The sequence below is a fragment of the Melanostigma gelatinosum genome (assembly GCF_949748355.1).
Source record: "Melanostigma gelatinosum genome assembly, chromosome: 6".
Taxonomy (NCBI): Eukaryota; Metazoa; Chordata; class Actinopteri; order Perciformes; family Zoarcidae; genus Melanostigma; species Melanostigma gelatinosum.
Window position 1 is genome coordinate 12,085,389 of NC_136639.1, and position 287,390 is coordinate 12,372,778.

Genomic DNA, 287,390 nt, shown 5'->3' on the forward strand with positions numbered 1-287,390 from the left:
TTGCACTTCTCATTTACATTACAGAGTTAGTTCTTCAGAGCTACATTTTTACAATCAGATAATTCTAATTGATTACAAAGAAATTTACTTGGTTCATTTAAAGTAAATGTTTTCCAAACCAGAAGATAGAATTGTAATTATGCAACCTTACAACCCATGCAGCAGAAGAGAAAACAAAGAGGAACAAATGAAAGGAAACTCAAAACAATTAAAATGCTAATTGTTTTGTATGGTAGCAGCATGTGGAGAGGGGAGTCTGGAGGCCTTCCTTGAGAGCCGCTTCCAACATGGTCTACTATCGCATCTTCTGTGTGAGTGCAAGTGTGCGATTTTGTGTAAGGGAGTAAAGAAAAAGCCTTTTTTTCATTTTTGAGAGATTTTTCAGCTCACATCATACACTGCTGTCAAGGTTTAGACTTTAGATGAACTGTCGCTTAGAGGGCACACACATGGATCACCATGGATGGAGTTTTGATTGACAGCTCATCAGAACAACAGGCTGTGATGTGAGGGACGCCTAACCTCCCGCACTAAAACATTCTGAACACACAGCCTCGCTCGTGCTGAGTAAACAGAAAATGTAAACGCCGGTTATTTAACAAGCCTCCACCTCTCCATCCTCACGTCCCCTCGTCTCCTCCCACCTCCTGCCCTCGTCCTGCACCCCTGCCCCAGCATCCCCGCCTCTTTACACATTAAGTATGCATTGATTCAGCCTTCCCCTGTGTTATAAATACAGCATCGATCCGCCCAGCGATCAATAGACTCATTCACATGCATAGAGCCACTTTGATAACTCTCCGACTCTGAGCCACTCGCAACAGCATCATTCTCTCTCCCTCTCTCTTCCTCTCTCCATCTCAATATCTTGACTTATTCCACCACATCATTCATCATTTTTTTCCTATAAATATATATATATGTTTAAAGACACTTACAATCAGATGTACAAATCCCTTATATGACAGACAGCACACTCCGATCCATAATTTATCTAAATCACAATTACTGTGCACAGGCATGAATGCATGGCCGATACCATTCATTCTTGGTCACTGTTAATATTGATGCAGCGAGTAACTGAAAGCATATTAGTTAGAATACATCTTGAGTCAGACGGTCTCTTTCCGCATTAATTCACGCACGCCGATGAACAAGCTGCACGCTATCTAAAGAGACATTCCTTCCTAACATGAACCAAATTAAAAGTAACGAATCAAAATGTTTAATATGTGACTGATAGATCGAGAGCAGAACCATGTGCGACACTATTTCTATGAGTATTTGCTTTTCTCAACAGACATCTGGATAGAAAAGTCATTTCTGGAAACAAAACAAAAGACTGGCCAGCTATAAAGGAAAGCAATTCACAAGTTACAACGACATTTGCAATCAAAAAAGATGGAAACAAACTCCGACAGTTTTAATCAGGCTGCACGTGGTCTGCTTTAGATAACATCCAGGTGGTTTATTGCCTCTATATGTGAATAAAACCATGCGGAAACTCTCCCCATCGCTCCAGCTGCTTAACATGACTGAGGTACTAAAAAGCAGGATTTAGAAAACTGCTTTTTCACAATTACTTTCATTTTTATTTACTATCTTTCACATCCCTATATCCTCCCACACTTTTCCCCTCTGAAGGACGTGAAGGTTGTTGATGATCTTTACAGGGGTCTGTCCCTGTTGTGCACTTAAGTAGCTCCTCATTGCTTTTATGGCGACCCACTAAAACCTGTCTTGTAAAAAGCAGTCCAGGAAAAGGTAAGGAAAGGTGGAACACATTCATAAAGGACCGAAAGGGGGAAAAAATAAAATCAATGCCCATTTCTTCACCAGCTATGAATTTTATTGACGCAACCCCAAACCAGCACTTGGTCACAAATTTGCCAGTTTTAGTTCAGAATTCTGAAGAAGTATCATATCCAATTTGTCTATTTGCACTTTTGTCCTCTTGGTGCTAACATTTAGAAGAAATGGGAAAAGTCAACATGAAACAGGCCTCTCTGGATGCGACCGCACATTCAAAATGACTCCTCTTAATGTCAGAACCTCACTTTACATTAGTCGGGATGTAGAACAAGCAGACAGATAATGTCATTTTGTCACTGTGCTTTACAGCTACTCCATTTTGACGCGGAGAGGTTTGCCTGGCAGTGTGTGTCATCTTAAAGATCAGCCTTAATTGTGCCAATGTGCAGCGGGACCCCGTCGTCCTCAGCGGGATTCTAATTGGCTTAAACTTAACTTAACCTTTCTGCAGCTTCATCGTACATGCAGGCAAAACGACATTATAAATGGATCTTTTGTAAAGCAACACAATATTAGAAACTGTCGCACACCTGTCTAGCACACTGGATAGACAGAAGCATGTTGCATGAGTGTTTATTCTGGGTAAGGAAATGAAATGAAGGGTTTGGGTCACGCAGACCTCAGAAATACATTAGGAATTAATGTATCCACCTCTATCAAGATATTTCATACTTTCACCAAAAGAAAAAGAAAAAAAACACCGCAATCATTACTCTCCATCAGCATGCTCACATTGCTGTGAATTTTTACCTCTCAGGTTAAAGAGTGCTCTTCTTTCATTCTTCAAAGACATGCAAATGTTCTCTATCTCTCCGTCTTTTATCTTCATTCCAATAAACTAGGCTTATTAAATGCATTAGGGAGAATCAAAGTTGAGGTGTGCTTTGATTGCATTCAAAGAGGGTGGTGATGGGAGCTCGGAAAGGGAAAAGACGGGAACCTCTCTCAATGTCCCTGTGCCCATTACTGTACACTACTTCATTTAGCACCAATTAGATTTTCAGTTCCCTTTCTGCTGCTCATGCCCAGGCTTGCAGGGTCCATGCTAAATTAAGCACTAGATCTTCATTGCGGCCTGCAAACCAATTGATTTTGCCCCTTAATCAATTTATTTCATTCGTTATACATTCCTCTTTTTCCCTCTCGCCTCCATCTCAGCCGTCTCGTCTCAGGAGCCAGCATGAGGAGAGTGACCTATCCTGGAGTGTGACACGGAGGAGAGTGATTTGAATGATAACCAAATAGCTAGCGCGGCCTCGGCGGTGTTTAAAGATCATATGTAAATCAAATGTCGGGGAGAGAAATTGCATGGCGGGGTTCTGTCAGAAAACAATTTAGTGATCGTTAAAAGGAATGCCTCGCCGTCGTGCAAACCTCCGCAAATTAAATCAGTGCAGCCACCGGTCTCTGCCCTCTTTCTCTTCTATCAAGCCCCCTCTCCCTCTCCTCCCACTCTCATCTTTCTCCTCTCACACACGGACGTAAAGATACCCACAGAGGAAGACAGAAAGTGAGAGCCTAAACCTTAAAGATTTTCTGGATAAGGAAGATAAGGATGTTTTTTTATTACTCTGCTCCTACACTGTGCAGTTTTGGAATTACGAAAGGAAAAACTGCAAGTGCTAAGCCGCAGTGTAAATAACACAAAGGGGACACAGCGTGGCACATGCATGATGACAGGCGTGATAATGCAACATGAGATGCAGGGAGATTGAAACAGACCGCACCCAGGATGATCTCACCGTTTATCCTAATGAGATGAGTTACTATAGCAGCGCGGGACAGCTTTGCTACAGAAGACATCACTACAGCAGTAGTTATGGAGAAAAATACTCTAAAAATGTTAACCCCCCCAAGAGAGCCAGTCATGCTTGACTCCTATCCCTAAAGCTTGCATGTGTCAATCACAGTCCCTGGGGAGAGGCTGCATGTTTCATAAGACTAAGGAAATAAAAACATGTTGTGGAAAATCTACATTCGGTAGATGGAGGCGACATCACTCGCGTCAACATGTTTGCAGAGTCGTGCACCGGTACAGGCTATACTGATGTGGTTTGCAGTTAAAAAGCAGAATGTATTGTCTGTTTCTCAGCCTTTCTTCAGCAGGAGTGTGCAGGCAGAGATGTGGGTGGGCTGGCATGTATGCATGCACACATGTGCATTTGCTGTGTTGTCTGTAGGGCGTGCCTTCATACACAGTGTCACTATGAACACATACTGTGGAAAAGAAAAGAACCACCCCATGTGTCGTCTGAGGGGCTTAAAACAGCACCTTTGCTGAGGATAACACGCAGGCGCTTCCACACACACACACACACACACACACACACACACACACACACACACACACACACACATCCATGTAGAGATTTTGCAGTACACACTCATTGTGTCTGCTTGTCAAATGGCACCTGATATCCGCCAGTGTCTGGGAATCAAATTAAGTGAGCGACTGCTGCTGAGGCCTCCTTCCTTTTTTTCTCATCCGCCATCCCTGGGCATAATTAATTTTATCATCAGCGTCATTATTATTGTTAAATTGTTTTTCATATTTCTTCATTCCCCCCCCGCTCGCCCCCCCTTGCCTGCCCAGAATACCAAGTGTATGCTAATGTCTTTTGGAGATTGCCAGCACACACAGAGATGGAGAGAGGAATGAGAATGAGAGAGTCTGAGATGAGGAGAGGGAGAGAGATGGAGGTGAGACAGGGAGAAGGAGGGGGGTGGGAAGAGGAACAGGAGAGCAATGAGGTTGGGAGGCAGGTGGAGGGGAGGAAGGGTGTCTGGGGTGGAAGAGGGAGGGGGGTGTTCAGGCGGGGAGGGGGGAGCTGTTGTGAGGGGCGCATTACGTATTCCGCTGGCGTATTTGGAACCCAATTAATCAAGCAGAGGAGAGGAGAGATGCAGAAAGGATGAGATCGCCCTTCACGTTGATGAGGCCTGGCCGGGGCAAACGCTCAACCACCTGAGCTCCTAACAGCCATGCCGACACAGGAATTATGGCAATATCTTCCCTCCTTTTTCTCAAACTCTCTCTCAAACATGCGGTGTCTATCTCTCTCTCTCTCGCTCTCTCTCTCTCCCTCTCTCTCTCTCTCTCTCTTCCCTTCTCTTTTTCCTTCTCCCTTTTTTGTGCTAATGCCCCATAGAGTCTCACCTTCTCTACTTCTTCTACCAAATTTACCTTGCGCATTTTTCACCCTGAGGAGTTTTCTTTGATCTGTTAAATACAATGTTAAACGTTTTCACATAATTACTGTAAAGTCTGGGCCAAAGGATATACTAATGCTGCAAAGTAGAGAACATATAAGAGAGATGGCAAAATGAAGGTAACTCTCATTTGTTTTTCTCTCTGGAAAGAGACCTTACAATACCTTAAAGAGTTCTCTTCAGTGCCACCTTCACTGACTTCTTCAACAGCGCAGCTCCCCCCCCCCCACACCTTCCACACATTTGGGGTCAAGCCTGTGGCGGCCAGCCACCACCGGCGATCGTTGGGAAATTGACCGTCTCATAGAGGAACAGAGACCGAGAGAAAAACTCCAGTCCCTCGTTGACTTAATTTGATTCCCTTCCCTAGAATGCAAGCCAATAGATCCCGTATATATATAGTGCTCTGCACAGGGTCTATAAATATTGACCCTCCATTTCCTGTGTGTGGCGTTAATGAAGCATTTAGTATACCCCCAGCATTATGGAGGACCTATGTAAAGCCACCTCTCCCTCCGTCAATGCCATCCAGTCCTGCACACACTCACACACAAAGAGACAAACACAATAGACGGACTAAGGTTGCCAAGAAAGCAGACTTCCAAAAGGCAGGTGAAAAAGGTCACTTTAATTGCTCTTGTAAAAGGTAAAACAGAAAGATCGACTCATCAGTTTCAACTCAACAGCATGCATTTGCAATTAAATACATCCTCCTCCTTACAAAAAACATTTAGAGGTCTATAACTAATATTACTTTCATGATCATTTTTTTGAATGAGTCCTTCAATCGTTGTGGTCGTGCAGTTATGTAAAAAGGTGGTAAAAGACTGTTGATGTGAAACAAAAGTGAGCAGCAGATTTGGCCCCCTACAGAAGTTTATTTTGACCAAAGGTGGCGGCGTCACTGCACTGAGCCTGAGCCAGCCTTTATTTTATCACACATTGAGTTTGAAGGACAGTTTCCCAAAATGTCCTCTTGGAGTTTTCTCTCTGTCACATCGCTTCCTGCATCTCTCTGCTGCACCTCCCTTCTGTCACCCCCACTTCTCACCTGTCACACCCTCACCTCACAACCAAACACCCTCCATCCTTTTTTGGGGGGAAAAATGAAATAATTTTGTTGTGGGGTCCCCGGGCGGTTTTGTAATTTCATGCCTGTGTATGATAATTTTATGCTGTCCTGCGTCGCGTAACTCAGGGCTGCCAAATGCTGACAGGTGATAAATACGATCTTTTCCGCCCCGTGTGCAACAGACCTGAAAAAAAAAAGACAGACAGGAGGGGGTCTGGGGTATGGGAGCTGAGGAGTTGTGGGGGCGGGGGGGTGCTATTGCAGGAGACTGGCTGAGGCCTTGGTTGAAGCAGTGCGCACAGCGGTGTCGCCACTGTTGGAGCAATTTCACGGCTTGCCCACCCCACCTTCCCTCACCCACACACTTTCATTCACTTACAACCTGCCTCCCCACATCTCCCTTATCTCGCCTTCCCTATCTCTCTCCCCCCCCCCCCTCCATCTTTTTCAATCTCTCCTTCGATCTTTCCCCTCCCTCCATCCTCCTCTGCCCAGGAGAAACTGAGAGGACAAGAACCTTCAGGTAGCCTTGAACAGTAGGGATAGTGATCAGTGCATTTTTGCTCTACTGGAATTAGAGGAAATAAACAAGGGAATAATTTGTGGAGGGGCAGTTTTCCACCCCCCGTCAAGGAGACATTTATGTGGTGAAGGGGCAGAAGAACAGGGAGAAGAGGGCGAAGAAGGAGAAGAGGGAGGACCAGTTACCCAAGCGTGGAGGACTGATGGTTTTCTGAGTGACATAATTATTCGCCTCCTTGCATCGTGCAGTTAGAATGATGATATCCCAGGGTAACACAAAGTCCAGTCTGCACACATGTCACATGTACACAGAGTACACTGTGACCTTCACATTATACCTGTCATGTGCATTATAGGTTATAGCAAACACATCCTAAAGCGATGTGGCTGCCTCCACAGCAAAAAGTGCTGTTTAAAATTCACCTTTTTGGCATAAATATATTAATTCTGCCAATGTTTTTTTTTAAGTGCCGGTACAGGATCTTGATGGCATTTTAACTCGCGGTAATAGGAAAATTGAATGTGATCATCCCTCACTGCATATCTGTGGATTCTGCACCATGTCCAAGAAATTCACTCAATCAATCTGGAGATGTGGGTGAGGGGCGGGGTGTCTGCACCACCGAGGTTCCACGTCATTAAGCAGCTCGAAATTAATTGACTTCACGGTGCTTATATAGCAGAGCGTGGGTTTAACCCAGGCACAGCAGCCTCTATTAGTATTGTACTGCATGTTCCTATAGAGCTGCAAAATTGGAGGGACACAATGTGATTCAAGTCAGCAAAAAATGTGTCCTGATGTCCTTTATCGCATGATTAATAAGGCGATCATACAGTGATAAATTGTCTCAATGATACATTGTAAACGAAAGGTTAATAATGAACATGCACGCATATGAACTGAGCTCATTATGCTGCACAGGTATATGTCAATAAATTCCAATACAACCTACAGTGAGGTGTGTAGTTCATAAGACACTTTCCCCTGTCGACGTGCCCATGAATTGACCAGAGGCGTGTGGCAGCACACACACACACACACACACACACACACTCAGCTGAGGACCGTCCTCGAGGCTCTCTTTGACCTCTATGTTCGATCTCTCGCTCAGAATCCAATCAGGCTGAAGTCTCCAGAGGGAAAACAGACCAGAGGAGAAGGAGGAAGTGAAGTTAGCAGCATAGAGCCAGAAACCAACAGGAGTTTAACACATAGTGTATATGTCCATGCATGCCATTGGAGCTGATGTGCTCAGGGGCAGCGGGTGCTCAACATAGTGTGCTTGATGTTGCAGTGTACAGCTAGGATCAAGACAGCTCACTGGAGAGAGATGTGGAGTGATCGTGTGTGTGTGTGTGTGTGTGTGTGTGTGTGTGTGTGTGTGTGTGTGTGTGTGTGTGTATGTGTGTGTGTGTGTGTGTGTGTGTGTGTGTGTGTGTGTGTGGGTGTGTGTGTGTGTGCGTGTGTGTGTGTTGTCGTGTAGATGGATATTTTTGGAGATAAATAGAATAAAATAATGAAGGGCTCTTCATTACGATTACAGAAAAATCTATACGATATGCAGCATATGATAAAAAAGTCAACATAGGGAAGAATCAGATATATTTATATATTTTGTATGAGAAATATATTCCTTTATGCTGTGACTTTGACCTGCAGTGTCAGAATGTGGTTTCAACAGACCCAGCATGCTGGACAAATCATTAAAACGGTGTCAAGGAAAAATCCCAGTGAGCTTAATAAAACAGTATGATTAAAATTCAAGCAAGGGTGGTAGTTATTCCACACACAATGGCTGTCTGCTTAATATACAGCAGTATGCAGGCCCCAGGTCTCTTTGTCCCAGGCCTCAGTGCTTGTAAAAAGCAAGGCCTTTTTACATTTTCACCAGGTCTGACAAAAACAAGCTGCTCTCACATTCATGCTCTGCAGCAGAGGAGAGTTTTAGATGGAGGATTGCTTCACCTCTACACTCCACAAGCTCCAGTCCACAGCACCTGAAAGCCTCTTTTCTTTTCTTCCTTTTCCCTGTCTGCCTCTCTTGCAGGGCACTCTTTCGCCGCTCTTTTCTGCTGTTTTTCGGTCCCAGCGGCAGGTTTCACCTTCAGAAATCAGCAGATTGTCAAACAGGTCTGAATGTCAAGGAGAGCAGCAGTCCCTTGCTCCAGATTTTTCTTTCTTTTTCTTTCAATAAATAATAATCATAACTGTTAAGAGTGTCTCCAACTCCACACTTGACTGTCAGTTATAAAGTGTAGATAGTCTGAAAGGCATCGGACTGGGAGATTTCTCTCCAACAGGTTGATAGGTGTGTGTGTGTGTGTATAGTATAGGTGCCTGTACTGGCTGTGTGTGCGTGCGTGTGTGCATATGTGTGTGTGTGTGTGTGTGTGTGTGTGTGTGTGTGTGTGTGTGTGTGTGCTCTGTCAGTTCCAGCACAAGGGAACTCCTAAATGGATCGGGTCACTGCTGATCACATGGCAGAGATAATGGTCCAAACAACCTTGACGAGAGTGGAAGAGGTCTCTCTATTTAATTAGAAACTTTAATATTTCATTCTCTGCTATGCCTCATTAGAGCCCTTCCATCACACCCTCCCAGGCCCATACTCACTACCACACAGCTTCTCTGTCTCAGAGGTTTCTCATTGACCAGAGCACTGAAAATCAAGCTAAAAAAGAGAAGAAAGAAATACAGTTTTTTTTTATCACAGTTTGTTCGTTTAAATAAAAGAGTGCGCCCATTCTTGTTCAGTAGATTCAATTCATTTTTCAGAAAAGTAGAGGTGGTGGGATGGCAGACTCTCGACGGACCGCTATAATCTGCAAAGCGAAGGTCATGATGTAACAGATGCATACGGCCACAGGCAGCAGTAAGCTAGGTTGCTTTGATAACTTGTATCTACTTGTACTGTAGAAGACGGTAAACAGTGAGGTAAGGCCATCGCAATAACCTTAATATTGAAACACCGCATTGTTGACAAGCCACCCACAGGGGATGGCAAACAACCGCCACAACCGCTATGTTCAGGTTTTATTTTTGTAATTTTTGCAAAGTGAGTGCCACAACGAAAAATGTTCCACTTTGGGTAAAAGACTCACTTGAGACCCAGCTGTACAGTCACAATACCACAAAGACCAGCATACATCCAAAGTGCCTTCGCTGAAAAAACCGCTGTGCCTCATTGCCCTTCTGTGCTCTGAATTTAACAATCAAAAAGTATTTAAGAGTTTAAAAGGTGTCATCTTTGTCATTTACAAAACCACAATATTCCTAATAATAGCCTAACAATAAAGCATATTTATATAGCACTGAAATCAGGATAAATGCAAAAGAAACAAGGCAATAATATCGCATATCGCGCTGTTGAGCCAAACATTAACACTCCTTCCCCGCGACAGTACTACAGTGAGGAAGGAACTCTCTATGAAGAATACGTAAAACTCAATACAGAAGAAGCAAAAACGCTGGTGGTCTCCCGTGGTCAGACAGGTAAAGAAAATCTTTGGCAGTCGTTAGATATTGGAGGCTTAAACGCTCAACTGTTCACTGCTGGTTGGTCACTTCACACAGCAACCACTCAGGTATTCCACTCAGCTCACAGTTTCATAACCATCTCCGCCATGGGACCAATAAGACCTCATCTACATTCTTTCTACTTTTTATCACTTGTCTGGTATCACGGAGGGGGGCGGGGAGCTCAAGCCTGGTTGGGAGAGGGAAGGCTTTGCCCAATCACTCTCTGTCGTCCCAGAGGCCAAACTGGCCCTAATAATGGGAGGCAGGAATGTGATGACAGGACACTTTAAGGGTGATTCTGTTCAAGGGCACGTCACTCTGTCACTGACAACACTTTAATCCTGATCAAGGCGGACACTGCTGGACACTGCTCGCTCTCTCTCTCCTTCTGATTTCTCACAGTATAGACTGCAGGCCGATAGAAAAACACACAATGAATGTCAACAGATACTGGTTGATAATGAACTGAAGGTGACACAACTATAATTGTTAGAAATTAGCATTGTATTATAATTATAAAAACAGAGAATGTATGCAAATTAGTATTTTTATTGTGTGTCTGTATGTATATGTGAGTGTGTGTGTGTGTGTGTTGGTGTGTGTGTGTGTGTGTTGATGTGCATGTGTGTGGTACAGGCGTAGAGGGGGGCATAAAATATGAAGGATAATTACCAGGAAGAGGTTGGGACGCAGATGAAAGGCCTCGTATTGATTCTTGAAAGGACCTGACAGCTCGGCTGAATGTTTTATTTCCTCCGCATTGTTTGTTTTGCATATAAAGGATTCAATTTTCTTGTGAATTTTGATTGCAGTAGAGACGGCAGACCCTCTGCTTGCCGGGGGTTGGGGTGGGGGGGGGGGGGACAAGAGCCGTGTTAACTGTTTAGAGACAGAAAAGGGATCCGGGATGCATGTGTGACCTCTGCAGCGGGCCCTCTACCTGTCAAATCCCCACCAACCTGAGTGAAATGACAGACATGGAGAGGTGTATGGTAATGGCCCGAAAACAAAGAAAGACACACTGGCTTCATAAATATTCCCTGCTCAGAAGCTACAGAGCGTTGTGCTTTTACACATCATGAGGGAGCACAGCATCCTGAGACACTTAGACACACGTATGCACACATTTAGGTAGTCAAGCGTGAAAACATGGATCCGGATCTGGTGAGCCCACCGTGAGCGCTGGAATGCATCGGCGTGTATTGTCCCAGCCCAATGTAAACAGCCAGCGCACGTGTGTGCATGCCTCCCTCCTCTAAAGCTGCTTTCCATTTCCCTGTGGTGCCCATTTCTCCTCATTCAGACCTTTGTTCCGCCAGCTACCACAGATGCAATCCTACCACAGGATTTCATACTGTACACAAACACAGCATCCGGATCCCCCGCCTCCAGCCCGCCCCTCGCACAGTCTGGCTGTCCTCACCATCATGTTGTAAAGATAGCAGTCTGAGCTTATGGTACATCTTACTCTCATACATCTCATACATCTCATACATCTCATACAAGACATTATATCAATTTGCCACTTCTGTAAGCAATCCTAGCAGAAGAAAGAGAAAAGCACCTTTTTTCAACCTGAAATGTGCCACCACAATAACTTTGCTGCCACCTCATTACACAGTAGGTGAAGGGAAATTAATTTGAAAATGCATATTTTAAAAACTAAATGCCATGTGTTCCAGAAACAATGTCCCCGTTCATCCGGATAATCCACAGACCTTGTTGTTAGCGCTTTTCATTTCAGATAAAATAGTGAAAACACTTAACACCCCGGTTATGCAACAACAACACTCGTAGTCATTTCTATCATTAACTTGAATGTATAATGCAAAGTTCCAACTTCATGTTAAAACAGTTGCAAGTCTTGTTGTTGATGTTTATTGTAGTCTGCTTACTTGCCGGAGATGTGAGCTTGGCTGAATGAGCAAGAGTTATCTCAAGAGATTAAAATCGCTCTTGCCCTGCTGCTTGGTTGTCGGCCAGTCTAAAACATTACTTGATCAGGATACATTAATATTTTATTTAAGAGCAGGGACATCACAATATTACACAATTAGTTATGATGTTATTTATATCTAATCTTCCTTGCTCTCTAATCATTCCAGATTTAATTTACAGGCACTTGTGCCATAGTAAATATGCAATCCAGTATTGATTTTACAAGGAAATTCTCCTTTTGCTTGTGCAGCAGGGCCAAATGTCTTGATAAATCACAGCCCTTTGACTCTGGAGCTTCAGAGAGTAGATGCTCGCCAATGCTGGAGCACATATGTGGTTTCTCTCTGAATACACCAAGCCATGCTAGTGCCCCATCATCTATTTATCAGTGGATACATGTGCAGTACTTGCTGTTCTCAGTGGAACAGACCGTCAACCTCACACTGTGGCTCTTACTAAACAAAACTTTGTTATGCAGCACTAGAAGATTTAAGGAATTTTCCACCAACTTCTTGTGGTATTATACACAGCTGGGTGAGATACAGATGCAGCAGACTAGCTCTAGATGAAGTGTAGCACTCAGGATAACCTAGCCAGACATCTGCTTTGCATAATAAGATGTTCTTGATTTTTTTTAAAGCATCTATCTTTATCTTCAACCACAAAACATTTCATAATTATATTCACATTTTTTCAGTATGTTCAAAAACGTTGATACTCTCAGAAATGTTTTATTTTCACTCCATTCCTATTGAATCGAGCAATAGAAAACACTTCCAACAGCTTCCAGAAAGAACAACTCACATAAAAGCGAGCTGAAGGACAACAGAGTGACTCTGTTCTGCATACAGAGATCTAGTTCAGGTAAGTGAAACACATGAACATGTATGACATGTCCTCTACGTTTACTGGCTGATCCCCGCCTGAAAGACATACATGTATCATGTTGATACACATTTTTTGAGTTAGATGTACTTTTTCCACGTTCCTACTTCTTACTTCCTCATTTCGCTACAACCTCTGACATTTAATTTCTAACACACACTTAACCAACACTTCCACCATCTAAAATGTCACTCCTCATCCCACCGTCACCTCCATTTCAAACCATCACCCCCCATCAATGCCACTTTGCTCCTGGGCTGAAAAGCAATTGAAACAATTTTCTTGCTGAGAATTATTGTCCTTAATTGCAATGAAGGGCACATTTTCCCGTCATTCCATGGAATTTCTTTCTCTCTCTCTCTCTCTCTCAGTAGAAATGTAGGCATTGCCACTGAGCGTGGGCTCTCCGAAAGAGGTCATAATTACATCCTTCAGTATGCTCGCCGTCGGCAAGGATTTTACGCCTCATAATTATTAAATGGCAGAGTCACTCTGTGTGTAATGTGTGAGTGTACGCCTGCTTGTGCACGTGTTAAAATGCAGGGTGAAAAGAGTTTGGATTTGTTCTCCAATAAAACATTGAGAAGAGACTATCATGCATTCTGTGCACACACTCGCAAAAAGTTCTCTCTGGTGAGAAAAGTTCAAAGAAACTCTGCAGCACTGTTCAGTTGTTTCCATCTCACTAATGTATCACCAATCACACTCAGCGTTATTGGCTTTCACTGAAGTAAACAATGCATGCATAGCAACAAACTCATTTATATGTTTCAAGGGGCACAGCAAATTGATTTCAAGTATATAATATTGCTACCGAAGAAGAGAATATAATCCCAAAATAGACCAATTAGTTTGTAATTGTTATTGAGACATTAGTAATTGATATTGAAGATGGTAGGCAATGTGCCATCCTGACAAGATAAGCTCCAGTCTGCTCAACTCTCCTCTTTCAGCATCATTTCCATATCATAATTATATTGTCTCATTCACAGCTGAGATAACATCCCACACTCTACATTCCTAATCTTCCCCCATCTCTCTCCTCTATCCTTCGACTTCCTCTCTGCCTCGGTTTGCTGTTATGAACTTTACACCAGAAATAGAAAACACTGAATTAAAAAGTCATATCTTGTATTTTTGAATTGCAAATATGATGCCAAGATAACTGTCATAATTCCCGTTGCAGTTAAATTTGCTAAAACACTTATAAAAGAAGAAAACATACTGATCACTCGTCTCAGCTAAATGTATTATTCAAACATTACTTTACAGTGAAAATTTGCCGTTTAGTTTCAATGCAATGTAATGCTTTCACTTGTTGAAAAAAAAGAATGAAAAGACATTATGCCTTGTTTAGATAGTCAGTATTTTACCAGAGATGAGTCATTTAGAGTCTTATAGCATGCTAGATTCAATCTCCACTTCCCTCCCTTCCCTGCACTTCTCCTTTGATGAAGTAATGCTGGAGATGATAATTGATTGGCACTCATCACAGATCCAGCTCAGCCCACTCCTCACTTCACTCTATTCACTCCTCCAGGAATTCATTATGCAAAGAGACCAGTTAGGTGCAATGGAATATTTTACTTTATTATAAGCCACAGGAGAGAAAACAATTAGACTGCACCATTATAACCCCACTCCTGCTAATTGTTTTATTCCACATACCGTACTCTATCGTATCTGACATAAATATCTATACATAATGATAATTTCCATACACACAGCTCATTACTCTTTTTCCATTCATTTATTGTGCAGTGTCCACTGGACATGACATGTCCCCCACTGAGAGCCATTAGAAGTGATTAGAAGAGAACTCCGTAGCGTTGTTGTTGGGGTCAGGTAGAGTTTGTATGCTGGTGAGAATCAACAACATCTGCAGCCAAAGAATCAGTGAGTTTATTAGTGAACTTAGTAAAATGGGTGAACATGGCAGTTCACGATACACTTTTATTTTCTTCTAAATGGTGGCTGCCTGGAAAAGTTTTATAAAAAGACCAAACATCTGGTTTCATTTGTCAAATATTGTTCAAATGACAGCACATTGTAAACATTAGCACTTTTTTTTCTTTTTTATCATGGAATAAAATGCTCTTGCAGTCACGCTTAAAAGAACGTTTTTTAAATGATGTGTTTTTGTGAACAAGCTTTGTATCATGTTCAAAAATGTTTTTGTGACCAACTTTTTCTTTCATTCTCCGAATCTAGCTTTGTGAGGGTACATGAACACAAAACAATTTGAATGCATTCATGCAAAGATCATACACCTTTTAATTTACAATTTATGAAAAACACATAGAGGATGTGCCAACAGCTGTTTTGGGCCTTATATAACAAATACAATACATGCATTTTCAAACTTTATTGTCAGTTTTTTTTCCATTTTAAAGTAAAAAATAAGTTAGTTGTAATTTGGTACAATTTCAAAGACTCATCTTTTTTAGTAACTTTTCTCTCAACAGCAGGTTTGTAGTAAGCATTACCTTTATGCTAAGTTGCTACTTAGACAGTTTTTTATATTGTGATACCCTAAATTTTCACACCCTCTTCACCAATGCATGCTCCGTGCAGACACATGCTTTTGCATTTGCACAACCCTTATTTAAAAAGGTCTCATTGAGAAAGATCTCTTTTTAAGGAGAGACCTACAACTAAAGCATGGGGGGGACAAGAGCAAAGTGTATGCTTTTAAAGTAATGAAGCAACAGTGAAATACAGTACAAAATACAACTGAAACAACACATTTAAAAAAAACACAATTGCATTTACCTATGTTGAATTTCAGCTTCAACTATGTCTGCTGTGAATTTGAAGGTTGTCTATGAAGACAGGTCACTGTGTCCCGACTACCCTGTCATAATGCCACTTCATGGCAGAAGTAGAGTCACTGAGCGACATGAGCGTACCCACAAACAGGGAACAATTTCCATGTTGAGTCAATTGAAAATAATAAAATAAGTGTGACTCCTATGTCTCTGGGGAAAACCAAACATCTCCTGCAACAAATCAAAACTTTCCCTCTTCTGCGCAGCGGGCGTCGAAAAACGCCCTGTTTAGTCTTGCTCTATTTCTTCACAAGCATGCATTTTCTGGCGCCAAGGAGAAATCAAGACTTTTCAGTTGTCTCGCTGGAAACAGACACCTGAGTTGGAAAGTGGGAGAGAAGTTGAGCTGTTAGATCTCAGTAGCATACGCTCCCCTGGGGAAAGCCACTGCTCAGGGTACTCATCCTACACTACTGTGGAGCTAGCTTAAAATACTGTTGTCACATAGCGATCACAGGCTTCCACTGATGGTACACAAATAGTCCCTTTGCGAAGCTCTTAAAAGCCCATTAGACGTCACCACGCGTTGTGAAGATGCCAGTGCTAAGTGCTCCCGATGCCAAAGGGAAAGCGTGAAGACAGACCTGATGCAGAACAATTCCTGTTTTCACCTGTTTTCCACGTTGCATCGGAAAATGTTTGTTGACTTTTCAGCTCATTTTATGCGGTAAATATAGAGTGGCAGCGAATATCAGATCGGGGTGACATTTCTTCATCTTCATAGTGTGACACAGATGTTTATCTGGTGAAAGCTGAATTCTCAAGAGTGTTTCCCTCTTCGCTCGTCTGGTAACACCTCACAGTGTAACACTGCAGAGTTAAATATGATCCTGCACAGATAGAGGTCAATCATGACCACGGACTTCAGGGAGGAAGCTGCTGGTGAAGTTCTGCATCAGAGGAAACAACTGTTCACATGCTCTGGTTGCGTTCTTTTAAGCAGTATGTGAAAGCTAAATAGTGCCATCTGGTGACTTTTAAGAATCAGGTGGCAAACCCAGAAGATAATAAAAATGATGTTGTAAAGTATTGATAATAATGATGAGCTGCATTCATAAGGAAACTTCATCAGAAGAAAAAAGCTCAGTGGTTTAGTACAATTTATAAAATATTTAATTTAGCCAAAAAACGAATTGAATATTTCAGTTTAAAACAGGTGTGTCTCATTAACACAATTTTCAAACATTCTCACCTCATGCAGCAGAGTGCTGCATCCTCCTCTGAGCCGTTATAGCAACTTTTGAAATACAGATTCACTGATTCTGAAAAAAGAGCAGCTTACAAGGTGCCATGTTGGAGAAGAAGCAATAAGAGGCAGAGGTGAAAATGTGAGAAACTGGAGAACGATGCAGAAGAGAGAGGAGGAGGCGTGCGCTCCGTGCTCAGCGAGGTAGGTGAGGGTAAATGGAGAGAACACTGTTTGAGTGTGAGAATGCGTTGGCAGCCTCGGGAGCTGCAGTGATCACTCCTCCAAACGGTTGCTGTGGGGATTGTGGCTCCTGGAAGTGGAAAAACTAACAGGTTCTAAAGAGGCACGAGCCCAGAGGGAGGGAAATAGTGCTTACAGAAAAGGATCGGCCCAGCCAGTGCCTCTAATTGCACTTCATTATCTCATATTGATTTAATTATCAGTTGCATTGACTTGTGTGCTCAGGGTTATGGTATGCCTTCAAAAGAAAAGATGCATACACTCCACCGTGTAGGAGCTAACTTCATGAAGTTCGTCATATGACAACACTGAGCTGTGTCACTATAATTACCCTCATGCAATCTTGCATTTGCAGACACACATGAATATGTGTTTCTACCACATTGTTTCTAGTTCTTGAAGAACAGGAGGTCAAAGAGTTGAAACACAGACTGCACAGACCCGGAGTCAAGCTTCCTGTTTTCTCACTCAGTAAATTGGTGTGCCATCGACGTTATTGAAATAGAAAATATCTGAAAGGATGCTTCTTGTTTTTCATGCCGCTGCAGTTGTAGAGTCAACGTCATGAAGCCTCTAAATGTAATTACAGGACCCGTTTTTACAAACACATCCGAAGTGTATAACTGTCAAATGAGGATGGCAGCACATGAGCAAACATGTGGAAGTGTGCATTAGCAAAAATACTCTCCAACGTCAGAAGGTGAATACATTAGAATGATTGTCTCAATGGGTTCTGTTGTCCTGCTCTCCCATTACAGTGACTTCCCTGCTGACCATACTGACTGCAGTGTTTACATCAGAGCTTGAAAAATAAGCAAAGGCACAAAAGAGCACTATTAACACAGTGAGTCGGTTATGTGGCAGCACAAAGTGGATGGAAGAGTTCTGAGAGGATGACCCTCAAGTTGGGTTTTGCAGGTGGAAGAATTGCACATTTATAACCCCACATAGAAAAACAACAGGTGTGTGTGTGGTGGCAAGCGACGGAAATAGGGAGGACAAGGTGTAAGTGTCTGAAGATGGGATGGAATTGACAGCTGAGTCAGCAAATTTCAATTAATGGTGGATTCCTTTGAAGTTAAGTTAGTATGCTCCGAAAGGTCTTTGCGCACCAAGTGATTTGGGAGACGAATGAAGCTTGATTCAGCTTATCAGATGCTTTTCAGATGATGGCGTTTGCATTCATGATGCCTTTGAGTGGAAATGCAGAAAATGTAACCTGTTCTCAAAACGAGTGAACTTGATTGACACAACTTGAGTTCATACATATTTTATATGTGCAATAATTTCGGCCGAAAAATACAGACTTGGTGTGCAAAGGTAAGCATTGTGACACATTTTGCATCCAGCGGATGGAGTTCCGAAGAGGCAGGAGAAAGTTGACAGCGGATACCGAAAAAATGCTGCAGAGACACTTAGGAACTCTGTCTTTGATGATCCAAGCAGCTTAGCATAGAATATACGTCTAGTCTGCTGTATTCCTCCTCACCACACGTCACATTACAGCAATCTGTATCGTATTACAAGCAACAACTCGAGAGAGATATTTGAATCAAAAAGAGACTTATGGAGTTAAAAAGTATAATATATGAAACTAGGGAAATGCTATTATTAATTGTAAAACCTGCTAAATATCGTACTAATCAAAGAGACTAATCAAACAGAGCAGCCAACAGAAGACAGATCTTGCGGTAAAAAAGTAATTTCCAAAGAGTCACAGGTTCACAGTTAGCATGTATAGGAATGGAGTGGGCAAATAAAATACAGCACTGGTTAGCAGAGAGTGCGGCATGGAATGGAAAGCCCCACCAGCAGCCTGCAAGCACTTAGAGGGAAGGCAGCCCGGGGTCAATATCTAAAGCCAAATACTTAGACACACAGACAATTTCAACCACTTGAAATTGTTAAACAAATAGCAGTTGTTTAGAGATAATTGGAGAAAGTATGATTCCCTTCTTTTCTTTGCCGTCTTTCTCCCCGAGTCTTTACGTTTGCTCCCCTTTCTCCACTTTTCTCCATTTGGCATGACTTCTCCTGGAGTGTGTTCTTGTCTTCGTTCTCTCTGTGCTGGCTTGGCACACTGAGGCAGTGATAGATGGATGGACTTGGCAGGCACACATAGCCAGCCTGGTAATGTGAAAAAAATCTGGTGCCAATACAGAGATGGTACAGATGGACATGACATGTTGCTGTTTTCTGTTTTTGTCTAATATTTCTATATTCTGTCCACGTCTGTCTTCTCACATGTGTTTAAACACATACCCGGGTGGCTCTCGCAGAGGTCTGTGCTCATATAGGCCGAGAATTGGCCATTTGGGTATATGTTCAAAGGACAAATCATCAACGGCTAATTAACAATTATTAACTGTTCTACTATGAAAGAAGACAAATTATCATAAATTACTGCCTAATTAAAATGTGATTGCTGGCTCAATAGTTATGAATCATTCATTTTTAACACTCTTATCACATGCGGACGGAACCAATTCAACAAAAGGTCTATTAGACAAAAATGAATTCACTGGTTTCTTTCAACACACACACACACCACTTTCTGCTCCTCTCTCCCGCTGCTGTCATTAGCCATAATTACTCTATGTAACACATTGGCTTTATTCATAGATATTAAAGAACAATTAAACCACAGCCTAATTGCATTAAGTGAAGTCTTGTGTAGTGGCTGCCCAATCTTAAACTGTGCAATTAGTGCGTGGAGATGTACGCGTATACCTAATGACCAGGTTCGTGTAGTATGTGAAACTAAAGTGCAGCAGTCATACTCAGATCTTTTAAAGAAACAGGACCAAAAATGTACTCCATCACAAGTAAATTAAGTCCTAATTACAAGTCCTGCATTTAAAATGCTACTTCATATACAGAGATATCATTTGCTAAATAAATACTATTTTTTGATTTTTTGATTCTGCAAAAGCCATTCATTGTATTTACAATCACTGATTACCTCTCTATGTAGTCGTTTTCATTGTTGAGCCTGCCGTTCCCTTAATGGATTCAGATTGCCACAACATGCAATCCAAAGCAAATCCTAATTGTACTCACTGACAACAGATTCACTGTTCACTGGGATGGAATTGACAGCTGAAGCTGTATCAGAGCAACAGCTATAAGGCCCTGTCTACACCACCTTTGTTTTACAAAATATCTCCATCCTCACTAGAACGCAAAAACGATTCCATTATCACCGTCAACGATACCTCAATTACCAGAGAAGAAGATTCTGAGCATGCTCAGTGAGCTTATTTTCTTTTGGCAGGGTTAACAGATAGTTAACAATAGTAAAGCAAGAGCTAATTATTTCTTTATTTATACATACTTGATATATGGTGCCATGACGAAAACAAAATTGAACTCATGTGGGACGGACGATGAGGTGGAGCTGCTGCTATGATATGAATATTCATACATCTCAGTGGCCTTTCAGGAACAGCATCCCGCCAAGGAAAACTGATGGTGGGGGAAGAGATTTGTCACGCAAAAGACATGCTAAACATGCCAATAGTACCTAGCTCAGCACGATCTGCACACAGTACCATGGGGCAGTTGACACGAGATGCCGCAGTGGACACGGCAGAGTGATGTTGCTGGTGTTCAAGCTCTGTGAGCGGTCGCGAAGGAGCGCCAGGGTTTGTTTGACTGATCTTCCAATTTGTGTTAAAGTGAAATTATTTTAAGATGTCATTGTTTTCCAAACATTCCATTTTACATGTCAACACAGATACAAAGTAACCCGAGTTTTAAAAAATCGACACCGTAACAGGCGTTTTAAAGAACATCCGTTTTAGTGACCTGAAACTGTGTGGACCAGAGTCCAAAACGTAGACGAACATGAAACAATATCTGTACACGTGTAGACAGGGCCTTGCAAATCCTTGGACTTTTTGGACTTTTCTCTAATCTTTGCTGTTTTGTTAAACATTAAAGAGTTTAACCTCTCTGGGAACAAATAGTTATTTAAATGAAAGTTCAGAGTAAAGATGTCTCTTCGGTGAAACTGCTAACAACTCAAGGACATATTAAACGTGGCCCCAACTAGACACCTTTTTTTAATGTATTTTTTTTTATAAAACTATAATATGTTAAGTAACTTGTAACTAAAGCAATCAAATATATTTCAGTTGTGTCCACATCCTCAGACAACTAATCTCCCTCCTTAAGTCCAACATCTCCTCCACATAGGTGTTGTGTATTTGTTATCCCAGGGCTCCTGTTTGTAGGATTTTTCTGTCAATTTTCCTTTGCTTCGATCCCTCCTCCTCTCCGTAACAAGCTAGCTCTGGGCCTAGCGAGGTAAGCAGAGGGGAGGTTACGGGGGAGAGAGGTGTATTGCTTAGAGCTGCTTCTGACTGACATCCAGGTAAATGGGTAAATGTGCACTCTCATCCATATTCCAGCAAACCAGACAGAGGCATTTGGCCAGAGCATGGTTGGGGCCAGGATATGAAATATTAAAAGGATAAAGTGAGAGGTGGAGTACCCAGAGGACCTTTGGACAGTTAAACAGCTCTTTGTGTATGCGTCTTCACCTCCTGTATTCCCACCTGGTATCCACCTCTGTGAGAGGCTGGGATTTCAGCAAGGCTGCATTGTGTATCTCAGCCAAGGTCAGCGCTCACCAAGTTAGCGTCAAACTGTGTTGTATGATCAGCTCTTACCATCCTAGAGCACCGCCAATGATGGACCATGTTCACAGCTCGCAAACAAATCAATAACGTTGTGGATTGCATGACTGGAGAAGAGACAGTGAGCTGGGTAAGATGTAAAAAAAAATGTGAAGGATGGAGCTCTCTCCAGTTTTTTTTTTCAGCTTCACTTGGCAGGATGAAGCCCAGGCTGCTGTTTGACTGGTTGTGCGCCAAGTCGGGACTCAGATATATCAGATTTCAATTAACCAGTTCATGAGGGCCATCCACAGAGGTGACATGGCCCTCACACCCTCCATGCCTTGCTTAGTTGCAGCCCCAGGGAGTAGGTAATGAGATGGCTTTCTATCGGGCTCTCCATCTCCTTTCTTTTCAGGAGGATGCCGAGCACTCAGGGCCAAGGGGGGCTGTTGACACCTAGGGCAGGTGCTTGGCCCATTTGGCTCTGCAGCTTCCAAACATGTTTTGCTTGCAGTGGCCACACAGTTTGCCCCTCTGGACCGCTCTAGGGGGCTAGATAACGAATAGTCTGAAAGCAGGTTTGTGCTGGTGCAAGCCTGTGTGTGTGTGTGTGTGTGTGTGTGTGTCTGTTTGTGGATGCATGTGTGTGGGTATGTGTACAAATGTATTCGTGTGAATTATAAATAGGAAAGTATTATAAAAACGTTTTCAGCATTCCATATACAGTACAGGCATGACCACATTCATAGGCTTCTTTGAATACAATGTTTTTTTAAAGGAGTCAGTTAATTCTCACTGTAGAACTTCAGGTGGATAACAGAAGATTCCAGCGGTCACATCTGTCACTGGAAAAGACAAGAGGCCTCCAACCCTGCAGTTCACTGCTCAATCACTTGAGCCTAATTTGTATGCTGATTCAATCACAGAAAAGGGAAAACAAAGCAAGGTGCAGAAAAAATGACTCAGACTCTCACTCAGAGAACAAGGGAAGGACGCGCCGGCAATTCTTACAGCACACACCAGCAAAGTCACATGCTCAGTGTCGGCTGAGATGTGCGATGCTGGTGGATGATGGGCATGTTGAGATGTCCTTGGTGGTAGTCCAGTGGGATGTGAGAGGTTGAGGCTGACGCTTGTGTTCAGGGAATTTCCAGGCCAAGGCTTATGAACCTGTGAAAATGAGGGTCACGGTGAGAAAGAGAGACAAAGCACTATTTCTCATGCGTTCACATTTTATTGTTGTGCAAATATGATATGTTGATGCATTTTGAGTTTAGAATTCGGCCGTAGAGGGAAACTAGTAAAGAAAAAGACTTGCTCCGGTATTTCCACACGCTGTGCGAACAACATTCATAACCTGAGTGGGGCCGAGAGTTGGGAGGATTCAACAGTTCATCCGTCACCAAGAGGAATGGCGTTGTCATCACCAACTGTGGTGTGGAATCACAGGCAGTCGCTCTACGATGCACTTCTTTATGGAGGCACTTTTTACATTCTGCTGAGTAGCCCTGGAAAAATAAAAGCTAAATCTTAGCTGTCACCATGACGCTTTGCTGCACTATAACACTGTCCGGTGTCCGGGCACTAGGCATGTAGCAAACAGAAACACAGAAATACCACATATTCATTGATGCTGAATGCATCATACAAGAAAAATGGACGGGCTGCTTGTGTCTTTATATTTTTTGTTGCTGGCGCATGTGTGTGTATGTGCTCGTTTTTTGTGAGGGGGACAATAATGGGAATGAGAAGGTCTCAGCGTGGCTGCACAGCCGTTTCAGAAAATCAAATGGCAGTAATGAGGCAGACAACAGAGACTCAGCCAGACCCAGAAGATTTGAAGGGCAGACGGAGGGGAGAGAGGAGGGGAGGAGGGCGGTTTGAAGGGATGACAAAGGGGGGAGAAAATTATTGAATTAGTCAGACAGTAATAGTAGAAAAAGATGAGTATAATGTGAACGTGCACTGGGGGAGGGAGGAGGGGGGTTACGACCCTAAATATGAAATCATGCAAAACAACAGTAGAACTAACAACAGAGAGAAAAGATGCTCAGGTTTGGCGTGTGAAGATTTGTGTTTGCATTATTTATCAGAGGGAAAGGTGTATGATAATAGGAAAAAAGCATCTACACAGTCCAAACTTCATTTATCAAAATGTGAGCGGAGAGAGGAGAGGAGGATTTGTGGCTCATTAACATGCTGTTGATTCTCTAAGTGCCACAACTCGCCCACTATTTTTCCAGCATCACAAACACAAACTGTCACGCTTGCAAAGCCACTTAAGGTATGACTGACAAAGTAACGTTGGATATTATCTAATATACACCAGCAGTTGTGGTCAGATGGGCAATGTAGTTGTTGGAACATGGTTACTTTCAGCAAATAGACAAAAAGCAAGACAGTGAGGGATGAATCACATACGACTACAAAACTGCAGAAACGTAAATAGTGGAAAATATAAAAAACATGAAAGAGCACTACATTAGGAAATAGAACGTGCATATATGTGTACCAATATTATATGTTAAAATAAATTGGTAATCATGTAAAAGGTTGTAATACAAAAGTATCTGTAGGTTATTACACTCATACATGGTATGTTGTTCACTGCTGGTAGCACGACTCTCATGGAACAATATAAAAATATTCCTTTAAAGGGAAACTTCTAGAGCATCTGTCAACCTGGTGTTATCCTCATATTTCTGTCCAATACTGATAATTATATATTACCCACCACCTCTATTATAGAGATTTGGGAGAAGTGAACTCCAGCAAGAACGACATCGATCCGCTTAAGGAGCGTAAGCATAATTTAGCTGAAATTCACTCACATGCTTTTGCTTGAGTCCATCCGAATGTAAACACAGAAAGTAGTCCCCTCGACTCTCCTGTAAAAAGCAGTGAACATTTTACTTGGCTTATTAAAGGTGCAAGATTCGAGATTGGGAGCATTTTGATCACCTCCCAACGGCTCTGAACATGGTGACACCTGAGCCGGCGCTAACAGTACACTCCACGGAAAACGTGCTGACAGAGCTAACAGTGTTTACCTGGCGGGTGGGTGTTGAGCTTCATCGACAATGCTATCCGTCGAGACGGGGTCATCAACGGTAACCGCAGCATGAGAGCAGTGCAGAGCGGCGGCCGGGGGGAAAGAGAGAGACTTCATTCTCTCAGCAGACATTGTTCCCTTATATAGAAAGTGAATCGTTGTTTGATGCTACATCAATGCTCTGGAGGTCATGTATGTCTCCTTTAATACTAAGATTTACTGAAATATCAAAATTGAAATAGGTCACTCTGAAGAACAGCCCCTTTTGGAATTTTATATTATTTATGCATTTACATGTAAACCCTACATGAATGTAATGGCAGGGGGAACAGGCCAAACCTGTTTGTATTGCTGTAATTTACAACAGATATTGTTTGAATGAAGCACAATACCATATTTAATGAACGCTAAGTCGCATAAATGTATTTGAATAAAATGTTCCCTGTCCTATCCACTCTTGCAATATCCGCTCATAGTAACTACGTTTGTTTAGTTAAGTTTAGGCACTCACACCACTTGGTTAAAGTTCGTGAAAGAGTATATTGAAGACGTCAACGCGGACTAGAAGCATGAGACAGGATGAGATTCCTAAAAAGCTTCGTAGGCTACTTTAGTTTCTGTTCACATCTGCATTTTAGAGGACTTGTAACACGTCAGTGCCTGGACAAACACCTGGAGACCACTGTATCATACAACGTGCGTGAGCAGAGGGATGCAGGTGGAGGTATTGTGATACTTCCTGTCTTCCATCTCCTCAGGAGCCCGGCTCTCTGGTATTCCGGGAAGGAGGTGATGCAGTGTCGGATTGTCGCTTCCTCTGATCTGCAGTCACCCAGCGGATTCCCAGGGAGCGTGTCACCCAGGGTGGGGCGAGAGGGGGATCAAATGCTCTACTCGTTACTCTAAACGCCGCCTAATTAATAATGTATCAGAGAAGACGCGCTGAGGCACAGCAGGGCTCCTCTGCTTGTCACAAGCACTGACACACACACACACACATACATATTTGGGACTGATCAAGCCTCCCCCTTTACATCTTCTACAGAAGCCCCCACCCGATGTGCTCCTCTCAATATTCAGATATGGAAGCAGGAGAGAGAGGAGGAGGAAATAGACACCAGGCTCTGAATACATGTGTACAGTCCATTGTTGATGAATCCTCCATCTTGCTGAAGCCCTGTACATACACATATGTACGTAGTTACTGCATACACTCACAGAGAAAAACAGGAACTGAGCACAACTTGATTCTTTTGGGCTTTGTTTCCGCCACATGAATTTTCAAAAGTGAAATTTTATGGTAAACTGAGCCGTTGTAGGGAATGGTGGCAGCGGTGATGGGGGTTAGTTTCTCTCGACTCCTCTGACACACACTCAAACATGCATCCACCCACACACATAGCCAACCTGATGTGGCGTGGTCCCTGGAGAGGGATGACAGGTGACAGTGTGCTGGTGTTGAGGTAATGGCTCATCCTGTCCGGTTGAGTCTCTCTGTTCTGTACCACACAAACACTTGACGTCTTAAAATACAACCGCACACATTTACTATAAACTTCTTTTTATTGTATGTTTTTTTTTCTTTCTTATTTCGTCATACAAAATCTGTCACGCCTGCTGTCATCTGGTGTCATTGATGATGACAGTTTGGGATTTAATGGTGTTACTTGTCAATAAAGCCTTTTGAATAAAAACAAAGCTAAGTATTGGTTCCTATGGAGGAACGTAATCAGTGTAACCATCCAGTGTTGCAGAGCCAAAATCTATTCATAGGTTATCAATATCACCGCACCGTTGTATTCATATATATGTTCTGAGACAAATAAATATCCACAGCTGCTCTCTGCCTCCTCCTCCCCTTTTACTCTCTCACATTTGATGTATTTGCTTCTTTGTTTGTGTTTGTCATATGGAGAGATGTAAATGTAGCCACCCCAAGGGAGAGCATCCTCACTAGTGACACAACAAAGACTGGAGAAAAAAAATCTGAATAACATAAGCCACAAAAAGTGAGAGGGGTGGGAGGAGAAAGTAAAAAATGGATTGTGGTTTGAGAGATAGGGGGGGGGGGAACAGAGAACAAGAGACAGAGGTTTGAGATACGCAGGACTCTGTAAACAGTCGACGCGGGGGCTGGAAAATTAACGCTGCATAAATTGTGCGAAACATGTCCTATTTTCTCTCCCTTTTTTCCTCTGCACCCTCTTTTAAAAGGGTTCAGGATTGCAGGGCTGTCAGATGAATGCCAGACAGGCATTTTTCGACTTTGTTTGATCCCGGCTCCTTTTAAAAACACTTCCGAATGATAGAGGGGAGGCAAAAAGCAGGTCGCAGTGTGCGTGAGGTGCCGGTGGTGAGCAAGGATGTACAGGAGAGACGAGCAGACAGGAGGCACATGTAGACAGACTTTCACAGTTATCACACCCTCACTGACACTGCCTTTATGGTCCCTGCAACCAGTACCTCTCGCTGGGAGAGCGGCGGGGATTTTGTGTCTGATAACTGTGGCAGCACCTCAGCACATCGGATCTGTGCACACTGGCACTGTGGTGTTATGGACAGGTACATATAGTGTGTATAGCACAGGTCAGCTTTTACGCTGAAAGGACAGTACAGGTGGACAAAAACAGGAGAAATATACCAAACAAACTCTACTAAATGGAAATGAATTGTGTGTCAGGGCAGGTATGCAGGTTTTATCCACTCAAAGAGGAATTCAGGTATAATGATTGATATAAGAAACGGTGTATGGAGATTTCTGAGTGTATTAAAATAACACAATGGTTTTCCTTCTGCCCTCTTGCATGAAACAATTATATTTTTAAGGCCATTGTGTCCAAAACAATAATCCTAACTTCTCTCCTCTTGCTGCTGTTGTCGACTTCACCCTTTGTGTCAAATTAGATCTGCCTCTTCTTGCTTCACCAGATAATGAATTCCAAACAGAGCGAAGACAAAAAAAAAAAAAACAGGGCATCTCTCATTGCTCTCTCTCTTTCTCTCTCTCGATCACAACAACACCATTTCCATTTATAATTTTGATTGTTAATTTGCATGAGAAAAATTTGTTGGGTGACATGCGTGATGTCCCTCGCCCCCCCTTTTCTTCTTTTCTGCTTAATTTCCCCACTAATTATAAGCAGCAATGCCACATTATTTACATAAATAATTGTTCTTCCTTCTGTTCACTCATATTTTCCTCCTTTCTTTCTTTGTCAGAGTTGTTTTGGCATTTGTCGTCCGCAGGGGCAATTCTCCTCTGAGAACATGTTCACTTCTCTCCTGACTGAAATATCTTGGATCGTGAGTGTTTTCGCCTGATGTTTGTTGTGGTGTTTTGCTGTCCTTTGTTCAATAAATAGATTCATCCTACATTTTTACTTCCCCTCAAAACTTCTAAACTCTCATAAATAAATATGTCAGTTGTGAACATTTTTTTTTTTTACTATTTTTACTTCAAGACTTCAAGACTTTTCCACTTCTGTGACTTTATAGAGAAAGTTATGGTATAATGGATCAAACCTAGACCTCAAATGTAAGCCGGAGTCGAGATATTTTTGTTTGTTTATTGTCACCATTTTGTTACGGCTCGTACACTGCTCCTTTGAGCGTATCAACGGCAGGGTTTCAGTCATAGGGAGCGGTAGAATAATGTCTTTTGTGTATCACAGGTGGAGCTGGAAACTGCCCCCTGCTGCTCAGGGAGCTTTCACAGTTCATTTAGAACAGATCAACCAAACAATCAGGCCTGTAATGCAGGACGCATTTCACATGTAATGCACCCTGCCACACACAAAACCTGGTAATTGATATCGATGTAAACAATTGTTCTCAGCAATTTCATGAATTGTGACTTTTTTCTCTTAGTTATTTAAATAAGTTGTGACCCTTAATTAATCCTCAGAAAGAGAAACATGTTCAACATGCTTTTGTCTTGACTGAAATTCCTAATAGGGATATTTCCCATTAAATATACAAAAGAGTAAATTTCTCAAAAGTGCACTCTGTGTGGGGCCTTTCATCACTCGGCGCATAGAGAAATGTAAAAATAATATATGAATGAGAAGAAAATCAAGAGATGTTCACAAGAGTTTATCAAACAGAATTGTAATCGGGAACATATCACCCAGTGCAACAAAGAAGCGTCTCTAGATTTATTTATAGTTTTTGGACAATTATGGAGTTCGGTGGCGCAGGGACTGTATCAGACTCTGACACACCAAGTACATGTTAGTCAGATTGTTAGTTTTGGTATTTTTCATATTTGTTTGCAACTAGAAAAATGTAATTCTTTTTTAATCTTTTAAGTGTAATTAATGACAATCACTCCACACTCAGGCTGATGTATTGTATAAGTCCTCCTGCCTTTAATAGTTCTTTCCCCCCACAGTCCTGCTAAGCCCTGATGTGGAGGCCCAGTTTATTCTCGGTAACAAGGAGGGTGAGAAGTCATTGTGAATAAGGGGAGAGGGCTGCGTGTGGGGGACACACTTTTAATTGAGGGGAGGAAAATGTGCATCAGTAGTGTTGTGAGGGGCGGAGGGCGATCTTCAGAGGCCAATTAATTTGGAATACAAAGCAGCGGTGCAATCTGCTCAGGTCTCTGTCCGGGTGCGTGGCTCGCTCACACCGGCCATGTCTCTTAGGCATCCAAGATCAAATTAATTTAAACACTCCTGCACACCCTGCCCCCCCACATCCTCCTTCCAACTCCCTGAATCCTACCACCACTCCCCCACACTTGTTCACTGTCTCTACCCTTTTCATTGCAACTCTGAACTCTCGATAGATAAATCTCTCTCTGCAGCGCAAATTCATACTATTATCCCACACAAAATCACACAGACACCTTTTCTCTCCTTCTCAAAAAAGCAATTCCCACACAGAGGAGTCTTTCAACTCAGTCAAAAATAGCAAGAATTTGCTCCTCCGACTGCTGTATGTGTGCCCAGCAAAGAGACACACTGAAATGGCTAAAGCTCAGACGCCCATTCTTGGATCCAACAGGTACAAAGGGAATGAGAGCGATGTGTTCAATAGTGCAATCTTTTTATGCAGCACTAAAAGTTGTTTTTACAATCGATCAGCAGCAGAGAACGCTAAAGGTTGACATGACAGGCCAAGATGAACTTTTATATAAAAAAGTCTGGATTTAGTCGAACAATTTCAAAATGCATTGTCTTGGTGAGTGTTTTCATTTCTTATAGCTCCAAATTTACTTATGGATTTTCCATGATGGCACTTGTAGCAACAAGCCTTACTAGTATCTGAAACAGACCATCTCTAACTCATGATTAATGCTGTGCACTCGTGAGGATGAAGGCCTGAATGCGAATGCAACGAAAAGGAAAATCGTGATATATGTTGGTGCTGATGAAGACCTGAGTAAAAGCAAAGAGATAAGGAAGGCTTACAAAGAGAAGAAACCTAATTGTAGAGGAGAGAGAGGGTTTGCAGCTTGAGCTCCTCTGTGAGATAGTTCATTTATAAGACCGGTGGTTGGGGAATGGTGACAGGCCCAGTAATGGTAAGGAATAGTTTGAAAGATTCCTTTGTTTCTCAGGTCAGGCATCCTTTCACGTCACTCAATTCCCTTTTCTATCTTCTTTTCCTCAATCTCTTTTTTGTCTCTCTTCCTTATTGGACACTCTTGTTCCCTCACAGATGTAATCAATCGTATTCATGGCATGAATGAAATATATAACTTGGCTCAGCCAGAGGGCAGCATCACTTGGTCAAGTTGTGTCCTGTTTACACTAAATCCAGGAAGGTCTTTTAAATCAGGAAACCAGGGTAGGATAACAAACACCAAGTTGGCGATTTAGAAAATGATACACATTGTGATTCTGTTCAATTTAATGTTTTAGTTCCTATTTAACCTCCATTTTCATTGATGGTGAAATCTGAAAACAAATCCTCTGTCTCCTGTTGAAGTCAGCCGATCTCACTTGGTCCCTCTCTCTCTCTCTGTGTGTCTCGCTCGTCCTCTCTCGCCCTCCCTGTTTCTTTCACCTCTCTTTATGTGCACCTCATTGCCAATGCAGGGAGCATAGCTGCAGCCATAGACCTCTGCGTGGAAACACCCAGCAGACAAGAAAAATGACGGCCAGTGCAATCTCATTTTCTGAAGGGCTGCAAGTCAGGCAGGAAATGGCGATTATTCCATCGACACTGTCGGTATTAAGTTATTTCCTTCTCTAAATACGAGAATGTTCATGAATATCTATTGAGTTCCAGGTGCGAGCGCTGGAGGTTTTGTCGCCGCACACTTGGATGATTGCAGCCCTATATTTTGCCCAGTGCTCGCTCACTTCTGAGATTGAAGTGAAAGACAATGGTAGCGGAAATTGGCTAATAAATCCAGAGGAGGCAAAGGGCTGTTTGAGCAATACTGCCAGCTCATGCATGCTTTTTAAGAAGAGCAAAACCTCCTGGCTTTCCTCAACCTTATGCTTTTCTAAAAGGAGGTGACCGGCCTGAATGGCTAAATCTCCCTCGCCAGGCCCAGGCGATGTTCTTAACAGGAAGACAATTTTGTACTGTGGTGAAAGGGGTGCCACACCATATCTATATGTACACAGCATATATGTTTCACAGGAATGAGACTATACATTTCTGCAGATCGATACGCCAGAGATGGTGAGACAGAGAGCGCAGTATTGAAAGAGAAGAAGCTCAAGACAGAACTAAGAGCCATTTTTATTTGTTTGGCATGTGCTTCTCTCAGTCTGCTGTTGGCTGTGTGCTTTGTTGATCATGCATCAGAGCCATATAGCTGCCAGTCACGAGCGGAACAGGGAGGTGAAAGCCGAAGGAGGATGCCGAGAAAGGAGGGCAGGAGAGCAAAGCGTGCCGGGGAAAGCTGCAGGATGATGACCGGCAGCCAATCTAGATTTGAGTGACCATTAACCTCCCACTGCACAACGACACAGAAGGCAGCCAGCAGAAGAAAAAAAGAGTCAGAGCTGCTGGAGCTCTGCTTACATGTGTCCAGTCAGAGGCAGTCCATCGTTGAGAGGAGACGGGGGCAGAATTGATTGAAGGTGGTGGACCATAAATTAAGGTATTGATTTCAGGGTCAGAGTCGCAGGATGAGGTCTTGAAATAAATAGAAATAAACATATCAATACATCAAGTATATTACACCCCGAGCACACACATTCACTTTCATAGATATATTATGAACCTTGTTTAGCGTAATAGACAGTTGATTAATGCACTTGTTATGGCTTTTATAGATAACTGAATGAAATAAGAAAGCTCGGCCATCATTTCTGATAATGATTGTTTTAAGCATCTTTGTGATTAACAGTATACATGCCTGCTGATTTAGGTGAATTAGGGATTACTGATAATGAGGAGATTATTTATTTTTTGGCAATATCTGCAATAGCACAGGCACTGCAACGCATCATATGCTTTATGTTATTTTCAGTTTTAAAGAGATTAACTGTAGTGAGAGAATAAATATCATTTCTGTAAGTTTTTATGTGCTCTTGTGCGTCTTAGAACACAAATTTGAGGACAACATTTTTTGAATAAAAAGCAGGTGTGAGTGATACCAGTCACTTTTTAAAATTTGAAAAGCCATCTCATCTGCATGATAAAAGAATGAAGAGAGCACTATAAAGGGAACACTCAGGAAAGGTTAAAGCACTTCCAATTTATGGGTCAGAGGGAGACGCTTTAGCTGGAAGAGGGGGAGAAATTACTTGGCTGGGAGACCAACAGAATCTCAGTGTAAAGACATGTCAGCCAATTAAAAGAAAGGTCAGACCGTAAAAGAGGAAGCATCACAGGAAAGGCTCTGCACACAAGGCGACGGCATCTCCTCCTTTTCAACTACTCCACAATCTCTCTGCTGCTCGCAAAATGTCTTTATGTCTTTAACAATGACAATTTGTTTTATGAACCACGATTCAAAGATGATTATTCAGATGAATAAAAGTTTATGTCCAGCTGCAGGGGTGTTGGCAGCCCACTCCTGTTTGAACAATACTGTATATTGAATTTAACAGAACATTTCTGAGCAAGAATTAAATCAACACGATGTACACAAAAGGCCTGTATATCCCGAGGATGATCTTTGCTGCTAAACCAAACCAACATGACTACTGATCTGCAGAATAATCGCTCTTATAGCCATAAAGCACTAAAGATACAACAAATGGGCGCAACGATTTGGCCTCATCTCAAATCAATGAAACGTTGCTGTTTCTGCCTAATAAAACACAGACTTTGAATAAATATTCAATGGCATGAACACTTAAAACCTCCCCCCTTACCAAAGCCAGTTTCTGCTACATGACATTACTTAAAAATCAAAAACAAATGGAACTACATGAAAATGAAAGAATAAAGTTAACCACACGACCACACACTGCCCATTTGCTATTGCTGTCTTCGAACTGTACTGCCTGAGGATGATTTCAACATCAAAGTGACTTGTTTTTGCTCAAACACTAAATGGTGGAACTTTGAGTTCAAAGGTGAGGGGGGGGGGACAGTTATTAGTTATTGGTGAATTAACTTGCATTTATATAGCACCTCTCTTGTCCTCTGACCACTCAAAGCTCTTTACACTACATGTCAACATTTACCCATTCACACACACATTCATACAATCATGGCAGAGGCTGCGAAGCAAGGTGCCAACATGCCCATCAGGATCTAATCGAAATGCTCATTTACAAACAAAATCACAGACTGATGGAGCAGCCATTAAAAGCAATGTGGGGTCCAGTATCTTGCCCAAGGACAGGGGTCTTTCCCAAGGTAGTACAAAACATGGTCATAACAAAAATATGAGCAAAAAGTGATCACATTTATGAATATATTGGTTCACCTCATGCCCAAAAAAGTGCAGAGTAAAACAACTGGTGTATTCAAAGAAATATGAATACCAAAATATGTATTTATTATAAAACTAGAACTAACTACACAAATACATTTTTTTTATCGCTATTATGTCACATTTATATGGCTATTGAGAAATATAAAAATTATTTTTTTTAACTCCATTAAACCCCATAAAGCTCAAGATTTCAATGTGTCTCTCCTCTTACAATGTTCAACTAGACACATTAGCTCCACTGTAGCTCCTCTATAATAGATACTTTTCCACTTTTGACAATTATTTTAAAAATTCTTATCAAGTTATTGTCCTTTCCATACTCCATTTATTCTACAATCGAAAAGCAAAAGTAGAAATTGAATCCGAGATGTTAATTCAAGTCGCACATAATACTACTACAGCAAACAAGAGTTTGGGCTTTTGAAATATGTTCGTCCAGGGATTTGTGATCAGGGGGTAAAATAAACATTGTAGCCAATTTCTCTTTTTTAAATGTCATTACCACTATGCCTACAATGGTAGGCAGATGTTGGAAGCCAATGTCACAATAGGTAATTCAGCGTTTGCTAAAAACACACCGTCATGAAAGCTTGATTCTAATCGTAGGATATTTTTTGTCATTACCAGCCGTGTTATGTTAAATGCTGTTGAATACTACAAGTGTGCGAAATATTTTAAATTCATTGGCTTCTTAAGTTAAGTTATGAACTATAAAAAATATCATGACATTATAAGATATGGTCTGCAATAGACGTTAACATTCAGATATCTTTCAGTGTGATTTACACTTCCCAATAGATATCATGATCTCTCTCCAGAACTACAGAATACATGAAGCTGACATTACAGCCTATTAAGTAGCTCCTGTACTAAAAACTGGCTCCTAACAAATGATAAAACAAATCTCTTCCAGCTTTCCTTAACATTTTCCTGGGCATGACCATTATTTTATAGAAGTTTAGAATGTAAATGCAATGTAACATCAATCAGCAGTAGAAAATTACATTTTATCGAAATTAAAATGTTGCATTATATTACTTTAGACATGTAGCATGTTCCATACATTTATTTTTTTGGAGATTTATCTGGACATAAGGGACCAAACAACAGTCCACAGTCTCATCATACTGAGGCCTTACTGCCAAAAAGGACAAGGTAATGATAAATGATGAGAATGATGAGGAGAACGAGGGAGGGAAATCATCAGCATATACAAGTTGTAAAAAGCCCCCCCCCCCCCCCCCCCAAAAGGTATAACAGCTCATGGTAGCTCTTTGACCTCATGCAGCACACCACTTTTCTTTTTCTGCTGCAAAGAATCCTGATCCTGAGTAGTGACAGCACCCTGACGACCTGTCACCTCCCTGCTCTCTCTCCAAGGAGCTCCTCTAAGCCTCCAGAACTGATGGGAGAGCAACCCGGCACTGTCCTGTCTCCTGCCTCTGTCTGTTTACTCCCCCTCTATTCTCAACAGCAGCCACCATGGGGTATAGTGTCATCTTTTCTTTTCTTTTTTTTGCATGGTTGCTACAAGTTGGTATTGGTCAGAGGGTGTGTTGAGAATTAGTTTTCAAATCAGTAACTTTACTATTCCCTCAGTTACTGTATTTCATGCTTTGCTAAACTCACCTACATATCTGGATTTTTGTCCACGATCATTCACCTGTGTTCTCGTGCAATCATCTACAATACTAAAGATGCAGAAATGCACATAAGAATCAAGATCATCATTTTTTAGCCTGTGTTCAAGGCTGTAGGATGAAAGACAAAGTATATAAAATCATGAAATACATGCTCCCTCTACATATTCAATGTATGAATAGATACTTAACAGCACTGTTTTACAATTACATTATTTTAATCTGGATGATTCCATTTCTAAAAGTCTAGAAGTTGTTCAAAAAGACTTTAACCACAATGTATGACATATTTTGTGACGAGGTCAAATTCTGTGAACCATAAAAATATGCCTCTAAGTGAAAATATATTGTTGAGATATGAGCAGATGAATCTTTGTCCTGAAGCATGGTGAACTTGTTAGGACCGTACAGTATGGGGGCCGTGCCGTTCTTTATACAGCGGAGCAGAATGGGTGGCTACGGTACAGAGGCCTCACTCTAGGGGTCTAGGGTTTTGGCAGCAGAATGTGTTTACATAGTAATTAGGACTTAATTGTCCTAATTAAAATCCCCAAACCCTGATTACTCAAAGCCTTGCAACCTGCTGAGCCAAGCGACCTGACTTTGCTTCAGTTGTCTACCTAGACACTGCTTGTTCTAAGAGCATGGTGTAACTTTAATTTCCATAAGGCTCTGATAAAAGGGAGGGACTATATAAACTGCCCAGGGAGCATTGGGAAAAATGGATTTTCCTGGAAACGTGTTTCTTGCCTAAGGCTGGGGATGTTAGCAATGGAAATCATATGCACAGGCCTAGAAGGGAAGCTTGTGTCACAAACTGAATCCTACAGGAATCCTCTATTGATTTTTATTGAGCAGAGTTTATGAGATCAATTTTAATACCATCACGTCACATTTTCTTTTCTTGCCCTCCCTTCAATGTCCCCCTTTTTCCCTTTTGTCTGGTTTCCCCGTCTGTGCCAAAACCAATGGCATGGGCATCTGTCCTGGCCTCTGAGGGAGGGAGGGGGGCAACAAGTAGAACATAAACACACCTGTCCCTCTCATCCTTTCTACCTGCCCTCATGGGGCCCCTGTGCAGAAGGCCCCATCTGAGCTCTGTAACCAGCACTGCCAAGCCCAGCTCCCAGTAGAGCACACTGGGCTGACACTTCAAGCGGTGCGTGGGGATGTTGGGAAGGCTGGCCGTCCCGCTGGCCGACCCGCTGGCTGTCCGGCTGGCTGGCTGGCTGCTGCTGCTGCTGTGCTGGAGGGAAGCATGGACCATGTCAAACCACAGTCAATCTCCCCCGGGGCTCTGCACGGCTGGACGAGCCTGACGCTCTCAGGTGCATGGGGCTAAATCGATCCGCAGCCAAGTCATGAGAGGCCACCACACATCAATGACAGCAAGGAAGCAGCATAGCAGAGTGTGCTCAGTGTCTTTAAACTGTGATTCTTGACATATTCTACACACAGCGTTTGTGTTGTTATCAAGTTTTGCAAATGTGCAGAGACTTTAACGCTATCGTTATTTCATTTTTTTTAAACACTGATTTCTGAGCAAAATGAACAAAGAGTTTTTTTCTGAAGTGACACCACCCACCATTTTTTTTTTTTCTGCAAAAACACCAACTTAACCGAAGAAAAACACAGGGACAGACTCTGAGTGTGTGATCTGTGCTTATACCCACACCTCTCGCTCACATCATTTAATGAACCAAGTTCTCTCACTAATGAGGCTAGCAAAGGACTCGAGGGTCAAGATCACTCTCTCTCTCCCTCTCTATCTCTCACTCTCTATCTATCTCTCTCTCTCGCTCAATTCTTTTTCAAGCTCTGTTTATTAAAAAAACTGTTGGTAAAATGTCGAGGCTTTTAGTTAATCAGTAAGGACAGGTCACAGTCTCTTCATTAGACTTAAGTTCATGAACCTTCAACGACATCCGGCAATAACTTGCCGTTTTCATTTCAGATCATTTTGGGAAATCACACTCCTGTGACCCCGCGAGGCCGTCTGCCGTGTCAGCATTATCAACACTAAAAGTGCCTAATACATGTTATGATAAATAATGATGCAGGATTAGCTGAGTCATGTTTGAAGCTGCTGCAAAGTAAATGCAGGGAATATTAACACCTTCGCCAGAGATCATTATTCATATACGTTTATGTTGCTTCGCAACATGTCTGACAGCTATGTTGCCGGGGAGAATATTATGATTATTATTATCATCATTATGATTAACTTGTATCAGTAAGCCTTGGCTTGCCGTGGCTTCTTGTCAAACTATCTGAAGCCGTGCAGCCTGGCTGAGGATGAGCATGGAAGTAGATTCAGACAACCAATCAGCATTGGAGGGATTCTCTCTTGACAGGAGAGTGCCTTTGTAATTTTGAAGATTCTTTCGAATAAGGCAAATAAACATAGCTGTTACCCCACAGTCTAGTCTAGTATAGATATGCTGGTGATGAATCGCGTATCTGTGCATCTGAAGGCATCCTTCCCTGAGAGGCAAACACAATCACAAGAAAATAATGCTGACATGCACGCACACACACACACACACACACACACACACACACACAATCAGATTCTCCATCTCTGCAGGTGCTGTCATGGGCCCACTCTTCAGCCTCCCATCTTTTCCCCAGCTCTCCTCTTCTTCCTTTGTTCCCAGACTGCACACCGACATGTCCAGGTCTCGCCTCTGGGGAGTTTAGCCTGGCAGGAGGCTTGTTTTCAGAGCTTTGCTCTTTTTTCCCTTTCTCTTCTTCTCCTTTCTCCTTCCTGGGTTTTTTTTCGTCTGTACCGGTGCTGGCTAATTACCGGCACATTCTCCTCCTGCCAACAGCGTGCTGCTGCTGTCGAGCGCCTCCCCGCCACCCACCCTCCCCCACCACCTCCCCCACTCTTCTGTTTCTCTCTTCCTCCTCTCTAGAAGAGAGCGGAGAGAGGAGGTGGAGGGGAGTGCCGGGGTACAGATGTGTATTAATGAAGCAGTGAAGGGCAGGAGGTGACTCATACAGAGGGAGGGAGAGAGGAGCAAAAGGCTATTTGCATGCAGAGAACACGAGAACCATCACTTCTACAATGCCTCTCTATCTCTCTCTCTCGCTCTCTCTCTATCTGCCTCTTTCTCCCTCCCCCTCTACATCCTCCTCCCATCATCCTGCATTCTCTCACTTTCTACCCCTCTCCCTCTCTTTCTCCCTCTCTCTCCTCTCCTTGCCTCTCTCCTTTGCTCTCCACTGATTTGAATAATTCAGCACAAGCCAGTATTCTCCAGGGCCCCATTGTCTGTGAGCGGCAGGAGAATGAGAAGGAGAGAGATAGGGAAAGAGAGGGGAAGAAGAGAGAGAGGGGGGAGTACAGGGCAGTGTGTGTGCGTGTGTGTGTGTGTGTGTGTGTGTGTGTGTGTGTGTGTGTGTGTGTGTGTGTGTGTGTGTGTGTGTGTGTGTGTGTGTGTGTGTGTGTGTGTGTGTGTGTGTGTGTGTGTGTGTGTGAGCGTGTGGGGGAGGTGGGAGGTCCATCCTGCCTGCTTTCACCTAGCTGTGGTGTAAATCAGCACTAATGAGGTAGAGGAGGAATACCTAGGCCTCATAACAGACTACAGAAGATTTCACCAGAAAAGCGCACTAATGCACCCAGGTAGTCACACATTTAGCAGTCTACATGCATACCACACCTCTATCACCTTCACTGCTCTGCTGTGTTTTGGTTATTGACTTGTTGATAACCCTCACTCCCAGGTGTGCTCAACTGAGTGCATGTTCAATGTCATCGTACAGGAGGAGGAATATTGGAAAAGAGAGCAATAGTACCCAACAAACGCAAGAAAAACAATCATTGTAAGTGATCAATAGCACTGAGGTCATATGTTTGAAAGTGGTCAGCAAACACTTAAAAATGTAAAGGCATTTGCGTTAATGACGATGGATTCATCGCTCAAAGGGAAATGGAGAAAAAATCATGACGACACCACTGGTACTGGCTAATTGCTGGCATGAAAAGGAAACGCTGCTTTTTCTTTCTCCATACATCGTCAATGGCTTTGTAATCGCACAGCGATCGTAGAGTATATGCTCGTGGAGTGTAAGTCTCCTCTCTGGAGATTTTCTGATGTAATACTTTTGATTGTGCTGTTGTGACCATTTTATTACAGTTGCGTGAGGAAGAGTAAGGATTGCACGTTGGATATACTTTTAAAAAAAGAGAGATCACAGACTATGATTTCACTTTTGCTTCCAAGGAATAGCTCATCAGCTTCAGATTGAACCCGGTAAGACAGGAGGGCCATCTGAAACTGCTGAGTACACAAGTCACAACAGATGCTCTCCCATTCTGTCTCTTTAGTTGTCTTTGACTCTTGTTCCCGAACCTCCTTGATCTTCACCTTACATCTTTCATTCTGTCACCCTAATCTCAGCCCTCCTACTCTCAATCCACCACTGACGCTCCAAAGGGAGGGGGCTGAAAAACTGTCCGCCCATGGGAACTTCCCCACACGACAGGCGCAACAAACACAGAGACTGGACTCAGTGTGACAAACTCCAGAGACTGGTGTCTATGCTGCAGCTTCCTCACACCCTGCTGGTGATTTGTTCTCATAAGAAAATATGTCAGTAATAGCTACACCTTCATGAATATGGACCAATGTGGAAGCTTTGTACTTTCTACACAGTGACTTCAGTGAAGTACTTCTCTCGTAGGAGATGACACACGAGCCCGTCAGATGGAGGGTTTTTTAGTTTCTCCAAAAAAAAAGGAGAAAGAAAAAAAGAACCATATAATGTCTAGACATCAAAGGAATGACGCAAATGTTGTGAAAGGGCTTTTTTTGTAAGTTATGTGAACTGGCTGTCAGGCATCGGTATAACGTGCATTTTAAAACATTGGAGAGTGTAGATTCTAAAGTCTTGCACGTTATTTCTATCAGCGCGGCTTTGGTTCTATATTTGGCTCATGTGGGTGAAGAACTCAATAAAAAACAATGAACATGGGGGAGGCATGATCACGAGTTTTTTATATGGAGGAACTGATTCCCTGGGTACATTTTACAACTGTAATAATGTAATCTGGGGAACATTTATTGGGTTGTTTGTCTGAAATAACAAGCTAACAACGTGTTAGATAGGCTCAATTAACCAGCGAATCACAATACCAGCAAAATGTCTGTGCCTTCTCCTCATTTTCTCTTTTCTCAATTTCTGATTATTTGCTATTCTCCACCCCCATCTAGTTAAAGAAGTCTGAACCATGGGTGTTTGTTAGCCGTCGGAAAACGGGAAAGACTTTACCACGCATTATCAAGCTTCACATGATGAATGAGTATAATGGTCAAATAATAAGCTTCAGGTTTTCTTTTCAATGAATCAAACCCCCTTGTATAATTGTACTCAATGAGTGGAAAGAGCAGAGAGTAACCTTTTGTCTTTTCACTCTGGGCCCTTTTACTTTGTCTGCTGTCCCTCATCACTCGCCTCGCCAAAAGCATTGACTGGAGGAGGGTGGACTTCCTCCAGGCCAACAGCAAATTTGAGAGACAGATCGAGTGAAATAAAAAAATGGACAAAATGAAAAGAAAGAAAGTAAACTGTAATAAATGTAAATTATGTTGCAGCCTCTATGACAATCATGGTTTCTCATGTGTGGCTGTGTGGTCAGAATTATGAATTCAGTCATCGTCATGGCCATCAGGGAGTCATATAGATTAAAGGAAAGGATGATACAAAAAGAAAGAGAGAAAGATATTCGACATCTGTGATGCAGCTGGGAGTATTTCTAAGGGACGCCAGGAGAAAAAGGAATTAAACACATGGAGGAGGAGGGGACGCTGAGGGAAGGCTGGGAGAAAAGAGAAACACAGGATCCAAAATGGCTGGACTAGATTAAGATGGCAGGAGTAGAGGAACACCTTTCTATTTACACTGTCACATAGCGTGGTTGTATTTCCATGTCAGACAGGACTGATTTCTCTGCGATGATTAACTTTGGAAGTCTAGTTGAGAACCTACTTGTATGCTGACCTTTATCGTAAAAAGCGGTTGTACGAAAGGTGGGTAATTTGCACCTTGAGTAAAGTTTCACCGAATGAGTAGTAAATGTACAGCAATGTCAGGGTTCATGTTACAGCAATCTGCAGATGCTGAATGCAAATTCAAAGTCCTCATCCTCGTCCTGATAACAGCCTCTCAACAGCTGTAAAGTGGCTGTGAAAATAGGGCCCCACTCTCTCACACACACACACACACACACACACACACATGAATGTGCGGCAGAGTGGGGGCCCAGCAACGAGCTTCGCAGAGCTGCGTCACTACAGGCCCTGACAGTAATCAGGAGGAGAAGTGAATGCTGAGGAAGTGTCAACAGAAACAAACCCTGTGGTTCGTTTGGACCAGATTGAACTGATAGCTCATTGCCAGTGACATAATTTAGATGAATGGTAGGTGCAATCCATCAGAGGAGTATCGCTGGTGCGAGTGTGAGTGTGGGGAAGAGGAGGGTGTGTGACCCTCTCCGTGCCTGGCTGCCAGTAGGGATCCCATTACCCTACACCTGTTAACAACACCAATCCCCTTGCATAAACAGCAAAGGGATCCTTTTATCGAAGACACGGGGACGGAAAGAGACAGACGGAGAGAGGATGTGGAGAATGTTGGAGGAACGAAGGAAAGAGCCGAGAGGAGAGATGAAGCGGAGGAATAAAGAAATGTTTTCTTGTTTGGTTTTAGAGAGACTAGCTAGGACATGATGGATGAACCCGGGGTCTGGATAGACAAGTCATGGACAGATGGCTCGGATACATACTCCAGTTACAACACAGCAGCCTCCAGACTAAAGCAAGAGGGACATCTAGTGGTACAGAGCTCAACTCCACCATAACCAGGTTATTCCTTCTGGATGTTTCATCCAAAAATATCAGACACGTTTTAAATGTCAGTATTGTCTGTGCATTTTTGAAAATATTTGTATCTTTTTTTGCCTTATCAACATGCAATGAACAGATTATTCACAGCAAGTATCAATTAAACTCGTTACCTCCAATAAGAAAACATCTGTCACTTTTAAAGATTTCAAATTAAAAAGCAAGGAATAATAATAAATCTCAAGTCAATTTTGAAACTTCACAGTCATTTAAGAGTTTAAATAATTTAATTAAATGGAGGAATATACAAAACACTTTGACCTATCATGTGTTGTTGGAAGGAGTGAATTGTTTTTGGCTGAGAAACATGTGAGATTATTCACAGCAATGTGTTAATACGTATAATTAGAGAGCCAAATCTATTCTATGCATTCTCGTTGTATAGTATAGGCTTCATTTTTTGCAATCAGTCTTCAGATTGATTGATGTAAAAGGACATATACCAATAACACAGTGTGAAGAAAAAAACGTGAAACCTCTGTGATAGAGTTTATATGTTAAGTTGCAATATGCCACTTTTTGTTATTTTGTTTGCCAATGAAAGGCATTATCAATCCCTCGATGAATGGCTCGTGCAGACAAAAAATTATAAGAACAACTATTGGGTAAAAGCAATTGTGTCAAGCAGTAGACTAATTTAGCTGATTCTGCGTTTGAGTAATGGCTGTCTCCTGCTTTCCATCTGCCAAACTTTACAAACTTATTGTGAAAGATCTATTTGGGTAATTCAGTTTTGTTTCATCAAAGATTTCAACACAAAGGCTCTGATTGTGTTACACAAGTTATGAATGTATCTGGAAAAAAAATTGCAAGATTTAAACAACACTGGCTACTATCAAAAAAGGAACGTGTACGAAACACACCGACCTGGGTGTGAGACCTGGGTGTGAGGCGAGAGCATGGATACTCCTCTCCTCTGCTTGTTAAAGTTGTAGCTACTACCAAGAGATGGTTAGCTTAGCTTAGCATAAAACTGGCACCAGGGGGAAACAGCTAATTCAGGTCATTAATTAACACGCTATATCTCTTTGGTCAAATCAAAAATGAAAGTGTAAAAGACACATTGCGGTTTTATGTGACGGTTTAATGTGCAGGACTACTATCTTGGTCAGGAGCAGTGACTTCGTGGAGTCACCGCCAGCAACCTCCAATGACAACAAGACTCCTGGTTTTTGTGTGGACTAAACAGAATAAATATAACATTATAGAGGTTAATATGTGTTAATTAGCACTTGTTAACATATCCTGATTGGATTGTGTTACCATTGGACGGAGCCAGGCCAGTTGTTGCCCCCTGCTTTCAGTCTTTGTGCTAAGTTAACTAATATCAATCTTCTCATCTAACTCTCAGCAAGAAAGCGAATAATTTCCCAAAATGTCAAACTATTCGTTGAACATGGAAAAGTATTAAATAAATGTCTATTCACAGCAGCTCCCATAGTCCTGGGAAAGTGTATTTTGAATGCTATGATGTGGCGCATGCATAATAACCTATTAGTGTTCAACACAAACCTGTGGGAACTATAAAAGTGTTAACCTGTGTAGGAACTCATTCAGGAATGTTTTAGTTGCTAAATGAAGTCGTTTCACATTTCCACAATGCTAATGACAGTGCAACTAATTCTCTCCATTTCCATCTCATCAGTCCACAGTATCACTCATCAATGAGTTTGTGCAAATTGCAGTGTGTTGGAGCACAAGTGGTGCAACGAACAGCATTCATCCTCTGAAGCGTCACTCTCGTCCTCCCTTCCTCCCCCTTTCTCTCCCCCTCTTTCCACTCTCATATTGTGTCTCTAACGAGTCACGTCCATCTAGCAATTATTATGAAATTAAAGCTATTTTCCGTGGCCCATGTTTGCCCCGGTAATAACCACATCGAGATAGGATTCATTCATTTAGCGTTTTACTTCAGCTCAATTCCTGTCGCATTAGCAAGAGGAGCAAAATCAGAGTGTCACTCAGATATTCTGCTTAATGGTTTTGGCGATGGCCTGGCCTTTTTTTCTCTTTCTCCTTTCGCGATCCTCCTAACCCTATCTCCCTGCCAATTACGCTGTTTAATCTATATGTAGATAATGGTGTCCAGGACCTCCCTGTTGAAATGTCAGGTGTGAAGAGGTTATTAGCTAACTTTTAATTACTGTCCATCATTCACCAGCCAGCAGGACAGATTGGCCCTCTCCGACTGTCCGCTTATCTCGTCTCTGAATGTTGGCTGCAGGCAGGGGAAAGAAAGGCGTTTAGGACGCACCAGGTCTCTGACTTAATATCACCATTTTCACAGTATTAACAGGACTTAGCGTGTGGAAGAAAGACACGGAAGAATTGAGGATGGTGTGACCAGGTAGATCATGTGTCAGAAAGTTGAATGGGAACAGGTCATGTGTGAAATAGTTTAATGAAAGATGATTTCAAAGTTTAGAAGCAGATGAGAGGAGGGCATGAAGAAATAATCCGCAAAGAAGAAAGTGTTTTGGGGACAGAAAACTCAATGCAATTCATTTTGCAGCAGCATAAAGCAGAGAAAGAAATTGTGCTCTCAGATTTCCATAAAATACTTGAACCACATTATGTTCTGTGGTTCTACAGACATTGAGTTCTTGGATGTTTTGATGATTTGAAGAACCTGCAGGCTGGTTAAAACAGAGATTGCCCTGTTTGCAGAGATTAGCTGGAGTTTCCTCTTCTTTGAACGTTTTAAAAGTCTGCAAACCATTTTTGCGTGAACTCCCCCTGCCCTCACGTTAAAGCCTCTATTTTACATTTAAAGACCTGCAGCCCCTGACCCAAACTCTGCTGCTCACCATTTCCATTCCTGCTCTCTAATACTTGTATTGGGGCCCAAAATAATATGAGCGCCGGCCATGAGCTCTGAGGTCTCTCTATCTCTGCTACGTAGCAGATTACAACGTGGAACTTTATGATACAAGAATAAATGTGCAGCTCTCAAAAATAAGAAAACTACAGATTACATTTTTCTTGCCTGTAAATTTGTATTTTTTGATGAAAGATATCTCTAACAAAGTCTGGTTAAATAATGCAAATGAACTGAAAGTGTTTGCATTATTATGCTGCAAGTTTCTTCACATGTCCTGCTGGTGACTTACAACTTGCAGGTTTTGTGAAATGCAACAATGAGACAGATTCAGTGGAGTTTGTAATGGAGCTTGCTGTTCACGTTTTTCAAGGAGGTGTATGATTTGTCTGGTGCTCTTTGTCCCGACTACATTTAGACTACCACTATAATACACTGTGGTTTGTGGCATCTGCAAACATATATGGAAAGTGTGGACTGTTTAAGCTTGTACAATCAACATCAATGAATGTGGAGCAGGCTTAAATCAGACAAAGATCCTAAAAATAGAAATAGCCTCAACCTTAGATTCCAGATCCACACGTCTTCATTCCAACTACAAGCAGAGACACACACACACACACACACACACACACACACACACAAAAGCACACCTACGTGCAGGGAGAACAATCTCTATTCAGCCCTTGAACTGTATTTGAGCGGATTTACTATTTTCAGGCCCGAGTGCTGCTGATTACAGCGCCACAGAGAGAAATACTTCCCAAGCTCACTTTTTCTTCTTCTCCCTCGCCATCTTTTACAGCTTACAGACAAATTCCGTTGGAGGCAGCGAGCTGTTATTTCAGCAGACATCCTCCCTGTGATGGAGGCTCTGGTTACAGAGAGCTGCCTCTGGTTCACACACATAAACACAGACACACACATGCACCGTGCACAGACATTCCTAGTTCTTTTTTTAGGAGAGCAAAACAGAAATACACAGTCGGTAAAATCTCCACAAAATCTGAATCGATGAAATAATTGTTAACTATTTCTTGCTTTCTGTTTCTTCTCCTTCTTTTTCTTTCTTTTTCTTTTGTCTCTCGATGTCTCTCTCTCTCTCTTGGCCACACATGCCTCTGTGGCATCCAAGTCCAAGTAAACTGGAGCATTAGTGTGTTTTCAAAGAATGGCTCAACTAACCATCGACTAGAGAACATCATTTAGCCCATTACTGTTTTTCATCCCAACATACCTGCCTTTGAACTGGAGTTTGTGTGATATTCAAGACTTTAAGTGGAGCCTCACTGTTCTGTGAGGGGTTTTCTGTGTGTGTGTGTGTGAAGACTCTGCTCTGTGAGCTCTGTGGTGAATTACAGCTGACCCATGGAGACCCCGGCCCCGCTGCTCCTACCTTTGGAACCCCCGTCATCTGGATCACATCGGACTCAAATGGGGGGCAGAGCAGAGCCCCCTCTGTCTGACACAAGCAAAGGCGGAGGATGACGATGGAATGAGGGTCCACTAAAGTGTGTGTGAATGTTTCAGTGTGTAACATATACTATGGTCTTTCTCTCTGTCTGCGTCACATACACATAAACCTGTATGCCAGTTAGCTGGAAACCAGCCAGGATGATCAGAATTATGTGTTATTAATAGATAAATAAAAATGCTGTCATGGCTGTCAGTATTGGTGGATCGCAGGTCATTGAACACTGTTGCAGTGAGTAACCCTGAAAATATAGAGAGGGATGACCTTTGACCATCGTATCTCAGCCAATAAGGGGTTGAGCAAAAGTAAATTAGCAACATTTTGATTTGCACCTCTCACTAGGACAAACTAGGACTTCCACAGCATGCAATGGAAAAGTAGTGTGATGACAGCTGCATTAAAAACATGTGCCATTCAACGCATCATAAGAAATCTCACACACATATAAGAGTAAACAATATACCCCTTCACTCCAGAGAATACATCTATAACACTGTGTCTGTTCTGCGGTGTTGTGTTTTCTTTTTCAGGGTGAAAAGGTGTTTATGATTAATTCATTGCTTTAAAGTGGAGACACTTTACTGTGCATATTTTAAGAGACACTATTACACATGCTGATGTTATTAATTTCACCGCTGGCCTTGGCAACCAAGAGTGTCTCAGCTTTATGTTCAATGACACCGACGTAATTCTTCAAAAATAAAAAAGACAAATATGGGGTTTAAATCTGAAACGCAAACAACCACAAAACAGCAAAAGGAAAAAAGTGTAACATTCAAATCAAATAATATGTCCATTAGTTGCAAATATATGGAATAACTGCACCAAAAAACATCAAATCTTCTGACCTGATGAGTTGCTGCCCCCTGCTGTAACACTTTATGCAGTAAATCTTGAAATCTTTCCATCGATGTGTGGCAACATGTATCAGGACGGTATTGCTATTGAAGAGATTTTAACATATTATTCAGATGTGACACATGGTGATCTAATTGCATCACCTATAACGATGAATAAGCATGAAATAAATGTAGAAAATCCAAACTGTTACAACTTTTGAGTAAAAAAACATCCTGAAAACATCACATGTTGTTGATGAATTGCACAGATTTTTTGATTTTTTTTACGGCAAATGTTATTTCGGATAATGGCACTCCTGGAGTTGGGACTTCACATTTCCATAGAAATAAAAACCTTCTCATATAGCTTTAGAAAACATGTTCCAGGACAAGACTCTAATGTTACTGTTGTTGTTGTGGATAATTGTAATGCTTGCCTGCATGGGATGCTTTGTATTAGACTCTGTAAGTTGCAATTTGTCCTGTAAATAGCAGAGAAAAGAGACGATACAATAAAACCATGTTTTATACATATAAATGTGAAAATAGTTTATTACAAAAGCATGTAAAAGGACAACTGATAAATTAGCAATATAGTACAAAACTAGTTGTGTACATTGAAGTTATTTGTATTTACATCCATGCTACTTCACAAAGTGTATTGTTTGAAAGCTTTCAGGAGTATATCCTGGTGCTCAGTTACTACCAGAGTCGTCAGTACCTGTGGATTCATTTGGCTAAAACTGCTCTATAAATATAATCTGCATTGATATGTTAAATGCATTGTTTGAGAGAATAAACACACACACACACACACACACACTGGTGTGCTCTTTCTTTCACACACATACACAGACAGGCACATTAATTAAAAAAACTAAATTCTGTTGCTACATTCAATAAGTGATGCAACTCCTCAAAACAGGGTGCTTCACAAATTCTGCCACTCAGCACAAAGTTAGTGATTTTAGTTAGTTTTTGTTCGATTATTAGTTTATTAGTGGGTTAGTTTGTTAGTTTGCAGAGAGCTAATCAAATGTATTTTTGGTTAGTACCTGTTAATTTAACTTTAGGAGATGTTAGTAGCTTATAAGTATTTCTGATGAGCATGTCATTGACACAGTTAGAGCTATAGGACTTAGTTCCCACTGCTAAAACGCATACAAACTCATGGCACGAGAAGATGTTTTGGAAAACAAAAAGCTTCCATGTACTGTAATTTAATAAGCATCACTAGTGCCACAAGGCATGCTTTGATTTAATTAAAGAAGAACAAAGAGACGGAATAATTTGATTACAGACATTAGGATGTTTTAGTCAGAAGGAACCCAGATGTTAGTAAGAGCAACAGGTGGGTCTTTAGAGCCTCGCCACTGTTAGTATTAATACCATAATAAGTTAGTCGTGGAGTTGAGGTTTGCTTGGCCTGCGGTGACAACAAGCCAGGCACTCATCTGCAAGGGTTGACCACACAGGTAGAGAAGACGGTCTCTGAAGATGTGAATTTAGCCTGTGAGGTGCGACACAGTGACGTGATATTATTTTTTGATCAGATCACAATCGGTTTTGTGAGGATTCTTAAGTATGTGGTCAACCCAGTTTGATATCAGCAGCTGATTCTCCTCCTCTTTCCATCTAGTGGTTAATAATATTTCCCTTCCCAAGTCCTGAAACCCTTCCTGACTTGCTCACTTTAACAGTTTTCATTGATTTTCTGCTTTAATAATTCCTCTTAGTCTGTGATTTCTAGAAGAAGGATTGCAGGATCATGAGAGAGGAGTGTGTGCATCGGACTGCGGGCATAAAGCAGAGGGTTAGTCAGTGGGTTAGAAAGATCACAGCCAGCCATCAGCATTCATCAGAGTACAGGTTAGTAATCATCCGACTGTTAGCAGACATTAGTATTGTTAGATATTAGTCAAATACTGTTAGTAGAATCCAGACCTGGGTAAAAAGCTATTTGCACATAATTATCAGCATTTGCTGTAATTTGCTGAAGTATCAGATGATGGGGCAGTAGGCATCGGGACAGTTTAATTAATGCTAGCAGGCATCATTCAGAAAACTACACCATTAATTTCCAGCATCATTCTTGTGATTATCTAGATCACAAGAACCCCCACCTAACTGGTACTTCAATGAGGTCTTAACAAATGCTAAGAATCATTTGTAAATATTTTTGAATCCTTTGTCTGGTACATTCAATGTGTTAAACAAAGAGAGATTCAGGCATTTTAAATCTGTGCAGCGAAGAGAAATCCATCGAAAAGCAGCTAGTAGCTTCAGGCCAATTACAAAAGTGTTTTATCATACAGACACATGCACACAGACAGGAACAAACACACACACACACACAAATAGAGCACATGCACACCAACACATGCACTCACGCTGAGACACACCTGCCCACACGCTAGATTAAAAATACACACTGTAGAACCATAAAAGTAGTTGGTATAACACCCAAACTAAGAAGTTTTAAGACAAACAAAGAACATACTGTGTGAATTACACATTGTCAAAATGTGAGAAAACTAGTCATTCTCACTCACTTGAGCAGATTTCTTCTTCTTTTTTTATGTTACAAGCTTAAAATAACAACGCTTTCCAGTTCTAGATCTGGCACTGAAACAGTTTAGCTTTGGTGAGAAGTTAACAAATGTTAAAACACAGTTCCTGGAGAATTGAAAGTGTCTCATACGGGAAAAAGTAGCCAACGTGTTTGACAGAGTAAGCCAAGGTAATGGAGTGAAGACGTCACTGCACACACAGCTGAAGAAAACAAGCGTGAGAGGTGTTTGATGGCTGCGGTGATCAGCCAAAAAACTCATGATCGTGGGCGTGGATGAAGCATTATTAGTATTACTGACAGCCGGAAACATTTGCACATTTGAAACGCTGCAGAAAAATTTTTCGGACTCAAAACACCAGCCGTTAAATGTGTTCCTGTTAAATCGCAACACATTGACACTGTCTACAAAGCAGCAGTGGCATTTTCAACTCTTCAAAGCCCTTTTCACTGAAACATAAAAGCAGGAGAAGTCGTCTCTCAGTGGGGAAACACTTGGACATGGATCCTCTCCTTCTGAGGGTCTGGACATCAGCGATGGCACCGTGCATCGATCACTGCTTGAAAAATGACACAACAGCTGTCAAAGGCAAAAATACAAAAGCGATCTTCTGATGGTTCTGATTCTTAACACCTTGAACACGTTCCTGTTGGACATGACATACTTTTGAAGATATTTTTGTCCTTGACTAACAAACATTCAACCAATGTATTTCCAGGATAATCCTGCATAATGTTGAACAATGAATATGAAAAGATGATTATGCTAAATCTGATATGGTCATGGTCTCCACTTTCAGGTTGGTTTATCTCCGCCCTTTACCATAATCCTGGAAAAGGATAGCAGTATATAGCTGAAAATATATGGCAGTGATTTAACACATAACTAATCTTCCATGTTCTATCTGGTCCCCATTTATCTGCACTCTCGGCAGGCGCAGGGGCTTAACACTCTCTCTCACACACACACACACACACACACACACACACACACACACACACACACACACACAGGGACACATCCTGTATGTGGGCAAAAAGCAAGATAAGAGTCTTTAAAAATTGGATCTGCAGTTTATATTCATCAAGATAGAACAAGTCACAGTGCAGACTTTAGTGAATATGAGAGGAATGAAAGTCACAGTGGTGTAAATCTACGGTCAGACCATTTACCAGTCTGCGAGGCAGCACAGCAGAGGGAGATGGAGCCATGCCGCTCGTGAGGTCCAGAGCGAGTCCCGCTCTGCTCCTTCGTCAGTGTAACTGGAGAGGAATACACAACACAAAGCAGCAGAAAAGTGGGACGCAACCCAACTGTCCTCCCAAGAAACCCAAGGGAGTACTTGTTCTTTTTTTTTATTGCTTCTCCTTACTGCTTTTTATTAAGACAAATGAGTACTGCCAGCAGATATAAGCTACAGTATAAATTATCTGACTGGATGAGTAATGCTACTACATTCTACATCTGATATTGTGTGCCATTAAAAACTATCCTCCTATGTGTTTCTTTTTATAAATATAATCCAGCCTGTACACATAACCTGTCCTGCTGTTGGTTCTCATTTGGACCCTCCCAGTGTCTTGACTGGTGACATGTCAGCAGCTCTGTAGATGAATCCAGTAACACCGGCCACAAGGTTACCTAAAATATAAAGGCATACTGAATAAGAACAGTGGATCACTGTGATTCACTGTGTTTTGCATTCATTTTGGGGGATTTAATGGCCCATTTTGCCTTATATACACCTAAAAATTATAGAAATACATACAATCAGAACTTTAGACCATGAGGCTTGAGTTAAATGTCTCTGACATTTCTGTTGTCCAAACACAGCAAAAAAATACAGTAGTGGGTGCAGCTCATGCTATACTGTATATCTGGAGATGAAAGACCACGTAGGCTAGAGGCATACTGCACTGCCTAAATACGGCTATATTTTGTCCAAAAAATCATCAATCTAATCTGGCATGCACCAGAAATAGCATTTCTAGAAATATGCATATTTTAATAGCCATAAAGCCTGCAAGGATGTAGGTTGAGGAAAGACAGAACAGGCCCTCCTCTGCAGGGAATTAAACGAGTTCATGTTTATCTAGTTTGACAGCAGATTAATCAAACTTAACTAGTTTGAGTCCTAGGGCAATACAAAACCATTGAATTTAAAATCACAATAGAATAAAATGAACTATGTGGTCTTTTTTCCTACCAGTGATCTGCAGGTTCCACCGTGCACGTGACACCGCAGCATCGGGCGACGCGAAAAGATCTTCTTCTTTTTCTTTCATGCTGAAGGCGCTGCCGAACTTGCAAATGCATGCCTTGTGTGTCCTGTGATCAGCCCCGCAGTAGAAGGCTGGTCGCCCCCTGGACCCACGCGCTATACGCACTTACACGAGCCGCGGCTGAGCGTCGTCTACATGGCTGCCGAGCCGAGACAAGCAGATGTGGGAGTGCCAACAACAGCTGCGCACTGACGGGAGACCAGTCCAGGCAAAACAGGATAAAGTGGAGACGGAAGCCCCGGGACAAAGAAAATGGATGGGAGGTATTAAAGAGAACAGAGACGTCTTTGAATGAGAGGAACTGCACAGACCTGAATTCATCAGTGGTCTCGGTCTCCAGCTGCTGCCACAGGTTTATGGTATTTTGTATGCACGCCCTTCATCCACCATCTGTGTTTCCTGGGCAACCGAGGACTGCCTGCAGGCACAACCAGCTACAGCAACCCCAAACCCACGATGCTATTCTGCTTAATGTAACTTAAAGATACACACACTGGGTTTATACACATGTAACAGATCATTAGCAACTGATTTATCCACATGCGCAACACACTCAGTTATTCTTTTTTTTCTGCTTCTCATTTAGACATTTAGCACAAAAATACACAATAATACTGTCCATATTCAGCTGTGCTGATGATTCATTTCAAATTGCACCAATGATAACAGCTCATCTGAAAGTGTAACTAATAGGTTGAAATAATCAATTTTGAAAGTGTCATGCCTGCTTGTTCATATTGTATGATACGCTTAATTAGCATATCATTGTTTGATAGTGGTTTCTGTTTTATAATGTTAAAAGTTGTTTTTGACCGTGTCTTGTATAAATAAGTGAAATAAACTAATGTTAATGAATCTATCACTGGTAGTAAAAAAGAAACGCTTATGCTGTTGAGATTTTTTTTAAAACATTGAAGATGCATCACACAGTATTATATGTGGCTGTTTTGCTCATGTGATAACTAATTTGTTTGAGAGGTGAAATAAATTCAGAGATTTGTACGGTGCATTTTCGGGCCTGAGGGTGGTGCTAGAGGAAGGACCATTATAGTGAGAATTGGGGATATCTTGTGTATGGTATCCCAGAATAAATCAAAATAGAATGCATCATCATGTATTGAAAATAAAAATAAAAGTAATGCAGATGATTTCACGGTGGCCGGCTAAACAATGAGATTCCTCACTGAGTGAAGTCAACCCAAGCTTGTGATACATAACACATACAGAACCATGTACTCTAGGCTATATGCCATCCAGATGTGAAGCAGCAATAAACTGTCAAAATGCTGAACTGACAAAAAGCAAAACTGACTGAAATCCATTTTCCAAACCGACCCTGAGAAGAGGATCACTCCTGAGAACGCTCTCCAGCACCCTTTCATCACAATGACCCATCTGGTGTGAAATGGACACCAGCTTGTAAGTTACTGTTTCCCGTATGAGTACAGTTGAATAGATGATTGGATGAATGGACAGAGTTGCATTCTGATTGACTGTTTCATTGATTGATTGTCGTGTTTTATCCAGTGTGGATGAGTCCTTTGACAAAATGCTGTTCTGCCCAACGGAAAACTTTGAAGTGGAACTTCCTTCTGACAATGAGGCTGATGAAAGTGAATGGCCTTCAGCCACGCCTCGTACAAATGGCACAGGCTCAACCGCTCCTTGCTTCTGTGACGACATTACAAATATGCCTCGCTCAAACGATGGAGCAGCAGCTGCTTGAGTTATAGATGCTTCTGGCTCAGCTGAAGTCGAACCAGCTGTCAGTCATGGTGCAGCCAGTCCAGCTGAGGAGACGCCAGCCACTGACGGGTCACCTGATGCAGGTCCACCTGTAAAAGTCAAGAAGAGCCGACTGAAGGGAAATATTATATTATTTTATTATAGTATTAGTATATATTGTTTAGAAAGAAAACATGTTGACTGTGTGAATATCTTTGCTTTGCAGGGTAAATCATTACAATACAACTGTACATGTATGAGCTGATGACGACAACATTTAATTGTTTGAATAATTAAATATTATAACACAGATGCTGTAACACTTGTTAAAAGATGGAACAGCTATCAATCTTCCAAAATGCAAAACAATAACAGAACTGTTCCTGGCTGTACATATCGTTAATTTAAAGTTGCTACATTATTATGACTAACCAACAATCCCAAACCCAAAGATATAGGCCTACATGTTTCATGATATGAAATGATATAAAACAAAAAGCAACATTGGACAATCTGGACACATAGAACATTTCACATTTACTTGAAAGATGACTTAAATGATTAAGGGATTATTGAAATAGTTCCTGATTAATTTAATGCCAATCAACTAGTTTAATCAACTCATATTCCCCACTGTCTCATTTGTCAACAATATTTACTTAAAATGTATTACATACACAATATTTAGATGTTTTGAAAATTCTACATGAAGTACCTTTAAATAGTTACTGCCGGATGTGGTTGTTTGTTTTGGATGTATAACCATATACCTTAAAATATTGTGATTTCAGTACTGGCCTGATTTCCATTAAATTCATGCTCCCTCCAGAGGATTGACCCATTTTAAAATCGAATGGGTTGTTAGGATCAGTAGCAAAATCTTCCTCTTGTTTTGTTTCCCCAAACACTGATGCTGTTTTATTATTTACAGCAAGTACAATTTGCTTCCCTACTAATTGTTCCCATTGGGCACTCCTGAGCTCCGGTGTCTTATTATTGTATGAATAGTTTTCATTTTTTATTTATTTTATGGTTCGAATATAAATATTACCAAAGTTTATTTCCCAACTATAATTCAAATCAAATTTGCACAATTGCTTTACAAACCGACATTTGGCAAACAAACAAAAAACAGGATAAACAAGAGAACATTATCAGGGAAACAAGTCACACTTATAAAAAACACGATTGTCTTTTAGTTGTGTGTGTCTTTGTTTGATGCTAATCAGTGAGAAACTGAAAGAAACCTGCGTTATCTACCTCGTGAGAACCCCAACCAGCAGGGGCCGACAGCGTGTGCACTCACACAAATTTGTCCATCTGGAGTTGCCTTACAATCGTGCATCGCTTTTGTGAACTCGCAACACTCTGGAACGACATCTTATAAACAGTCCACGCATCTACGTAGCAGCCGGGTATTTCACGTCGTGTATGCATCAGTCGGGTCTTGCGGGTCTGTCAGGCCTGTGCCGAGTCACCGACCATCTCTACCTCAGCAATGGCAAAGCGGCGAAAGATTCCTCCCAGGTGACGCAGTGCAAGATAAGCTGCATCGTGAACGTTACCGAGTCCAGGAGCCGCTGCCCTCTTCACCCCGGGGTGGAGTACGTCCACATCCCGGTCTCTGACCACCCGGTGTCTCCTCTCAGCGAGCATTTTGACGAGGTGGCGGATAAAATACAGCTCACCGCAGAGCGCGGTGGCCGCACATTGGTGCACTGCAACGCCGGCGTGAGCCGCTCCTCCTCCCTGTGCATGGCCTACCTGATGAAGCACCGCGATGTGCCTCTCCTGGAGGCCCACAGGTGGGTGAGGACCTGTCGACCCGTCGTGAGGCCGAATAACGGCTTCTGGAAACAGCTCATCCGCTATGAGATGGAGCTTCGTGGGTGCACTTCTGTCCGAATGGTCTCCTCCTCCATGGGAGAGCTACCTGACATTTATCAACAGGAGGCCACAAATATGATGCCACTGTGAAGAAACCACTGCTTAGTGGGGATTTTATTAACAATCAAACAATGTATGATCATAAATATACCGTATTGTGTGTGGCATGTAGAGTGATAAACTGCTGTTTTGGCATCTAAACAAACATAAAGGCTGAATGTACTCCCTGACGAGTTATTACGGGCTCCACTACATTTCAAGGGGAAATATTGTGCTCTTTACTTAAATACATTTATCCGACAACTAGTTACCAGTTTAGCCTACATTAAAAACATAATACAAAACCTGCATCCCCAAGCTCTTGTAGGCCCTTACTGAAAAGCAGTGCTATGGGGGCCCCTTGTCACATTTAGGTATGTTGTTAGCAGTTGTAGCAAAGAGTAATTCACACTAGATTTATCAGGTGTTGTCAGAGAGGTGAAGCTATCTAATACTTCACTAAAAGCCCAGAGAAGTTCAAAACATGTTTTGTTTTCTTTACCTCATGAATCATCTTTCGAGTGGTCCTGACCCCTTGGTTAGGACCCACTGGACTAAACCACTCAACTGTATCTAAAGTAGGTAAACTACCGTGACCATCTACAACATTAAAAGGATCCTTCGGAGTTGTTGCATCGATATAACCTATTGTAGTATCTCCTATAATATATATTAATTCCATATTTAATGATCAACCATGGTTGTCATTTTTCTGCACATGTGCTTTCACGATTAATAGTTTTTCTGATGATACTTTGCAAGGCCCTGGATCACTAAAGCAGCAATGGCAGTGAAGGCTGTAAAGCAATCCAACGCATTTAAAGTAGAAAAAGCTTTATTTTAGAATCAATACTCAAGACACGTGTACAATGAAAGTCTTGAGGACAGCAGGTTGTTTTATGGACAGCTATTCCTAACAAATTCAAATACATACTTAGTTATTTCACTATATATTCATTAAACACCTTGAAAACATGCTAATTTCATGCTAACTGCCAGACTGTATGAGAGAATGATGCTTTCTAGCTAATTGTGGTGCTTATTTCACTCATAAAAAGAGCAAATGAATTAACAGATGTGTTGTTTTGTCTGCAGATTTAACAATAAAATATATTTTGGGAAATAATATGGGCTTTAATTCTTACAAGAAACAGTTGGGATACATTTATTTTCCTTTTAACAGAAAGGGCTGTTATTGTGAATTGTGAATTATAAATGTGAATTGATAGAATGTTAATTTAGGAAACGGGCACAAAACAAGAACCAGACATTGAATCCCAGTAAAACTCACAATTTGGCACAAGTCTGTCAACGCTGAACACAAACACATTCAATCTACTGCATTAGTGGTCAACCAGTAACTCCCTCCAAACCTGCTGAGCAATGCAGCTCTTGGCCAACTAGCTCTTACAGAACCGGTTTTAGGTTAACATTTCAGACTTGAGTTTAGATGCAAAGCAACAAGTGGACCAAGTAAGAGACATTTATCCAAAATTAGAAGCCACGGAGGAGGTGGGCAGCCATACAGGAACCAGACGGGCAGTTTAGATAAACATCTTAATGCCAGTCACACCTCGTATAACATTTGGATAACTTAAGAGGCCTTTGCACATGAAACCAACACCATGACAGCAGTTAATTAGCAGTTAATTAGTTAGATACAGTCAGTTGTATCTTAACATTTTTGGAAATATACTAATTTCCTTTCTTCCAAAGAGTTAAATGAGTTTTAATGAGTGAACTTTAAGAGGCTTTTCCCCCATTTCCAGTCCTTATGCTGGGCTACTCTTACCGGCAGCTGGCTGTAGCCTTAAAGTGCTAAATACGAGATTGGGAGCATTTCTATTGTTCAACGGCTGTCAGCATGACAACTGAGGGTCCTATGCTTCTGCAGCAAAGACACTAATAACATCTGAACGGCATTATTAGCTGCATCGGCCTGAAGAGGGCAGTGCAGAGCAGCGGTCGTGAGCTAACCAGTTGGGTCTGCTGACATGAACGAAATTGTAGTTAGCGCATATGTTAATGCTCTGACTCCCTTACATTGAACCTTTAATGTTATATTTACCAGATATATTTGAGTGGTATTGATCTTCTCATCTGATTTTCAGCAAGAAAGACAATCAGCGCATTTCCTAAAACAGTTTCTTTAAGCACATATTTCATACGTTTACGTCTCAGCCTTTAGGCAATTAAAAGTGGGTGAGCACCGTACTAGCATCTCATTTGGAAAATACAAGTCACTACATTCATCTGGCCAATACCACATCAGCACGAGCACAAATCCCATTGTGATGCTTCAGTACATCTAAATTTCGGATACAATTCATCAAATATACATTTAAAACGACCTCAAACAAAGTGTACACAGTATTTTACACAGAATCAGATGGCTTATTTAGTGGACAGTGCAATCACTCGTGTTCTGGAATCCAAACAGCTATCATTTTCATCTGCTACTTAAATATCCTGAGTCCAGACCTTAGTCAGGTCAAATTACAAGATTGCCTTACAAGTGGAATAACAACACAAGTGCAAAAAACAGCATGCTTATTTTACCTTCACTGCATTTCCTCAATAAGGCAACAGTGTCATCTGCATAGTCGTAAGATAAGCATCTAAAAAGGTATAAAATAGAAGAATGTCCATTTAACACAAAAGGGTGAAATCAATGCCGAGTAGACGAGGAATATATGTAACGCCGGTATCCATTCACTCTCTTCTCACACAACCCCAGTGTGTTCAGCTGCTTCACTCGTTCAGCTTCAAGAGGAGGACTGGAGATTACATCTGAAAGAAAATAGAGATATTTCAAAGCTCAAAATATTTAATGTTACTGTATTATGATTCCAAAGGGGGGGGGGGGGGGGTATTTCTTTACATCAATAACTTACATGCTGTTCCAGCTTCTGGTATTCTGTGGATTTAGGGCGACGTGTGGATCTGGACTTCTTTCCCTCCAAAAAAAAGGCAATTATCTGGGAAAAGAGAAAAGGATATTGTACGAGGCCTGGTCTACAAAACAAATATGGATGTGATTTAATGAGAGACATTGCAGAGAGGATTAATCTCTCTCGGTAACAAAATAAATCTGCACTTTCCTAAAATATCACACTATTCCTTTCGGATTGTTTCTCACAGTTGCCATGTGCTTGTTTGGGCCCAATAATAAATATGCAACTCAGAAGCTGACAAAATGTATCAAATAATATCATAATCTTGCATGACGTATTTCTGCACTGTTAGTCCGATCCAAATGTTGTGTTAACTACACCAGCAAAGATTTACAATCAGTTAAATTGTCTTCAACAGCTATAGCGCAGCAATTACTTGCTCGTCTTCATTTTTTTCCAACAAGGACGCACAGACCAAAACGGTTGACACGCACATGACATGTGAAGCCATTTACCTTGCGCTTGTTGTGGTAAGTGATGTAAAGCACTGCTACCAGCACAGCGGAAGTGACAAGGTAGGCGAAGAAATGGCTGCTTTCTTCCTCCTCATTTGGGTCATACGGACTTTTATTTGAAGTTTCTCTATTTTTGCCGTCCTTGACGTCCTCTCCTTCTGGTTTTTTCTCAGCGTTGTCCTCTCCTTCTGGTTTTTTCTCAGCGTTGTCCTCTCCTTCTGGTTTTTTCTCAGCGTTGTCCTCTCCTTCTGGTTTTTTCTCAGCGTTGTCCTCTCCTAATGGTTTTTTCTCAGCGTTGTCCTCTCCTAATGGTTTTTTCTCAGCGTTGTCCTCTCCTTCTGGTTTTTTCTCAGCGTTGTCCTCTCCTAATGGTTTTTTCTCAGCGTTGTCCTCTCCTAATGGTTTTTTCTCAGCGTTGTCCTCTCCTAATGGTTTTTTCTCAGCGTTGTCCTCTCCTTCTGGTTTTTTCTCGGCGTTGTCCTCTCCTTCTGGTTTTTTCTCGGCGTTGTCCTCTACTTCTGGTTTTTTCTCGGCGTTGTCCTCTCCTTCTGGTTTTTTCTCTGCGTTGTCCTCTACTTCTGGTTTTTTCTCGGCGGTGTCCTCTCCTGGTTTTTTCTCGGCGGTGTCCTCTGCTGGTTTTTTCTCTGCGTTGTCCTCTCCTAATGGTTTTTTCTCAGCGTTGTCCTCTCCTTCTGGTTTTTTCTCAGCGTTGTCCTCTCCTTCTGGTTTTTTCTCACCGCTGTCCTCTCCTTCTGGTTTTTTCTCACCGCTGTCCTCTCCTTGTTTTTTCTCACCGCTGTCCTCTACTTCTGGTTTTTCCTCGGCGCTGTACTCTAAAGGTATTTTGTCTTTCTTGCCTTTGTCTCCTTCTGGCTCACCTTTCTTGGCGCCCTCTGCCTCCTTCCTTCCCGACTCTGCAGGTGTTGATACATTCTCAGCTGGAGGAGTCAGTTTGCTTGCAGGCTCATTGTTTTTGTCCTTGTCAGTTGGATTTTGCTGCCCTTCATCAGTCACATCTGGCCCTTTGTTACCATTTGCATCCACACCTGCAAGTGTTTGCTTATGGTTTGTCGTCTCCTGTTTGTTTGGGTCGGTCTTACCCGATACTGTATTACTTGGCTTTCCTGTAGAATTTAGATTAGGTTCTTCTGCTGTTACCGTCTTTGCTGCGTTGTCTGCAGCACCTGCACTGGATGCTGCTGGTGAATCGGCGGTGCTAGCTGACTGATCTGTTTTGCTTTTCTGCCCCTGAGGGGTTTCTGCTGGAGCCCCTGTAAGTAAGAAGAAAATTAAATAAAAACAGAGTTTTTACCAAATGGTAAATGGACTTGTGCTTCTATAGCGGCCCCCGGGTCTTCTGCGTGTCACTTGGTCTTTTTTATTCAATATTTGAACATGTGTTGGTGAAAGGTCAATAACTACTAAGGTGGTTCCTGCACTACTAGCTAATGTAGCGACCACGTCTTGTACAGAGGCGTTCTACAGGGGGTCATATATATTCCTATCTAAACATTGTGCACTCAAATTGTCACAAACATAGAAGTAGAATTTCATGATAAAAGTACTTCTGCATGTGTGTAATTAAGCTGCTACAGTCTGTTGTGTGCACTGCACTTAAAGGTGACCTGGAGGTTACATAAAAAGGAAGGTGTGTGTGGGATGAGGGCGTGACACTTTAGGAATATGACGTTTACACAAAAGCCAGAACGTGTTTTTCGTGTAACGTGGTATTTGATTTTTCGTAAATAGTTTGGTGACAGAAACTAAAATAAAACAATACACAAAATACACGCAAGTAAATCCTACTTTCGTCACGGTTGAAACAGCAGTGACATGTTCCTTTGAATGTATGTTTATTTATTGAACTACTACAATGTAAAATGCACTGATGTTATTTTAAGTAAAGCCAACACTGAAGATAAGACAAAGCCCTGCGATTAGCTCAAATTATCTACGTTAAATCAAGTGATTGTTATACAGCAACAACTACCTTAGTCGTCTGATTTAATCGGGTTTATATGCGAGGCAAACATTCCTCTGACACGTCACTGAATAGTCTCAGGATGACATAAATAGCAAAATGACAAAAAACTCCACTCACCTATGACCAAGCAGAAACACAACAATATGGCGAACGCCAAGAAAGCCGTCTTCATTGTGTCTGCACACCAATTAAAACACAAAACAAATCTATTTAACCGGTCTCTTCTTTGAGCTCACGACACAATCCGCTGTGACAAAGCTAAGACGACAGGTTGGAGGTTTTGGTTTAAATCCTGTTCCTGCTTATGTGTACAAACGGTGCGAACCAAACCTGCTCTTCTTCTGCGGAGGGAGAAACACAGCGGTGCGCTTTAGCGCCACCAGCAGGCTGAGTGGCGACACTACAGGGCTCTGTGTTTACGCGGAAGTGATGCGTGCTGGTTCAGGGCCTCGGAGAGCTAGAACAACAGGAAAAACAGGTAAATGTAGTGTAGAGAAATGTGCTCATGCTTACAGGAAAAAGAAACGTCTTCTGCAGTCAAATCTAATTTAGTTTGTTGATTGAATAGATTGTGCATTTGTGCTTTCAACTCATTGTAAATATTTGTTTAACTGATTCCAATTGGAGTTGAAATGTGATATTGACATTACTGCATCTAAAAATGCAAGTTACATTGCACGAAAATGTGATGTTGACATGGCAAGAAAAGCTACTGCAACAGATATTTAGTGTCGCAGTTATGAAAAATGTCATTGGGTTGAGAGTTACACTTAAAGTTACACTTTTTACGCCTGTGGCCAGTTGTAGACTGTTTTGAACCAGCTGTACACAAAGCTAGAATACATCACACCTTTAAAAAACTAGGAAGATAAAGGGAAGGGTAGAGGTTCCTCTTCCCCTTTTATAAAACTGCACCTTTCCTTCATACCTGCTGCACATATCTCTGTAAGTACATTTCTCAGAGTGAAACCAAACCAAGCATGTTTGATCTGGTTTGAGCCAGCTGACTCAAGCTATTTGTGTTTTAATCTTGTCATTCGGATAGGATAGGACTTGACTTTCACGGCTGCATTATTTAGTTTGATTTGTCTGGCATGTGTGGAAACAAAGGGAGACTAAATATTTAGGCCAGATTCAGATACAGATAATTCTGTATGTATAGCTGACATCCTCCATGTATAGCTGTACTTACACCCCATTGTATTCGGCTGACCTGGACTTGTAAGGTAAAGAGCGCACTAATGAAAAGTTAAATGTTATAATACATACATATATATTGTTATTACAATAATACTAATAATTGCAATTATTATTTTATTTTCTCACTTTTTGTTCTCCTAATGATCCTTCACATTTGTGTTATTACTGCCACCCACAGGTTAGGTGCGGACATGATACAGATATACTCCACATGAGGTGATCGTGTCAGTATTTGACCTATCAGCAGATGGCAGTATTGATATACACTGCAACTGAGAAAGAAACCTGTGACAAAAGCACATCATGACATCAGATTGCTTTATGTGCATGTGTTGTGAGGGTTTAAACATGTGCTAACTTTTAATGATTTACAAATGTATTTATTCGAGAGAGTAAAATACCATTAAAAATAATTGACATGAAGTCACTGAACTTTACAGCTGAGCGCCACAAGTAGTGCCAATATTATAGGGATTCGATTTGAAGGTTTGCAGTAGTATAAGAGATGAGATAATCATCAAAATGTTAATTGGAGGTGTTTTACATCTCAGCTGGGTGTTGGGGACCTGTGGGTTCTTGTAATGAATATGTCTTAATTGTGGCAAGCTATTTGACATTTATAAAGTCCGATGATCCCCCTCATTCTTGACACCCATTTGCATTCCCATCTTTAAGGTCAAATGGGTATGAATAATACATTAAGGAGGTTCTTAAGCTCACAGCCAGCTATACCTATCTTCACAAAGACACCAGCTGAGTGTTGCTAAGCTCAGTGAATGTTACAGAAACAATCAATTAATATCACTTTGAGAAACCACATGTGAAGCAAGCACAGCATCCGGTTATTAATGGGAATATAAGGTCATGAGTCAATGGAAGACATACGATCAGCCTTTTGTGATTAGTTTTATGTAGTCTACTTGTTAACCTAAAGAACACAATGATTGGATTTTATCAGGGTCAGCCTTTTTTCTTTGTATGCATGTAGGCTAAAGGGTGCTGTCAGGTGTGCGTTTCTGTTGTTTTATTTAAAGTGCTGCAATTTAGTTCTTTTTTTAAAACAATTTCAGTGACTTATTGAATGACAGTACTCGGTGCAATATTACTACGCATGTGAACTGTCAAAGGGTTAACCTGGAATAAATTCAAGATCAAAGGAAGGCCCAGAAAAGAACCTTGGCAAGAGATTGGAAGAATTTAATGAGCAAAAATTAACATGTATTAAATCTGACCTCGTGCTTACATGGCAGATGTTGAGTGGAGCAGCAACCAGATACGTTATTAGAGGTAAACAGTGGCGTGTTACATTTTGAGTGGAGCATGGGAACTTTAAGCTATCGTACCTTATATTCTGTTTCAAATAGATGTGTTTAAAACTGAGCAAAATGGCCATCCTTTAAAATCCTACTTGCTCATGTGTTATGTTTTAAATTCCATCGATCCAATTGTGTTATAACAATAATAAAGTTTTCACTTCAATATCATGCACAATATTTTAAAAAGTAAGCAAGCACAGGTAGGGGAATGTATTTCATGGAGGAACGAACCAGGCCATTTGAAGCTGTTCCCTTGGGGGCTGAGTTTCACTGTCTTAGGAGAATTGAACATTGCACTGGATATATAGCCTTGAGGAGACAGATTTGCTGGCTGTTTTGACAACTCATTACCTGTAATTTCACTGACAGATTGGTGAAGTGACTCTGAGCAGGCAGCCGTGGCACTCTGTGGTTTGTGCCTGGGATGATGTAAGATAGACCGGCAAATAAGAAAAGATTTATTCTGGCTAATGATGGCTTAAAACAGAGCGGGGGAGACTTGACAGTTTGGTGCCTCTACGGGCTAAACTGAAACACATCCTCAGTCCACCTGTCTTCAGTTTTAGAAGCCTGTTTGAAATAGAGATAATGATAAATAATATCTGCTCACTAAATCTCATTAAAATCCCAGATATTCATGACAATGTTGAAATCATTCTTGTGGTATCTAAGCTTAAAACCAATTAACCCAGACTGCCCTGTTGGTCCAATGTGCCTGATGGTGCACTCTCTGGAAATGTATCTTTACTGGAATGTAAACATACTGAATGTTCCAATCAGCTCAATTGCTGTTGAAAAGTAACATTTCCCAGCCCTGTAGATATCCCTGTGGGTATGATCTTGGTTAAATCAATAGGTCGGGAGGGGGGGGGGGGGGGGGGCATCGGTGGGCTCGTCCAGGCCACCCCCCTGCTCTGACATAATTGGTCCATCCCTGGCACTGCTCCTCATCTCCAAAGCCACCAAAAACTGTAACCTACCTTGTGTATTTTTCACTAATTGAAATGCCTAATGAGGTCCCTGGGGCTCCATCCCATTACCTCTGAGTTAATTAAATCCTAAGCAGTGTGCCAAACGGTGAATAAAGATGCAGTAAAAGTGCAAGAGGAACAGGGAACCCAGGCAGGGTTTGGTGTGCTGGGATGAGGCTGACCTGCTTTTTTGTCATTGTTGTATACACTATATTCCGAGAAGGAGCAGACGACTATTATTTTTTTATTGGGCTTCAAATTTTGTTACTCTGGTTCAGGCGCTCATTTTCCAGTGTGGTTAGCCTAATTCTGCTTTATTAATCATTAAACTCCCTGCCACCATCAGCAAGGCTTTTATGAATATGTTCTTTATAGTGCTAAAGGAGAACACAAGACTAAAAATGGCAGGGGTGTTATGGAGTCTTATTCAATTTGAATGTGGCTGTAAATTATTCTGCTCATTAAATCTACATTTGTAACACCTACAAAAGGCAGTTTTTGACTTGTTATGCGCTGTGGTCGCTCGTATGAGAATAGTAATCTAAACCACATTACCTCGTGAAAGAAACCTTTATTAAATGACAAAAACATGGGCTGACAGAATGCAAAAATACAGAAAGAGACATTTCTTTTAAGAAACAATTTCAAATGTTTATTGAACATGTCAAAGAAAGGGGCACACACTCGTGAATTGAAAAGGGGGCTGCAATTATTGGCCAGTACTATGACTTCAACTTAATACTAACATTCATCAGGTTTTGGCTGAAAAGAAAACGTGTTTTTGTTCCTTTTTGTTTTTATAAAGAAACGTTATGTACATTGGTTCTTTTATACAAGAGGTTCATTGGATAAATGCATCAAAAAGAAACCAGTTCTGCAGTAAACTTTACAAAAAATACATTTTGTTTTCATTCAGAGTTGTAGAAAAGGAGATAGTCAAATATTGACCAATAATATTTCTTCCTTTTCATTGTTTAGAAAAAAAGCTGTTTTAATACCTATTTTAAAGAAAAAGCAATATACAGCACAATACATGGGAGAAAATTGCCTTTGCGAATTCATTGAGTTGGTTTGGTAACCAAGGAGAGGGGCTGCGACTGGAACAGGGCATGATGGGAGTGAAGGGCTGCCTGATGGAAAGGGGAAGGGGGGGAAAGCATGGAGGGGTGCAGAGAGGTGAAGGGGATTGGCCTGGTGAGGATGGGTGTGGTCGACTGGCTACCTGAAGTACCATGTGGGATTGAGTGGTGGGTATGGGAGGAGGAGGAAGAGGAGGAGGATGATGAAGAAGAGGATGTGGATCCAGAAGCCTTCCCAGAATGGGAGAAGTGGTGGTGCATGCGTCCCTCCGGTTTGGTGGTGAGCGATAACGGCTGCGCCTGCTCGGAGTGAGTGGCGGCAGGAGCAGCCGGGGAGGCCAAGGCTGCAGAGGGAGTGGCCGGTGAGTCGAGCATGCTGCCGTGGGACGACGCAGGGCTGTCGCACATCTTGTCCGAGGGCAGGTACTGCACGCACTGTTTCTTGTTTCTTATCGAGAAGTCTGGCGGGAACAAAAGGAGAAGTGAGGAATCTGAATTATGGATCTGCTGCTGGCTTCAAATCTGGTTCATGTCCCTCAATGCTCCCACTGACAGAAGTGAACAAGTCTTTATCAAAACAGTGACGACGATGGCAGTGAAAGTTGTGAAACACGACACGTTCAAATCAACTTGAAAACACATTGCAACACAGTGAGTGAAACATGATGTTAGACATATTCAGACGGTATGCATTCATGATGCAATAGAAGAACAGGCCACACTACAACAACATGTGCACTGTGTGGACAGCTCTCTTAATTTGGGCAAATGACAGAGGTCGTTTGGTTGCACAGCAACAGACATACCTGCCACTATTAGCATTGAACCTCATAAGCTGCTTGTCAAAGTATAGAAGCACGGAAAACGTTAGTAAGTGTTAGTGGTGAAAAGAATCCATGCAGAAAAGGTAGACATGAACAATAGAATAAAGGTTCAGTGTAGCAGGGTCGCACTTTCCAGTTTGTGAAGAAATAATCTAGATCAAGGTGGTCGGGAAGAAAAGGCCGCTCACCTTCTGGTTTCGAGTCGGGTTTATTGTCCCTCTTCCTCTTTTTCCTCTTTCCCTGCACAGATGAAACAATTCTATTAACAACAGTTTTTATAGGGAAAGTAAACCCCTCACTGAAGACCGACTTATAACAACAAAAGCGTGATTACTGGAATTGACTGGTAAAGTAATATTTGATTTGAGTCTGGTGAGAGAAAAGGGCTTGTTTCTAACTTCCTCTACTTATTAATATAGGAGCTGATCATGGAAATGTGCTACTTACATAGTTATCCCTGGCTGACCACCCTGGGTAGAGCTGAGAGTGGAGTTGCCTCTCTTTTCTGGCCAGCTCATAGTATTTGGCTTGTTCCTCTCTTGACAGGGAATGCCACTGTGGACAGCGATGGAAAAGACAGAAGACATCAAAGAATTGCTAAAACACAGAGTTGTAAACTCGCATGCCCTTCTCTGCTACTTACCCGTCTTCCAAGGATCTGGTTGATGGCAGCGCTCTCTTTCAGAGTGCACTCTGCCACTACTTTGGCTCTCATCTCCTTCATATACAGCATGAAAGCATTCAGAGGTTTCTTGATATGAGGCCTCTTGTCCTCTTCTTTTTTGGGCGGAACGGGGGATTTCCTGCTAATCCAAAATGTGAAAATAATATGCTGTTATTAAACTGTGAGGGGTTGAGAGGTGCTGGTGAATTATAGCAAACAAGGGGAAATATTGTGCGGCAACGAAAGCAGGTTTTGATACAATTAAAGACTTTTTTTTTAAACGTTCTTACGCGTGCATTGAGGGGCTCATGTCATTGGGCTCCTGTTTGATAGCCGGGGAGACGATGGCGGGATGGGGAATGCCGGTCTGGTGGAGGCCGTGCGGAGAAGTCACCATGTGAGGGGAGAAACGGCTGGACACCAAGCTGTGAGGGCAACAGGATTCAACAGTTGAAGAGTCTGGGTTAACAGCAAACCTCTGTTAACCTGTCGAGAGGAGGTTCAGCTAGCTTGGGCACATAACCGCCCTGCCTTAACCTCCGGGTGAAATCCACTGTGCCTACTGCGTCAGTCTAGACTAAATTCATACGCACAATGAGTTACATGCTTGCTTTTTTTTTGTTGAAATAGAGACTTTTTCAAAAGCCCCTTTATTCAGCAATGGCTGGAGAAAAGTAGAGTGTGTTGTTACCATGGTAACAGCATGGCCGTGACACCTGAAACCACTTTCCTCACCGCGTTCTGACAGCCGTCCGCACAGAACACCTTCACACTGTCTCTCTTTATGTCCAATTGTTAATACAATGGAGCATTGTAATGAACAAGGGGGGGGGGGGGGATTAAGCTCCATATCCCTCTATCGCACACTCGCAGGTTAATGTTAGATTGGAAAATTCCTCTATTTTAACATGTCACACAGGCTGTCATGAGAGACCGAGCACAATATAGCCTTGTACTCGCAGTCCAGAGTCATCAGCTTTACACTCAAGTATGGACCAACCCAGTCTTAACTTAATATACATAGAGACTTTTGTAACTGCTGCACATGTAATATTGGAGTCCAGGTGGAAAATGCTCACACTTCAAAGCTGAATCCTCATTCAATATTTACTCTCTGACTGAATATAAAATCTGACCTAAAGTAAAAACGTGTGTAAAGCCATGAAGTCTAATAATATATATGTTATTAACAACTGATGTGTGGCGTTATTTAACATTTTTTCTATGTGCCACTTAATAATTCATGCTGTATAAACAAGGAGGTGCCATTTCATCCACTCGGTAATAAACCTATACCGACTAAATCTGTAAACATCCCACTCAGTCCCTGATGAATATCTCAATGCTGCTCCAAGTGATGGCATGCACATTTTGAAAATAATGCTTCCATTAGCGTTCATCTAATGCAGTCACATTGATGTTACCTACAGTTTGTTGTTGCCATTCGATGTTTTTCTTACTTTTACTCCTATTGGTTTCATTTTTATTTGCAAAATCACAATTTCAATGTATAAATAACAAATAATGAATGAAATACTGTAAAGACTCCCGTGAGGTGTGTTCTGATTGTTGTGAGTCCGTCTCAGGATGGAACTACACATCCTATTGATCACAGGGACCCTTCTGAATATTTCATCTCATACGTACACCGGAAGGCTCGCTACAAATCTTTCCAATTTTGAAAGAGGGTCAGAGAGTTTAGCCTGATTGGACATGTACCGGTAGGTTCAGATGAGCTTTGATTTGTCGTCATTGATTCTCAGCCCTTTCATCTCTGCTTTATGTGTGTGTGTGTGTGTGTGTGTGTTGTGGAGTGGCTCAGAACATTGGCTTGACCAGAGCAGTTTAGCTCAAGGAGAAAAGACAGGAGAGGAGTACTGAATGCCAATAATGCCTTCCCTCAATTTAAGAAGCTGAACTTGTCTGTGATAGACGTCAGACCTCATATCCCTTTGCAGTCCTGACACAGCTGCAAGTGTCTTATTCCAAATAAGACTCATTCTATTTCTGTAAATTGTTGCCAAAAAAGTTGTAGACAATTGGAGTTGAAAGATGCACACCAGCCATTTATTTCACTACTTGTTTAAAAAGGCTGGCATAGAGGGCAAGAGAAATGTGATTACAGCATGTCATGGAAGCAGCAGATATTAGATGTCTCCCTTTGGGAGGGTGGGGGTGTTGCCGAACATGATCCGCTCACCTGGACATGGATGCATTCATTGCTAGCGCTGGATAGGGGTGACGGAATCCCCCCGGAGGGATGGAGTACATGGGCTGGCCCTGCCTGAGAGACAGAGGGAGACAGAGTGAGGTGTGAGGTGGATCAAACACAGCTGACAGCTAACCCACCAGCACTAATCCTCTACTCATCAACTCAAATCCCCTGCTCGTGGAACAGCGGCGTTGCAATTGATTACGAGAGCCGTAGCAGAACCCGTAAATGTTCATAAATTCCTCCTGGTGAACTCAAATGCAAAAACACTTGCTATGGTACAGATATGGTGCTCCTGCACTTAGACGACAGAGCATAAAAATCAGCCATCACTTTAAACAAACTTGGTGTCCTTGTCATCGTTTTCATCTTGAGCTTTATCAAACTAATTTGTTGTGCTTTCCTAAATCTGAACTCACAGTTAATTCGCTAGCATCAGTACTTTAACTGTGGCGTGATTTGCGACTAAGAACAAAACACATCTGGCTGAGTGGACAGCTGAGAATAGAAGTGACTTACTGTTGCATGAACCAGCCCAGAGGGTGTGCGATGGAACCAACAGCACCAGGAGACAGCGGGTAGTATGGAGAGAGCTCTGACGGGTGAGGTGTCCGAGGAATACCTGCAGGAGCCACAGACAGAGGAAACATGCTTTTAAAATGCAGCGTATATATCTGCTGAGGTGACATGCTATATACATAGATATTTTTAAAACAATATCTAACCGCACTTTTGATGCTCCTTGCAAAATCTATCTGCCTTCAGAGTACAGCAGCTGTGGTGAATTCACTTCGGTGTTTCCAATAGTGACCAGTTTTCAAGGTGAAAAAAAAAGACAAAATGTCCATAGAAACTTGAAACTCAGTACTTTCCAAACTGAAACCGTTTTTTTTCCCCAAAATGTTTCTTTACATGCTGTTCCCTTCATGACCCTATCGAGCTCATTAGCGTGCCTTCGTTTGGGCCCATTCAGTGCCGGCCTCCTGGTTGCTGTGGATAATCCGATACTTCTTTTCAACTGCGACAAGTGGTAATTATTCGGACTCATCGTAACTGACATGAATTTAAATTGACTAAAGCCTCTCACAAAAGTGCAATTTTCTTACAGCCACATTTCAGGACTACTGACAGATTTTATGTGGAATATCACTTTAACATCTACAGTGTACAGTGACGTGAATCAATGTCCATCTATGACAAATTACCTGTCTTTGGGTCGAGGATCTCCGGGGAAAGGTGTGATGGCGGCGTGCCGGGGGAGAAGTGTTCATTGCTGTAGGTGATGAGGGGTGTCAGTGGGTGGACATGGTGGGCATGCTGCACCACTGGGACTTTATTGGACTGTTTATGACGAGAAAAGAAAGCGAGAGAAGAACAGACACAAAGAAGTTATGAGCAGGAGGTGACAAATGTGTAACGAGTGTCTGACACATAACATTTGAAAGATAGTGAATGTAATCCATCAAAGCTATTATGCCTTTGGCTGAAACGAGCATATCCGACAGTGGATACCGCACAGGATTGCTGTTGCCCATTGTTCAAAAGAAATGCATGCTGTAAACAGTCCATCGTGTGTGAATGCCCTCTACGGTAAACATAACATCAGTCTGTGCGTGTGACCGGCCCTGTGATGCAATCTGGACCGGCACCAAGGAACACTAAAAAGCCCTGCAGACCCGTGCCAAGACTATTATGGCCATTTAGCTGAGGAGAGAACTGTTTGTTCAGTCCAACAAGAAAAACAACGGTGCTACCGAGTCCAAAAGTCACACCAGTGAGCCCCAAACAAACACAATCAGGCTAAGTTTAACTGAATACCAATGAACAAGTGGAGACATCATCTCCCACTCTGTCTCACAGCAGTCACTTGATGGGAAGACGCAGACGCCCATGGGTGGATTACACTGCCACGTTGCACTGCAGATGACCCTGATGTAAGAAAAACACTGAAAGTTCTGTATAACTTAAGATAAGTGGTGAAGAACAGGAAGATGGAACTTCCTTTAGCATGCAGCGTGGATCTTTTTAGCTATTTCAACAATACTTAACGCACAGAAACTAGCCGAGAACTGACCGGCATTGCGGCTACATTGCGGCATTGCGACGAGGATAATAAAGACAATAATAATAACCAGCGTCTCTACTTTCATTAGGCAGCGCTCAGCCTGGCAGTCATTTCCCCTGGCTGCCTGGCTGAATAGAGCACTTGTTGGCTCAACTTGTCACATGGGAGGGTCAAGGGGTGGAGGGGGGTGGGGGGAGAAAGGAGTCTTGTTCGTCTAGGCTAACCTTTCTTCAATATCCCTCCCCACCCCCTTCTCAACCTCTCGTCTCTCTCCAACGTGGTCTGCTAGGGAACAAGGTTTGCATTGAGACTTCTGTACACTCTCTTGCTTCACGCTGCTAAGAATTGTTCCAAATCTTTGCTTTTTTTCCGCCACTTTTCTTTTTATTTTTTTTTAAAGGAAGGTCCAACCTTTTCCTCCTTTTAAATCTTAAGCAAATTGGTTTCTCCCGTGTCTAAAGAACGCTTTGATTCTGTTAATACCAGTTGGAGTGAGGAAAATATTTACTGTTGTTAAACATGGCTATATTAAGATCCCTTTGCTCAGGACTTTTTTTTGGTTTCTCCAGACTTAAGAGCATATAAGGTCAATGCATATGATGATGCACAGAGAACACAATTCCACACAACACGGAGAAGGCTTTGATGAAGCTTCATGGCAGAAAAAGTGTTGACCTGCTAGGTTGAAATCCCAGGTCCCACATGTCATGTATATTTGAGTTGTGCTTTGTTGTTCTACTTAATGTACAATATGCCTGAATTCTCCATATATTGTGAGGGCTGTTTGAGACCTCTAGACCTGGGTGCCAGCACATTTTGGGAAGCACTTCAGTGAGAATTTGAAATGATGCCTATTAATTATTCATATCCTGGAATACACCAATCGTGTGCTCTACACATATTTCTAAGTTTGAAGGCACTCGTTTTAACTCCGGGCTGTCTTTCCGTTCAGCAGCGCCACAGAATGTGGAGAAAAATAGAGTATGCAGGGTGCACATATGCAAAACTATTCTGAACTGTATCCTACCTGCCAGAGCAAATTCCTCTTCTCAAATCAGAACATTTTTGAATGATATGTATCAAAATCTGCATACGTTGTTTTTACGAATTTAAATGTATTAAGTTCTCCAGAGCTCTGAGCACAACATGTGGTTTTGTGAAATTGGAAAACTAGACGAATGGCTCAATCATGAATTAAACCAAACACTCACGAATCAATGCCTTCTTTCACTTGCTTTATGTGTAGAGGTAATATTCCTCGAGCCCATGTGAGCTTCATACGTCTGGTTTCATGATCCACAAGCAAAGTGTAATAAGGAAACCACAAGGAACATGAGCCGTGTTTTAAATATAAACAACATCTACGCGATAGGACGGATAAAGGCCGACCTGGAACCAGATGGTATCTACATCGGCAGACAGAAATCATGCTCTTTACACAGACGTGCTTGTTGTAAACAGGTCTGCAGTGGTGCATAACTCTCAACGAGCAAGGAAAAACACCCAGAACCGGTCTCAGAGTGGATTGGACATAGTAACAGGAAGTTTTAAAGGAGGAAAAAACAGCAAAAAGTTGCTGAGCCGGTCCAGAGAAAAGATGTCTCTCTCTTAAGAGGGTTTGAAGCTAAAAGGCCGAGGTGGCAGTACCTCGCATGGCTGTCCAACTTGGAACGGCACTAAGAAAAGCACAGTCCTTGGTCAGAGTGGGTGGAGGGGTGGATTTCATTCAAGCAAACATGTTTTTGGATCCTTGCACATCTGAATTGAATTACTAGGCAAACAGCCGATGGGGAAGAGAGCTTAGAACAAACTGAATAACCCTGCAGCTTTGTGTGTCTTTATGCTCCGTGATTCTGGGTGGGAGGCTCAGAGGCCTTTCAAAACTCCAGGAAAGACAGGGTGAAAAGAATGCCTGGCATGCTGAGAAATCCAAGCCTTGTTTGTCAACGGCAACAGGAAGCGGACGTGAGAGGGGACTGACCGTGTCGTATGTCTCTAAAATCAACCACTCCAAACTATGCCATTCATCACAGACAACGTGTGCTTTGCGTCTGGTGATCGACTCTGAATGGGTCAATGGGAGTAATATTCTAGTTTAAAATAATGCAGCAGAGCGGCGTCATATTACCAGAGTGAATATCCCCAGTGGTAATTCAATTAATTGAGAGAGCTCTTAACACAATCAGCACAGCATATATAGACGCAAACATGGACGGGGGAACTCGTGTGGTAATACATATTTGTACACTGACAGATCAATTCTAAATCCTAAATTCTCTTCGTTTCAGAGTTTGAATGGAATCAAAGCACCGGTTCCTTTTCTCATTTCTGAAGAGGAGCTCGTCTCTGCAGTGGCCCAGCAGGACTGCAGACCTCAGATCAGTATTCAGTTCAATCCTCCCAAAGCCTTTGATTTCATGATGGATCCCGGTTGTTCACTGCCTAATGCAAAACGAGAGAATCTCACCGGACTTCCAGTCAAAGGTCTGTTGGAAGAATATCGATCGAACGCAAGTATGTGTCTCTCTGTGGGAGAAAAAAACCCGCAGATTTTTAGTTAATATCTTTACTTAAAGTGCCATATAGCCCTGACAGTTGAAGATTTAACCGGACACATGCAGCAAGACAAAAAGCATCGCTGGAATGCAGCTCTAAACCTCACCACTTCAATTCACTTCAACAATTCTGTGACGAAGTGACTCATGACACGCTGACAGCACCATGTCCCTCGATGCCTTGATTACTCTAGACGGCGCTAATACAATATTGAAACAAAGAGGGCGATTCTAGTCTCCCTATCAAGTGAAGATCAGCCTATATTTGAGCACTGAGTGCACCGTGATCTGATAACTGAGGGACAGACACCCCTGGTCAGTTACACCTCATTAGAGAGTCACAGCTCTTTCTCATCCAGAATAACAGCACTCGTCAGTGTAGTCGGTAATGACACAGAGAATAGGCATTATGGAGAAATTACTGCAAGTGACTGAATGACATCAGAGCGGAAGGTACGCAGCCATGACATCATTATCAGCAGAATGTTAATGACTGTGAATCGGTGCGCTGTGGAAGATGAGTACGAGACGCACATGTTTCAGACAGTAGCACCACCTCGTCCTCTCCTCTCCTCTCCTCTCCTCTCCTCTCCTCTCCTCTCCTCTCCTCTCCTCCTCTCTGGTCCAGCTCGGCCACTACTGATGGGCTGACATGTTCCCAATACTGCATCACCTGGCCCTGCAGCGCCTTTGATGTATTATTCATGGAGAGGCAGCCCTCTGAACACAGGGGTCTATGTGGGGGTTTTGGGGTGCTGCGCGTATTTGTGTGTGCATGTACATGTGTGTGTGTGTGTGTGTGTGTGTGTGTGTGTGTGTATATGAAAAGCTTGCTCCCGTCTTCCCACACCAGCACCACCATTACTACCAAAAGCAATACCAACTGAATGCTAAACAAACCTGCCTGTTGAATAATTGAGGATCTCAGGCCAGAGCAGGCTCTGATTAGCATACAGGCCTTATGGACCCAGTCTGCACAGTGACAGGATGGTCTTTCCCTGGACTGTGGTATCCACTGAACACTCTCATTTCTACTTAACAACCAATTGCCAGAATTAGAAGAAATATCACCGCAATTTCAGTTTACCAACATATATAGCATTAACCTCTGTAGGCATATGTGGGAATGATATCATTCACCAAAAATCATCTTCAAGCGGAGGCTCGCCAGTGGATGATTTATTGAGTAACTTGACTGAGCAGGTCTGTAACTAATATACCTTTTCAGTCCACTAACATTATTGAATAGTTGACATGCATATGAAAATATAAGATATACATGTGCCTGCAAGCTAATCTTGACAGATATTCCAAACCATGACAGTCCATCATAAAAGCAAAACAACGATGTCAGATTTAACACATGCTTGCAGAATGACTGCAGGACTACAGGTCTGCTCCAGGAGTCCCTGCTGGTGTCTCCTCTCCTCGGGTCTCTCTCTTTGGCTCCTCTTGGCCCTGGGCAGTAATCCCTGGCCCCCCATGTGTGCCCATCCGCTCCCCCTGCTCTCATTAGTGCAGTGTTGGGGCCTGGGGAGCCTGCAGGCCTGGGGAGCCAGCCTGCTGCTCCCCTCCCACTCTTCCACTCTCTCCTCGGCTGGAGTAATGAGCACATAATCAGCCTGGCTCCCTGTCAGCAGCAGCACACCAGAGGGGCATGTGGGCTCCTGGCCCAGAGTGGGGGGTAAGGCCACAGCAGGGTGTTTCACTCCCTATCCTCCGTGCCCAGGGTACACCGCACCCGGTATTGGTGTTTCCCACCACTAATCAAATGACCCTCTACTCACAGGTCACCAGATCAAGCATGGCGACTTCCTCTTTTAGTTCACATGCTGAAAGCTAATCACACACTTTCAATGAACTTCCCTGCCTTTTATACTGCTTTGAAATGAAAGTGTTGCACAAGTTCTTAGACACCAATGTTATCCCATGTTGTTTTTCAGCCAAATTAAGTGTTTCATTTGCAATCTTTGGCCTTGGAGTGCACACTTATTAGAGCTGTGCTATTCAATTGCAATAAAAAATAATATAATGATAAGAAATAGCATACAGTATCGACTCTAATTTTAAAACCAAGATACAAAGAAGCCTCCTTCCATGTTAACAACGATGTAGAACCTGTATATGTATTTATATGTTCCTATGTGCAGATATGAAAGCATCTAAAATACATTTAATTGCATGCAACAAAAGGATAAACGTTGCGAACTTGAGCGCACAAAGGGGAAGGCTACTTATTATTCCGATGATGCAAGTAACATTTCTCCCACAAAACAGTTGGATTCCTCAGTCTTCTACAATGTTTCTAACTGTATCGACTTTTCTGGATTAATGACGTTCAAAGCGATGAAGGCCAAGCTAAAAAAAAAAAAAAAAAAAGCACCAACGCAGAGCCACATGAAAAGTAGCAGCAACCACTGAAGGACAGAACAGAAACAATCCAAAAGGAGAACTCAACCTCAGTCAAAGTGCTTTCATTTCCTTCAAATTCAACTGCTATTATCGTACTCACTGGTTGGACTTTTTCTCTTCATTCGGTCTCCCTACATTGCAGATTCACGGATTTGATTAAATTAAAACATCGTCTAAGCTACTCAAAATCCATTTTCTGCAACAAATCTTGACACAGAAGCTGCTGTGTCTCACAGAAAAAAATCAACAGGGTCACTGCCAGGTCAGCATTTATTCAAATAAATATATATGTAATTGGTTTCTATTGAGACTTAAGTCAGTCCTGGATTCCCATGAGCAAACTCTGTCCCATCACAACAATGTCCCATTGACTGCGCTCAATGAGGACTTTATCATGTGCATCGCTGCGTTTATGGGATCCAACGAATCAACCACAAACTCAGCAAGCACATCTAGCCAGGATAAGTAAGGGCCGGGTTGTGCTGAGTATCAACGGCTGTATTTACTACAGTGTAGTGACAGTGGCTTTCTGCTCCATGCACGGCTTAATACGACTCCTCGAACTAAAAAAAAACGCCCTGATACAATCAAGCAGGTGAGATGCCAGATAGATGCTCATGTTATCGAATGTTTTCAATCTCAAACACACATCCGTCAGTGAAGCCACAAAGCAAACAGGTCTGCCGAGGCCCCGCATTGTCTAACCAGAGTGAGACACCGTGATGACTAGTTCACACCTGTGTGGGAAAATTCAAGAATGGCAAGGAGGTTCGAACTTGAGAGATTTATGGAGTTTTTGTGGTGAAAGGCAGACAGACTGTTCAGCAGTTTGCCTGCGGGTGCTATAGGGGTTGTGGCGGAGGCTGTGCATGGATGGATGGGAGCCAGTATATTTACATGCACTATAACTTTGTTATTGTGAATTACCACATAATGGTGACCGTTTGATAAAAGCATTTTTTTTCCCAGTAAACTGATTCCCCCAGTAAGTTAACGCCCCGTAGGATGTAGCCTGGAGGAAACATCTTATTAGTGCCATAAAATAAGGGAGGGAAAGTAGTTGGACACTGCTGGTGTTCACACAGTTATTTGGTGTGTGAAATTTTGATGTCGAAATTATTATTACATTTTTTTTTCTCCCTCCTCTAATCAGCCATGGTGCTCTTTGGTCAAACACACTTTTTTCTAGCACACTCCATAATCAAAATGTAGTTTTGTTTTGAGTGTCTACTTACTAAATGCCCCGGAGTTGGAGAACGAGAGTCTTTTAGTCCTGCAGATCCGGGAACGTCCAAAAGAGGCCATTTCATCTGCAGGTACTGCGGGTGACAGAAAAGGAGCAGAATTATATAACGAAACCAAACATTTGGCAGGGAAAACACAGTAATAAAAATATAAAATACACAAGATGTAACAGAATGCATTCCAAAAAAGACATAACGAAGAGACAAAACTCTCTGATATTTACTGTTACTCAACTGGAGGGACTGAAGCAAAAATAGTATGAATGGCGTCAAGCCCGCAAAGATCTCCAGCAGACACCTGTACCAGACCCACACCGCTGCTGGAGTCAGACAGTGATTTCTGGCACGGGGTAGAGTGGGGAGAGCGATGTGAACACAACGGACTGGTGGAGGACTGTGAAATTGCCGTTTGTCAAGGAAAAACAAGAGGCCAGCTGTGGGCGCCCGTCACTGAGCGGGTGGGAAGAGACAGCTGGAAGGAAGCCCTACTTACAGAGCAGCAAAAAGGTTGAGCTGCGGACTCGAAACTAACTCCCGTCTCCATTGGTTTGGCCTTTTGACCCCGAAAATAGTCCTTCCTCCATTCAGTATCACACCTTTTCACACATGTATCAAAGTTATCACAAAGGGTTGTGTAAGTGTTTGCAAACACAGATTCCCATCACCGTATTACCGCTGCCCGTTCCTTCGCCGCTGTGCCACAGAGTTGGAGCTATATGTACGCGAGGGGAAGTTTTTGTGATTTACTGCTTCATACAACAAGCTGAGCTTCTTTCTTTTTTTCTTCCTGCAGCAATGGACATAGCATGAAGCCAGAGCTCCAAAAGCACGGCTCAAACATCTGCTTCATAAATCAGTTTAAATACCGGACACAGCAGCCTGTCATGCATGTGGATTTTCTCTCTGGACTGGTACAATTTCAAATGAATTAAAAGGGTTTTATATATTGTAGGTTCATCCAGGCCCATGTAGTGCAGATACATAAAGATATAATAGTACATTTAATAAAATGCATTTTGTGCATGGGAACGTGTTATGGGTTATAAATTCTGTCTGGAAGTTGCGGTTACACAATCTTCCCATGCAGCCTCTGTTATTATTCTACAATGTATACCGTCATTTTTACTGAAATAGCGTTGCGCTCATGAATTCCTATACGCACAAGCAGTTTGGTGTCCACCCAGAGCAAACATCTGATGAATGGAGAAGATAATAAATAGTGTCCGACATTTTAAAAATGACTGACAAAAGCAGTTAAAGAATATATGCAAAGCTTTGTCTGCTTTTCAAAAAGTTGTTGCAGGATAAATGATGACAAACAAGCAAACTGGAGGAGTCACGCATTCAGGTTCTGATTTTTAAAACTTCATTCATCACTCAGGGTTTGTAAGGAGGAAGGAAGCTTGGATGGCTGTGGTTTAAAAATGGAAAAGACATTATAGCAGGAGGGGGGGGGGGGGGGAAGGGAGAGGAGGGGGAAAAAAAACATTTTCAGGAATGAGTTTGTCGGAGCAGGCGGAGGGTATTGTTTCCTGACAGCTGGGGTCCAACAGAGACCGAGGCAGGGGGAAGGGGACCCTTTTTCCCTTCGAAAAGGGGGGAAATTCTTAGAGTTGACATCAGCCCTCTTCATTTTCACTATACTGCTCAAGGCTGAATCGTAAGTTCCAACTAATGGGCCCAAGTCCATACAACTGTCAGGAGGCAGTTGCTTTTAGAGGCTGCTATTGAAACTTTACTCTGCTGTGTGCATGGCGCCTAATGAATGCTGCTCTCAGGAGAAAAAATCCAAAACAATGCAGTTTTCCCTGTCTAATCTATGTCAATCATGAGCCCTTCCACAAATGAAACGCGCGCTATTGTGAGCGTTTGGTCTTGCCCTGCCGTGCCCACCCCGGCTCTCCCACCCAATCCATCCCTTATTTGACAGCGTCTGCCAGGACTGAGGAACATGCCCCCAGGCACTTTTTTTTTACTGAGCGCCTACTTTTCTTTTAATTGCCAGCATGCCCTATGGAGCAACTGTTCACACACTCCCTGAAACATCCAGCCAGGTAATGCCAGCCGCACACTGTCACATTAGCTCCAGTCCAGACAACAGCAGCACACCACTCACCAACACATGAGAGGGAGAGCGGGAGAGAGCGGGAGAGAGAGGGAGGGTGTTTGGGTCTATGAGTTGTTTCAGGAAACAAAAGGCGAGGACTTGTGGGACGTGCTGCTCAGCAAAAACTTTCTCAGTGAAAAAATAGACCACAAGGGAAGCGTAAGAAAAAAAGTAAGGACAGCTGAATGATAGCGAGCGCATAAAATGGATGATTAAAATAGTTGTGACATGTGATATGAAATGGTGGTAAAAGGTCGAGACAGGAGATACATTATTATCAATGTAACAGCAGGACATTTAGTGACGCTTTAGACATGCCCTTATTTTATGAGAAACAAATACAGACATATGGTCGGGTCCATAGCAATGTCTGTTTCAGCATGGGAGCTGGAGGCTCTGGTAAATAAACTCGGACGGACTACTGAAAGAAATGTGTAACCAAAGTGAAGTTCAGCTGATCCATTTTCATAGCTCTCTAATTGTCTTCCAGCCCTCCTTGCTGCCTCCAACACTCAGAATAGACATCAGTAGAATGTGCTACTTCTACGGGACCCAGATGCGACAAAGGTGGCAGTGATGCCACCGAAATTTTCCAAAAAGCAGCACTGGAGCCCTTTGGTTTTTTGAACAGAGAGAATGCAACATATGCTCTGGGGCATGTGGCCTGCCAGAGCTGGGTTCTAATTGTTACATCGCTCTCACAGAGCGAAGGAAAACACAGCCAAGAGTCTTTGTCATCTCTGAAGTGTGTGGTGCCATACTGCAGGCCAACATCAGAGCACGGAGAAGAGACAGATGTCTGGACATTCGCTTTCAAACTAAGTCAGACACTCTGCCAAAGAGACAGAAAAAAATCCCAAACTTTCCTAGCTACTGTCTGTCGACTTCAGGGCTCCAAAAACTAAAGTCAAAAATAATATTCATGTTGAATTATATTTACAATTCCATAAAATGTGTAAAACTAGTAAAACTACAAAAATGATGCACAAACATTTCTTAATTTCTACACAAAACAAATGATTTGTTATTGCATTTAATGCTGAATTGCATGAACTCAACAAGTCACGAACAAACACTCCGGCAAAGTCAAACAACAAATAAAAGAGTCAATGTGTATAAAGTGGCAGCTCAGACGCTTGTGCAATGGCTTCGCCTAACTTGTGTTGAATAGTGGAGCAGCAGGAATGCCTCGACGGATCGCTCCAGCAGATAATGTCAATCACCTACTGTGTGGAGAAGCCCTCCCCATTGTTTTCTTTTACCCCCCAACAGTAAACAAATGGGCCGCACAGCTTGCTGTTTGGCTGAGGTGTTAATTACCGTCCCCTGCCCATATGAACAGCAACTTCAGACAATGGCCCTGTCAGGCCCCCTACACAACAGTCCCTCCCTGGTTTGCTCTGCTTAGGTCACCTGCTCCTGCAGGGCCATTGACACCTCAACCTGATCTATGCATGAAACACAATTAAAGCTTCCACAACAAAGACAATGTGATAAGTGGCCCCCGCCTTGTCTCAGAGTTTGCATTAAGGTTCATTGTTTACCAACATTAGAGGCAATTACATTGACAATTCTTAAGCAAACTTCGGCAGTCATTGTGCTAATTAGTGTGTAATTGATGGGGAAACGACAAGCAGCTCAGCTGGTCAGACCCACAATGCACTACTGTGCCGCTCCAAATTTTTCTGAATGGGGACCATGTCCTATTATCCGGTCCACTATGAAGTAAGTAGATTAGTCAGGGAGGAAGTTATTAATTGAATCTGTCTTAAAAGGAAGGTACAATGAAAAATACAGCACAAATATGTCTTGGTGAGGGTGTAATTGAAGGAGAAATGATAATAATCATAATTTATCATCCAAACAGACTGCCTGGATTTCTGATCCTGGCCTTATCTTAGTGGAGACGTGTCTAGGAACCAGTAAATGTAAAGTCTCTTTACATTATATTGGCCCTGAGAAGTCCGCGGTCCTGCAGTGGAGATAGCATACTGCTAATGGCTACAACATTTGAAGTGTCCATTAGCCCATAGAGGAATGAAGTTAAGTGACTATGACAGGGGCACTCCCTCAGTTTGCCGGGCCTCTATTGTGACCCGGTTGGTCATCCTGCACTCTTATTCACAGCCAGTAAAAAAAACTGGGTCAAAGGTCAGACATCCAGAGTGCTGTGGTTTCTATGGCAACGTGGCCTATTAAGGCCAGGCTCATTGGCCTCTTAACATGCTCTTGTACACAAAAGAACTATTAGTGCAAAGAGGGAGAGAGGAGAGTGAAGAGGGGAGGCAGCGCGAGGGAGGTCCTAACAACACAACGACAAGGTTTTTCCAAGATTTCCAAGATGGTTACACACTCCGCCTGCAGCTCCAAATACGTCTACGTATATGTAGCACACGTGGGCTATCAGTAGCCCCTCAATGAGTACAGCAGGCACTAAGAGGAAATCGTATCGGCAATCTATTACAAAGTCTGAATACGATTCTTGTTCTGCGTGTGTACATTTACTGGAAAATAGACTAAATCTTTAAAAAAAAGTCAATGAGCAAGGGTGTCACATGACACACATGCATATTAAGTACAAGGCCACGCTGGCCAGCAAACTGGGTTTATTTGTAAAGTCCTGGGAGTGAATTTACTGCTGTTTCAGTCATAAAACAGCATTAGCACTATACAAGGCCAAGATAAACCCCCCTAAAGAGCTTCTTTAATATTCTGTCCCAGTGAATCGGCTGCGACTTCAGCAGGAGTTTGCATTTTTGCAAACTCAAGCAATTATTTGAATCAGGGGTTGGTTTTCTTTTTTTTTTTCTTCCGTTTGCATGAGCTGATCCTGAGTTATTGCTTCCTGTATCCACAACTTTGGAGCTCATATGAGTCTTTAAATGAAGCCTCCATTGTTCTTCTTATTCTGTCTCACGGACTTCCAGGTACTTCAAAATCAGACGTAGTTAAAGGAACAGTTCACTCTCACTGAGGTTAAACGTAGGAATAAGTGAGTAATTCTGCTACAGTGCACAACTGCAGGTCATATAAAACTCGCTGTATAATGAGACACACAAGAAAATAATTATGCATCTGGTAAGAGCAAGGCCCGCTCATAAAGACAGAGAGGAGGGTGCGAAGCTATTTAAGTTAATTATGTGCAGTCAGTTATGTGGTTTCCCGTACCTGTGAGATCTGCTTTCAATTGTCACATACTGCGCCGCTTAATGTCAGCGTGATCTGATGTCAAGACAGTCTACACCTCAAATGTCAAAGATGCTGTCCTTTTCTGTGTCCTGTGGCATTGTTTGTCCAGTCGCACAGGAACACAACTTTGTTATTGCTTGGGGAGTAGCCTCGTTTCATTGAAATTCACAGCCGTAAATGTCTGTATAATTAACTCCAGAACACAAGGTGGTTAGGCTGGATGTTTACAGTAAAGCTCGATCAAATGTCTGTCTGTGTGTGTGTGTGTGTGTGTGTGTGTGTGTGTGTGTATGTGTGTGTGTGTAGGTCTACGCCAATGACACACAAGTGAGACCTGAATTTTTCATTTGTGACCGAACACAAATTGACTGGAGACAGCATTGGTTACCAATATAATACGGCGTTTCCTGCCAAGGCATTTAGGAGGCAATAATCCAGCATGCACCCCGCACACTGCCCAGGACAAATACCACGGCACAGTAATCACTCCAAACTCTCAGCAAAAACATTTTAAAAAGGAATATTTTTTCTCTTCTTTTTCTAGAAACTGCAGATAAATATTTACCCCCGCAGAAAGAGTCAATTTGAGTATGTCTGCTAAAAGTGTGCCTCGGAGTTTGTTTGTTTTTCTGACAGGGCACAGTGGGTGATTGTTTCTTTTTTTAAAACGTCCTAAGAGCAGCTGACATTGGCAGAAGAGGCAATGAGGCATCTTGAGGGGAAAAAGTCAGTTTTGAAAGACAGAGGTGGGCATAAATGGGTTTAGTGGAGAAGGCAAGCGAGAGAAAAAAGGGCCTAAATTAAACACATTTGTTTCTGCTCTCACATACCACAAGTCTTATGAAAACAGAGGGCTGATTGTGTTCACTCTGCAAGTCCACCTCCCCTCCTCCTCCTCTCTCTCTTCACCACCACCCAACACTACCACCCATCTCCACACCCCCAACCCCCTGCCCTGAGCAGCACACCCCACAACCCCCCCCCCCCCCCCCCCAATCTCTCTCTCTCACACACACACACACACACACACACACACACACACACACACACACAGCTGCCTGCAGATGCGTCCTGTATTTGCGCAAATCTCCAGGCCAGGCAGACTCCGGGCCCTGCCTCATCTCACTTTTTACTACCTGACATCCCTATCACCCCACCGCTAACTCCACTCTCCGTCTCCGTCTCCTCTCCGCCCGCCCTGCCCCCCCCCCCTCCCTCTATCCAACTCAAACACGCAGACACATTCGCATGCCACAGGTATGCTTCGGCGCTCTGCCCTGACACAGAGACTGACTGTTTGAAACTTAAACCACATCATTTATGTACACTTTTAGAAACAATTATATGACAAAAAAATATGCCTGGCAGAAAAAAAATGCCCACAGTAGTTTCAATTGATTCAAATGTTCTAGAAGCAAAAATAATTATCTTGCCTGCCATTTTTCCATTTCTATCAGACTAAATCAGACAAACAACAAAAAATAATAATTTTGGGGACAGAAAATAATCTCATTTGACATAAAGAAAAACACACAGTGTGCAACGAAACGCACAATTTACAACCATGATATTCTCCAGGATTAGTTATGCGTATTGTCAGCAGACTGCAGGGAGGTCTGGAATGTCGCCAACACCTTTTTATACTTTAACACATTTGTAAAAGTCATTCCCTGCAATCGACAGACTTTATTTTCACGTGAGTGCTAAATCGTGATCTTGCGATAGGTTTGGCTGTAAATTCAATTCACGTTCACATACAGGGATCGTTTTACATGCCTGAAACTTTGTAAAGAATAAATTTTCCAGTAAGAACGTATAGGTTTTCGGGGTTGTAAAAAAAAACCCTTAGAGGAGTCGCAAGGCGGGATGAGGTTGGGTCATGAGGTCCCCTACCTCTTTAAGGTTCATCAGGTCCCTTGAAAGCAAAACAATGGAGTAACATTCAGCAGCGACTGAATGTTACTCCATTGTTTCCAGCGAATGTACTTTTTTTTTTTTTGCTCAAAAAACCTGCTGGTCAATATTGAATAAATTACTTTTAATACATTTTGTGAAGTGAGATGCTTTAGAGGAACCAACATTGATTAATATGAGCTGTTTTTAAAGTTGAAAAATGTCTTTATAACATGAACCAGACCACTGAGAACTCAAGGCTGGACATGCCATTTAAAACAATATATACAGCTGCTGCTATCTTTCAGTTTCAATACAATCTAATGAGAACGGCAAGGTGATTACGATCAGGGGCTGCTGTAAATATCAAATTTCCAGGGACAGAGTTTAGGAGAGGCCCCTTACAATTACACAGTATTCAGGAATGCAGACCGTGAACCACAGCAACATGGAGCAGAAGACAAAATGCTCACATCCCATTTTGGACGTTAAGCTCACACCACATGACAGAAGAGGTTTACGGATGGCGCTTGAAAGAAAATAGGAAAGTTTATCTTTCACAAAGAGCTGTTTCTTCGAGCCCCAAATCTGCGCCACAATGCAACAAACTTCCACTCAATCCAAACTGCACACTTCTGCAAACAATTAGTATTAACCCGAGAACGGTAAGCTGCTCAGAGAAAAAGAGAGAGACTGCGGGAGAGAGAGAAAGAGAGAGAGAACGAAAGGGGAGTGACTGGGGAAAGAGAGGGGTGCTTGTGCACAATTACAGCAGGGATTTATGGCCTGAGAAACAATTTATAAATCACAGCGCCTGAGCTAATGTGCTCCAGATTGTTCTCCATGCAGCTGCAATTTTGGTCTGCGTGAAACGGCATAATAAACCTGGCTGGAGGACATGTTTGGGTGGTGGTGGTGGTTGGGGGGGGGGGGGGGTGAAGTTGAGTTTGCGGGTGGGGGCTGATAAGGGTGAGGTTGTGTTTTTGGAGGTGTTTGGAACAAAGAAACAGAACTTTTTTGGTGTGAGATTTTGCTGAGGTGCCATTCTTGATAGTTAAATTCGACAGAAAAAGATAGAATGAAGGTCTGTGTGCTGAAACAAACATATGGTCTCAAATCATGCAAGCGATACCAAACAAAGAATTTGTTCCATGGTGATAGTGGAATTACACAGGAGCCGGACAGTAAATGCACTATTCCAAAACTGTAACTGAATAATTACACAAGTGTCCACTGAGTAACAATTAAAGTTTTGAGCAGTAAACCAAAGACATTTGTATGACCTCATTGTGAAACTATGGACTGTAACCTTATAATTACACTCTTGACATAAGTGAAATTAAATTTTAGGTTATAAATAAGAAAAGACAAATGTTGCAAAGTGATCATTGTAGCTGCAGGCTGGTGTGGAAGAAGGGATCGGATGTGCTGTGGGGAAGCCTGGGCTTTTGTGGCCACTCAGCCAACTGGCCCTGAACCTTGACCTCTAACCCTTCACCCTGGGGGGCAAACAAAGCTCTGAGTGACATCTGAAACTAGACACTCTGTGGGGAGAGAGTGTCTGGACAGGACTCAAATAACACCATTAACTCCGCAGAAAAGATTTACGGCTTTTTATTCTGCCTCTGCAAATCTCGACGCTGACGAGTCGCGCATACCCGCCAAAAATAATCAAGCAATTAAGAGGTGTGCACCGAGATTCGTCCTGTTTACTTGCCAATATATCCATCTTGAGCGAAGATAAGCAAAAGACGTTCCATGATTGACGACTCGGAGCAGAGTTGTGATTAGTGGTGATACACACATGTGCCAGCGGTTAGTCTGGATCCAAATAAATTCGATCTAATACGAACAACATGAAGCTAATCTTCAGGCGGTTTTAAGAGAGTCACTGATGCAGATTCACCCGCACCTCTGATGGATTCTACACAAAGGATTACGCAAACAGCTCTGGCATGAGTATACTGTAAACAAAAACAGAGAGAAAAGTTGATGGTATATGTGCTGCGGTGAATGCGAGCCTCCGTCGCCAGAATGCTGAAAGCCACTGTAGTATTTAAATCAGGCAAGGAGGGAGGAAGACTGGGCCAAGCATTCTGTAGCTCAGCTGTGAGGCTCTAAGCCGTTGCCCTAGGGTCTTTGTCCTGCCTTTCAGGGCAAGTCTGAGGTAGTCAAAGACCCTATTCATGACCGGCGCTCCCCCTGCCAACACACCCATACAGCCCCAGTCAAGTCAGCCGAGAGCTATAGAGCCTTCCCATTTCACACGAGAATCAGACCTGCCCCTAAAGCCTGCTTCAGGGATTTCCAATAGCCAGCCCCTCCAACCCATGTACAAATCAAACAAAAGGGCTCCTTGGCCTACTCCATGTCATATAGGGCTGATTAGATCTTTTTTTTTTCTTATGTTGCTACTCTAAATTTGAAGCAAATAAGTCAGTCACATGTGTAGGGATTTGGTATTTCGCCATGTAAATGGATGAGGGAGTATGTCAGCGGAGGCTGTGGAACTGCCATCCAACCCTCCTACGTCCATCGTTATCATCCAAGACAAGATTCCTCTCATGCTAATACACATTTTAGAGAAAGAGAGGCAAACCTGAGTATGTCAAATGATTAAATCTCCAAACGAATGAAGCTAATCATGATGATCATCTGAGGCAGGCACAAGGGGAATCCCTTTATCACAACAGAGTGTCTTATGTCTGAGGAGGACAAGGCCTGCAACAGTCATTACTCAAAAATAATCACCATTGCATTACCTCATAACTTTAAATGGCGCAGATAAGGTCAGAAAATGGTGATATTGTGTGGCCCGGGGCCAATGTCAGAATCTTTTTTTTCTTCTGCTGCTTGTTTATACGAACAGGATCCACAAGTCTGGTTCCAGATAAGGAGACGACACATTTTAGATGACTTGTGTCTTTGCTCGGCTGTAATCGAATTTGTCACTCCAGAGAACATTGTGACTTCTTAACAAGTACAATTGGTTTATGAGGATAACTGGGGAAAGCAAGGGGCACCCAAAGGTTACGTTCTTATCAATATTAGGATGAGCAGGCTGTTCTCTCGGGACAATATGTGTATATTACACAAACAATTATAGACATTTATCCCCCACCAAAAATAATTTTATCTAATCTAAAAAGATTTAAAAGAATAATAAAAAAAAAAAAACCGACTCATGACAAACAAAACTATAGTGCAAATGACCATTTTGTAGAATCTGAAATTAAAATATATACTTTTGTGTGATATTATTCAAACCACCAAGAGAATACATTGACACAACTATAGCGCAAATGATGGTGTTAAAAAGTATTTCCTTGTATTTCAGACAAAGTTAGTGATAGTAGCGCGTGACCGTCTTACATAACTGTATTAAAACATGGAAAATTCCCAGTGGCTCTGTTTAAGATTTATGTTGTCAAACATACGATCCATTACATTCTCCACTTCTCTACCAGAGCCAGAGCTAAATTCAGATTACAGATGGCTCTCAGTCTCATCGGTTACATCATCAGTTACAGCTGTAAGTTTACAGCATATAGGTTTTAATCTCCATTTCTTTCACAGTAAAAGATAGATTAATGATGCAGCGTAAAAGGTGTAATAATCGACATGCATTCAAGCCAACCCAAATCCACTATAAACTGGTCGGGGCCTGTGTGCTGTAGGTCGCAGGCTTACGCAGGTGCAATGTGTTGACGTGACGTGCGTCCGTCACGGGACGTGAGCCGCACCCGCAGTCCGAACTCGCTCCACCATTACAGGGACAGACCCAGTAGGAAGCAGCCAAACTGATTTACAACTTCAACCAGAAGAACAGCTGCTCTGCTCGCCTTCAACGAACCTCATCCTGGACGGATATCCATCCACTTCTTAATTTAGTATGGTACTACGCGGATACTCTGTGACATGGCCTTTAACAGACCCGGTGCAAGGAGAGCACATTTGTACGTGAACCGAAGAGAACCGAGGAGTCGTACTGCTGCAACACGTGCAGGATCCGATAGCCTCCTGCTGTTTGCTGATTGGTCTGCGACTGTGAGGGAATGGCAAAGCATTGTGGTCTACGGTGGAGAAACTGCACTCTGTGGGAGACAGAATCCCTCAGATAAGTGAGTGCCTCAAGGTCTGGAAGTCGGCCCACCTCGGGATAACAGGCAAAGGAATAGCAGGACCCGTATCTGCCCCAGTTTAAGCTCCCACCACCACATCTCATCAACAATCTCTCCTCCTGCTCGCTCTCTCTCTCTCTCTCTCCTGCTGCCTGCAGTGCTTAAACTGAAAACAGCTGCTTGGAATACCAGACTGATGAAACCCTGTTTAGAGCTTTTTCTTTTTCTTCCTGCTGGACAATCACGTTTTATTAGCATGGAGTGAAGCGTTTAAGGTACAATTACACAGGGAAAACATTTCTTTATGTGAGCTAAACAGTAGTGGTTATGGCTATGAGAGGACTACATACACTTATATGGGACAGTCCAACAGCACAGTGAACTGGCTCCCCCCCACACCCGTCTATCAGTTAGATACCAGCATGGCTGCAAGTAAGGACTGTTCTCAGAATCAGTTAATCTGAAGGGTCTATTTAAACATTGCCTTCTAGGGCTGGAACGACGAGTCAATTATTTGATAAATTGATCGACAGAAAATTTTGGAATTGTTGCAGTCATTTTTAAAGCACATTTTAAGGAAGTTGTTTTCTTTGACAATATACAGAATATGAGTGGCTTTGGGGCTTTTGGTGAGACAAAACAAGCAATGTGAATACGTCACTTTTGTCTCTGGGAAACTAAAATGAGCATTTTCCACTATTTTACAGCCGAAATGATTCAACAATTAATCAGTAGAACAATCTCATTGTGAAAATAATCACTGGTTGCAGCCATAATGTCGATAAATCACTGTAGTCTGACTAGCAGACCACAAAGAAAAATATTTTCAAATTGCGTGATATGCTGACATGACACAAAAAAGAGAAGAAGCTACAGTGAGCTCATCTTTGGATGAATTGGATTTTACTGGATTAATCAGTTAGACAATCATTCCATAGTTTCCAACAGAAATAGTTTCACCACAAATTGTTTTAGGACTGTGGTCACCTGGGAGTGAGTCTGACTACTCTCCAGATAAATCCAGGGCCCCCCCCCCGCACCGGGGCTCCACGTTAAGACCCAAGAACAGACATGAGTAAGCTGGTATTCACATGACACATCACATTCACGTGTCTCCAACTCCCACACCTCCATCTCCCAGAGCTTCAATTTGTGGCAAAAACTTTTACATTTTTTGGGATAGTGAGCAGCTGTGGAGGACTGGAGATAGCATGATTTGTATTTCCATTGCTTCAACCTCAACTCCTCTATCTTCTGTTTCAAAGCCAAAAGGAAAAGCAGAGATTTTGGGGTGAACTCAGGTGTGTTCGAGATGTTCACCTTTGGCCAAATGTCTCACAACTCAAACACTCTCAACACAAGTTTGCCTAAATTTTCACAGGGGAAAGCAATGTACCAAACTGCACAGTAGCTCTGGCCAGACATAGCGAACGAGAAAAACACATTAATTGATAAAAACACATTTGCACACATATTCATCTTGACACATCAAAGGGATTCATTGATGTCACTGAACATGGGGAGTCTGCGGCTGGAGAGGGGAGATGTTGGTTGTCCTTTTCTCAAAGGGTGCTGAGATGCTCCTGATGGGCCCCGCGCTCGAGAAGCCAGAGAGCGCTATAAACAGAATTTCTAATGTCAGGCGGGCGGGTGGATGGGTTTAGGTAGTGAACTTGCAGAGTATGGGGTAGTGGGAGGAATTGACGCCAGCTCATGCTTTCCACAGAGACCAAAGAGGGAAGGATACAGACCAGGACTGACACCATTTCACACAGTTCTATACACCCGATGTTAGGAAGACAACATGAGCACCCGAGGTCTAAAAAACGAATGTATGTTCCTGTAGGTTCTTTGTGAATCTACTAAAGCTACTATTATGACATCTTCTGATTACACGGTGAGTGATTTGTACATATTCATGTTTTATTTGTTCACACAATTGTTGAAATATGCAACAATTTCAACTGTAATCAATTCAAATGCTTTTATTTTTAAAATGTAGAGCAAACATCAGTCCAAACATCTCCCTCTTCCTTCTCAAACTAAATCACGATTGATGCAATATTTCATTTTTTTTGCCGAATTTAATTTAATTTCCTCAAGCCTGAGTTCATTACCAAAATGAATCACTCCAGGCAAGAGCTCTCAGGCAGCGATGGCATTCCTGTGTTTGCCCTCAACCCGTTTTTAATTGTACAGCGCCACTACATTGATGTAGATGTGTTTTCCTTTGAAGGAAAAATCTTTTAAAAACTATAAACCTCGTCAAAAAATGTTCGCTCTGTTGACACAGTGCTCGGTTGAAAAAATATTTGTGCGCTAACATTCAGGAATACAACACTGAGGGTTGTCAGAATGTGAGCCCTGCACACTGTTCCCTCTGTTGCAAAGTATCCACAGAGCCTCACCTGAACAACCCCCCCCCCCTCCCCTCAACCCCAACACTCAGACTTTACACACACAAGCATGCAGCAGGGATGCTTGTGTGCACATTCACATGTGCACACAAGCATTGCAAGGTGAGCGAAACGCCAAGCGAGCCAACTGATGAAAAGACACCTCCACACAAACAGCGTTTGCTTATGCAGGGAGAGGCCCTTTTATTCAGAGGGACAATGTCTGTGTTGACTTTTTCTTTGTCCGGACATTTTTAAGCACCAAAAGCAGGAGAAAGAACGGGAAAAAAAAAAGAAGTCAGAGAGGCATGCAATCGCAGCCACGGACATGTTCAGACTCATACAAGCTCGCCATTCATATCTCGAAACAATTTTCTTTTCAACAATCATGCTCCGGAGTTGGAGTGTCCCGCTGCGTATTTGATGAAGATATATTTGAGGGGCTAACCTCGCTCTCGCTTACGTGCCACCTCTCACACACAAGAGGCATTTCACTCTTCGGTGATGACGATGATGTACTAGCAGAGATATCTCAAAGTGCTGATGAAGCTGACGTCAAGCAGAGTGTGTGCTCACCAATTAAATCTGGCACTAGTCTGTCACTACGGGAACAATGCGGCGATAATCACATCAATGAATCGACAAACAATAAACTGAATTTGTCGGGCTGGCTGGGTGGGGAACAAAACTCTCTCTGGCCCTGCACACAGCAGCGGCCAGTAGTCTGGTGGAACATCTCTGCAAACATAAAACCTCCTCCTCAGCTCTCAGTGGATTACAGCAGAATGTCAGCTCTGAGCAGGCTTTAAATCAGTTATGCTTGGCCCTCAGGGGAACTGAGCCCATGTAGGCCTGTCTCTCATTGCTCATGATAGGGTTGCCACATCCAAATTTAAAAGTTGGGCCACAAACCCTTCATCATGTTGCGCATTAGAGAGTGAATCACTCCACGACGACTCTTGAGCAACATCTCGTATATATTATTGAGCAGCGTGTTCTTTTAAATGCTGGTATGTGCGGAATATTTTCATTGCACTTGCTTGAGATTACTTTATTATTACGGAAAAAAAAAGAAAAAAAGAAAAGAGGCCGGAAGGGGCAGTTGTAAAAAGACATACAGAATAACTCACACACATTGTTCTATCCTTGATTGCAAAAATACTTACACTTAAAACTTAATACTACACTACACAACGCTCAAAGTTAAGAAACTGGAACCCGTAAATGAAAGCAGAGGGTTCTACCGGCCTGGCATTCCATGATCTGTTTGAGAGCCACAGCTTAAATGTGTCTCGCGCAGCTGAAGTACAACCACATACCACACCACACTTATAAAACAAAACGTTCAGTCCCAACTGGGCTTTCAAGAAACACACCACAATAAACTGTGATTGTTTTGTGAGGAGTTACAACACAAATAAGGTCAACCTGCGGGCACATTTTAATCTCACAAGCCAATCAGTGTATTCTTCAGAATGTTGATGATGCATGATGAATGCTGAAACTAAGTTGTTGGCCATGCGGTGGGTGTGGCCCACTAGGAAATAGCATCCGACTGTATCGAACTAAATCCACAGGTGTAAACAAACCGCACCCTCAGAATGCGAGCCTAAAATGGGGCTAAATCGAAACTCCCATCAATCAAACTCACTGCGTTCACACTGAGCAGCGAGCAACATGGAGGACCTTAAGACGCCTGCTAAGTATGCCAGCCATTGTCTGCCTGCATGTTTTCTGCCACGCTGATGATTGACACAGCCAGCTCACTCTGTCCCATTGACCTCATTCTTTTCTTTTTCTAATATGGGGGATTATACCTCTGAATTTCAAATCCTCCTCAATTATTTGCTACTTTGCCTTAAGTAACAAGAACAACGGTTTTTATTTTTCGACTTTGCTTTGCTCGACATAAACACCCGGATTGAGAGGCTTTCATACTAAAGACACAACAAAGCAGAGACGATGCAATAGGCTGCTAAAATGCGCTCAATTACTTAGGACTGTTACACATCGACTAAAGTTTCCTGCTAAAACGCCTTAAGAAAAAGCACAAAACACTGTGAAGCATTCCTGCATGTTTATCTCTTATATTATTCCGACGAAACTCTGGTGGCCAAAAGCAACAAGATAGACGATCTACACGCTGGTATGTATCACCTTGTCTGAGCAGAGCGGCCTTTTAGTTAATGAGCCCCGATGGAGACCTCCAATGAAGCCATCAAGACTGCTCAGAATAACAATGGTCAACTAACGCCTTTCTAATTGAATGGAAGGTAGAGGGAGGCGAGGGGAGTGGGCCTGGAACAGTGAAAAGGAGACAGAGAAGAAAAAAAGGGGGGGGGGGGGGTCTTTTCAGTCAGATGCCTGCCAGGCTTTAACGAAAGTACTTGTTTTTTGGGGGGATGTGACATGGATTGGGGGATGGACGAGCTCAGAGGAACACAGCTCTCCAACAGGGATTATTTCAAGGAAGTTTGCATATTTAAATTGTCTTTCGTAGGTTACAGTTCCAAATGTTGTTGTTTAAATTGCATAAAATATTGCACGTTTTTTGGGAATTGGTATTTGTTGTCACTACCGAGAACACGTTCTTTGACCCTAGTTTTTTTTTTATCATTACCGTTCTTATGTGAATACGTTATTTCGTGTTTGCAGCATTGTTAACTGGTATTATTTTAAGGTCTCTGTGCTTTTTTTAACCTGCTGTAAAGGCTTATGTTAAATATGTGAGATATAGGATTCATATGCTGGAGAAACCAATGCAGCAAGAACCGCAGTACCGCCTTTCCGGGCTTCGTGGACAACTGATGTGACGCAACAAGTAAATGAATGTGAACTCTTCATAAACAACTGTCAAACTTATCTAGACTTTTAAAAATAAAGTCTCTGGACAGCTGTCATGGACACTGCAGTGAAATGCCTCCCATGTGTGTCAAAGCGAGGTATTACATTGTTGTTATGGGGATATCACTCCAGGAACAGATTCTTTTTTTTCTTTTTTTCATTTTTCTGCAGAGAATGTGTGCAAACGGAGTTACCAGCCCGTACACTGAGAAAAAGCGTTCTTTCAAAAACACAAGCACAAAAGCAAACCTAAAAATATCTTATGATTATAAAACATATTTTAGACGAATATTAGCCTCTACGCTGCAAAATGTAAGAGAAAGCACATAAGATAGCTTCAGGCAAGTTCACTACTATGTATATAATCAAGATGCAGCATGAATGTTGATGCGTACTTTCGACAAGGAGTTGCCATAAATCATTCAAAAACAGAAAAAGAATGACTAATGAGTCTGAACTTTGAGCCGAACGAAAAGTTATCAGATGCGAGTCATGTTGAGGAGTGGTTGGCATGGAAAAATGTATTTCCCCAAAAGAAGAACAAAGAAGTAGTTAGTACTCCTTGAGAGGCCACTCGGAGGGAATATGGCGGTCTGGAAGTGCACAAGGAACTTTTACGCACGGGCAAAGTTTTTGCAGAGTGCGATTGAAACGAGGAAAGGAGAGCAAAGAGCAACAAATCTACCCGGACACTTACTGTTCTTGCACTCGGAGACAGTGAACCGTTTGATAGGTAAGGATTGGTGAGGTCTGGGATCATGAGAAACGGGTAGCCAGGATAGTGAGGACTCTTAAAAAAGCCACCATCTTGCTGTCTCCTCAACGCTGCAGGGAGAAAGAAAAGTCAGGGTTGATCAAGGGCAACAAATGCGACATATTTGTCAGCTATGTCCCATACAGCACTGATGGTGTTTAGTGTTTTACCTTCGTTGAAGTAGTCTCTTGCTTTCTCATAACTTTCTAAGTCGGGTCTGGTTTGGGGGCGCCTCTCTGCTTGCTGACAAGGGGAGAAATACACACACACACACACACACACGGAGGGGAAGAAACTATTGAAAACTTGAAACAGCATTAAATCGTATTTTTCTTCGCGCTGAGCAGCGTGGAGACGGTTTTATATTCGCAGCGTCCTTACCTCTGAGTCGGATGAGCTGCTGTTGTTTTCTGACTCGTTCACTAAGGAGGACTTCACATCATCCAAATCCCTGTCCGCTGACACATTTTCGGATATCTTCTCCTCTTGCTCGCCTTCGTCTTTAAAAGATATCATCTCATCATTGGCCCCCAAATCATCCCCACCACCTCCGTTCAACTGTGGCATTTTCGCAGAATAGATAGTGTCGAGGAGAGGGCGAAAACAACGGCAAGAACTATTGACTTTGTTTTTTCAGCGTATAGTCCAAACGTGTCACTGGAGTAGCAAACTAACTACAATACATTGTTCATGTTTCAAAAAACCCGTATCATCCTCTGAACGTGCTCCCGCGGTCCATGACGAGCCTTGCGATAATAATCCAGTTAAAGTTACGACAGAGTTGCAAAATATTGATGGATATTTGGCGTCGGCGGCCGGATGCGCAGAAACTTGGCAAAGTTTGGTCTCCGTCGCAGCTTGTGGACAACTTGTGGCCGCTGTGTGTCTGTCCTTGTTGTGCTGCTGAGGAATGGGACTCTCTCTCCTCCTCCTACAGAGCCCGGATACCACATACACTACCGTCCAGGCGACCGAGAGGGTTACTCAAGAGCAGGAAACACGTCCGATTTCATCTCCTAATATCCATGTGTGAGAAAACAATGGTTCGCGTTAAAAAAAAAAAAAGAAAAACACGAGACGGTCAGGCTGCAGTTTCCTTCACTTCTCACTCGCTTCTTTTCCTCGCAAAGAACCAGCGATCGCTGTTTTTTTTTGTTGTTTTTTTTCGAACAATGTTTTATAAAACAGCAATGTAACCGGATGTAAAAGTATCTGAAAATGTTCAACTGGACGTGGTCGCCCTTTCCCTCCACATTGCTGCCGGGGAATGCGCCCTGAAAAACTACTTGGTTGTTCAAGTGGAAGAAAAGCGCAGCCCGTCCGTAGGGGAGGAGCTAGCAGTGAAAACCGACACTTCACCAGCATGGAGATCAGCTATTCGTTCTTCCACTCAAGCCACCAGCACGCACAGCCAGCACACCACGCACTGGAACGAGGGAGGTTTGTACAAGGAGAAATACAGTAAGCAAATAGATTACAGACAGAGTTGCTATTCATCATGAAGATGATGGTGATGATTCATATTATTATTGCTGTTAATGTAATATATATATATATACGCCAATGTTGCCTGCGTTTGAGATGGAACACAAATTGTGTGTTTCCCTTGTTTAAATAAACTTGAGCAGCAGTCTATCCTGCACTGTAACCAGCTGATATCTGCACTATTGCCAGGGCAAGAGACCACGCTGCCTCCATCTGTGTGAAAAGAACACACGGATTTAGTGAGAACGTCATAATTACACACTGCCATGTAAATTGCACGGCTGCGTGTCCTGGAACACTACGCTGGGAAAGACAAAGCTCAATAACACCTGGGATAAGCAGTGGCCCATTATGGCACAACTGTACACATGGCAGTGAGGCAAGAAGCCTCTGAACATCCAGGGCTCGTATGACAGGACAAGCCTCACTTCTCTCTCTCTCTCTGACTGATATACATGGCCCCATTGTTGTTTTGAGGACCAGGATTGGAGGCCCGGTTTTACAAGCGTCTTGGAAGAAGGAAGAAGGGAGGCTACAACTTTTTTTTCTCAGTTCCTGCACAGTAACCTGCACATGGATTTTAATCTTGACTTGGAGATGTGTTTTTAAATTCATGAAAAATAACTGTTTCCTCACAAAGCATCCAAAGTTTTTAAAGTTTGGTGTAACACATAAGTTAGCTGCTACTCTTGTTTCCCTGAAGCTCTTTTAGAACATTTTCTATATCTCCACCTGTCTCACTCCAAGTCCAATGGACCTCAGACTTCTCTTCACTTCTGATGCCATTCGACAGGCTTCCCCCGTTTTCAGAAAAGAAGTCATTGATGTTGTCGACTGCGTGTCAGCAAGCTGAGGATTGACTGACAATTCAGCAGTGTCTCCACGGGCCTCATTAGATCCACACTCCTCCTGGGTGTTAGTGTGTGCGTGCGCGTGTCCGTGTGTGTATTTGTATTTGTATTCAGTTAAAAGCAACACATAGCATTGCATACTGCATCTTCTTCTATGAATTGCATTGTGGTTATGGATAGTCGGTTTATCATACACAGAGATACAAATGTTTGCACTTGCATGCACACACACAGGTGAACATTGTTTTTCTGTGACACAGTATGCAGAGAATGCATTCTCCAAATGAGGCACAGACATGTTGTTCGTTCACCTTTGCGATGCAATCCTTTCATATCGTTTCCTATATATTTTCTTAACGTATAACATGCCAGAGATGTACTGGACCGTGCGTGTCCCGGCATGTATAATTACAACCATGCAGTGCTCAGGCACCATAGCCGTATGAATGATTAATAAAGAAATCAAATATTAAAACAAGTCAACACAAAACAATAATAATGACATGCATAAGCAGTTGCTGAACAGGAATATCTCCAAACTACTGACACTTCTCACGCAGGCACAAGTTTCAGCAGTGTGCTATTAAGCGCCATTGGCATGCAGTAAGTAGACTGTTGTTCACAGTAAGCTGTAACAGCACAGTGAGACATAACAGTTCTGTGATAAATGTGAAAAAAAAAGAAATCAAGTGTATCCGAAATGTTTTAATCCAAAGTGAGAAAGCCACAGATTCAAAAACAAAAGGATGCCTATTGTTACAAAATGGCTGCAGGCGTGAAAATAAAGCACAGTTATTGCTTGCTTTTAGCTTTGCTTCGAAGACACTGAATTGTTACACATATGTATTTACTGAATGATAATTCCAGGTGTTTTTAATGTGCTTTGTGTTGGTACGAAGCCCCTCACTTACTTTAATTTATTCATCAAAGCAGCTGCAGCCTTTGCTCTTTAGAAAATCTGAGAATCGAATATTTGATGAGAATTAATTTCTTCATACCTGCAATACGTTTTCCCCTTTAGATTTACAAATGTATCGCACTCTTCCCTCTACGTTTGCCTTTTTTTGGAGTGGGATTGGTTTTAACTGGAAGTTGATGAGGGGTCAGGAGAGATGCGAACAGCCACAATCTTAGCCTGGGGGCAGATCGACTGGTGGCCAGAAAATGTATTCAGAGGGTGCTGTCCCTGCATCTGCCTTACTTTGAAGTTGCTCTCTCAACTCTGGCTTGTCGTACGTGACAGTGTGTTAATTTCCCCCCCGAAAAAGCAGAGAGGGAGCACTCGTGTGTGTCGGTACCCGTGTATGCGTTTCCACGTGTGGTGTGTGTGTTCCTGTCGGAGTGTGCCCGGGTTGTATGTGTGTGTGTGTGTGTGTGTGTTTGAAAGAGTGGAAGAGGGAGGAGAGAGGGAGAGATGCTGTGTGCCAATCCATACTCGCTTTGGAGGATTCAAGGTCATTCTTTCATGTTTTGCCAACCATCGGTCAATCAGTTTCCAATCAAAGTGGTGCTTAATTCAGCAGTAATTCCCATCTCCTCATCACGTTTTCGCCTCACAGTTCCAGAGGCATTAAAGCATTTCCCTTGTCTTCTCTCTGATCTTGCTGCAGTGTGTCCAACATGTCTTACCAGGGCCAAACCCGCCCTGTCAAGCTCTCTCATAATGCTAGTTAAAGTGTGAGGAGGACATGTCAGATCACACAATGTGCTGCTGCTGCTTCCATCTATCTCACTTCAGGAGATTTAGGTCTCACTTGATGGTCTTTGAAGTGCACCCAAATCATGTTCTTTCTTTAATCCGATGTCCTCCACAATGTCTCCATTCATATTTTTTTTGTACAGCTTGAATTTCTGGAAATGGAGTAACTATTATAATATTATAATAGATGTGCTCATACTGTTGTATATATGATGCTGCCATTCATATAAGATGCTTCATATACATGTAAAACATATTGTTTTCTCGTGTTTTTATATTAAAAAAGACAGATTTAAGGTTTTCAAATCATTCAATCTGCCACTGATGTTGAATTATCAATTAGATCCGTACATTTTTTAAACATCCTTAAATTTCCCTCATATGACCCCATTTTATAAAGTGCGTACTAACCTTCTTTCAGACAACACAGAAGGATCAACAGATTTAAAAGGACGAAAACTAAACATTTGACTTTTCAACCAAAGGGCAGGATCCACTGCAGATGGATTTACACAACTGTTTTGCATCACCACTACGCCATATTAGCTCACCTCTTCAGTCATCACACTTAGTCTGGATGGGAGTGCCTCGTGCAATCATGGATCGCAAAAAAATAACCTCATATCCGTTTTAATCCACAGAAAGGTCTCCTTTCCAGGCTGGTATGGGCGTATATGGCATTTAAGACTGTGTAAGGATATGATTAGATGACAGTTTTTACTGCCTTAAGGGTGTAACTGAAACACTAAACTGTGCAGAGAAGAAAAAAAATAAAAGACTTTGTTGCAAACTTTCCTTGCCTTTCTCCTTTCTTGTGTTCTGTTGCATTCGTAGTATCCTTTTCCTGAAAGGTCCAGGAAGTGTTTGGTTGTACAAAAAAAACACTCCAAGACGGCTTAATGATGAACTGGATGTTGACTGTGTTTTTTTCTATTTGATCAAATCTAAATTGTGACATTATTTAATTCAGAGAGATACAGATTGAATTAACACATATATGACCAGTGCTTGAACCGCTTTGACTCGTAAATACAACAAATGAATGAATTAATGAATGCTGCCTTAGCAAAAGCTAATCAATGACGCTCGTGCAAAGGGTGCAACATTATGAGACCCAAAAGACATCAAACATGTCCGAGTCCTCCAGCTCCGATTTGCATGGTTGCTTGGAAGTGCTCGCTCACGCCTCTTGGCTGAAATACATGTTCATGTTTTTCTGTATTGCAGAGGATGCTTTTAAGGAGCATTATGTCTGAGAACTTCAAAGCCTGCCAAAAGCACTCTCCTTTTGGAGTGTGCAGCAGCTTGAAAATGTACTTATATTTTCCAAATGGATAGGAAGAGGCCCTCACTGGTATTGAGGTGCTAGTTTTTCAGCCTAACTCGTTTTACAGCACAAAAATACGGTCCGTAATAAAGTACTGTTAATCTTTTATAGGGTTTATTTCATATTAACTTTAATTTCCCATCATTTAAAATTCAAGAGGACAAATATACTCTTTATTTCGCTGTGTCTATCTGGAAATGTGTCTTTTATGGCTTAAGGGGAAAAGCAAGCACAGTCGACAATGCCAACAGGTCCTCGTGGACGCTATTTACTGTGCACAGCTCTGTGGCTCCATCATTGTCCACAAAGCCTGAGTCAGACTCTATCCACATGCTGCATCCAGACTTTCTGCTGTTGCCTGGTTTTATTGATCCAGTTAACATCGCTCACAAGGTCACAGTCTTTGACCGTCTGTGTTTTCTCAGCTGAGGATGCATTGCAGCGCTCCTCGGAGGATTGGAGATTCTTTCCTGCGATATAAAACCCTGCCCAAGTGAGAGGCTGTTGACTTTATTTAATATGTCCGCCAGATTATTTTAGTTTTTTTTATGAGCTAAACGCAAATGAAATGGTTTGCATTATGCGTGAACCATACGTTCCGCAGAGGCATGCACGGCTGCAGACAGCTGGAAGTAACTTGAGCCCCTCGGTCACTTATCAGCCCTGGCATCCCTGCCATTTCCCATAGCCATCTTCAAGCCAGAAGAATCCAGCCATTGTTTTCATCTCTGTGGGCCCTGTGTTAACTCAGCAGTGCCTCGCTGATTGTTGCAGAGATATTAAAGAAAATGGTAGATTTGTCTTTGTCCATATAACCCTGTCTTGTGACATCCAAGCTCTATGTGCGTCTGTGCAAGTATGTGTGTTGAGGGGGTTCTACTCGATGCAGTTCTAGAGAGCAGCTGCACCTGCCCTGTATGTCAACAACAGGGTCTGGAGCAGACACTCAAGAAGAGAGGTGGCTTTCACACCACTGGCTTCACTGAAGCTGCTTACTTTCCAAAGACAACAATGACCACGCTGCTCTGCTGCGCCACCGAGCTTTTAGGCTCTATAGGCTTGGCGCCTAGTCTGTGTGGCCTCGAGATTATCTCCCGACTGAGTCCTCTACATACAAGCTTATTGGACTTCCTCATGTCCCCTTGTTTTTGTGGCTCTAAAGTTTCCAGGATGCTTTTTGACTGTCTGTTTTACACAGAGACAGGATCCCCCGTGGGGGTTGTTAGGAGGTTACAGGGGGGTAGTAAAGAGGTCAGGGAGAAACTGTCAGTCTATTTCCTTTCTCTGGCCTTGGGAAACATGCACCACAAGTCTTCCGCATATTTTTAGCATCCTTGCTGGTTTTTGTCTTTGTGTATCCACAGGAGAAGATAAAGTTATTCCCAGTCCGTGAGGACTTTTGTTTTTCACATGGATTACTTATTATTAGTGTTGTCTTTTACCCTCTCTATAGAATGGCCATGGCCAGCACACAGTCAGAATAATGCACAGGGTCTGGAAACCATCAACTTTATGTGTTGGTGTGTAAATCTCTCTTCCGTAGAATTTCTATAATCCTTTGCTGGAGAATGCCTCATAGTTGAATGTCTACAGCTGGTAGTGTGTGCACAATCACAGGAGGCGGGGTTGCTGTGGAGAAAAAGAAAGCATGTGTGTGTATATTGTATTTCGCCTTCCTAGTCGATACATTTTAACATGAATTTGCAGGTGGGATGAGAGTGATATATGCCATTTCCAACAAAATAGTTGTTTACATCTGTGTTGATTTGGTTTCAAATATCAGTCAGATTGAATAATTGAATAAACACATGTTACATTTGAATAACATGTGCGCTTGTTTCTAAGCCGTCTTTGGAAAGTACATATTTATCTCCCTGGTACTTGGAATGCTGTAAAAGATAGGTGCCACATTTAGCTGTTCGTAAATTGATGTGCTGGTAGTGTGCCTTTTGCAGGGAGTCATGCATCCTGTCCCGAATTGAAAATTGTCATGATTGCAGAGGGGGGGAAAAAATCCAAAAGAAATGGCATAATTAAGCAAAGTGCAGCTCCCTCTCTTCTTTGCTCCAAGGTTAAGGCAGGTTTTGAGCGATTCAGCTGAGAGAGGGAGCTCTCATAAACCTGCTGGGCAGTCATGCTCATTTATATCCAGACATTATTTCCAGAGAATCACATGAACTGTACCATAGCCCGGGTAATGTTACTCACAGACATGTTTTACCTGCTGCACCACATTTTTTCCTGTGTTATCTCTAGATGCATCATCACCGCTCGCTCTCTTCGCTGCAGCTCATTCCTTCTCGGGGGAATGACTACATGCTCTTGTGTGGGTGTTAAAATGTCTGCTGTATCTCTGTTGCAGAGTTTCCATCATCTTTAAAACCATCTAGGTCAATATCATTCTGTGTTCTGGCGACAGTCACTATTTGCATTGTTCCTCATGTTCTTCGCTATTTTACAGTAAGTGCTGTGAGGACAGTGTGTCCTCTGAAATAAACTGTGGTGAGAAGAATTTAGCTCTGCGATAAAGTGCTATTGTAACAAAAAACTCCTCCAAGTGAAGAAAACCACCTTGAAGATATTACATGTAAACAGAGAGCTTGTTGAACCACATAAAGATTATCTTAACCAGACTGTCGTTCTTGCTGTCTAATTCCACAATACAATTATCACTCTGTGAATTGGAAGGTATACATGCCAACACAAATAAGTCATTTCTGTTTTGCTTTGGCCCTCCTCTCTATAATGCTTGACTCTGCAGCTGCACCGCGCTGTGGAAAACAAACAGTGCAGTGCAGCTGGGCTCCTCAAGACAGCAAAAGGGGAATTTTAATCCCATTTTTTTTTCTTTGGCACCAGTCAGATGTATTTGGTCATAAAGAAAGGAAAAGCACCCCACCATCTGAGAAGGATTGGGAAGTGAGAAGACAAAATATGCCAGAACCCCAGTTGCAGACTAAGACACTCAACAGGCCAGGAAATGATCCCCAATAGGTCAAAGTGCTCAAAGCGCAGAGGAGTCTAATTAAATCAGATAGTGACATATTACTGGGATACCTAGACAGATCGCATCAGCCAGTCATACTTACAAGGACCACTAAGACTAAATATGTTACAGTGCAAACGATATCGCCAGTAAACAGTTTAATCACCATGAGGCCCATAAGCAGTTTAGGCTACAGCTAAAGGCTAACCTGCACATGTATCTCATCCATTCCCTGCAGCGCCATCTGAAAACAAACTATCCAGAGAGCCTCAAACCATTTCCAGCTGTCACGTCCCCTCTCCAGTATAACTCCTAACCTGATATGACAGGGCAAGATGAGGGTCAGGCCTCGAGGAAGATTCATAACATGTAACTAAAGCTATGAGCATTATGTTCATGATTGCCTGTGGTTGAAAAATGAAGATGGCCAAGTGCTGCACCTATTGTCACTCATGTTACCTTTATTAACTTCTCATCTTACATCGGATACTACAAGTCTTCATACATACAATAACAAGGCTAAAAACAATGGAAAAACACAATCCTACTGTACATTTACTCAATTTCAGTTTTTTTCAGTTCTTTTCGACTGCTTTTAAAGGGAAGTCTTGCCCTTTCACACCGTGACATTATTTGACAGTTGTAGTTACCAGTCACTTTGCTAAATAATTTGCTAATAATATTTTTTTTACACCGTCGTTGCAACTTTTACTGAAGTAAAACTTTTAAATTATACTTCCTTAAGTATCCACCATTGCGATCATGCATATAGAGGTCATTTACATGGATGTGTGAACCAATAGTCATCTGATTGCACTATACATCAAATGTGAGGTTTGGGGACGGATAAAGAAAGGACCACAGCCTTCTTGTTGCTGTCGAGGTGCTGTGGATAAAAATCCATTTGTATTAGGCTGATATAATGAAATGCAAGAAGCATCTGGAATATTGTTCAAAGCTCCAGTTAGCTCAGCTCTACAAAAAAAGATAGATGTGTCCCCGTGATTGTCCTGAGAATAGCATGTCTACCCATTCCTCCGGTACCGAACCAAAGGACAGGCTGCAAACCCTGAAGCGCTTTGGTTCAAGCGCAATGAAAAATATTAAACCATTGCTCAAAAGCCTTGAAAATATAACTTCAAAAGGAAATATTGCTTGGCTGCTGTTTCACACAATAGCTCAAACCGATACACACCTCAGAGTGTGCTGTCAGTTTGTAAAGAGAGGTGCAAGAAGTTTCCATGATAGCAGCATGTCTGCTTAACTATTATAAATGTTATGAGGCGACATATTTAATCGGCCTGCAAAAACAGCATTTATGTGGCTGTTTATGTGCTAGTCTGTTTAAAATGTCACTGCAATCACAAGCATGTATCAGCTCCATAGTTTCAGCCAGTGTTTTAGCTCCATCTGTGGTTAAAGAATAACATTTATGTGGTAAGAACGGTACAATACAACCACTCCTTTCTTGGCTGTTTTGTTTTTTCTTTAATGATATGCCTTAGCCGTCTGGTTGCTTAGATTGAATTTCCCATTTTTGTATGGGAAAGCTTGTGGACTAAGTCCGACATTACAGATTTGTAAAGAACGCACGCAAGGAACAGAGCCCTACACATGAAAAACGTACTAGAGGCAATCAGGATGTTCAATATGAAGTAATCAGTCAAAGCCTTGTCCTGATTTCATTTGATGAAACTCTTGATAATGACTGAGATTTTGAATGAACGACGGTGTGACAAGAGAGGGAAAAAATAAGCAATTTGAATGTTTTGTTTTTAAGGGGTGCATGTGTGGAGGAGGGGGGTTAGCTCTTTATCATGCCTCACTAACCAACCTCCACTTTGGGGCCTTTAGGAGCATCCTGTGACCCTCCGACCTCCTGGACAATAGAGGCCAGGACGTTTCCCAGTGAGCAACGATGGAGCCAACAACAGGAACATGAGGGGTGCTCCTGGGAAGCAAACTGTTTGTTGTGCAGCAGGATGGACAGCCCCCAATGTCCCAGTCACCTACGTTCACACACAGTCACGGACACACACCTCTACACGGTACAATCTCCAGCGACAGGTGGCTGCTTCAATACCTATGAATCATGAAGCAAAAGTTAGAGAGACGTGTGTGTGCGTGTGTGTGTGTGTGTGTGTGTGTGTGTGTGTGTGTGTGTGTGTGTGTGTGTGTGTGTGTGTGTGTGTGCTTGGCTGTAACAAAAGTACAAAGATAACAAGAATATTACCACATGCTGTGACTACCTAATACTTCTTTTATTATGTTTTTTTATGAGTATACTCGCTTTGTCCCAGGACATTGTTTCAACTGTTGCTGTCCCTTCATTTCTGCACAGGCTCAGGCTGCAGATGATAAGTTGATATTTAGTCAGACTTTCTATTTGATAACAGTACCAACAGTTTGTTGGTGCTGCCACTGCCTGTCTGTTTCAGAGGAAATCCCTCCTTTGTCTCTCAAGGAAGCTCAGCAAACTGGGAAAACCTGAATTTTGCATCAGAACTCAAACAGCTGGAACACATTTAATTACGGAGAGTCCCCGCTAAATGTATTAGTCAACACTCCAGACTAGTTATTACCTCGGCTCTGGAGACCACTCATTGCAAGAGCAGCACAGTAAAACAGTTTCCAGAGCTGTCAATCACCGTGCCAGAGCTGTGGTGCAACACAGAGACACAGGGGGCTCTGGGGATTTATCTTTAAGTGCTTAACCCCGAAGGATTACTGGTTCTTTATGACTATATGTGTGGTTTGTGTCTGTGCTCCATGATGCTCATCTGATAAGGGTGGATCAGAGGTGACGGACACAGGGGACTGGATCAGATCTCATTCTTTCTGCTCTCTCCATAGAGACATTAAACACTGATAATCAGAGAAGAATTTTAAAAAAAGAACCCATAAATTATTTTGGAGATGATGACTCCATAATTCATCAACAGGGTGTTTGTTTGAGTTTTTTTCGTCACATTTTTTTCTTTTACTTTAGTACATTCCAAAGGAAAACTGTCCACGTTCAACTCACTACATCTCTCCGATGGCTGAATTGACTTTCCCAATTAAGATATGACATGCAAAGCATATGATGAACTTTAAATCTGATGCATTGCTATAGTTTAAACTAAAATGCCTTTTGAAAGGGACCCTTCTTCAAAAGTTGTATGTTTGTATGTTCAAAAAGGGTCCAAAGAAACTTATTCAGTAAACAAGTCAGCCTGTCACTTTTAACAGGTTTGGTCTCTGAAAACGAATGAAGTATTATGTTTGTGCTTTAGACATCCCGTAACCAGCTGTGCAATTAGACCAATAAAACCTGCAGAGTACTCCGCAGCCACAGTTAAAACGTATAATGCTATTTAATAAGCACATCCTTGAAGCTATAAATGTTTATATGATTGCATCATTCAATACTTGTAGGCCAAAAAAACATGCACCGTTTACCAGCTTGTTTTTATATCCGAAACACAAGAAGAAGACAAGGGGAAGCTTCACTTTTCTCTTATAATGGACTTTCCGTTATTGATCCAAGTTGTAAAACTAACAGTGAAAAGCAAAAGGAAGATTTGAGGAATAATTCAGAGATTTTCTAGGTCAAAGGCCACCTTAACACTGACAAGCTAAATCAAATCACAGCTAAGGAAATGAGCCATGAAACACTGATTGCTCCCTACATAATAACCCCTTTTTTTCCCAGTTGCTTAGCTCAAGAATTATTTGATTGTGCAGAGTGCTGACTTCACTGCAAACATGAGCACTGCTTGCACATATTGCCTGAGTGTATAATCAAATCAAGACCATTGATACAAGGAGTGAACAAATATCTCTTAGTATGTGGGAACAATGGACCGTTGTTCCATAAGAGTGTCCTCAGAAAGCTAATACACTGACCGAAGGTAGAACACCTCTGGGGACTGAGAACCCAGCTTGTGCTCAGCGTTAATTGGTTGTGATTTTATTGGATAATTCAGACATTAGCAAGATCCATTTAAGTTAATTTTGAAAATGACAGTGACCATGTGCTTTGTCAAGGCAATCGCAACCATGGGAAAAGTGCCATCGAGAGGAATATACTTAAGTTAAGACGCAGCTTTAGCATAATTGCAGCAATAAGTGGAATGCTTTCTGTTATACAATGGAACTTCTACTAATGATGATTCATGTGACCAAAGAGACAGATCACTGGAGTCTTTTCAGTTCATGGTTTCAAATAACAGGACTATAGGCTATATTCCTCATGAGGCAGGTCAACTAAGCTCCAACTCCCACCCATATCATCCCAGTTCTGACACACTCACGCCTTGGCTCATACATCAATTTGGAACTTGGGGCACCAGCCCTGTAACAAAAAACTCAACTTCTACTTATAGGTGGGAAATTCCCCATACAGGTCAGTGATATGTTGCTTTATAGAAACCACGACATCTCTTGCTTATTGCTTTGAACGTTTACAAGGTAGCATCACCCCATAACTGAAGGGCTCACTATCTGTCCACTACGAACCCTGTAGGTTTAAAGTACACAGTAGCAAGTAAACCAATGTGATTTGAGATTTCAGAGGAAGCTACAGAAGAGTGACTGTGGGAGGCTTTGTGAACTGAGGCTTCAAGCCAACAACGTGTGGGCTTGACTGTGTCTGAAAACCTCATGCTGATAAATGGCCTCTCCAAGAAAACCAACTCAGAACACAAGGCCCCTGCTGCACAAGACGCAAACTGCTACCTCTGCTGCTGGCTGAATCTGATTACAGGCAGGCCCTGAGGACAGGCAGGTCATTGAGAGCACAGAGATGAGCAAACAATAAGATATTATCTGAAGGAATCTTCAGCTTTCCAAAGGAAAATGGTCCCTCTCAGTGTCACATTGACGATAGGATCCTCAACCTGACACTGAATCAGCCATTTAAGAAGAATGAACACTGTGACCCATTCATACATACTCACTAAAATAATGAGAGCTCTTTTTTCACTCTTGTTTAAGACATATAAAGGGAAGCTCATGAGGCTTTGCAAGACAAGGCTGTGCAGAAACCAGAGCATGCAGCTGACTCAGATGAATATGCCTTTACAATGATTGGGTATTGAATGAACAATTCTATAGTCTTTTTCTTTAGTCTTGTGTTTGCGTAAATAATACATTTATTTGGCTTTATTGTACTTTGCTTCTCCATTGTCATGCACTTTCACCCCGGAGCAAATTAGTTTCGAAACAAAACTTTAATGAATTAAGTTATTCCGAGCATGTAGCAACTGATTTCATAAATGACACAGAAGATCTTGCAAATACGTTCTCTGGTCAAAGCTGTACATTATCCATTCTGGCCATAGCTTTCCTATGTGTGTTTTTGTTCTTTTCAAATAGTGACATCTTGTGGACGCCTGGCCTCAATAATTGTGCTGTATATGTTTTGGGAATGTATTCCCCTGTTGTTACAACCCTGCATTCCTAGCTCTAGTAATAGTGCTCTTAACTTGATGAGGATGATGATTGTATTATTTATGATTTAAAAATATATATTCAAATAGAGAATAACGTTTGATTTAAGGCAGCATATGTGATAGAGTGGCAAACAGACTGGAGAACATAAGTAACATGCAGTTGTTTTCTCAAAATTACCATTTGGATTATCTGCGTTAAGTGTTGGAAGTGATACAACTTTGATTTGGTGATGGGGACCGTATTAAAACTGTCAAAAAAACGAATAATGTATTTCAGAACTACAGCCATGGAAGTCGTAGCCTCGTCGTCGTTGACAAAAGAAAAGTCTCGCGATATTACTACAACCCGTTTGACAGGCAGGAGGTGAGAAGCGAGACAGCAAAATATCCCGGTTGTTCTGTTGTAAGCGAACGAAAGATCAGCATTTACCATACCATTTGTCGCTTTTATTTAACTAGAAACAAACCAAGTCTACTGTAACGTTATATCACACGTGATTTCCTGATTATACGTTAGGTGAGATTAGGAAGTACGCGGCCACAGAAGCCGAATTATATGAGTGAAGGGCTAGCTGTTAGCTGGCTAGCTACATAGCATAGCCATTGATGCAATGGCGTTGAAACGAATCCAGAAGGTGAGTGTATATATTTCCTTCATGTGCTACCCTTACCCGGTGTTTTTTTCTGAGCATAGGCCCCTCTATTAAGACCGCATCGGTGTGTTGCTTTGTATTTATTATTTCCGTAGAATTGCTTGTTTTGTGCTCATTTTTAAAGACAATTCGCAGACAAAGACGAGCTAACCGCTGGTGGCCATGTTGGTGCATTGCTACCGTGCTGTTAGCTGTGAATAACAACTCAAACAGCGCCATTATTTTAAAAGCTAGCTACGCTTTGTTTGCGTTTAGGTGAGTATGTATCCGTGTTACTTTTTACATTCAGCACCGTATGAATACTTACGTAACGGTGGCTAACATGCTAAACAAGTCGTGTCGTAGTGCAGCGCTAGGCTAACGTCTCTGGTTTGACTGATTGACGTTTAACGTTACAGGATTTGGTTTTAATATCTTACCTTGACAGTTGTCGTTATCATTGTGGTTGCTCACTAGTAGTATGGCTGGTGATGTTTTTAGTTGCTGAATGACAGATGCTTGCTTGTTGCCAAAATTGAAACTCTAGTGTCGGCGTTGCCATATATGGAATGGCAAATGGGCCAGTGGAGCAGGCCAGGGTGTGTATTTATATAACAGAATAGATAGGCTTACTTTCAGGATATGTTAAATAACGGGCTTTATTTCTATGAAACCATCTGTTGTTTTGCTGTCAGTGCGTTGAATGTAATGCTGTGGCGGTTGACTCTAGCCGTTCTATTTTATGTGAATACAATAAACGGAATTTAACATTCGAGTGTATTCCTTTTATTTGATTATTTCTGTAGAACATTTTTGTTCCTTTTCTATTGAGCTTTGTAACCTTTGTAGTTAACATCTATGGCCCGAACTGCACTGATGACTACATTATTTATGAAGCCATCTGTCCCCAAACGACTATTTACGTGTCAACAACATCAGAGCTAGAGTTTGGTCGATATCCGGTTTGTCCGTTTCGTTCTACGAGCTTAGACCAGTTTAATTTTATGCAAACTGGTGAACCAATGTAAAGACAACTTTACCTCCCTGTAACTCATCCTGTCAGACTGGACTGATAAACCTCTGCAAGTGTAGTTAAGTAGAGTTGACTAATGACTCATCACCTTTATAAATGTTGGTAAAATTATGTTATTATTATTCTAATAGCACATTGCCCTAATGATGAGGCTCAAGCGTCATCATATTTTCTTGTGTACCCACATGTACACAATATTAATACAAATTCAACTACCACTCTGTTTTCAAACCTAACTTAAAGTGTATGTTATTTCCCTGCAGAGAGCCCAGGTGTCGCAATACATCAACTGACTAATAGATTCAAGGCTCATTCATTATGTGATTGGTGTGTCTTTAGGAGCTGTCTGACCTGCAGAAGGACCCACCTGCTCAGTGCTCTGCTGGACCAGTTGGGGAAGATTGTAAGTTGTGAAGAAATTGCTGCATCAGTTTATGCCTGAACATAATACCTCTTTGAGATTACAACAGAAGTCATTGTGCTTAAATGCATTATAAATCTTTTCCCCAGTGTTTCATTGGCAGGCAACAATAATGGGTCCGGTAAGTGAAACTGTAGCTAAAACCAATGGAATAATGATTTAAATATTCCAAAAACAATTCCATTTTCTGTCGACTAACTTGTCTCGTTTTTATTTCAATAGAGTGACAGCCCTTATCAGAGCGGAGTGTTTTTCCTCACCATTCACTTCCCGACAGATTACCCCTTCAAACCACCCAAAGTGAGTGGGTCTATGTCTTATGTGTCACATGTTTCAACTCACTTCTCATTCATTCATTTGTAGTGTGATAACTGGTAATTGGCTTCGCTGGATCATTACAACATTGTTTTTTCCAATTTGTCACAGGTTGCATTCACAACAAAAATTTACCACCCTAATATCAACAGCAATGGAAGTATTTGTCTGGATATACTGAGATCACAATGGTCACCTGCACTTACAGTATCAAAAGGTAAGTGATAATACAGTATTCAAATTAGCGTATTGACATTTGTATTTGTTAAAACAGTGGTGAATGTTGGCTAGCACTAGCCAGCACACACACAGCACTAGGGCCCCGACTCTTGTCACAGCTGAATGTGATGCAAGCAGTATTAGAGGTACAATATATGAGATTGGGAGCATTTCCATTTCCTCGCAACAGTGCAAACTACAGCAAAAGTGCTGACAGAGAGATGCAAATACCAACACACACACACACGCACACAAGTAGAGCAACTTCATTCTCTGCTCAGGTAGACATTACTCCACTATATCTTTTCATTGCAAGTAGCTGTTTGCTGCTATATTAATGCTCTGTATCATGTCCACTTGTAGAAGGGTTTTAGAGGATGTGAAAGTGACCACAATCACTTTGCACAGGGTGGCAAAACGGCAAACATTCAGCATACATTTGACATATCTCAAATTTTACCGCTTAAATAGATTCAGAAAGAACAGCTGAGAATACATCACTGCTATTTGGTGAGACAGGTGAAGTCCTGACTATGAAACCTGACTATAAAATTGTTATTTTGTGAAAAGTATGTTACATTTTCAGGTAAAATTATACCGTTGATTCTTTTTTGGACCATTAAGTGTCACAATCTTGATTACCTTTCAGTTCCAGTACTCTGACTGAAGTCCAAAGCTCTTGTATGCCGTCAGCTGGTGTTGTGTGTTCTTCCCCAGTGCTACAATACTGTACATGTAAATGGCAGGAAATCTGACTTCTTGCCTCATTGCAACATCCAAAGACCACTTAGTGCATTGGATGGATCACTCCTGATTCTGAATACTTCCCATTCATAGCAGGCATCATGTGGAAGAGTGATGTTGCCACCAAAGTCTTTTTCCCCCCAATTTAACTTTTTCCAGTCTCATGTGAAATGTCAAACCAGGTCTATGAGATAAATAAAGGTCAAGTCGGAACAAATCCTGTGACAAATGAAGTTCTGATCAACTTTTCAATTTAAAATGATGTCTTATAGAACACATACAAAATACAGTGAGTGAATAACTCAGTGCCTTTTAATTATTTGATCATTATTCTCATGGCACAAACCTGATCAGTTATATTATTTGGTATTTGGCCATGTGTATGTATTGATATTCCATTTGATCAATATTGCTTTGCCCGATTGTGATGAATATCCAAAGTCAGAATCACACATGGCTGTGCTGGTATTAAGAGTAGCCAATAAATCCACTGTCATTGTCCAACTGGGTTTCTGTTAATGTAATCTAATTACTTTTTGATTCACTCTTCCACAGTATTATTGTCTATCTGCTCTCTTCTTTGTGATCCAAACCCGGACGACCCACTGGTACCAGAGATCGCCCATACGTACAAGGCTGACAGGGAAAGGTGAGTGTAAAACATGAATGACGTCGCTCAGCTTTGATCACTGTCATTACTGTCTTATTATTTTTTGGAGATTACGTTCTTAGTTTTCTAGGTCACCTGAAACCTTTTTCCAAACTTTGCATATATTTTACAGGTACAACAAATCAGCAAGAGAATGGACACACAAGTATGCAATGTGAAAATGCCAGGGAGATCAAAATAGGGAAGAAAAGAAACACGTTTGATTTGTAACTTGAGGCAAATGAGCAACAGAGGTGATGATGAGGAGGAGGAAGTGATACAATGAGGTACAGTGCCACCTGGCTTTCCATGTGCTGAGCTGCTACCATGTGCTGTCCTTCATGACTTGTGTGAATCTGCTGAGCAGGACCTGATGGGCTCCTTAAAGCACTCCCATATGGAATACCGGAAACTCTTCACAGTCCATACCGCCACACTCAGACTTTAAACTGTTACTCCCGCTATTGTGATTTTCACCATTGTTGTTGCTATTCATACTCATCATTTTCACTGTCAATGAGTCATATTGTTGTGCTGTTCTGAAGCAAAATGTTTGATTTGATTTTGGAGATAGGCTCTCCCTTCATTTTCAGAGGTACTGTCTGTGTCCCACTGGATGTCTTGTTTTTGCTGTATTTCCATGTATTTAGTGGCCTTTCTGTGTTATGATTTTTGGTATATGTGCAATTGAGGCAGAATGCTCCCTGTTCAACTCAAAATGGTGCAGTACCATTACCAGCAGCTGATCTGTTGGCTCATACTGTCTACCCCGTAACAATGTGAAAGATGCAACGAAGGATTGGTCTCTCATCACCCACACTGCATTTTAAATTGCAATAGTATTTAGTGGTTTTGAGGACACTGTTGAGGCGAATTTCAACTCCCATTTTTCTCACACATGATGTCATTGCCCTTCTATCCTGTATAACACCGATGGCTGGTATCCACAGTGCACACAATACTACTGTTTGACTTATTACTTGTTGTTTAGCTATGAATATGGCTACTCTTTGGTATATAGCTGAGCTGTGTGCCACCTCCTCAGTACAGTTACTCAGGTATCAAACCAAATCATCAGCCTTTGCATGCAGTGACTCATTGTGAGAAAAATGGCCAGGTCCCTTATCAGGCTTCTTAAAAAATGTACTGATCTAAGTTCACACTAGAAAAAGCTCACCCTGAAGAGACAACATGATGAAAGAAGGATCCGCACTTCTGAAGTTCTTTATGCGTATAGTCCCCGATGGTCTGTGTTGCACAAAAATATGCGGTCCCAAAAGTAGTCATTTTGTCTCTGAGAGGGCTTTTTCCACTATCCCTCTCAAGTTCTTTTCGTTTCCATCTTCATTTATTTTTTAGCAACATTTGGATGTGAGCAGCTTTTAAACGATGCTGTTACTCATGGACATAAGAACTTAGACACACGTGGCATTTTTCAGAACCAAGTCATATCAAGTCATGTGCATCTTGTTACTTTAGGTGAAGAAATACAGTTTTCATGACAATTTCATCTGCTTTAAACATCAAGTGATGTGACAATTGTCAGCATTTCTTTATGTTTGTATTCGGGTCTACAAAGGTTTGTTTTCTTTTGGGATTAACAATCCACACTGGCAGTACAACAGTTTGTCTCGTTGAAACATTGGTGACCGTTTGTATTGTACCTTTGAAAGCTTTAGTGATAGGTAATTTCATTTTCATTCATGTCACCAGAATTGAACAAGATCGTGATGTGTCATAATGTAATATTGGTTTTAATATAATTCATTGTGGCTGTTTGGTAAAATAGTTAGGAAATGCTATGATTTTGTTATTTTTTCTTTTTTCTTACTTTTTTTCCTTTTAGTCACACTCATAATGTGCTGATGCTGCCAATATAAAGGGAATTGTTTGACATTATAAAGGGGAAGACATTTAGCTTTTGAGGCATTGAGTGGATTCACCCAGATAGGTCCATACTAAAGCATGAACATTTTTAGAAGCTTTGATTGTAGAATTAGCATGGTTCAGGCACCAAATTTTCTTCATTGTCAGCTGCTGTAGAGAAAATTATCAAAAAAAAGTCATTTTGAAAATACAGTATACGCTAAAAGGTTTTGAAACTGTATACTCAACATGCAATGAAAGTCTTTTTTTTCTGCTGCCAGACCACAATTTAAAATGACTTGCCTAATAGTACTAGTTCAAACTTTCTGTGCATTGTTCGTCTGGCTATTTATTTGAGAGCAGAGTATCTTCCAACTGTACCAATGAATGCAGCCTCAATTCTTCATGTGAGTGGTGCGGCGTTGACTTCCTTTGTCCAGTGTGCTCAATAGAGTTTATATAGGCAGCTTGGCATGCTTTGCACTCTGGCGAACCTTCTCACAGCCATTTGCCAGATATCAGGGATTTCGTTACAATTCATCTGCCTAACACCTCTGACTAAAATTTTAGCCTTAACCCTCATTTTGTGTATATATATATAGAAAACATTGTCATAAACTGTAAATTTGCTATCAGGGCTGTATCTCCCAAATGGGTGATTCATTTCATCAAAAGACATGGAAACCTGCTTGAACAGTAACAATATTTTTGTTGAAAATGACAGCCTGGCTTTCTCTTGACAGCAGGACCAGCCTTCATGCATCTCAAAATTTGGAATATGTCTGCTTGAAATGCCACCATGAACGTCCACTTGTCCTCACATAGCCTACACAAGATAACTATTGACCTTGTCATAACATATAAATAAAGCTCATCTTGGTTTACCGTTGTCTGCAGTCATTTTTGTGTCTTGATGATGAAATAACTATTGATGGTATTAAGAGTGGATGACTAGAAATAACCAGAAATAATAAGCTAAAAGCAATGTGAATATCGTACAGCTACGTGTTCTGATTTTGTTCTCCACTTCCAACGTTTTCCCTCATTTTAACATCTGCACACTGCTGTAGGCTGCGTTTGATTCACTGAGCTCTCAAGCGGGGTATGTGCGGTGCAGACAGCATCTTTGTACAGACCCGTATTTTTTTATTTCTCACTTTACTAAAGTGAGAATGTTGTGCAATCTAAATAATTATTTGGAAATTGTACTGCGCAGATACATGGCAGAGTTCAATTTAAAAAAATGTTCAACATAATATATTGTACATAAGTATACTTTTGCATCTACTATGAACTTATCATAATTCTCCGAAAAGCAATATGACACTATGAAGGAGTTGTAACAGTGCGTTTATAAGTATACTCATTCCGACTAGAGGATGTAGAGGGCCAATGCATAATATTATGTTCAGCAAAAAATATCCACTTGATGCATCAGGTCAGTGTTTTGAGAAAGGACACCTGCCTTGTAAACTCCTATGGGCCTGATTTGTACAATAGGCAAAGGTTTTGCTCAAGCTGAATCTGCAATTGGGCGACTGCTACCATCATAACTCCATCTGATCATCCACAACATGACTCAAATATCAAAACATGATCAATACTAAAGCAACACCGAAAGTAACAACCCAGTCATTACTTGAAACTGAAAAATGTCCTGTTCATCTTCAAAATACAATTCTATTAGAATGTAAAGAAGTGGCATTGTATAGAATGTAAAGAAGCTACATTGTATTGGAATGTATTCTTTACATTCTAATGGAATGTAAAGAAGCTACATTGTATTAGAATGTAACTTCTTTACATTCAATTCAAACTACGGAAGTGGCGTTGCTTAAGTACGGAAGTCACGTCACAAATAAATCAACATTGGCTTCTCGTTTCACACACGGCACAAACTGCGGCCTGCTGGAGGAAACGCCAGTGTTTGTTTGACCCATCCACCTCTCCTCATCCCACCCGTCCTGTGTGGAATTCTACTCATGTTGTCGCCCGCTAGCTTATAGCATGTAGTTAGCATCCTGGGCATCACTGGGAATCAAAACACCGCAAACACAGTAAAAGTGTCAGTTTTCTTTGCAAAATGTAGTGAAGTAAAAGTAAAAGTCAACAGCAATATGAATAGTAAAGTAAAGTACAGATATCCAAAAAAACGACTTAAGTACAGTACCGAAGTATTTCTACTTCGTTACTATACACACCACTGATCGCTGCACAGCTGAAAGTCAGCGTCATCGCCACTCCTCCCAATAGGAAGGGCGCATCCCGGATAGATAGCTAGCTGGCTAGCTGTACTCCGCAGTCCGCACAACGATGGCAGTTAATCTCAGCAAAAATGGCCCCGCATTAACATCTGCATTCAAAGAAGTGGTAGATGAAAAATCCAACACCAACTGGTAAGGAGCAGTCTTTTAAAAAGCAGCACTAGCGCATGTGTAGGAGGCGTTGTTAGCTTCAGTGTTGGCTAGCATTGAGCCGTTCGTCAAGTAACGTTAAGTTAACGGTAACCTAACGGCAGCTAGTAACATAATCAGCGAGGTACACTGACCAACCAACGGGCTAAACACTTCGTCGAAGTCATGTCTTGCCTGTATTTTATTAAAATATTTGCATGAGTTTGTCATGCAATTGGATTAATAGGTTGATGGCTACCACCACCCACTTCCTGGTAAGATATCAGAAGTTAAAAAGGCCAACATGTGAAAGTCAAATCCAGGAACTTCCTCTTAGCGCTACCTCACATTACAGACGTGTGTGTTGCTTTGAGGTTGAAACCAAACCTGTTGACAGCGATAGTGTTTAACGATGACCTGAATTAATTCATCGCAAACGAGGCAATTGTCCAGGGAATCCTGGTGGCCATATATTCAGTCCTAAAAGTTGTCTTTTTAGGATGTGATTTGGACAGCCACCTTGCTGTTTCTATATATTTTTTTCTAAAGTAATTATCATGTAAATTACAATGTAGTCCTATTACCTGGTTGCATAACAATACTACAATCTCATACGTTTCTGTATGAGATGAGGCCAAATGATGATTCGTCTGTGTAGTACTGAGGCAAAACCAGAGCATCTATGGTTTTCTATTTAGTAAGACCCGAAGGCCTGAAATATTATTTGCAACCATAATTGTTTGCTATTGAATTAGAGCTGCAAATGAAGACTTTCTTCATAAATTCATCTCCAGATTATTTTCTGTATTAATGGAACAGTTGTTTTGAAAAATGCCAATATTAGATATCCAGTTTCCAATCATTTACAACAAAGAAAAGCATTGAATCCATACAGATTTAGGATATTTTTGCTTGGAAAAATCCCTGAAATGAAAATCAATTATTGAAATTGTTGTATATTAACTTCATGGCACTGACCTAGTTGTTTCAGCTCTATATCAAATTATAGTTGTATCCCTCCCTCATCCTCTAATAGTCAATACTGACTACAATTGTGTGACTTTGTAACCTGGGACACAGGAAGACACACGATTAACTGAGTTTAGACCAAACTGTTGTTGTTGTAGCGTTAGTATCTCGTAGGCAAACTGAACATTCTGGCAAAGATTGGAGTGTAGAGCTGAAATGAGACAGCAGGAGCTTGATGGGTCTCAGGTATGCCGGTTGATTGGCAGCAGGAGAGAATTGAGTGCTACACACGCGCGCGCACACACACACACACACACACACACATACCCAAACAGAGAAAGGACAAACGAGACCATACAAGAAAGGGAAACCAGCAGACGCCCTAAAATAAATGGAGCGGCCCAGCCAAACCCTGACTATATTACTGGCTGTTATATTACTCGGTACAGTAATACAACAATAAAGGCCAGAGATTAAATCATGAATTTACTGAAACAACCAACTAATTTAGCTATAACCTGTAAAAATGACTAACATGGCTGATTTTAATTGGTTTTAAAATGGCAGCAGTATTGTATTGGCACTACCATACTTGTGTAAAATGTATCCTGTTGGAATAGGGCTTAGCTTTGGGGGTGATGTTGCATAAAATCTGTGTACAAAACTTCCATTGTTTTGTTTCGTATCAAATGTTGCACATTAAACCTCTGGAACTAAACCCATGTCTGTCTCGGTGTGAGCCGTTTAGCTGGTATTTTAATATCCTTAATCCTGTTTTTCACAGGGCCTTGTTCACCTACGAGGGAAACAGTAATGATATCCGCCTGGCAGGAAAGGGAGGTGAGTAACTGAGTAGATATTGTTAACGGGGTTTTATGGTCTCCACATGATGTTGTCAAATGTGTGCAGGAATTTCACCGTCAATGTTTCAGTATAGCATGCAGTACTGAAACGTCTGCACAAAAGGAGTGCTTGCCGCTGCTTTCTCACCCCATAATTTGTTCGAAGAAAAATGCCCACGGTTACACAACCAACCACAGCAGCCGTTTGACTTTTCCACAATGTTTATTTGTCAGATGGAGGACTGGAGGAGTTGGTTGAAGAGTTGAACAGTGGAAAAGTGATGTATGCTTTCTGCCGGGTCCAGGATCCAAATTCTGGCCTGCCTAAATATGTCCTTATCAACTGGGTTTGTGCGCCACTTAACTATTGTACATTTGTCTGTGTTCTTTGAAGTGTCCCTCCTGGAAGAGTCATTCTTTGTGTTTCAGACTGGAGAAGGAGTGAAGGACGCCAGGAAAGGATTATGTGCAAACCATGTCAGCTCCATGGCCAATTTTCTTCGGGTAAACATTGCACCAATTCTTGAGTCTATTTTTCGAATATGCATTTAAATTTCAATCTGTTTGTTTGCAGAGAAGGTTATATGTAGGCCAGTCTGCATGTTAATGATGGTTTTGAGCTAGACTAAACACAAAGAAATCATGGGTTCAGCGTCCTTCATATCAGCAAACAGCACACGAGTGGGTGGCGCATGCATAAATCAAGATAACAACTGTAGGTGTTTCTCTATTTGTGCGAACATGAAAATGAACTTTTATTGAATGGTGTTTCAGGGGGCCCATATCACAATAAACGCCAGAGCAGAAGAGGACGTGGAGCCCGAGGTGATCATGCAAAAAGTGGGCAACACCTCCGGAGCAAACTTCAGCTTCCACAAAGAATCTTCCAGCCGCTTCCAGGACAGCGGTCCTCAGGGTCCAGTGGTATGCAGCGCATGCAGTTCCTGCCTTGTGCCCTCCTGTTCGCTTGTGTTTCATGCTAGAAAGATAAGCAGAGGGTTAGCTCTTAACTAGGCTCCTTAATCTCAAGACATGGATACATTTGAAATGTTTGTTTTTACTTCTTTGTTATGACCATACACACTCAAGCAGCTCTCCCACTGGAAACAAGTTTCAACAAACAAACTCTCCAAAGGAGAAAACCTGGAAAATGCTGGCCTACATCAATGCTCTCTGCACGAAAGAAAGCAACCATTGGTTCATATCTGATAGTTATTAAAAGATCAAAACAACTCGCTATGCAAAAAGTGGGCATCACACTATATAGCGAGTTGTTTTGATCTTTTAATAACTATCAGATAAAAAAAAAAAAATATATATATATATATATATATATATATATATATTTTTTTTTATTATTATTATTATTTTTTTTTTTTTTGAAGCACTGTGTTAATATTTAACCAAATATCTGGTGTGACATCAGTTAGAGAGAAGATAAACGTTAATGTTTTTATCCAGTTAATGAATAACGACAATGAAGACTGAATAATGATTAACAAAGAAAAGGGATGAGTTCGGTTAAATATGCTGACAAGCTGTTCTCATAGTTGGATCCCACTGCATTTAGTTTTTCTTCTTGTAATGTAAAAATGTTTACACAATGGTATCGAGTTGTCGTTTCCTTCATGTAGGGCTCAGTGTACCAGAAGACCAACGCCATGTCCGAAATCAAAAAGACCAACAAGGGCAACTTCTGGGCTCAAGCAGAGGTAGGCTCCTGAACATATAGAGCTGCTGCAGACTCCAACTTCACCTCTGAGTGTGTCAAAAATACCGTAAAGAAAAGTTATAGAAATGTTTTTGAGTCATTGACTTATTGAAATTGCAAGAACTCTTAATATTGCACGAGTTTGCGGTTTTGAAACATTTGACATTTCTTTTGAAAGACTATAAAAAATACAATGCAGGCAGTTTTTATCCATCACGAATGTATCAGTCAGCAAAAGCACTCTTGTAACTTGGTCCTTTGTCTGCCGTTTTTGCTCATCACCACACCTGTCACCAATACACCCAGAAAGCGGCGCTCGTTGCCTTGCAGTTTTGTTACATGGACATTGCGATATAATGGCTGTAATATTTGCAAGATGCCAAACCCCGTCGCTGACCTTGCTGTCTGACTTGTCTTTTAGAAAGAGGAGGAGAAACGTCGCCTGGAGGAGCGGCGCAAGGCGGACGACCAGCGCCAGCACCTGGACAAGGAGACGAAAGACAGAGAGGCCAAGGAGACAGTGCAGAGGGACCAAAGGGACAAGGAGAGGGCCACTATAATCGACCAACAAAAGTAGGTAGAAGCTGAAGGAAATGCACACCGGTTAACACCGTGATGAAGTATCACCTAATCAAAGGGTTCAAATTACAAAACTTCTTCTCGTCTTCTAAATGGTCTTTTTTTTTTTTTGAATAGGAAGTACCAGCAGCAGCAGGACCCTGAAGGCAAAGACCAGGAGAAACGCTCGGTGAGTGTCTCACAAGGTTTCACTTGGAGGAAATGGTTTTCAACTGTGAAGTAACCTGAAGGATATCAGGACTCAGATGCTAATATGAGGGTGAATGTGGATCGGTGTGTAATTTCACATTGAGTGCTACCCACTTATCTACGACTATGTTGATAGTTCACTAAGTTTTGGTAGTGCACACATCTTGGTAAGGTAGCTAATGTCGGCCGTGCCAACATTGATATCGACATTATCAGGAGGAGGAGGAGGAGGAGAACCAGGCGGCCCAGAAGAAAGCAATCAAGAGAGGTGAATCTGTGGAGAAGGCCAATGTGAGTTCCCCTTCCTGAAAGCGCTCTCTTCTGGCCGATCTACTTTCCTCTTTATTGCCTATTTCAAAACAAGTGTCTTTCTAATCAAATGGGAACCCTTTGAAGCTCAATGTAACACCTGTTTTCCACTCTTTGCTGCACGAGCTCTCCTTTCTCTGCGATCGTTTACGGCGACATCTGTCCGTCCTGTAGTTTTTCTCTCTGCAACACTTCCCACTGCATTATTAATAACCTGCGGCTGTCTAATGCTTATTGCATGTATTGTTTGTTTTCCTTTCCTTTCTTTTTTTCTAGGAGGCGGCTTCTCTCATCTCTCAGCGTGCTCTGAACCCCAGAGAGATGTTCAAGCAGAGAGAGAGGGGAATAACTCCCAGCGACTCAGACGTTCCCTCTGCTGCCCCTGCCAGCCCCCAGCCAGGTATCAGCCGTGCATACACAGTGACCTCTCCATATATATATATATATATATATGCCGTGTTTGCTTTAAATGTCACAGCCCTTCCTGCATTACTGCAAAGCTCTCTCAGCTAGCGGAGAGTACAAACCGGGTGAGGAGATTTCCTCCCGACACCGTCTGTCTCAGAGCTTTAACTTTCCATCAGACTGCCTAGTTGTCTCATAGTCGTACCTAACGCTGTGTCTCCATCATGGTGTTTGCTCTTCTTCCGTTCAACCGGTGTGCACTATGTTTTTTTGCATGATTTGGGCATCCCATACGTGTCTCTGCTCAGGGCGTCTGCAAAGCCCTTTTCTGTCTCAGCCAGTGTATGAAAGTGAGCGAGCCAGTTCACCTCAGCGCCAAGCTTCTCCTGTGCCAGCAGGCTCCGCCTCTCCTGTCCGCGCCACAGGTGTGAGCTCTCACATGCGCACACACACACACACACACAAACTAGTACATATAAAATGCATACACTACAGTTTGGGTGACAGTCTCATACTTAACTTAAAGCTTCATTGTTGTTTCTGTGAGTGATCATCTTCATAATCCTTATAATCACAAATTGAGTCATGCTTCCATTCAATGTGCTTCTTGTTTCTAAAGAAACTTTCAGATTATTGTTTTGTTGTAAGTGCACCATGCCACCGAACCCCTTATGTCTGAGAGGGGTTGTTGTGTCCGGCCTGTGTGGACTTGTGAATGTGTTCCCCTGTGTACATGCATGTCTGTGCTTGTGTTTTGGGTGATAAGAGCCCGATGTGGATGATGGACAGTCCAGGTGTGAGTATGATGAGCAGGAGGTGACCCCGCAGGAGCAATGTGAAGGTGGGGCCCATTTCACACAACACCACCCTCAGTGTTGAGCATCAGCTTTCCAACCCACCCATCTGCTTCTCATGTACATTGTTTTGTGATTTGTTATAAGCACATATTATTCCCTCTAGCTAAACGGTGCTGTCAGGATCAGCTGCTGCTGCCACCTGCTGGTAGGTAGACAGCCCCGACACGTCATACTGATGGTAATCTGTCTTTTCAGAGAAGACACTGGCTGCCAACTCCTACGTCCAAGAGACGCCTTGTGAAGAGCCTGCTCAGGTGATTGTTTACTTACTGACTGTTTATTATATAAAAGAGGTCGCTCAAATCAAGCAACTGATGGATTCATAGCTGAGAGGGTAGAGCAACATCCTACCCATGCGAAGCGACACACCTCCACCTAACAAATAGTGCAAGTCTACAAGCAGTTATCAAAGTCGTCCTATTGAAGCTGGACAGTTTTTCAGTGGTCTCACAATGAATGGCAACATACAAACAATGTAGATAAATAGCTAGACAATGAAATGGAGCAATGCTAAATATGCTCGCTGCTTTTTCACATTGCCGTACTTGACCTTTTTTACAAAAGTCTGTGATATGTTGTGATTATACCACGTCCTGTCATGAACTATTGCTTCACTGAAACACCACGTTGCTTGATTCCATTCCCAGGTGGAGGAGAGCAACTCGTATGAGGTGACTGCTGAGGTGACTGCTGAGGAGACACCAGACAGAGGCACCTGTGCCAGAGCCTTGTATGACTACCAGGCTGGTGAGTTTTTGTTTTTGTTTTTATTTTAATCACAACACCGTAAGAGTAAATGCACTCATTCCTAATTGGTCAAGTAACTGTCACTAATATTAAAGAGCAACTTAATGGCCTGTTTTAGATCGGATGTGCCCCCTATACACAGAAACTTAGATCTTCATACTTCATTTTTCTGAGCACACAGCGGCACACGTCACACACACACACACATCATGTCACCGGTGTGGAAGTTCTTCAGTGTGAGTGAAAAAGACGTAAAGCTCGCAATTTGTAACACTTGCGAGTCCATAATAAGTTGTGGATGAACAACCTTAAAGACATTTGGAACAACTTTAAGATTTGTTTGAGTGAGAGAAGGTCCTGCAACTTAACAAAACATCTGCGTATGCTGTCGACTGTAGTTTTTGGAAAGAAGGAAAATATGCAAGTCTGACTTTATTTTAATTTATCGTGAATTGACCAAGAAAATGACAATCGGTGCGTCTATTGAACATGTTGTGTGACGTTCACGAGACGCTGCTCTTCTCCTCCAGCTGATGACACGGAGGTCTCATTCGATCCCGACGACATCATCACCGGGATCGAGATGATAGACGAGGGCTGGTGGCGGGGCTACAGCCCAAACGGCCATTTTGGAATGTTCCCAGCCAATTACGTGGAGCTTATGTAGCCCAGCACCCCCACACACACCCCCAACCCACACCCCCATATTATCACACTGGCAGCCCCAGAGGACATCTGCAGTAAAGCGACACACAGTCAGTCCTCGCAAACAAGTGAGCTGCGATCCTCCACATCATGGACGGTTGATGGTAATGGTGGGCCAGAAGCTTTTGAAATCTCTCGTCTTTTTTTGAAAGCAATTCTATTAAATTGTTGATGTTGTGAGTAACTGATGGCATAGTTTAGGGAGTTGCGAAGACCCAAAGTCGGACCAATGCTCCCCCCCCCCCCCCCCCCCCCCCAAATGACATCTCTTTTCCTATAAATGTGATGCAGTACAAAATCAGCCTTTGTTTAGTCTTTACTTCAGTAGTAGCACCATTTCTCGTTGACATTCCTTACAAAGTGACTTCAGTTATATTTCAGGTATAATTTAGTTACTTGTAGCAAATGTTCCTGTAAGTTTCAGGAAAGAAAGATCAAAGATGGCGGTACAAGCTACAGTATAATCCTTTGCCTTGTTTTTGCCTTTCTGTACTGGCAGACTGAACTTTTTTTTTATGTGATTGATCCTTGTTTGAACCATGTTTAGTACCGATATTTAAAACAAACCAGATTATGTTTGCTGTGCTCTGGGTGGATTTAGTGGGGAATGCATAAAACGGTTCAGTTCCCTTTAAATGACCTTTTCTGGTTTTCATTCATTCGTCGTCTGAACCAGATTATTTCAACATATTTAACATTTCAGGGACAAGCTAAAGAGAAGAAAACAAAGTCAGCATTATTTTCCTTTGTGTGGATCTCGCTGGTCTGAGGTTGAATTTGAGTGTGTTACAGATCTCTATTAAGTAATTTGTGCTGTTGCGGTGCCATTACGACGGGAAGTGAATGCAGTGACATTTAAATGAAAATTTCCATGTTCACATCTTATATCATGGAACAGAATTCTTGCTCTTTTAAGCTTTGAGGTCAGTCCATAAAAGGAAAAATGAATTATATTGAGTAGAAAAGGGCATCATGTATCCATTGCATTATTGTTATTTTTCTCCAGAGTCTATTGTAATGCACAGACATTCTTCATAATAAAATAAATAACCAAAGTCGTGTTGTCACATCTTTTCAGAGAGGCTGAGCATATCGTATGCAGCATTCATTTTAGAAAAGCGTGAAATAACATGGCGAACCTTTAGGGATTTTCAGAGGTCTAACAGGAACTCAGACGTATACACAGACACAGTATGTGCTCGACAATCCGTTTCCTGGAATGAGGCAACAATCTGGGGAATTCACCTCGAAGCATAGGTTTCATTTTCACACGAAAAATATGATTTTGTCTCCCACATCCTTCATTTAAATCTTTGTTCGGCTGAATGGCAAAATATGTGTTCCAACTATTTTAAATACATAACATAAATCTGTATAAAATACATATTTACAATATATTTTTGTATTCACTCTACCTCCATCAGTAATCTGAGAGGTTATGTTGGCTTTTCACTGTTTAAGACATTTGCTATCAATTGCTAATCTTTTATTGTGCAAATCACACTTTTCTGCTGGATGTTACTCAAGAAGAAACTCACTGAAATTAGCCTTAAGTAGTGTTTCATTAAAGTCCTGCAAAACAATGTCATGCATTTTGACACCCATCCATCTAATAGTTCCCAAATATTCAATTTTAGACTTTAAATGTAATTTGGTATTAGCTCGTAACTAAATGAATCAACCTATAAAAATACCCACATAAACCTACGCCCTCTAGAAACACCACGTGTGTGTATATAAAATATTCACTCTCACTGTTCACGACTTACACCTCTGCTTTTAATGATTGCGGATATACTTCTGTTACTTTGTACGGATCCCTGAAACAACAGGGTGCATCTTTGAACCCATTAATTCTGGGAAAAAGCTCATTCTGCTGATGACCGTTTCTCACCATGACTGGAGTCATACTCGCCACTTTTCACAACATTTGCAGATTGTTCCCAGGATAGTGACTCACTTCGGATAGGAAATCTTTTGTGTGTTGAATTCACAATATTTTCTCCACACGTTGTCATTTACATTGTGCTGCCTTCATCTCAACCTCATGTTGATCTCAGTGAAAGTCTGAAATGAATAGCTGGGGATTTTCTCGATCTTATAACCGATGTTTTTGCTCATCGTCTCTACATTTGTTGTCGGCTGCAGGAGATAGAATTGAGTTCTGCAAAACACTCTCTCAATTAAATGATATTGAATTAAATTGTCTATGAAGCCTCATGTAAGACAAACTAAATGTGTTATTGTAGTTCAAATATCACCACGCACAAGTTATTTATTTATTTCTGCATTAGATCAGTCTTGCCCCATGAAGTCTCACTTCTCACTGTCTATAAGAATCAGATATCTAATCGAGATGGAATTTTGTATTCCTATATTTTACATCTACATCTTTTATTCACAGGGGAGGTGTGGGAACATAAACAGTTTTCTATCACACCTCGTCCATTTTTGCAGCGCGCCTAGTGCAGGAACTCAAAAAGCAAAACAAAAACTTGTTTTGTGTCTGTCAAACCAAAAAAAAATCCCTCTTGAGATTTGGACAGTTTGTAGATATTTGGTTATTTTGACATTTAAATGTGAATCATTTTGAAATGTCATACTCTATCCGCAACAGATGGGGAAATAGGGCATCCCCTTTTATCTAGATCAAAAACATGGGGAGGAAATGTGGATGGTGTCGAGTGCAGCTTCATCAGCCGTCAGTGTTTTTATCACAAGATCGTGTGCTTTTATTGAGTGTGGGGCTGACAAAGGAAAATGGAGGGAAAATACAGTCGTATTTTAATGAATGTGACCACAGAAAATACCTGAAAATGTCAACAACAAAAAAATAGTCGAGCAACTGTCTTCTTTAATCAAAGGTGAAATCCTTGGGAAAGTAACTTGACCTTGGTGCTGTCCACACAAGGAACATAACCTCTTGAGACAACTCCCTTTGACTCATGCAGGGAGTAGAGAAATAGCCGATTGTTTTCTTACCACTCATCTCCACTTGAAAAAGCTGCTTCCGGATTGTGTCACATTTTATTTTCAGCCAATATCTTTAGGCAATGGCCGGTAGGAACCGTTTTAAAGAAGTAGGTCCTCACCCCTTCCTTAAAATGTAACGTCTGTAATCCCTGAAGCAACCAGCCAGTCTCAAAACTTTCATTTACCGTAATGAGAGCTTTGAGAGTGTTTACTCAGCTTTTAGCTGTAATGAGTCAAAACTACATGCTTGTGTGCCCCTACTAAAAGTGATTTTTACGGTAATGCCATTGCAGCGCAAAATTGTTCTATTTTGGTGCTTTTAGGTTAGCACAGCAGCAGCTTTGTTTACTACCTCACACTCGGGTCAGGGATTACAATTAGGATTTCATTTAAATTAATATGATGCATGAATGGCAACCAATATGTATACACTTAAGTAACAATGAAAGAGTAACCAGTGGTTTATCTTCTCACCTTAATGCAGGGACTGCAGGACACTGTGACATCACAAACTCATTATAAAGTTATAACAAGACGTTTTCAAATGATGCTTACTCATTGTATTCGATGCTTTGTGTTATACCACTTCAGAAGATGTTCTTAACAGCAGGAAATGTTTGTCCTTTACACACATTATCACACAATTATTACACGTACATCTAAAATCAATATTAATTTCCGTGCTGAACTAACAACACACATTTATTTATGAAAACAAAGCTGTGGCATTTGATTTGGAATCCCCTTATCATGTTCATTGTGTTACAAACAGTTTATAAATAATTAGGCAGCTCAAAGAAATATTGGATGCCTAATCAGAAATGATGTGCATTGGCAGTAAGTGGGACAGCCTTGCTTCCTTTTTTTGAGAATGACATCTTAAAATACATTGTTTTAATGATGTATGCGTCTGGAATATGTTGTCGATTTACACACTCTTAAACCTCCATTTGGGCATCAGTTGAATGTTTCTTTCACTTCCCTAAATTCAGCTATTTTGGTGGATTTGAGTCCAGTCTACACACTGAAGGTGACCAGGCTGAAATCATTGTAACACACACTTTGTTGAATTACTATAAAGTCTATAAAGACATTTTTAATCTCATCTGTGGTATAATTGTATGTGTAAAATAGTAATGGAAAAACAGTAATGACATTACAGTTCAATGTACTGCGAACAACATTGGAAACATAAGACGACAACTTCATTTCCTCATATTTAATTATCTGGAAATAAGAAATTAGCTACTTATTTAGCATAGCATCAGATTCTGTTGAAACTGGAGAAAAATAACAAATAATTGAACACGGACGTTGTTTTTTGTCTGAAATTCAGGTGATGAAATAGAGAACAGACATTGTGAGACTTGAGTGACGAAGAAAAAAACTCAGTTTCCCAGACTTATTTGCTGCAATGCAAACAGTACAACCAATGGAACTGTTTTGTGGAGACACCTTCCTGTTTTGTGGTGTGAAGTTGAAGAGGGCGCCGCATGAATTACTGTCACAAAACTCTGTCAAGCCAGAGACTAGAAGACAACTTCTGGAAATGGGTAAGGACTTTTATATTTGTTGTGCTACCTTATGTATTTACTGTAACAAATGAAATACTGTATAGTTTTGGATAGTGATCTTGATAAATATTTACACTTCATAACATTAAATTGCCTTCTTTAAACAATATATGAAAAACTCCACCAGCTCTCTTTTTTGCAGAAGTAATGTGAATACATTCATTTGTGAAATAAATGACTTAGAAAATCATATACTGCCTCAGGAATTTATAATTAATCTATCACAATATTCTGACTGACATCGATATCTGGTGAAAACACCGGAGCTAATACATTTGTTAATTGATAAAGAAACAAAACCATGAAAATGAACAGCACGGACAAATGATACAGTATAATAAAAACATTTCCTCAACACAGGAAATGGAGTAGTTAGAGGCTACTGAAAGCAGAATTAAAGGTTCAAGCCACAGCACAGGAAATAAGTGATCTCAAAAGAGAAGCATATTGGTTTTGCACACAATATGACTGTGGGTGGAGGGCTGTAGAGCTTTGGAGCTGACAGTTTGTGAAGAATCACATTGCATTGCTTGTGGTCTTTAATTTCACTTTCCCTCATAAAATGCATTAATACGGTCTTAATATTGAGAGAAGCTTGAAGCGTGACAATCAAAGTGTTTCTCAATATCTCATATTTCAGTACCAATAGTACTATTATGTGCACTTAACAAAATACAAGGAATTATTATGTTTAATGTATGTTGCAGTTTATTGATTCATATTATCTCACCGTTGCCAATCATTGTGTATTACAATATCATACAGTGCAGCATGCAAGTGGTTAAGTTCGTGAGCAGGAAGTGGTTTTGCAAACTGTGGTTTTATATCAGACTCAGTTGACAATATGTTCTACAGATTTCTAGTTTTTGTGCTGATCAATCATCTGACCATTACCGAAATGACATAAAACAACTACATTCCCAGCAGTGATGACGTTCTGCTTTCATACTTTGTTAACCTGCTGATGTTTCCGCAACGTGAAACGTTTACCAGTATTTGCTTCCTTGACTGTGGTTCTTTGAAATCAAATTCACAATGGTCTTTTGGAGTGAAATGCTAAATGCCTTGTCCCTGCTGTGTGTCTCGTGAAGCGCAAGAGGACCAGAGTGAGACATCACAACAAACAGCAGCCAGCGACGAAGAGCAGGGGACAGAGAACCAGGTACTAACCTCAGTCACTGCTGATTAAATGTCAGTTGGCTTTCTGGCAGCACTCTGGGCAATTTCCATCCGTTACAGTTAATCAGTGACTACAGACATGACTGCTCAGAGTGAGCTGTGTTTTCATTTCCTTTTTTTCGTGAATTTTAGACAGTGGCCAATTTTTTTCAAGTGCTGATTGTGTGAGTACAGTTGTTTCATCTTGATGGCTTATTGTGAAATGAGTAACAAGGAATATGTGATTCTGCTTTGTATCCTGAGAGGGCCAATGAAACGCACGCACGTCTCGCCCCATGAGACACACCACAATATTTTCATTGCACATACAGAAACTGCCGGAGGTCTTCACAAGCCAGTATTCTGGTAAGTGAAATGAGAGGTACAATATGAGAAACACAAATTAGCTCATCACATTTCCAAGGCTGATGTTAGTTGAAAGCCTGGTGGTTTTTGTGGCCTGCCGATAGCATCAATACAGCACGCCACTGACAATCATTGTGAGAATCACACGTCGACACATTGACATCAACATCACCCACGCAGTTTTCCAAATAAATGTATCTGGCGGAAATCAACTGAATGTTCCTCAATGATATTCGCACTCTGGTGTATCGAGTGAGATCTGCAGCGAAGGGTCTGCAGTGTGTGTGTGGCTTCGAGTGCAGACGTTTCCTGTTGGCAAGTTTTGTGAATCAGATCTGAAAACAGCGACTGAAAGTTACTGAATACCGGTGAATTTCATGCAAGATCCCAAGCAAAAATTGTTCAATTTGAACGTCCGGACAACCTTCTTATCATTTTAGATTTAGGTGTGAATATGATGTTGTTCCATGTTTATCAGCCAATCAAGACAATTCAAATGTGTCAAATATGATTTTGAGACATTGTGAGTGGAAACCTAATATCTGCGGTGGGAAAAGCAGGTGATATAGAAGTGGAAAGTCAGAGCTGTTGGCTGGGAACAGCATTGTGGAGCCGCTGAACTGTGACTCAGTCCGGGTAATCTTGGTTAGAGGCCTGCACCTTCACTATTACTCACTCTGGAGGCCTACTTCTCGGAACCAGGAACCACATAGAGGAACTTTATTCAATATGAAACCACGTCAAGCTGATTTGTTGAACAATGACTGCTACAGAAATAAAGCCGCTTCTCCGTCTGCTGATTCAAAGTGAGATACTGACACCGTCCATTGTGGCCTCTTTTGACATCCAATCTATTGAAATAGATCGATACAACACGCAATGTGAGATTATATGTGAGAAATAACAGAAGTGAGTGTTGGTGCTGTGGGAATAATAGTGTTGCAGTAAACAACTGACAACTGGCATTTATCTACACCACACACTGTATACACACATCAAAAAACAACGAGGTTGAGTTGTTTTAAGGAGATAACTTAAAAGCACAAATCAAACTTTTAAAGCTGTACAACAACAACATAATTGTGTTAAATATTCAGACACTTCATCAGTTTCTCGTCTTCATACTTTACATGTTTTACACTTCTCGTCTTGAAACCTTTCTAACGGCTGATTTTGATTCCGCTTGTCTTCACTGTTTCATTTCTCCTTTCTTGCAAACCACAAATAGTGACATTGTCAATTTCTTACACTGAAGTTCTGGGGAGTTGTAACACTTGACACTTCTAATTTCTTGGTATCTTAAAATCCTCCTCCCTGTTAATTAAACTAGTTCCGCAGAAATAAAGTAAACATGCAGACAGTTATTACTTAGAAACACAACGCAGCAACTTTGTTCAAAGTCTGTTTAAAACACTTTAATATGTAAAACATTCTTTTGGCTTTATGCTTGTTTTACAAAGTGACGTTTGTGATACCGGCGACTGACAACTCTAGACCAAAAACCCCACAAGTCTGCTGCTTTCTCTCCAGACAGGATGTGTAGCGGTTATCTATTGAAAGTAGCGGTAGAACCCTACTCTCTGATTTTGATGTTTCATTTGAACATTTGTCATCCCATGAGACGCCTCTGTGTGTCTTCTTTCCCATCTCTGTAAAACTGGTTTCTATATCAGTGCAGAGGACTGTTGAGCAACTTGATTTCCATGCAAAACATTTGACACGCCTTCTCTACTGCACCTGTGTTTCTCCACACTAGGCTTCTCCCTCTGTCATTGAGATCCTCTACGACTCTATGACTGACTGTGAAGAAGAAGCGAGGCCCAAGCTGCTGCTAATGGAGGAGAAGGCATTTGTATCAAGTCTGCACTCTTTTATGAAGGACAGAGGTACTCCTATAGAAAGGATCCCACATCTGGGCTTCAAACAGAGTGAGTTGATGGTCATTAGCACAGTGCTTGATGTTGAATGAACACATTATTCACATGGCATTTGAATACAAATTAAGTTCTTCCGTGTGTCTTTTTCCCCAGTTAATCTTTGGAGGATCTTCAAAGCTGTTGAGAAACTTGGGGGCTATGATTCAGTGAGTACAAGTTCTTAATTTGACTATAGTTCATAGTCCTTTGACCGGTGTGTTTCTAAGTGGAAAGTGGAAAGTGAGCTATAGGTCAGGTGCTGTAACATGGTGGTTCTTACCACACTGGAGGACAGTTTGCGCTCGAGCTTTCGTTGCTCTGTTGTCTTTGATGTTGACACCGCGGGACAAGATCTGAGCGTGCAGCTCATGCGAGGCTGGGGCTCGAAACTGGGTTGACCCTCACCACCACCATCACTGCTGCCTCTGTGTCGCAGGGTGTAGACACAACTTAAGCCGCCTACTTACTTTTAAAAATGAAAGTGTGAAAACCAGCAGACTTGTCATTAACTCAAGGAGTGGGAAGACCTTGGGCCAAAACATCCCCTGTGCACAACAACATTTTAAACACATTTAAATAAAAGAAGTGAACTCTTTCAATTAAGAGTAATACAAACAGGTATAAGATAAGTTTAAGCTTCAAACAACATCTGATCACCACAGTTTCTTCCAAATGGAAGAACTTCCTATATCCACGCTTACTGTATAAAACTGCACAAAAGAAAGAATAAGGCAATATATCATGAATTATGATTTGTTCCCTCGAGTGGTAGTCACACATGAGGCAGCCTTTCAGTGTGTAGGGTACCTGGAGTGATGAGCCACTGAGTCTCCTACTTCTCTTACATTTAAATGAAAGGTTATCGTAACCATTACAGACGTGTGTTGCTACTATATGCACATTTTCTCACACGGTGTTATCCAACAGGTGACAGCACGGCGTCTTTGGAAGAAAGTGTATGATGAGCTGGGAGGAAGTCCAGGTAGCACCAGCGCTGCCACTTGCACTCGCAGACACTATGAGAAGTGAGCATCGTTTTGTTTCACACTTACCTGTCAAATCACCGCACGATATCAACTGATTCATAATCAGAGATGTGTTTTGTTTAGGCTGGTGCTGCCCTTTGAAAGACAAATAAAAGGAGAGGAGGACAGACCTCTGCCTCCAAGCAAACCGCGGAAGCCATATAAGAGAAATTTGGATGGCAAGGTCACCAAGACTGAGAGGAAGAGGAAAACGACTCAGTCGGATAGAGAGATGGACTCAGAGATAGAGGTAAGATGTACTTTATTTGGGAAAAGGTCTCAAAAGGAGAGAAATCTGTATTCGCTCATAGAGTGTCCTAAAACATCCCCTGTATTTTATAGATACTCACCCAGAGAAGTCCAGAGGCTGCCTGCCAAAGTGAAGCAGTGATGCATCCTCACCCCGCTCACTGGGCCCCCACCTCTGATAGACATCGCCCAGACTGCTCTCTGCCAAACAGAGCCGCCACCGGTCTTTGCACTTCTGTCTATGCCCACCTCGTCCAGGTCCCCACATCCAGCACGCGGACTGCTCATATCCCGTCTGCTGCCGGAGAGGTCATCTCTCCTCTGGAGAAGAAAAAGCGGATGGCTCAGGCGAGCCTTAACTTGCCACCGAATCCTCACACTGAGGATAAAGAAAGGCCCTCCGTCATTCACTGCTCCCAGTCTCCGGCCCGGGCTTCTTCCAGCCGGAACTGCGACTCCTCCGACAGCTCCCCGCTGCCTTCATCCCCTTCCTCTTCACGCAGCCCTTCCCCTTACTCTGTTTCATCAGAGGACGGTGCAGAAGGAAATGAAGATAATCCTGCATCAGGCTCTGAACGTTCCCAAAACTGTACCAGCTCTGTGAAAAATACACCCAGCTGTAGTGAGGAAAGGAAGTCTGTGAGCTGTAGTCAGCTATCCAAAGACCCTGCAGGACAGAAGAAAGACATCAGCTCCCAATCAGCAGACTCCATTAAGGTCCACAATAAAGACTCTGACTGGAAGCCAATCCACAAAGGGTGCGGCAAATATTACAGCCAACCTTTTCAGTCATTCTCCTCTTCCACGGTGAGATTCGATTGGGCTCCAACATCTACCTCTAGTTTCACCAAAGTTATTCCAAAATCTGTGCAGCTTCTGCGGCCCGCTCCTATTCGGCCAGCTTATAAAATCCAGCAGGGCAGGTATATGCAGCAGGACGAGTCTCCGACTTGTGCGAAGAAGCTGACCAACATGGCACCGTGGCTCTATCAGACAGAGAAGAGGGAGAAATCCAGGACAATGCAACAGAAAGTCGCCCCCACTCAGCAGAGTCTGGCCCATTCCACCGCCAGTCTGCCGGTGTCGTGCGTCCTGTCGAGCTACGACAAATCAGGGAGAGACTCCCGACACCAGCCTCTATTACACCCTGCTTTTCTCCCCTACAGAATGAGACTACCTCAACCTCAGCTAATGTACCGACACGTCCCGATGAGACCAGTTCACTCTGCTCTCATAGGCTCTGCTGTTTACCCATATCCCTACGCCATTCCTCTGTTAAATCCCCAAACTAGATATGCCCTACCTGCCATGCATCCCATTTACCCTCACAAGCTGTGATTCTTTGTATTTCATAGACTTCAATAATAATAACAATAATACATGAGCGCAGTTTGTTTTGTTTTTAGACTGTAGAAGGCAGCCATTGAGCTTGTTGGCCTCCTTGTCTATTGCTCATAGTCATTTTGGTGAAGCCCTACTTGTGATTTGCACATGGCTTAAATATGCAACACAGAAATATTGAGGTGATGTGGCTTCACACACAGCCATCCCCCAGTAGTAATCTAGTTACTGTAAGATCATTAGCTGTGTGATTGAAGTTCTGTGGCCAAAACCAAACGACGCTGAAGGGAAATGAAGTCACAGCAGTGATGGCTAGAGATACAGTATTTATAGGATCACAGAGAAGCAGGTTCAATCGTGCGTCAAACGGATGAATCATTTTCTATCTCTTAGCAGAACTGTGCAAAATATACTTATTAAATGTATATTATTTTATGTTGCTATCGTATGATTAAATGCAAAACAGTGCTTGGCACAGTGCTTGTTCAATGATATATTTTTGTGATTATGCCAAATTCTCTATCGCTGGCCTGAACATAACCAGTTAAACTAAACAAAACACAGTTGTTGCACATTTGTTCTCACTTGCACAATTTCAATACTTTGTGTTGAAAGCAAAGAACCTTCTTGTTGTACTGTATTGTGAACATAATGCTACTTTATAAATACTGTATGTACCAATGTTTAGATGTTTTCCAAAGATACTACAAGCGGATCTCATTGTCATGCGAATGTATTTAAACAGAGAGTAAGGAAATTATCACAGAAAAGTTACAAAAATAAACATTAGAAATGTATGAAAAGCCTTTGGTCCTTTGTTTTTAATTATAGAAATGTTTCTTCATACCGTATCATAACATATTTCATCATATAGCCCTAAACATTTTGAATAGAAACGTTGTCTTTAACTGTTATTCATTTTTAAATCTGTTTGTCGACCATTTGAACTTTGAATTTGTCCCCAGATTTATGAGTGATTGACATCATCAGTAGGAATGGTTTTGTGTGTGTTTTCATCATACAGGAACAAATGGGCTCCACGTATATGAGTAGGTCATCAGAGAATAAGAAAATTAAGCACAGGAGTCACAATGTTATGACAAAATAGATAGACCAAGCCTGTGTTTTCATGTTTTTTTCACTGTGCACAGCTATTCATGCACAAGAAAACTGACCTTTTTCTGAAGTAAGCGATTAGTCATGCAGGCAAAAATCGGAGCCATCCTAAAAATTCACTCTGACTTTAACTTCATGATGTTTTTGACCCACCTTTCTTCTGCATGGCTGTGGTAGCTGTGGCAACGGTGTCTGTTTATCTGCTTTATGACATGACAGTAGCTCTCCAGATTGTGGTGCAACCTGACTTAAACCCTGCAGGTCTGACAAAGCACAGATAAGCCCAGAGGAAGCTACTGAGAGAGACTGTGCAATACTGAACGTCACTAAAGTGACCGCAAGATCATTACTGATGAAAATAACGATGAATTATGAGGCAAGAGCAATAAGGAGGAAAAAGAAAAAGAGGAAATAAGACAAATGAGATTGTGCTGCAGGCCACAACGTGGTTTGAAACAAGACAGCTGGAACAAACCAAGCAGATGATGCATCTCTGTTACATTCACATACAGATTGTGAAAGAGACGAGAGATTGTGCAGAGGAGACATGGCATCTTGACTTTGGCAATCTCTGTGGGAAATCGCTTTCCATGTTTTGACTGGGAAGAAATCTTTTTTTTTTCGTGTGTCTATGTAAATGTGTATGTGTGTGTGTGTGTGTGTGTGTGTGTGTGTGTGTGTGTGTGTGTGTGTGTGTGTTCATCAGCTACACATATGTCTCATTCAAATTCAAATTCCGTGACAATGTAATTTGTTGTTGCGTCACTATACTTTCAAAATAGAGTGTATAGAGGGCATAGTACATACAATTCCTAGTATGGTAATTCATAGGTCAAGACTCCCTGAGTTTGGACTCTCAGGAAGCGCTACTTGTAGGCTGTGTTTTAATACCGTTCCTACAGAAGCTGACACCAATGACCATGTTAGAAACTCTAGCCTTACTGTCTATAAGGTAAAGTATTTGAATGTATAGCCCGTCCATAGTTCGTTTTCAACGTTCATCGACGGTACACACGCCAACACAGCCTGTGATCATCTTGCCTTACAGATCTATCATAGGGCGAAACAATTACACATACACTCTCGCGAGAATAGCTCTATTGGCGCGAATAAACAAGGAGCTCCTACATGTGAATTTACGCTGCTGTGTTGCTGGTCTTCGGGTAACTTTCCTAAACTGCCGTTTGAATCGCTTGTCATTTAAAAAGTTAAATTTAAAGTTAACGTGTCGGTTAAGCTCTTCATTTTGTCTGTTTATTCGTAAAAGGAGAACTATGTCGGACGCTTTGTCTGATGACGGCGGCGGCGACGTCAACCAGGATGACACTCAGGAGGATGTTATGACCCCGGCGGAGCTGATAGCCAAGCTGGAAGAAGTGAGACTGACGTTAACACCGTTAACGAGTGTCGTGGCGCCTCATATTAGACAAGTCAGCCGTGTGTCCTCACAGCTGTGCTCCTCTGTGTCCCCTCTCGCAGGCCTGGCTGAATGAGAAGTTCTCACCGGAGTTGCTGGAGAACAAATCGGAGGTGGTGGAGTGTGTGATGGAGCAGCTGAGTCACATGGTAAACGGGGAATACCTCCAGCGCTGTGGGTTGTTTTGTCTGACTAGCGTTACATTTATAAATGTCACTACACAGCACATACAGTGTGGTGCTGTAGGCAACCATAGTTATGGTATTCATGGTCTCTTTACCCCAAATAAAGAAGTAATACAATGCAAAAAGCACACTATTTGCCTCTGTTGTGGAGTGGAAGAACAAAGTGGAATGAATTTCATATACTCATGTACTCATTTTATATGCATAATAAGTATAGTACCTAAAAAATGTACAGCACCGGCGTGAATGTACTTAGTTACATTCCACCTGTGGTGTTTGTTTACATCATATATGTTAGGAAACAGGAAGTAGTCTGTATTACTTGGTTTGCTTCACCTTGCTGAGTGACAAACACACATTTGAAGTTGATATGAATGACTGGATTCTACAGTCACCCTGAATAAAGGAAATGTTCATTTCTGACAGTGTCTTCTGATCTTTTCCTCCAACAGGAAGCCAACTTGCAGCGGGTGAAGAAAGGCGACGCGAAGGCCAGCATCCATCGCATGGAAATAGACCGGATCCGCTTTGTACTCAGCAGCTACCTGCGCTCTCGTCTGCAGAAGGTCTGTAAGGTCAACAATCATATCAGTGTTTAAAATACAGCTCTCGTTTCACTCACTGCCTGTTGACAGAATCGTCTGATCTTCTGTGCCACGTATGTGTAGATTGAAAAGTTTTTCCCGCATGTCCTGGAGAGAGAAAAGTCTCGGGGGGAGGGAGACCCATCCCTGCTCTCACCCGAGGAGTTCGCTTTTGCCAAAGAGTGAGTATCGTAGAGTGAGGTCAGAGTGAGTTGTTTTTGTGACACTGGGGGGTTAAAAACACTTCTGGCACACAGGTACTACGCCAACACAGAAACCTACCTGAAGGCTGTAGCACTGAAGCGCATGCCCCCCAACCTGCAGACAGTGGATATGCTCAAAGCAGGTAAAATCCTGCTTGTGTTATCTCTTATCTTTACTGACATTTACTAGAATGATTTGTGCCTGGACTACAGGTGATGGCATTTGCTCTGACATTTTCACTGCCCGTCCCGCTAAGTCCCTGTGCTCTGATGTAATCTTAGTCCCTGAGCCCGGCCTGGACTCCTTCGTGTTTCTCCGAGTGAAGGAGAGACAGGAAAACATCTTGGTTGAGCCTGAAACAGACGATCAGAGGTACGTTTTATTTAAACTCCACTAGGTGGCAGTATCCCCCTCTCACGTTCGGTACTGTTACATTTGCCTGCATAGATTCTGAAAACGACTGATCTTATCTCCACGCTGTCTCTTCTATCAGAGAGTACATTGTAGATCTGGAAGAGGGCTCTCAGCATCTAATGCGGTATCGAACTATCGCGCCGCTTGTTTCAAGTGGAGCCGTGCAGTTAATATGAACGCGGAGGTAAGTAACGATGAGTGTCATCGTTCTCATTAACTCAACACGGCCCTCGCACCCTCCAGCACTGATCTCTGCTATTTCATTGCTGCAGATCTTACATAAGTAACGGCTTCGCTGTGACATCTGGATTTATTTTTAGCTCTCTGTTTTTATTGCAGTGTTCATCATCTCTTGGCAACATATTGTGGAAAGAAATGTCTCTTTTACGACCAAAATATGTTTACAATAAGGCAGATTTGTCATTTCACTGCACGTTGCTTAACAATCCACTCCGATTAACACACAGTCGTTGTCGTTGTGACAGGTCTGTCTGCTGGTGCGGATGTTTTTGGGTTCCCGGAGGTCAGAAGATGAGCACTGGCCTATTTCCGTAACATAGCGGTAATGAGGAACATTAACCGGCGGTGATTACATCTGGATTTGAACTCATCTTCCTCACTGTTGTCAGGATGAAGGACTAACCCGTCGGGACAGAAACGCAGACATTTGTTGCACCATATCTTCAAGACGTGCAACTCTAAAATAACACCAAATATGAGGTTGTTTTGTGGGCGGTGCTTGTTGACGAATGAACCCTGTTCACCAAAAGCAGCGTTTTCAGTGTTGTGCTGTTATTTTAGGATCTTTTTTTTTAATCCTGTCACAACTAATCTGCTAATTGATTCTGTTACTTTACCCAGATGACTCGCGTTATTGGACTTTTTCCTCTGCTGCTCAGTAACAAGATGCACCCGAAGGTGAAATGTCACCAGTTTGCTCGGCATCATAGAGCATATCAGCCCAAAGTGGGCACGTATGAAAATCCATGGTGTCCTTTGATCGTCATTTTTTAATGACAGTCACACTTAAATGAATAAGAATTACTGTCATCATAAATAACATAAGTCCTGTTAGTGTTCAGATAACGTCTGTGTATCTCTTCATTTAAAGTTTAAAGTGTCTTTTGTGTCCGTGTGCTTAGTTTAGTGTGGAACGTTGTCTTCGCTGAGACATAATCGTTGTAATAACGTTGTTATGTAAGAGTCTCAAAGGGAGCAATCAGTGCTCATTGTTTGCCCTCACACAAATTGCCCAGTTTTTGGAACTAATCAGGAACTAAGGGGAGAGCGAGCTTTGCAGAACTGAACCACGTGTCAACGGATTGTCGTCTTTTGAACTGCACTGCTGATCAAGCTGATACGGAACCCTGCAACCCAGTGTTATTGTGAGATGAACAATAATACACTGAGGGTCTCGATGATCATGTTCATATGATCTTTTAGATCTTGAAAATGTGGATTTGAGAAAAATAAATACAATTGTAAATTATTGAATGTTTACCAAAGTATGTCATTTCATTATTTCTTAATTGCAGCACCCATCACCCAACATCATTGCTTTACCTCATTCAGCTTTCTGGTCTTAAATAGTCAAATCTTTACCAGTAGAACCCCTTCTTACCAATTCTTCAGTCAACCAAAATGTCCCCGTGTGTCCACTTGGTTTCATGTCACTCAATATGTTGCAGCTGAAGATGACTCCCTGCAGATTCCCGAATAGCTTCCTCGGTTAGGTGACTGGCACGCTGAGTTGTTTTGTAATCCTCACCCTCCTGAGCGTCACACATACTGATTTACTCTAGGGTTAGGGTGACTGGGATCCTCTGAGAATAGAGCTTTAGATAGTTTCCACAATGCAGAGTAGAGTTACATACGGCAGACCTGTCTGCACTCAATCGATTAGTCAGCACTGGACGACCCCGTTTTGAGGTGACTGTGAAGAGACCTTTATTTCACAATCACATGTTTTTCTCTTGGACAGTCGAATACAGAATTAGAATAGAAGGGGTGCTTAAGTTAAATGTTGCTGAAAATGATCTGAAATCTGTCCCATAACCAGGTCTGAAGCATTAATATACAAAACCAGAATACACAGCTGATTGGTCAGGAGAGTAGAGAAGGTGGAGCATGAAATCTTAACTGAGTATAAATAGGATCTTGTGCTACATTTTCTTGCAGGCAGAGGGATAACTAAGACTACAGACAACGTGCTGCTTATAGGAGTTTGTAAGTATTTAAAGCATATTTGAGATTTATTTTCAATGTATTACACCAATGATTTTGCAACATTTATCCATATACCCTCTATTGTAATACTTATATCATACTTTTTCTATTTTCCAGAACTCCAACCACTCAACACCAGACTGCCAGTATGGAGACGTCCAGTACAACGTAAGCAAACTAAGTGTGTAGTGATTGTGCTGTGGGGCGCATTATCTTGCATCACTTCTTCAACTGTTCCAAAAAAAGAATGGGATGAATTGTAATTATTGTCACATTTTTAATATCACCTTCATCTTGTGATACACGTGTGAATGCACCGCTTTAATAACAACAATTACAGTAATTACAAAAGTGTAATCACACCTCCAGAGCAGCGGTCTTCATTGAAATCGCTGTTTTTCTGTTGCAAGGCTGCTGCCCATGGTCGGCCTCGGCTCAATGGCCCAGTCAGCAGGACTTGTGGAGATTGCTGTCAGGCTGTGCTTGAACCAACGTAAACAACTGTGTCCTCATGTTTGGGTTCCCATCCTGAAGCCCCAGCGCCCTTGCATCCGTCCTTCAATTTCAGATCAGCTATCCTCTGACATCTTAAGCCAGGCCTATCGGACCCACCCGTTCCCATCTCTCTTTAATCACTTGTATGACGATGATGACGATGATGATGTTTTGCTCCCAATCAAGAACAAACACGTGATTTTCGCTGACTCGCGGGGATTATCTCTAACAGCCGTGCGGGTGTTTTCAGATGAAGAGGAGCAGTCTGACCTCGACCTACTGCCGTCGCTGCGGGGTTTGGGGAGCATGACGGAGGACGGCTACAGCTGCACCGTCAGCACCTGCTGCCCAGGAACGCAGCTCAAACTGGGCTTCCCGCAGCCTTCTGCAGATTTCCAGGCCTTTCGTACCAAGCTGGCAGAGAGCATGGTTATCCTGGAGAACTGCAGTGTTACTGAACAGGCCCTTCAAGGCACCGTGCGAGTCAGGAACATCAGTTTCCAGAAGGAAGTGCAAATACGCATCACCTTCGACTCGTGGCTAAGCTACAGAGATGTATCCTGTACGTACCTGCAGAAACGCTTCGGAGGGCCTCAGACAGACATCTTTGAATTTGACATCGCCATTCCTAAAGTGCTGGATGCCAAAAGGAAGATAGAATTCTGTTTAAGTTATTTACCGGGAGGCCGCAGCGAGCCTTTTTGGGACAATAACAACAGACAGAATTACAGCATTGCTGTGTGTGTGAGCTCACATCTCTGTTGCGGGAAGAATCCAAGTCAAAGGTCATGACTCACTCGAGCAAAAATTATCCAGACGACAACACATGGGATATATTTTTATTACATTTGAATTTATTTTCATAAATGTTCATGACATCTTAGTATGTGCTTTGTATATAAAAATTCTTTGAAACGGATTGTTGCATTCAGTTTTCTTTATAGTTTTCTCTCACATTCACTTTAAAATAGGTGAGCCTTTGTTCTTTCAGCGCACACGCTCTTGTCATGTCCGACATTCTGGCCACTCGTCAGTGCATGCGTCACTGTTGTGCACCAGAGATGGGATCCCTTTCACTTTAGGCATTTCACGGATTTCCATATATAGGTCAGAGATTATTGGGCAGTGACAAACAGACACTGAAGCTAATCTTAGCTCAGCCCTGTTTGCAGAGCAGAGGCTTGCTGTCAGATTCTGATCGTAGGGAACTCTGTGATACAACCTTCCTCTTGTAACGCCCTGCTTTCATCTTCACATTGCAACATATATCCTGCAACATTTAGACACTGAGCTACAAACACTGGAGGTAAAGCTTGGACATATTGGACGTTTGGCAATAATCCTTTTTTTTTTTTTAAAGGATAAAGAACGTCTGGCAGCTTTTTTAGAGAAATCATCACAAATGTAGCGAAATAATGAGTTATGACCTGTTGTGTTTTAAAAGCGGTATGCTTCTAGTGTTTGCATGTTCAGGTTGTATCAAACACGAATTTCTTTAAGAGAAACCACATCAATCGAGTGGAACGATATGACAAAAAAATAATATCAGACACATCTTAAGGGCAAAAATGTAAATTTGAAAGAAGGAAAAGATATTCATGAAATGACACCAGAGAGCACAGGAGTCTCTCAACAAGTAAGGAGCAACTATTTTCCAGCCATCTAAAGCCTATCATCTCTTAAATGATGTTTTGTTCAGCAGCCATGGATGGACGTTTACTGTTTCCAGCTGTGCTCATGATGAAGTTCTGCGATACACATTGTAAAAGTCTTCTATTTAACACTCACTATTCTAGTCCAGGCAGGAGGGAAGAGGGGTAGCAGCATGCACGCACCCCGAGAGGTGGGCTGTTTCCAATGTGTTGACATACACATGATGGTCTCAAATGCTTTGTCTTGTGCAACACCGTCTTTCGATATTGCAGGCTCACACACTCCCAGGTCTGTCCTACATCTCAGCGTCCCACACTGATGTTGCACACTTTGCAGCTCGGGTCTTTCTTGGCGTTGGCTGTTGTCAGACTCATGAGCTGGTGGTGCCCACTGATCTGCTCCACGCTGCCCTGTTCCAAGGGAACCGGCTCTGTGAAAAGCACCTCAAGGATGACATCACTGGCATGGCAGTACAGAGGCTCCTCCCCCGGCCTCTGGGGTGCAGTGTATGTCAGGAAGGGGTTGGAGGCCAAGTCCAGCATAGGGAGGCGAGTGCGACAGAAGGTATCTCCCTCTGAGCCAACAGGGGCCAGCACCAGCACCACGTAGTGGTAGGCTGTGTACATACAGTAGAAGTCTGCAAAGTACAGGGAGATGTTGGGGTTCAGCAGGTGTCCAGCTGGGATCTGGAAACGCAAGGGGCCATAAGGGGAGTCTCTGGGAGGGAGGCCTGTATCGAACTCTGTGTTGCAGCTGAAGAAGACTCCCTGCAGTTTGCCATTGATAGGAGAACCATGACTCCCACTGATGTCTTTTAGGGCTGGACGCATCAGGCCTCCACATTCCCCACTAATCCAAGATATGAAGACAGAAAAAGGAGCATTATTATTATTTATTAGTAAGAAATTGCTTGCGGTAGCTTCCTACTTACCGTACAACCTTGAGAATGGTTTAACTGCCGCTGGAATTGCTTCAGATATACAATTAAAAGATAAGAATGCAGCACTGACCTGACGTTGTCGAAGTAGTCTGGGTGCTGGTTGCGATAAAACACAGAGAACTTTAGCAGCCTCACTGCAGAGCCCTTGGCCTTGTCAAGAAGCTGCTGTAAGTGTTCCATGGCATAGTCTGCAAAATTGTGTAAAATGCGAATGAGTACCCTGTGCTGACACAGAATATTTGTTTGTTTTTTATTACTTTGGTTAACGCTCTCATACTCTGTACATTATTAGTGTTACAGGCATGTTATGTCATACCCCCGGTGCAGAACTCCACCACTTGGCTCCACTCTGAAACCAGGTAGTCACCGTCTGGCTGCCGGATTGCAGTTTGGACAGCAACGCAGTACAATGTCCGTGGGCTGAGGAACCAGTGTCCCCTCACTGCCATGGGGAGAGGTACAGCCTTGGCCACCAGCTTGGTTGGTACATCCTGGAGGACAAGGAAGGAAGGAGTTGATATCAGGCACGGGATGCAAGGCTAACATTTCAAAACAAATGTAAATGATATTGTTTCGTCAACCATTTCCCTCTATGGAGTTATTCCACTTCAAGCCCAAGCTGCTGTAACTAGGATACATCTAATCAAATCAACAGCTTTGTTTTGGCCAACGCCTCTAAGAAGCACAGCTAATTACTAAAGGCTCAGAGGTCCATATATCCATGACAACATCTCTGATGCAAGTTTGTTTGTGCCACTTTGTGCATCAGAGAGAGAGCATTACTTGCATTCAGGAACAACCCTCTTGGAACTACCCCCGCCTTGACTTCACAAAAGCACTGAGCTTTTGAATTGTTAACTGCAGTGATTGGCCATGATTACAGTCAGTATTCTGCATCTTAAATGAACAAAGATCATACATGTTAGACTTTAGCTACTGAAGCTATATTTAGATACCAAATTGATCAATCCAGTGCTAATAACATTATTAATGTGTCGGCCTTTAACCTGTGTAAAAAAGATCAAATCTTTCCTTTAGCGATATTTAAACAAGACTAAGAGGCTCAAGCCATGCTACCGTTTCTATGAGGCTGGACTTACTAAATGCTAACGCTAGCATGCAACATTACTTACAATGAACATGCTAACATGCTGATGTTAAGCAAGTATAATGTTGAATATGTTCACCACCTTAGTTTAGCATGTTATGTTAGCATGCTAAAATGTGCTCATTAGCAACAAAGACAAAGTACAGTGGAAGCAAATGGGATTTCCATTATTTATGCTGATATTTGGTCATAATGGAATTGACCTGATGGCACTAGATGAAAAGTGAGAGGATCACAAAAGTAAAAAATGTCCTGGCAATCCATTAAAAAGCATTTGAATCTGGACCACACAGACAGAATTTGCCATCCCCTGAGCGATGGAGCTTCCATTGATAACAATGAATTGATAAACATACATATCTGTACAACACATGAAAGTGTGTTATACATGCTAGAGATCTAGGGACTGCAGATGGAAAACTAGTAGCTAAATGCTATACAAAGAATCTCTATAAAAAAAAAAAAGTAAACCATTACGCTACATTGCTGCCTGATATTTGTGGTGTATGCAATGTGCTGAATTTGTAAAAAAAAAAAAAAAAAAACTGCTCTGTGCTGCAGATGAATTTGTCAGTTTGTGTCCATTTTAAGAGCAACGTACAAGTGAGTCACTGGCCTGAAGCTGTTGACTGCACGCGTTTTTCTTTTTCACCTGTATTAGAAGTGACTGAAAGGGCGCAACCACCGTTTTCTGTGTTCAGACTAAAGCAGAATATCATAAGACAGTTGTTCGACCCATCTGTTAACCCGGCTAGATCTCAATAAAATGCAAGTTTTCCTGTCTCATGTATGCTGTCTGCTATAATTGCAAAAGAGCAAACAGCAAAACATGGACTTCTTCACCAACCCTATGTTGAAGGTTGATTGTTGTGAATCTGTAATATGAACACAGACGGGAAAGACAGATACATCCAGGGAAAGGATAGAGGGAGGTACATGTGGTGGAGCAGCAGTTTCAGATTTTCAGACCCTGTGTTTGAAGCGGTTGTGGTCCCTGCTGTCTTTGCGGCTCAGGTCAATGAAGAAGTGTGTTGCTCTGGCACTGTCCTCGGGGGTCATGTCCCACATGATGCGGAAGGAGTCACAGGTCACCTCACAAATCTGGATGTTGCAGGGGGTGGGGAGAGGTGCTTCGAGAGGCGCTTCCATTTCTGTCATCTGTCATTAAACCGAGAGATGAAGGGGGATCGTTAGACCAGAGTGCAATCACGGTAATACAGTGCTTGTGAAGGAGGCAACATATACGATATTATATTATTTAGAGATGCAAAGTGGACACTGTACAACTGCAGAAACACCACGTTGGAATTTACCCCCAGACAGAATCGAATTGACCTTTATATATTTTATTGCTGTCCTGCTCTGCACCCCCCACCCCCCGCCACCCCTTTCCTCGCCCTCAACTGACATTTCCAATCATAACACAACTCGATACATGCATTTCATAATCCACCTACAGCAGTCTCCCAGCAACCACACCTCTGCAGCCTCCCTCAATCTTCTCCTGTGATTCCCAAGGAAGGAAGGGGGGGTCACAAACAAAAACGCTGCTGCACCCGTCAGCAACAATTTAAACCGAAAGTAACTTTTTAAAACACTTTTGCCTCCTGGCTGAAGTGCACGTCTCTTCAAAACAGCTGAGCTGAGTGAACTCCTTGCAGCTCGAGGGAAATCTTGCAGCAGCTTTTACACTGTTTTGGCAGAAACAGGGGGAGATTTAAGTAGCTATCAGTCGCAGGTGATGTATGATCATATTTCCTTTAGTTGCCCATCAGTGATTCGATCCAGACTGCTGCACATAGCCTTGATTGTCGGGCCGGGTGCAATCTATTGTTGAGCCTGTATCTGTGTTTGATTAGCTGTCACCATCCCTGTCACAAACTGATAGTAAGTCTCTGCAGCATGTGCACAATGGTCATCTCCTGTTTGTCTGGTTTGCTTGTAATTTTCATCCATCTTAAATGTGTCATCGCAATCATCTCCTCCTGTATTGATTACTGATCGAGTAAAAAGCATTTGTTTTCTCCTTATTTCTCCAGCATCTCCACACCACGCTTTATTAAAGTCGCACTCACACTGAGAATATGATAATCACAGATGTGCCGAAAAATAACTCCAGTAATAGTACAAAGAAAATCACAGCACCCTCATTTTGTTGCCTTGTATGATCCTACAGATGCCTGGTGCAGTGTCATTGTCTGACTGTGGGGTCTCTTAAGGTATTCTCCAGTCAGTGTGATGGACAGGCTGCAGCATCTCATTAAAGCCTGTGAACTGTGAAATTTGTGCGGTAGCTCGTTCACACGGGGGCCAGGGGAGAGGGCTGTTCCATCACGCATGTGTGGTTCCACGCGTCCATTTTCCAGCTGCCGTTCCCGTTTCTAAAACACGGTGTCTGTTTCGGAGATAGAAACTGGGGCAAGAGGAGATTCTCACAGGACAACTCATCAAAGCCCCCCCCCATGTCTCTCTCTGTGTATTCCACTTTTGGATCGAATACATGTGAACACAGTTCAGACGCAGGTCTCCGTACCAGATACACAATCCCGTCGCCCTGATTGATACACCAGCCTGTAAAAAGAAATGTGAGCCAATTATCTCTGTTGCAAAACCATCTTTGATAGCCGGTTGCTCCAAATCAATCAACTGGGTCTAACTCGTAATTATAACAGGGACTCACATATGAATTCATAATCTGGAAGTGTGTATTTGGGCTGTTAGAGCAGTTCCATTTCTTTCACTAGCAGAAATCTAGCTGTTATCTCTGTGAGGCAGCATCATGAAAGCAGCTGCTGCATTCATGCATATGGAGCAGGGCACAGAAAGCAACTCTGTGCTTCAAAGTCACATTTTCCTCCGAGGAGAAGACTTTACACATTTAGATGGTTGCACCAGGGAGGATAAAAGGCAGAATTGTCTCATACATGTTTTAATTAAACTAAAGAGGTTGAAATGGCCACAGAATGAAACACTGGGCAATATTCAAAGTTCAATAAACACGCTGTTAAACGGAGATATTGTGTGACTAATACAGTTTGAATCAATAAACCCCTTTGCACAATTAAACCAACCACTAACATTTAGGAAAATGAGCATTTACATGAAGCAGTCAATGCTGCTGTATGAAATATCCTCGCAGTCCCGTGTGAAATGGCATTGGTGGGATGTAATAAATATCCAAATTTGGCAGTAAATGTCATCACACATGCGTGTTTGTATCAACGTGCAAATAAAACCCATGTACTAACACCCCAACTACTGTATTCATCAGACTTTGTGAGAAATACACAAATGAAATGCCCCATTAGATTGTCTGATCGCCACAGCTTCATACAGTGCGAGTACGATATAATAGATTTATTTTCTGAGCACTACAATCTATAAGTAAGCTGATACTTACTTGTTTGAGGCTCAAATTATTAGATGGTGATGGGAGAAAATTACAGCCGCGCAAAAATCTACTATCTTCTTTTTCCTGCTTTTCTACCTGCCTCCCCTGCTGCAGTCGATGATAGATCCCACCAGGAAAACTGATTAGGAGGTAAAACGAACACACAGCCTCCTCTCTCAGTCTGTTTCTCTCTCTCAGTCTCTGTGTCACACAAACACTCTAACCTTCCCCCTCCACTTCACTCCCCCACTCCCCCTGCAGTCTCATTTTTTGCCCTGGGCTCATAAGGACGATGTTGACTTGACTCCTATATGCAGCCACACAGGGTGAATTAAATCCTAAACGAAGCAAGAAATGAGAATTTTTACCAACAGGAGTGTGACCACAGTGAGAAACTCACTCAACCTCGTCAGCATCGTTCTCTCGCCACTCGTACACAACACATCAGTTGCCAGTAAGCCATACCCTGAAGCATTAAATCCACGCACACTGATGTAGAGTAACCAGCATAAATGTCCTCTCTCAGATATGGAGACATTATCGACATGAGGGCTGTGAGGGAAAAACATGAGCCATTTGTTTACAGGCTCCACTGGCTGCTGCGCATGCAAAAGAGATGATACTGAGTGATGTCCTCGGAAATTACACGGAGCTCCATCGAGACCTCAAAAATATAGATGTGCCAACTGTTATGCCATATGGACTAACTCCACAGGCCATCGTTCCACAGCCCAACCGGAAGCGAGGGATGCCACCGTGTAAGTCCAAAGTAAGCAGATTTCCCATGAGTTTCAGACGGATGTTTTTGGTTTAAACCCTGGGTTCAACCTCATGAGGACAACTTCATTTAGGATTTCAGAAAGGGATTAAAGAGACCCTTCCCAGATTAATGGCTATAATCTGCTGCTAAAACAATTGGTATGGGCGTAGAATGAAGACAAATAACAAAAGGATGAACTGATAGTGAGAGTGCAGTCCTTTCACAAACAATATTTGAGTTTAAAAACTGACAAAGATATATTGCTATAATTTCACAGGCCGTGTGCAGTATTGAAAAGCTTCATTTATTTCCAGCCAGCCACAGAAAAGTGATACCCTCAGAGTGTAATTAAACTGCAATCATCCATCATTAGTCATGGCATGACAGTCTGCCTCGGCCCAAATGACCCTCTGAGCTCCAGAGGTGGGAATAGCTGGTTTGTTAAGGACTGGCTGTGTGTCTGTTCTGAAGAGAATTTGGCTCCACACATTTCGATAAAGCATTTGTGATGTCCTTAAACCGGATGATAACGTTTATATTTCAATGATGCTTTAAACATTTGCAGTTTCTAAAAGTGTGGTGGATTTATTCATCACAACCCGCCCCCTGCACATCATGACACAAACCCAAAGGTCCGTGCATTATCAGCAGGACCAGACACCACCGGGTTGGAGTGACCTGAAGCATGAAACAATAGTCAGAAGCAGCCATGGAGCAGGGATTTATTTCTCCTTGTTGTTCCTTCGGCAGCAGATCCTGGATCCTGCAACAACTTGCACTTTACAGACGTACAAGCATAACATTTGTATTTCTTTGCACCAAATCATGCACAAATTTAACAAGTGTGCTGTCGTTATGAACATGAATAACTGATTCATTTCTTTTGATACATAGGGCTTCGCATTACTGGATTTTCAATCATGGTATACACTGAAAAAATGTGTACATTTGAAAAATACACCTATACAGTAACACAAAAGGGAAATATATCTACAGTAAATTATAATTATGTTATGATATGAAACTATATTGTCTTGTATTGTAGCTGTAGATATCACTTCAGTGTGCTGTAAAGTGATGCTTTTCTAAGAGAAGGGAATAATGAATGCCTCTGCCTTTGGTCATCATAAGTACATGACTAAAATGTTTCTTGTGTGCTGCCAACAGCGCCAACAGTCACACATAGATTTGCCCTCAACCAAATGGTGTTCTTTAACTTTTAAAAATCTGCATGGAAAACCAGTTGAAAGAAGAGAATAACTCGTTGTGTAGATTTGTAGAAAAATGTCCCAGAATTAAGTTTATGACTACAATGTTGCTGTTACTATCAAGTGTTGGAGCTTAGACCACCATAAATAAATACTGAACCTGTAAAAACATATATAGTGAAAATAATAGGCTAGTCTACTCTGCTCACTCCTCACCAAACTGCAGGACTTTTGCATCGAGTTCTTGATGCATTGATATGGCACTGTATATGTTATTAATGCACTGTATATTATTATCTATTGGCACTGTGTTGGACTTTAATATTTTGCTTGACTTTTAATGTAGCAGGTGAGCGCTATTTATTCACATTATATTGGCCTAGCATGTTGCCTTAACAGTTAAGGGTTAACTACAGTTGTATGCGGCTCGTGCCTGAATAATAATTATTCAGTGTATTCATGTCATTGCATATATATATAGCCGTGAGCATTAACCTACATTCCTTTCATTACGCTGACTGCGCAAATTATCATCATTTTTCTAAGAACTCAGAATATATGCGCCTAGTAAAACAACATAAACGAAATTCTCCAATCATTATCCAATCAATCATTATAATATGTATCCATACGATAGTTGAATTGATTTCACGATTGATATTCATGCGGGTTTTTCTGCGCAGGTTTGATGCACGTGAACTCACAGGCTGATGACACTGCGGAAGTGTCATGGCGCCGCGCGTCATGCCGAGTCAGAACCAGCTCTAGCGTAAAAACAACTTGTAATGACTCTTCTCTCACACGCTAGGACGTAGTATTGAATTGGGACATCCGAGTAAATCATAACGTAAGTATCTGGAGAAGCACATCGTGTCAACAGCTTTTCTTGACAACCTTAACGTTCAATAATACTTGTAGTGTATCCTTGTATTCGTGTTTTAATTTGGCCACGTGTTACTAAGTTTTCGCCGTTGTTGACGTCATATCATTCAATACAAGCCGAAGTCGTGACATAAAAAAGTTTAAAGTGACCATTAACTTGAACAGTTAAAAATAGCTATCAGTTGTTTATGTCATTTGCATAGTCTTTATTCTTTTTTGCCACATGTCTCCAGTCTAGGATGGCTGATTCAGGCTCCGGTGACCCCGGTGGTCAACGTGTGCCGACCCCTGGAGGGAGCGGTAGAGGAGTGCTGATGGGCCGCCGACCCCCCGCTGCTGTCTCCACTGGCCGGCTCCCCACATTGCGGTCAAGAGACCTCACCCTGGGAGGAGTGAAGAAGGTAACGTGCTATATCTCACTGTGGGTAACAATCATTGTCCAGGATTGCTTCTGCTTTTTCCCATCCTTTTAATACTGGTTTTGTAATTTTTTATTTTTTTTTAGAAAACCTTTACACCCAACATGATTGGCAGGAAAGCCAAAGAAGAGTAAGTTCTCAGCTGATCAAAAGGAAAAATAACAATAGATTCAACTATGTTTTCAACTGTTGGTCAATGACGTTGTCTGTTGTGACAGAACAAATACAGAAGGCGGGCAGAGGAGAGACCGGAGGGATGCTGCTCGAGGTCGGGGTCGGGGTCCGAGAGATAGAGGCAGGGGCCGAGGTCGCCCGGAAGTCATCCAGTCCCACTCTATTTTTGAGCAGGGGCCGGCAGAGCAGATGATGAAAAAGAAAGGTAGGAGTCTAGCTGGAGGACCACTCCCTCTATACTGCTGTAGTTGCACAGTCTATATTACATGTGCTTGATTGTGTCTTGTCTTGGTTTAATAGCATCCCTCTATCATACACAGGTAGCTATGAGAATGTGAGAGAAGCTCCGAGCGTGGGACCTTTGCCAATCATCAATATTAAGAAGGAGAAAAGAGAGACGGAGGAAGAGACCAAAGAGATACTTGCCAAGCTGGAGCGAGATACTGTAAGTCGCTTGGTTATCCTCTTTATTAAAGTTACCGCGAGGTTATGAAAGAGTCTCAGTTTAATACTGATGCTTCTATTTGACTTGTATAAGTAAGCGAGACCATCGCCGAGAAGATTGGCTATCTCGGTACAGTTATTCTCCCGGTTGTATTGCTGGGCCAGCTGTAGGGAAGCGAGGCACGGGAGAACCAGGACTAAGCGGGGCAGACTGTCGCACCCTGATGCAGTTAAATCAGAGGTTTTCTAAAGGGACTCTCCTCTGAAACACTACCGCTTTTGTCCATAGGGGCCGCCAAAATCAACACAAAAGTTCCTCGTAGGAGCTTTATTTTGCATTTCGCTGAAATGTAACTTTTCTTCTCCTTTGCATTCTTCCAGTTTATAGACGACCCCTTCCTGAGGAGTGAGCAGAGGAGCTGCCCTGTCCAGCTTCCTCTTGCTGTATCGGGATGGGGATTCACGGAGGAATTTAGTAGCGCTGCCTTTAAAATTGAGAAGGTGGAGGAGGATGCTGAACCCATGGAAGGAAGCGAGATAAAACTAGAAGGTGTGGTACCTACGTGGCAGTTTCCAAGTCAGCATCTTCCAATACGTATGATAGTTTGTGAACACAGGAAATGAATAACAAGCATGTTGTCCGCACAGCTGCTCTCTTTTAAAAGAACGCTTCATCGTCTCCTCAGTGAAACAGGAGCCAGAGGAAACCGAAATAAAGAAGTCAGAAGGAGCTTTCAGGCCCCCTCCTCTCCCTGAGCCTGAACTTCTCCCTGAGCTGCTGCATCGATGGAGTCTGAGCAAAGGGGAGGAGCTCTTCTTCATGCAGATGCCGGACACGCTGCCCGGCCAGCCCCCGACTCAGGAGCACAGGCCGGTGAAAACAGAGGTGAAGTCAGAGGACGGGCAGTCCGTGCTTCTGAAAACAGAATCTCAGGTAAACGTAGTTGTCGTCTACATGTCGAATACACGATGATCTTCAGGGAATGTGTGTAAGCCGTGTTTTCATTTCAAACAGGAGGAGGAAGCTGAAGACACCAACTGCAATCTGAAAGACCTGCGGGAGGGTCTTGTGGGAAAGATGCTGGTGCGGAAGTCTGGCCGGGTCCAGCTCATACTGGGACAAGTGACGCTCGATGTGTCTCTCGGAGCGTCGTGCTCTTTTCTTCAGGTGTGATCCCAGTATTGATGTCTCTGTTTCTCCTCGTACTGAATCTTTTTTAGATACAGCGCAACTTGTGTTTTCCAGTGTCTCTAGATATTTATATTATATCAATTATTAACGTTTCTGACATGCTTTTTCTTCTTCTAACCCCCCTCTGTTTTCTCAGGAGTTGGTCTCTATTGGTACGGAGGGAAGAACGGGCAACTTGACTGTATTAGGGAATATCAAACACAAGATGGTTTGCGCCCCAGACTTTGAGGCTCTCCTGGAGAGCAATGCTTGATGCTTGTCAGAGCAGTGGAGGACTGAGTGTGACGTTGACAAGATGTTCACTTTCACTATGGACTGTTGGAACCTGACATCCAGTACAAGATGGATGTTGACTGTGCTTCTGTGTTTTCAGAGTGGCTATAATATTATATCGAAATACACTATCTATAAATATGAAACATAACTGAGGTTTTACTTTATTCTATTGGAATAGGCATGTTGATTTGAAGGTTGAATGGCGTGCCAAATTTCAGTTCAGTTTTCATTTTTCTTTATCTGAGATTACTTGACAAGACTGTACATGGATGGAAATGTGCAAATAAAAAAAGTTTTTTGTTCTTGCAGTATTTTAGTGTCAAATTCTTTAAAGTGTTTGTTCACTCAAATTACAAAAAAAGAATCAAATTGTCTCACTTACTTCGAGTGACCATGCAGATAAAGGTTTGTTTTTGTTTGCTTAGGATGTAAGATGGCTATCCACACCTTGGCCTTTTGTTTCTGCTGATAGAAGCACTGAAGAATTAGAATTAAAAAAATGTAACAAAGGGACACACCGTGTTACCCAGCCTACTGCTCTTCTCTTTAGAATTGAAAGTCAAAACATGTGCTTTTTCTGCTTTGTTTGAATGCATCCGTTGCAGCGTATATATTTGCCTTCTCAGTAGAGTGACTAAGTTTCTCATGATATCGCATGAACACCCGCTCATCAAAATATTGCTCTACAGCGCTCCTAGTGGTCACACTTTGCACAATATATGTTTTTGTATGTTACTGCAGTACATCATTGTGGCCAGCAGGTGTCAACGAAATGCTGAGTGTGATCAGCCGAGGGCCAGGCAGTCGTTAATACGTAGCCAGCTACGAGCCGCGCGCTGTCTGCCCATGTTGTTCTCCGGGTGGAGTTTGGCTGCAGTCCGCAAGACAAAGACAACTGATTGACCAGTGAAGCCTCACTGTACCGGCGCCGGACGTAACGGGACTAACGGTTAGTTAACTATTAAGTCAATTCAACTATAACGTTACATGCGGGTGGACTTTTATGAAAGTAACCGGTGAGATACTCGGAACACGTAACGTTAACTTAAGTTACTCAAACCAAGCTTGTAATAAAACGGTTGGCTCAGCACTTTGTGTAACGTTACACCCGGACGGTGCTCTCGAGGGCTGGGCGCGACCTAGCTGAACGAAGTGGAGCACGCCAGGGGGACACAATGTAGCATGCCCGTTAGCTCTGGAGGCCACAAGCTAACTTTAGACGCCAAATCTTCCGCGTGGGTACAGGAAGTCTTGAGTCTTGAGACCCACTAGTAGCTGCGGTTGTGCTCGTGTGCTATTTGCCTTTGTTGCTAAATGATCCTAGAAAGCGTTGACGTTAACAGTGATGAGCCTGAGCTAACCCAGTGTGGTGTTACTCTCGTTGGCATCATCACAGTCTATGAGGACGGAGGGCCTCTAACGTTATCTCTGCACTGAGGCTGGTAACAGTAACGTCAGATATAAAGTTACCTGGCCCTTCACTGAAAAGGGATACATTACAATTGTCACCATTTTCCCCGAGATTAGTGGTATATATTTATTTGGAGAAAAGCCAGAGCTAGCCTCACTAACTTCCCATACCGGTATTCAGAATGTACAACGTTCAGAGGAGAGTGACACATGGATATTATTTTCTGACCTGAACTAATAACTCACTACTCTGGTCCTAGAGGACACATTGTTGTGAGATGCATCACTCTGATCGTTTTGTTTCTACATCTTCACAGGTCTGCGGATCCCCCAGAGCTTCACCACGAGAGGACCACCTGCTGTGCCCGGTTGTTTCATTGTTTACATTTCTGTCACCAGTGGGAGTTTTTTGCTCAAATAGCAAACATCTGCAAATAAAGGACCTAACTTTATTGAATTCACATTCCTTTTCCTGGAATTGAATTCAACTTGAGTTTCAGGAACCGATTGATGGTGAAGATGATGAAATTCGTTAATGTTGCCCAAGAGGGCAACAACGTCCAGATGCTCACTTCTACTTGTATTGATTCTCTGTTCAATGCGAGGAGCTCCATCCCCTAGTCCTCTTGATGAAGGCCTTTTTCTGACAAAATCTCAGGGCCACTTGGGGCCAGGAGGTGAAGTGCTGTAGCTCCTCTGCCGTCTGATTTCAAACAGTTTGATAGAAACGTCAAGATGGAGCTCTTCTTCAACCCTTTCAACAACTTGGTGTGTATCCTGCTGGGCATCTCCTTCACCGTGTGGTTCACCCTGCTGTTGGTCTTCATTATCGTGCCGGCCATCTTTGGGGTGTCCTTTGGCATCCGACGTCTCTACATGAAAACCTTATTAAAGCTCTTTGAGGTAAGCGCTTGCTGCACAATGGCTTACTACTTCTTGTACCATTTTAACTTGAGTTTTAGGTGATTGATGTGTGATGAAGGTGCGTGCACTGTATACACACAATGAAGACGTATGTCTCCAGGTCTGCTTCTATTCTTGCACGGTTATGATCATCTGTCTCCTGCTCCTTTCTAACACCCTGTTGTTCAACAAACCATAGACAGTAAAGGTTCTTCGAGGACAGCCTGTATTTGCTTTTGCAATACATTTTCGCCACCCTTTCAATCAGCAGGTACCTGTATACAATATAACTTTTCAAGGCTGGAGTTGGTTGAGTAAGTTTTTTTTATTTTTTTATTTTTTTCAGAAATATGCTGACATTGGTGAGCGTCATGCTTCACGCTTGTCTTTAGCATCCGACCAGTGGCCATTGTATTCACAGGCAGATACAGATCAGCATCACAGCCACAGGGCCATTCTTCCCTTGTTATGTAAGTGGGGAAAACAGTGGTACTGTTGTAACTGTTGTCTGTGAGCCTGGAGTATTACTGATGTGCCGTTTTTTTGATTTCTAGAAATGAGTTTGAATCACCAGTGATGGCAGCGATGCATCGGCTTCATTGTGCAATGAGACCCAGTTTTGAGATGCCGGTTTTATTTACCATTAGACTCCAGACACCGTTATCCAGTTTCACAAGTAAAGCTGCCATTGCTTCCCAGCCTGACCTCTGACAGCACATCTTGACCTCTGACAGCACATCTTGTGCCAGAAATACATGGACCAGTGGGAGATATGAGACGGTCTTAGCTCATGATTGCTGTAACTACCAAGAGATGTAGAGAAAAGGTCAAAGGAGAGATGCAGTAAAGACTGTGCAAACCTGAAGCAATGTTTTCTGGTTTGTACTATTTTAATATGCGCCATTGCTTGCAAAGGTCTCCATTGCAGGCTTGTTGAATACAAAAAAAAGTGTTTGTCTAGGGCATGATTAGGTGTACAACCAAGACCTTTTGCAATTAGTTGCTCAACGTTAGCGTGTGCAGCTGTGGTTCCAGCAGCAGCTCTCTGTGCTCCTCCTCTCTCCAGCCAAAGAATCTTGTTCGACTGCAGCTGCTTGTTATAACGTTGATTTAGTATGACGACTTGTCACGGCACGATTTAAAGGTAGCCCAGCTGCAAAAGGAATGTTTGATATGCTGGGAATGTGCGTGCGCATTCGATTTACGTAATTATGACCAGGATGTATCCATCAAATGCAGATGTCACTACTGTAGGCTGAATGTCATTAGTCTTCTAATAGTCTGCTTTTCAGACTGTTAGTATAATATCTATATATTTAAGTAGGCTGTCAGTGTATCTCTGAAACCAAGTCGCACACAAAATGGGTTTCAATTTGCCCAAAGCCGTAAAAACTTGTCTCTACACCAAGTAAAGTAAGTAGGAATATGAAAATAATCTGATTTAGAGATGGCGTCTGCAAGCAATATCACGGTGTCACTCAAATATATTCTTTTTTTTTTGCAAGTGCCCCAAGCCAATTCCAGTGTTTTCAACTTGCATGCCTGCTGAGCATTATTGTCTTTGAGAATACTTACAACCATGCTTTCAACTTTGTTCAACCATACCCTGATATTGTTTGGTTCACCTAAATCTCTGAAGTCGTTGTGTGAACTGTAGTCTGAGGCTGTTGGCCAAGAGAAAAAGCATCCAACGCCTCCCCGGCCACAATTTAACCCCCGAGCTCTGCTCCTTGTCTTACAGCTAGAACACTGTGTCCTTTTCCTGCCTCCTCCGTTAGGAAAGCACCAATCCGGCCTTTTCAGTCCCAATAGCGTGTTGGGACTGTTCCAATAGCGATACGAATAGCTGAGTTTTGGGTATCGGCAGATACGGCGTACCAATCAAATACCAGTTATTAATTAATAAGCTGTGTGCCTCACTGTGTGAAGTGAACGTCAGGCTTGATTTAAACATTGCTTTCCCAACTTAATAAAAGTAAATTAAGAACTGGTTCTCAATTGACTTATCTGGTTAAATGACGGTAAAATAATACATACAAATAAATGCAACAAATAAATACATAGATATGAATTTACTAAATTATGTATTATTATAATAGTAAATCTTACACCAGGAACTTGGTAGAAAATCTTTAAAATGAACCTTTAACCTTTTAATGCAGCAACAAATTGGTGAAAACTTAAACAGGAATAAACATTCTAGTACGTAAAGTATCCAGTATATAAACATCTTATTGTCACAGCTACTTGAGTCAGTATTGGACTCCCTGCTCTCAGTGGACACCGGTTTGTTGTTATCTACGTATTGAACAGTGAGAAGTGGGCTTTATAATGTTGTCTTAATAGAACACAGCTGTGGTCACAGAGAAGACTTATTATTGACACAGGTCAGGACGAGGTCAACTTCTGAGAATTCAGAACGTGGTTTCCTCGACTTTGTGGACGTTCTGCACTGTGATGGTTTACAACATGAACAACTACACTCGGATATTCATTAGAAAACCTGAGCAGGAAACAGCTGGGACTCTGATCATAAAGAAGAACTTGCAGGGAGCTTCTTGAATCTTCAGCTTTAAAAACGATGTACATTACAACAGTTTGCTTGTCGGGGCAGCTGGTTGCGACAGGAGCCACAATAAACAGTTTGATGTGAGCATGCTGAATCTCTGTGTATTTTGGGACACTTGTATTCTAACACACACCTTTGTCTTTATTATAGTGGGCCACACTAAGGATCGAGAGAGGAGCGAAAGAAAATAATCACCACTTGTACAAACCCTACTCAAATGGTAAGATGTGCTGTCTGTGTGCGTGTTCAAGCGCTGCATTTGTTTTCGAGACGAGTGTTGCTGACGTCCTTTCTCTCTGAACCGTTCCAGCCATCATTGCCAAGGAGCCCACCTCCTTGGAGCAGGAGATCAAGGAGATCCGGCGGAGCGGCAGCAACAGAGACCTGAACTCAGCCCCCGAGTTTGAGATGTCCGACATCTTCTATTTCGCTCGGCGCGGAGTGGCGAGCATCATGGACGACGAGGTGACCAAGCGGTTCTCCGCCGAGGAGTTGGAGTCCTGGAACCTGCTGACCCGCAGCAACAACAACTTCCACTACATCAGCCTGAGGCTGACCGTCCTCTGGGGGCTGGGCCTGCTGATCCGCTACAGCTTCCTGCTGCCTCTCAGGTATTAGCAGTACCTCCAGCATGGAGGTGGTTTTAGATGATACTCGGTAAAATACTGTTTAGTTTATCCACCCAATGCTACAACATTGTTACACCGAGCGTATCTTTGTCAACAAATCAACCCAGTGAGGTGGTGTGACTCTGTTTGAGGAGTCAAGGTTGAATAAGAATTATGCCACCTGTGCATGGTGGGTAATCCAGAGAGCCTGGGAGTTTGAGGGATAACAACCAAAAACACAAAGCCAGACCGGCCAAAGAGCCATTACCTGTGCATGGTCACAGGGGCTGAATGCAATCCCAGCATGCATTAGACTAGAAGTAGAGTACAGGTGCTAACACGTACACATTCACAGCCAATTTAGTGGGCAACCCACCTGTACAAAAATAACTAGATTTTGGGCAGACTGTATTAGGTTTCTGTCCGCTACAGAACACACAAGGAACATTAAGTGTTGGCACATGCAGTGAGATCCTCATTCTGGCTGTGGACAGTCACAGGGACTCTACTCAGCCTGGCTGGCTCACTTCCAATCACCAGTGGGGAGACGAATCAGGCCACCGCTGCACAGACATGCATCATTCTGGTGTCCCATTCTGTTAATAGATTCTCACCTTCTTGTCTCGTTGAATATATTGACCCGGCTCACTCACGAGCAGGAAACCTTCACCTCCCTCGTGTTTGTCCAGTTTAATCATCACCTTCTCCAACCCGGATGATTGGTTCATCCAGATTAAGTCAGCTTGTTGGCCAGTTTAATCATCTCCTAATATGCCCCTCTGGAGTCTCAGTGACTCGGGGGGGGTAAAGGAGAGTGTGAACGTTTTAATTGATAACCACAACCCTTTAAATGTTGAGTGGTTAGAAGGAAAGGGGTCGCGTTCTTGCTTTTTAAATGCCAGTAAAATACTAATTAGTTTTATATTTGTTTGTGTAAGTGTAATCCCTCCACTCTGTGTTTTTACAGAAATGCTGCTGCTTGTTAACAGATTGCCCGGTGTAGAGTTAGGTGTAACCGGCCTGTTTGTGTTTCAGGGTAACTCTTGCCTTCACTGGTGTCGGCCTCCTTGTGGTCCTCACCTGTGTTATTGGGCTGCTGCCGAATGGAAGGTAGGTCTGCTTTTAATTCATCCAAATGATTTAGATTTGGCGTCTTGACACACAAAGTACATCATGCTTTCTTTCGTATGCTCCTTCCTGCAGGTTAAAAAACTTCCTCAGTCAGAAAGTCCATTTGATGTGCTACAGAATCTGTGTCAGAGCTCTCACTGCCATTATAACCTACCATGACAGGTAAGACACTACGCCCTGGTTCGACACCTCAACTAGTTATGTGACGAGGAAATTTAGTTGGGCTTGAAACCATTCCAAATCCCTTTGTTTGACTCCCCATCCACCTGTATTCGTTGAACACTGCAGTAGTGGACTTCCGAGCAAAAAGTCTACCGTCTTTATCGGAAAAGGACAGGATGTGTAAAAGGGACGATGACGCACAGTTGCTTTGATGGTCTCTGAAGTACTGTAATCAAACACATGAGTCAGGTTATCTAATCAGGTTAACAGCCATCATGGAAGCAATAAGATGAGTCATAGAAGCTAGACTGGTTTCCTTAAACCACACTGACATTTGGGACATAAAGACGTGTCTATTCTTGATTTCATCAAGGCTTATAATATGCATAACATGGAGGTTCTTTGCAATACCTAGTTCGTACTCTGATTTCCCCACCAGTCAATCGAACAAAGGTTAGCAGGAATGCTGCTGCTGGTTGATTGCTTCCCTGTTTTGTTGTTGTTTTGTTTTAACACTGTTGCTTCAGGTTTCCCTGCAGTTTCTCAACCTATTGGTCAATTTCTCTTCTTTTTTCTGAAGTAACTTAGTTAATGCTCTGCAAACGCCTTGAAAGTCGGTTACAGTGTCGCTGTTGATTGACACACAAAACGAAATCCTGTTTTTATTGGGACAGAGCTCTGCACTGATGCTCACATGTTCACTGTTGTGAAAGTGAATACATTTGGCAAACCAAAAAGATAGCATACATAAAATGACAAGTAGTGTCAATGGTAAAATAGGATCTTAAAATTTGATGTTCTTAAGATTTATGCGTTTGGCAAAACCTTTTTGCAGAATTATTTCACGCAAGCAGACACAGGGTTCCCACGGTACCTGGAAAACATGGAATTTATTTTGTGTAGACTTGACTGGCACATCTTTTAAATCAAGTAAGTAGTCAGGTGTCCTAGGGGGTTGTGTGTGTGTGAGAGGGGAGGGGGGTGGAAAGCTTCAGGGGCCGATAGATCATCACTTAATATGGTACCTGGAAAATCAGGAGGCAGCATTTTCAAGGCAAGCGTAGGAGCCCTGAGCCATTTTTAAGAGAAAGCATGTTGCAACTCGTAGCTTTCCAACTGCTTTGACATTTGAGCTGAAGTTAACCTCTGAACTACTTCATGTTTGATTGAAAGTTGTCATACATTTGAATCCAGGGGGATATAATATAAAATCCCAAAGCCACTCAAATGCTCATCTTCTTCACATCGTCCAATTCTTCTTCTTTCTCAAATATGATCCGCAGCACTGTGACAGGAAATGGGTCTGTGATGTTACATCATGAGGGATGAGTTATCTCTGGAGAACAGAAAGCAGGGCATGTTCTTTGCTAGTGAGCACCCAGAGTGTTAGTATGGGAGGGATCTTTTGTCAGCTATAAGCTTTTTGTATATATGAGAGCCATGTTTTTTATTTGGAAAGTGTTTTTCTGCTATACTGATGAAGTAGTTTTCTATTTAATTTGGGTTCTTTGTGACCAACTCTCTTTCTTTATGACTTGTGACGCAGTGTCTTGATTTGAAGACGCCTATACAAGTCATTTGATGGAAGCGTAAATTGTGCTAAGACCTCTGTCAACCTTTGTAAAAGTGTGTATTTATCCATTTATTTTCAGCAGTACTTATTAGGACACGCCGCTACAGCCATCGTGTTCACTTTAAAACACGATGCTTGGAGCTGCTGAATTCACTTCAGCTATTTTACAAGCACACGTTTCACTTTCCTGAATGTTGCTGTTGGCTGTGGCATTTTATTTTAACATTTGATAATGTAAGAGGAACAGTAGATGGAGCAGTAGATGGAGCTTGTATAGAGAGGAGGGGCACATGCAACAGGATGTGGAGGAGGAAGTTGCTGCTTTATCTATTTGCCCATCGACTGTAGTCTATAACAGCTGGTGTTATTTTTGGGTAAGCGCAGGCTTGGCTGAAAATTAAACTGTTGAAATAACATCTGAGATTGAGATCAAGGGACTTTGTAAGTGAGATTACTCGATGGTTGGTTATTTAATCAATGTACACTACAGACAAGACAGCATTAAAAATAAGTCACTACCAGATATATATATATATGTATTAATTATATTTATATATCTCAATAGCACTCATAGGTGAGATAAGGATCTGCATCATTTTTTGTGGCCTTCTGAATGTCTGCCTTTAACGCCTGGTGTGTTGTAACATGTATTCCTCTCTTCTCTGCGGCTAAAAATACACCAGTGACAGAGAAAGTGTTGCTCTCTCTTTTTTTTTTACGATTGTAACTCTATCTTTGGAATATGGACTCGGTAGGTTCAGGTCCTGCATGCTCCGGGGGTCAAACCTTTTATATCCACAATGGTGTGTACCCATATTTTAATGGGGAATATGAAGCGATTCCACAGCTTTGTTCATCGTCATATTGTGCACTAGAAGTGTATTTTAACGCTTGCTAACATTCATGATACATAGCCTAACAGTGTATCCGTCTCAACTGTTACAGCGAGAACAAACCCAAGAACGGAGGCATGTGTGTCGCCAACCACACCTCGCCCATTGACGTCATCATCCTGGCCAGCGATGGCTGCTATGCTATGGTAATTGTGCTGCTGCTTAGCAGGACCCTACAGACACATCGACACTGGTCATTTGTTCAGTGGCAGCTGAATGTCTGTTGAAACCGCGCTTGTGTTTGTGCTGTGTCGTCAGGTTGGCCAAATTCACGGTGGCTTGATGGGGATCATTCAGAGATCCATGGTGAAGGCCTGCCCACACATTTGGTTTGAACGCTCAGAAGTCAAAGACAGACATCTAGTGGCCAAAAGGTAGCATTACAAGCTTTGTTTGTATTACTGGTACATGTTTTGTTGTTGTTCTGTTTTTCTGCATTCAGTAAGAGTTGTCATTTAGCATTTTAGTGTGAATCTTTTTTTTAATTTTTTTTATGTAACTTGTGTAACTGAAATCTAGTTTTTATAGTTTCTATTTATTTAGCAAAGAAAGATTTTTAATTATAACCTACTTACACTTTGTATTGCAGATTGAGTGACCATGTAGAAGATAAATCTAAACTGCCCATTCTCATTTTCCCAGAAGGTGAGTTTGTTCGATTATCTGTTACAGGTACTTCTAAATCACACTACAGCCATCTACTTTTCCTAGAAAGGCCCAGAAGTCTCATTTATTTCTCTATGAATATTTTAAATTTCCAGGTACCTGCATTAACAACACATCAGTTATGATGTTTAAGAAGGGCAGCTTTGAGATCGGTGCCACAGTCTACCCTGTGGCCATTAAGGTGAGTCTTTTTTAATGTTATTTTTACCTGCTACATCTGATTTTAACCATCAGCATTCTTTTTAGCAGTTTGTTCAAAACACTACTTGTATTGATCCTTCATTCTACTGCGTTTGATCCTCGCAGTACGACCCTCGATTTGGAGACGCCTTCTGGAATAGCAGCAAGTTTGGGATGGTGAACTACCTGTTACGTATGATGAGCAGCTGGGCCATCGTCTGCAGTGTGTGGTACCTTCCCCCCATGTCTAGAGAGGTGAGGCTCCATGGATGATCACTCAACATATTAACAGAGCTTATTGTTTTGTTATGACAACTTGTTTGCCGTTGTTGTATTCATATCAATCTTCTCCAACAGGAAGGTGAGGATGCTGTACAGTTTGCTAATCGTGTAAAGGCAGCCATAGCCAGGCAAGGCGGACTGGTCGACCTCCTGTGGTGAGAGAGCAACACATTCAGCTCAATGTTTTCTGTCACGTTCACATACAAACCCAAGACCGACGAGGGATAATGAACACGCGTCAACACACGGGTTACTATTATTAACCCATGCCAGCAATTAGTAATGAATAGACTGTTGCACAGGTGTAATCAATAATATTATTAACCACTGAATCCGTTTAGGTGATCCAGTCAAGTGGCCCTAGCATCGTGTGTGTTTATTCACTGCACTGGCTTATTGGGCCTCTTATTAGATCGCCCATCGTTAATGACAGTGTTGCCACCTGTGGGTTTCCTGCTGGAGTTTCAACTCGACGTTGTGAGCGAAGTTATGCAACTTATCATTCCGTTCCTTTGACGCTTTTATGTGAAAATGTAATGCAAGCACCAGTTTGCAATAATTGGAAGCTCTCTGAGAAAATATTATATTGCAGGCGACAAGTCACTGCTATAAGCTGCTGTGGTATTAATCACAAATAATAAAGATATTTATTAAATATAATATATATATATATGAATATATATATATATATATATATATATATATATGAATATATATATATATATATATATATATATATATATATATATATATATATATATATATATATTTATATATATATATTCATATATATATATATTTATATATATAGCATTTAAATTCAGTCCAATATTCTAATCTTTTGTTTCAATCACTGACAGGGAAAATTATTAGAAACGGATTACAGTATAATAGAGAATTTTTACAGTTGATATTTTGACTTTGCAGTAATTATGCAGTTTGCCGCTCAGTGTACCGCCATCAGAGCCACAATGACCATTGAGATGAATTTAACATCTCTTCGACAAAGTAAACATCAAGTCGTAAACACTACAAAGTTAGTAAACATCAAGTCAAATTGCATTACAATGGATAGGGGTGTCTATTTCTCTGGTCAGCTCAGAGTATACACTGCATATCCAGTCTGTTGCTGTGTCAAAAACAGCAAGTTTGCGATGGAGTGTATTTGATGGGCCTTTCATTGCTTGAGCAGACCCTAATAAGCAGTAGAATATGCGTGAATTGCATAATTGTGTCGACTACATAAACCAAAACATAATTTGTCGTCACCTATTTCAAACTCTTTTGTAGGGATGGAGGATTGAAGCGAGGAAAGGTAAAGGATACCTTCAAAGAAGAGCAGCAGAAGCTGTACAGTAAAATGCTGGTAGGCACCCAAGAGGACCGCAGTCGCTCCTGAATGACCTGTGTGGAGGTGGACTGGACCAGAGACCCACTTGGGCACCTGACTAAATGGGCAGTCAGCAGTGCTCCCTCTCTATAGGAGCTCTTGGACTGGAAAATGTCCATGTACTCCATTCGGCTTCCTCGGTCACTGCCTCAGCCAGGCTTGTTCAGTTTGCGTCGTTGTTACGGGTCATTCTGAGTCCGCTTCCCTTTGTGGGAATAGCTCCGCTGAAGCCCTGCTTGCGTTAGAATGCGCACAGAGAAGGAGCATTGTCTTCCTTGTAAGCAGTCTTTTGTGGGAAAACTTGTATTGTTATCTATCATTGAGTTACTGTCTTTGTTTGGTATTTTCAGCTTTTTCATTTTCATTTAACTGTCATGTTTGTGTCACACAATGTTACAGAGCTGATTATACTTGGGACTTAGATGAGAGCTATTGTAGATCAGAACTAGTTTGTTCTAAAGCTAAAACCTGTGACTGAGTTGGGGTTTTGCATGACTGGGTTGTGCCCATGATTTGGGGCACAATGCCAGATTTTGTGACATTACAGATATTTTTATGGGCTTTTTCCAAGAGAAAAAAACTTGTGTTTTAAGCTTTGTGTTTTACATTCAGACTTGGATCTAAATATGTGGTCACTGTAGGAGTTTCAGATGGGCTCTTCATACGTTTTAATGTTTCTGTTTCTTCCAAGGAATGTGTGAACCCTCACATTATGAAATGGAAACGGTTACTCGGATGGAGGTTTGTGTATTGAGGCAGATATTCCTCCGTGTTGAAGCTAATAATGAAGCATAACTGTAGTGACGTTATGACCATCACCATGGGTCTCCTGACTAAGATATTATGTCAATTAGCTGATACACACTCATACTAATACACTTCATAACAGCCATCGTGTTCTACATTGGCTTCCTGCTCATGCGATGACCATCTTGCCTAATTTATTTTTAAGCGAACTCTAAAAGCTATTGTCTTTATCTCCCCCCCTCCCTTACATCACCAGTGATCTTACTCCCATCCGGCAGCCTTTTCAAGGAGAGTGCTTCTGTACAGTAGTCTGGACTCCCCATCCGGCTGGAGATGAGGTTTCTCCCTCGTCCCTCTGGTGTACCGTTATCAGGAAGAGTCATTCGGATTGTGTCAAATCTGTTCATCAAAATAAATGTTCAAGAATGTGACTCGATCTTTGACTTGAGGTTTTTTTTTTTAGTGCTTCTCTCACTTGCTCGCGATTGTTTTCCTCTGATACAGACACAAACATACAGCAGCATATGAAACCAGAAGAATATTTTAGATACACTTGAGTAACTTTAGAGTATTTGAAGGGATAGAAATTGTGTAGAATAAAACATTTAATTGATAAACCATTGAATTCAGATTGCAACATGTAGCATTGCTAATTACTTGTCACAATCTACTGCAAATTACACCAAATATGTGTATCTCCTCATCCATTTTGTCCTAAGTATCTCATTTAACAGTTAAAAGATCCTTTTCTTTCCCTGGGAAACATTTTCCAAAATGAAAGTATTTCTCATTTGATATTTTTAGAATTGATTGTTTTTGCTCCAAACACTACTGCCTTAATTAGCTGCTGCTTTTCTTTGCTATTTTTGGCAAACCAGGACTCTGGTGACATTTCCTGTGTGATTTATTGTCCAGTGGGCACCACGCTGCTATAACACAGTATGGCATGAGGATTGAAAGCTTTATTTGAAACCTTGTATATTTTGTATTCATTCCCTAGTGTACAATGTACTCAGGATCTAGTCTAAATATCTCTTTCTGTGGATCTATGCTGCTGATTATTTTGCAGCGGCTTTATCCAAAACCCCCGGCCTCTCCTCCTGGCGGCAATAAACCGGCCTCTGTCCTTTTCAGAGAGGTTTCCACTTTTAACTCTCTTTGTTTCCAAACCGGTGATGGACATGGCAGCATTCTTTTGCAACTCTGTTGCAATAGTTTCAAATGGATCTGTTGACGTTGGAGAATAAAGCACACAGTGCTCAGGGGAGGAGTAAGAGGAAGTGGGGAGAAGAGCTCAAAGGGTTGGCTGTTCAACCGTGCCATGGTTGAACAGCTCACTCGCAGCACTATGGAGAGCCAGTGTTTGGCCCTCTGCAAGCTTTGCTTTACTGGAATGGCACCGATCCATTGACTCCAAATAAGACTTGTAAGGCTCTGTGCTCCACTGGGTAGAGAACGCTCCTGTAGCTGTGTTGTACAATATTGTGGTTACTTTGCTGTTGTGATGACTGGAAGTTGTAGGAGGCAGGCTGTTCTAGAGAACATGACTAACCTAAAGGTTATGCACATAAAAACAAAGCTAGTCCCACTGATATAGCTGTACACCAGAGCAGTGCATTGGCTTGGCAGTTGCTGCAATGTATGTAAAGGTAAAAGCAGTAATTACTGATGAACACACACCTGCAGAGGCACAAATAAAGATGAGAGCCCTCTGGTTATAGTTTTGAGGTTTTCCAGAGCAGAACATAAATGACTTCCTGTTGACACAGAGTGAGAGTGGTGAGTTGAGAGTCATTTCAGGTTATTTGAACTTCCTCTGGTCGTTAAACTATTCATTGTAGTATTTTATATAATCTTACATATTATTATTGCACTATAACAGTAGCTTATTCAACAGGGGTTTAGGTTGCAGTAATAACAACGTGGAGCTACAGTTAATTTGCAATACAGGCCAGACGCACAGGTTTGTATGTAATCAAATGTGACGGGATTATCTTCAGAGGAGATTACACTTTGGAGCGATGGCCACGACGTTTGGCTCAGTGGTAACAAACTTGGCTGAAGGAAGACCGTACGGACGACTCGCAGTCAGTGAACGGGCGGAGGCGGAGCACCGGAGTTGACAACCAAGCGAAGACTGTAACTGCTTTGCTCGGTTGTGTGAGCGCTCGTCAAGGCAGCAGCAGCAGCAGCAGCAGCATATGCGCCGTCCATGCTGGTTTAAATCCGCTAAGAAGCTACTCGTCCAATTAACCGAGAGGAAGCGGAAGCCCTCGCATGTATAGGCGGTTAAACTCACTCCCCGCTGCTCGGCTGGACGATGGATATGCGCGCCGCTACGGCATATGATGACGACCTGATACGACAGCCCGCCATAACCAAAACAAGTCGGAGCAGCAGCGACACAGTATCGTCAATGATGTGCCGGTGTATTTAGAGCGGTTGTACGAGTAGCGATTTTGGGGCTCACACAATAAGCCTCTGTAAGCTCCCGGAGTGCGTCAGTTACATCAGCGATACCCGCAGGCGCGTCATTTGGAGACGCTACGGAGTTCCCTCGGACCGTCGGTGAAGGTGACTCGTAAACATGGAAACGCACACCGATGTGCTGCTTGTCACCGCAAATGTCGGGTCACTCTTTGACAATGTAAGTGCACTGGTAAGAGTAACATTAAAACGAGCCTGGGCCGAAGCGCTGCCAGAGGATTCTACTTCATGCTGTTCGGCCTCTTGACTTAGTGACATTGTTACTTTAATTGCATTTTTTTATGTTACGTTACACTGTCGAGTTGCTCAGCTTTGTTTCTTGGTCTTCTGTCAGTAACTTTGTGCTCAATAGTGTTCGTCCACCTAATATGAATATTGAATGGAAAGCCAGACGCTTCAGTTGATCAAGCCGAAGCCAGACGCTTCAGTTATTTACTCGTGGGACGCGAAAGTTTCACGCCCCACGTGACCTGATAGAGGCTGTGGTGTTACACTGAAATCTGTGACCCGTCAGATACTGTGACGCTGAAGGATCAGCTATGAAAACCTACTTCAGCCTATGTGCAACATGAGTTTTTGCAAGGGTTTTCTACATTTAATTCAATTGACTTGCTTAACACACTGAATTAAAAAAGTAATCTTCCTTTTGAATCTTACTGGACCTGTCATTTTGGTGTAACAGCAGACCTCACATGTACCACATTTTGTGTTCATGTAAGTTGGACGAATTGTAAGTTTCTTATATTGCCCCGAACATCCATGCCATCTCATGTCATTCAGTATTTGGGCATTTATGTGCCACAGCAGTGGTCTTCCAGACGCTCTGAAATAGTAATCGAGACCCCCTCCCATTATTTATATGAAGTAGTTCTGTGGGGACCCTCTTCAGGTTTACACTATGTGCAATCCCTGTTGAAAATACAGTTCATACAGGGAGGCTCTGTGTTACCCGATAGTCAGTTCATAGCAGTCTTATCTTACTGCAAGGCATGCCATTTACGTCATTGGCTCAAGTGGTATCACTATTTCTATAATGTAATCTAAGTTCTAGTTTATAGCCGAGTCTTGAATGTCTGTATCTTAGAAATAACGTAAACACACTTTTCAAGGGATTAAAGAGATTCGACTGTATTTGAACTATTCTCAACAATGGTTTTCATTTTGGACCTCTGCCGGGCTCACAAACCTTTGGACATTGCAGGGAGGAGGGCTCTTACACTCATGGAAATTTGGCTCAGGACCATGTTTCCTGTTGCCAGATCTTGCTCCAATTTAAACATGTTGGATCCCATTGTGGGAGATATGTAAACAGATGCATATCTCCCCCGGGGGACTTAAGCTTTTCTTCTAATTTAGGCCCCCCCCCCTCCCCCTATTTCCATAAACACTTCTAAATGTTCACCCAGCCTTTGGAATAAGAGCAAGACCTTAAGCACATCACAGGGTGAATCCTCTTGCTTTACAGAACTGGGACTCGCCGAGTGTCTCGGCAGAGCAGTTTAGCCGGTGAGACAGTTTGCTACTCTCTTGCACAAGCAACATTTCTGTGGCCCACCATTGCAGTATCCTGGAGATTATGTCCGTTGCGTGTTGTAAACTTGTGTAATGACTGTGTATGGACCCACATGCATTGAATATACGTTGTTCTGACACAAACTTTCCCTGTATGCAAACAAATGGCATCGGACAAATTACAATATGAGGCGTCTGTTGTTGGAACACATTATTGCCAAATACACGTTTTTCTTCTCATAGTCAGCTTGGAACAACATAGCATTAACCTTATCATCATGCTAGATTCATGAAAGCTCACGTCTACGAGTTTGCCACGGAGGTGTTTTGTTTGTCGGGTCAATGAGTTCTTCTGGTTATAATCGCAGAGCTGCAGTCATCCCTGCCCACTGCCATGCAAATACACTATGCAAAGCCATTTCTCAGCTAGTATGAATGCACCTGGCGTCGCCAGAAGGTTGTACATTACTTTGCGACGGGAACAATTCTGAAGCGGGTGTGTGTAAGAAAGGACATGTTCAAATGCCACAGTTTAGGAGAGGTTGCTGATGTACTGCTTGTGGTCTTGAAACAGCATGAAAAGGATTCTCCGGTATGAGAATCAAGAGGATTTTAACGTCAGTGTAAACTGTGAGGTTAACATGTGATTTTACCTAGCAGGTGGGGGGTAGTTTTGGTCTCACCCACTGTGTACTTGGGCTTTTAATGATCAGTGAATTCAGTTATTTATCAGTTTACAGCTACACGAGGCCACGTGGTGTAGCTGTAAATGGAATTATACCCGTGGTTCCAAACAGGAAAAGGTCCGAGTCAGCCACAACCTTGTTAGACAGATTGCTTTGTTTCAGGGTTTATCCGCATGCTCTCATCCTACATATTTAACAGTAGCCCCAGCTGTCAAGTGGCCATGAAATGTAAAACTCACCGTCGGAGAGGTGGCCAGATTAAAACAGGTGCAGCCACTTGAATGAGACGACGTCCTGGAACACACAGGATCATATTTCCAGACGATCTTTATTGTTTTTTATTGTTTTTTTCACCTGCTCAGAGTGAATTATAGATCAGAGTGTTTCCTTTCTGTGATTGATGACCTGCTGTAATGTTCAAGTCGGAAGCTGTGATGATGTTTTTTTTGTATTTTAAAAAATTCAATTAATTTACATTCTATAAAACATCATAAGTGGCTCATTTTTTGACCCAATAATTAAAGATTTTCTAATGAATATCTTTGTATTAACAAGGGATAAATGAATATGTGTAATGTTAAAGGAGTCGCTCAGATTGACACTTAGTGTTCTTGGTGGTTTGTCACTCAGTGCACTTGAAGGTAATGTGAGGAATAGAGCACGGTTCAGTACAATTCAATGGGCTCATAAAACATCTTTCATCCCATCACAAAGGAAATCAGACTGCAAAAAAATACATTTTATCAGGAAGTGGTTTTTAGAATAACAAGGCTGTTGTTTTGATCAAACCAAGAATCGTCTTATGTCGAGCTGTTTATCATTTCGCCATCAAGATAAGAGACAAAACACACAATCACTTGAAGAGAATGTTGTGAGGAATAGAGCATGATGTCTGTAGACTTCCAAGTAGCCATAGCTCGTTAACTCTTGCTTGTCAGCTAAAATGCTTAAGCTACTTTATACAGTATATTTCTACAGTATTGTACTGCACTGTGTACTGTATTATAGATTAGGGCTGCAACTAAAGATTATTTTCACATTCAGATGATGTCCTAAAACTTTTTGTTAAAAATAAATAGCAGACAACATGCTGCTACTGCCGTATGCAACACAGTATATAGATGACGTGTGCAATAACTGGTGTTGTCAGCTATGTTGCGAGCTAAAAAGGCTTGTGCTCAGTGTGTTTATTACGACCAGTGTTTTCTTGTAAACTTGCCACACACTCTGTTGCTCCACTGTCGAAATGTGAAAAAGGAAATGTGAAAAATTCTAAGGAGGATAAGGAAGTGTTGAGTTGGGACAATAGCTAATCGTGTGCTAATACCAAAACAATCGCCCTTGGCACACACATGATAAATAAACAAATTAGTCATAACATCCTTACAATGTGATATTTCAGTTCTGTGCTTACAGCGTGTTGCACTGCCCCCAGGTGGCCAAAATAACCAAATGAATGCAAGTTTTGTATTGGATTTTAGACCAGTTCTTGAAGAAACGTTGCATGCCTTTGATGGTTTTTCTCTTTTGTCCTGTTGTAGGTGGGTGAAATTCAAAATGAGTGGTTACAAGAATTGTATACGGTAAGTTTGGGCCTCCTGGATTTGGACTTGCATTAATAAATCACTCTTACATTTAGTATTTCCACTCATCACCTGCAGTGTCTCCCTATTTTGTGGACAATCTGGTGCAGTTCAGGTAAATAACAACTATGTTACATCGTTGGTTCTGGCCCACTTTGTAGGCTTCTGGCAGCGTTACATTGGTGACATCCAAACATACAGAACAGCTCCATGTTCCTCTGGAAAAAACGGATGCTTTGTATCAGTAAAGTCACCGATAACAAAGGCACGGCACAAGTTAATTCACAGAAAAGCACCACATGACCCCGAATGGACAGTTCACTCCATCCTGTAACACAGTGTTGACCCCCCTCACTCCTCATGACTCTGCAATGTAAAACCTGTCGACTAAGACCTGTTTGTGCTGCTTTGTTACAGACTATCCACAGCCACAACCCGCAGTTCATCGCCCTGCACTTCCAGGAGGTGGGAGGAAAGGACTATATGGTCAACATGGGCCACGCCGAAAACTTCTTTTGGTAGGACTGATGTGCTTCTCATCGTCCATGTTGCTCAGTAAAGTCATGTTCGTTGTTCACCATGTGTTCGATATAATCACAAGCTTCTTAAAAATACTCTAGTCTCTTTATTTAAATTGTTCCTGCTTTCAGTTATTTTCATGATTGATTTATCTTCCTGATTATTTTCTCTGTTCATTGTTTAATTGCCTATTGAATATAAAACAGTGACAAATAGCTTGTTTTGGCCACAAAACATTCCCAAACCCAAAGATATTCAGTTTATAATCACAGAAGATTAAGAACAAACATTCACATTTCAGAAGCTACAATCAGCTTAAAAAATCACTTCAATCGAATCAATTGATTGACTAACCTCTTCAGCTCTATATCTATATCGCTCTACTGCTTAATGATAGCTCCGTTGTTTCCAGGAACATTGAGTCCAGTGAGGAAATGAAAGACTTTGACAGGGTCTGCATCTATGTGGACAACCAGTTCCAAGCAGAAGACAGCTTCACGGTAAGAAACGCACTCAGGTCTGAGTCTGCGCAGTTCACATGTGCTTCCACTAGATGGGGTCCTCCTCCCTGCCAGTGCTCAGAGGTAGTTGGAGCGGTTGGATGGACCTTGCTGATGCTGATGAGTACAAAGTAGGAGTTGGTTGCTGGTCAACACTTTAGATCAGAGTGGAACATTTGTAAATACATATGAGTTATTACATTTTGTATGTTATAAGATTTTAGCGGGGGGGGGGGGGGTTACAAAAGAAGAAAAAGGTTTGGTTAACTAAAGATTATTTTCACATTCAGATGATGTCCTAAAACTTTTTGTTAAAAATAAATAGCAGACAACATGCTGCTACTGCCGTATGCAACACAGTATATAGATGACGTGTGCAATAACTGGTGTTGTCAGCTATGTTGCGAGCTAAAAAGGCTTGTGCTCAGTGTGTTTATTGCTACCAGTGTTTTCTTCTACCAGTCGTTTTTAGAATAACAAGGCTGTTGTTTTGATCAAACCAAGAATACTCATATGTCGAGTTGTTTTTCATTTCGCCATCAAGATAAGAGACAAAACACACACAATCAGAAGTATCAGTGCAGATTTGTCATGTGTGAGGAGATGTTGTTGTTTACGGGTTGTGTTTCTTCCGTCACGGTACAATCTCAGAAAACAACACGGCCTTAAGTAAGTGGGTGGCGTGAATCTAAAAGATCTCGTATGAAACAATGTTGTAATAGTTGAGCAGCGACAAGATGTTCTTAAAGACAAGTATGTTAAGGCAGGGGTCCCCAACCTTTTTTGCGTCACGGACCGGTTTCATGTTATAAAATATTTCCACGGACCGGTGTTACGTCCCTACTGGTTTCTGGACCTACTGGTTTTCCTTCTGTGCGCGTGTTGTGTTCGCTTAACAGCTGCAGCGGTTTTCTGCCTCTGTCGCCTGTTTCGTCACACTTTCACAAACATATTGCTGGAGATCTAAAAGACACATCTCATATCGATTGCAGGGATTATGATTGTATGAGTGAGCACTGCATCACAGCCACGTATGAAGAAATACATGGAAGAAAATACATTTATGGAAAGATCGCAACAACCTGGATTCAAACTCTGTCCAGCAAAACTCCCACTTGTACTTGGTAATTTAACATTTAACACCGGCAGCAGAGTTGTTGTCCCAAACATACTTTTAAGGCCGCCGTCATTTTCAAGCTCCAGCAGCTGATCTCCCTCTGGCACGGATAAGCTCGATTCACCTGGTTTGTTCACAAATGGGTCGCGGATCCATTCCTTCGCAGTTCGTGGGTCTTTTGTGGTTGGGAAGTAACGCTCGTGACAAGCGTGTTGACATGTGTCAAGAGAGACAGGCGCATGTAATTGGGAGAGAATCCGGTCATTTTTCAAAATAAAATATCTTTCCGACTCTGATAATCAATGAAATGAAAAAAAGTTATTTATTCTTTCTGTGCGGCCCGGTACCAAATGACCCGCGGCCCGGTACCGGTCCGCGGCCCGGGGGTTGGGGACCACTGTGTTAAGGGACTCACGTCCCTACCGGCGTCTCTTATCGTCATCTCGATCGAAGGGGTGGGATGCGCTGCTCTTCAGTGTGTTCAACCTCAATCTCCTCACCTATCATGAAAGACAATTCTTGCTTCCAACTTCTTCTTTTAGTGACCTCACCAGCAAGTGTTCAGTCTTTTCCTTGAAATTGAACTTACGTTAGGAGTTGTCCATAACGGGTTTGTCGGCGTTAGTTTGTCTGAAATCCTGCCCAAATTTAGAAAGTGCACAATATGTCGCCATTTCCTCCGGGACCGAGTTCGTGCAAGGCGTACACTATAAAACGCAGATGGGCAGAGATCTTTTCCAGACGTGGTTTGTGTGCGAGTAATTGCAGAATTGCGGCAGTGTATGGTTGATTGCGTGCAGCTTAATGTCTCAGGGAGACATCGATTATTGTTTCAATGTATGTTTTAAATCTCCTTTACTTTTGCCTTTATGCTTTTAATGGTTTCATGTGAAGCACTTTGAATTACCTTGTTGTTGAAATGTGATGTACAAATAAACTTGCCTTGCCTTGCCTTGCCCTGGTTGGGAGAAACACCTCCCGGGTTGAGAACAGTGGCTGCGTATTTCTTAAACTATTAACCCTTACTCCTCCCATGTGATACCCTCACACTGGACGTCTGACAGTAGGGGTCAATGGCTGCATCTGTAGACTGAAGGTGTGTGAAGTAAAAAGGAGAAAGTCAATGGCCAGGTGTGTGGGGGGGGGGGAGACAGGCCAAAGTCAATACATTTAACTCTAGATTAAAACTATTGATCCCAGCCCATTTGTGCACGATAAATAAAGTGTGAGGGGGGGTTGTTGAAAGACAGCCAGGACTAAGTTTCCCCTGCGCTGGAGTGTTCGCACCCTCCACTGTTTGCCCTGAGAGGGTTGCAGCCCCCCCCCCACCCCCACCCCTCCTAATGCCTCATTCTCATTTCGTTGGTGCCACCTGCATTGATTTTCAATTTGTTTCCCCCTGGCTGCGGATCATCAGTTATATGGCCAAGAGAGAGTTTGGGGGGTTCTCCTTTCAGAGGGGCCGCAGGAGTCGAGGGGGCCGACTTGCATGCATTCCCAGTACAAATGGTGTTTTGATAAAAAATCACTTGTAAGTCAATATTTTTTTATTAAACTGTGCACAAGCCTGATTGATGAAGATAGGTGTTTGGCAGAGTATGTGGAGGAGAATGTGTATCTGAGTTTGAGTGTGTGTGAGTGTGTGTGTGTGGGATTCAACATAAACTCTGAGAAATATATAGAACAGTTATCCTGAGCTAATTATCAGAATAGGGTCATTAAATCCTCCTAAAAATCGTAATTGTGCGCTGATTGTTAACTGAAATTAAAAACAATGTCAACTTGCTTCTCAGAAACATTCTCTTTTTTTTCAGCATTAAGTTACCAACCCTACCAGACACGGTCAAATAACGCCATGACTCAAGCCTTAGTTTGGACAAGTTGGTCACTAATTGCCGCTCACTGGAGCCGATCACGGAGACACTTCCATTTTATTAAATGAGGATGACTTTGGCACTGATGATAAATGATCTCTTCAGGGAGAGATCTCTCATGCTCTGGGTAGATGTTTGTGAGTGCACAGTGGTCCGTCACGCCCCGAGCCCTCTGAGCGCCGGCTGATTTTTCTTCGGCCCCCAGTCACAGTGGCAGCGTTGGCAGACAGCAGGCCTACTGCTTAATACCTTTTAAATTGTTTTAATTTTCTGTCTTTATTGATCTCACAGGGCATGATTAATCAGATCAGTGGAGCAGGCAGTTAGTACATTAAAAATTGTCAGCCCCATGTCAAGGATGATTGGGTGCTGAAGTGTGTGTATGATGGGGGGGGTGTGCAGTATGTGAATGTGTGGTGCAGTTAACGTCTCTATTCTTTAAAGTTTCATGTGGCCATGGTAGAGTAACTTACATACTGCGGACCGTTCAATGCGAGGCTCACACGATGGGGAACAATTCAATTCATCATCTTCGAGGTTGAGTTGAGAAGATGATGGTGATGTTTCGGTTTCATTGTGAATCGCTGTTGGGGAACCGCTCGAAATGGATCAGACCGAGCTCAAGTGTTCTGGTTAAAACGATTAAATACCTCAGTTTCATGGAGTTTAATGCTGCAACATTGAAAATGGGAATATGTGTATACGGCTCAATTCCAGGCACCTTTGTTGGACTAAACATGGATTTTCTGTGTCTGCAACGACATTAAAAGAGTCATTTTCACCTTTATTTGACAGCACAGTGTAGAAATATCATCGCATGTTATAACTTTTGTTGTTGTTGTAACGCTTCTGTTCTTTATTTCTCTCTCTCCACAGGCTTTGGGGAGCTTGTACTTCATACACAAGAAACTGAAAAACATCTCTCAGTATGATTTTAATGGTAAAAACTTTACTCCTTATCAGTGATGCACTGATCCAACTTTTTCAGTCCTGATCCCTGCGTATCTGCCAGTGTTTAATGAATCAGATGTAAGCCTCACTGTGTGGAAGTGACTGGTATCATTATTTTATGTGTAAGGAAACACCAGGCTTGACTTAAACATTGCTTTCCTAACTTTGTCATACAAAATGTAACAAATATATACACAGATATAAATTTACAGAATTGTCATTTATTGAAAGAATGGAATCCGATACCGGCTCTGCCTTTGGTCACCGATACCTGATCCAACTATTTGAGTCAGTTTCAGACCAATATCCGATATCAGTATCGGTGCATCTCTACTCCTTATGCATGCCGTTTGCAATGATTTTCTATCATTTTAGGATTTGTCAGCTGGCAAAAAAAAAGATAATTTTAGGTCTCAACACAATCCATTCCTCTTGCATCCTGTACTCGATGGATTCAGAGCAATGTTGCAGACGATTGGCAAGTTTCTTGTCATTTCTTTTATCAGGATCTTCAGGACATTTCTAATTGTATAATGACAATTTGATGGCCCACACTTCCCGGCCAGATATTTGCAAACAACCTGAATTTAAAGTGGAGCCGTTATTTTCCTGCTGCATAGTCCAGTCACGTTAGGCGTGAAAAAGCTCCTCAGAAAAGCTTATGGAAGAACCATAAACATCCTGCAGCTGCCACTCGCTGTGTGGCCCAAACCGATTGTTGTTCACCAAACACAGTCTAATGGCTTGCTTATAGATCCTCTCATCACGTATGCCGCTCTGATGAGGTTAACACCAGTTTATTGATTGCTGTTTGCATGTTTTCTCACTCTTTTACATGTCATACCCCCCCTCCCCCACCCGTCTCTCTCTCTCGCTCTCTCTCTCTCTCTCTCTCTCTCTCTCCCCCACACAGTTAAGGATTTTAAAGCAGTGTCGGGACAAAACAAGCATGTGGGCTCTCTGGACGGGGTTGCCACAGTGGAGAAAGAAAAATTCCCAAAGAATTTCTGGCCTGATGTGAGTATGTATGCACGAGTGTGCATCTGTGTATGCCGACATTTGTGTGTGCGTGAGTGTGTGGGGAGGGGTACGTGAGGGCCAAAGGGAGATGTTGGGACAAATGAGTCTACTGGGGCTGTAGGGGCTGTCTACCCGCTCTGACAGGGAGATGAGACAAATTATGTGAAAGAATCAATAATTATCAGTTTGGCCCTTCAAAGACACGGCTTACTGCTGTTTAGTGACTCACTCTCATTTGTCTGTGTTGCAGTTCAAGTGGTCCAGAAAGGGCTTCATGAGGACCCGCTGGATTATACACGACCAGTACGTACTGTGCACGAATCACACCTTGATGACAAAATAAAGTCAGCCTTGGACTCGACTCACTTTCGCTTTTGGTTGTCAGCTGACTTTTGTGAAATCCAGTTATTGGAAAAGCTGTTGTGATAAATGAGCTCTCTTGTGACCAGGCAGGTTGCTTTGCTCAAACAGGTTTGAACGCCAGTGTGTGTTCATCTGTTGTGGGCCCTTGATACATGAAAACAAAGAAACCCTTGTTTGATACAGCAGCTGTCAAAGTTCTGCAAAACGAGAAATGAAGAAAGGGAGATCACGAATGATTTATTGGCATCAAACGAAAGACAGTCTGCTTTTCCTTTGTGTTTCCAACCCCAGAGGAGGGCTAAGGTATTGTTCGAAATGTTTCAGTACGAGTGCAAATACACTACACTTTTGAGATTCATTAAAAAATATAATTATCACACCTTAATTTGAGATTCATAAATTAGTTTTTCGACAAAACCTTTTTTATTTTAACCAGCATTTTATTCATATTTTTGTATTTACACTGGATCACACGATTCTGCAGTTCAGATCAGCTCTACACAGCGTTGTTTGTGTCTTTAAAGCTTATTGTTTTGATCGTACAACCCACAATTTGTCTGAGCTCTCAGCTCTCATTCACAAACAATTACTCAGTGCTGTTGCAGTGGTTCAAACTCACACCGTCTGTTTTCACAACACCCCAATCACCATTTTCATTTGGGTTGTCTCTCTGTGGATGTTTCAACAACTTTGAAATTATTCATGTGGTTTTTTGACTAAACCGTCCAATTCAAATTGATGAACAATTTCATATACACAGCCAATGCAGCATGGCGCCCTGCTGCTGACCCAGACCATATACTGAATGTTCTGTTTGTATAAGAACAGCAGCAAAAAATAAATATTTAAAATGTATATTTTGAAACTACTGAATTGAAGTAAAGGAAGCTAAATATGGTTCTGAACTGAACCAGGATAAAGCTGCTGCTCCAGCTGTCTGTGTTTCCTGGGAACTGTAGTCACTATTTGCTCTGCTAGGTTGTCACCTGGGGGTAATAACAAAAGGAGCCCACAATCTGTGTGCCACAAGATCATGCTGTGAGTCAACCCAGTCGGCCTTTGTTGGATGCACATTAATTGTTTTCCAGTGACAGCCAAAGAAAAAGAGCGAACGCTCGGCACAATCGACAAATGTGCTTGTTTGTGGACTCAGGATTAACGCCGACGCACTCACCGATAAGAAAGCTCCTCATAACTGACACCCATGTTGGCACACGTACAGGCAGACACACTCATCTATCTAATTGTTTCCTGTTTCCTTCTCCACCTGCCAAATATCACCATATTCTGTGTGTGTGTTTGTGTGTGTGTGTGCCTCACAGAGGTCTGGACCTGGTCAATGTCCACCTGTTCCACGACGCCTCCAACCTCGTTGCCTGCAACTCCTGTCCGTCCATTTACTCAGCCAACCGCAAAAACGCTCTCAGATATGTCATCAACAGGTCGGACTTGCAGCTGCACACAACTATGAAAAATAAAAAACACGACATGCAAATTGTTCAAGATGACGGCAAACACACACTGAGTCAAAACCAAAGAACAACTATGAAGCCTCCTTGCTTGACTGAGTGATTGGAGTATATTGTAACATTCTTTGGCTAATGCGATCATGTAAACATGATATTTCATGATCGTACAAAAACTCTGACCTTTGAATGGAATATTCTGAAGATAATATGATATTCACATTTGGACCCAAACACCTGTGCAATACAGTGCTATTTCCTTCCAGGATATCAGACAGCCGCTACACTCCTCTGCCTTTCATCCTGTTTGGAGATTTCAACTTCCGTCTGGACACACTTAGTGTGGTCCAGGTATGTAACAACATCTTTCCTGAAGCTCAGATGATGAGGATGTGTATCAGCCTGACATGCTGACATAGACCCTTTCTTGTGTTTTGTGTTTCTGTGAGCAGCATCTGTCCACAGCGGCAGATGTGCAGACAGTGAAGAAGGAATGCAGTAATGAAGTGGAGAAGATCATCTGCGAAGGAAAAGACACTGACCACCAGGTGATTGAACCAACTCTGTTAAGACAACTGACATTTTATTTTTTCGCTGCTGCATTCACTTCAACCTGCTTTCATCATCAGGTGCTGCTCCACATTGAGGAGAAGCTGTTTGCCTACCTGCACCAGGCGGTTTTCAGGGAGGACAACGGCAGAGCGGTGAGGGCACTCGCCTTTCACCCACATGGATGAGCGACACCACAGCTTTAGGGAAACGCAACAGAAACAACAGGCTGCTTGGCAACTATCTGGCATCTGGTCTTCACAGTTTTTAGATTAAGGCCAATCAGCGGAAATACAGTCATATGAATGACAGTAGAGTAAATAGAAAAAGTCTGAGGTAAACAAAGCTGTGATGACTTTGACAGTAAACTGGGTTTTCCCCCGTGCTTAAGCTGTACTCACTCACATCACGTTGGTTTTTAATGTGTTGAGATTTCCTGTATGGCCTCTGTCCCTCAGCTTTTGAAGTACGACAAAGAAGTCGCAGCCTTTCATGATATTATTAAGGAAGAAGACATCACGTTTCCACCCAGGTAACAGAGCTACATGCTGCAACATACTGTGTGTAAACTCCCACCTCTGTTGCCGTCCTTTAAATACAACGTCTCTCTCTCTCTCAGCTACCCCTACAGTGAGGAGTACACGAAACCGACCCAGTACATGAACACTCGCTGTCCTGCCTGGTGTGATCGTATCCTCATGTCGCACACTGCCCAAGAATTCATGCACGAGGTCAGTCAGTCAAAGCTGCTATCATTGTATTTTGCAGCTTATATTCATAACTTTCTGCAGGTTAGCTGACGTAACATTTTCACACAAAGTGCAGAAACTATTCTCTGTTAAACGGTTTGTATATACACAGTTTAATACAAGATTGCAACTTCCCAAACGGTTATTTGTTGTCAGATAAGGCTAAGTGACTGGTGGACCTTTCTGCCATTGTTCAAACAATATTTACATTCTCACATGGCTGGCGACTTCATTTTAAGATTAGTGTCATTTATCTTAAATGCTAACCATAGGTTGTATTATTAGCGCTTACATTATCTATCCAAATGAAGCGTCATCATCTTTATATCCCTTATCTTTCGAAGCACTACGCCCCATAGGTACCGTTGCTCCGGCAAGCTTCTCACACGGCACGTTATAATGGCGGTGACAGATTTACCACTGAAGACTGATTGAATATTGCCAGACCAAGCGGGCTTCTTATTTGTAGCCGGTCACCATTGATTTTCAGCTGTAACACGCTCGCTAATAAAGCTAACCAAAGATTCCAGCTGACTTCGTTTTAAAACATCTAACAACACGCAGCCATGCAGGTGACATTCAATTGAGAAAATTCAACTAAAATGAGTTATAGAAGTAAGTTCATGTTGAATGCCACTTTTCATTTCCTGTGTTACTAAAGAACCGTTCTTCTTTTTAGGGCGATGACGGCAAGAAGAGCGTTGTTTACAACACAGTGGGTCCTAATGTCTGTATGGGGGACCACAAGGTACCGGTAACTGTTTAAATAGCATGTCTATTATAGTCTATTGGGCAGCCAAACAAACTGGAGTGTAACTCTGGTGTGTTTTCTCTTGTAGCCGGTTTTCTTGTTCTTCTTACTGAAGACAAATGACCATTGACTTGGATCCTTCTCAATGGTAAGAACACGTGCCAGTGAGTGTGTTTATACGGTACAGCATGTTGAAGTGTATGTGTGTCTGTGTGGCGATTCCAGAGGGGTGCATTCAGTGCGTGAGAGCGATCACAGTAATCTTGCTCAGGTCCCCAGAGGGCCATAACCCAGGCTGGCCCATTGGAGTCGGGATATGAACTAAGATGAAGTGCCTGCGGGACACGAGCGCTCCTTTGTGTCCCGCGTAGTAGGACCGCGAGCGATCAGCACCTTTCACTGATCTATGTCTATCGAATCCTCTCCACTGTCACTGTGGCTGCACACTAAGTGCATTGTTGGCCCTCTTTTCATTAATTACCATCTGGATGGTCGGCCGGAGAGACATGAATTGTGCGGGACAGCGTATTGGCATTTTTACGGCCATGATTTTTGTTGTCTTGCCGTTTTAATTTATCTTTTTGGGGACGGACTGCTTTTTCATGAGGGTCCTTTTTCGTGGAGCTGCAAAATAATGAGTCCATGCAATGAAGGGACTTAAACGATGGTGCGAACAGCCCGCTTTTCCTTTTGATACTATGTCCCACCCACTGCATCCTGCACCTGCACTGTGTATTACTTGGAAAGGAAAGAAGAATTATCTCATTGGTTGAATAGAGCCCTCGCACTATTCTCATTCCTGCATTTTTGTTTCTGTTGGCACATTATGTAACGTATGTGGTGTGTGTGTGTGTGTGTGTGTGTGTGTGTGTGTGTGTGTGTGTGTGTGTGTGTGTGTGTGTGTGTGTGTGTGTGTGTGTGTGTGTGTGTGTGTGTGTGTGTGTGTGTGTGTGTGTGTGTGTGTGTGTGTGTGTGTGTGTGTGTGTGTCTCGATTCAGCTCGTACCCGCTGTGAAAATCCCGTCCTCACATCCCTGGTGTCTCACATATGACCGTCTCACTGCCGCGTGCTGTCGACGGCAGCCCGACTGACACGATCACTGATTTATCCGCAGCTGTTATGGATTTCTGGTGCAGTTTTCCAGAGTATCTACTCACTCTCAGATCTTAAGTCCTGTTACCTGAAAGCTCAGCGTCACCGAGGATGCTCCTGCTATTCCTGTCTGCATCCACGGAGACGAAGAAATGATGTAAAGACTGAAGTGTGTCACTGTGCACCAGCCCCTTTACATGAACGTGTATGTTGTTGCATTATATTTGAAATATGCCTTTTGTTTTTACAGGCAGTGTCAGACAAACCCTCCCACAAATGTACTCATTCCTTATTGGCCCAAAATATTTTATTAAATGTCCTCAGTCAGACCAATTTGTACCAACTGGACTGAATACCTTCCACTCAAGAGGTTTTAAAGTTGTAGTTTAATTGGAATTATTGGACCAGTCCTGCTGACTATATGCTTTTCATTTTCAGATTCTTTTTTGAAGTATCACTGCAAGCATCATTTTATTCTGCAGCGGAAACATTGTCGAGGACTGCTGCTGTACCAGTTTGCTGTCAACACAACAGTTTGGTCAGATGGCCTCTATAGATAAAACAACATATTCTACGCACTCTAAGCTACTGTTCTTTCTTGATTCAATAACAAAATCACTTCCAGATTTGATTTTGATAAATGAACAGTATATGAAATGACACTAGACAATGGAAAAAGGGCCAATAACAATTTGTACATCAATACCAAGTGCTTTATTCCACAACTCAGCAGTTATTTTTCTCACTCAGAGAGTTTTCTTGACACAGTTTGTCTAAAATATTTTCCACCCTGTTCCGGTTGTCATCAACCTTATTTCATGAGCAAAAGAATGTAGGCCTCACATGTTTACTTCCGTACTTTATGGGTGTGGATGTTTCCATCACACGGCTTCACTTGAACTCCACACAATGCTGTAATTATTCAGTTCATCCACACGTGTGCGCCCACACACAACACAGAAGGCACTGTTTTGCTTTTACATTGATTTCTGTCTTATATTGTCTTGTTGATACATAGTCTCATACTGTAGCACCTGTGCTGTATACTATGGTTGATGTGTTCATTATTGGTCAGATGGGTGGCTGTGCACCAGCCCCCTTTACATGGACGTGTATGTAAACCATTCTTACTTTTTCTGATTGTAGATGTTGCAAATATGACTTTTTCTTCCAGGCAGTGTCAGACAAGCCCGACCACAAATGTACTCATTCCTTATTGGCCCTGAATATCTTATTAAACCTCTTCAATCAGTCAGACCATTTTGTACCAATTGGACTGAATACCTTCCACTCAAGAGGTTTTATATTCGCAGTTTATTTCAGTCAATCAGAATCTAGTATCATGAAACTGCTGTAATTAACGTTTCACTAAACATTACAAACAATATTATAATAAGATACTAATAATAATGGAAACTAAAAAAATATAGGATATTTAATATCAAGTATTGGACCAGTCCTACTGTTGTTGCTGTTTTACACCATTTTTAGTTGTGAGATTATTTTCTGAAGTTGTTTACTGTCCCTGTGAGGAAGATGATATTCTGCACCGGAAACATTGTTGAGGAATGCTGCTGTACCAGTTTACTGTCGACACAACAGTTTGGTCAGATGCCCAGATAAAACAACATATTCTACATACCGGTACGCTTAGCTACTGTAGTTTCTCACGGCATCTTTAAATAGGTCCCATACCTCTTGATTAAATAACCTAAAATAACTAAATCACTTCCCGAATTGAATTTGATAAATGTACAGTATATGTTGTAGAAATGACACTAGACAGTGGACAAAAGGGGCGATAACAATTCAAAAGCAACAATAAACCGACAACAGCAGTTTTGACTCTATGAATACTATAGGAGCTGCATTTATTCATATAACACAGCAGCAGATGGTTTCACCCTGTTGAAGTTAAAGTATAGTTATTTTGCTGTTATTCTCATGTACCAACTGTACGTCAATACCAAGTGCTTTGTTCCATAGTTGTCAATTTTTTCGATTTTAGCCGTCCTCACTCTGAGAAAGTTTTCTTGACAGTTTGTCTAAAATATTTTCCACTCTGTTCTGGTTGGCATCGACCTCATTTCATTGCCAAAAGAATAATACTGTAGGCCGCACATGTTTACTTCTAACTGTACTTTATGGGTATGGATGTTTCCATCAGACAGCTTCACTTGAACCTCACAAAATGCTGTAAATACACAGTTTATAAACATGTGCGCACACACACAGCACAGAAGGCACTGTTTGCTTTTACATTGATTTGTTTTACTTTGTTTTGTTGATTCATAGTCTCGTGCTGTAGTATGTGTGCGGTATAATATTTTTGAATTGTGAATTATTTCGTTTTTTCTTTAATCTGGCTTTAATACTGACTAATTTAAAAAAAGATTGAAATATGTTTGTGGTTTGTTACTTCCATAAATTGTCTTATCCCTTAGCTGGAGCCAATCCCAGCTGACATGTATTTGAATTGTTTGTGTGTTTTGTTTTGTCCGACACATCTTGGTGGAACAACACGCTCTCTATATTCATACAAAAATACTTTTCATGCATAAATTCACAGATATTATTCTGAAGTTTGGACTGTCTTGTCATGTTTGTACGGTGGGACTGAAGCCTCACCTTAACAAGGTGAAGTGGTAAGAATCAGTGATGTTTGTGTGGATGGAAGAGTTTTATTAAAGTAATAAACTTGTAGCAGTTCAGTGTTGTCCAGTCATGGGACTGCAGTGCATTATAAGGCCAGTATGACATTAAGATTAACTCTGGTCAAACACTACATTGTCATAGTTATACGTTTTGCAAATAAAATATTACCCATATAAATGTGACGGGCTGTTATTTATTGGCTTTGCCAGCACTGCATATGCAAGATATGTTGCAATACATTGTGATTTTTAAACGGAAAGCTTTGGCATTTGGGAATAACGCCAATGGTTTCTCTACAGTTCATTTGAGTCACACCTCTTTGGGGAAATGCTTACTTGACTTCGTTTCCGCGATGAAGCTGATAAACCTGAATGTTTGGGTAATGTCTGTACATGCGGGCTTTATCTGCTACTGGGAGAAGAGGCTTGGATCTTGATGAGTGTCCTAAAGTGGAACAAATGAGATGATTATTTCTATTATTACATGTTCTAGTTAGTGATATTGACATGAAGATTGTACAATTTTACTCATGCTGACTTTTGAGTCGGTCAGATTTAAGAAATATAGGTCATGGACATTGACCCTGCACCAAGTGAACTACCGGTATATATGTGTTAAGCATCCATTTTCCATAGAATTCAAACAGCTTAAGTTGTGCTCATTTTGTGACAGAAGAAAAATGTCATATAAAACAGAGGATGTATTAAGCCTGCCCTCTAAAGCTGGAATGAGCTGGCTATTTAGGACATTTGCTCAGAGTGAAAGTCTTCAAGTGTCGACAAATCAAGAGACTGATTCTGTCCTTTATTGCTTTTCATGTTTTGGTTGATTCAATGGTCAGATAGCAGCAGGTTGGAGGGAGACTAAAGGATTGCCTTCTGAAAATTCACAAATCACAGAGATTTTATAATGCTTGATCAATTTTGAACATTTGTATTTTCATAGCGTCAATGTGGACTTGAGCAACATTTTCATCATGACCGAATTGGCAACGTATGATACTAACGGTATCGTCTTTGAATATATTTCATGTGAGCAAAGACACCGAATCATCTGGCCTGACGTCTGTACCACGCAGAGGTTAAACCCACTGAGCCTATGTGGTGAATGAGCAGGACTGTTGGTATTGATTTTATCTTGAAGTGGGTTGTGGGGGTCATTGTCTTCAATTAAGCTGGTAAATCACACAGGATTTGACCTTTGCACCCGTCCTCAGTGTTTGGGCCTTTTTGCTTGCAGTTTCGTTCTAACTGTCACTTGATGGCAAAAACACTGGTGGAACTTGAGCCATTGCGCAAGCCTGACAAATGTTTCACAATCATTTATTGCGCATTGCTAATATAGACAATGGATTTCAAAAGCAAGTGTACGATAACGAAAGACAAAGCCGCACGGCTTGCAGTTATTTTAGTCGACGTTCAATTTTAAAAATCCAGAATTACAAATCACACTATTATAATGTATAATAAATAACCTGGGCACAGCCATAAACCCATATAGCCTATTATTAAAAACGAGGTCTCTTTAAATAGTTAAATGTACTTTACCTCCCGATTTATCCGTTTTTCCATTGATTGAAGGGTCAAGGATATTTTCCACCTATTCTTGTTTTCTTTTCTTCTATAGTGAGACCCTTTCACGTTTTCATGTATATTGGGCACTTTATGTGGTTTCATTTTGAAAATTCAAATAATCACAAAAAATAAATGAAAATCTTCAGGTTACTCCTTTTTTTATTAGTATTATTACCGATAACATCATGCAGTTTTTATAATGTTATTTCATAGATTTTTACAAAATGTTGTGTATATCATAATCCCCCCCCACATAGCAGTGTAACATCGAACAGGCCAGAGATACAGTAACATAGAAAAGTAAACGTATTTTTAGCTTCATTTTTACAGCCTGTTGTCTACTGAAACATGTGATGCTCTTTTGTTGGATGACCACACATGACTTAATAGCTTAAATGATTCGACTTTGTGTTCAAAACGAATGACTTTAAATGCAGCATGCAGGTCTGCTGAGAAGCGCGCACGTGTGCGATTTCCGGGAAGTTTGTCAGACGTGTGGCCCGAGGCGGAGGACGGAGAAAGCCCTGCGGTGTTTGCGCAGCAGCAGCCGGATCTTATCGTCGTCAGAGTCGGGGTCCAGAGGCTTGTTGTACTCTTCGTCCTCGACCTCGTTCTCCGAGGCCTCGCCGCCCTGCCCCGCAAGGCTGGCGTGCGTGGAGCTCGGCTCTGAGGCGCACTTCTTCCTCCACTTGGTGCGTCGGTTCTGAAACCACACCTAAACACAACACAGAGGGCGTCACTCTCCGTGGACAACAACGTCGCTTGTAACGTGCATATTGTTTACATGTAAAAGTCATCCTTGCTGGTACATTTCTGCATGATGGTATGTAGATATTTGCTTATGTTATGTTATATGTTGTTGCACTTTTTTTTTACCTGTCAAAACAACAGTTAGCCTGCTTTACACGCACACGCACAAAAGTATTGGAAAACCAAATATTTTAAGGAAAACATCAAATCAGTGGAGTAATGTGTTCTAAAGATGTAGGTGGTAAGGCTAACCCTAACCTGACACAAAAGCATCATTTCAAAAGATTTAATGGAAATGTACTGTTATCTTTACCTTGACTTGTGATTCAGTCATGCCCAGAGAATAAGCCAGTCTCGCTCTCTCAGGCCCGGCCAAGTACTTTGTCTGCTCGAATGTTTTCTCCAGAGCAAATATCTGATGTCCACTAAATGTTGGTCTGGTGTGTTTCTTCCTGCCTGTCATCTCCCCCAAAGGACCACTGTCTAAAAATATCAAAGGAGAAAACAATACTCAAGAAAAAACACTGCAGGGTTTTACATTTTTACGTAGAATTTAACATTAACCCACTGAAATGCTTTGGATGGGACATTAATGATCACATATGTTTCTACAGTTTCATAATTACTGTTCTTGAATCATGTTCATCCCCTAATTATGAACTACATGTTGGAATATAGATAGAATATATAGCATTATCCACATATTATATCAAAATATATTTTTTTAATAGATGTGATATTTGAAATGCCACACACACTCATCAAACCCTGTAAATCCTTGTTTTTGTATTTTCTCTTAGATTACACCCCTAAGAAATGACTCCTAAAATTTGCAATTAAATCTTTAAAATAACATTTTGAACATTATCTTGTATAATCTAAGCATTATTCAGTTTTCAAAGCAATACAAACTGAAGATATTGATAAAATTAGTGCATTATACATTACACGATTCGATGAATTTGTCCTCTTTAGTAAAGACAAAAGACACTCTGGCAACACAAGGTAACACATCCTGTTACAGAGACAGACACATGGAAGTTGTAATGTGTTGGATGTTGAGTCCATGCTTGCAGGACTGAGACTCACTGTTTGTGCACTGCTGCCTCCCTCCTCTCCAGTCACAGCCGTTCTCCGCCCAGCAGCTCACACTTCGACCCTTCATGGGGCACTCGGCGCCGGGCTTGGAGAAGCCGCCCAGGGAGGGGTTGTAGTCCCGGTTGTAGTACATGGACGTGCTGGTGACGGAGGGGCTGAACCCCCCCATGGTGGAGTATCCGGACAGCAGGGTGGTGGTGCCCGTGGAGCCCATCGCCATCATGGAGCGGCTCAGGATGTCGCTAATGCCGTGAGGCGTCCCCGCCTGCAGATGGCTGTTTAGACCCGGGTTGAGCTTGTAGAAAGAGTTGGGCACTGAGTACTGGCACACTGGGGCCTTGAGCTCCGACGGGAATTGGTTCAGGCTGTTGTTAAACAGAAAAGGCCCCTGGATGTTTGGATCCATGGGAAGCACTGTTCCTCTGCCTCCAGGTCTCAGTAACACATCCAATAAGATCCAGGCAGGAAAAGACCTCTGATGGGCCCTCAAGGAGTTCTCTCACTCACAGCCGATGTCTGGGATCTGTGATCACACTCACCGTCCAGATACTAAAATATTTAACAACGCTAATAGCAATTTTAACAAAGTCCCTGGTGTTTGCTTAAGTTAATACCGCATCAGAAAAAGCAGATACACACTTCACTCTCGCCCTTCACCTCTTCTCAGCCACAGTGTGGTCTGTGATAATCCCATATCTGACGTCTCAGGCGAGCCCTCTGGTCACCGGTTTTTAGTGTTCTCCTAAAGACGCATGCCTCCTGCCGGCTCTCTCCTCAGAGGTCATAAATAAGCAGTATCTGGAAATGGAGTGGCACCTTGATAAAGATAGGCCACATTAGAATGCAGCCTGGGATTGGCCTGGGTCTCACAGCTTTAATGCCTCTCTATTGGCTCCTCGCTGAGAGCCAAGCCTTTTATTGGAAGGCTGCAGATTAATAGTGTTTTGAACAGGTGGAGTGGGAACAAGTTGATTTTTTGATGGCCTGCCATGTCTGACCAAGTGTGGTGGAGCAGACGCAGCCGAGCCTGGAGTACACAGAGGAGGAGGAGGAGAAGGAGGGCAGTTTATTTCTGGAAACAAACACAATATTTATTGTTGTATCATAACCATAACCCAAATGTCACAAAATATACATATGTACCACTTCATGTCAGTTAAAAAACTATTATATTATAATGTATCTATATGTTTTTTCTCCTAATATGCAATGCTTTAGATATATTCAGAAAATGCAAAGAAATTGTCAAAAAGTTATTGAAGATATCAAATCTAAATCTCGAACCTCACATCACCTCATTCAGTTGCAAATATTCACAAACTCTCTCATCTTAATCTTCCAGTTTCAAAAAGCAGTGGCAACATACCACACCGTATCCTTTTTACGAACATGTAATATGAGTTTTAAAGTGTATTGATAATGTGTTGTGTGGTTTTGAATTAGAAATCATGAACAAGTACATGTTTCATGTTAAGATTTGGGATTTTCTTTTTAAATCTCTGAAGGTATTTACTATATTAATGAAGGACAATTGATACCTGATATGAGGTTGGTATTGGGCCACGTACCTGGCATTTAAATTAGTATTTTATTTATGTCAATACAATTTAGCCCAGATCTTGATTTAGCATTGTGACTATCCACTAGCATTACCACGGTGAGGTTTGATTGGGCTCAATTACAGATTATTTTCTACCATCAACCAAAATAATGTTGTGATTCTTTTGTTATGCTTTGTTTGAACTCTGTTGGCAAATTCAGTCAAATACATTTTAATAATATATGACTTACTGTTATGCTTTATGAATTGGGGTGGGCACATTCATGAGTTTTTGTAGTTCTCACAGTAACCTTTGACATCATTTAACTACAGGATGAATAGAGAATATTATTTTCTTATATGATAAGAGTAGAAATGCATAGAATCAAACACTTCAGGGCATTATCTTCCCAACACACGCATCTGAAAACATGTGTGACATATTTCTGTGGGCTTGTTCTATCTGACACACGTTAAACAATGGCCGACATCCGATCATATCTTTCAGATGTGGCCTGCAGTCACTGTCAGGTGACGGGATGTGGAGGCGCGCTAGTACATTTCCAAGAGGGATGACATCACCGGGGAGTCCCAGTCATGGCCTCATCCTGACACGTGGTCGCGACTGCTAACCAATGAGCACGAAAGAAACGACAGGGCGTGTGTCCGGTAGAGGGCGACAAAGCTGTGCACCCTCTGGTGAATGATTTACCAGCAACAACCAGCAACATTTGAAAGTACGGAGCTTTGCATGCTCTCATCACTTAACCTCGTAATGTGTCTCGCCAAATCCACTGAGCCAGTCACGGAAGTGGTATCCAAAATCGTGGTGGTATTTTCCATGATACTTTGACTTCCAGTGTTTCTTCTTAAAGGAGTTCATGTTGCATTATGTTTCCTGCTGTGTGGCTCTGATAAAATGGCAGTATCGAGCTCAGGACATTCAAATATTAGATTCATATGAATATGAACTAATAGTCATCAATACAATATAAGATCCATCCCATTTTAGAGTAAACACAAGTAGCTACAGGAAACTGCAACATGAGAGTTAAATATACTTTAAAAGGTTTCATACAGGCAGAGACAACAGATAATCTGCAACATCAAAAACAGGCAACGCCACATTAACAAAAGTATATTCTGGGTTGTGAGGAAAAATCTGCAAGTTGTGCATTTATTACATAAACTGCTGCTCTACATGGGAGCAAAAAATGACAGAGTTCAGGACGTCACGTTGCGGTTTTATGTTTGTATTGCTGCACTAAAGGACACTGATTCAAATAGAAACTGAACAAAATGATTTGTTTGTGCCAGCAGCAGGTAAATTTCCAAACTATGTTTCCTCCCTGACTCCTCCTTTCACTTTCCATGTGATGCAGGGGAATGTTTGTGTTTTGAAGACTCACCTGCACTGCGTTTTAAAAGCAGCCAACTCTCCAACTTCATGACAATTACACGAAGATACAGACGAGAGCACATCTTCTGTCAAAACCTTCAAACCTTCAAAGTACATTCTGCCTCTTCAAGATGGTGAAGGAGAGTGACAACGGGAACTCTGGTGAGATATCTGTTCTTTGGTCTTTACAGTGACTTCTATGCAATTTACAATACTGCTGTAAATGTCAATAAGACTCTCTGTTATTAACACACTTTGTCAAGTTACATTTAAGAAGTCAGAATTAATATAAAGTCAGTTCTATATTATTACTAACTTAATACTAATAATTAAAGTATGTAAATAGTAATTCATTTACAATTTTTCATATTAGTGGCACAAATGTTGGTGAAAGGGATTATTTTATAGCTCTTGTCAATATTTTTTTAATAAAAAAAGTACATGACTTAAGTATGGAAATAGTTGTTAGTTCAGTTTTTTATGCATATGTGCATCGTGAAAACATCCCTACTTTCCTATTTTTTCAAAAGTCTACTGAAAGTCTCTCCTCCGTCCATTCAAGTTATTGTTACTGTTAAAAATCGGATTAGGTGAGATCCAAAACAGGAGCACGTTGATAAGTGATGTAAAACAGATGATGAGCAAACGAGGAAGAAGACTTAAAAAAAGACACACGCGTGAATTAAGGATTTATATCCTGTGCTGTAAAGTGTGAAATAAAGCAGATGACTAGAAGCTACATGTTTTACTGGAAATGCTCAGCTTGTCACTGGTGAGTGAAATGCTTCACATACAGTACATAGTTGCTTAACGCTACCCATGCATTAGTCATATCTGCTGGATGTGTTCCTGGCTAGTTATCATTTACTGCAACTTGTCCTCTATAAAATAAACTGAAGTTATGATTGGATACAGTGTTTACTTCTAAGTATCCATCCACCCATTATCCAAACCGCTTATCCTGTTCAGGGGCGCTGGAGTCGATCCCAGCTGACATTGGGCGAAGGCAGGGTACACCCTGGACAGGTCGCCAGTTCATCGCAGGGCACATATATAGAGACAGACAAACATTCACGCTCACATTCACATCAGGGGCAATTTCGAGTCTCCAAATAACCTAAGCTGCATGTCTTTGGACTGTGGGAGGAAGCCGGAGAACCCAGAGGGAACCCACTTCCAAGTATTCATCTTTACATGAAATGCCCATCTTTCTCCAAAGTGAAAGCATGTGTGTTTTACTTTCATAATTACTCTTTTTTTATTTCGTAGTTGTAAAATCTTTATCACTCTATTACCATGAATGAGTAACTAACATCCTGTTAGAATAAAGAGAAAATATTGGCATTGTAATCATAATGTTATCTTAATGATAAAGATACGGTGTCATGGTCTTAAGAAATGAGTCTTTATATGAGATTGTTTTATCAAATAGTGTCACTTATTCATAACAGACTGAACAGAGGAACAGTCTCCATGCTACTGTTCACTTCTTACAATCCAGAATTCTGCACGGAATTTGTTGTAGTTTTTTGTTTACTGCACTGCATTCAGGTAGTAAATGCAAAATGTCCCAGCTTGTTGTCACACACATTGCTGTGATTACAGTGCAGATGTAATCTACATGATTGGAAATAATCAAACAATAATAAGTGAACCTGCGTCGCACATCAAGATTCTTAACCGTTCTTAAATGATTTTTGCTCCTTTGCAGTTGTTGGGTCAGAGACGTCACGCAGATGTGGCCGGTCCTGCCTCGGCCCTTTGACCTTCCACCCTCTGGCTGTGGGAGACATGGTCAGCCTGAGCAATGGGGGTCGACGCGCAGAGAGGACGACGAACACGTTCAAGAACGGCCTGGTGTTCAGCAGCCGCCCGATAAAGATCCGGGAGAAGATTCGTCTGAGGGTTGAGAAAGATTTCTTCATCTGGCAAGGAGCTATGCGTGTGGGCTTCACCAACGTGCCGCCCTCGGACAGATCTCTGCCTCTGCCCACCATGGCCATCCCCAACCTCACTGACATCCAAGGCCACTGGGCTGCCCCAGTGCCTGGATCCCACTGCCAAGCAGGTTCAGAGCTGGAGTTCTGGCTCTCTGAAGGCTCCATATACGTCACAAGCCACAACATCAAGCAGCACAAGCTACTGACAGGAGTGAATCTCAGCAAGCCGCTATGGGCCATGATAGACATCTATGGACAGACATGCGCCATTTCCCTCCTAGGTATGTTTACTACAAGGGTGTACCGTTTGCTGTGCAGCCTGATTTTCTTGTTTTTTTTTCACATGCACCGACAAGGCCAAGTTAATGTTTACTTGTTACTAAAACATTTGACACTCTTTGCTGCAGGCTCAGAGAAAAGGGAGCTGTTTCACACCAGACGGTCCTGTCCTGCACCTGAACACCTCACCTCACCTGATGCAGACAGCCTCAACAGTTTGATTCCTGTCTCAAGCCTCCATGGAAACAGTGATGAAAGCATCTCCTGTCTTGACATGAAAGTCCCATCAGGTGAGAAACAGTCCTTCCAACCAAATGCAACCAGATTTCAGTGATTTCAGTGCACATTTGTAACCAGATAGAACCTATCCCTGATGACAGTCTTGTAATTCCTTTGATTTGATTGCAGATGGAGGCAACGTAATGGACTGTGTGGTGTGCATGGCAAAACAGGCCAGGATCACTTTGTCTTGCGGCCACCAGTGTTTATGTAACCCGTGCGCTTTCAGAGTCTTCCAAACGTTTGGCACATGCCCACTGTGCCGATCAAAGATCAGTGCTTCATCAGTGGTGGGGTTCATCAGTATGTGAGGTTTGTCTCTGGGCTGTTCTAAGCTCCAAGACAACAGGAAACACCAAATACAAGCTACTGAGTGACTGTGACAAAGAAAACACTTTGAGTAGCACCTACTTAATGTTGCCTGGTAGCTGCATCAATCGAAACCAGGAACCTTCGTCACATGTCATTGAACTCCCTCAAATGTTGTACACAGCATATGTGTAAGATAAGATGTACTGAGATGTTGAGGTGAATTCATGAGCTCATCATGTGAAGGAATGTAGGAAACTTTGATGCTTTACTACACTTTTTATTGTGATTAATAAATATGGATAAAATCAAGCATGTAACCTTTTGGTGAAGCCGATCAATGACAAATACTTTTTTGCACTCATTTCAGCACATAGTGTAATGTCATTTACAGTCACTGCACAGTGTATTTTGCCTCCTTGATGTTGTAAATCTTGAATGAATGTCTAATTTTGTCAAAAGAAAATTTATATTTTTATATAATTTAATTGTCAAAATATGACTATCAATAAAGTTTTATATTTATAACAAAATTGTCTTTTATATTCTTGTTATCAAACCTACAATGTGTGTGATACAAATGTGTAAATGTTCTTTGTCTTATTAAATTGATATAACTGTTAGTTATGATTTGATAAAACGAGTTGATCTTGAGTTTTGTCAACAATGAACCGTCGAGCTGAAAATAACAGCATGTTGTCCGATAAGGACACATTATTCATGTTGCAAAGAATGATTTGTAATTTTAAAAATTAACACAATACTATCACATGACAGAAATCACGAGTCTCTCCAAATCACGTGCACATTACAGACCCCTGTTGAAACTACGTCACTAATCATTGCTCAGGTTGCAACAGGAGCCTTCTCAAAGATTACAATAATAGTTGCTGTCTCCACACTTACGAATACACTCTTTACATTTAGAATTATTCTTATTTGCATCAATGATGCAGCATATCTTCAATAGGCTCCTGAAATGTGAAAGTGCAACAAGCTGTCGAGTTTCATTATTACTTGATGTAGCCGTAAAAATCTAAATCAACTTTTATCATTGCAGCAAAGCAAATGATTAACAAAGCCGGTTGAAAATAAAACAAATGTGAGGTGTTTGAATTCGACATTGAGGATCAAATGTGACTGATACAGTCATAATCAAATGTTTTTCCTCTGTTTCGTGTTTCCTTTGACAGTTTTCGTCGTCTGCCCCGCGCTGATTCGTTTCACCTGTTAGCCCTGCAACCACACTTCCTGCTCACCTGTTCTCACTCCCTTCATTAGTCTGTCTCCACATACCCGCCCAGCTCCTTTGTGCTTTCTTGGTTTCTGTTTGTGCGTGACTCTGTCTGGTGTTTCTGCCTTTTGGACTCAAAACCGGGATATTCCTGTACAGCATCACTTCCTGTTTCAAACGTTAATCTCAGAATGAGAAGAGATGATTTAATTGATATGTTATGAACTCATTTCCACCTGCAGTCCCTATAATCTCACGATGGAGATCTCCGATGCAAACACGAGGTTTGTGACTCTCATGGCATGCAAAGGATGCATCACAGTAATGCATATTGTCAACACGTGCGCAGCCAACTCTTCAAGTTCATGACACGTGCACAGGTTTCAGTCATGCATCCCCTGTGTGGCCATGGACATTTTACCAGATTACCATCAACATCAAGTGACTGCATAAAATGTCAAAGAGAAAATCATTCTGTTGTCGGGAAACTGATTGCTCTTAGGTAATAACAACAGGTCGTGGCACTATTTTTGTTTTGTTTGTGACAGTTACATATTGTGTTGCAGATATGATCTACATGGTTTGCACAACAAGTATAAGAACGAGGAGGCGAGGTCACATTTTTACACAAATGTAAGCATTGTTTTTCAAATACATTACTTTGCTAATGTGTTATTAATAAAGGGTAATTCTGCTATGCATTTATTATTCAATTAAATACGATGAAATGATGCATTGCTCTTATTCTACTCCATGAAATCATAACACAATGTAAATGTTACATTTATTATATTTATTGACAATGTGTCTGTGTTAAACCTGGTTTAAGTGCTAATTAAGATTTTTCAGTTTAAATTAGGGATGAAATCACATTTTGAGTGTTGAATGAGACTTTGTGCTTTCACACTATTTCTACAGATGGATGGTGGCATCTGTCTTTATTCATGGTACAATATAAACTCCACACAGTTCTTTTCAGGCCCACTAAGAGGCAGTGTGGCACTGCGTATTATATGTATGTCCACTGCAGAACAAAGAGGACATTTTTGGCAAAGGGCATCTTGTTCACAGATTTTTGGAAACAGGGTATGGATTCTAACTTTAACATACAAACAAACAGCATCAGGCACAAGGAAGGATCCATTCACGAACATACATTATCAGACCAGTGATGGAACACACATTTTAACTGCTAATTGTTTCTTTCCACATCTATTCATAGCTTGTTTCTCATCTGTACTGTGATTTCCCCGAAAGCAATTCAAGGTGACACTGTGGAGTGTGACGTGGTCATCGCCGGGGTCCAACGTGAAGATGGACTCCAGAGGAAGAGAGAGGTGTGACCTTTGGTTGCTGATCTCGCAGCCATCCTGTTAAATATTTATCTTGGATGGCAGAGCTGAGACTTTTGCTTCTGGACTCGGGGCCCAGGAATCCAGCAGGCGTCTGCAGACCAATATCTCAGGACAAGGAAATATGGGAGTGGGAACCAAAAAGATAAACCTCTCAGGAGCTTAACGGAAGCTTTACACTCAAGTTAAATAATATACAACTGCTCTTCTGATGACACGTGGACTTGAAAAGGAAAGCAGTAGCACTACTTCTCTTGGCTTTGCTGCAAGGCTTTCCTCATACTGGGTGAGTAGGTCTGGTGCTGGAACAGAACACGGAAACACTAAGTCTTTTCTGGGGCCCTCGAGTGTTTGTGTGTGTGTGGGCCTTTGCATATGTGTGTATGCATCTGTGCTTAGAAATCCCTTTAGAAATCCCTTTAGAAATCCCTTTAGAAGTACTCTTTCTTGAATGTAAAGATGGATCTTGCAAATTGTCAGGTGAGCAATAGAGCCACCTGGATCTCACAGAAAGCACCCGGAACTGTCTTTTGTGTCTGATCTAAATCATTTAAAGGTCTAATACAGTGACTAGACCATGTTGTTATAATATGTGTGTCACTCAGGCCTATTTATTGAGATAGCAATGGAAATCGCCTCCTCTTCCCCTGCATGTAAAACACTGGAGTGCGGTGCCACTGCGCCTGTGCCTGTATGGGAATCTCTATTATTTCCAGCTGTGGATGGAAACTATTACTGAGTCCCTTCTCCCTGATGAGCTTTAAAGTGCATGCTCACACACAGACACACACATGCGCACGCCTACGGACGCTCAGTCAAACATTCAGACCCACGCTGAATCATTCACCGAAGATAAAAGACACCCTGTTGGCCTGAGAGAGAGAAAAGAGAAAAAAGGGAGGGAGAGTAGAGCAGCAGCGATTCCCTCTTTCTTTTTCATTCACTTCCTCTCCCACACTGCACTGAGGAGACCTCACTGCTCAGCCTGCACTCGCCTGTAAGTACTGTACAACTTGTGCCGCCACTTCTCAAGTGTTCGTATGTAAAGCAAGGGAATATTCACAATGCAAGAGAAAACGAGTGTTTTCCAGCTTCTGTCATTGTGATTGACTTGGTAGTTTAGATGCGGTCGTTGACATTTTCATTGGAAAGGAAGCTGCCTTTGAGCATCATGTTGTTTTCCTTCATCACTCAGTTTATCGATGGAAACCACTGAGACAAATAAGATAGGCTTGTTTATTTTCTTTGCTCTGTCATTGTTGTGACAGTTTTTGTTTTCAATTTTTCTCAGAGTTGTTGAGCAACAGTTGAGCACTTATATGGATAAGGGCAGATATGTGGAAGACTTTACTACAGCAGATGCCAATCTTTTACTGTGGTTCAGAAGATCATCAGACCTTGTCCAAAAGTCGCCTCCTGTAGTTGTTGTTTTGCTCGGAAACATTTTAGTAATGTGAATATTTCCCTGTTAGAAATGTACTCAAATTCATTTTTTTTCTTCACCAAACTTCTCAAGAAAAGCTTTATGACTGTACCGGAGATTGTTCGTCCTCGTCAGCCAGCAGGGCGACCCAGAGTCCTGGGACATGCACGGCTCAAAATAATGTTGTTTACCGCTCAATTAAAACACATGTTTGTTCCTAGAGACAGTCAGCAAGTATGTCAAAACACAACCTGTGGTATGAAGGACACTGAATGATATCTATCCTGCATTGTTATGTTGATGCTTGTTTACCTGTAGACTCACCTCTTTCTCTCCAGTTTCATCTTGATTGGATAATAACTCTTACAGACGTGCTGTCTCTTGTTTCTTCTGAGTAGAGTGATGTCGTTTTTGATTGTGTAACAGATTTATGTCATGGTTTATTCACTCGCTGGAATCTTTGGCTCTCAGGCTTTTTAATGAGCTTGTGTAGTAACATACTGGCACATACCACTCAGTGTGAAAAGACAATGGTTGGTCTTTACAGCACAGTAAAGGTCTGCTGGAAGCCATGCATCTCAGCCATCATGCCTCTCCCCTCCTGTTCTGACAATGTTTCTCTGTTGTTAAAAACAGGGGAGCTGGCATTGGTGAAGCTTTGTTTGTTAAGCGAAGAGACAGAGACAAAGTAAACAAGGCTCCAGTGTGGGGAAAGGTCCCGGGCCAAAGCTGCAATCGCCTCCTGCGTGATTACTTCATTTAGCTTCAGAGTGACAAGGTGTCAGATGTGGTCACAGCGGGGTGAGAATCTGCTCCGGCGGGACACAGATTATGAGGGAGAGCCTCCACCTGAAGCCTGCACTGCACAGCTCGCCCCTCAGGTTCAGTGGCTCAACTGTTTGGCAAAAACAACCCTGTCCGTATAGTACAGGCTCTGTAAATGGATATCTGCCCTGAGTTTCGCTCTACCAAGCCAGACCACTGAATTATTAAAAAAGAACCGAGTCAATTTCAAGTCGGGACTGGCCTACACACAGAGAGACATGATCCTTGTCCTGTTTAGTTTATTGCTATAACCCAAAGTGCATATGAGCCAGAACGCTGATTGCGTTTGTTAGCAGGTGACTTGATCTCTCACCTTGTAACTCGGCCTGCCTGCTGCAGACTCAGCGCCAAAGCAAGCCTGTCAGCACGTTCGATTTCAGGTTTCGCACCGTTAGTGTTCATTGGCAAGAACTGCAGATACAAATTCCTGGTCTTATTTGGGCAAGACCGACTAATCTGTGCAGATAAACTGCATCACCTAATTTGAACATCAGAGAGAGATGATGGGAGAAAAGTCAACAGGATTGTGCTGTCAGTGGTGGACCGTAGTGTGTGCAGAGTAATGACTGATACACTTCCAGAGCTCCTGGAACAAGAGCCCTCATTCTCCCTTCATGCCAGAGATCTGGCCTTTGCAGTCACACACACATAAAACACACACACACACAAAAGCAGAGGGAGGAATGGGAGAGACAATGTTAGGAGGGGGTGTTATGGAGTCACTGGGCAGTGTCTGGGCGGTGGAGGTGATGAACTACTTGCGTTCCCCTTTGGTTAACCCTGCGCTGTGAAATATCACCTCATCACAACAATAGGGCCGCTTCACTGAAGGCAAGGCAAGTTTATTTGTATCGCACATTTCAACAACAAGGTAATTCAAAGTGCTTCACATAAAACCATTAAAAGCATCAAAACATAAGGCAAAAGAAAAGGAGATTTAAAAACAATTAAAGAAACTGTGTAAGAAATAAAATTCAGTAGTAAAATGCAGAAATGCAGGAAATTGATAAATATATTAATTGAATGTGGTTAAATTAAAGGCAGCAGCAAACAGAAAGGTCTTCAATCTTGATTTAAATGAGCTGAGGGTCTCAGCAGACCTGCAGCTTTCTGGGACTTTGTTCCAGATATGTGGAGCAGAAAAACTGAACGCTGCTTCTCCATGTTTAGTTCTGACTCTGGGAACAGAAAGTAGACCGGTCCCAGACGACCTGAGGGGTCGGGATGGTTCATAAGGTAGCAGCAGATCAGAGATGTATTTTGGCCCTAAACCATTCAGTGCTTTGTAAACCAACAGCAGGATTTTAAAGTCAATTCTTTGTTGGACAGGAAGCCAGTACAAAGACCTCAGAACTGGAGTGATGTGGTCCACCCTCCTGGTCTTAGTGAGGACTCGAGCTGCAGCGTTCTGAATCAGCTGCAGCTTTCTGACGGACTTTTTACAGAGACCTGTAAACACACCGTTACAGTAGTCCAGTCTGCTGAAGATAAATGCGTGGACAAGTTTTTCCAAATCCTGTTGAGACATAAGTCCTCTAATCCTTGATATATTCTTCAGGTGATAATAGGCTGATTTTGTAATTGTCTTGATATGGCTGTTCAGGTTGAGGTCTGAATCCATAACTACACCTAGATTTCTGGCTTGGTTTGTGGGTTTTAACATCAGTGACTGAAGCTGAGCGGTGATTTTCAATTGTTCGTCCTTGGTACCAAAAACAATTACTTCTGTTTTATCTTTGTTTAATTGAAGAAAATTCTGGCACATCCAGTTGTTGATTTGTTCAATGCAGTTACCCAGCCCTTGTATGGGATTATAGTCCCCTGGTGACATAGTTATGTAGATTTGTGTGTCGTCTGCATAATTATGATAACACACTTTGTTGTTTTCCATAATCTGAGCTAGTGGAAGCATGTAGATGTTGAACAGAAGAGGCCCCAGTATTGAACCTTGGGGAACACCACATGTCATTTTAGTCAGCTCTGATGTGTAATCAGCTACAGACACAAAGTATTCTCGGCCCTTCAAGTAGGATTCAAACCAGTTAAGTGCTGTGCCAGAGAGTCCCACCCAGATTTTTAGTCTTTCGAGGAGTATGGCATGGTCGACCGTGTCGAATGCAGCACTGAGATCTAGTAACACTAAGACTGAACTTCTGCCATTGTCTATGTTTAAGTGGATGTCGTTGAAAACCTTAATAAGAGCAGTTTCAGTGCTGTGGTGCTGTCGAAAGCCTGACTGGAAAACATCAAAGCAGTTATTTACGGTCAAGAAGTTGGTCAGCTGTTGGAAAACCGCTTTTCAATTATTTTACTTAAAAATGGGAGGTTTGACATTGGCCTATAATTTTTCATTGTTGCGGAGTCTAAACTAGCTTTCTTTAGGAGCGGTTTAATAACTGCAGTTTTTAGGGCTTGTGGGAAGACACCTGAGAGAAGGGATGTGTTTACAATTTGTAAAAGATCAGTGGTCATGCAGTTTGAAATATTTTTGAAAAAGTGTGTTGGTAGAATATCCAAGCAGCAGGGGGATGACTTCAGATGTTGTATAATGTCTTCTAGGCTTCTACGGTCGATTGAATGAAATTGTGTCATGATATTTGAATGGATGTTATTCAGAGATCGGGACAACACATATCCTGTGGTTGATGTGGAGGCACTGACTGCTTGTCTAATTTTCTGAATTTTGTCAGTAAAAAAGGAGGCAAATTGATTGCATGCCCTCATGGATTGGAGTTCAGCAGCTACCGACACTGGAGGGTTTGTTAGCCTGTCGACAGTAGCAAATAAGGTTGTTTTTGGTTATGATGTCAGAGAAGAATGACTGCCTTGCATTTCTAAGTTCCAAATTATAATTGTGAAGTCTCTCTTTATAGATGTCACAGTGAACCTGGAGATTAGTTTTTCGCCACCTGCGCTCAGCTTTCCGACACTCTTGTTTCACTGAAGGAGGTGCCCCCCCCCCCCGAACTGACAAGCCAAGAGCAGAGGGTGGCTTTTGAACAGGGGCCGAAGTGGGTTGCTATGGCGATGCCTGTCAACCGAGAAGTCCTCCGCAGAGAGAGAGAGAGAGAGAGAGAGAGAGAGAGAGAGAGAGAGAGAGAGAGAGAGAGAGAGAGAGAGAGAGAGAGAGAGAGAGAGAGAGAGAGAGAGAGAGAGAGAGAGAGAGAGAGAGAGAGAGAGAGAGAGAGAGATTGTGTGTCCTGGTTAGTCTCATTAGTGAGAGAGAGAACAAGCAGGGAGGGTCTGCGGCGTGGTTTACGGTCGTGTAGAAAGAGGTGCCACTTTTAAGGTGAGTACACTCTTTCCCATGGGAGCTCAGATTTAAATCCCAGGGAGTGATCTTAAACGTTGAGACTGTAGAAACTTGTGTCTTTTGAAGGTTGAGTAACCTGTCTGACTGCTCAAGGCTGCTCCACAGGATTTGTGCTGCAGACCTGCACCTGAAAACAAGTTGAGTGTGTAGTTTTGATGTTGAAACCTGCGGGAGTTGACTGACTGAGCTTTTTTGGCAAGTACAGGCATAAGCAGCTGTGAGATACAGCCGGAGCACAGAGAGAGTGAAAAGGCACTGTGGGCAGTGTTTCCCAACATGTCATCCCTCATTGCTTTGCAGGCAGAGCTCCAGAGAGTCAAAGGAAATCATTTGCTTTCCCATCCTGCAGCAGATTTCTAGTGGCCTGAAATCAGGACCATCCAGTCATCGCTGGTGGCTCCCCTTACTGTCACTGTGATTTGCACAGCCGGCTCTGATTCCCTTTGTGATATTACTGAGGGTCCAGCTGCCAGTCCTCATATCCACAGGCTGCACTCAGCTTTGAAGATGCAAAATGACAGGCATGAGGATTTGTGAGATTTACCGTGATCTGAGTGTGTATTTTCTCATGCTTTGTCTGACACATTTTATTCCAGTTTCACTTGTACAACATCCAACCAAATAAGGAATTATCTTGAATTATACGAAGTGTGTTTGTTGTTAGGACAAATGTTGTTGACAAATGTTGTTAGGGAGAGCGGGGTTTTTATTTATTGCCCCGCTGCTCCTCCTGGGAACACGTCGCCTCTCCATTGACAAGAAGCACACAGAGTGACTCCTCCTGTTGCTCTGACTGGAGGAGCACCATACAAGGAGGTGAAATACTTCCCTACTGATAAATGTCTGTATCCCCCAATAACTACAAATCATAAACTTGCGGCTCCAGGACCTTGTATGGGCCGCACATCTGCTACGTTGCAGAAGGGCAGCATGGTTGCGTGATGAACCTCAGAGGACCTCTAACATCTCTCAAACATAACTGGAGAGTGACTCATTTCATTTGTTTTGAAGCAAATGCCCTCTTTATTTATTCTGCAAATGTGCTTGTGATTACCTTCTCACCACTTTTTAAGGCAGGATTTCTGCTGGCTTTACGACCCTGTTACGCAACATGTTGCGCCGCTTTGGTGATATTGTGCATGTGCAAACCGGTGATAAGACTTTACTCCTCCGTTTGTCGCTTTGTGCTCAGTAAATATCAAAGGAATAACACTTGAAGATTGTACAACAGGAGTGTTTATGCAGGTCAAATGTAACACAGGTCAGTGCTCACCCAAACAAAATGACCACCTTAAGCAAATATTGAGCTCATATTTGGGCCGGTGTCCTTCATGAATGTGAGAAGGACTTAGATCCGTTCATGGGCAGCAGTTCCCACCTTATGGAGTCAATGATTAACTCTGCATTTCTCCTCACTACCCTGCACACAGAAGCAAGAGTACAACACTAGTGCTTCTGAATGGACATCGGTTCAGGAGTGACAGTTTTATTTGTTTTATTTAAGTCCCAGGACTTTCAGTCATTGTCCCTGCTCATTACTGACGCATTCTCCACGGTCCCTGATGATTTATGGAGGACTTGATTTGCCCTCTCACCACAAATCACTACTTTCCCCGATGGCGTGCCAACAGATTGCAGAAGTTCACAGGTCGAGATTGTGACAGTTATTCATTAGGTGTGGTCACCTTGACAGCCGTGTTCTTGGTGAGAACAATGCAAGAAGCTGTGTATGTTGAGGAGGAGGAGGTCGTAGGTCGGGGTCTTCTCAAAAAGACCCGGTTGCATCCATCCTTCTATGGAAGAAAGAGAACATTAGAAGACAGACTTTTGATGACTAATGATTGTGGAGGAACACTGACCTCACAGCAGCTTCACTTGTCTTCTGTTTCTGTGGTACTGAATGAACTGCAGAGTGAATGGTTTTGGGTTTTTTTGCAAACTTTTTTAAATTTGCCAATTTCTTTTCTGCAAAAGTGTGAGCCTTGCATTACTGTTGAGTTGCTATTCCCGGCTGTGGAAACCTCCCATTGTGATTCACAGGAATCAGGGGTGTGGTGAAGTTCACTGACAGCTGCTGAGTAGCTCTGCTCTGGCTCAGCAACTTCACATAATAATCTGGTTCCTCATTTGCTCCTTATGGGTAAAAAAAGGAGAAAAAACCCTCACTAACGTAACTTTAAAAAAAAAACTGATTTAATTATGTTGTGAAGCAGTTAGACTTCTGTTTTGTTTTCTGAGTTTAACATCTGGCACTGTGTGCCTTCAAGACCGGATGAGATTCCTGGGGGACAGAGGCAGAGATTTCCATTCTAAAATCCCCTGATTTTCATTTTGGATGTCCTCAGTTGCCCTGTAACGGACTAAATCTAAAGCAGAATTCAACAACGGATACTCTGTAAGCTGGAAATATAAAATGCAGGACATCATCTCATTCGAGAAGCACATAGACCTTTTATGGCTCCGTTTTTCCTTCCATCCCAAAACTGATCCTGTGGTGACAATGGACCTCTCACTTAGCAGGGGTTCAACTAATACATGGGCCATACAGTTTACACATCTCAAAGATGGCCTCAACACAGTCACATACCACCAGTCTGAACAACTGTATCCATGTGAAAGTTTATAGCTGCCTCTGCTGTTGAGTCTCAGTAATTATGTAAGAATGCGTTCAGAGCAAACCCAGGGAAAGCCAGACTTGAGGGACAGGGATTTGCTAGATATCAACACTGATTTTTCCTTATTAGGTAGGATTGTGTTTGGTGCTCTGGATGGGGTGATGCATACACTGTTGGAGGATTTCCCTGTTTGATTTAACTCCCCAGAAAAATGAGACACTGTTATGACATGAGCTTACTCATCAGGATGTGGTGTCGATAAAGCTGGTCTTCTCCGTTTTCTCAGTCTGTTGAGTGGATTGAGCTCCCATGTCAACCTTTTAGTAATCTAGTGAAAACAACAAGTGGTCCGTAATGCTCATAATATTTGGGCAAATTATTATATTTTATAAGAAAACAAATCTGCCAAAGAGATGCTGTTGAGTTAAATTATGGGAAATGTAGGATCCATTGCTTTTGGAGCTAGACTAAAGGTCAGAATCATTTTGTCTCTGCTGCTTTCTTTTTGACCATTTTGATTCTTAACCTGTCTCTTGTGAGTCCCCCAACTTTATGGCAGTGCACTTAATTCAATTATTCATTTTATTGATATATCTGTTGATAGTTTTCAAGTAACCACAACCATTATGAAAAGCATGGGTAAGGAAAAAGGCAGCTGTCTTGAAAAAGGAGCTACGTTGCTCTTCAGGATTTCGGTATGAAAGAGGCCTGTGTGGAAACAGTACTCATTAAAAATGCCAATGAATTACTCATCTAGTTCGTCAGTGTGATAGGGCCTTTATAGTGCATGGCAGCCTGCAGTGGGGAGATCTGGTAAGAACCAGCTTGTCAAACACATTGTAAATGAGATTACTTAAGCCATTACTTGTAAATGTAGCTCGTTTGCAGTGTTGCCTATTATTAGACGGATAATCGTCCGGCTGAGGTTGCTTTGGGCAAGGATAAGTCATCTGTCATGCCTGAGCAGTAGCGGCACTGTTGTAGACACAATCCTCCGGTTGCCATTTTTTTCCCCATTATGTAAGGCAGTTTATTGGGAGATGATGACTCAGATAGAGTGACATCGTTGTCTGGAAACTGGAGCATTGATTCTATCAGTGTAAGCGCTCTGTGCTATGTCCTAACCTTGTGCACAGAGACACAGAGTGCGTATAGGCTTCTTGGAATTCACCACAGTGATTACAGACTCTAATGCTCAACTGCAAATGCCACATGGAAAAGTCATTTGTGCAAATTGTGTTGGGCAGCTCTCAGCCTGTAGTAGCCTGGACTTTCTTGCCAAGCTACACGGCCATAGTTCAGGACAGGAAAAACCCTTGTTTGTTTACAATCTGTGCTGTTTTTCCCTTAAGATAAGACTATATCACTTTTGACCATAGTCCAAGTGCGCAAAGAATCACCAAACAACCTTGTTTCTTCAGAGGCCAGGGTTGCACGGATGCAGGGCTGTACAGTGGCTGTGGTTTCTATGCCTACAATGTTATTATGGGCCATTTAGCCACTGTAGATGAGAGATGCCTGCCGCACGCACGAGCGGAAATGGCCTTCCCCTCATTTTCCCCATGCCTTTGATGTTGAGACAGCAGAGCCTAATCTGTTTTTCTGAGGTGCAATTGATTGGAAGCTGGTCTCCACTTTCAGTAGCCGACCTTCTACATCACCCAGCTCCTCAAGTCCTGCTTATTAAATGAAGGCATTTAATGATTGTGAAAAGTGAAGCCAGCATGTGAGTCACACTCATTTTTTGGGTGGGTTTTTCCTTAGTAAAAGGGAAAAGTGCGTGACGCTAACTTTCCCTCTTTGGAATACTAGTGGGACGAGATAATGGAACAGTTGTCAAGTCTGCCTGGAGGAATCATGTGATTTATGACACAACTAATGACTCAAAGGGTTAAAAAACCTGAAAACCTATTTTCTCATTCAACTTGTTCTTTGACCAATTTAACTGAGCAGTTTAAGGTATTTCACATGAAGACTTTCTGTATCTGTCTTCCACTTACTGGTGTGAAGCTCTATCCTCCTCTGAAGGCTCTGTTGGAAAAATGTGATGTCACCTTATTTCCATGCAACATTGAGGATTTCCCAACATTTGCGTCACAATTTGGTGACAGCTGTGAGATTGTAACTAAGACTGAAGCTGTTTTCTGTGTTTCAATCTTAATAAGGCAACAACAACAGAAATGTGCACACTTCTGTAATTAATTTGATAACAGTGGATAATCAACATAACATTTCCAATATTTCCAACAATTTTTCCGCAAGGTAGAGCAATCATGAACTGGCAATACAACACACATGAAGAGAAAGTTATTTATACATGACTGCACATTTGATAAAAGCAGCCAATTGGATTGGACATCTGCCACATAATAGTCTACTCTAGCAATGCGTTCAGGCACAACAAATACATCATCATCTTGATCTGATACCATATCTGAAGGTGCCAGTTAATGTCCCTATTTTAAAAACATAGCTCATCATTTTCATACAAATATTGCAGCCCCTCTGGAAAATACATGCGTACTATCGTCTAACTGTTTGCATTTTGCGTGTCTTTGCAGGTACAAGAATTTCACATCTGTGACACAAGGACCATAACAGATCACATGCAGTCTCAGGTAAAGACATTTTTTCAAAATTATGCAAAGTGTTGACTTTTACAACAGTTTAACAAATGCCATTGTCTTGAACAAGCACATTAGACCCACATAAATCCAGGAATCAGACGACATCATGCCTTTGGTGCACAAACCTGTTCTACCGTTACCACAATTAAGGCACATGACCCCCGGCAACCACGCAGGGAGAACCAAAGCACCTGATTCAAATACATAGCGATCCACTAGAAGAGCTGGACTAGCCATCATGGACGATGGTAGTAAAAAGATCTCTATGGAGACCGCAAGTCCAGTGCTAGCCCTGCTGGACTTTGAAAATGACATCAACGGCCCCTTCCCAACCTCCGTGGCCCCGGCTCCACCCCTTGGCTGGAGAATAGGGAGGCCTGGTGAATAGGGAGTTAATGGGCTCATAATGGTCCTCTCCTGTTTCAGTGCCCCCACTCTGCACCTTGAAAGAGGCCTTTCTGCAATTGTGGCACGAGAGATGATGAAGTGGGTGGAACACCACTTCCCACTGGTCCTGCTTTAAATAAATTAGGGGCCTTTTCATCAGCGGCTCCCCCACTGAGGCCAGTTATCCTCTAGAGTCTAGAGAATAGCTGGGCCGCTAATAAATTCACATGACATCCCGCAGAGAGCAGTGTTTACCCAGAGCCAACAGCAGAGGAAAATACTGGAGCAAAGTTCACGCATTGTTTCTGTTCATCAACATTTCTCATTTCCTCTATGTTTAGCAATGTGCAGAAGTGGCTGGCGGTCTAAACGGCTCCTCGGTTATCTTCTCCGGGGAGCCTGGACTTTCATCAGGTCAGCAAATCCTAACTTCTCCAGAGCTGACCCATGAGGTGGTCATCTCCCCCGGACTCCCTACGCCTCCTCTGAGCCCTTTTCATTCTGCAGGATTGACATTTGGAGAGGGCAAGGTATGCACATATAGTTTCCCGGAGGCTGTGTTAATAGCAATGCCGAGGTTGAGAGCATGGGATTCAGTAAACAAGAGCTCCTCCCTGTGGAAAAATGATGCATCACAGCATGTTTTGAAACCATCACTGTTGCACTTGTCAGTTACATGACACTGAGTGGGTGTATTATTAATATACGGATGTAATTCTGCCCTTCTAAAGGTGTCAGACGTGAATGGAAGTGGACCAACAACTCTCAGCTTTGGATCGTACTATGGCCCCTCACAGTTGCATGGTATGGTTATTTTTATTTTTATTTTTAAATATATGCATAACACAAGTGCTGAATATCTTAAGTTTTCAGGAAATAAACATTTGTGTAAGTCTAAATTAACAAATAAAACTGTATGTGTGCTCACTGCTCAAATGAACCTGTTTAGATATTTTAAAGTTGTAGATGAAGTAGCAGTCAAAATTCAAATACTGAATGAAGTTGAAATAGCAGATCAACGTAAGTGTTGAAAGATGTTGAAGCGTCAGCACTGTTTAAAATTCAAAGGTGTTAATTTAAGTGTAACACCTGAGAAATTGTAGCATCAGTTGAAATGAATGTGCTACCCTGAAAGGAGTTAGAAATGTTGTTCAAAGAGAAAGACATGAATGCAGCTGAGATATAAGTTGACGAGCAACCACTGAAGGAAGCTGAAATGTTATTTGTAGAGTAAAATGATGAAAACAGTCAAAGAGTGAAAGATGAATGCATTTGAAATGTCAGTTGATGTGTTACACGATACTGTGGACTGGTTTCATGTGATGTGGTGTTTAAAACCAGACCTATGGCCGTATACGTCACCTGAATTTAGCTGAAATCAATAAATAACGGGAAAAAAGATGATTTCTGAAATCTTGAAGTTGTGATTGTAACCCAGGTGGAATGTCCAACGGTGTCCAGGGATCTACCACTTTGCCACGCAGCTGGACTCCCGCCAGGGAGGAGAGGCTTATCAAGTTCTCAGGAATCGGTCCAGTGGATGAAACTGGGATGCCCATTGCCTCTAGATCAGTAAGACAAAGACACAGAATGTACTGTTTGATCAACTAGCTTTACATGATATTCATTTACCTATTTTTTCTTCTCAACAACATTTTAGTTCCTGCTCAATCCAATGGTGCTGCATTTGTCTGAGTCTAATTCACCAGATGCGTTTAACCGCTGCACCCTCACCTCTTTTCTTATACCAGAGTGTAAACAAGCCCAGAGACTGGTACAAGAGCATGTTCAGACAGATTCACAAGAAGCCAGAGGGTAAGGCCGCTCCTCCTCCTCTTCTCACAAACACAATAGTGAATTCCTCTCTGCCAGTGCCAGGTACTACACAGACGTGATCCAGCAAACCAGATTATTGCAGAGGCAAAATAAGACATGATGAAAGAGCCCGAAGGGCTTATGTCACCTCTGCTTATTAGCTCTGAGAATAATCCAGCTTCTTATCTCAGCCCCTCCTAAATCTAGCTGTTCATTTGTTACGAGTTGCGTAAAAGAAGCACAATCCGTGTTAGTTGTGTGGTTAACGTCAACATCGCTGCACTGAGGTGGTTTTAGTGGATTGCTCTGGATCAGTTTTGTTTTAGAGGAATATTTTCAGCTCTCTGCAAGTGATTTGTGTTCTTAATAAACGATTACAAAGCACAGAGGAGTACTGATACAATAACATGTGTGGTGTTAGCGTACAACTCCCCGAGGTGCTTCTGATGAGCTTTGGTGGAGCAAAGACAGGATTTCTCCATTTGATAATAATATGAGTATTATTAACAATAATAATCGCCTTTCATGCCACATCACGTTACATCTTTAATAAAATGCAATAAACAACAAGCACAAGTAATAAGACATTAATAAAGTCAACATTACACACATAACAAGCAACAAAGCACAGCTCAACAATGACTATCAATGATAACAGGATGGAGTTGTTGTTGTCAACGTGATTTGTTTTAAGAGCAGTTTTGAATTGTGTAATGAAGTCCAGTATGAGGATGTGAGGGAGGAGTGAGCTTTAATGTTTGATTTAATTGTATCAGAGAACTTTTACACCATGAACATTTTCAGTTTACTTCAGTAAAGGATCTAAAATACTCATAAGAGTGTCGCTAAGAATCATATTTTGGTTGATTGATCTATATAAACTGGTGTTGTCTCTCTGCTGTCGTTTACCAGAACTTGATGTGGCGGATTCGGAGCAGTGGTCAGCCGAACGTAAGTGAATCCACCAAAGTCCACATTGTTATCCTGTCCAATTACATAATCAGTATTTAAGACTGATCTGCACTGATCCACTGATCTGCAGGCCTCCAGTTAGCTGCCAACACGGAAGAAAGTAATGAAGCAGACAAGAATCCCTTCAGACTGACGCCTTATGGAGCTCTACCAGACTGGTGAGTTTACACTGCTTTGATGTAACTGCTTCGGGGTCATGGGGCATAGCTTAGCACAAAGACTGGTAAAAGATTGAAATAACGAGCCTTCCTTTGCAGAGTTACCTCTTGGAGTATCCTCTGGCAACCTCACAGTGATGAAAAAGGGTTAAACTGATCAGATATAAAATGTAAATTTGGGAGCTGTGCTGGTTGGTGTTTTTTGTAAGAGCCAGGCTCGATGTTTCCCTCCGTTTCCATACTTTGTGCTAAGCTAAACTAGCCATCTCCTGGCGAGCATAACATACACATTTGAGAGTCGTATTGATCTTTTCATCTAACTTTCGGGCAAGAAAGCGAATAAGCTGTTTCTCCAAAATGTGATACTACTTAGCTCCACTGTTGGCTTCTTCTATATTGCAGTTTGGTTTAAAATAATAACTTACAGATCAGCGCAGATAAAACAATATCACATCGGTAAAGATTAGACCAGACAGCTAAGTTTGATAGAATGCAAAGGTTCCCTTTCTCAAAACATGTTTTAAAGAGACAGGAAATTACATACATCCTTGTGCAAATTCACCTTCTGATATACAGTGTTTCAAATGTTTAGCAAGAGAGGACATCGACCAGTATAGTGATGTTTTAAAAAACATCAGTATACAAAGTACTAGTAGGCTATTGAAGCCAATATGAAGCGATTCCTCACAACAGATAAGCACTGCAGATGGCGTCTTATGTGAATACCAACCAAAAAGGCCAAGAGCAGTGGAGGGAAAACGTGTGGGACAGACAAGTTTGGATTTGTTGTTACAGGCACTTACAATGAAGCCATGACTTAGCTGCTGTCCATGGTGTGTGTGTGTGTGTGTGTCGGGGTGTTATGTTTCAGGAGCGAGGATGTAGATAAGCTGTCAGACCCGGGAAAGCAGCACCCTAAACCGAGGAGCATATTCGACTTTGAGCCTGGGAAGAGCAGCAACTCAGAAATCCAAAGTCAGGTAACAACCTCACACACAAGCCATAGTTTAAAAATAGACTGTGACATCACTCTAGCAGAAGTAAAAAATGTTTCTGCATGATTCTTTAACCGCTAGATTTATCCAGCATTGTTGTTGTCTCTAATCACTGCCATTCTTTGTGTGGTCTTGCACTGTTTTCTTAGTGTTGAGGATCAAGAATAGGTTTGAGGATGGGCTCCTTTTCTTGAAGGATTATAGTCTATAATCCTCACATTTCATCTTCTCACGCGAGGTAACTTGTGAGTGTGGTCATTTCACAGTTGCTGCTTACCACCAGCCGCTGCTTACCGCCAGATATGCTCACTTCTTGCATCCAACATTCATTCATTCAGCATTTCAGACAAGAAAAGACATGATCTAAGTTTCAGGTATTGTGCTGAAAGTCTGTGATTTACCAGCTGGTGACACTCTGACTCATATGTATTCATCTCTGGGGTTGTTATTCATTGCCTTGTGTATTCTGCACTGTCCAGGAGTGTGCAGCCGATTGTATGTGTCACTGTGTTTAAACACTCCTGGTGAGTTACAGAGCGGTGTCTCAAGTTATTTGCAACAATGTCCCAGATCTGGTGCATATTGTGCCCTGTGTCTGCGCTTGTGAAGAAAAGGATTCTTTGTTTCCACGGGAGCTGAGGTGTCTTGTGATCCGAATTATGGCGTTAACCTCTTGTGGTGTATAATGGCTCACAGCATGGAGACTTATTTCATTTCCTCTTGATGACAGCGGCATACGTTCTATCCCCTGGACAGCATTTAGAAAACCAGCGCTCAGACCATATCAGGTGATGTTGTGCTGCTTCGCATTGACGTTACAGTCTGTGATTGTAGTGAGGATGACTCCCAGCTGATGGGAAGGCGTTGGTGTTCACAGGGGCACATTCAGCCAAGGGTTTTACAAAAAGAAAACTGGAATTGGAGACGAGGGTCCGCGGTTCTCGCCAGCAGAACCTTGTAAAGTAATGTTTGATAGAATCAGCTGCTCTCTTGGTGTTAAGTCTTTGTAAAGAGAGGGTGAAAGTGGTGTCGGCTAGGTTGTGAAATCAAGTTTATTATAATGTGAACGAAATATATTGGTGTTTCTTTACACCTCTGCTGGCATCTTGACATCCAGCCTGCCTTCCTGCATTTCTAAAACTTGTTTTACTTTATAAATGGAAGTTTTTCATGATATTTTAGACTTTCGATGGCTTCTCTAACTTTCCCCGAAAGCTTGGGGACAGTTTAGAGACGGTAATATTTCCATTGTCAGATTTGCTATTTGGTCAAAATAGAACAGACTGTTCAGATGGTCCCAAATCCCTCTGAATTCCTAAACACAATCTCAAAAAACAGAAGGGAAAAGGCGGCAGCATGTCTTAATTAAACTGCTCGGTGGTGAAACTTCTGTTCAGTGTTGTCACTTTCTTTTTCTGTTCTTAGGTTCATGTATCGCCGAAGAAACAACCTGACACATCAAAGTCCCCGTCAATTGAGGTGAGCTGCTTTCACGGAATCTCAATTGCTGCATTCACTCTGTCGAGGTTCCGTCTTAGAAGTCATTATAAAGGGACACCATTACCTCCAAACATTGTTTTAGTACACTGTATTAGTGTTTTAATTGTGCCATTCCAACTGCACCATTGCTCGGGCTCAGGCCAGTCTGGTCTCTGAGCTAAGTCGGTTTGAGGCTGAGCTGGACTCGGAGATCCAGGGCCTGGAGAGGAGACTTTCCCAGAAGAAGCAGCATCGAGGCCGGGGTGAGGTACTGAGCCCCCCTCCTGTCTCTCTCTGCTAAAGCACCCCCCCCCCCCCAACTTAGCAGAATCCTCACCCACCCTCACCTTTACTCCTCCACTCTCAATGAATGCTGTGAGTCTCAGTGAGACCCTCGCTGCTTGCTAGCCACGTCTGTTGTTTTCCCTCTGTGACCTGGATGACAGCCCTGGAATCGCCTGCCTGTCTTGCTCTTGGATTGATCTGCTCTGTTAATCGTCTGCCTGCAAGTTGCCCCCCACCCAAATGCAAATTTGGCTGCCAACATTTTTTACTTTTGCAATCAATTTCCTTTCAATCATATTCTTTGATCATGTTGTTAAGACCTTCCCTTTGCAATCACCCAAACCACTTTAATGCGACCCGAAAAGGTTTTTGATTCTCCAGCTGATTCCCGATTCTTCTGTGATTCAGTTCGCTTTATAGGTTGCGTTTTGACTGAAATCACTGGCAGCTCAGACGGATCATGAATGGTGTTGTTTTTAGACCGAGGAGGATAGGACCCAGGGGATTTCTTGCTCCTTTGGGAGTGGTCAGCACCTCTACTTTGTCTGAGTTGTTGTGAGATTTCCTCTGAGCTGTGAGATACAGTAGGCTGCAGGGGAGCAAACTGTGTTTAATGTTCTCTCTGCTTTCAGGAGGCCAGAGGTGGGGAGCCGGTAACTGCTCCAAGGACTGGGACTACATACAGGTCAGTTACTTAAAAAAGCAATGTGGAATATGATTGTTACAAATTATTCAAAACTTTTATTAATTTGTATCATCTGAGATGCCCTTTTTCTTTTACAACAGATAGATAGATAGACTTTATTTCAGACTCGGGGTCCATACAGACAGATACATAAAAAGACAGACACAAACAATAAAAGTACAAAGGCCTAGCAATGCCTTACAAAGAGACACAGCTGGGACTGGTAGTGTGTGGTACGAATAGAAACCACTAAACATGTTTTTTAACATTATAACTTGTACCTATATCCTGTATTAAATGGCAATGATCAACTTCTCGTAAATACACTGTAGATTGTACTCACCATGTACAGTTGTTCCAACACATACCAATAAGACTTTTAAAATTATATTCAGAGCTTTCAATACTGACTACCATGTGTTTCTTGGCATGTTTTGCCTTTTACTTATTTTTGTACAAAGCTGTGGCTTTCCTGATTTCTGCAGTCTGTTCACTAACAAGTGTACAAGTGGAGTTCAGCGAGATATATGTCAATGAAGCAGTTTTAATGTTAACTGAATATAAATGATATACCGTAGTGGTGTTATTTTTGTATAATACTACTTGTATAATAGAGGCACATGCCGGACAGGCTAATGGAAAGGCCTGGGACAATCACCACATAACAGACCTCCTCTGAGCCCAACACCCAGCCTCTTAATCCACTTTGACATTGCTTCATCAAGTGGGAGTAACTGGCCATTGCTTCCTGCTGTTTGAAGAAAGCCAGCACTGTGATTGGACAGCACGACCATTAATACTTTGCAGGGTATCTGTTTTGTTAGTTGATCAGGTGACTCTCTGCGCTGGATTCTGTTCAGAAGCTGTTGAAGTTTAACAAGTTTAAGTACAGTATTTGTTGCTTCAAACAGCAGGCAGCATTCCACATTTCCCACCATGTGCGTAATGCTCTCCTGCAGGATTCTCACTGTTGTTTGCTAAATTTAGTTCATGGTTTGACCTTTTCTGGCTTGGTGGGATAAGGGGGCCTTTCTTTCTAAAGAGCCTGTTTAAGGACATGTGAAATTAAACCAAACAGCAGCAAGAAATTGTCAGTTTTCTACTGGTACTGGAATACAAAACAACACTGTCTGGAAATATGTAAATTAATTCAGAGAAGGCCAGGCAGCAAGCTTTGGGTTTTGGATTAATTATTAAATTAACCCATGAACAGCTACTCGAGTTTTCAGGGCTGTAAAGATCGAAACCAGAGTTTCAATTCAAGGATGACAACATGAGTCACACAGTATCATCTGCATGGCCTTGTAGCTGTTTGATTATTTGTCTCATCTCTGTCCAGTGTACAAAAAGCAGCAGCTGCAACCCGATGTGTTGAATCTGTAGGAATATGCCACACACACACACACACACACACACACACACACACACACACACACACACACACACACACACACACACACACACACACACACACACACACACACTGTCCCCCAACACAATTGAGCTGTGTGTATTTCAATGTGTGTGTGTGTTTGACTGTACCTTAATATCAGTAGAAAGCCTCTCCCTTGATTTAGATACACAGTGAGAGTAATATAAACATAACATCTTTCATTTCCTTCACTTTTTCAGCAATTCACCAGCAGCAAGGCAGCCTGTCCATCACTCTGTTGGCACGTCACTGACCTCTGCTCCCACATATGGTAAACATGGAGTTTCTTCTCTTTTGGCTGTGCAACACTGTGATTGTATCACCGTCTCTGCCATGGCATTGATACTGCTTTAAGTTTATAGTATTTATTGTCTTTCTCTCTGTACTGTTCATAAGTTGATCATGTTCTGCTCTTCCTTGAATCCAACAAAAGACATGTGCACCCATTTAATCAAGCAGCATATATTTGATGTTGGCTTTCAGTAATCGAATTGAAGATCCCATGATTCTCTTTCATTGCCGCTGTTGTCTTCTGCGCTGGCGTTTCGCATTTTAGACGAAGCTGATGCGAACACGGAAAGCTTTTGCAGTTTTTCCCTACAGAATTAGAAGGTGCCGTAGAAGGGTGGAGAGGAAGCCCACACAAATAGGAAGTGGAACTCGGAAGACCTGATTAAAGATTAGCTTTATCCTATTGCGTTTCCTGGAAATTAGTCCAGAATGAAGCCAGCCTAAATCATTTCCAAGATCCGTTTTGAATTTATGCAGCTGTTAAAGGCAGGGATTGCTTTTTCATAGCAACACATCCAAAAACAACATTTGCTGAACAAAAGAGTGCATGTTTTAGACTCCACTCATTCCACTGTTACTTTACTTCCACAGTAGAACGTCTTTCCCCTGCAAATGACACCATGGAGCTCACACCAAAGAAAGAAGAGAAGAGGGTATGTTTATTGGATTTTCTTGTCACCTTAAAGGCTTGAAGATGTTAAAAAATCCATTTTGTTATGTGGGTTTAAGTGGCATATCGGTTCATTCTGAGTTGTTCATGCATCTGTGCCAATCTTTCCTAAACGCTGTATGTTTTGTTTGTTTTACCAGATGAAAGCAGCGCGAGTCAAGTTCAACTTCCAGGCTCAGTCACCCAAGTGAGTAGATAAGCCGTTTCCTTAGTCATTCACATCTCTGTTACAGCACTATCAGATTTAAAGCTGTCAAATCTCGAGTCTAAATTATCTTCATGATGCACATTTCAAACAATCAATTCATTTTGAACGAATTGAACTGTTCCACTCATTATTCTTATTCCTTTATTTAGGGAGCTCATGCTGCAGAAAGGCGACATTGTTTACATCCACAGGATGGTTGATGCCAACTGGTTTGAAGGAGAGCATCACGGAAGAGCTGGCATTTTCCCCACAACTTATGTGGAGGTGAATTTCTTCACAAGTCACATTTGATGCTGTTTCTCTGCACTGTTGCTCTGCGCTGGTTATCTAAACCCTGTGATTACTATACCGTAAAACTCTTTCCCTCGTCTTCCATAGATTCTGCTTCCCACAGAGAAGCCAACGCCTATTAAGTCCCCCACTCTACAGGTGTTGGACTACGGGGAAGCTGTGGCTCTGTTTAACTTCAACGCTGACCTGCCTGTTGAACTTTCTTTTCGGAAAGTGAGTATTGCAGTGCTGCGGTAACAGAGATGAAGGTGCTTTGTCTTCACATTTGTATTGAAACACATGAATTATTAGCACTTAAAGACATTTTGATATTTTGTCCGAGTTAGATGGGAAGATTCATACTACTCCCAATGTCTCTATGTTAAATGGGAAGCCACCAGCAGCATGTTAGCTTAGCTTAGCATAAAGACTGGAAACATAGGAAAACAGCTGTCTCTCCAACAACCAGCCTAAAGCTCAATGATCAAGATAGTACTGTATATGCTGTTTGTTCTGCATGAGAAACATGACAAAATGACTTGTTGTTACAAGGTTTGCATATTACTGGCATTTTAGAGCCGCATAGGAAATATACGAACACTTAAGTATTTAAATTTCATTAGATGTTGTTCTCTGCATGTGTAATGTCTGACTTTTCTAAATTCTCTTATTTTCCTCAGGGTGAGACGATCAATATAACGAGGCGTGTTGACGATAAGTGGTTAGAGGGGAGGATCTCAGGGACCAACCGGAGCGGCATCTTCCCGGCCAGTTACGTCCAGGTCAACAAGATGCCCCGCACCAAATTCTCTACTGATGACTCCTCACTGGGCCCCCTGTCTCCTGGCTCCCCTGCACCTCAGAGTCCAGGGCGTCCGCTCCACTCACCCTGCCCGCGGTCACCCTTCCCCTTCACCCCCTCTTCCCTCAGCCCCAACCCTGAGCACTCCCCACTGAAGCCATCTTCCCCTGTACCTTATGGTAGCCCGGCTTCACAGTCACGCTCCCCCACCCAGTCACCTGTATTCAAAGAGACGGCCAATCGGTGGCCCTCCAAAAATGCTTCGCTCATCAACCAGAACAACCACTGGATTGGGACACACTCTGCTGACCATAGCTCCGTGGCTAGAGCTGTTTCGCCTCCCACTCAGTCGTCATCGTCTGTACACAGAGCTGGAGCTTCCACAGCGAACACGTCTCCCAGATACACTGACCCCTCGCAGGTCTGCTTTCACTGCACTGCCCGAGAAAGTCACTGCATGCCCACACACGTGGTGTCACTGTTTATGTTCATAGGACTGCTGATTGTCATTCCTTATTTCATAATGCCTGATGTGAGGTTTTTATTTTTTCCAGGGGGCGATCCCAAACCAGGCTGCTGGATTTAATCCACGCGGTAACTCGCTGCCACAAACACAAGTGTCAAACAACCCTGATTCAACAGTGGGGCAACGCACACCGTACGTCTCCACGTTTGTATTTGTCCACATTGTTGCAGTTTAGGTGAATTTGTGGCATACAACATTTGTTTTTTTCATTGATCTCTATTTTAGATATAAAGCTGTTTACAACTACAAACCACAAAATTCGGATGAGTTGGAGCTCAGAGAAGGAGACATTGTAAGAGTGATGGAGAAATGTGATGATGGCTGGTTTGTAGGTAAGGAACAAAGTGATTCATTTCTAAATAATTTACGAAACAAACCACTCCCTCAATGTAATGCCCACGGAAAGAGCACAGTGAAGCAGGACCATATATAAGATGGGTGACAAATTGAAGAGGAGAAAAAAAACTTCTGTCTCGATTTTGTGCCACCGCGAGCCTCCAGAACAGCTTTAACGCTACTGCTGGAGGGATGGAACATCAATCTCCTAAAATATAATCCCTTGTCTGGTGTTATTGAAGGGAACTGACGAACAAGTCGCTCCAAAATCTCCGACATGTGATGTTGTTGTGAAAAGCCGTGATCAACATATTTTGAATTGTCATCAATCCATGCAGGAGGCCTTCGTGTCCTGTAAGAAGCATCTGCATCATTTTAGCCTTTAATTTGTCACCTTCCTGTCGGATGAACAGTATTTTTTTTTATTGTTCAATCTGTGATGGAGCATATTCTGATTCCTCAACAGGGAATCAATCAAGATTTTCCATAAAGTAAAAGATTGAGATTTTAAAGTCTATAGTCTGTAGTGTTAAAAAAAAATCATGAAATTTTACATGAAAGACCAAAAGACAAAGTTTATCATAAAAGTACATTTATGTACAATTAAAACAGTTATTTAAGAGCCAAGAGAAAATAAAATAAAAATAAGACAGGTATAAAACACAACAATAAAAGTTACAATGCAGTAAAACAAATAATTGATTAAAAGGCAGCGGTAAACAAGTTAACCTTGATTTAAATGTAGTTATTTTAGTTTCATTGTGACCAATATCAAAACAAGTCCTCCCTCTAGTGGATATCATGGAACATTGCAGATGTAATTGGCTCAATAAACTTAAATTAAACTGCATTTTTTTCAGTTTGAGAATAAATGCAGACGTTTGTTTGTTTCTGTTGTGTGACCATGGCACCTGCTCTGTTCTTTGTAGGTACGTCAGAACGGACCCGTGCCTTTGGGACTTTTCCTGGGAATTACGTGGCACCTCTTTGACCTCCTCACTTCCTGCTTGCCCACATCCACCTGGACTCATAAGAGCCCAACCAACCAGTCACTCAGCTCTCTCCAACAGATCGCTCTTTGGCACTCCAGCATTTCTTCATCCCGTTACACCCATCACACTCCCAAACCTAGTCAGACCTGCATGTTCACTCTGTTTTCCCGAACAGAGGTGAAGGCAGTGACAATGAGTGGTTTCACCTCACCTCCCTGCATGAGTGCATGTGTGTGTCCACTGAGACTTGGAGAGTGTTTTCACACACCCCAGTTGAGAGAAAAGAATGAATGCTGATGATACTGTTTCAGATGCAAAGAATGGACTTTTTTGTTCCACAACTATTTGCAGCTGCAGGAAATTTGCATTCCATCCCAGTGAACAGTGCTGTTCCTTCTGAGGCCCTGATACAGTATGATGCTGCATTCAGCTTTTGTGTCACCACAGTGCCACCACAACACACTGCTGACAATTAATGAATTAGGATGGCACATTTTTCAGGCATTTTGATTGATTAATGTTTCCTTCAAATATCTTACCCAGATTTTCTTTCAGATCTCTGAAAATACCGTGGGCGAGTTTGAGGAAACCACACGAACAAGTGCGCTTAAAGTAAAGCACAGTAAGGGCTCGGACATGTCAAGAGAAGTTTACAGCCTTTCACGAGGCTATGCGGAAGAGCAAATATAATTAATGCGCGTACTGTTTTCATAAGCAAGTTATTCATTGAAGAATATTTGGCTTTTTTGGATCTCTCTCAAGCCATGGAGTGGAATGCCAAATGTAAAAGTAATGATATAGATCATGTAATGTGTTGTAAGAGAAGTTGCTTTGCTCTGAAATGAAATGTCAAACCTCTGTAAATTGTAGCTCAGCTGCGTTGAATGACTTTAAAGTTAAAAATAGACATTTCCTCGAAAGCAAATGGTTGAATGATCTTTTGAAGTATTTGAAATATGTGCCAAATTTGACCTTTCATGATATTTCTTTTTAAAATGATCCATTTAACATTCCCAGCTCATTTTGTTTCTACTACAACTGCGATCATAATGTGTTCTGCTTACAGGGTTAACATTCTCCCTTCGACCGTATTTCCAAAATCACTTATGTTTGTACCAGTGCAACCTTTGACAAGTGTGACGTCGTTAGACATCCTTATTATGAGGTAATTTCGCAATTTTATATGACTATTCATGATTGTCCAGACTGTAACCTTTTATCAAATTTAAAGTATAATATATATTTGCTTATAAAACAATGTATCTCATATGTATGACATGTGAAATTTTCATTAAACATTACAGAGTGATACTGAAAGTAGCTTGTGTTTATTTTGTCAAATGCTTGTCATATATGGTAATTCAACAAACACAAGGAAAATATGAAGCTGGCCAGCAGGGACGACTGAGAGAATGTCAGTCACAGCTTCAGTGTAGCCTCACAATCAAATCTAAATACATTCAATGACAGTATTCTTCTTCTCTACATAAAGACAAGGGCACTGTACAGTGTTGATCACACTTATATGTATGGTTACACCGTAAAAGATAGTTGTGGGTATATATACTGTATATATGTACATATGTTTATGTATGTATATGAAATCTAAGAAATATCTAACAAATGTGAATAAAAGTCTACATGAAAATCTCTTTCACGAAGCTTAGATTTAATAAATGTCTTTCATTGTGAAATTCTTATGTTGATATTAAGTGTGGCTACTTTCCCTCTGACAATAATATGAGATTAGTGAGTTTAAGAACATATACAATTTAATAAAAAAAAGAAAACCTGCTATATTTCTTTGTCTAACCATCTCATCAGCGACCTACGTCTACGCCCTTTATAATTAACAAGCCAGCAGGACAGAAAGGTGAACTACGTAGTCAATAGTACGTCACTAGTTTGATTGACGTGGCTCTGTTTGGAGCGCATGCTGCTCTGCCCCGCGCCGTCAGAAGATGGCGCGCGCAGACACAAAACGCAGCCCGAGTGTTTGCAGGATAAATGGCTCAATTATCACTGCTGCACCCTCCTCTCTGAAGCGACACGCCCAGTTTCGCTGTCTGTGTCAAACCTTTTATTTTGGTAACAGCACATGGCACTCCGAGCTCGACGCACTGATTCCATTGCGCGCGCAGCCACAGGTGGTGTTCTTATGTGCCACCACCTTAACATCTGAGACGCCAGAAGAGAGACGAAGACAAGGGACTACCAGCGCGCCATCTCCGCTCCGCTGCTTAAAAAAAGGAAGCTGCTTTCTGCTTTCTTTGCTCGCATTTTGGAGTTGAACTGGGACCAGTGCAGTCTGCTGGGTGTGTGCTCAGTGTGTTGTCGAGGAGCGCGCCGAGATTCAACAGGTGGAGAAGAAGGCACCTGAAATCCCTGCACTCACCCTGGTAAGTAAACATGGCGTTATTAGGTGTCTCAATAGTCTCTTGGGTAAAACAAAAGCTGCATTTGATTAATGAATCGAAACTCAAGTGGGTTAAACGCTTATTTGTTGGGGGAGCAAAACGAGTGTCCCTTTCCCACTTTTTTGGTGTTTTTAATGGCACATTTCCGTTGAACTAATGTGATATGTGTTTCATGGCAGGTATTGTGATTTATTATAGGTTTGTTGAAGTCATTAAGCCCGACAGACTCATATCTCTTCATCAAAAGGGTGGGCGCCGCAGATGCCAAGTATGCGCACTTAAGGTGTGCATCACTCGCCTGTGAGCTTTTTTTTTGGCTAACGATGCGTGATATATGTGGAAAGTAAAAGTCAGTCTCACTGACGGGGGGAATCTTAGGCCCACACACACAGTGCAGGTTTCCACCTTGTTCTGGAGACTTTCCACCCTGTTGATGCCTCTGTATTCAGGAGCGCAGGGAAGGTTATTTTCTTTGCACATCAAGCAGTCCCTGTGACTTTGTGCAACCTCAGGACTTTTTAAAGTCCGCATTTATGTCGCATTAGTTGAACTGGTGAACCAGCTATCTCCTCTCTCTCCTAAAGTGGCCCTCTGATGACTCTGAATTAGCCAGGTCCACTTTAGTTCAAGTTAAACACTGTATTCTCTTTCCTTAAAAGTGTCTAGACATGACTGTTCACTCACTCAAGAACAAACACATGGACCTTGCTTGCGAGTTGAGCAGGTGGGAAAGCGCTTTGAGGTGTTTCACAGAGTTCATGTATACTCCAGAACATTCCCAATGAAACCTCATTTTTCCAAAACCCCCACCGACTGCTGTTTTGTGTACCTTCCCCGTTATGATGCATGCTCTACCTAACCCCTCTTTCTTTTGGGAAGAAAATGGTGCTGCTGTTACTCCGATAGGATAGTCCTAAAGCCATCCAGGATCCAAAAACAGACTACTGTAATTTTAGATGGAGCAAAGTGGTGGCTTTTCAAGAAAACAGGGAAAACTGGTTACACCTTCTAACTAGAGGAAAGAATTTGTTTGTTTTACAACTGCATTGAGGATTTAACCAAAGCAAGGACCATGTTGTCCTTTTAGATTCAGGCCTATAACAGGCAGCTTTCCTCTGTGATGAGCATGTTGACAGTTATGCAGGAAGTTAGTATAATCTGTTAAATCTGAAATGATGAAAGTGTTTTTTTTAATCTGTTTTCAGTTTTAGCGGAGGCACCGCAGCATATTTGACTGTTCATTATTTCATGTTACAGCAAACTCTGTAGGAACGACACGTTTTATGGGGCCAGAGGATGTTTCTCTCACGGTGTCTGCCAGGCTTCTGAACGCACGGAGGTGCAACAGTGTATTTTAAGAGCGTGCAAGTAACGAACAAAGTGGCGGTTGGTGTGTCTTTCGTGAGGAGGGCCTGATTGTGTAGGCAGAGGATGTGGTGAACTGCTCTGATTGTCGAGCAGCAAGAGTGTGGAGCCTGTTCAGTGTGAACGGCAGTAACATGATCTCCTGATGATGATGCAGAGGGGGAGATAAGTGAAGCCGCCACCACAGTGTCCTTGTCTTGTTACAAAGCGTACATCCCAGTGGACACAATCCAGTCCACTGTAGCAGAGCTACAGCAAATTGGTAAAAGGGATGATGGGTCATCTTAGAAATTGTCTTTTTACACTGCGGCGGATACGATTTAATGTGAGATTTTTACGAGTATGTTGCATGAAACTCTACGGGAGAGTGCACCCATACAACTGTAAAGGGAGTAACCCACAGAAAGTACAAGTATGTATAATTACTTTGATGACTCATGCACTTTTATCAATACACTAAATATACAGTATATATGACTGTACAGAAACTCATTAACCAACACCCTATTTGACGTCATTTGTTGTCTGATATTATTTTCTCATCTCCCTAGCGACTGCAGCTACATCTGACCAAATGCGTGTGATTTGAGAATGCTCAGAATGTTATTTCACTCTACTCAGTCCAGGGAGAGGCTTGCTGTTGCATTCCTCTCCTTTTAAATTCATGGGCGTGTGCGTGTCCAGGTAGGTGCCGACCTGTCAGTGCGGTGCGTGACACATAGGGCAGAGTCAACACACCACCGCATCACTGACGATAGCTGTGGAAAGTTCCCGCCGGTGTCTATGGCCACCACCGAGAGCGTTTGACAAGTGTGATTCACACCAGGAATATTCCCCCCCCCCCAGCCACGGTGGATCATCAGAGTGAGAGAGAGTGTGTGTGTGTGTGTGTGTGTGTGTGTGTGTGTGCCTTCACATCACAGCTCAGCTTGAGCTTTCACTTGGATGTACTGGCGTCTGGTATGTTCATCAGCAGTTTCCTTCAGTATTGGCATGTCGGAGACACTGTGCTTGTTCATTCAATCCGGGGGATTTATGCCCAGAGTTCAGGGAGAAGACGGTCTCAGTTAAGACCTCCAGTGATTCAGGGAAGAAGGTGAAGAGTTGATGTAGGTGGCCAGGTTTGGCTGCCAGATATTTTATTATGCCGAGCTTTAGTCAGCAGTCTTCACAGTTAATCTAATGCCTTTCAGTTCATGAATGTTTGACTTCCACTGCAGTACACACATGGTAGCAACTTACTTTTCCACATGTTACATTCCTCTGAGTGAATGAGGTGCTAATTCTGAGGATTAGCTAAACATAGTGATGGAAATGGTTTCCTGCGCTGCGCATATTTATTGGTTGGCCGTGTGCTCTTTCCAGCTCATGCATTGTTATTTATTTATTTATTTTTTCCACTTTTCAACTCTGGTCAACATGGCAACTGGTTGCTCTAACTGTGTTGTGATGACATGCTGATCAAAGTTAATGACTCATCAGGTTTGAGTCATAATTCCGCAAATTACACACCGTTTCAGACTTGTGTCAGCAGGTTTTGCTCGTTCAGCCCATGCTACTCCTAACTGCATGTTATGGGTATGCTAGGTTATTTAAACATGCTAAATTAAAGATTGCACATCAGCCAGCCGCCCCTGACCACCAGGGAGTTACACTCGGGCTTATAGTTTGTGTCTTTGCTTATTCGTACCTGCAATTCTGTACGGTACATTAATACCGTAAACCAAGAGTAATTAGCAAACTGTTGCATCTTTATTCAATATATCAAAAATTAGGATTATATATCAATAGCAATATCGCTCATTTTTGTTTTGGCGTCACTAATCAATTTAGTTATCTGATACAGTGGTGTTCTTTCAATCATTTTGTTTTCACCCTGAGCACAAAATGTGTTTTCGAAAGCTTTTTGCAAATGTGAACCCCTCGGGGCTCGCTGCATGTTGGAGCAATGAGCCTTGAATCCACCATTCGGATAGGCCGGCACTTCCCCGTCATACCTCCACTACCCCTTTTGCCTGTAGGGACAATCTCTCAGATGTGACAAGTGCCAAAAGGTCATTAACATAAAGAGCGTAGAACAGAATTGGCAGCTACCAAACAGTACTATTTTGTGTGATGGCGAGTTCTCATGTTCAGCACTTTGTTTTATGTGAGCAGCAGTGCCGTCTTAAAACCTCATCCGTGTTCAATTAAGCGCAGCGCATGAGTGTGCCACTTATTCTCACCACCACTGTGTTGTTGTTCTTCGCCGCTGTTTGTCCGCTCTGCCGCATACTTTCACCGTCCTTTCACTGTGGCATTATCCACTACGAGCGCTTTTATGACGCCAACAGTCAGCGTTTACGCAGGGAATTAGCAGGGTGCTCGGTTGATAATGGCCGCTCTATAGGAGAAGCTCATGGAACTAATTGACACCCCCAGCGGCTGGGAAACTTCGGGACGGCTGCTCCCTGTTGTTGAAGAGGCCATCGCAATTAAGAGCCCCTAATGCTGGTGAGCCCAGTAACCCTGCTAATTGGCCCAGACTGTTAATGGCTTACTGGGTCAGCACTGCGTGTCCCAACACTTGCGGAATGTGCAGCCCATGAACTGGGCCAGTGTTTGGAGGGATTTAGGGGAGTAATGTGGCGGATGTCTGTGACTTCCAGATGTTTTGCTTCGCATGTCTTTTTAGAGACTCTATTATGCAACGCTTGTAATCATTGACAGACTTATCACTTTATTTATAGACGTTGCGTGTTACATTCCAGTGTTGGCCACACTATTCTGTCTGGTAAGCAGTGCTTTGGGTCAACCTGATAGTAAACTTTATCTTGAGCTCGTCCGATATTAGCCTTTGACTAACTGCTATAGTTGCAGTATGTATTCAGAGTTGCAAAAACATAGTCAGGCCTTAATTACTTGATTCTATCTATTCTACTCAATGTTTGTATGCTTCTGTATGACTTTGCTTTTCTCTGAGCTTTAAAATCATAGCAATGACCATAAATATAAAACCCGCAGGTCAAAGTGACAGTGTAGTTATGTTGAGTAGGAAAATGAATCCAGCATTGCATTGCGTCTCTGTAGAAAGCAACGGCCAACTGTTAGGTGTAAGTTCTTCATTCACTTTCAGAGGTTGAGGCAACACCAGGCCCTGTTTGTGTTGTGAGTTAAGCAACAGATCATTTAAAATTGTTTGGGTGTAGACCTTTTTTTTTTTGAGAGAGAGAGTGGGGTGGTCTGTACTTAAAATAGCTTATGTCATTGTATCTATCTATCTATCTATCTATCTATCTATGTAGCACTAATGTCTTCAGCTAAAGTAAATGCAGTTTCAGACACAGCAGCTGCGTGTGTGTGTACTGTGCAGGTGTTGATGAGATGTTTACGGACCTCTAAATGCTCATCCCATCATCGCTGAACGCCACAGAGCTCCTGTGTCTCCACATGCAGTCACATGCATGTCTCTACAACAGTTGAGCTTCATCTTCAGCTGTGAGCAGTCTGAGTAAACTGGCAATTAAATCGCAGGTTATCCTCAATTCAAAAAGCAGCATCAGCATGACTATTTCAATGTCTTAAAAGGCGCATTCTGCTCTAGTATTAGGCCCATCAATATTCTAGAAGATGGTGTAAACTGGGACGGGATCCAGAGGCAGATGCTCAACTGTTATATTGGCATTAAATGCATTCTCAATTAACCCATCAGTGTCATGTTTTGGACCCTTTTGTACCTTGTTATCACTCTTGTAATCGTATTCATGTCACACTTGGGAGAAGGAGAATTGACGCATGAATAGCTTGTTGGCAGGAATGCTCAAACGCATGCAGGTGTTTGGAGCAGTTAGTCAAGCACCATGAAGCTTGATAGCCAATGATCCTTGAGATGGCCTCGCTTGTAGCACACAGTATTTGTTTACTCGTACAAATTATTTTGTGCGTCTACACTAATGAGCTGTTTCAGATCTGCTGGAAAAGCACGCAACCCACTGTCATCACCAATTATGACTTCGCAATCTAATATTTTGAAAGCTCAATCCATACCGATAATTTAAAACGCTACATCTAGGGGATCCGCTCCTTGTCTGTCTTGTCATGCAGATTTGTGATGGAGTCAAACAATTAACATTGCTGACTGTCTACCCCGAGACAATGTTCAGATTAAGAGATTTGTCCCTGATTGGAAAGCAAAAAAGACCCCTGGATGATGTTCCAGCATGATTTGTTTTTCTAAGTCTCTTGAAGACTCTTGTCGTCAACAGAATAGAACAATGAAGAACCCTCACATGGTTTCGCTATACTTTGGCATCTCCAAAGATTTGATTTTAAACACTTAATTCACTGTTTTTGTTTTAGAAAGTCAAAACATACTTAGTGGAAAGCAATGTCTATACATTTTTGTGCAAAGCTGAACCATACAAATATGAAATATCCACCAAGGACCTACACATTTACAAACAAACTGTGTGTGTGTGTACAGCCCGTTCTGATAAACAAGTCTTAAAGGGCTCCTATACTATATGTTGTGGTCTCATACTACACCACTGTATACATTGAACGCAATGGTCACAGTGAAACACTACACAACGTTCAGCTCCTTGTGTGCTTGCACGACATTTTTGTTTGCACGTTACATGAAAGAGCATTTTGATTTAATGAACCTCTTTGGCGTTGCAGACACTTTAGCAATGTTTGTCATGAGTCTTTTGGTTTGAGATTCTTCCAATTGTTGTTTGATGTGTTTGAACAATCCATGTCATGGGGACTTGGGCCTGTGGAAGTGACGTGTTGCTGCAGATGAAAGGCGGATTATGCAAATGTTCACTGTCGCCTGTCGATTATGCAAATGTTCACCGTCTTCACCTGTTGATCTATGATTAGGCCTGGCCAGCAGGAACATATTCAGACGAGCATATATTTATGTCCCACATGTTGCACACACTCAATCTCATGCTCACTGTGTCCCTCTTTTTTTTCTTTTCTTTTTTTTCAGGGTTTTGACAAGTGTGTGCAGACCTGATCACTAAATGGCGCTGACGGTGAACCTTATCGGTCCTTCGCCATGGGGCTTCAGAATACATGGAGGAAGGGACTTCAAGAAGGCCATAACTGTATCAAAGGTACTCGTCAAAAGCCGCCCTGTTGCTGAACCTCGTCGCACCGTATCAAATCATATCCTCTGTTTTTGTCAACACAGTCTGTAATGGCATGTCATGCAAAGTCAACTTCCTCCTCACTACGTCTCTTTTCTTGTCTTTGTTTGTGTCCGCGGGCTGCCTCGTACCTATTTCCTTGACTACTGAACCTGTTGGAATAGAATGGAAGTAGATTACATGAGAAGGAAACTCACTGATTACAGTTACAGTGGAAGTTGAGGTGAGGGGTTCCTGATCCCAGAGGGCAGTCTGAGAGTGTTGGTTTGTGTTTCTTTGCTAGCTCTCGAGCATTACAACATGCAAGTTCCCATTCACAGTTAAAAAAAAAAAAAAAGGGGCGATGGAGTAGAAGAAGTGGAAACGTTACCACTGTAAACAGACTGCGCACAGTAAACGCCATCAGGAAACCTTGTGCATTCCAGAGACACTCAGTTCTGCCCACTGCACATTCTGGTGCTACATCACCACCTCAGCCTGTTTTTACCAGTGAGACTACAAAAGATAAATTACTGCTGAATCATGACAGGGTTACCAGTGCTTCCCACCGACTTTGACTTCAAAAGCATTTATTGCTTGCCCCCTCATGACAACGTATTCATGAGAAGACCTGTTTTTCTATCATCAATCATATTTGGTTACTGCTAACCAGTAAACAACACCAGCATGTTTGCTTGTCTCAAATATCAAACTGGTTCTCTGAAGGGACGGGGATTCCTGCTGAGGTAGAAACTTTATCACTGAAACTTTACCCCCCCCCCCCCCCCTACCTCGCAGTTTAGCAACCACAGGGTTGGCCCAACTGAAGTGGTTTGCACTTGGCACAGACACGACATGGATGCCCTCTTTTCTTCCTGTTGACCTGAAAGATAGCTTGCCGCCATTTCACTCGGCCACCGACCCTGGAAAAGAACCCCCGACTGCTGTTAGTTTATGTGAAACCAGGCGTGTCCTGATCAGAAAAGGCACGCGCTATTGTGGGTCACCACAGCAACGCTTAATTGCCTCTCGAGTGGGCCCACAGACATTACCCCTCTGCCCTCTTGCTTGGCTAAACTGACAAACAGCCTGCCGACTGGCACTCTACTTCCATCCATATTTTCTTCTAGATATGTAAGAATGAGTCTTTCATCCTCTCTGATTGGCTCTCATTTGTTTTGGGTTCTTTGTTTTATTGCGTCTCTCTGTTTTTAATTGTGAGGCGAGCACTATTTGTGACGACTGTCATACTCTGATGTTTTACCAGCAGCAGCGCCAGCCTCTGCATTTCACCTTTTTGTTTTAGTAAGCCTGCGTCTTTGGGTGCGTGTGTGCCGGGGACAAAGGAGCCGAGCTGAAAGTGATGGCTAGGATGTTGTGTTTCAGCCCATTAGTGTGGCATTCCCTCTGATGTAGTGGTGTAGCATTGGCTTTGACATGCGGTGAGGCTGGCTGCAAAGGTCGGGCCCAGTCAAACCATCAAGTCGTGTCACACTAATAACTTCTCCCCGAGGGCGTCATGAATCTGTCCGCTGTTGACCGGCACTGCCTCGATCCATGTGTGAGAACCGCAGTGGCGTCGGATGGTATTCACTGTGAAAGTTACGCGTTGTAGAGACACCGTTGCATTAAGAGTTCATTAAAAACGTGTAAGGCAATTCGTCAACACCTTTTTTATTTTTTTCCCTCATTTACTCATTTGTTGATGCTGAATGTCAGTCACTGAAAAATTGTCCACACAGTGTTTATATACAGATCTGTCTGTACTCGCCAGATGGATGGCATTCATAAAGTGTAATGGTCAGAGCAAGACCTGGGGCCTAACTGGAGCTCGTTCTTTTGTTCAACAGGTCAACGGGGGCAGCAAGGCAGAGAAGGCCGACCTGCAACCTGGTGACATTATCTTTGAGATCAATGGGGAAAACACGGCCGACATGCTGAACGTGGAGGCCCAGAACAAGATCAAGAACTCAAAGACTCAGCTGCAGCTGGCGGTGGAGAGGTACGCTGAAATGCAGATTTGAAAAAGCAATAGAATTTCCTGCTGGTTTTAGCTTGTGCGTGTTGGATTTTAGAAACATACAGTCCCATGGAACCTTCTGCAGCATCGTTCCCCATATGAATATCCCTAATTTTCTGTGTTTGTGCCAAGACCAGAGTTTCCTCAGCCTCTATCTTTATTTACATTGTTTTTGACGTCATGCGGGCACTGTACAAACAAAAACAAGTGATTGTAATCAGGGGAAATGCCAGCATGTACGAGAGCCACAGTGTTCCCTTCCCACAGTTGCCAAGACCCTGTGTGGATGACGGGGAGTTGGCTACTTAAAAGGTTTTCCTTTGAGCCAGGACTGCTGTTGGCTGGCATTTTGATTAAAGGTCCTCCCTAAATTCTCATTTATTGTCACTGGTGCTCCCAAAAACTTTCTCTCTGCACACACAAACATGCACCCACACACTCTCACGCACGTGTGCTTTCACACACTTCCTCCTTGGATGTCCCACGTCCATGTGAGTGAATTTTTCCCTGCTGACCTCATGTCTCCTACCAAGCCATAAACAACACCATTACTTCTTGCCTGCCCAGGACAATGCCACTGTGTAGTCCTGCCATGTCTTTAATCCCACTCTGTTAACTGTCAGCGGTTTTCAGCATCAAGGCTGGTAAGTACCTCACAGGCTCCTGTCTTAACACCACTCGTCAAGCAGATTATCGATTTGAATTACATTCAGATGAGCTCTCAAGAGGTGTGTAATGGAGTAGCAGAAATCCGTAATGTTTGATTTGTTCGTTGCTTAGTTGAGAGCCCTCAACATCTGGTTGGCAACAACTGACTGTCATCACAGGAAGAAGCTGGCATCAGCTGTTTTTGGGCGTGTCTGCTGTTTTAAACATGAGGCAGTGGTTTATTGTTGTGCATCCAACGACATGTTCATCCCAGACTTTGCTAACTGGGGTTATTTTTACATAACAAAGCAACTACAGCATCACTGTCTTGTCACTGACCCTGAAACCGTTTGTCTGGCTTTGTTCGCGCCTACTTGTTAGGACTTCATTGTCCATTGATGCCTTGCGGATGATGTCATGTTGACCAGAGCGGTTGTCTCTCTGTGACACCGTTGCTCTTTCTAATGGAGTTGGCCATCAGAGCCCCTCGTGGGTGTAGTTTTACCACACGGCTATACTGGTTCCTCTTTGATACTGAGATGCTGTGCATGCATGTACTGCTGTGTGTGTGTGTCCTGCAGCTAGCGTCATTATTTAATTTGATCACCAAAGATTCACTTACTGTTAAACTGCTGTTGCTGCAACGACAAATACCATATGAACCTGACTGCATTTCTATGAGTTTGGCTTGACCCTCGGATAAGGACACAGCTCCATAAAAATATATTTTATCACAATTTAATTAATAAGATTACATTTGAGAACAAACGGTGTGTAGTGCAATCTGTAAGTTAGTTACTGAAAGTTGGTTTTGAAATTTCTGGTCAGATTCAGTTTTGTTTACTTGTTTATTTAAAAATCTGAAACTATTTTTCAAAAGTATCGCTTTGGCAACATTAGCTCATAGCAGCACAATGAACATTTCCAACGATACCGGGTCCTATAAAGTAGTGGCTTACCGCGTCCTAAATACTGGTCACAGCTTGACAGAGTATCTAACTTTCGCTTTTTGTGGATTTGAATCCTCTTGAACTCAATATTATGGTGTTTAATATTTCAGTTGTCATAATGGAGAGAGGTATTCTTACAATGCACATGAAGAATGTGCCTCAGGCGGTTTAACTGCTTGTCCTCTCGGTGACAGCTGTTCACGGGGAGTATCAGCAAAGAGTTTCACGTGCTGATTTTAGTCAGTTTGGCGTCTGTGACATAAAGTCACAGTTGGCATTTTCACCAGAAGCAAATTGTTTTTTCTGTATTGGAGACGTATAAACGGAGTAGACCAGACGCTGCTCTGATCACTGAACTTCAATACATCTCACTTCCTTTTAAAGCACAGGGAGAACATTTTTCCGGCATGCAGTTCCAAATTGAAGTTTTTCAGACCTGTCACATTAATATCTCTCCTACAGGCAGAAATGTCTTGCAGCTGCTGTATCAGTTTTTGTCTTCTTGCCATCTCTTCTACTCCGTATGTGGAGCCCAGGTCACGAGAGGTGTGTTTCTGGGTGATTTACCACAGGCATCCAGGCCTTCCTGTGCGCCTCATTACCCCGGGCTCAACCAAAAATCCTGTCAGCCCTGCAGCCAGGGGGGCACCTTGTGTTTGAATTGGCACATATAGCCATATTTTCCCCTCCAAATTCAATGGTGGAATTGCTTACAGAATGTGTTTCCTATTTAAGAAAGTAAAACAAAAGTGACTAGTTGGAAAGATGAGATCCATCAGGAGAATATTTCTAAAAGGGGGACAGAGTCTCCTGCTGTAATCTCTCACATTCATGGGAACATACTGATGGATGCATGCAAGTACATCAGAAAAAGGGATATCAAGAATTAGGCTTGTTTGTGCAAGTTCAGTCTTATGACCCTTAGAACATTGATTACTTTAAGTAATTTAACAATAAGTTCTTGAACATATTACATACTTTGTGCATCAGCTTGTCCAGACTGTCACTTAAACCAGTTTTAAATACCTTGCTTATTTATTGAACATGAACTTCCTTACTGCCTGAGTTGATTGTCTTGTTTTTAGTTCAGCAGTGATGAGATCTGACTTTATGCCACATAGACGGAGCATTAAACTATTGGTAGTCGGATATTATCAGTGTTGACAGTCATTTGATCCTTGTGGTTTTCTGTCCTTCAAGACCTGAACCTCCCGGTCCTGGACAGACCAACGGCATCAGCACCCCTGAGCAGCTCACTGGACGCTTCCAGGTCAGAGTTGCAGCTTCACAGGAGCTTTAATCTGTCTATAGTTTGTCTTAAATACTGACCATCAAGTTGATGTCCAGAGCAGTGTTCTCCATATATATATATTTTTTTATTTTATTTATTTTTTTATTCACAGCCTTTCTCAGTGCCTGTTTTATGTGGATAATGTTTTGACTACACAGGGTGTGTGGCTTGATTTCTACTAATGCATGCATGACACATCTGTTTATTACATATCTGCTTATTTGGCTGTCCTATAAAAGACGTTATGGTGATTTATTACTTGTTCCTGTGTTTTATTGAGATTGTAATGTATCCCAAAGCACCACCTGTAATACGTGGTGATACTGAGTACAAAGCCTGTAGACCTTTCTGTTATGCGTCTCACTTAAGCCCTTCATTACTGCATTAGTAAAGATCAAATTACTTTCAACTGATCATGCAATAACATTCCCCTGATGTGATGTTTTGTAGGAGGCAGTAATAGTGAGTAAAGATGAGAATCAGAACTACAGAGAGTACACTATCTCCAGCCCTGCATCGCTGTCCCCTGGACCGTATTCATCAGATGCTTTTTCCAGCCCAGATGGGAAGAGGGAGAGGCTGACACCGACCCATAACAAGAGGTAACTCACTTGCAATGCATATTTAATGACGAGCGGGTTTCTGAGGCAGATGACAGCCATCTCCTTTAATGAAGGATCCACTCTGGACCATGAAGTTTGGACTTTATATAAATAAAGTGCTTTTTAAAGCACAAGTGGAACTCTATTAGTCGCTTTGTTGGACAGATACTGAGCCTTCAGCCAGCTTGTCCACTGCTGCATTGTTACCTTGTTTACCGATGTTGTAACAAAAGCACAGGATTATACTGTGTGGAGACTCTCATGTGATCTGGTTACTTGCAAATTACAGTTTAGACAGTCGGCCTTTCAGCATGAACAGGGTAAAAGATAAAGTCCTAGGGCTGTTTAAGCGTGACATTTCAGATGGACAGTTGAGTCCCTTTTCAGAAACCTGTCCATTCACGACTTCAATAGGCGTACATGTGGACAAAGGGTTGCAACGAGTGCTCTCGACTCCACAACAGGGCCAGAGTCAATGGGGTTGGACAGAAAGTGGAACCATGGGATTGTGCTGCAGTAACAAAGGATATGCACAGGATATCGCATTCCACCGTTTGCATTCACTTTAACAAAAGGCAGAGTGTGGAACGTTCACCGTGCCGCTCTCTCTCGGTGCATGGCCATTCGTTGACTCTCCTGGACAGATTTAGTCGGTCAGTTAAAACTTGGGTATCCTCCCTCGCCCGGCTTGATGAAGCTTCCTGCCCAGACTACTTGATTTCCAGCTTGTGCTTAATATAAATAGAATTATATGTGCTATTATATTGTTCTTCCATCTTAATGTTATATAATGGAACATTGACTTATGAGTAAACATCAATCTGTTATGTCAATACAGCAGTCATTTTTGGAGTTGTGCTTGATTTCATTTGAAACTACTGTGGTTCTTCAAAATAAAGTATTCTGTGACATCAAAGAGGACTTTGTACAGAGCCCCATGGGGAACCTGCAGTACCATAATTATATATTTAATATAAGTTGTAAAAAGGGCAATATGGCTAAAATCCTTTTCATGGTATATGTAATTTTATGTAACAGTATTGTCCACTATAATATATATATATATATATATATATATATATATATATATATATATATATAAATTCTTTTTTTTTTTAATAAAGTACAGTTGAAAAATCATATGGCGAATTATTAGGAAATTAAATGACCAGACAGGAATGTCTGTTTTAGGATTATAATCAGCAAAATGAAAGTACTTAATTCAAGTCATAATAAATCCAACATTGCAAGTCTGTCCTGCTTATTGATTCTGCAAAATTTTCCACGATAGCCCAACACATCCAAAGACGCATGTAATTTGTTCTGTTCCAGTTGGAAATTTGAAAAAAAGGGAATAATTTGTTATTACAGTTTCTGGCTATGTGATAAATGGTGTAATTTTGCTGGGTTATTTTTATAATTTAAAAAAAGAAAACATGCCTTTCAAACCTGCTGCCAGGTCGTGGGGTTCAGAGGGTTAAAGGGATAAATTCACCACCACATAAACAATCCCAGAGGGATTTGCCCGTCTCATGTTATATGGTGCCTTCCCCATAATCACACACATGTCTGGTTGTCTCTCTGTTACAGTGTCCTGCTGCGTCCATGGTCTCCAGAAGAGAAAAATCACAGTCTGTCCAGACCGCAGTCACAGGTTGGTTTCTGGTGTTTTCTTAAACCAGACAAATTCTCTCTTCATTCCTTTAGTAAGTGCTGCTTTTGAAGCTTCGCTTGTTTAGTCATCAACTGTCCACCCCTTGGTATCTTATAGGTTTGGGATCTTGGAAGAGTACAATATACTGAACAAATACATGCACATTTTTAGGTAAATGTTGGATGTCCTCCAAGTCAATCTGCCGTACATCTGTAGCTGCAGTTCACTTGGTCAGTACAGCTGAAGGTTGTTGTACTCTCGTCTGGAGATCTGTATTCATTTCCACTGTCGCAGTCTGCAAGAATAACATGTCTGAATTCTTAGCCTTTCCTCTTGAATTGTTACTCTCCGATGCCAGAGAAGATGCCCAACAAAAGATTTGTGAGCTCAAGTGTACTGTATGTGTGGACTTAACAGTAAAGGCCGGACACAGAGAGGGTTAGACATTTTTATTACAGGGAGTGGATAAACTACAAAGGTCAGTCTCTGAAATGATCTGACATTAAGCTGAACAACAGTCTGGAGCTGTTTCATTCAGAGCCTGCTCCAAGGGGAAAAATAATAATACTTTCCGTCAAAACAATGGCCTAAAGCTTTATTTGTCTGAATGGATCACCAGCAGTAAAATATGAGAAGTGGTCAAATACAGACTCGGGGGTTATCATGAGACTGCATCTAAACTATGCGGTGCTTATTTACCATTCCAACAACAAAGCCAAGAAGGGGGAACTCTGCGTCTGGAAAGACTTCAGTAAGTTAAAGAGAGAAGATGTTGTGGGAAAGTTCATCATGAGTTATTTCAGCTATGCCGACATGCTCAGTCCCAAGCATGGGTCCCACTGATGGAACATGTGAGGTGACAGGGAAGGAAAACACATGCAAGACCTTCTGTAATGGCACAAGGAATTCCAGCCATTTTTATACCACTGGACATCACATAAAGTTGGATAAATATGCAAAGGTTTGAACTTAAAAGCATTCAAGCGTTCCTTCTAAGAGGCCGCTTGCTGAGAAAGTTAACTTTATAACTTCTCTTTGAGTTTGGGATTCTTTGTTTACATGTTAAATGGAATTCAGGTGCACGTGTCGCTCACAGCGGTGTCCCCCCCTCTGAGACTGGTGACTTACGTCAGAGTAGTTTCCATCTCTTTCACACTGGGAGAAAGATGAACCAGTCCAGCCATGATGTAATTGCCGTCCAAGTGGTGCTTTTGAGAATGCCGTCATTGCTTTATCTGGACATTTTTAACCAGTCTTTATCAAACTAAAATGCTTCTGTCAGTCATGATCACCATTACGTCATGTCCCAGCAAAACATAGTCTTTAGGAATGCACAGCAGAGTCACTGCTAATAACTAATTTGATGTGACTGGAAAGCCACATGTGGTCTCCTTCCAAGTTGTTTTAGGACGGGGAGGGTTTGCAGGATGTCTTTGTGTGCGGACATGAATCGGCTCTCTGACTGGCTCACTGTTTCGGCAGATTAGACTGACATGAATGTGATATATGATGTTCATTTGGACGGCTGACACCTAAGGCAGACGGTAGACTGACGACAATAAAGTCCTTACACTTGGAATTAAAATTGCTTTACTGTGCCATAAATCGCCTTGACTGCTTGAGGTGTGTGTGTGTGTGTGTCATTTGAAATTCCAGTTTTGTGTTTTGGAGCTTTTAAAGGGGCACTACACCAATATTACGCATGTCGATCAGTATACTTGTCACAAAGAGTACTACTCAGCCTGGGAACACAGTTGTATGGTATTCTGTGTGGCTCTGTAGGGATCTTTTTAAAGTCTGATGTCATCAGGCTTAAGCCTTCAAACTCAACAGAAGTCTATGTTACAAACTTGGGGGTTGAGTTTGATAAACATGAGCAGGCAAAGAGGGTTCAACAAAGGAGTTGAGTTGCATTATAGGAAATATAGGAGTCATTGTTTTTGGAGCAGGACCCAAAGTAGGAACTATAGGTCAGGATACCTCGGCTTCTGTTGCTTCAATTTTGACCTTTACTATGAGGCCCACAGCCATTGTGCATTATGTTTTCGGGTTACAACATCAGGGCGGTGCTTCAGTGCAGCTAGAAAAAAAAGCATTTTAGAAAGTCTCTGTTTGAACTGCAGAAATGAGCATGAATAGTTCAGGTGCTCAACTCGGCTTACTGATATTTTATTTTAGGTTTATCAGTGGATTATTTCTCACTGAAGGCATTTTAAGCCACATTAAAAAAACAAAAATCCACTGTGGAGTTGTAGAGGCCGCGGCAGCAAGCCATGGTGGAGCAAACTTCCGTATTGGCCGACCAAAAAAACACATTAGAAGCTGTGTTGTGGCTGAGGGCTCCATCTGCAAGTCCTTAAGCATGAACGCTCTCCTGTCACAGCCGTCCCGTCCGTGACGGCCTCGCATGTTTGTGGTATTTATGGCGTCGCCCGTTCTCCCGTTCTGCTTACCATTTTTAAATTTAACATTTTGTCTCATTTTCCTGATGTTGGAATCCGTATCCTCTGGAGATCTTACATCTTCTATCTCCCTCTTCTCCAATATCAACTTGGCCTTTTTTGGCTGCTTTTTTTAACTGTTCCTTCAGTAAGTTTGAATTAATATCAAACTACATTATTTGAGAAGACTGCAATTTGAGATGTTTAAGCACTGCTTTGGCCACCCTTTCCTACTTCTTCTGGTCTTAAAGCTGCCTTGGATTGCTTGCTCTGCCGTCTGTGCCTGACAGCCTCAGTGTTTACCATCATCCAGCCTGGTGGATGAGATTTTTGGGTTTTGGCTGACCCCCCCCCCCCCCCCCCCCCCCCCCCTCCTCCCAAGGGATGTCTACCCTGGTTTTAAAGTGGTGACGAGCCTCTCGCCGCAGTGCTGTGATTAGTGAGTGGAGTTCTTTCAGAGCTTCTCGTGGGAAATGGCTGGGAAGAGGTCTGCCATGAGTACATGGTGCATTATGCTGCTTGGGCTGGCAGGAACACAGCAGCCCAGTGAGTGCCAAGATGTGGAGCCTCCATGACAAGGGCCTCTGTCCTGCCTGAGAGGTGCAGAGTGCTGCTGTATCAGGTGATCAGCCTCTCAGAAAAAGCTCCTAAAAGGCTTTTCCACCCTTGTTTTGGCTCCCTGAGTGAGGAGAGTGGGATGCGCAACAGAATCCATCATTTTCCAGGGTGTTGGATGTCCTGAGAAAAAGCCTGTGTACAATAGTGGCTGTGATGGCAGAAGCTGTGGAAGGCTGGTGCTGCTCTTTCCCTCGCGTCACAAGGCCTGTCGTTGTGTGATGGGAGCTGGAAGAGACGGGGTTTGGGGTGGACACCAGGAAACCTGATGATATTCCCAAACTGTACTTAAGCCATCATACCATCCTGCTCAAACGCAGCAGTCTGGACTCATCATGGAGTCCAGACTGTCTTCACATTGTCACACATGCTCTGTGTGTTGCTAATAAGATTTGAATTGCTCGGTTAAATATGATCTCTGCACTTCATGTCTTTCATATACAAAAGCACTTGACTTGAATGCGCTTCATTGAAGAATTTTGGCATTTTCTCCATATTTTACATGACCGTGTAGTGTCTGTGGATTCATTTAGATTCTTGTTTGTGGTTGGTGCGTCCAGTGTTTGTATTCGTCATTCCCTTTTTAAACTTTGCTGTAAAACTATTTCGCCTCGGGTCAAGAATCTGTATTGACCTTTACATTTCCCATACTGTAGACAATTGGCCACTTGAATGACTGTTTTTCAGGAAATGTATACAGCGCATATTGTTCAAGAGCTCTAAAGGGTAGTTGTTGAATAAGGAAAGGGACCTTTAAATCAAAAGGTGTGGGTCAAAGTCCTTGTTACAGGAAGCATTCAGCCAGCTTACCCTGACCTTTGACCACCTTAAGAGGAAATGCAAAGAAAACCGAGATATAAAATGCATTGTTAAAGACGCGTGTTGGAAGCTCCTGTAGGAATAAGGTGGTTCATTCCATTTTTGATTCTAATGTGCATTGATGCACATTATTAGCTGTAACTTGTAGTTCGGTTTTGTCATGCCATGATGGGACTGGACTTTAATATCTACTCGCTCACAACAACAGCAAGGGCATCCTAGATTCCTGCAAGCCGGGCATGAGATTGTATCTGAACTGGCCGCCACCGTCATGATTCAGAGCATCTGTTTATATCATCAAGGAATGACCACAACGGGATCTGTGTTGCGATTAGCAGAGCCAAAACCAAACTGCTTTTCATGAGACATGACCCGTCGCTGGGCCATTAGGACCAGGCTCCATGTCTGGGTTTGCAGTTGCTGCACTTTGAGGTTCCTGAGGGTTGCCTTAGTGGGCTGCCTGATCCTGTGCTGGCATCGGGTGGTTTCTGTATAAATATCACTCCTAGTGTAGGATGGCCAGCTCCTGCAGGGTGACACCCGTGCAGACCAAACGTTTTCCTCTTTATGCTAAATTGGGAGAGTGACCTTGGCTGTGTGACATGTGTCACCAATCTCTTTATCCAGAGAGGGCAGGGTAAGTAGCCTTCCACACATCCTCCATCCCATACGTTACTTTGTCCACTAGTCTCCGTGCAGCCTGCATGCCAGCGGCTGGCTTTGTCCTGCTCTATTCTGGAGGTTGTGGTGGACTGGAGTGCAAAGCTGCGGTCATCTCTTTGGAGCAGAAATGAAGACTTGGCATGTAGGAATAGAACTAAGTTTATATTTTTTAAATAAGTCAAAATGTAAAAATGTTATAACGCACGCACTCTTTGTTAAGCATTTAATTAGAACGTTTTTATCTTCAGGACTGGAGATGAACGCGCCTCACCTGTTGACTGGCTCCTCCTCCAGCCCTAAATACAGATGTGCGTTTCGCCTCTTTGAGGATGATTGCTTGGAATGATGTACCATTCCATGTCTGACATGAGTCAGGCTGTTGTTTGGTTTGGCAGGCCGGTGCTAAGCCAAGCCGGTGTCAGGGAGCGGCGCTGGCCGTGGTCGCAGTAGAGTGATGTTTTCTTCTTCTTCCTCTCTGCACAGTGAGCTCTGTGACTGGACAGTGCGAGGCCTTTTCACATGGACTCGTAGCCGTTAAGCTTGGGGTCCATTGTGGCCACTGCACGGGCGGCATGCCTCTCCTCAACCCCGCTGATTGATCAGCTCGCCCTGTTTTTCTTTCCCCTGGAGTGGAAAAGCAAACTGGGGCACTTTTGATTCCCGAGCTTTTTCAGGCCCCTGGGTGCACTCATGGGGACACTGAGCCCTGCAAGTTTTATGGGAAATGTTGGCCAGGAGAGATGGGCCTTTTTACTGGTTTGTGCCATTTACGAAGGTGGTTAAACGGTATGTCAACATTCCAAAAGTTGTCAAGGAAACGACATGTATAACTGCCAGTCAGTGTGTTCATGCCAGTAAAAACAGACATGTCAGCAAACTGTATATCCCCTTTGTTATTCACATACATTTTAGGGTAATTGCTTCCAATGCTGCATGGTGGTCATAAATCATAGTTGTTAAGCTGGTAAAATGACACTGAAGAATAATTCTACTACACGTAGAACCCATAAATGCACGTCTTGCTGACATTTTAGATTTATGTTTTAGCCATTCACTGAAATTCCTGTTGAAATGAGTATTGGGCTGCACTCCATCATTGCATTAGAAGTCCTAGCACTATGTTACACAGTAGAATTACTGTACTTCTGAAACCAGACTGAGACATACCAGGTGGTTTCTGTCTAATTACTGCAGTTGTTATGCCGTCGGGCTCATTAACCATTGGAGCTCAATCACCTTTTATGGAGGGATTGTCACTGACGACCTGTTTTTTAAAAGTGGCATCATATCTTGACCTCCTAACTTATGGCTGTTTTGATCAGCACACTTCTCAGCTTCTTTTGAATGTTGCAAACCTTTTTGCTTCATATTTAACTGAGAAGAAGCATCCTGGTCACTATAAATGAAAAGTACAGCAATTTCAGTCCAACCCTAATGAACTCCAGATGTCTAATGAGCTTGATATGCTGCTCCGGTTGGAGCCTTGTGGAGAATTTAATAGGGATGAAAAATGTGTTGCTTGTAGCACCCTTTGTGGATAAATAAACGCTCAGACTCTTATTCATTCCTCATAATGTCTCTTTGACTTTGTGTGTATGTGTGAGAGAGATCGCCTCCCTCAGACCACCTACACTATGATCACATGAGACGGCTTTGGCTTCTCTCAGAAATCTCACTGTACTTACTGTGCCATTAAAATTCACACACAATCGGGTTCATCCATATTTATCATGTGCTGAGCTGCAGGAATTGTGGACATTACAGTTCAGAAAAACTTTGACCCGATATAGTTTTTGCCATATAGTTCCCTCTAGCTTCCACTTGTAAACGCTTCAATGTGTGTTTGCATTTAGTTCTCAGAGTGAATTACTGTGTACTCGGTCGCAGTCATCCTGTTGTCTTCATCTCTCTGCTGCTCATTTGGCCTCTAATCTTGTACATATGGTTTATATCTGGAGCGGTCTGATGGTGTGTGTGGCCATGGCGAATGAATGGAGAGAGGGGGAGGTATTAGCACTGGCATCGTGAAGCTCTGTCATTTTATTCCATGTTATTGAATGCTGCAGTGTAAGCCAGGGCCAAGCATTTCTATGTATGATGCATTATAGAGGATTGAGAAGATTGAGCTTGACTTCTAAAGCTTACTCAATGTACTGTATATGAGGAGTATATTACATCCCCATTTTGAAAAAAAGGTGAACTAAGCATGCCCTAAGGTTAGAAAACTAGATCGTCTATATACATCCTACGTATATTAAATGTTGTACGCACAAATAGAGGAAAGGGGTCATGACTTGTAGCAGCCTCTATAGGAGTTGTACTAAGTCCAGTTGTCTTGTGTCTAATCATTATTTAGTCTGAGGCCTTACGTAAGGCAGCTGCAATGAGGCAATAAAAAAAGCTGAAGAATGTTAATGACATGATTTTTGATACAAAACAATCATGTTTTATTTGTTACAGAACATGGACACAGTGATGCACCATCACTTAGACATAATTACAAGGCGGGGTCCATCAGTAACGGTGGATAACGAGTAGGTTACAGTCAGCCTCAGGTCTTCGCTTAGGACCTCCACCAATGCACACTGCAGGATAGGAAACACTGTACACAGGCCTGATTAATACCCAGCCCAGGGTGTCTGCTGTCCCCCGCCTCATTGTAGTGCAGCAGTCATGTCTGTGGTGCAGACAGTGAATGAGCAGTTCTGGCACTTTCTTACAGCAGCATTAAGCTTCCCAAAATAAAGGCTCCCCAAGGCAATCGGCCCTGTGCGCTGCTGGCCCATGCCCTGTAATTGAAGATGCAGGGTGGTAATGACGATGATGCAGAGTGGCTTGCGTGGAGCCAGACTGAAGGCTCCTCCACTGGCGCTGTCCCCAACGTCTCCCATGGGCCTTGATATGAAACAGCTGCCCTCACTTCTCTTCACCATCTCTTGTTTGTTTGTGTCTTGAAGTGGCCAATGAACCAGAGGCTTGTTCATGCGATGGAGTGATTGGCTTGCGTTTTTGACAGTTTAACCGCCATTTTCCCTCCAACACAGAGCCTTTTTCCTGCACTTAAGCCAGTCACACTTGATCAGTCATTTACTTAAATCATATCCTGATATTTAGGATCAGTCATCCACAAATGCTTTTTAGAGCAACAGAGAACATTTAAAAAAATTAGTTATAAAAACGCATAATACAATACATGTACTAAATCACTGATAAACACAGATTGTTAAAGCGATGTAAATCAAACTAATTGACACAATTAATGTAATTGGACGATCCCTTTATTTCTTAAGAAATGTTTCTTGCTAGGACTCGTCCGGTCACACCTGTCTTGGTTGACGATACAAAAAAGAAATACGTTCAGAACAAGGAAAGCACACGTTTGGATTTTTATATGTAGAAACCAAACTGAATTTGATCGTCACAGTTTGACGTTGATCTCAAGCACCCAGGAATAATGTAGGAATTTGAAGCCAATTTCTGTACAGGGGCCCAACTGTGAAATTACACCTTTCATGTCCTTCACATGATGCCATTGAGTTCAAACAACTTTTTCACATACATTTAAAAGATTAAAAAAATTCCCAGAACAAACAATTAAAAGCCTTTATTTAATTCATTAGGTCCTAAAAGTTGTAAAATGCATGAATAGCCAAAATCCAGAGTTATTCTCGTCCCTCTGTTCATGTGAAGGAGCCTGAGACCGAGCAGCTGGGAGGCGGGGTTAAAGGAAACGCTAGTGCGCTTGCTCTATGGACCCATAGATGCGGAAGCTTTGGGAAAGATCTGGGTAATTTTATAATTCAGTCAAGTCATTTTGGCTTCATGGGCCACTGAGCAACTTTCATAGGAATGAACACTGTACCCAGTTCTCTTTATACAGCCATGGAGTACTCTGTTTCTCTCCCAATGCATGCTGGGATAGGTTCCAGCCCCCTCGCCCCTTCCAGGAATAAAGCAGTTATATGCAATGGATAGATGGATAATTCAAATAAACGGCATGTTTTAACATAGCTTTCCACAACTCTTCTGCCATCTTTGCTGCAGATGTCTTGCTGCAGAAAGATAGAGATTTCAACATTAAAGCCTTTGAAAACTTGACGCATTTATCTCACTAAACAAGCACCAATCAAAGTTAAACTTTGGAAAAGAAAATCCGTTACGAGTTTAACACTAAAAAAAAACTCAGCTAATTGCTTCATCAGGACTGTGGTTTGATTTGATCAGATTTGATGAACAACATTAGCAAACAACCAAATATTGTCATCAGATCTGGATTCAAATGTTGCTAAATCCTAATTGGTGCTCTGAAATGGCAGGTGGCATCACCTTTTTCCAACTGAACCCCATCCGCAGTGAAAAAAGCTCGGACAAAAACATACAAAGCTCATGTTAAATATTCCAAACTGTTCTAGCGTTGGCAGAAAATAGTGTCTGTATTATTATACCCTATTGCTCATAACAAGAAGCTGATTGAGCCTGATAAAATGAGGTGCCAGTGTCAACGTGCATGAATTCACAAATTTACAAAAGTGCAACACTTAAAGGGACAGACTTTTAGGTTGGATATGTGATTGTTTACGCAGCACAAGACCAGCACACCATTGACTTGCCCTAATGATCCTGTGTCAGTGACCTGCGAGCTCCTGATTACAGTTCAGCGCCGCTTTAATCCGAGCTTCCTCCTCTTGCCAGCCAGAGGAACCAGGAAGAATTGGCTGATTTTCTTCAGTGGTCTGTCCCATCTCTGAAACATACCCCCATCCAAGACAAAATAATGGGCTATCCTCGCCCCCCCCCCCCCCCCCCCCCCTGTGTGCTACCCTCCAAGTTTGTTTATGGCTGAGACGTGGTGCAGTTAGCCAAGTGTTATCTGCATTGTACCTCTGAGATCAGCTGTGTGTAACGGTCCGATGGCTTCCAATGGAGCAGTGATGATTTTAGAACAAAGATGTTTTGGGGAGCCCTGTTTAAGGCCGTCACCAGCATGACATGTTACTGCTATAAAAGGCTGGCATCTGAGACTGTAGAGTGGATGATGGTGATGGAGGAACTGCTCTGGTGGTGCTGACGACGTTTTTTTGAACCTACTAAGGTCGAGCTCAATCACAGCTGCATTCTTGCTGTCACAGTGGAGCGCTTGTTTCTTCTCTCTCCTCCTCCTTTTTGGTTTTCTTTACTTCATTGCATTCCTCTTGAGTCTCGTAGATCAGAGTTGTGATTCTATCCGTAATTCTTCTGCTGTTGGAGAGCATGAAGATCTACATTCAGTAGCCGGACACTTGTATAACAAAGCTTGGTTTGGATTACTGTGGATTCATCTGCACATACTGTGTGGCTTCACTAGGTCTTCCTGAAATAATACCTAAAGCATGTATGTCTATCAGGTATATGCCCGTGAGATTGGTTCACAGCAGGAGAGGACATGGCTCTCTCTATGTACTCTGATGATAAAGAATATGTGATCTTATGAGCCGGTGGTTATTATACTGGGTTTATCCTGGGAGGAATCACAGGCAGACATCCCAATGATCATTTCTGGTAAAGGCTTCCTGGCACGCACTACTAATCTGCCCACTCACTGAGGAAAAAGAGGAAAATTGGACTCAATTGAGAACAGAGACATTGTTCAAAGAGTTTCTGAATTGGAAGCGGGTGCTTGCATTGGAGATGCAAATCTTTGACTCAATCAGTGCCACTGTGTCTGTGTGGAGCTCCAGCATCACCTCAAACTTGAGTCTCAGACATGTAGCAGTTGAAAGACCCGGGTGGAGACGCTTCTCCCTTGGATGGAGCCTGTCTTACACCGATGCCAGCTGACGGTTGAGGGAGAACAACTCAGTGAGCCCAATTGTGAAAGCTGTACTCCTTGAGCTGTCCGTGGGCTGCTTGACTCAAACTCAATGGTTTCCTGGACTGTGCACAGACCTGAAATAAACTAAGAGCTTTGTTTCCCAGCAAACTGGGAGTTGTGACTGTTATTTTGTCCGATTGAATATTGCAGCAGTGCATGGGTAAGACTTCTGGGATCAGTAAGTGGTCAGTATTACAGGTGGACACGATTAGATGCCAGACAGTGTTGTGGTTCAAACAATTAAGTTTGTTGGAATTCCTGACAGTAAAAGTGTCTTGGTTGAGTTATGTGCTGTGCAGACTTGGTCCAGGTGTGCTGAGTGTTTAGTGTGAACATGTGCCTGAGGTCACTTTCACTAGCTGCTCACTCCTGCACTCTTATGACGTAATTTAATAAGTCAACCTTTGTCCGCAGTGTTGTAACTGTGTATTCTGCCTTTGGATTCTGCTAAGAACTGCTCCAATAAAAAAAAATATATCATTGGTACATATGCTGAGACCTTAGTTTATGAGCTTCTTGTGTACAATAGGTGTGCAGCGCCCTCTTCTGTCACGAGTCAAACACTCTCCTTAAGACTTTCCTTCCTGAATTACACTATTGTTTGTACTGTAAGTGTTCAGTTTGGCTTAAAGAGGTTCTGGCTGTGTGGAATGTCTCCCCTCATTTCGTGGCGATGGACACTGTTTATAACTATCAGGAATAATTATGAGATTGCACAACATCTGGAAGCCATTGAAGTACATGCTGGCTCTGTCTTTCCCATCAGACCAACTCTGGAGTCAGAGCCAAACATCTGTTGCCACACAATCTATCAGCTGAGGGTCTGAAGCACAGCTCTGATATAAATGGTAATCAAGAAAAAAAAAAAAAAAAATGATGTGTGTCGCTGTGACTGATCAGACTGCAGTAGAGGAATGTTGGGGCGTGACTCATGCAATAGGAACTTTGAGCGCACGGGGCATCGCAGACAATCAAACGATGACAAAGTCTATTGTTTATTCTACGCTGAAAGAACTTCTCCAGGTTTCAGTCAAGTCATCGATGACGATTAAGTAAAAAGGATCCGTGGTGTTTTGTATGGAGTGCTTCTTCATCTGGAGCTGGTTTTAGTCTACTGATAAATCTCTCTCGTTTTGATCCTGACAAAATATATCCGCCTCCATAGTGTCAGAATTAGTTTTAATCGCCTCAGATTTAGCGCTTAATGAAACGAGGACGCTACATTTGTTCAGTGCCAATATGCTGCTTGGAGAGCAGCGATCCAGAAATACTGCTGGTGAATTCCTGCCTCTCCACTGACTATACTGTAGCTCTTATTGGAACTTTTCTTTTACAGTACCATGGCATCATGGTCATCATCAATAGATTCCTCAACTCTGAGGCGCAAACTTGATTTCAGCTGCTTTCCTCTTCCTCCACAGGAGTTCTCCTCTTCAGACTACAGGAATAATTCTGTGTCCAGCAGAACCCCGACCCCGCCAGGACGCTACTCGCCCCATAGCCCCATTGATCGGACGTACCCATGTCCCCTCGGCGCAGGTAAAGACCACTCCCAATTTTACACCAATAAAGCATGACGCAAACACCGCAAAAGTGACTGCAGTCTGCTCTGGATGAACACCTCTAATCTTTAAGTTTCATCTTGGTTGCGGTGAATCATAAAGTGGAAATATGATATTGCAAATTTCACCAGATATACAGTAGCTATTCCAAATCAGTCATTGCTTGTACTGCAACTATTGGAATAGTGGGGGGAAAAAAGACACATTATGCTTGAATACAAACAACCAGATGTTTCTACAGTCCACAGAATACACAACATGCAGAGCGCTATCTATCTATCTCTATCTCGTCACTCTTCAGAAGTGTAAAGCTTTCACATATTTGCAGTAGCAGGATGGTGGCCTATCTAACAGTGTGTACATTGTACAGGCACTCATTCAGTGCCATCTATAGGCCACAGATTCAAGCCTACAAATTTCCTGTTTCTTGGCAATAGTCATTTCATACACAAAGGAAAACACAATAAGAGAAGCTTTCACTATGAGCTAGGACTGGCAGTAGTAACTGCCTTTGTAAGGAAAATGCATTTGGTTGATGTTCGAGGCTGTATTTACGTCTGAATCGTTTTATGGAAGAGTGTAATCTCGTCTACCACAATGGTATCAACATACACCTACAGTATGCTTGGTCAACCGCTCTCTCACTGTTTCAACATAAAATGGTCACCATAAGCCTGACAAAAGTATCTTTGCAGGGATATTGTGTTTGATTACATGAGGTTATTGCAGTTGTAGCCATATTTTGAATTCAGCTGGTAGCAAACCTCTTCTGGAAACATTCCTTTGTATATTTGTAATTATTTTTCTCCCTTTCAAAAGGTCTGTGTGGCAAGTCAGTTGAAAGTGCAAATGGATTGATTAGTCTGTCAACACATTTAGTGCACAATTGTGAGTCGGCTTTTGAAATCACTGCTGTGTTGCAGCTGATCGTTGGTGCTTCGAGCTGTTTGCAGCTGCACACTGAGTCAACAACAACAAATGAACTTTCAGCCTTTGGGAAACACTATATTGTGTCCACCACCTGCAGTACAGTTAGCTTTTTCCTGCTTCGCCCCCTCCGATGAGGTGATGCAGCTGTAATTTGACAGTTCATAGCGTGCAGGTGCTGCCCTCTGAACATGTTTTTGGATTCACTCACACTCTCCAAAGCTTTTTGTCTCCGCAGAAATGAAAATCTTCTTTTAGTCTCGCACACACTCCTCTGTGGTCCACTCCCTCTGCTGGATAGCCTGGTGCCTGTGTTTTCACAGTGAGGGATGGTTGACTTTGGCCCTAGTTCCCCCTTGGGTAACCACAGCTAGTGATGTGACGTGTCAGCGACTGCAGTCATAGTCCAAACACCCCATATTCCCTAAAAAGTCAGATTTGTTACTTCTCCCCCCGATTGGCCCCCAGTCTGAAGCCCCCGGCCTGCACACCAAGCCTCTCCCAGCTCCTCCTCAGCCAATCACGGACTCAGTGACACCCATTTACCCACCCCTCCATGTCGCATGTCCAATGAGTTTCAACCCAGAGGCACACCTTTCAGTTAGAATCTTGTTTTTCTGTGTCGTCTGGTTAAGATAGAGGTGTGTTAGGCATCTAATATTGTTTTTTCTCTCGTATGTTCCGAGTTGCTACATCATTGAAATACAGGGACAGTTACTGTCTTTGTTCCCTCTTTCTTTCGGTTTGAGGTGAGTCTTGTCATTTCCCGTTGTCATTTGGATTTCTTTCGTCAGGATGTACCGACTGTGGTTTATGTAGTTTATTGTGGAATGTTGTACTGCAAGTAACAGTGTTTGAGAAATGTAGTTTGAATTTGGTTGTGGTTGTGACGTTGTATGTTTTGGCTACGCTCATGTGCTGTGACTATATCTTTATCATTGCAGCTCCGTGCAAAGTCTGTGCATGGAAACCAGCAACACATTCATCTACATTGTGTAGATGTTACATCATTTGAATGCACAATTGTCAGATGACTTACTTACATGATACTATTAGAAAATGCTTCCACTGCAAATCCTTGTGCACCCAACTGCTTGTTCAGATGCATGCTGTCCCCTCTCACCCTCACCTCTGTTTGTTTTCCTGCCATTTGACCTCGACTTTCCATTTACTTTGAGAATGAGAATTTTAAAAGGGATGGTGGGCGAAAATGGAAATGCATTGCTGAAGGTGGAGCTGCTGAGCATGTGGAGAACTTGGAGGGTGTGCTTTAGAAGTCTGTTTTCAATTTGAACCATGTTCTGTGATTCAGACGAAGGGTCTGAGCGTTTGCCTCGGTCACATGTTTGTCTGTTTGCCATCTCCCCTTTCAGCTATGTTCCTTTAGCGGTAAGAAGCTCTAATGCAGGCAGGAAGAGTACATGTACACAGCCAAGCATGAAGCTGAAGAACCACTGTGAACATGTGAGATGTTGCTTTATATGTAACATGTACAAGAGAGGTCCAATTATATGGACAGTGACACTGTTTTTTCACAATGTTTTATTTATATGTTCTATTAAAATAAGACCTTTCACTATGAGGTCAAAGTGCTGACTTTCAGCTGCAACCAGCCCTTTTCGTGCATATTCCCCAATTAGATAGGACGGTGATCCTAAACATCAAACCAAAGCATCCAGGGAGTTTTTATTTTTATTTTTTTTATTCTCTGGCCAGTTAAATGTTCTTGACTGGCAAAGTCTGTCATCTGACCTTAATCCAACTGAGCATGTGTTTGACAGACTGAAGTCAAAAGGCTGAAACAAGAGAGAAGTGAAGATTGCAGCAGCACAAGAAGATGCCGCCAAGTATTTGCTGATGTCTGCGGTTCATAAATATCAGACTTCAAAGGCCTGAAAACCAAATGCGATGCGACTCGTTGATTTGTCAAATGACTTATTCCAGTATAGTTGTCGATAGTGTAAAAGAAAAGCACTACCCTGTTCGCCCAAACTAAAGCTTATATACTTATTTCAGATCCAGTGAACAGTAGAGTCGACACAGCTTGTTTGTTGCACATCCGTCACTGTCAAACCACTTGATTTTGTCGTTTTACAACAATATAGCTCGTAGTGCAGTGATTCCAAAAGGTTTACATGCTGAGTCACAATAACACAGTTTCCATGATGGAGGTTGAGGTCATTCGAGGTTGAGCACATTCTTCACAGCAGAGGTGTCCGTTCGTAAATATTTGTGCAGATGCGTTGTGTGTGTGTGTGTGTGTGTGTGTGTGTGTGTGTGTGTGTGTGTGTCAACAGGAGGGAGAGTCTGTCAGGTTAAGTTGACTGACTCTGGCTGACAAGTTGGCTACAGGTGGCAGGCATCAAACCACACCTGGCTCGGCTAGTGTACCAACCGGTTCCTGCTGGTTGCTGAAAAGATTGAACTGCTCTTCTATTGCAAAGATTTCGCACATTCTATGTAGCTTCCACTCTCAGTGGAACGGTGCCTCTTGACGGGGTTCTGTTGGGAGAATTTAGTGAAAGCGATAACCTGCAGCCAGTGATTTACGGTTTTATTTATTCCTTCTACAGCAGTTCAAGCGCCGACTTTGCCATGCAGAAGTTCGACACTGAGTCGGAGGTGTACAAGATGATTCAGGAGAATAAGGAGTCCCGCACGGCGCCTCGTCAGTCCAACACCTTTAAAATGCTGCAAGAGGTCCTGGAGGCTGACGAGAAAGGTTAGCAGCACTCGACGTTACAAACAAATGTGCACAAATAAAAGGAGTAAGAATCGCTGTCTATTTAGCAAGCAAAACTCAATATTTTCACAAATATTCTGTCATTTTTATCCTGCAAGAATACGTGAATAAGTTAAACGTTGTGTTCAGTGGGGCCCTACTCAAGATGACGAGTACATGGATGTTTGCATGGAGGAGCTTTGCAGGATTGCATAACTTGTTTTAACATTTAGACTGATCTATATCTTAATGACCCCTTTGCAAATGCACCAAAAAATGATACCGCCTACAGTTTTGGTGGCGCCGCTCTATTTTAAAATCATCCCTGTTAAAAGTGCATCGTTGCCATATGGCCATCGCCTGTGCAGGATGGAGAGTTGATATTGTGAACAGCCTATCATGGACTGCATCTTCCCACCCCTCTGCTTTGATAAATGTCGGGACAAATAAATCCAGATAGCGCCAACATTCTTTCGCGAGGTGATGATGACCAATGCGTGGAAAGCCATTTCATGGAGCGTGTCCCATGGGTGAGGAGCTTGTGATGACTAGTGGGGAAACACAAACCAGCTCCGCTGACAGAGGGCAGTGAAGGCCAACAAGGTGTTGATGCGATGAAAAGAGATGCAGGCCTGTCGCAACATCCCTCTAAGCGGCTCTGTTCATGTTCGTGTGTGTTTTTGACTCCAGAGGCAGCCCGGCTGTTCCCAGGGAAACTTTCGCCTAGCACCCCGAAACAAAGCACATCAGTGGGAGGAGTCCAAAAAAACCACACCTGTGAGAAATGCGGCACCAGCATTCTGTAAGTTCCTGCAGTTACACGTTCACTGGAGTAACATAGATGTGTGTTATTAAAATAATTTGCCCTGCAGTAAAAGATGTTCCGCATGGAGAGTGTGATATTAAGTGTGTGTGTGTGGTTGTATCTTTTTCTTTTTGGAAATGTGTCCAAAGTAACAACCGGTTATTAGGACTATTGCATCTAATTATTGAATGTACAGGAACAAGTCTTAAGGTCATATTTTACTCACGTTTGAGTGTTTGTAATTGAGTTTATTACTAAGCTTTATTTTACCAAGTAAAGACGATTTATTTATTTCTAAAGCGGATCAAATGTTTTGCTTTCATTTTAGTGTCATGATACAGACGTTATCTGCCGGAGTTAAAATATTGTCACTAGTTTGAGAAAGGTGAAACTTGTATCACCACATTGCCAAAACATTTGATCATATAAAGTGTCGGTTGAACATGCTAATGTTTTTGCTGTGGCGTCATCTTGTCACCTTTCCTTGAAGATACAAATTGAACTGTGACGTATATCAGTGCTGATCTTTGCAACTCTCGACTTGATTTGCGTTGAAAATGAGGCAAATCATTTCACCCTGTCGTCTGATAGTCCTGTTGTTTCAACTCTCCCACAGCACACTGGCCGTGCGCATCGCCGACGACCGCTTCCGCCATACAGAGTGCTACACCTGCACAGATTGCGGCCTCAACCTCAAGATGAGAGGTCACTTTTGCGTCGGCGATGTGATGTACTGTGAGAAGCACGCCAAAGAGAGGTACCAAGGCCCAGAAAGTCCCCCTCAAGCCACCGTGTCCCCGCGCCAATAAGTGCCATCCCACACCTGCCCCGCTCTGGACGTAGAGTGCTGCTTGTCCTCCTGAAGCTCCACACCATCTGACTCAGTTATAGACCTTGGGATGGGGCGTGGAGGTGGACACTAGTCTACGAAATGGCAGAGGATGTTCTTTTCTGATCACATTTAACCATACGTTGCAATATTATGATTACTTTTCTTGCCTTTCCTTATATGAGCATTGGGATTTTGTTTTTCAAATGACCCGTCCGCCGTGGTCTCTTTAGATTATTCTTAGTTGTAATGATGCACAGCTGCCATGGACTCGAGCCACATCACATTGTGCTACGGCCAGATTTACATAACTCCAACGCTTTAGACAAACTGAACAGGACTGGCTCTCTGAGGATCTGGATGATCATTTGAATCTCCTGCTGACACAAAGGGACCAACATCTCGCCTACACTGCATGCCATTTAAAAATAATTGTACTGTACACAGACAGTGCTGTGTGTATGGATGCATGCTTTCACATGCAGAAGTGTGGTGGCTTCGGCATGATTTCCCTGCGCGCGTGTGTGTGTGTGTGTGTGCGCATGAGAGAGAAGGGAAGGAGGGTCCAAGTTGTTACAGATGCAAAGGAGTTTGTGAATTTTGTGCTAGAGTCAGGCCAAAAGCCCCTGCGTTTTTCTATTTCATTTGTAAGCAGAATTTATAGTAGAAATAATGAAAAAAAATACATATTTGCTGACTTGTTTTGTTGCTTATGAGGGACTATAGATGAATTGAATATATGCAAATATTTTGATGTTTTTGTGATTGAACTGTATTCTATAATATAGACCATTTAAATGCATGCACAGGACATTTAGTGTGAAAATAATTGATACTACACCTGTCCAGATGCAGCAGTACTCGGAGATAAACTATGATGTTCGCGTTATTTGTGGCACTTAATAAAATCGCACAACCTAAAGCTTCTTCAGTGACGATGACTGTGTTGGAATCATAAGCGTGCACGTCTTCCTACATCCTTACTGGGTCTTTACTTTGTAGTGATGTCTGCCCTGTTTTATCGACTTATTTTTGTCCTTTGCCATACTGGGACGGCAAATATTAGACGCACTTAGCTATCTTTTAAGTTGAATAGACTTTTTTTTGTCACAGCTGACCTTTTGTTGCTGCTGAGCAGTAAAACACAGGTGTAACTAATTACATTAATGATCTGGGGGCGCTGGAGTAGGGTGCAGCCATTGTCAAAGTTTTTAGTTACAGCTGTGCTGCTCCTGCCGGGACTTGACAAAATGTCTGCTGTGAAAATGGCCCAATTACAATGCATGGCAATAAATCGTTACGCCGATGTCTTACTGTGTGTAGTAAGATGTGACCTTATTTGACATAAAAAAAAAAAGAAAATAGCCATGCAAAATAATACTTGTAATGTTAGAAGACTGACAAACCTAAGATGAAAACAAGTTGTACGGTTGTCACTGGTGTTTTGGCAACGCTGGTGTAGATCTTGGTACACCACGCATTTGATGATCAACAGCTGACCGAACAAGAGGTATGTACTGAGAATTTGAAAGCCTAATTGATATAATGTGAATCATCTGGATTTAATTTGTCATATCCATTTATGTAAAAAATACAATTATAATAAACTGCAGTGTAAGAATGAAGTTCTTAGAATTTCACTTCACTTTTAATGATAAAAGCTAGAATTAGGATTCCAGTCCTAAACGGACCGTTTTTCATCTGTTGTGTCAAAAAAAATGTGACTGTTACATGGACTCATAACACATGCTGTCCATAGAGAAGAGCTAATGCACATGAGTTTTGAAGTGCAATGATGACGTACTGTCGTTAGCTAATGACGCAGGAGTCAAATACTCTAGTGGTCTATATTGTATTAATTTTTCAGATGGAGAAATGTGAATGAGAGCCAACAGCAAGGACTTCACACTGATTTTAAAATGGAAGACTTAAGGCCTAGTCATCAACACAGCTTTGCCAGGGATTGGTGCTTCACCGGATGGAATTGTTTAAATTGATACAAACATTTTTTGCTTAAGATATTGTCTTAATATATAGCTCTATTAAAACGAGGTTAGTTTTGCAAATTTACATTTATGAATGTGAAACTTTGCAACAATTCCAATAAGATTAAAATACCTACCTAGACGGTCAAAATTAGACAATATTATCAAAGATGGAGCTCCTTCTCACAGTTTTTGTGTATTTGGCCCATACATTTCCAGAACCGATAGACAAATGTTTCAGTGTGACATTGGGCACAGCTTAGAGCGATGACTTTTTTTTTTTTAAATAACAAAAAGCAGGCATGTTCATGTTTGAGAGTCGGTTAACCGAACATTGTCACGTCAGCAGCCAGCAAGGCATCTACATTAGACAAACTACACAGATTTAAAAATAAAAAAAATAATCTACCCATATCTCTATTTATTGAGCTGGAGTTGTCAGTCCATCTGCTTCCTGTTTAGATTCCCAGTTCATCGTTTCCATGAGCTGATTTGTCATTCAGACTGGTTGACCTAAATACTTAGTAAGCATCGGAATGACTGCTGGTGGAAGTTTACAGCATTAATCAATAGGGTGCGGGGACACATCCCTGTTCTTAGAAGACCGGTTTGACAAGTCACCAACATTTGACAGTTGGGAGTGCAGTTAGGTAGCACATTAGCAGGGTGAGTTATAACTTGTCTTTTAGGACTTCTAAATGATGAATGTGACGCTAACAAACAGCAGTCCACCTCGAATCAAAGATCAATTTAAACCATATTCATATAATTCACTCTGCTAACAAGAGAGGGCAGCATTGCTCCAGGTTTAAAAGTGACTGAACTTAGTAAAGGCTGGAAAATAAGAGAGGGGGAGGTTCAAAAATACAATTCATGTTAACATAAAGCACATCATTTGTGATTCAATATGATAGTAGGAATTCAATTGCAATTTCTTAATTGGTTTATATGAACGTGCAGTCAACAACTATGCACACACGTATTTCAATATATGTTATATGTGGATTTTCCCAGTTATTACAGTATTGAGTGATCCCTTTGATACGGATTACAAAGTATTATGTAATTTCTTTGCATATATTTAAAAAACTGGACTGCAGAGTTTTTCTTCAGGCCTTACCTGCTGCGAGGGTCTCTGAGGACAGAGGGTGTCATATGCTGTACAAATTGTGAAGCCCCCTGGGGCAAATTTGTGATATTGGGCTCTATTGACATGACTTCGCTACAAACATATTTATATATGACTGGCATTAGGGTTGCCACCTCTGCTGCTGATAATAATTCTTAATGATCGACAAAGGTATTTAGTGTCGGGGAAATATGGCACCACATTACGATTTGATAACCTCATAAACTGTGGAAGAAGTGGGTTTAATGTCGCAATAAATCCTTAATTGGAACCATTCACCGCAGGACTGACTGGTAGACTGACGGAGCGTCTCAGAGAGGGCGGGTCTTGTGTGTGTGCTGCTGATCACACCACTAGATGTCAATAAAGACTCAAACAGATGAGTGCCTTTCAGAGGGCCCGGCGTTTGCTTCCTGGATGGAAGTTTTTTCTTTTGTTTATCCACTGGCAGAAACACTAGCCTTAGCTGTGCCTCAATCTCAGCAGTCACTTTGGCTGGGTCACATCTCAGATTGCCCTCTTGTTTTTACACGTCTGCTCGAACGTGTGATTTGGAGGACAACAGGAACATTCCCAAGAGCTATCTTCAAACAGCAAATGCACGTATCGTCTGTCGTCATACATCCCAAAAGCTGGCGTAACTTCCACCAAAATCTCCCCAAAGACATTTTCTCAGTCCTACTTTTTCAGCCTCTCTGCGTTCCACCTTTCCTTCACATTCTCCCCTTTCTCAATTCCCCACCTGGAATGCAGTCCAGATGTGGAACAGGGAGAAGGAGAGATTGCCTGCTTGGCTATAAGGAGCGAGTGGGGGCTGCATAGAGAGAAAATGTTGGAACGACATTAAAGTTTGTCTGGATGCCATTAAGTACAATTTGATGTAATGTGCAGTTTCGGGACGTCACATTGTAAATGGAAACTGTGCTCTCCAGATGAGAGAGATTTGGGCCTTGTGGAGTTGGAGGGGGGTGTTGTACTTGAAGCCTTATTTAACTGCTTGGATAAACAGCCCTCTGTTTCGTTACTGAGCAGGCGCCCATCCACTCCTTGTGCTTTCTTTCGATAATCATGCTGGCTCTCTGAGCCCGCTCCAGTGTACAGTATCATATACAGGAATAACAAACCCGGGGTCCACTGTGCGGGTCAGAGCACAGTGCACCATTATACTGCCGAGCATGCTCGCATGACTGAGGTGCCTGCAGTTTGGATATGTCAGTGAACACATGTCAAGCCCAATTGCATAAAGTCCCTTTTCAAAAGCGTTCCTGGTTCACCTTCTCATATTATGAAATGCTCTCCAGATTTGAAAGGCCACGGCCTCCGTCCTCCCGGGCCTATCGTATATCAAAAAGTATTTTTAAAACAGAAATCCATGGAGTCGGGTACTATACTTTGGGAATTTTCCACACACACAGGCAAAAATGTGAAAAGGAGATCTTGAGGAAGTTTATATGATCTTCTATATTTGTTGGACTGAGCATGATTCTTGCAGGGGGGAAATGTCAGGTTTAAAAAAAGACATTGTTCTTTCAACATAATATTTGATTTATTGGGCATAACAGTATCAACATGCACCATGCACTTTAAACAGCACATGGTAAGCAAAGAACAACACTCTCAGTTAACTTTGAATTGGGGCTTCAGATCTTATTACGGTTCAGCAGCTTAGTTTGGCTTGTTAGAACTGCAAGAACCAATTTGCATTCAGAGGTAAGGCCACTTTTATTGCTCTCTTACTGTGGCCATCACCACAGAAAGACTTGTATTTAAGTATCTGTTGCAATGTTTTATAGATAGCTTTCTGTTAGCAATTACCTTCAAGGGGACATGAAAATAACTGCTTCTGTGCTCGAAAAATATGACACTATAACTCATTCAGATGAAAAAAAAATCACAAAGTTAACATCTACGATATGGTCAGTAATGACAGCTCAGTCTCATTTTATTCTCAAGTTCAAACTGTTGTCTGCTGCCGTAACTCTTTCTGCAGCAACAATAGTGAAGTGTAGGCCTATCTGTAAAAGTCTTTACTTCCTCTCCTTCCCGCTGATTGAATGAAAAGCTTTTGATCTGTTGAAATACACAAGAGACCCTCTGCCTTCATTCATGACTTTAGTTTGCTCTCCCAATGAAGGCGCACATTGAAATCAAGACCTTCCTGTCTTCTACAACCTGGATGGAAAAGGCCAATTCAAATCAATCAGCAACAAAACAACAGCAATATGGCATTGAAACTATTTAAATCCTATAGATTCTCACATTATTTCATCAAACAAATATCCATGGTCTTCTTCTTTGCTCCAAAACGTCTTCTCTTTGAAGGGTTTGCATGTTGTTGCATTTACAGAATTTGCCAGTCTTTCTCTTAAAATAACTATATAGGGATACATCATGGTGATGAGGTAATACGTCTTTATTGTCTTACAAATGTGGAGATGCAACATTTTAAATATATATATTTTGGTACTGCAAAAGTCTGCAACAAAAGTATTTTTTTGTTTCGTTTTTGTGCAGTTTACCATATAATTTAGGTCAAAAAACAATCCATAAAACAGCCTACTGGACTGTGTCATGAAGTTTGTTGAAGACGTGTGGAGTGACTTCAGGTGGGTTTACCCTCGGCACATGTGAAACCTCTCTCTCTGTCTCTTACTGGCATGTATGCGCTAGGACCGCGGGGACCAGAGCGCAGACGCAATGGGCGCACTTGGGGTAGTAAATAAGTGAGTTTGAGTGTGACAGAGGCAAGCAGGCAAACCCGCTAGGTTTTGGGAATTACACAGAAGCCGTTCGAGACCAGCTCACTTTTTGTCCGAACGAACAGTTTTTTCCCCGGTTTGAATTTATTTTAAATTGCGCTTGAGAGAAGTCTACACGGAGAATTCAGGGACACACTGAGGAACACTTTCAACAGCAGCGACACAACTGACAAAAGTTTGAGGATATACTTTTTTTTCTTCTTTACTTCTTCATATCGTTGATGTGGAAGTGACTGCATAGTTGTGAATCCCATCAACCTCTGGATTAATTAAAGAGTGGGAGATAGCGGTAATCTGGGCACTTCCAAAGTGATGTAAATCCCTCAAGGTAATTAAAACAACAACCAACTTTTAGCGTCAGAATTCTGCGCTTGTTTATGGGACTTGAAGACGTTTTGATGGACTCACGCATCCCTTGAATTTCTCTACCATTTGGATCAAGGGGAGTTGCGCGCCAGGGCTGCCATGACATAACGGGACACTCTATCGGAAAATCAAGGGTGCTGAATATTTGTGAAAGGACCGGATGACGCGTGTCCATTGTTGAGCGCAGGGTCTCAAAGTTTACCATTCATTCAAGACCTCACCCACGATCATTTCGTTTCCTCGTGCCCTACGAAAGCTTCATGGTGGAGATATGGGATGACTGGAGGCGGGGGTGCAGCTGAGGTGAGATCCAGCAGAAGGACAATGTTTACGCCCGGCGTTGGCATCCCTCTGCTGCCGGGGCGTCTGGTACTGATGCTGCTCCTGCTGTCCGCCTCCGAGCCGCGGCTCTCCCAGGCTTGTCCCGGGTTGCTCGCCTCCACCAGCGGCTGCAGCTGCACGGACGAGCGGTCCAAAACGCACGGCGCCCAGGCGTTTGGGAGACGGGTCAGCTGCAGCAAAGAGGAGCTGCCTGAACCTCCGGATGCCGGCCTGCTGCCCAACAGGACCGTGACTCTGTGAGTTGGAACAGTCTAATGAACTGCTGAACTAATGTCGTATCACTGAATTATGAGCCGCCTGTAACATTGCTGTGTGTGTGTGTGGCACTGAGTGGTGAGATCACATGGTGACCTTACATTATGGTGTCATATATTTCCTCAGCAGTATTCCCATAATATCCCATAAAGATTTTATAAGAAAAAAATGTAATTAATCATGATACATGTTAAGCTGACGTACTGTCTCCATAGATATTAGTGTGAACTATAATTGGCTGAGGATCCACAGTGTTTCCATGTTGTATCAAAGGATTTAACTGGATGAATGTTTAGTTTTTGATGGTGCATTATGCATAAGTAAGGGTACAGTGCTTCAACCATGGCCCACACACCCATGACTCTGAACCCATGACCTTAGGTTTAACTGTATTTAGGACTTGCTGCAGTAATAGGGCTTGTTAGGTCAGAAGTTTACATCTTGATCTAGTTTTAACTCTGTAGTGGAGGGCTGAGCGTCGCCTCTCTGTGAAACACGAAGAAGATCAGTGAGAGGGCAGGCTGACTGTAGCCATCATACGGCCCTGCCTCTTTGACACAACTCTGTCACTTTAAATTAGACTCTGAGGCAGATCTCAGCTCCCTCCCATCACCACCACCAACACCTGCGTGTGCATGCATGGCAGCTGACTTGGCCTTACAAAACTAGAATAAACAAAAACGTATTCTGAATATTTTACATCTGTACTTTACAGGCGGGTTGGCTGCTATTTTTAATACAGTTACACCCTGTCTCACAATTCTGGTGAGAGAGAAAAAAAAAAGCCTGAAGTATTTAATGAGAACTGGACAGCATTGATTCTGGGACAGTTTGGTGTGATGCTTTTTAATTAGTGTCTGGACAAAACTTGAAAGAGGCCACATAATGGATCAAACCACGCTATCTTTCATGACGGATGGACTACCAATCTATCAGTGACACATTTTTTTGGGTGGTGTTTTTGTTCACTTTCTTCACAGCCGCTCAGACTTGAAGTTGTTTCTCATTCCCACAGTATGTTTCTATCTCTGTACTAATGACCCAGTGGGAGAAATGCTAGCTGCACATGGGCAAAAAAAAGCATGTTCAACTGCCCTACTGCAGCGAGCTATGAGGTAAGTATCGGTAAGGTATTTAGGCCCCAGGAAAGCCAAAGCCAGCCAGCAGTCCATTTATAGGGCCTTGTGTTTCTTCCTTAATAAAGCCAGAATAAACATCTGGGGAACACATTGCTGGAAACCATAGGGGGAAAAAGAGGCTCGGGTGGTAGTGGTCGAGGTGATTGAAGATAATCTTCCATCCCAGCATCTACTCATTTTGGGTTGAGTTATTTTTGTGCAGATGTTTGGCATTCTGATTCACTTTTACGAGGCTATAAACGAGGAACAAACAATACCGCCCATAATGCACCATTTTACCTTTACCTTTCCTGGGAACTCTGGTGTCTGGAAAGTTCATTTTCCTGAAGATTTGCTGAGTTCCTCAAGCGCCCGTGCGCCCATCGTTGCTCATGACATTAGCTCCAGATGTGGAATGTGAGAAGTTGTGTTGATATTCGTGTTATTCCTGACATTCCTCAGTCCGTTCAGAGACTGCGGACAGTATCCCAGATGCAGCAGGGGAGCTTTCCCCGTGCCCTACACCACCTCGGTCCCTCCCCACATCGGATGGCCTGACAGCCACCCCACCCTCGCTGTCCTGTCTCCTGGGGCAGCCTGGAAGAATGCTCTCCTCCATGCTGAGCAGGCAAGGGCTGGAGGACACCAGGCCCAGGGCTTCCGGGGCCGGCTGCTATGTGTAATGCACAACAGCTGGCCCCTGTGAACATTCCAGCTGAGGCCCTCAGCCTCATGGGAAATCCCAACGGGGATTTGTTTATTAAAACTATTAGTTGGCTGTTTGTTGTTCCTGCCAATCATGAAGGAGCAACCAGTCTCACTAATATTATCACCTCTCATTTGGCTCGTCAATGCTGTGCTGCACTTTGATTACATGACTGCGTGTAAGATTATACACTGCACCATTTCTATAAACTCACACTCATCACTCGTTTAATGATGCATCCTGCTATTCTCAGCCTTCCGCCATGATCGCCAGTCTTCTTGTCCCACTTTCCCTCTTTTCCTTTATCTCCAGCTCCCCATTTCTCTCCCCTTCCCACCCCCTCAATCATGAGTTCATCCACACGCAGTAACTCTCAACCTAAATATTTAGTCGTCTTGGTAGGAAACTGCCATGTCCAAACTCCTTCCAGATGTGAGCCTGCGCAGGCTAGTGTTTAGGCCTAATTATGCACGGCTGCAAAGGAGCTGGGAGAGGAAGAGGAGCGGAAGGGTAGAGAGGGGGAAATAGATAAGAGTGTGAAAGCGAAAAGTGCCGTTGTTGAGGGGCCAGCGGGAATAGATGACGGAAGTTGAAAGGAGGCTGAAGTGAAGGACAAAGTTGAGCGTGAGGAGTAGAAGAAGTGAGAAGAGGGAACCAAGAGGGGGAACAAAGAAAGGGAGCAGAGCAGGAGAGAGGCTGGAGGAGGGAGAGGAGAAGCTTGGCAGGCGGTTCAGAGGGATGTGCCCCTGGAGACTGAAAACTCCCCAGCCCCTGACTAACAGATCTTCGACACTGGGGTGAGAGGGAAAAGGCAGTGTAGCGGCATAGCTTCACTTCCAAGGCATTGCTCCATGTCTCTATTAGTATGAGTCTTCTGTGTGAAAGAGGAACTTTTGTTATTTTGGTGATGGAAAAAAAATGGACACATATATCATACACACATTCAGCCGTAAGCCTCCAAATACACGGAGCAATAATTCCTTTCTCAGCGCTGTGTGCTGGCAGCTGTGTTTTTAATGGATGGCAGGCAAATTAAGAGAATGTACAGTGGCAGTCTATGTGTGAATGTGCTGGTGTCTCATAGCTTGTGGTTTTTACCCAAGTCAAAACCGTACTCCTCCCGTGGCGTATTATGTTGTCATTATTTTCAGTGACTGATGGCTTCGGCTCAGTGGGTGCCAGCCTGAATGAGTGGGCACAGATGCTCAGAGTGGGGGGGGGGTCAGCATGCCTGTCCTTGGCCTGATGCCCCCTCACCCAAAACAGCTGCAATGCAAGACAGTTGCTCCCTGCCCGGTTGCACTTGATCCCAGTATGTGGAAGTTGCTGGCTGGTTGTCCAAATTTCAAGATAAAAATATTTCAACTAGGGCAGTAATAGATATCAGTGTAAGGCTCACTGTTGTAAAAGTTCCAGTTTTTACTGGGGAGGTGCTGCTGTAAAAGCTTGCTCTTAAAAGCAACAGTGAAGACAGTTATTTGCTTTCTTGCCTATAGATGAGAAGATTGACACCAGTCTTATTATAGAGAATGGTATCTTCTCATCTTAGTCTCATTAAGACAGCAAGTTATCAGCCTATTCCTCCCGCACGTTTGATGACGTTGTTTGAGACAACAAACAATGATTCATGAGAACTGTTTTATCTAACTTAGTGCTGGTTCAATGGCCAGAATGTTCTATCACCATATAGGTCAATCATTTCATCGATGATGATATTTATCACGATACAGCATGTTTTCTGGTAATTCAATAAATAGTCTATGTGAAATAACCACATGGTTTTGTGTGAATAAAATACTTGACAAATGAAAAGTACTATGAATGTTGTGATTTAATTAAGAACGTTCGTGCAAAATAATCCGATTTTCTGAAAAATTTGAGTTAGTTTGATTTTGCAGTGTATGATTTTATCACGATATGATTTCATTGAAAGACAATACATTATCCTATTGACTCATGGCCCAGCCCAAATCTTCCACACAACAAAGTTTAATCTGCCACTGGTAAGGTTTGGAGGTTGAACGTGTTTATTGAAGGCGTCCTTACAGGAGCTTTTGGCGGAGTGGACAGCCTTGTCTTTACACTGAACCCACATTTGTCAGTTTCCTGTATACACTTTTTATTCCATACAACCGATCCTGACACCATCTGTTCACTGAGTCTTCTGTGTCTCTCTTCACTCAAAGGTAACTCACCTCATCAGCATAATCGATTGGCCACAACCTGCGTTCCCTTTATTTCACATCTTCGGCCTCTTACTTGTGGCCCATGTGCGGACGGAAACCAAAGGGCCAGCAGATGTGTCAGTGGTTTATGTCGGGTCTGTGAGTCAGTATGTGTTGAGATGGGAGTATGTCGATGAAACATCCTAAACAGTCATCTTATCAGCGTCCAGAGAATTCCAATAGCGGTATAGAGCATTTTACCCCGGGCATTCCTGCAGCGATAGGGTTTATTTATGTGGGGAAAGGTGTTGAGAAGAGGGGGGAGCGGGCTCCCCTCTGCACATGTTAGGTGGGGCAGCGGTCAGCAATATATCAAAAAAGCAAACAAAGGCCTGACACTGGATACTCTGGGCTTCATACTCAGCTGCAGCACCTGCCAATGCCACACAAGCCCTGGGTTTTATTGTGCCCTCGGAGGTCAAGGGAACATGAGTAGAGTGGGACATCTCCACACACCTACTGGGCTGTACCGTAGCTGACGCCCGTTTGGATGATGAATGCGTATTTCACTTATCACCTGGTTGTGTTTGTTGATTAAAGGCTGCGATATTTCAAAACATAGCAAAAACAGAGAGCTGTGCTGTCATAGTAATCTCATACCCCCCAAGTGGCTTTTTGTTATTTTAGTTTTTCCTTCCACATCGCTTTCTTCTTATCTTACTCCAAAAATGCCTGACTTTGACTTTTCTTTGCCAGCGCTAACTTCCCTCTCCCTGCGTCTGACCACAGCGGCCCCCAAAGTTCCTGCTCGGGGTCGACAACACATGGATACAGACGGAGATAATGGGTGTCTATAGTGGGAATGCCTGTGGCTTCAGTGTGTGTGTGTCGGTGTGTGTGTGCGCGTGTGTTAGTGTTTCTGATATTCTTTCTCTTGAGAACTAATACATGACAATAGTACAGCAGTAGATACTGGAGTACTCCTGAGTTACTTTTTGATTATTCTCATTCCGCATTTCTCTAATAAATCTCTTAAAAAGTGAACCATATTCACAGAGGTTAGTATCCATATTTTACCCAACAGCATTTGCTATCAGAATTTGAAACCTGAATGATTTAAAAACGTTAAACAACTAATAATTTGTCAGCATACAAAGAAAATCCAACTCTCATTAGCAGCGCTTCAATGCGGGTTTTTAGCCATTGTTAGATTAGATTAGATTAGATTAGATTAGATTAGAAAACTTTATTAATCCCCAGTGGGGAAACTCATTTGTCACCCAAAAACTCATACAGACGACACAGTCCACAGTACACAACACAGTCCACAGTACATAACAGACAAAAACACATTACAAAGGATAAATAACACCAGACAATGCCATATACAACATGATTGACATCAGAAAGACGTAATACAAAATAAGTCAATATTGGGAAAATAACAACATCAGGCTGTTTTTTATTAATACTGTCCATCTAGGTTATGTTACGAGGAAGTAAATGGGATTTTGAATGAAGTTTGGAACAGAGCTCACACGTTTTGGTTTCACTTAAGCTCTTTATAGTTTGATATTTTGGGAGTATGTATTATTTGCTTTTATTGCCAAGAGTTAGATGAGAAGCTTAGCTGAGCTTATCTTTGCATAAAGACAGTACAAAACATATGGACTGGCTCTGTCTAGAGGTAACTCCACATGAAACCTCAACTTCATGTTTTTACATTTTGGTTTGTATTCTTATTAAACAAATACAACATGTTACTAAGTCAATTTGAAAGTTGCTGGTCGATAAAGTCTTTGGGCAAAGCTGTTTCCAGTCTTTATACTGAGCTTATCGCTCAGCTTTTTTCGACATCTATCGATAGAAAGTAACTTTTGTTAGCTGTATCATAAAACAAAGGGTCAAGTCAATCACACAGTTTAACATTGGCTGTAATGGGACAAATATATAAACGCAAAGGTGCTTGCATTCCCAATTTTAGTTTAGTTTATCCACATACATTGTGGTTAATTTTAATTGTCCGATAACATGTAAAAACAAGCAACAACAAATCATTTTTGCAATGTATCTGTCATCGCTCCAAAACATTTTAATGTTGAGTATGCTATTAATGTCACATAGAACCACAATATATTACAAATCTGTCACTAACATAGCGTTAACTATTGTTCCTTTTGTAAAGATGAGTTGGTTTACAGCTGCAATCAAAGGAACAGAGTCAGTTGTGAAACAAAGCAATAAGCTTTTATTAAAATCTGCTGCTGGATTAAACCCCAGAATTATTCCTTTGGCTGAAATCAAGTCAATCTTTGGAAAGCATGTTTACCATATTTTTTTTAATACGTGACTCATCATTGTCGAATAAATTCTGGTAAACTCTGGTGCCAAAACTGTTTGACGTGCAGTGAAGAGGTTTTGGGGATTCTCAATACACTGCGATCACACAGAAAGAAAATAATCGACAAACAAAACAAAACCCTTTAACAGATGCCTTTAAAGACACTGTGAGAGTATCTGGGACAGAAAGATTTAAGCCAGCCTTTGTAAAAGCAATCAGATTTTCCCAGCAGTCTTCGCTCAGGAGCGAAAAACGGGCTGGTTATGAGACAGAACAATGAGACAATGTTAGCCAGGCATCCACCGCATTCCACTCACTGTCTGAAAACGCTAAATCCTCTAAATTGCCTCATTAAATGTGTAACAAACACTTTAGACGGTGAATAAATTGACTATTGTGGTCCTGCTCTGCAGCCATAAATGTTCCAATTTGGTTTGGCTTGACTCTAAATATTACAATCATTTATTACAGCTTTATAGTGAGGCGGCGGTATTTCAACGCATGCTCTCTGGTTGCTAATATTCATAGCAGCTACTTGTTTACGTCTTTAAAGTTCACTGGTTGTCCGACTTTAGTAAAGTGTGTGTAGATGTCACGAGAAACACACTTCATGGACAGTTCCTGCTAGCAGAACTCAATGAATTGTGTCTAATAAGACAAACTCCAAGTTGGGGACCTTCCTCTCAAGAGTGTGTACTCTCTCTGTGTGTGTGTGTGTGTGTGTGTGTGTGTGTGTGTGTGTGTGTGTGTGTGTGTGTGTGTGTGTGTGGGAAGGGCGTGCATGGCCACAGCTCTCAAAATAGGCTTCAGTCCTCCCCTCTCTAATTAGAGACATTTCAAAAACCCCGATTTTAATTTTAGACCAGTAGTTTTCGGACCACTTGTGCACACACACATGCAAACGTTGAGTTAAACATGCACACTTTCCGTATAAATAAATCCGATAGGTCACACACTTGTGCACCAAAATCTGCACGCACACACACACACACACACACACACAACCACAAACCACAAAGCCTTACTCCCAGCCTGGTAACCCAAGCACAATGCAGTATACTCTATAATAAGTGGTTGCACATATCAAATGCAGGAGCTCACTCCCCTTATCTAGCCTCAAGGCAGGAAAAAGTCGGACCACAAAGCAAAGTAATGCAACTCATTTATTTGTCGCTTTAACATGTATAACAAGAATCTCTTCCACTCCTAAATGTGGCTGCTCTTGCCCTCCTCGCCCTGTTTGATAACTGAATTACTCAATCAGATTTCACAAAAATGATTTCACGAAAAAAACAACATTTTGCATGCAATTACATGGATGCTCCTTTCCATGACAGGCGGTAAATGGTGCTTGTAGCTTGGCAGCGTTCCCTGGTGGCTGCTATAAGCCCTCCGGTGGGTCGGGCACAATGGGCACATTCACATCTTGACATGCATTTGCTGTTAAAGTGCCTGTTGTGCTCGAGGACATTTAGTCTCTCTGTTGCACTCAGTGCCGTGACTCTCTGAGGACAGGCTCAGCGTGCAAGGGGCTCCCGGGACCTCCGGCTAGGTGGCTCTCCATCTTTATACAACGAAAGGGTTAAGCTATTTGGACAGACCCAAGCGCTGAATAGTGCAGGCCACAGTCTGGAGGACTCTTATAAAGTACTTTATTGTAACAAAGATGACACAGCCACCTCCCAGTCTGAGAGATCTCTCTGCTTATGCTCGCTTTCATTCCTCCTCCCTCAACTTTCCTCTTCTTGTCTCTGCAAAAGTGTCCATTAGCAAGAGAGGGACTGAGAGACGAGGGTTGGGTTCAACTGATGCAGGCTTTTGAAGCCTGACACAAAAACTGTCAACAATCACGAATGTGTGAACTGGAATGTCGTAAAATTGGATAATTTTCATACCATGAAATGAATGAGAATTTAATTAATCATTTCGTGCACAACCAGCACAGTAGCAAATATATACTATACGATCGAACCATCTCCCACATTCATTATATTGGGGTTGGTTGACACAGACTGGCCAATATGAAATTTTTGTTCATTTTTGTGGTACCCCACTTACACAAATTTCCCGAAATGACAATTTACTTTCCCAAAACTATGAACACAAAAAAAGCCACACTTTGTCCGGCCAAACCTCAGACAGAGACTAAATTAAACACTTCACCCAAAATATGTTATCTTCCATTCAAATTGAACCACAGATTAGTTCATGCCTTTGGATTCCAGACTGCCAAATACAGTGACACGACTGAAATAACTGAAAAACGACGATAATGAATCACAGCACAGGCAATTTCAGACAAAAACAACAATCTCTTCATATTTAACATTTTTAAACAAAGTGTGAGATATGCTCGTTTTTGGTTTAGACTTACCATCGTTGTGCATGGTGTTTACGCAGACCACCAACTTTTAATACGGCAGGCATTCAGCAGTAATAGCAGCAAAAGCCTTTTATACTGAACACATTTCAACAAATACCGCAAGCAAAAGCACAGGCGTAAATAATAAAGTCAATGATGGCTTTATTCCTTTTAGCTGTTTCAGGGTCCCGGTATCGTGCACACTGCCTCGCCGTCACACTGACATGGTTTACTGGGACACATGAATAAGCTACTATGTCAGGTCACAAGGCCTATTTGTGTTAAAACTAGAGGTTGACCGATTTTTCAAAGGCCAATAAATAACGACAGTTTGGAGCAGGAAAAATCCGATAGCATAACATAATTTAAAGTCTGTTGTGCATTTATGCCCAACATTTCGTTTGTAAAACCTCCTTTCACTGCTGATTAATTGGCTAAACCGATAAATGTATCAACCTGTAGTGGAAACATAGTTTGTAATGCGTACATATTGTATACATTTGTTGACATCCTGTGACATGTCATGACCCAGACTTCTCAGCCACTAATGAAGGTCCACACTAATTACTGCTGCCAGTCTGTCGCCACAGGAGCCCCGACTCAGCAGGGGGTTGTGTGTAAGTGTTAGACTGCTGCCTATCATTGAAACTTTTAAAGAAGTTCCATACAATAGATATCTTAACTCAACGTGAATACACTTAATAGTGCATGCTGCCGTCATTCTTTTTATTTTGAGGCTGGTTTACCTCTAGACTTGGATTCAAATATTTGCATATCACATGCGCTACCTTTGACCCCAGAACCCATTATTTTTGATAGATTAGCATAAGGAGGAAAACTGGGAAACAGCCAGCCTGGATCTGTCCAAACGGGTAACTAAATCCTCACACCAGCACCTGTAAAGCTCTCTAACACGCCGTAACTCACTTTTTTAATTTGAAAAAAAACAAAAGTGTAAAAACTATTTGTGGTTTTATGGGGAGTTATTGTTGTTCTCAACTAACTCTCGGCTGAAAGTATGTATTTGTATGTATTTGTATTGTATTTGTATTGTATTTGTATTGTATTTGTATTGTATTTGTATTGTATTTGTATTGTATTTGTATTGTATTTGTATTGTATTTGTATTGTATTGTACCACAAACAACATTTTAATAGCCTAGAGTCATAACACAGGTATGATCATATTGTCCTTTCTTACAGTCTTATTACAGTCTTATTACAGTCTCAGCTTATAACTCACTCTGAAATGAAACTCGTTGATTGAGGCCAGCTCTGTGTCTGTGAGCCTGAACTGCAGAGCAATGTCAAAATGGCTTTTGATCTATTAGACCTGGCGTTTGGATGGAGTTACATCGGCCTTCGGAAAAACTAGTGACAGACAAATTAAGTAATACTGTTTTCAATCCATCGTTTTGGTTCAACCACAATATTTTGTTGATCCACTACGTCTGTTCTCATTACTCCGATTGCAATGTGTGTGATGTGTATATAAAGAGCAATGCTGCCATGTCCACTTAGTTCTCCTCTGTGAGCAGCCAGGATACTTGAAATGCAACTCTGGTGGGAAGAAAGCTGCTCAAATGGAAAGCAAAGAGGGAAAATGCAGTAAAACGCTGATGGTTTTGTCTGAAAGTGTTCTCGGCTGTAACATACACAAATCAAAGTGCTCACACACAATGCTGTGCCGTCATTGTAAAAGTGCATACTCGTCTTGCTTTCAGCTGAATTTATTTACCTCTACGGAAAATTCCCTCTCGGCTAAATTATTTTATTTTCTATTTATATGAACTTCAGCACTGCTGTACACACCAGCTTGTGCATTATCAAGTCAGCATGCTAATTAAACTTAATTCAATAAGAACTCTCATTATCTGGCTCCCAGTGGTCTACGATTTGGGACTAGATTTATGGCACATTACCAACCTCTTTTAAGGGTACTTGTCTTTCACCTTGCGTGTGGTTCCATCCAAAGTGAAATGATGTTTACACAGTGGTCCATCGGGTTGTTTTGACTGTCTTTGTCACGCTGAACCTGCGTCCTTCTGTCTCTGTTGGCCTTGAAGCGCTTGATCAACGCTCGGGGCTGGGACATGAGGTCCCAGCCCTCTGCAGCACTCTGCACACTGTTTTATCAATCACCAACATCCAGTCACACTGCAGATGCTCCAGTTGTTTCGCTGATGATGCTGCAGAAATGCTCTGTATTCAAAATGAAACGTAGATATTATTAAAAAGAATAATACATACGGTAGTAATAAGTGCAGGCAGTTTAGCCTGCAGATGAATTCTTATTAAACATAAATCCTTCCTTAAGACTCTTATTCTGTTTGGGGTTTGCTGTAGAGGCCTGCAGCTAGAGCTCACTGTCTGAGTCCAGCATGCCTGAATATTTACAGGGCAACAGAGGCCAATTGGAATCAGCGCTTTTCACTCAGATGCATCACATTCATGTCTTGAACTAAATGCCAAACCAGGATGCAGCATTTCCTGTATGCTTCCCACTTGTGAAAAAAAAACAAGATTTAAGTGTTGTCTAGTAGGGAGAAGGGATGAAGGGTGCAAAGATATTAACACGAAATCTTTGGTGGTAGCCGACTGTGAACGGGACATCCTGTTGAGTTTGGGTTTGCAGCATTCTGGTTGTGGTTAGGACAGGACGGTTTTCTCTCGCTGTCCCTCTGCACCAGGCTGCAATCTGGAAAGCTGAAAGGACACTGTTCAGCTGCCGTCTGTGTTGGTGTCGTACACCGCACAGCAAGCCTTCCCAGCTCCACCACAGAGACGATTCCTCAGTGAAATGATTGGTTGACAATGACCCAAAACCAAAAGCAGCTGTTGGAAGCATGCTGCTTTTTGACAGACAGCTACAGTTTACAACACACACAGGTACGGACTTGGACAAACACACACACATCCGGCCTTCCCCCAGACCTGAGGCAGTATGCTACAGCGACACAGCCTCGCTTCCAGTTCGGAGTCAGTGGGAAGAGCGGAAGTAAATCAGTGAGCAAATACGATTCGCCCCTGTGTGGCCCTCAAAGGCTTTGTGGGTTTAGGAAGCAAATTGAGCAAACCAACAAAGTGAGTGGCACGACGCAAGGAGGAGCTGCTGTGGTTAACTAGACAAGACTCTTTGTATGGTTTTTACTTTTTCACACTCTGTCACGCACCAAGGAGAACCATAAGCTAACACTGAGCTAAAGCACTTGATTCTGGCACATCAAGCATACTCGTAGCAGTCGTACTTTTTTATGTACCAAAAAAAAAATTGCATTTCTCATATGCGTGTGTTTGCACAAATAGATCAAGTTTGCTTTGAAAACACCATATCGAGGGCCAAAGCACAAAACCTCCTATCTGCAGAATTTTCTGATTGCCGGATTTCATTTTGGATGATGAGAACAAAGAAGGCTGTTCATATTCAGTCTGTTCTAAAATAATCCCGCCCTTTATTGAAACTTAATTTCGAGCATAAGTTTGTAGAACCTCTTCCAACTTGCACCGAATGATGGAAAGATTGCAAAGATCCTATCTGCAAAATGATCCAGGCATTTTTCAGATAGGAGGTTTTGCTCTTCGGCCATCGATATTTGTTTGGATAGATCTCTGCCAACATCTGGGTTAAGGGGATGCATGAGATCTTCAATGCAGAAGAGCACTTCGGATATATGTCATTGAAAAAGATATTTCATTGTTTGAACTTTTGTAGTAAAACACAATTCCATTCTAAAATTTGTGTCTGTACGGTATTCATTTTCACATCAGAGTTTTAGAGAATATAAAACCCAGCAGCACATGAAGTGAAGTGTTGATATATATTTGCTTTCCATGTCTTCTGTGCTTTTACTGACCCTGTTTAACACAAGGGAAGGGCTGGTGTCTGTGCTTCTGTTTGACCTGACTCTTTTCAAATGACCTCCTTGCTTTTTGAACTTCATTTAAATTGATTAGATGAAATGAGTGAATGGGATCCTGGAGTCTGACATGTGGCTCTGGTTGTTGTTTGTTGTTGTTTTTCTTCTTCCATAGATTAGATTAGATTAAATTAGCCCATCTGATTTCTCAGAGGCCTTTGTGGTCTGAAAGGGTTAACTGAATGACAGATGCCATCCCCAGTCTGGACTGAGTTATCACACTGTCGTGCCATGCACCATACAGTTATTGCTCTTGAAAGCAGATTAATTCAATCTGCCATTTGATCTGTCACTTATGCAAAAGGAAAAGAAGCTACTGGTTGCAGTAAATCCTAAGTAGCAATACAGAGCAGACGCCAGGCCTCCAAGTAGTGAACCTCTATGCCTCATCTTCTTTGCTTGTAAAACTCTGGTAACCTTTGTATACTCCGGTGATGAAGTGACGCACTCTCATGTGCCTCAGCTATCACCTGCCTCCAGACACTGCTCCATCTGTCTGATGGCTGCCCGGGAAGTGCTCTCTCTACAACCCCTGACCTCTGAAACCGGGTTCTGAATAAACAGCTAATTGGCTGGGTTTCCTGTTTAGCCTGATGGGAACGCTGACTATTTCTGTCTGTTTACAGAGTTCTGCCTCTCTCTCTCTCTCTTTCTCAGAGTTGTACTTTCTGTATTGTTTATGAAAGAACAATGTCCTTCACTACAACTGTGCTCCGAACATCAGGCTTCGGGGATTATACACCAGTGTCCAGCCTCTGCAACTCCCCTGCGTTCCTGGAACTCTGTGCCTTTTGTTGTCTGTGGGAGGCTTTCAGTTCGCGCATTTTGTGGTCTTTGTTCATTTGTGAAAGTCAGCTTTCAAGTCGTGGTGTACAGAGGAGCAAGCAAATTGAAATATGGTGTGTTGAAATGTCGTAACTTGAGACAAATGTGGGTTTTTGTGATAGGATGCCACATGTGAATTCAATTTTTTATATATAATATACAAATAAACACATAAGTATAGGTTATAAAATGAGGTCGATGTGTTTTGTTCTCATTGAAAATGCATTGATATCAGCACGCTGAAGAATTATGCACACATAAACACACAGTTCCCTGACTAATGTTTTTTTTCTGTTTAGGCTTCGTCAAAAAAAAACTGTATCTAAACTGGCTGCGTTGAATTAAATGGCTTGCTTGTTTGCCAGATGTGACTTTCTCCTCTCCTGTCTGTATTGAATTATTCAGGCACTTCCGGATCTTCTGTAGCTTTCATCTGAGGGCTGCATCCAGTTTACACCAGAGATACTGTGCCCAAAGTCAAGCGAGAGACCTTAAGGTCCAGAAGTCATGGGTTCAAATACAGGCTACACCACAAGACGACTAACTCCGCTCTTGCCTCACAACCACTTCAAAGAAGGTCTTGATTTAATAACCGTGATTTATTTCAACAATTCAGTGTGGATGTGTGAACATGACATGTTTTTATATTTGTTTCTGAAGCTAAAAATAAGGCTGTCAATTTCTGAGGCTTCAAGTTTGGAAATGAGAGTGGAGTTTGTGATAGTAATTCCATTGATGCTGTACATTTTCACAGCAAATCCGAAAATACAGATGATTGTGGTTTAAATGCAGTAAAACAGTAAAAGTGGCCTTGGTTTCAGTATTATAGTCATTATCAGTGGAGCGGCTCTCGTCTCTTGATTGCCTCTCTGTTTAAATACATTTCCCTCGTTTCTAATTTTAGAGGATAATTGTAGGAAGATATTGACTGAGGTGTCCAGAAGCAGAAGATTTACTTTCCATTTGTTTGCTCCTTTTCGGTCTTCAACTCGTCCTGGTAATTGTGGCTCTCAGTAAAGTTACTGAAGTGAAGAAGTAAGTCAGGCCACTTTGTCCCTGTGTACCAAGACCGGATGATTAAATCTGGTCATTAAGTGAGTTGGAAGGTGCAGAGCTGAAGGCGGTGTTTTTATTGATGTGGCAGGAAGCGGGGGGGGGATGACTGCTGCTGCTGAATCTGTAAATCTCACAGACTGTTCACAGTCCGCTCCCACTTTTAAAGGCGTTCACACAGCTCCACTCTCTCGATTAAGAACCCACTTAATGTTGCAAACAGCCCAATAAGCACCATGTGGGAGAGGCGGAGATGATGTGAAACCGAAGGGTGTGTTAATGATGGCGGGCTGTCGCCAGAGCAGGGCTCCTGCTGCACCCGGAGCTCTTGCTGTCGGGACGTCGGCAGGTCTGTAGCTCCACAGGGAAGGTTGCGTAAACATTGAACCCTGTTTCCCCAAAAGCATGTTCATACACAAGAAATCTGCAATATCAAAGGGACTTTAGTGGCCTAAACTTAACAACACATGGGATGCACAATGCAAACCCCAGTCTCTGGTGCCAACATTATGTGCTTTGTCGGCCCAACCATCCTCCCCGACCTCCTCCCTTCAACAACGTCACACCTCCTGAATTTGAAAAAAAAACGTTACTCTTTAAATGTCGGTAAGCTTTTTACCCACCTGTTAGCTGTAGCTTCATATTTAGCATACATACATAAGATTGGTATGGACCTTCTCATCTAACTCTTGGCAAGAAAGCGAATGAACGTATTTCCCCAACAGTCAAACCATTCTTTAAAAAGGAAAGGTCTATCCTAACTGACTTTGACAATGGCAAGTCCCTCACAGCTATGTGATTACCGTACTATAAATATACATTTCCCATGATCCCTTGCCAGACAAAGCAATCTCAACTTTACTTCCAGTGTGTTTTGTGTTCCTCTGCCTTCAGGTCTGATAAGACCCCAATAAGCCAAGTGATTCGCCAGTAGGGAAAGAGCTAATTAACATGGCCTGTGCCGCCATTTGTTTGATGTGGAAAGACATCCTTTAGATGTAAAAAATGTATGCGAAATGATTATCAAGATTGCAGCTTCCCTCCTAATCTTGATGTCCCATTCTGTATTTAACATCAATTGGAAACATCTTAAGCTAATGTCTCTGGGCAGGATAATGGCGTGTGACTGCAGCACCAAGTGGACATTTCCCTCGGCTCTTATCCTCCTCTTGTGACCCATTCACTGTGTGTTTGGTTTAACCTAAACTCTACGTGAAGCTAATGTCCAAGATAGTAACTCAGCGCCATAGAATATGCTTCAATTTATTCTCCGTGGGACTATTTCTAACAACACTGATTCTTTTTTACAGGATACTGAGCCACAACAAAATCCGAGTTCTGAGAAATGGATCCTTCTTTGGACTTTACGCTTTGGAGAAACTGTGAGTAGCCTACTGTTTATCATGTTTTATGAGTATTTCACTTCTGCAGATGCTACAATGTCATGTTTATTGTTTACATGAGTTATATTTCATGCATCCATGTGTGAGCTGTTATTTAAGCTAGCCTCAGCGCCTTTGAAGAGAAATACAGACAGGGTATCAGTAAGATCTGAGCAGCTCATGCACTGCTATCCAATCATGGGCTTCTGTCCAGCAGGGAGGATGATACACTCAGACTGGCTATCGTAGAGTTATGTTTAAAAGCTCATATAACTACACTTCAGTCCTTCATTATCAGGTAAGCCCCACTCCTCGGGTCAAGATAAGAGATCGTTGGGAAGAGATGCCTCTTGGCAGCTTCGCAGACAGTCCAGCCCTCCTTTTTAGCACCGCAATCTCTTTGTACGGCGTGTGAGACAGATGATAGACAGGATCATTTCTGGGGGAAATTAATGAATGGCAGGTCTGGTGACAAACAGGAAAAGAACCACAATGGGAATTGTTGCCACCTATGAGAAGAGAGTACAGAGCACCTATCTTTTTTTAGCCACACAATACATGGCTCTGTCGGCTGGTCGGTCGAACACTTTGGTCCAGACTGAAATATCTCAACAAATATGAGATGGATTGCCTTGAAATTTTGCTCAACCATTAATCCATAGATGATGAATCCTAATGACTGTCGATCCCCTGACTGTAAATCTAGCGCCACCATGACATTGACATTTTTGGTTTTCATTGAAGTGTCTCGACGAATATTGGATGGATTTATTTGGTGCAGACATCCATGGTCCCGAGAAGATAAATTACAATCAAGATGAATTGTATTCATTTTGTGATCTCCTAACTCATTCATCGAGCGCCATCATCAAGTCAAAATTGCTAGCTGTCGTCTTTGGACCAGTGCTAGTCAGCAAATGTTTGCATATCATGATGGTGAGCATATTTTGCATCAGCATGTCAGCATTGCCATGTGAGCATGTTAGCGTGATGATGTTAGCATTTAGCTCAAACCATGTCCAGACTCGGACAATTGCTGCAAAAGCTTGGGGACATTGGCTTGTCTCAAACAGGAGATAATACAGAGAGAGATAGAGTATGTATGATATGATACGTCTTTTGGTCTAATTTACAGTAATCACGGTCAAGACTGGCATTTACCAGCTACAGGCTCCTGGGATACTCCTGGAATGTGTGAATTACATATAGTTTGCATTTCCCACCAAGGTGTTGTTTTACAGAGCATCCCATTAAAGCTTTATATCGCCCTGGTAGCTAATAACACACGTGGAGCCGCTTCAGTCTGGATACTGTAGTCTGGCAGACATACTTATTTTGTTACGGAGGGGGTGGGTATGTTGAAGGGATATTAGTTCCACATGCCACTCAGAGCTGCCACCCATGAAGCTAACAAGCCTCTCAAAAATGTTGAAAGAAAGAAAAATATGGTAATTTGCTGCAGTTGTTAGCTTGTTAGTACCTACCTGCTGGAGCTCACACCAGACATGCCAGTCGAGAATAAAAGCCAAATTTGAGAAAGACACAGAACAGGCAGACAAACAGCACACACACACACACACACACATACTTGTGTGAGGAGAGGACATCACGTAAATCATGCAGGCCTCATTTCACTCCTCTGCCTCAACCTCTGCTGGCTCTCTGACACACAGCGGTGGAGGTCTGCTCACTCATTCTGACATCTTCAACCTTTAATTGAGCGCTGCACAGCTTATAATTACATCTGAGCTCATGGTTAAAATTGCTGTCCTATGTGAAGAATGCCACATTGAAATTCACCGTTTCAGTGGAAGGCCTTGACGGGATGCATATAGAAGTCAGTTTAAGGTTTAACTGTGAGTTTTTGTCCGTACTGTGAGATCTCAGTTTTGTTCTGTCTCTTCAGCCCACCATCGCTCTTCAGGTCCTCTCATTGTTTCCAGTCTGTCGTCTACATGTGCTTGTCATTTAGAGCAGTTGTGAACAGTTACTCATATTATGTGGTCAGTGCTGTAATCAAAGGCCAGCCCACTAGGGCTGAGTAAACACACATCGGGGAATTGCACTGCATCTCTTCCCCTATGCGACAAGGATAAACAGTCTGCTCCCTGACTGCACAACTCTCACTCTTGATCCATCTCTGTTGTGACTCCAAGTGTGTACTGAAACTCGGAGTGTGTTTCCTAGTATGGGCACCCTCGCTTCTTGTCCAGTCGTTTCAAATGAGTCTGGTAACTCTCTCAGCAGACGCACACTCACACCCACGCGCTCACACCAGACATCTATTCAGAGTTGAATGCAGTCTGATCTGCCGTTGTTAGTTGGAGAATGCAGCTCCCGAGCGGGCCACCCTCCTCCAGGCCTGGGCCAGACAGTGCAGCAATCTACACAGTTAGCCCTTTCATTGGGACAAACCTCCTCAAAGCCACTATTGCCTTCATAACCTGCCAAACCACCCAAGTGCAAAGGAGCAATTTAGCCTTGTTTGTTTTTGCCCTCTTACTGGACTACAGTGTTTTTGTAGCTCTTTTAAATGGCTTGCCATCCAACAGCTACATTTGGATCTTGGAAGACCTCATTTTTTCCAGCTTTTGGATGAAACACTCGTTGAATCATACCTGCCATCTGTGGCGGTGCTTGCTATGCAAAATAAGTCACATACATATGCGTACGCACCATCGGGCCTTCTATAATGTACCTGTGTACCTGTTTGAGTACCTCCACCTCTTTGCACGTCCTTCCTGTTTTGTGTCGACGCTGGCTGCCCCTCTAACGAGACGGGACCTTTATGAGTTGTGGACAGATCCCAGCAGCCTGTCCTACGCTGATTTGAGGCGAGGTAATGAGAATAATGAGCAAAGAGAGGGTCGAGGCAGTCTGGCTCTTGTCCAACTGGGCCCCACTGCACCATGGGACACAGGACAGGCAGGCAGGGGCACAAGGGGTGCTCATTATCAGGTCTGCTCACCCCACCGGTTGAGAGGGAGCAGAGAGGAAGAGCAGAGGGCAGCGATGATGATGGATGAGGGAGCAGCAGGTCGCCTGCAGTGAACAGGACTGAAAGCCAGGAGTGAGGCTTGTGGTTGGAACTGGTTAGATGCTCAAAGGTGTTGGCAGCATGATAGAATTTGTCAACAGAGGAGTCTGAAATGCAGTATGGATCTACCTTACATGACTGCACTTTTACTTTTGCTGCGCTACAGAAAAGTATGCACAGGAAATATCATGCAAGATTATTAAAAAAACCTCTTGTTGACTTACAACAGCTTCATTCAACAGCAGAAAATAAGGAGTTTGTTTGTGTTTGGGAAATTTTGCACTGAAAGTCACACAGGGCATGAGAATGTGCAGATGTTTTATATGCATGTCTGCGTGATAGAGAATATATACACTATTATCACTTTAGGGTTACGAATGCTGAGGCTAATTCATTACTTTTTTCACTTGATGGTATCTGTTAGAAAAATGTCGAGACGGGCCACTCAGTCTTTGCCTGAGCCTCTCTGAAACCAACCTTGAAATCGCCTCTGCCATTCTGAGCAGCTGGGGTTAGGAAGTTGTCCAACTTAAACAACTTTACCATCTGACACAGGGGAAGTGGAGCCAAGATGGCTAAAGATGGTATGGTGGCTGGAGAGAGAGGGAGACGGAGGGAGGGAGGGAGGGAAGGAAGGAAAGCACACTCCTGCAGTTTGTCTTATATAAATCTGGGGTTGTTTTTCTTCGTGGGAGATTAACGTTATTTCCACCCAGGCTAAGCAAATTACCTTGAGTGGGAACAAAGCAGAAGTGGGCAGCGTTATAGCATGTAAAAACAGTGCAAAATGTGCGGCGATGGCGAGGAGCCCTCCTGTCTAGACCAGTCTGGGTAAGACAGGGTTCAGATTGTAGGAGCCCACCATTCTGAAGAGAGCAAAGGCCAGCTGTGGAGGTTGCACATGGGAGTCTCATTTCTCCCTCAAAAGAAAATTGACATTTGTGTTCGTATTTTTGTCTGCAAACGTCACTGCAAACGTCATTGTTTGGCCCCCAGTCACCTAATGAGAGTGCATGACATTAAGGGGTGGAGCGGGTGAGGAAGGGGTTAAGCGTGCTGGAGAGTGGAAACAGAAAGGGGGGTGCTGCTGGAGTTGATAGACTCCAGATGTGTCTTTCAGATAAACTGAAGGAACGGGGTGTGTTTGTATTGCAAGCCTAGCTCAGTCATGGCTCTGGGGGTTTATTGAAACAGCGAGTGAGCCCCCTCATAAGCCCATTACCAAATTGTACACTTATACGCCAGTAACTCTCTCTCTCGCACTCTCATTCGGCAAACTTGATATGGTTTCAATGGCATTTTCCTCCAGAGGAACTTGAGCTTTCTCTGGACTTACTTCCCCCCACTTCCGTTTGTGTTCCTTTTCTGCTTTATTTTTGCATCTCCCCTCTCCCAGCTCACAGGGTCTCTCGCTGTTCCTCCCCCTTTCCACTCTCTACATGCTGTAGTCCACCTACTGGTGGAAAAATTCACTCACGGACTTGAGTCTGCCTTTTCATTGATAATTTGAATGAAAGGCGTTTGTTCCTGTTTCCTTCCCAGTTATAATGTGCACATTGTTTCAATTATATGTCCAGTAACTTGTTGGTGAAGATGATCTATGAAACGTTTTGGTCTTTCAGATCAAATGACCCACTTTGACCAAATAAAACTAATATTATTTCATAAATATTATCAAGATCAGTGTAACAACAGAAAGGAAATAGCATTTTGCTGCCTTTGACAGATGAATCCTCATTCATCTGACAAATGTTATGATGTACTTATGTCCCATTAAAATCTTAAACTTTCTTTGGTTCGCTGGTAGATCTCAAGAAAATCAACAGAGCTGCCAAAACGGGCATCGCCCCCTTCTCTCTGCCGCTCCAAAAGCCATAACTGAAGTCAATAATAGTCCGTGGTTCCAAAGTTTTCCTTGGCAGAATAATCTCCAGCTCGTCTTGCTGCAAACTATAGAAACATATAATCAACTTCGGACATTTTACACTTCAAATAAAAGTGTATATTGCTATTTCTGTGCAGTTGGGTCCACAGTTTATTTTACTGTCAGTCATGAGCAGAGCCTTCGTTTGAACCATAGTACAGTAATGGCCGGGGACGATCAGGTGGTGATTGTCCAGGTTTAACAGGAAATCTCAAGTATGTGTCCAATAGCAACCCAAATGAAAGCAGTGCTATGAATGTAATCGTCTGTTTATCCTCCTTTACCTTCTTGGCTGCACCGAAGAAATTGGTTTCCAGATGAACACAGACAACAAGTTGATTAGGTATAACCAATCTGGGAGAAAACCAGAAAAAAAATAAAGAAAATAATCTGGGGAAGGGGCAGCAAAGCAGGAAATTATAGGAAAACAAGAGCTCCGCAGATCCCGGTTTCCTGTTTTGGGGGGAAGGCAGGAGTACGTTTGGGGCCAGTGTTACAGAGCCCCCATTGTGAGCAAGTGTGTTGAGGAGAAGGGAGGTGGGGTATGCGGGGCCATACACGGGGACGATTTTGCTCAGTACTGAAACCCCTAACCCACCTGCCCCTCCCTACAGGGGAAAGCTAGCTCGTAAAAAAAAGGAGAAAAAGGAAACTGTAAAAATAAACGAGCAAGGGCCTCTGCTAGACAAGCCAACCAGACAGGAAATGACACGCTGCACAAAAATGGTCTCCACTGACCTCTGTCAGGAACCAAGGTGCCAGTTACCCCCCCCCCCCACCCCCCCGCCCTTGCTTTTTTTCACAACAAACCTATAATCCATCTATCGACATATGTATCTCTTTCTGTCTTCAGGCAGTTGCTTATTTGCAACTAGATATGAATGTGATTTACGTTCATAAATTGGCACTGTAATGCAATTAAAAATTCCAGGAACAGGAAATTCTTGATTCCAGTCTGGCGATAATGAGTGGCCATTCCCTGGCTTCAATCATTTTCCCAGCTCCCTCCGGGTCCAGGGCCTGAACAATGTCAGTGGAGCACTCCAGTCCCTGTCGCTGTGCTCCTGATAATGGAGCACTCTACGTCTGGAGCGCTTTACAGACCATGTCTTCATTATTAGCCTCTCGCTGCCCGACAAGCACGTCGCTCCTCTCCAGCCTGCATGGGGCCCAGGTGCTCATCCCACATACCCACAGAGAAATTACTCTTCAGAGGACCAGTCCCATTGATCAGGAGGAGGGAATAGACATTCTTAATGGCAGCCGCATGCTTCTAGGCCCAGCGGCAGCAGACAATGGTCCCTTCTGGGCTGGGAGTGAGCTTGAGTCTGTCGCAAGTTCGCAACCCCATCACACAGGCCACATGTGGCGATGAGGATAAAGCACTGCACTCCCAAGTTTACAAAGCATAACTCAAAGACGAATAATGATGCGTCAACACGCATCAAGAAGCCTTTTTTAATGAAGTATGCTGCTACTGAAGATGATAAAAAAGTAACAGCTACAAGTTGCAACTTCTAACTTTTTCAACTTTGATATGTTCATCCTCTGCAAGCGTGAGGCTTTGAAGTATTTCTTGTCTCCGCTATCATCCTCTTGGTTGGTGACAGCTGTTGTCATCAGTGGCGAGGCCACTGAGCTGTGAAGTTGTTGTCAGGGAGGGCGCTGTCTACTCCAGGGGGCACACAGACAAGTCATCGCCTGAGTATGAGGCCTGCTCGAGCTGCTGTACTGTAGGTTTGAAATAAAGCTGGATACACATCTGAGAGTGTGGGCGAGTGGCGAGGGGCTGCAGCACAGATTTAGCCTGGATTATGGTGTAGGGCTCAGCGCTTGGCGAGTGCTTCAAGTCCTGTTGGCTGTGGTGAGCTCCTCCACATTCCCCAGCTTGGTGATAAGAGAGTGTATCAGAAGAAGTGGACTGCTGATACTCGTCAGGCCAAAGCACACACAGCACTGTGACCTATCAAGCCGGGTATAAAGGAGCAGACTGTCGAAAATAAAGGCGTTTGATGTGTGATAAAGTGTGTTTATTCATTGCTTGTTGATGGCTGGTTTTATCAAGCTGGGCAAAAGGTTTATCTTCAGAAAGCTTTACTCACTATCAGTTGCATGTGCCAATGTGTGGTTCTCATTGAAATAAAGTCTCTGCAGCTCATTTAGGACCATGCATGTATGCTTTAGCTTACCGTAAATGTCCAGGCAAAGAATGTAACCCAATGTGATGTCTCCTAAGAATAGCTGAACCAATGCTCCTGTGCATGCTTGTTTCTTCTGGTTAGATACACAACACATTACACTTATTTTTGCAGGCCATTTTGCATCAGAAAAATTACTGAAACAGTTACCATCAAACAGGTATGAGATAAAAAAAAATAACCAGTCTTGAGATCTGGTCCAGTATTGTTAAAATTGAAATGTACAATAGTGTTTAAAATGAAAACAATGCAGTAAGTTTCAGTATGAGGACAAACCTATTTGTTCACTGATCACAAAGGAAAAAGCACAATGACCAACTGCCCCTTTAGATAACATGATGCAGTTGGTCATAAAATAACTTATTTGAGAGTGGAATTAGCAGCGTTTGAGTACATGATATCACCAAAAGATAATATGACAAGAGAAATGTGCTTAGTTACAATAAGCACATTTTAGTATTTTTAGACATGAGGTTTGAAAGTGAGATTGTTATCTAGTAACCTAATCAGGATTTGGTGTTCATGCGTTCTTGCTTACTTGTAGGATTGTCTTAATCCCTTTACAGTATATACATGGAGGTCAGTGTTACACACCAAAAGCATGTGTGTGTGTGTGTGTATGAGTGTGAAAAGGACAGACAGGGAGGAAGAGACAGTCATCAGAGAGAGGAAATAGTGGGCAGTGCCTCGTCTTTCATCGCTGCACTAATGAGCCCCGGCTCATTAGTGCAGACTGGAACCTGCAGTATTATTCTCTGGTTAACAAATCCTATACAGCTACTGACATGCAGAAACTGTACATTCAGAGCGGGACGCATAGGCACACAAAGACTACCACATACATTGTGACAGGCCCACACACACACACACACACACACACACACACACACACACACACACACACACACACACACACACACACACACACACACACACACACACACACATTGGATAGTGTTATTGTTCTCTGTCAAACACACACATATTTGATTAGGGAAATAAAAATAGTTCCAAGCTGATTTGTTTCTCAGAATCATAGAGGTGGAAATGTCTCCACCTTTTTAAAAGCTGTGAATCAGTCCAGCACTCAAAGAGCTGGACTGAGCTGTCCAAGGCTCTCTGCTTTGAGACAAACACAACAGAACTCAGCCTTTTGGTCTGAGGCCAGATAGCTTTTGCTCCATCATTATAACCTGTCTCCCATCCATAATCCAGATGTGAGCGATGGCTCAGCCAGTGTGTGGACCAACAGCAAAACCCCTGATCTCTGACTCTCTCACAGCCATGCTGCACAGTATAATTATTTACTGGAAGCCATTTTCGAAAACAATTTTCTTGCCCTAGTTTGATCAAAATAGCTCATCTCATGGAAAGCGGACAAGACAATGGTTAAGAGATGCCTGAGGTTCTACTTGGTGTGAGGCAGCGTGGTCGAGAGCAGCAGTGACAGATCATTTTGGTGGGGAAAAGGACCAGAAAGTCCCCTGAGGTCTTGCCTACCAAAGTGGCTTCTTGGGTTAAAGTGAATTAGACAAAAATGCAGCTACGGCGTTTATTTTTTTTTGAGCTCCTGGAAGGAAATCCTCTTCTGTGACCGGTCCAATGGAAGCAGGCTTTTTCTATGCTGTAGGAACACGGATGGCATTCCAACCAACAGTGCCTATGTCCTGCCGATAACCATCTGTCTCCTGACCTGTTTTAACCTCGCTATTCCCTCCTGGCCAATAAAAGAAAACGTCTTGGATTCAAACTCGAATGCAGGTTTGCTGATGGCGATGGGCATCTGGCTGAATAGTTAAACACATGGGTGTGGGTGCTGAATGGGAAGAGGGTGGAGAAAAGTGCAGCAGATAGTATTAAATTCGATCTTCAAAGGCAGGTCAAGAAATGAATATTCATGGCTTCCAATGGCCAACGTTGCCACAAGAAGAGTCTTTCAAACAAGAAGAAATATGACTAGCAATTTTAGATCTGGATAATATCTTATTTTGTTGAGTACCTGCATGTGTTTCCAGTCTGCTCCCCTTAAACTTAGAGAAGCCTTGTCTTGAAGTCTCAGTGTTAACCTTTTGGTAAATACTGCAACTGAATTTGCCTTCTTGCCGAGAGTTAGATGAGAAGATCGATACTACAGCCTCGATCTCTCTCTCTCTCTCTATCTGTTAAGTTTGAAGCTATAGCCAGCAGGGGGTTAGCTTAGCTTAGCATTAAGACTGGAAACAAGGGGAAACTTCTAGCCTGGCCCAGTTCAAAGAAGGTAACAAAATGGCTAATTATATTGTTTTTACATTTAGTTTTTTGAACGGATTAAGCAAACAAAATATCATATGTTAATTAGTGAGCTAGGTGCTGGTAGGAAGAGGAAGCAAACGTGCTATCTCTCAAAATGTAAAACTGTTTATTTAGACATATCATCATTATCCTGAGATGCATTTGCTCATCAACCTAATATTTTCTCTCTCCTCAGAGACCTCAAGCACAACCTAATCAGCACCATCATGCCTGGAGCCTTCCAGGGTCTTTCTGAGCTTCGGAAACTGTAAGTAGACATTAACGTGATTCTGGTTCAGTGCAGCAACATGACACGAGCACCGTTTAACAGTAGTTGTTGAAAGAGACAGGCCCACATATCCCCTCACATCTTAAGCAGACACTGTTTTGGCAGCTCATGACAGATGTCATGTGTTATATTGAGCTCCTGGTGTTAGTGTGACAATAAGGGCCTCCTTCACTAAGTGTTTCTGCCGATCCTTGCGGGGC

At 42.3% G+C, this 287,390-nt stretch overlaps 17 protein-coding genes and 1 long non-coding RNA gene across 29 annotated transcripts in view; 13 read left to right on the forward strand and 5 right to left on the reverse strand.

Annotated features, from left to right (window-relative positions):
- Positions 1-48,006: 48,006 nt before the first annotated feature.
- On the reverse strand, positions 48,007-52,591 carry LOC306778336. Its single transcript, XR_013772031.1, has 3 exons — positions 52,200-52,591; positions 51,166-51,634; positions 48,007-50,549 (listed from the first exon to the last, which is right to left on the reverse strand). It is a non-coding gene; the product is annotated as an uncharacterized lncRNA (long non-coding RNA).
- A 2,773-nt stretch (positions 52,592-55,364) lies between these two features.
- Positions 55,365-56,660, forward strand: LOC306778635 (dual specificity protein phosphatase 18). The gene has a single exon (XM_079270241.1). It carries the CDS (start codon positions 55,432-55,434, stop codon positions 55,975-55,977), a length of 546 nt encoding a protein of 181 aa, XP_079126367.1. The 5' UTR covers positions 55,365-55,431; the 3' UTR covers positions 55,978-56,660.
- A 141-nt stretch (positions 56,661-56,801) lies between these two features.
- Positions 56,802-61,614, reverse strand: tgoln2 (trans-golgi network protein 2). The gene is made up of 4 exons (XM_079270240.1): positions 61,437-61,614; positions 59,336-60,606; positions 58,821-58,904; positions 56,802-58,716 (listed from the first exon to the last, which is right to left on the reverse strand). The coding sequence occupies exons 1-4, from the start codon at positions 61,489-61,491 to the stop codon at positions 58,711-58,713; spliced, it is 1,416 nt and encodes a 471-aa protein (XP_079126366.1). The 5' UTR covers positions 61,492-61,614; the 3' UTR covers positions 56,802-58,710.
- Positions 61,615-65,444: 3,830 nt separating this feature from the next.
- On the reverse strand, positions 65,445-105,588 carry tcf7l1b (transcription factor 7 like 1b). Of its 2 annotated transcripts, XM_079270138.1 has the most exons (13): positions 105,553-105,588; positions 95,547-96,181; positions 95,336-95,408; positions 95,109-95,236; positions 77,853-77,936; positions 70,791-70,926; positions 70,105-70,207; positions 69,574-69,657; positions 67,664-67,798; positions 67,353-67,515; positions 67,157-67,264; positions 66,898-66,949; positions 65,445-66,346 (listed from the first exon to the last, which is right to left on the reverse strand). In XM_079270138.1, the coding sequence occupies exons 2-13, from the start codon at positions 95,730-95,732 to the stop codon at positions 65,865-65,867; spliced, it is 1,734 nt and encodes a 577-aa protein (XP_079126264.1). In that variant the 5' UTR covers positions 95,733-96,181; positions 105,553-105,588; the 3' UTR covers positions 65,445-65,864. The 2 variants fall into 2 exon arrangements, with proteins under 2 accessions (XP_079126264.1, XP_079126265.1); XM_079270139.1 differs by lacking the exon at positions 105,553-105,588 and having other exon boundaries at positions 67,353-67,512; positions 95,547-97,468.
- Positions 105,589-109,308: 3,720 nt separating this feature from the next.
- On the forward strand, positions 109,309-115,709 carry ube2d4 (ubiquitin conjugating enzyme E2 D4). The gene is made up of 7 exons (XM_079270140.1): positions 109,309-109,583; positions 110,953-111,016; positions 111,124-111,155; positions 111,257-111,334; positions 111,461-111,566; positions 112,868-112,961; positions 113,095-115,709. The coding sequence occupies exons 1-7, from the start codon at positions 109,560-109,562 to the stop codon at positions 113,138-113,140; spliced, it is 444 nt and encodes a 147-aa protein (XP_079126266.1). The 5' UTR covers positions 109,309-109,559; the 3' UTR covers positions 113,141-115,709.
- Positions 115,710-117,041: 1,332 nt separating this feature from the next.
- Positions 117,042-125,582, forward strand: dbnlb (drebrin-like b). 5 transcript variants are annotated; one of them, XM_079269425.1, is made up of 15 exons: positions 117,045-117,223; positions 118,974-119,029; positions 119,266-119,378; positions 119,461-119,535; positions 119,806-119,955; positions 120,666-120,743; positions 121,164-121,315; positions 121,439-121,490; positions 121,727-121,801; positions 122,096-122,219; positions 122,533-122,649; positions 122,991-123,065; positions 123,277-123,335; positions 123,729-123,828; positions 124,359-125,582. In XM_079269425.1, the coding sequence occupies exons 1-15, from the start codon at positions 117,141-117,143 to the stop codon at positions 124,493-124,495; spliced, it is 1,446 nt and encodes a 481-aa protein (XP_079125551.1). In that variant the 5' UTR covers positions 117,045-117,140; the 3' UTR covers positions 124,496-125,582. The 5 variants fall into 5 exon arrangements, with proteins under 5 accessions (XP_079125552.1, XP_079125551.1, XP_079125554.1 ...); XM_079269426.1 differs by lacking the exon at positions 121,727-121,801 and having other exon boundaries at positions 117,042-117,223; XM_079269427.1 differs by lacking the exon at positions 122,533-122,649 and having other exon boundaries at positions 117,047-117,223.
- A 3,356-nt stretch (positions 125,583-128,938) lies between these two features.
- On the forward strand, positions 128,939-135,879 carry arid5a (AT-rich interactive domain 5A; the record flags this gene model as incomplete). Of its 2 annotated transcripts, XM_079271061.1 has the most annotated exons (7): positions 128,939-129,059; positions 130,172-130,242; positions 132,361-132,532; positions 132,635-132,687; positions 133,448-133,545; positions 133,630-133,795; positions 133,888-135,879. In XM_079271061.1, 7 exons carry the CDS (start codon positions 128,939-128,941, stop codon positions 135,130-135,132), a joined length of 1,926 nt encoding a protein of 641 aa, XP_079127187.1. In that variant the 3' UTR covers positions 135,133-135,879. The 2 variants fall into 2 exon arrangements, with proteins under 2 accessions (XP_079127187.1, XP_079127188.1); XM_079271062.1 differs by lacking the exons at positions 128,939-129,059; positions 130,172-130,242 and adding an exon at positions 130,530-130,604.
- Positions 135,880-137,353: 1,474 nt separating this feature from the next.
- Positions 137,354-140,524, forward strand: gins4 (GINS complex subunit 4 (Sld5 homolog)). Its single transcript, XM_079270343.1, has 9 exons — positions 137,354-137,414; positions 137,519-137,627; positions 137,731-137,817; positions 138,306-138,419; positions 138,522-138,619; positions 138,695-138,783; positions 138,923-139,013; positions 139,135-139,239; positions 139,541-140,524. Exons 2-8 carry the CDS (start codon positions 137,526-137,528, stop codon positions 139,229-139,231), a joined length of 678 nt encoding a protein of 225 aa, XP_079126469.1. The 5' UTR covers positions 137,354-137,414; positions 137,519-137,525; the 3' UTR covers positions 139,232-139,239; positions 139,541-140,524.
- A 714-nt stretch (positions 140,525-141,238) lies between these two features.
- ppp1r3c2b (protein phosphatase 1 regulatory subunit 3C2, duplicate b) lies at positions 141,239-142,603 on the forward strand. Its single transcript, XM_079270930.1, has 3 exons — positions 141,239-141,281; positions 141,399-141,449; positions 141,692-142,603. Exons 2-3 carry the CDS (start codon positions 141,430-141,432, stop codon positions 142,566-142,568), a joined length of 897 nt encoding a protein of 298 aa, XP_079127056.1. The 5' UTR covers positions 141,239-141,281; positions 141,399-141,429; the 3' UTR covers positions 142,569-142,603.
- Positions 142,604-143,731: 1,128 nt separating this feature from the next.
- On the reverse strand, positions 143,732-146,635 carry phyhip (phytanoyl-CoA 2-hydroxylase interacting protein; the record flags this gene model as incomplete). Its single annotated transcript, XM_079269973.1, has 4 exons — positions 143,732-144,278; positions 144,440-144,557; positions 144,686-144,860; positions 146,447-146,635. 4 exons carry the CDS (start codon positions 146,633-146,635, stop codon positions 143,732-143,734), a joined length of 1,029 nt encoding a protein of 342 aa, XP_079126099.1.
- A 4,925-nt stretch (positions 146,636-151,560) lies between these two features.
- On the forward strand, positions 151,561-154,526 carry polr3d (polymerase (RNA) III (DNA directed) polypeptide D). Its single transcript, XM_079270902.1, has 9 exons — positions 151,561-151,683; positions 151,952-152,119; positions 152,224-152,267; positions 152,356-152,516; positions 152,632-152,756; positions 153,137-153,305; positions 153,442-153,689; positions 153,771-153,923; positions 154,084-154,526. The coding sequence occupies exons 2-9, from the start codon at positions 151,958-151,960 to the stop codon at positions 154,198-154,200; spliced, it is 1,179 nt and encodes a 392-aa protein (XP_079127028.1). The 5' UTR covers positions 151,561-151,683; positions 151,952-151,957; the 3' UTR covers positions 154,201-154,526.
- Positions 154,527-155,034: 508 nt separating this feature from the next.
- Positions 155,035-167,173, forward strand: LOC306778690 (glycerol-3-phosphate acyltransferase 4-like). 2 transcript variants are annotated; one of them, XM_079270319.1, is made up of 15 exons: positions 155,035-155,172; positions 155,951-156,536; positions 159,256-159,325; positions 159,416-159,716; positions 160,749-160,823; positions 160,917-161,006; positions 163,525-163,618; positions 163,731-163,846; positions 164,062-164,117; positions 164,234-164,319; positions 164,445-164,573; positions 164,676-164,755; positions 165,891-165,966; positions 166,682-166,731; positions 166,994-167,173. In XM_079270319.1, the coding sequence occupies exons 2-15, from the start codon at positions 156,369-156,371 to the stop codon at positions 167,166-167,168; spliced, it is 1,566 nt and encodes a 521-aa protein (XP_079126445.1). In that variant the 5' UTR covers positions 155,035-155,172; positions 155,951-156,368; the 3' UTR covers positions 167,169-167,173. The 2 variants fall into 2 exon arrangements, with proteins under 2 accessions (XP_079126445.1, XP_079126446.1); XM_079270320.1 differs by having other exon boundaries at positions 165,891-167,173.
- Positions 167,174-168,961: 1,788 nt separating this feature from the next.
- On the forward strand, positions 168,962-186,775 carry inpp5l (inositol polyphosphate-5-phosphatase L). 3 transcript variants are annotated; one of them, XM_079271017.1, is made up of 16 exons: positions 168,962-169,384; positions 172,964-173,005; positions 173,423-173,523; positions 173,937-174,024; positions 177,892-177,955; positions 178,880-178,983; positions 179,237-179,289; positions 180,672-180,791; positions 181,082-181,166; positions 181,268-181,363; positions 181,445-181,519; positions 181,823-181,896; positions 181,984-182,095; positions 182,793-182,861; positions 182,953-183,012; positions 183,863-186,775. In XM_079271017.1, the coding sequence occupies exons 1-15, from the start codon at positions 169,325-169,327 to the stop codon at positions 182,992-182,994; spliced, it is 1,185 nt and encodes a 394-aa protein (XP_079127143.1). In that variant the 5' UTR covers positions 168,962-169,324; the 3' UTR covers positions 182,995-183,012; positions 183,863-186,775. The 3 variants fall into 3 exon arrangements, with proteins under 3 accessions (XP_079127143.1, XP_079127144.1, XP_079127145.1); XM_079271018.1 differs by having other exon boundaries at positions 183,979-186,775; XM_079271019.1 differs by having other exon boundaries at positions 184,395-186,775.
- A 1,897-nt stretch (positions 186,776-188,672) lies between these two features.
- On the reverse strand, positions 188,673-190,439 carry nkx6.3 (NK6 homeobox 3; the record flags this gene model as incomplete). Its single annotated transcript, XM_079270676.1, has 3 exons — positions 188,673-188,900; positions 189,249-189,418; positions 190,025-190,439. The coding sequence occupies 3 exons, from the start codon at positions 190,437-190,439 to the stop codon at positions 188,673-188,675; spliced, it is 813 nt and encodes a 270-aa protein (XP_079126802.1).
- Positions 190,440-193,027: 2,588 nt separating this feature from the next.
- LOC306779023 (E3 ubiquitin-protein ligase NEURL3) lies at positions 193,028-195,781 on the forward strand (the record flags this gene model as incomplete). Its single annotated transcript, XM_079270763.1, has 4 exons — positions 193,028-193,134; positions 194,684-195,193; positions 195,320-195,481; positions 195,600-195,781. The coding sequence occupies exons 1-4, from the start codon at positions 193,104-193,106 to the stop codon at positions 195,779-195,781; spliced, it is 885 nt and encodes a 294-aa protein (XP_079126889.1). The 5' UTR covers positions 193,028-193,103.
- Positions 195,782-199,277: 3,496 nt separating this feature from the next.
- sorbs3 (sorbin and SH3 domain containing 3) lies at positions 199,278-222,776 on the forward strand. Of its 3 annotated transcripts, none has more exons than XM_079269511.1 (21): positions 199,278-199,362; positions 209,103-209,159; positions 209,897-210,085; positions 210,287-210,359; positions 210,994-211,127; positions 211,307-211,370; positions 212,283-212,321; positions 212,413-212,500; positions 213,372-213,480; positions 214,921-214,974; positions 215,135-215,242; positions 215,892-215,944; positions 217,577-217,647; positions 218,259-218,320; positions 218,478-218,524; positions 218,695-218,809; positions 218,924-219,049; positions 219,496-220,038; positions 220,172-220,275; positions 220,369-220,475; positions 221,409-222,776. In XM_079269511.1, the coding sequence occupies exons 2-21, from the start codon at positions 209,148-209,150 to the stop codon at positions 221,468-221,470; spliced, it is 2,160 nt and encodes a 719-aa protein (XP_079125637.1). In that variant the 5' UTR covers positions 199,278-199,362; positions 209,103-209,147; the 3' UTR covers positions 221,471-222,776. The 3 variants fall into 3 exon arrangements, with proteins under 3 accessions (XP_079125637.1, XP_079125639.1, XP_079125638.1); XM_079269513.1 differs by having other exon boundaries at positions 219,496-219,597; XM_079269512.1 differs by lacking the exon at positions 215,135-215,242.
- An 813-nt stretch (positions 222,777-223,589) lies between these two features.
- Positions 223,590-255,686, forward strand: pdlim2 (PDZ and LIM domain 2 (mystique)). Its single transcript, XM_079270966.1, is given in 11 exon segments — positions 223,590-223,870; positions 230,229-230,355; positions 232,218-232,369; positions 235,186-235,255; positions 235,727-235,878; positions 237,469-237,532; positions 249,343-249,430; positions 249,433-249,460; positions 252,984-253,132; positions 253,823-253,934; positions 254,554-255,686. Coding segments are annotated over 10 exon segments (1,101 nt in total). The 5' UTR covers positions 223,590-223,870; positions 230,229-230,262; the 3' UTR covers positions 254,747-255,686.
- Positions 255,687-260,646: 4,960 nt separating this feature from the next.
- adgra2 (adhesion G protein-coupled receptor A2) overlaps positions 260,647-287,390 on the forward strand; it is a 35,286-nt gene continuing 8,542 nt past the window's right edge. Inside the window, exons 1-3 of the mRNA XM_079271114.1 lie at positions 260,647-261,583; positions 277,400-277,471; positions 287,098-287,169. Of these exons, the coding sequence (XP_079127240.1) occupies positions 261,282-261,583; positions 277,400-277,471; positions 287,098-287,169 (446 nt within the window). The 5' untranslated portion in view covers positions 260,647-261,281. The remainder of the gene's footprint in view (positions 261,584-277,399; positions 277,472-287,097; positions 287,170-287,390) is intronic.

Coding starts and splice junctions, on each gene's coding strand:
- inpp5l (XM_079271017.1), top strand. CDS start 169,325: ATGGAAACGCACACCGATGTGCTGCTTGTCACCGCAAATGTCGGGTCA. Junction 174,025..177,891: donor AAGCAGAAGACAGCTTCACG/GTAAGAAACGCA, acceptor CTCTCTCCACAG/GCTTTGGGGAGCTTGTACTT. Junction 178,984..179,236: donor CAAAGAATTTCTGGCCTGAT/GTGAGTATGTAT, acceptor TCTGTGTTGCAG/TTCAAGTGGTCCAGAAAGGG.
- tcf7l1b (XM_079270138.1), bottom strand. CDS start 95,732: ATGCCACAGTTGAACGGAGGTGGTGGGGATGATTTGGGGGCCAATGAT. Junction 67,799..69,573: donor ATGAATGCATCCATGTCCAG/GTGAGCGGATCA, acceptor TTGCCCTCACAG/CTTGGTGTCCAGCCGTTTCT. Junction 66,950..67,156: donor GGTCAGCCAGGGATAACTAT/GTAAGTAGCACA, acceptor TCATCTGTGCAG/GGAAAGAGGAAAAAGAGGAA.
- ube2d4 (XM_079270140.1), top strand. CDS start 109,560: ATGGCGTTGAAACGAATCCAGAAG. Junction 111,335..111,460: donor ACCCCTTCAAACCACCCAAA/GTGAGTGGGTCT, acceptor AATTTGTCACAG/GTTGCATTCACAACAAAAAT. Junction 112,962..113,094: donor TACAAGGCTGACAGGGAAAG/GTGAGTGTAAAA, acceptor TATATTTTACAG/GTACAACAAATCAGCAAGAG.
- gins4 (XM_079270343.1), top strand. CDS start 137,526: ATGTCGGACGCTTTGTCTGATGACGGCGGCGGCGACGTCAACCAGGAT. Junction 137,818..138,305: donor TGGAGCAGCTGAGTCACATG/GTAAACGGGGAA, acceptor TTCCTCCAACAG/GAAGCCAACTTGCAGCGGGT. Junction 138,784..138,922: donor AGTGGATATGCTCAAAGCAG/GTAAAATCCTGC, acceptor ATGTAATCTTAG/TCCCTGAGCCCGGCCTGGAC.
- ppp1r3c2b (XM_079270930.1), top strand. CDS start 141,430: ATGGAGACGTCCAGTACAAC. Junction 141,450..141,691: donor ATGGAGACGTCCAGTACAAC/GTAAGCAAACTA, acceptor TTCTGTTGCAAG/GCTGCTGCCCATGGTCGGCC.
- polr3d (XM_079270902.1), top strand. CDS start 151,958: ATGGCTGATTCAGGCTCCGGTGACCCCGGTGGTCAACGTGTGCCGACC. Junction 152,120..152,223: donor CCCTGGGAGGAGTGAAGAAG/GTAACGTGCTAT, acceptor ATTTTTTTTTAG/AAAACCTTTACACCCAACAT. Junction 153,690..153,770: donor TTCTGAAAACAGAATCTCAG/GTAAACGTAGTT, acceptor CATTTCAAACAG/GAGGAGGAAGCTGAAGACAC.
- dbnlb (XM_079269425.1), top strand. CDS start 117,141: ATGGCAGTTAATCTCAGCAAAAATGGCCCCGCATTAACATCTGCATTC. Junction 121,802..122,095: donor AATCTGTGGAGAAGGCCAAT/GTGAGTTCCCCT, acceptor CTTTTTTTCTAG/GAGGCGGCTTCTCTCATCTC. Junction 123,066..123,276: donor CCCGCAGGAGCAATGTGAAG/GTGGGGCCCATT, acceptor CTGTCTTTTCAG/AGAAGACACTGGCTGCCAAC.
- sorbs3 (XM_079269511.1), top strand. Junction 218,321..218,477: donor CAAAGAAAGAAGAGAAGAGG/GTATGTTTATTG, acceptor TTGTTTTACCAG/ATGAAAGCAGCGCGAGTCAA. Junction 219,050..219,495: donor TTGAACTTTCTTTTCGGAAA/GTGAGTATTGCA, acceptor TATTTTCCTCAG/GGTGAGACGATCAATATAAC.
- tgoln2 (XM_079270240.1), bottom strand. CDS start 61,491: ATGAAGACGGCTTTCTTGGCGTTCGCCATATTGTTGTGTTTCTGCTTG. Junction 60,607..61,436: donor GTGTTTCTGCTTGGTCATAG/GTGAGTGGAGTT, acceptor TCTTACTTACAG/GGGCTCCAGCAGAAACCCCT. Junction 58,905..59,335: donor CTTACCACAACAAGCGCAAG/GTAAATGGCTTC, acceptor CTCTTTTCCCAG/ATAATTGCCTTTTTTTTGGA.
- LOC306778635 (XM_079270241.1), top strand. CDS start 55,432: ATGCATCAGTCGGGTCTTGCGGGTCTGTCAGGCCTGTGCCGAGTCACC.
- LOC306778690 (XM_079270319.1), top strand. CDS start 156,369: ATGGAGCTCTTCTTCAACCCTTTCAACAACTTGGTGTGTATCCTGCTG. Junction 159,717..160,748: donor AGCTTCCTGCTGCCTCTCAG/GTATTAGCAGTA, acceptor TTTGTGTTTCAG/GGTAACTCTTGCCTTCACTG. Junction 161,007..163,524: donor ATTATAACCTACCATGACAG/GTAAGACACTAC, acceptor CAACTGTTACAG/CGAGAACAAACCCAAGAACG.